Source organism: Hyperolius riggenbachi, chromosome 7, assembly GCF_040937935.1.
Source record: "Hyperolius riggenbachi isolate aHypRig1 chromosome 7, aHypRig1.pri, whole genome shotgun sequence".
Taxonomy (NCBI): Eukaryota; Metazoa; Chordata; class Amphibia; order Anura; family Hyperoliidae; genus Hyperolius; species Hyperolius riggenbachi.
This window is the reverse complement of record NC_090652.1, coordinates 126,251,556-126,518,289: the sequence shown is the minus strand read 5'-3', so window position 1 is coordinate 126,518,289 and position 266,734 is coordinate 126,251,556. Positions and strand designations below refer to the sequence as shown.

General features: G+C 44.5%; 2 protein-coding genes and 1 non-coding gene across 7 annotated transcripts; all 3 read right to left on the bottom strand.

The window, feature by feature from the left end:
• Positions 1–12,262: 12,262 nt before the first annotated feature.
• On the bottom strand, positions 12,263–64,748 carry POLR3E (RNA polymerase III subunit E). 2 transcript variants are annotated; one of them, XM_068244621.1, is made up of 21 exons: positions 64,628–64,748; positions 56,780–56,883; positions 55,404–55,454; positions 53,599–53,676; positions 52,244–52,359; positions 47,587–47,669; positions 46,402–46,509; positions 46,203–46,252; positions 44,037–44,156; positions 42,925–43,010; positions 40,676–40,720; positions 40,373–40,464; positions 36,687–36,807; positions 35,670–35,751; positions 30,948–31,007; positions 29,505–29,662; positions 27,572–27,636; positions 26,610–27,100; positions 19,540–19,617; positions 16,945–17,070; positions 12,263–13,039 (listed from the first exon to the last, which is right to left on the bottom strand). In XM_068244621.1, exons 2-21 carry the CDS (start codon positions 56,813–56,815, stop codon positions 12,983–12,985), a joined length of 2,103 nt encoding a protein of 700 aa, XP_068100722.1. In that variant the 5' UTR covers positions 56,816–56,883; positions 64,628–64,748; the 3' UTR covers positions 12,263–12,982. The 2 variants fall into 2 exon arrangements, with proteins under 2 accessions (XP_068100722.1, XP_068100723.1); XM_068244622.1 differs by lacking the exons at positions 55,404–55,454; positions 56,780–56,883; positions 64,628–64,748 and having other exon boundaries at positions 53,590–53,677.
• Positions 64,749–64,823: 75 nt separating this feature from the next.
• Positions 64,824–64,905, bottom strand: TRNAL-AAG (transfer RNA leucine (anticodon AAG)). The gene has a single exon. It is a non-coding gene; the product is annotated as a tRNA-Leu (tRNA).
• A 32,596-nt stretch (positions 64,906–97,501) lies between these two features.
• Positions 97,502–233,064, bottom strand: EEF2K (eukaryotic elongation factor 2 kinase). Of its 4 annotated transcripts, XM_068244617.1 has the most exons (20): positions 232,838–233,064; positions 191,787–192,106; positions 161,374–161,424; positions 157,537–157,637; positions 144,244–144,304; positions 142,267–142,304; positions 139,502–139,673; positions 128,848–128,997; positions 126,810–126,942; positions 123,818–123,945; positions 122,550–122,751; positions 119,220–119,284; positions 119,058–119,129; positions 117,650–117,709; positions 115,863–115,925; positions 111,407–111,541; positions 109,160–109,348; positions 107,334–107,458; positions 106,173–106,351; positions 97,502–102,949 (listed from the first exon to the last, which is right to left on the bottom strand). In XM_068244617.1, exons 2-20 carry the CDS (start codon positions 192,024–192,026, stop codon positions 102,840–102,842), a joined length of 2,274 nt encoding a protein of 757 aa, XP_068100718.1. In that variant the 5' UTR covers positions 192,027–192,106; positions 232,838–233,064; the 3' UTR covers positions 97,502–102,839. The 4 variants fall into 4 exon arrangements, with proteins under 4 accessions (XP_068100718.1, XP_068100720.1, XP_068100719.1 ...); XM_068244619.1 differs by lacking the exon at positions 115,863–115,925; XM_068244618.1 differs by lacking the exon at positions 161,374–161,424.
• Positions 233,065–266,734: the final 33,670 nt, after the last annotated feature.

Sequence of the window (266,734 nt, the reverse complement as noted above, 5' to 3'; positions counted from 1 at the left end):
AAACATTAGACTTTCATATATTTTAGATTCATTACACACAAGTGAAGTAGTTCAAGCCTTTTATTGTTTTAATATTGATGATTTTGGCATACAGCTCATGAAAACACAACATTCCTATCTCAAAAAAATTAGCATATTTCATCCGACCAATAAAGTAAGTGTTTTTAAAACAACAAAAGTCAACCTTCAAATAATTCTGTTCAGTTATGCATTCAATACTTGGTCGGGAATCCTTTTGCAGAAATGACTACCTCAGTGCGGCGTGGCATGGAGGCAATCAGCCTGTGGCACTGCTCAGGTGTTATGGAGGCCCAGGATGCTTCGATAGCGGCCTTAAGCTCATCCAGAGTGTTGGGTCTTGCGTCTCTCAACTTTCTCTTCACAATATCCCACAGATTCTCTATGGGGTTCAGGTCAGGAGAGTTTGCAGGCTAATTGAGCACAGTAATACCATGGTCAGTAAACCATTTACCAGTGGTTTTGGCACTGTGAGCAGGTGCCAGGTCGTGCTGGAAAATGAAATCTTCATCTCCATAAAGCTTTTCAGCAGATGGAAGCATGAAGTGCTCCAAAATCTCCTGATAGCTAGCTGCATTGACCCTGCCCCTGATAAAACACAGTGGACCAACACCAGCAGCTAACATGGCACCCCAGACCATCACTGACTGTGGTACTTGACACTGGACTTCAGGCATTTTGGCATTTCCCTCCCCCAGTCTTCCTCCAGACTCTGGCACCTTGATTTCCGAATGACATGCAAAAGTTGCTTTCATCCGAAAAAAGTACTTTGGACCACTGAGCAACAGTCCAGTGCTTCTTCTCTGTAGCCCAGGTCAGGCGCTTCTGCCGCTGTTTCTGGTTCAAAAGTGGCTTGATCTGGGGAATGTGACACCTGTAGCCCATTTCCTGTACACGGTGGCTCTGGATGTTTCTACTCCAGACTCGGTCCACTGCTTCCGCAGGTCCCCCAAGGTCTGGAATCGACCCTTCTCCACAAGCTTCCTCAGGGTCTGGTCATCTCTTCCCCTTGTGCGTTTTCTGCCACTTCCCTTTGAGCTGCCTTGATACAGCACTCTGAGAACAGCCTATTCGTTCAGAAATTTCTTTGTATCTTACCCTTTTGCTTGAGGCTGCTTACACACTAAGACGTTACAGGCGCACGTTAGTGCGCCTGTAACGCTCCCCCAACGCACAGCAATGTAACACAAGTGGGCTGTTCACACAGCCCACGTTGTGTTACATGTAACGCTGCACGTTCTCCAGAAAGTGCAGCATGCTACGGCGTTACAGCAGCTATAGCCGTGTTAGACTGTTTGCACATGCACAGTGGGGGGCGGAGAGGAGGCGGGGAGAGCCAGCTACAGTAGCCGCGCACATGGCTACTTAATATTCACTGCACTGGCGGCCGCTGATTGGCCGGCGGGACCACGTGATGCGAAGTGTCTCGCTCCGCATCACGTGGTCCCCGCTGGCCAATCAGCGCCACTCTGGGAAACATTATAGGAATCGAGCCGCCTAACGCGGCTCACTCTACCGTCCTCTCCCGCACCACCATACGTTGTTAGGTGCACGTTATGCGACCTTAACGTAGCATCTAACGCAACGTCTTGGTGTGCAAGTAGCCTGAGGGTGTTAATGATGGCCTTCTGGACAGCAGTCAGGTCAGCAGTCTTACCCATGATTGCAGTTTTGAATAATGAACCAGGCTGGGAGTTTTTAAAAGCCTCAGGAATCTTTTGCAGGTGTTTAGAGTTAATTAGTTGATTCAGATGATTAGGTTAATATCTAGTTTAGAGAACCTTTTCATGATATGCTAATTTTTTTGAGATAGTAATTTTGGGTTTTCATAAGCTGTATGCCAAAATCATCAATATTAAAACAATAAAAGGCTTGAACTACTTCAGTTGTGTGTAATGAATCTAAAATATTTGAAAGTCTAATGTTTATCAGTACATTACAGAAAATGCTTTATCACAATATGCTAATTTTTTGAGAAGGACCTGTATGTGTTTATCTGCTGCTGTGTTTGAGTGTATGATCTCTTTCAGATGCACAACAGAACTACACAAACTGTGCAAACTTGCAGTAACTCCCACATGTGTGAACATTTTGATATGGGGTGAGGTTGCTTGAAGACAGAACAGGGCAATGTCTCATCTGAGCATACCTGCCACCCACCCACACTTACCATGTTGCATCTGAGCAACACACACATGCACACGAATGGCTAACCGGTGGCAAATTCACAGCCTTCAACTTCCCTTGCGATAGTACATTGGGATGGGCCTACCTTAATTTTTAAAAGAATTTATCAGTATCAGCAGTTTACCTTTTTGTAATACTTTAAAACCTTGTGCCTACATTAGTTGTTTATGGCCGGCTTACAGGTGGCCGTACATCAAGTAACTTGGTCGATCGACCATCCAATTCGGTTATTATAATCTGATGAAAATCGGTGCTGCGAAGAGCATGTCTGATCTATGATGTGACCAATTTCGGGCTGAAATTGGTTGCATGTATTGATTGGACATGCTGCAAGATGTCAGTCTATCGGGCGCCTGGCGGTAACAGTATGCGATATCGGGACTAGTGACGAACGTGAGGGAACCCTCAGTGCTGTGCCCCGTGCGTGGATAGTTTACCTGCCGGTGTCTGCCGCTGGCTCCGTGCTACTATTTCTCATAGAAGTGAATGGGAAAAGATAAGAAAAACTAATAAAGATAAGAGAATCGTGTGGCAAAACCGATCGGGACAGAAAATTGTACTGTGTGTACCCAGCATAAGACTTTCTATATAACTGTATGTAGATTAAGAGAACTGACTGGATGCTTGTCCCATGTGTGTGGTAACAAAGATCTACACGATAGTTGGAATGAGAATGAAAACCCGAACCTCTATATGCCTCTGACTTCAGGTTCCATGTAACCGTCATTGATAATGGGCAGTCTGGTAATTGCAGATGTGTACACTATAAAGTGAACTTTTTCTCCCCCTCTCTTTGAGAAGATACTTGTAACAAAGAAGTATATGGAAATAGTTGGCGGTCCCCTTTAAATGTATGTGCATTCTTTTTCAGTGTAAAAGCTCTACTCTGACCATGCTATGCACAGTGAGTGTAGTTTTTGTAATCCTTCAGAAATGATCTGGAGCTAAGTGCATGGCGATAATGCACCATGAGAGGGATGGGCCTATTATAATTGTCCCATATGGAGATATTTAAACAGTACTGTGAAATATAGACAAGTTTGTTGCACTTCTTTTGAAAAACCTATTTTCTGATTTTACCATACCCTTTCCTTAATTAAATGGCATTCCAGTGTAAATAGTTAACCATATCAGAGCATGCACATTGCACGCCATGGCAGCAGCCATTTTGCTGGTGTGACTGGATTTCATAGGTTATTTCCCGTGTGCAACTGTACAATATAGTGACAGGCTCTTTTAGGCTACGTTTCCACTGTAGCGTGAAATTTTTGCATTCCAAAAAAATCGTATGCAATTTTTCTGATTGGCAAAAATTTTCATGTAAATTTGTACACCTTTTATGCAAATTTTCTAATACGTGTGAATTTCGCATTATCCAAATTCAACATAATCTGCCTAGTAACAGCTTAGTCATGACTGCTAACAATTTCCTTTAACCATCCATTTAATGCAATTTTTTTTTTTTTTTGCACAAATGACATGAAAATTTGCATTGCTATGCGATGCTATTGCAAAACATTATATGCAAATTGCTGCCAATACGCGTAAAATATCCAAAAGAATGAAGCAGGACCTCAGATTTGTTTTTGCCCCGCATGCAAACGCTTACGAAAGTTTGCATCAAATGGAAACTGCCCCAGTCCCTACTATTTGTTGCTAAACTAATGCAAATTTTCTATGCGAAAAATCGAATACAAAATGCATAAGTGGAAACCTAGCATTTTGTCCTGTTGCTAGTATCTGCTGCAAACTTGACTGGTTCTCTTTAATGAAATGGAACAGTGGTGGTATGTCAGGTCTCGGGTATTATAAAGCTTTTATTGATTTGATACAGAAATGTTTGTATTCTGGCAGAGAACGTGCAACAAAACAATTTTTTTTTCTATTTTATAATATTTATTTTACTTACTAATACTGCCTAATTTAATGTTATGTTGGTTTAGCTTTGTCATGTGGATTTGGAATGGAACATTTAGGCTACTTTCACACCATACATAACACCTTGCGATGCAACCGTACTAAAAAGTCACATTGTGTGTTAAGAGCACAATGCGACGCACACAATGAAGTATAGAGTACATTGAAAGTATGCTTCACTGCCGCTGTAAATGCACACATTGCCCAGTAAAGTATTTCTGACAAAACCCCCTATACCGCTAATGCAACAATGTGAGCGCACCATAGAAATTGCATCATATTGTCTGTCTGCAACTAAATGCAGTGTGGGAGGAGTCTTAAAGCGTTCTTGAAGTGGAAATAAAAAGTTGAATACTTACCTTTTGTAGAGCGAAGCCTTTGAATGGTTTAGAAGTTTAAAGGAGGATAGGCGTTTGGTACTGCAGTGCGAATGTGCTTTTATTTAGCATAGGACACAAATATGGCAACACATGCTTCAATTGTGTGACTGCATACAGCAGAAAGGGTCCTACCGTTAGTTGAGATGGACGGCAGTGTGTGTAAAGTGCAACCGGGCAGCCTAACAGACATTTCATATGGCGGTGCTTCTTCCATGGCTAATCCACACTAACACTCAGCTTTGCCCAGGTTTATGCCTTGGATCACAGGGGATGAAGTAAGTGGCCCCACCTGCTGGTGCATAGCTGGGTAAAAGACCTCCCTTTCCATATGGAAAGTATGGAAGTATGTAATGTAAACAGGAAAGCCGGTGTATTAGTGCTATATGTTTACAAAATCACTGCAAGGCTTGCAAGTGACAGTATAAGTGAATAAAAGAAAAATAGAATAGTGAAATGGAACAGTGAAAATGGTGTAGATTGATGACTTAGCATGAAAAAGCTGGATAGTTCAGAGGCTTCCCAGATCTTTATACATCCCTCCGTTTCTGCACTGGGACCTGTAGAAAATATTCAGCATCAATGTCAAGGGTTGCTTGTGGCCGCGCGCCTCTGTTTACAACAAGCACTGTAGCACGGAGGCACTTGTGCACAGCTTTCTCCTCCGTGCATGAGCGGCTTGCTGCTACACAGTAGTCCACAAGCATCTGTGCAGTGTGGTTGCATTAGTATATGAAGGGGAGTGCAACCACAAAAAAAGAGGGGTCCTACCATGCAGCAGAGGGGTTGATGATTGGGGAAGCATCCAGAGGTTTCTCTCTACAATGTTTTTTGTTTTGAACCACTATAACAGGAAGCCATAGTTTGGTAATGTTAGGCTAATGTAGTATAATTTACAGCGGATCCGAGATGAAAAACTATAACAAGTAACTTGTCTATATATCTTATCTAAAGTTTAGATAATTCACACTGCAAATCTAGCTGCAAACAGCTTCAATAGAATATTTTTTCCTGTGATACAATGACAGCAGCCATGTTTGTAAACATTACGAACAGGCAAGCTTCTCTGCATTTTCAGCACTCAGCCTCTGAAAAAAAAACCCTAATTCCTCCCTCCTCCTTTGAAATCTCTGGCTAGTAATACCTCCTCCTCCTGCCCATACTGAGCTCCCATGAGCCCTTGCTACTGTCTGAAAATGCCTTTTCTCTCTGAAAACCTGTGGGCGAGGCTTGTTTAGTTTTATAGGGAATAAGAGTATTAAAACAAAAGTATTTGGCTTGAGGAATGCCCTATAAACATGCAATGAGTAAAAATTCATCTCGGATCTACTTTAATATGTTCTACTTCTAGAGCGGATTTGTGAAGAATGCCAAGAATGTTTTAAATACTTAGGTGAAAAGAAAGGGATTGGGTGTATCTTGGTGATCAATCTACTTAACTGCACCTGGGCTTACCTAAGCATTATGGGAAATGACTTTGGTTGGGCTTATGCCATACATATAGATGAGGCCAAGGAGAGGACACTGGATCTCTGTTATCAAAACTGGCGCACAGAAGAGTCTACACAAAATGGAGTGGTGTGCCAGATTAGCTAAACGTGCTCAGTAGTTAAAACAAAGGTTCTGATTGGTTGGTCTGGGTATCTACCCAAATTTTGCTACAGGTGTCTGCTCACCTTCCTTGCTTAGCCTGCTCCAGAGGGGCTAATTTAGCCAGAAAAATTCAAGGAAAACTAGAGCTAGCTCAGAAGAACTAATCAGAATCCAGTTTAGTCAGTATTTGGACATTTGATCACTCAGGCTATGGACTCCAGGTTTGCTTTCAATAGCTTTGATAAGTTTGTCCCAGTGCTATTGTAGGTCTGTTAAGTTGAACCAATGGTCAAGCAATGTTTTTAAAGTAAACTAAGCATATACTATAAATAGAAAGAAGGGAAAATTGCAGGTGACATGTTTGCCTTCATTTCAGACGAACTGCTGTCCACGACAGGACATATATATTTAATATAGCATTTCCTGTGGGGTTTTTTTGTGTGTGGAATGAGTCCATGTTAAATGGAAAACTTACTGATATGTTAGATGAGTGTTTCTCAAACCTGGCATTGAGACTCTGCAAAACATGCACCGTTGGAGACAACCTTACCTATGCACAGGTTGGGTAATTAGTTCTCAGGTGGATTCCATGTAGCTGAGACACTATTTACCCCACCTGTACATAGGGGAGGTTGCTTGCAAACCATGCACCATTGGGGAGTCACGAGGACAGGTTTGAGAAACACTGTTAGATGTTTCTAACATGCACCAACTTTATTTTCTTAACATTTAACAGAATGACAGAAAGATGTAAGCCACAAACTGATTGCAAGTATGGGACAAGGAAATGTTTAGGTGAATTTGGAAAGTTGTATGTTTGAGGGGTATGTCAGATAAAGTAGATGTTATATAACAGAGTTCCCCAACCCTGTTCAAGGCCCACCAACAGTACATGTTTTGCAGAAAACCACAAACATGCACAGTTGAGGTAATTTGTGTCTCAGCAGAGCCGATTATCTACCTCCTGTGGATCTATACAAAACATGCAGTGTTGGTGGGCCTTGAGGACAGGGTTGGGGAACACTGCCTTATAACACCTTGCAAAGGCTTCCATGTGTGAGCGGATCAGTCTATCAAGTTGCTTGAAGGCAGTAGCAGCAATGCCGACACTGTCTCTTCACAAAGATCTGATTCACAGATGGTTTGGCCTTATGCAGTTATTTGTTCTTTAGACTACCGTATATGCCGATGTCCATTCTGAAGTATATTTTCCATCATTGTACGATCTGGCTCTTATACTGGGTCTCTTTATCCTGTAGTATGCCAATCTGCATAATAAATACATCTTTCCCCTTAAATTGTGTTGTGTAATTTGTGGTTCAGTTCTTGGTATGCTCCCTACCTGGCTTGTAGGGGTTGGGGTGGGAGTTGTAGCAGGACTGTGTTCTGATTGATGAGTTATGGACTATATTCCAGAGCAGAGAGAAATGGACCAGCAGACTCATGGTTTCCTCTGAGCCGGTTTACACAGTTCATTTGTTCTGTATATAGCAGTTATGTCAAACCGGTCCTACGAGGGCCGAGATCCTCACACATTTGACACAGCTCAAATGAATTGTTGGGTCTGAATCAGGAAAGGTGTGATCCATCAGGTAGAACACAATCATCTCTTTCGCAGTCCGACCTGGCCCTCCAGGCCTGGAGTTCAACATGTGGTATACAGGGATGTGAATTACAATATTGTAACAGATTCACAACCTGCAAGGTTAGCGGAAGTTGCTGTTTCTGATGATATAATGCAAGTCTGCAGCAGTGTGGGCATATCCAGCAAGCATCAGTACAATGGAAGTAGGCCTCACCACTGTAAAAGCACACATTACCTGGTTAGTGCACAGCATGCCGTGTGTTCTAGTCCATTCACACTAGAGCGTTTGGAAAGCGATTGACAAAACGCTGAAGCGCTAGCCCTTTTTAAAGCACTAGTGCTATAATACCCTATGGGCCTGTTAAGCGATTTGTGTTAATCGTCGCCGATTAATGCAAATCGCCAAACATGTAGCCTACACCATTTTCTGACAATTTCCCGGCGATCACGTTTCGGTGCTATAGAAGCGCTAAACACGATCGCTGAAAAATCACTGCAGTGTCCATTGATTTTTTTTTTTTTTTTTTTCCCCCTTGTTAAATCGTGGAAAAATCGCTCTCACAAAACGCCGGCGTTTTGCTCTTAAGTGTGAATGGGCCTTGAGTGTGTCAGAACCCGCTGCACCGCACTCTGCAACACAATGAACTCTGTCTGAAAGGGTCCTGAATCTAATCATACTATTAAATCTCTATTTAGGTTAAGGCCGGGTTTCCACTGCTGCGAATCCCGGCCGATTCCCCGCCCACGAATTCGGATAGATTACAGCAGCCTACAGAATTCTATGAGAGCCATCCGAATTCGTGGCCGAGGAAAAATCTGAGGCCCTGCAGCATAATTTCGTCCGTAGCTGTCTGAATCCCATAGCCGTGCATAGCGCGGCTAGAGGGATTTGGCTGCGAGAGGCAGCAGTTGTGCCAGCATCGCGTCTCGCAAGACGCATGCCGCCGCACAAATGTAAACTTAGCCTTATGGTGGGCACACTATGCATTAAAACATTGTACAACCATCTATTACATTATTAGACAAACTTATTAATAAAAACTAACTCCTATGTGAGCTACCGCTTGGATAGACCTAATATGGAACGACCAACAGTATTCGGCACTGGAAGGGACTGCCTGACACTGGACACCTGTGCTCACCGGTTGCTTCAGCAACCCAGCCAAAAAAGCACAACACCCCCCCCCCCCCCTCCAGCATAAAATACTTATCCAGCCTCTAGGTGGCGGCTTCTACCCTCCTGTAGCTCCTAGTGGCTTTCCGGTATCCTCTGTGTATGGTGTCACCTGACCCATGTTAGGTTACGTGACAAGCTGTGAGCTGTGCACAGATGCCAGAAGACTACAAGGGGTCGAAGACACCACCCAGAGGCTCAATAAGTATTTCATGCCCTGCAAAGCACTATCCCAGTTATCCCCTCAAGCATGCCCGTTACTTCGACTTCCGGTTGACGGAGTTCCAGATAATGTGGGCTGTGCTGTATTTCAAACACTGCTATTCATTACCTTTCCCTATACTGACCTCAAAGCAATAGTATTCTAATATCGCTTAAAGAGGAGGTGCCAGCAATACTATCTCAGGAAAAATAAATACATATATAAATACTTGCTCTACTTACATATGTATTGTACACATTTTGATTTTAGTGATCTACAGTAAAATTATAAATTCCTTCTTAGAATTTCCCATTTTAAGTGTGGTTATTTTGCATGAGAAATGTTGTCCAAGGAACAGAGGTGTGGGAGGGGAAACCAGGAGGGAAAGAGGCTTCAGCCAATCAGACTGCATTTGTTAAGTCTCTAAGGGGAAGTAGAGAAGAAAAGATGACAACCCAGCATGCCCTGCAACTTCCTTTTTGTGTACCAAATAAGAGTCAGGTACACTAGGGAATGATCATTTATCAACAAGAAAAGTAATAGTGATTTTAACTTTTGGATTGCCTGGTTAGCATAATTATTACTTATTTACCACATAAAAATAAAGAATTGATTTTATGCCCAACAGTTACACTTTATATAGTTAAGATTCATTAAAGACCACCTCAAAGTACAGGGCCCTTTTAAAAATATCTGCACATCCCTCAGGCTGGTGTTCAGTGCTACATAAAGAAAAAAAATGTGTCATATTATTGCAAACCTGTGCCTCTATATTAGACATTGTTACTGATGTGCTAATACTGGCTTATATGCAAATTTCATGCAGCTTGGAATTGGGCCAATCAAATGCAATCCCAAAATGTGTACAATTGGCAATACATTTGCTTGAAAACTGGTATTAGCATGCTATTTATCATTTCTATTCTTAGTAACATGAGCATTGTATCTTTAGGCTTAGTTCGCACTATTATGTCCACTTTAAAGGACCAGACAGTGGACTAAATACAAATGGGGTAAAAATTTAAAAATGCAGTGATTTTTCTACAAGCTACGGCACACACATCTGTCCAATTTGAGTATAGTTCGGTAAATTCTGAGCTGCAGCCATCTCTCCAGATAGTGGATTGCTTTGCCATTTCATTGGTTGGTGGCAACAGATTCCACAGCGGGCACTACAATAATAGCCCATTCGTCAATATGGAGACTAGTACAGTTCGGAATAGTGTGAACCCATTCTTGGCTGTTTTGTGACAGAGTCTTTAAAGAGGAACTGCAGTGAAAATCGCGTATTTTTTTTTTTACACAATATTCATCTATAGATTATGTAGTCAGTTTTTGCCCATTGTAAAATCTTTCTTCTCCCTGATTTACATTCTCAAATTTATCACCAGTGATGAAATCTTTAGTTTGGTCAGGTGATCTGTGCAAAATGCTCATTACTGAGTTCCATACATAGTGATGCTGCTTGCTGAACAGGAAAAAGTTATTTCCCACAATGCAACAAGGTTGACAGCAAACTGTCAGGACCGTGGACATGACATCACACGTGATGCCTAGACCTTAACCCCCCTCTGCCTCAGAGCCACTATTTTCAGCAAGAATGTCAGTTTGGAGGAGACAAAGCCGTGATTGGCTGCAAATACCCAGAAGCGCCCTAAAGCGTGGCAGGAGCTTTCAGATATACAAATTGCGGCATTGCATAGGGGGTGGGATTCTATCTGGCACCTTAACCTTCTTTACAGCATATCAGGGCCATTATAAAAGCTGCGATTTGTAACAAAGGTAAATTTTGGCAGCTGCTAGCAGGTGCCAAATGCACCCACATTTCCCTCCTCTGCAGCAAATCAGGGCTTTTATAATTGGTGCCTATGGCAGTGCTTTTTGCTCCTGCACCCTTTTACCCCGATTTACTGAAACAGAGCTAACGTAGGGCAATCTGGCCTGTATTATATATTGAATATATAAGACTTGTAGTTGTTCATAAACTGCTTTCTGTAGTCATACAAGTCTAAACAAATCTTTATGTAAAAGCCTGAGGTTTCAGAATAATATACATTGACAAGAATAGAAATAATAAGCCTAGACCTCTGATGATATGTTTTCCCAAGGCACACGATTACTCACTGTTTTCTAACCAGCAAGCTTGCCAGACGTGTGCACTGCTTGTCTGTTTATGTAGACAAAACCATTACGTTCACAGTGGATGTTCGGTAGCAAACAATGGAACAGAGGCCTCTTACTTCAGGTCTACTTCAAAGTACACAGTAAGAGGCATATGGTGGCTGCCATATTGATTTCCTTTTTACCAATACCACTTGCCTGGCCGCCCTGCTGATCTCTGACTGCATTAATGTCTGAATCACACACCTGAAACAAGCATGCTGCTAATCCAGTCACACGTCAGTCAGAAACCTCTGATCTGCATGCTTGGTCAGGCACTATGGCTAAAATATTAGAGATAGTGGAACAGCAGGACAGCCATGCAATCTGCATTGTTTAAAAGGAAATAAATGTCAGCCTCCATATCCCTCTCAGTTCAGGAATTCATGTGCGCTTTAAGTCTGAGACATACCTATCCAAGCCTTGTACTGGAAAGTGGATTAAAAGCCAATGTAGCCAGAAACACCTGCCTCAAAGTTGAATCACTATAGCTGTAAAACAGACTATTAGCACACCAGGTCACTCTGATCCACTGTGTACTTTTCAGGGATATAAAAATATTTTTTGCATAATCACTTACTGAGCAGAAGTGATGCATTATGGGAGGTTTTTGTTTACATAAAATTGAAAATACCTTCTATTTCAAGAAAGCAAAGCAACCATGGGTGCCCTCTTGCGTCCAAATAAATGCTGGTTCCATCTCTCGTGTGATGATGCACTTCAGGACTGCCCACAGTGGTGGGTTTGCGCTTTGTGTGGACCAAACCCATAGATCCGGCAGGGGTGACTATGACCACCTCCTCCTTCACAAGGAGTGTCACTGATTTGTGATTTACAACCTACCCTCCTCCTGGTTTAAATGAAGTTGAAGGGTTTGCTTTTCTGCCAGTTTGATGCCTGTTCTAGGTGCCCTGAACTGCAGGAACAGATGGGCTCACATTCAGCCTCAGAGCTGAACAGCGAGGCCGCAAATAAAGTTCCCTGCCGCAAATCTCCCCCAGCCTCTAGCGTGTCTACTGTACATGACTTAAAGAAAACCACATGACCACTTCTTTAGAGAAGTTTTATTTTTATCAGCTATAAATCTACTCTGTTCTGTCAGTACTTGTTTCTTAGACAAAACAAGATTCTGGGTTTTCCATCATTTTGAAAGTGGAATCTGTGCAAAAATAAATCTGGAGGTTGGAAGAAAAAGCTATACTCCCTTCTTGCCTGGAGTTACTGCAGACAAGTCATGTGACATCATCTTCCAGCGCCTCACTCCTGTCAGCTCCCGGTTTCGCTCATGTCTGCAGTCTCAACCTCCAGCCACTAGCCCATTCATTGTAATGCATAGTGAATGGACCCTGCAGGTAGGATCACTACACTGGAGCAGTAGTTACAGGACTAGAGCAAGAAGACATCAGCAGACCTGTTTGCAGTACCACCACCAGGAACACGAGTCTAGCCTGTTCTCTCCCATTACAGCCATTCATGTAATCTTGGAAGTTCCACTTTGAATATATTAGCAGTAAGAACCCCAGTATTGGTCATCTCCTCTTTCACCGAGCACGGGCATATCCTCCTCAGGTAACCGAACAAAAGATTTAAAAAGCCAAAATTAAATATTCCGACAGAGCAGCTCCTTGGAACACTGCCCCCTGTAGGCCCTGGAGCCAGCTGCATCCTTTCCCTTTGGTAACGGTGATGTGGTAGTGCTGGAGCAGTGCAGCTGCAGTCTGAATTCAGGCCGCTGTGTTCTTCAGCAAGTGTCAAGAGTTCACAAACTATCAGGACTGTACTGTCCCTTTCAGATACCACATACCCCCGTAGCACACGCAGCAGTCCTACAAAACAAGACAGGACAATAAATGACAGGCAGACTCCAACCACATAGCTTCATTTATTTGCTTTTTATCCTACCAGTGTAAAGGAGAAATAATGCGTATGGGTAATTTTCTTTTAGTATTTAAAAAATTTAAATTTACACCATTTTTAATTTTGTTAAAGAGAAGCTGTCAGCCATACTATCTCAGGAAAAAAAATATATAAGTAGATAAATACTTGCTCTACTTACATATGTATTGCACTGTCCACGTTATGATTCCTGTGAATTTTATAAAGGATGCGTAGAGAATCCTATTCTAGACAGTTTCCATATTTACTGTGGCTATTTTGAAGCCAGTCATGATGTAATCTCCGCCCTTAGTCTCCTCTGCCTGATTTGCCCACCCTTCACTATAGAAATTGCATTGTTTCAGCCTGAGAAATTTTGGCCAATCAGAGAAGAACAGAGGTGTGGGAGGGGAAAACAGGAGGAATAGATGCTTCAGCCAATCAGGCTGCATTAGTTAAGTCTAACGGTAAGTAGAGAAGCAAAAAAAAAAAGACAACCCAGCATGCCCTGCAACTTCTCTTTTGTGTACCAAATATTCTGTGTACCAAGTAAGAGTCAGGTAAACTGGGGAATGATAATTTATGAACAAGAAAAGTGATAGTGATTTTAACTTTTGGATTGCCTGATTAGCATCCTTATTACTTGTTTACCAGATAAAAATAAAGAATTTATTTTTGATTTTATGCCCGACAGTTACACTTTAAAGGACAACTGAAGTGAGAAGGATATTAAGGCTGCCATATTTATTTACGTTAAACCGCTTCAGCCCACAGGTGTTTTCACCTCAACGATGGAAGCAATTTTCCCATGAATGCTCCTCCCATTCATTCACTAACTTTACCACTACTTGCCACACCTATATCTTGTTTTTTTCGCCACAAATTAAGCTTTCTGTGGGCGATACTTGTTTACTTTATTTTCTATGCATTTTATATGAAAATCCCCCCCCCCCCCCCCCCCCCCCCCCCCAAAAAAAAAAGAAAAATAACTACTTCTCCAATTCCATCCCCTATAGTTTTAAAATAAGCAACGCTACTATAAATAAAACCAACCCATTTTATTTGCCTATTAGTCCCGGCTATCACAACATTTAAATGATGTTCCTAGTACAATATATGACACCAATATATTATTTGGAAATAAAGGTATTTTTGCTGTTTAGGGTTTTTTGTGTCCCCTCAATTGTAAGAAAAACTAAGTCCCTAAGGAAACTATAATTTTTTTTTTGGTTTGTTTTTCTAAACATCTGCTTGGTAACTGAGGTGGAGGTTTTAATTAAAAATGTGTGGTGTGTGTAATTTAACTTTTCACCACTAAATGGTGATAGAAACACTCCTTAGATTACCAAGAAGTGTTTATTTTTTTTTCTTTATATTTCCATTCATGATCTTTATTATGAATGGACATGGCCCCTGAACAGGGTCATGTCCATTCATTACATGCACTGTTATTGGTACGGGTAAGCCGTGCTTCCCTTACCCAACCGCCAACACAGAAAATCGCTGTGTTGCGCTGCGGCTCTGCGTTCACTGCCGCTGACAAACTGGACGCGGATACGCGTCCAGATAGACTTGATACTTGTCCAGATAGGCTGAACTGGTTAACCAGTTCGCATTCAGTCGTTTTTCGCTTCATGCATCCGAACAATGTTCACCTCCCATTCATTAGCCTAAAACTTTATTACTACTTATCACAATGAACTGATCTATATCTTGTTTTTTCCGCCACCAATTAGGCTTTCTTTGGGGGGTACATTTTACTAAGAGCCACTTTACTGTAAATGCATTTTAAAAGGAAGAATAAGAAGAAAACGGAAACAAATCATTATTTCTCACTTTTCGGCAATTATAGTTTTAAAATAATACATGCCTCCATAATTAAAACCCACGTATTGTATATGCCCATTTGTCCCGTTTATTACACCATTTAAATTATGTCCCTATCACAATGTATGGCGACAATATTTTATTTGGAAATAAAAGTGCATTTTTTCCATTTTGCATTCATCACTATTTACAAGCTTATAATAAAAAAAAAAAAGAAATATTTCATCTTTACATAGATATTTAAAAAGTTTAGACCCTTAGGTAAATATTTGTGTTTTTTTTTTTTTTTTAATTGTAATGTTTTTTTTTTTTTTTAATTAAATATTTTATGTGGGTATTTTTGGGAGGGTGGGATTGAAATTGTATTTTTTTTGTAAATATATGTGTATTTTTATTTTTATTTAACATTTAGATGTAGTTTACTTTTTGGCCACAAGATGGCAGCCATGAGTTGTTTACAGTGACGTCACTCTAAGCGTACCACGTACGCTTAGAGCGACATAGGAGGCAGAAAAAGCGTAGCTTCCGAGAGAAGCTGTCGCTTTTTCTGCGGGGGAGAGGAATCAGTGATCGGGCACCGTTGCCCGATTCACTGGCTAACAAACCGCCGGCCGATCGCGCGCGTGCACGCGCGCGATCGGCCGCGTGGACGCGCAGGAGCGCACATGGCTTCCTGGACGTGAGTTTCACGTCCAGGAATGTGAAATAGTTAAACAATACCAGTTGCCTGTCTATCCTCTGCATCTAATACTTTTAGCCGTAGACTCTGAACAAGCATGCAGCAGATCAGAGGTTTCTGACATTATTGTCAGATCAGACAAGATTAGCTGCATGCTTGTTTCTGGTCTGATTCAGACACTACTGCAGCCAAATAGATCAGCAGGGCTTCCAGGCAACTGGAATTGTTTAAAAGGGAATAAATATGGCAGCCCCCATGTAACTCTAACGTCAGAGGCCTTTAAGATTATTTTGTTTACAAATAAAGATATAATAGGATCAACAGCCATGTTGCAATGCATGCTAGATGAATAGAATATTATGAAAGGCCAGCACTGCCCGCATGCTCAGAAGCACCCTGTGCAGCATGGATAGAAGTCAGGCTTATTTATCTGGCTGGGGAGAGGAGGGAATGGTACTTCCTTGCAGATTGGCCTCTCTCTCACAATAATCTGACAAGATCCAGTGTCAAAGCCTAAAGGTGGCCATACATCTACTGATTTTACATCTCAATTGACCATCAAATTCGATAATTTTATTGAATAAAATGAAAATCAGTGCCGCAGCAAGTATGCCCAATAGAACGCATCAATCAGACATGCTGAATAGATTTCGGTGACAAGCGCTCAATTGCATGCGTGGCAGTATTGGCATTCGATGTGGCAATGAACGAGTAACACTGCCTTCCTGGTTGACTCGCCCATGTGACACCAGGCATGCGCGCGCACGTGTGATTGTGACATCTCAGAAATGTCACAGCCCCAGCAAAGGAGTTGCAACCACAGGTCAGGCGAGATTTTACACCACACTGACACCGGGGTGGGGTGGGGGGATACATTTACACTTGGGGGCGGCCAGGCAGACATCATCAGTCAGTCGTCACAGAATCAGCATCACTGGGCTGATTCCTGATAGATTTCTCGCTGAAATCTATCTGGAATTGGCCTGTGGGTGGGTGGTGTGTGTGGGCAGGCTACCTGATCAGATTCAATCAGAGAGAGATCTGTCTCTTGATCGACCTGCCCATACAGTGCTAGATGTTTGGCCACCTTAACAGTTAAACGAATTCCATTTTTTTTTATTAACTAGAAGAAATGGCCAATAGACTTGTTACAGAAAGAAAGATGAGGCCTGAAGCTCTAAGGTACTTACATACTGGTATTCTTGTAACACCAATGACAAAGCTACCTGGCAACTGCAGGGTTAAAGCATTTCACTGTCTGTAAACACACATGACTGAGCCTTTAAGCCAATTACAAGGGTTTGGCCGCATCATGCTTATGAAGGGTTTAATTCCACTCACGCCTCATACCTTCAGCACTTTGTCCAGCAGCTGTTTCGTGAGACTTTCTCCAAATTCCTGGCTCAGCTTTGCCTGGATGATGTTCCTGCGCAGCCGATGTCCCTTACAGAAGAGCTCCAGCAGAGCTTGCCTTTCCTATGGCACACAGACAGACTGTAATTAGTGATTCTATCCAGCAGAGGGGGCATGTGGCAGATTATACTAGTAGGACAACATTAATATTGCTGAACATACAGTAGATCCCAAGCTGAGAAGTGCTGAAGAGAGCATTATACATCTGAGTCTGGGAGTGGCACGTTCATATCTTCTAACACATTTCCAAGCAAACAAGTCATAAATCCTATCCCTTGTCCATCAGTCTGAAAGCACAACCAGCCACACCTGTGTTCAACCACAACTGCTCCTCTCAACAAGCACATAAACTGGTGCATCTGTAAATATATCCTGAACTCCAGGCTAACAATTAAAATCATCACTAATGTGCAAGAAAAGAATTATGCGTTTTAATTGAAAGTACAGGTAGCCCCCAGATAAAGAACGAGACAGGGACAGTAGATTTATTCTTAATCTGAATCCATTCTTAAAGTGGACCTGAACAGGACACAAGGAAAACATAACAGAAATGTACCCTGTATGTATTTAAAAAGTTTAGCCTGTGTAATTCCCCCTCATTTGTGTCTAATCACTAGTTGTAGTTTGAACTCCCCCGTGTCACATGATTGCCTATGACAGATAAGCCCATTTGAAAGCACAGGCTGTAAACAATACGTCTGCCTCCATGACTAAGGAAGTAGAAATAGTGCAGATTTATTTTAGGATTTGTATCAGCTGTAATAAAGAAATGTTTTTTATTAAGGTATAAAGCCCCATCTACACGGAGCTACATCGGAGCGATCAGGCGGATCGCCTCCTTCGCATCCCCGCGTGTACCCGCCGCGTCACCGCTCGCCCACGCGTGCGTCTCATTCGATCCGCCCTCGTCCCCGCCCGGCGCCGCTTATCTTCCGCTCGATTCCCTGCCATTGTCCCCTCGTGGGGAACGAGCAGGGAATCGGCGGTGGCGAGATCCAACCTGTCGGTTCTTATCAATCGAGCCGCATTAGCGGCTCGATTAATAAGGCACATCGGAGCCTCAGCTACGCGTGTAGATGAGGCTTAAGGTTATTATGCTATTGTGCAGAGCAGACAGGAAGTTCTGAGTTCAGGTCTGCTTTAAGTCGGAACACTGTGCCATCTCTGTCCCCTGTACCTCCTCTGAGCCGTCCTGTGACTCTAGTGTCTCCCTCCATTCCCTCAGTGTCCCCCTCTGTGCCACCTCTGCTTCCACTGTTTCCCTCTGTACCACCTTTGCACTCCTATCCCCCCTTTGTGCCTCCTTTTGCCCTAGTAATGAAGGTAATGTACTAATTTAACGTATAATTGTGCAATTACCATTCTACGCAATTTTTGAACTGATATCACATAATTCACGCAAGAGAATTATGAGAATTAAGAGAATTTTAGAGAAATAATTTAACCACATAAGGACCACAGGCTTACACCCCTCTTTTCTGCCCATCAACAGAGATTTCTGTTGGTGGGCTCCGATTGCTGCTGCGATCATTAGTTGTTGTTTTTTATTGTATAAAAAGAGCCTTTAAAAAAAAAAAATACAAGTTCCCCCTCCATTTAATTTGTCCGATCCTGGCGATGGGATATTTTCTCCTCCTCTCATAGGCATCAGCCTATGGGAGGGACAGCTAATTGTCCCCTGTACAGCACTGCGCTAGATCATAGCGTTGTACAAATGTAAACAAATTTTTAACAACCTGCAAGCTACGATTGCGGCTCGGCAGGCTGATCACGGGGGATGCGTGTGCGATCCCCTGTAAAACTCCGCCCCAGGATTGACGCCTTTCGGCATTAGGCGGTCCTGGGGCTGCCACCATCTCGACGCCTATTGGCGTTAGGCGGTTAGGAAGGGGTTAAAGACAGTCTCAATGAGCAAAGGTTCAATTCACAAAACACACAACATTTTTACACAGCTTTTACTTTCAAAATGACCTAACACAAGCATCCCTAGCCTTCTGCAGTATCCCAGAGATTCATGCCTTGTTTTCACTAGGGGCGATTCTAGAGGTGATTCACTTATGGTTTTCACTAGGTGTGTTTCTGCCCTATTTCACGCACGCAAATACAGAATATCAGCCTAGTGTAATCAATAAGCTGCTTCTGAATTCACGTGTGTGGTAAAAACAAACAATGAAGCCCTACTTTTGAATTTTGCACAACACATTTGAATACCTATAGCCGTGCATAGCATGGCTACAGGGATTTGGATGCGTAATTGCGCTGCACAAATGCAAGCTTCACAGACAAGTTACTCAACCAACCACTACTGTAGTTCCAGCAGTGAGCTGCAGAGGGACACATCCTGCTCGTCCTCCACTCTCTCCATAGAAGAGCAGGATAGAATGCTTGGCAGAGAACAGAAGGGCTCATCTGAGCACCAGAGGTAAACAGACACCTGGAGCGATCACAGAAGTCTGTTTAGGCGATACTTATAGCTCTAAAATACACAACAGCACAGGTAAACCAGCATTAGCAGATGTAAAATCCTCTCACCTTCTCATATGTGTCTCCACAGGTCCACAGGGCAAACACTTTCTGTTCATCAGGGGAAGCAGAACTCTGGGGGGGAAACTAACAGCAGATAATGTGGTCAGCATATGATTGGAGGTATGGAAGGGTTTATACATTAATCACACCACATTACAGGGCTGTCATTACTGCAGATATTCAGATACCCACACCAACTAGTGATCACTGTGTAAATGGTGCCTAATCAAGCACAGTAATAAACAGTAGGATTATATATCTACCTCTTTTTTTTCCAAACAGTGCCAAACTGCCCACACATTCGGCTCAATTCACTAAGCATTACAGCATTTGGTAATGCAGAAAGCAGCAGATTTGTTAAACGTGTAAGGTTGTTACTGCGGGAAAACGTAAAATTACAGTCTAGTGAGGTAAATTACCAACTTTTGTGGTAAATACCTCAATAAATGTCAATTCACAAGCATTAAAAGCATGCGGTAAAAAAAGTGAGATGTTCACTATTTTACCTCCAGCCTTGAGCTATACGGTAAACTGGACATGGGAGGAGCCACCCAGTCCTACTCCTCACGCCATTGGTGCCGATGTACAGCCGGGTGGACAGCAAACAGTAAAAAAATAAATCCTGATTTGCAGGGGTAGGACACCTTCATAGGGGTTCCCCCTGCATCCCTTTAGATATGCATATCTATAGCCAGGGGTAGGGAACCTTGGCTCTCCAGCTGTTAAGGAACTACAAGTCCCACAATGCATTGCAGGAGTCTGACAGCCAAACTCATGATTAATAAAGGCAAATGCATGCTGGGATTTGTAGTTTTATCACAGCTGGAGAGCCAAGGTTCCCTACCCCTGCTATAGACTGATGATTTGGGGGGGGGGGGGGTCCTCTAGTGGCTTTACTGAAAAGAACAAGTACACAGAGGCGTTTGGATTTCACTGACAGTATGCTTGGTCAAGGCAAGTTATCCAGAATGACCAGAATGAAATGAAAGCTCAGCATGACAATCAACCAACCAGCTTATACGGGAATAAGAAAAGAACATTAGGCCAAAAGTGGGTAAGGCAGTGCCAGCTGCTGCAGTTATCCCACAAAACCACGTTACCTGCCACCATCACCACTCCTAACAGGCACCATATACCATTACTAAAGCTGAGCTTTTTGAAACTGGTGTCTGTGCATCCCCAATGTTCCTTGTGATTGGTCAAGCATAACTACAAGTGGGATAGCCACACACAACTAGGAAGCAACGCTGTAAGCCTTAGTGATAGTGGCAGGAGGCATTCATTTGGGTAAATGACAGCAAAAGCAGCTTATGATGTCAAATGCCTCATCCACGCAGTGGCCACTTTAATTTTTAAACTTCCCTTTAGGTTTGCGTTTCAGTCTTGAGGCCAGCACTGATTGGTGTGTAACAGTAGAGCTGTGCAAGGCAGGCTGGGATTCGGAGAGGATTCCCAGCTTGGTGAAAAGGTTATATGGATGATGATGATGGGGTCAGACAAATCCCAGAAGTCAGGTGGTCAGTGTGCCATAAAAATACATATTAATTACATTCACTGTGCAAATTCCACATCCTATCTTGGTCACAAGTCAGCTGGACTGGAAGCAGCCAGATTGTACTGCATAATATCCAGTCCAATTTGTAAGCACCATACTGCTAGTTTCCTAAATACACAGCTATTAATCATTGTAGCTTGCACACAGAAGCACCTTGTTATAATTCAAGCCTAATCTCTTGAACCTGGAGATCACAGAATTATATCCTGACAACCTGGATAGCTCAGGATGCCCAGTGCGGCACAGCTACTGACAAGGTTCCCAGAGGAACATTCGATCGCCGCCGATCCGCCACGTCGCGTCGCCCCCCCCCCCCCCCCTCCATACCCCTTGCGCAGCCTGGCCAATCAGTGCCAGGCAGCGCTGAGGGGTGGATCGGGATTCCCTCTGACATCCCGACGTCCCCGCCCCGTCGCCATGGCGATCGGGGAAGCCCAGCAGGAAATCCCGTTCTGAATGGGATTTTCTGCTTACTCCGATCGCCGGAAGCGATCGGAGTGGCTGCAGAGCTGCCGCTGCTCAGCGGCTATCATGTAGTGAGCCCTGGGCTCGCTACATGATGTAAAAAAAAAAAAAAATTAAAAAGAAGTGCTGCGCTGCTTCCTTGCCGGGGGAATTGGACCGGCAAGGAGGTTAAAGGACCACTATCGCGAAAAAAGTAGGCAGTTAAAAAATGTGACAGATGACAGGTTATGGGCCAGTCCATCTTTTTAAGGGGGATTCTCAGGGCTTTCTTTGTTTTCAATAGCATTTCCTGAACAACAGTTGCAAAATCTAACTGACATAATAGTGTGCAAGTGATTAGGGAGGCCGGCTGGTATCTTGCTATTTTGGCAGTTAAACTGCTGTTCAGGAAATGCTGTTGAAAACAAAGAAAGCCCTTAGAATCCCCCTTAAAAAGATGGACTGGCCCAAAACCTGTCACATTTTTAACTGCCTACTTTTTTTGCGATAGTGGTCCTTTAAATACATCAGTATTGCTTAGAACAGGGGTAGGGAGCCTATGGCTCGGGATCCAGATATGGCTCTTTTGGTGGCTACATCTGGCTCACTAAGTCACTAAGCTACACTGCTCAAGCTGTGCAAGTAAAATTTTCAAAGTAGTGCACTCTACTGCTGTAGTATGCACTACTAACTTACTCGCGCTCCCCCCAAAACGAACAGCTGCTTCAATTGACCCACTCTGGACCCTTGTCAGGTCCAGTGACTTTGTAGGATGAGATCCCTGCACTTTGATTGGCCTAATAGTCTGCCTGTGCACTTGACAGGCAGCCTATTGGCCCAAAGTGCGGGAATCTTGTCCTACAAAGTGAATCAACCCCCAAGTCAGCTAGCCAATTGTACAAGCTGTTGCTCTGCATTTCTTCTGTCTGGCTGTCAGGGAAATGGCTGATGTTGCTGAAACCCAAGAGAAGCTGAAGACGTGTGACGCTTCTGTTGCCCAGAGGATCAACTGTATACACATCACCATGGAGACGTAAACCCTCTGCTGCGCATGTGCACTGTCCCAGTTTGAAACATATTGTATGGCTCTCACGGAATTACATTTTAAAATGTGGCGTTTATGGCTCTCAGCCAAAAAAGTTCCTGACCCCTAGCTTAAAACTACCTTCTTGCAGCCATGCTTTTTATTTCAGTTTACAAAAATAATTTATACGTATGCTTTCTATGGATAATGCCATGCTTCCCCAGTAAAATGTACCCCAAGGTTCATTCTCCTGAAATGAGGCTTTGATGTGGTTCATAAATCTGAGATGTACAATGACTGAATAGACACCAGAGCTCAATGCAGTGCAGGAAAGTCTTAGCACAGACTTCATTATTCACCCACAAAGAACAATGCACCTTTTTACAGGGATTTAATAACCCTGAATAAAGTCACAGCCAAAATAGAAGTCAGGACAGACTATTAACAGTCGTTGATTTAGCCGACTGCTGCCTTGGCTGTGGCTTCTAACTAGAGTTCATTCTCCTAGATGAAAAGACACTAAAACGCTGTCCCTTTACAAACAGTATAAACAAGTTCCAAATTAGGAAGAGCATAATGGTCACCGGGCAGCAAATCTTCCAGAAATCCTCTTGAAGATTACTCACATTCCCCCACACATTCTCTGTGGAAGTGCCGCCAGTACGCCACATCAAATGGTACAGCATGAAGAGCCATTTCTAGGGCTAAAAATGTAACAAAGACTTTGGTTTTGCAGGTAGTGTTAAAGAGGCCATTTTTCATGGTTAGGGTTAGCTCTGATAAAGAGGGGTATTGCTAGTGTTAGCTTTGGGAAGTTTAGTAATTCATTCACCAATTTCTTCTGTCAATATGCGACAGATTCAATCGCTCTAATTGGTGAAGCATTTGGCCTGATCAATTGACTGACAGATTTCCAACTGAAATCGATTGATTGGGTCGATCGGTCCAGATGGAAAATTTGTGGCCAATTCACAGTGCTCACCGCTAGCATTATTCGATTTTCAGACCGACAAAAGGTACTCTCACCTGTCTGCCGCACGTTCCCGGGCTCTGCTTACCCCCTCCAGCTGCTCTGTCTTCACCACTTCCAGGTCCCTGGGAACCTGTGTGATGTAATACAGGGGACAGACACTAGGGGCCTCTAGTGGTCACAGCTCCCCTAGTGTCTGGCATCCAGTAGGAACACACAGCTTTTCAGAGAATTCATTCTGAAATTGATTGAAAATCTGTGTGGAGGGAATTGAGCAGATAGAGCCCTCTCTGAAGCGTAGAGAGTAGTGATGAGCAAACACCTAGATGTTCGGGTAGGTTCGGCTGGCGGGCTGGAAGACGTCAGCCAAACCTAACCGAACCCGAACATCTAGGTGTTTGATCATCACTAGTAGAGAGATCTATCTGCTGGCCATGTCAACCAGTGCATGAACACCTATATGCAGATTTCACACTTACAATTGCGAAAAAGTAAATAAAATTTTTTACATATGTGTTTTGTGGCGTTTTTTTTTTACCACAGCTAATGGTAGTCAATTGGAATTTTCAGGTTATGTGCAAATTTATGCTGCAATTTCACAAATGTTAGTGTGATTCTCCATTGACTTTCATTAAATGTGCGGCAAATGTATTTTCACACATTCAGATGCAAATTTTAGTTTGTTAGTACTGCCAGGCGCAGAATGCTCATGACACAACTGGCTGTGACAGGAGAGATTATTGGGCGAGATTGTGGAAGAACAGAGCTGCCCAGGAGGACGGCGAGGGAGGCAAAAAAAAAAAAAAATGCTGCAACTTTTACGTCTAAGTTACACTTGAAGGTGTCCATACATCTAGTAATTTGGCGGCTGGTCGACTGTCGGAACAACATGCCCAATCGACGATTCAATCGGACATGCTGGAAAATCTTGGGCCAACATAGTCAATCGGTTGTGTGGTGGTAACAGCATGCAATATGCCAGTAGCCACGTGGGTTGGCAATGCGGAGGATGGATGGGTAACAAGACGGGCAGCAGTGGAAAGGTAAAGTATTTTGCACTGGGGGCAAATTTACATAAGGGGGCAGCGATGGAGGTAGCAGATGCGGTGTCATGGGGCCAATTCCCAAGAGATTTTATGCTGAAATAGATTAGGAAATAGGAATGCAATGTATGGGCAGCCAGCAGATTTTTGTCCGATCAGATTCAATCAGGGAGAGATCTATCTCTTGGTCAAATTTGCCCATACATTGCAACCACCGTCGCTACCGGCGATTGTGCCAAGGCAGCCCACACGCTCTGCCGTCACTATGACAGTAAAGCTCCGTGAGCTGGTCAGGAGACGATATTGGCTCCTGACCCTGTTATCACTGTGGCTCACAAGGTCAGGAGCCAATGAAATCGGCTCCTGACTGGCTCACAGAGCTCTCCCATCATACCGACGGAAGGGTAAGTGGGCCTCAGCAAAGGGAAAGCGGGGCGATCGGCGGGTCCGTGCGACAGGACGTCGTTGAGCCATTTTAATTTTTTCTACCCAGAAGTCTCTGGTTTTTAAAGGGGCCAGAGACTTCAGGTTCTAAAGTGGTTAAATAAGATGGATATATAGATAGGTACCATGTTTCAAAATCTTATGCCCTGGCAGATGTGCATTTTTAATGGAAACTCCACTTTTGTTATGAAACTGCCCTAAACATAGATTAGTACTGCAAAAGAAATTTTGCAATTTAACAATACTGGAGTTTACAATTACCGCAATGCTCTTTACATTGTGCTAGATGTATCCATAACATTGCAGCCCTGCACAGCCCAAGTATAGAAGTGGGCATCAAAGGCGGCTTTTGTTTGGCAGCAATTTTCATGCTGGAGTTGCCATAAGGTCAAAGGATGTCACTGTCCTATAACACAATGTCATCTCTACAAGGAGCCTGTGTCATTTCTACGCTACAGTTGAATATCCCCAGTAATACAAAGAATGTTTACATGCTTCCACACAGGGGCGCCGCCAGCAAGCCAAGCCCCCGCTTGGGGCCTCGCTCTGCTGCTGGTGGCGGGCGTGCGGGCTCCAGGCTAAGCGGCGGGGAGAGAGACGTTTCAACTTACCTTCCTCGATCCTGACAGGTTCTATCTACTTCCTGTCCTGGCGTCTGTCGCTATGGTAACAGCGCCCACTGTGATGACGTACCGCATGTCATCACAGGGGGAGCTCTTACCGATGCGACGCGCGCCGGGAGAGGCTGAATATAGAAGCTGCGTGCAGGATGAAGGCAGCTAAGGGGAAACTTCTCTCTCCCCGGTGCTGCGCACACCCTCCTGGCTATAGGGGGGTGGGGCATTACCTATCTGACCTATACTGGGGGACATATACCTATCTAACCTATACTGGGGGACATATACCTATCTAACCTATGCTGGGGGACATATACCTATCTAACCTATGCTAAGGGCATATACCAATCTAATCTATACTGGGGGCATATACCAATCTAATCTATACTGGGGGCATATACCAATCTAATCTATACTGGGGGCATATACCCATCTAATCTATACTGGGGCAAATATACTGGCTACCCATATTGGAGGCACCTATCTAACCTATACAGGGACACCAACCTATCTAACCTATATTGGGGCACCAACCTATCTAACCTAAATGGGGGCACCTACCTATCTAACCTATATGGGGACACCTACCTATCTAACCTATATGGGGGCACCTACCTATCTAACCTATATGGGGGCACCTACCTATCTAACCTATATGGGGGCACCTAACTATCTAACCTATACGTGCGCCGCTTTGTTTTGGGGTGTGGCTATCCATATTTTAGAAGCACGCTTCTTTCGTGGATGGGGGCCTCAAGGTATACTGCTTGGGGCCACCAAAACCTTAGCTGCACCCCTGCTTACACAGATAGTAAAACCATAAAGCAAGTATCCTAAAAGCAATGAAGTTAGAGCTTTGGACTGCATGCAGACTGCCATTGACCAGGACGTGTAATTTCCATTCATTAGTAACAGGACCTAGAGCAAGTACTGCTATCGGACTCACTGCATTCGTCTCTGATTAGAAATCAATACTTACAGGCACCATGATCTGTTTGCAGCCAGAGATTAAAACCGTTTCCTGCAGCATTTTGTCGGAGATACCACTAAAGAGAATATGTCCAGGAGGAAGACTGGCTAAATGAAGATTAAATAAACGTTTCAGTTCACTCATAGTCAACACATACTGTTTCTTAAATGTAGACGCAATAAATTCCTTAAGTTCTCTTCCTACAGAATCTTTATCTCCTTTATGGACAGATCCGTTCATTGACTCATGAGAGTCTTCATCCATATGGACACCATTGACTATGCCATTGTTCAGAGGGTCATACGTTGAGGTGTCCATACTTTCTTCATCACTTAGTGGCTCCTCCTTAATGTGGATGTCAGCTACAACGTCCATGGTAGAAACCTGCTTGATCTGCTCTTTCTTCCGTTGCAGGTCCTTCTCCAGCCGCACCTGGTTCTCCTTGGCTTTCATTTTGGCGATGTTAAGCACTTGGTCCCCAGGGATTACAGTATATGGGCCTGTGTAACCAGATACAAACATGTCAGCCAAGCAGTAGAGAGATAACTATTTATAATCTTTAGAAGGCATGGTCCCTGAACCAATCAACTTTTTTCCCCCACACGAAAACTTTCACACCTAATGAATAAACTTCCATCTTAGCCACCAGCAAGCAAAGAAATCCTAAAGTTAAGTTACACCAAATTAACTTGGATTTCATATGATTTTTCTTACCTCTTACATTATATTTCACTTGCGGATAAGGTATTTTTAAAATAAAATGAAAACATTTCGGAGAGACGACAGCCGCCACTGTGTCCCTCTGTACCACCTCTGCCCCCCTTTGTGCCTTCTTCTGTCCTAGTAATGACTGCAATGTGTTAAGTTCGCAGAACTCCCTATATAGTATAGTGTACCGCAGCAAAATATCATTTTACCAAGTTTAAAACATTTTCTTAGAAATTTCTTCATATATTTTACTACAAAATTACCTGATGAAGCATCTGTCTTTTTATTAATCGGGTCATCTTTTGACAAGCTGAACACCTTCTCAAGCCTGTAAAGTACACAGAAACAAAAATGCATAAATAAAACTTGCATTGTGCACCTTCCCTGATTCAGTGTTCTCCCCAAAGCCTTTAAGTTGGGCGCTTCCCTTGGAAAATTTCGGGGAACGCCCAGTAGTTTCTGCTGCCTGCGCGCCTCACGATTCTAAGGCGAGACATGCTCTCCTCCACAGAGATCCCCTTGCTCGCATCTGCTACAATGCATATGGAGACCGGCACATAATCAACGCTATTGGCTGACAGTGGTGATGAAAGCAAGCGGTGCCAAGAGACCATGCCGTATACCGGAAGTGACATTACTGTTCACTTCCTAAATTTGAAGTACTGTACATGGCGCAGTTAGCAGGCACCGCTCACCATCATCACCACGGTCAGCCTCCAACTCTGATTATCTGCTGGTCTCCATATGCATTGCAACAAGCAAGAGAGCAGAGTCATCGGCAGACAAGCAGGTTGCTATAAAGAGGAGTCTGCCGGCCGCAGTGTGTCTGCATATGTTTCCCTAAGTCTGTACTGTCTAGCAGGATCAGGTATGAGACACAAGGGGCCAAGTTAGCAGCTCCACCATACTATATGTGGTGTGGAAGGGGGTTCAGACTGGCTGCTTACAATATACAATTTTCTGGCAGATTTACGGCCAGAAAATTGCATGGCGTGTACCTAGCAGGAGGGGGAATCATCCGGGGTTTGGGTCTCTGAGTGATCCAATGCTGTTGGGGAGGGACATTCTTGGAGTGTTGTTGGTGGATAGAAGTGAGAGAGATCTTCCGATCCACCAGCAGCACCTTGACTGAGAATGCCCCTCTCCAACAGTATTACTCAGTGTGAGACCCCCCTCATCATCCAAAGGGACATTATACCTCCTCCATTAGCAGCAGCCAGTAATAACTCCTTTCCCCACCCCACTAGCATGATCAACCCTGCTCCTTCCCCGCTCCACCCAATGTGACCATCCCCACCTGGCTTATTTTTCATGCCACCCGGCTGGAAGGAAATTCTGGGGAGAACACTGCTGATCCACACCTTTTAAAGTATTGCAAGCACAATAGATACAGTATAGGTCCATAAATATTGGGACATCAACACAATTACAATGAGCAGATAAGTGTGCTATTTGCATTTGAAATCTGTTGCTGTCAACTCTCAAGATGAGATCCAAACAGCTGTCACTATCAGTGAAGCAAGCCATCATTAGGCTGAAAAAAACCCAAAACAAACCAATCCATCAGAGAGATAGCAAAAACATTAGGTGTGGTCAAAACAACTGTTGCACCGGTGAACTCAGCAACACCAAAAGTCCCGTAAGACCACGGAAAACAACTGAAGCTTATATTTACACAGGGAGAAAATATAAATCAGTAGTAACATTTTTCTCTATACTTTCCTGTCACCAATGGGAAAGAAGGTGTGGACTAAGTAGTCACTAACTATTCCTCAGCAAGACATTACAAGAGTGGGCTTAGGCTACAGACAGGCTTTTTAACATGCAAGCGATTCTGGCAGTCCATAACCCTGGGTGAGGCGGCCTCTGGTCACATGGCTGCAAGGTCTGCAGACAAAACTCAGGTGTTTTCCAAATACTTTAAAAAGTGAACCTGAGATGGGGCCAAATAAAAAATGTATACATACCTGAGCCTTCCTCCAGGCTTATCGCTCCCTTGTTTGGCCCCATCTCAGGTACACTTTAACTATCATTTCAATGGTATTTGGTGATGGGGTGGGGGGAGGGGGAACCGGGTGTAAAATCTGCAGTTGACGTTTAAATACTGCTACTGCATTGACTCCGCCTTATGCTTTTATTGCTTGATTTTAAGTTCTACCTTAGCTGCTGCTGGTGATTTGCTTATGCAGTACATACTTGGCCTGAATGCCTTTCCACAGCATGCACTGCCTCTGCACCACATCTGGGTGCTTCTTCATAAAGTCCTCATCATAAGGCAACATGAACTCCCAGCCTTTGTTGACTCTTGGGATGGCCATATGGTCCAGGAAGTCCTTCACATCTTCTTGGCACAGCTGGAAAAACATGCATTCTTATCAAGTTTAATTTTATTGATTAATAAAAAAACAACCGTACGTTTAGAATGGTACTAAACATATTATTCAGCTGTGCAGCTGTGGATATTCATTTACAATTCAAATCTAATGTGAAACTTATGGAATACTCTGTAGTTATGTTTCTGAAACCATCCTAACACCAAAACTTTCTGATATTTTGTAAGCTACCCATTAAAAAGGAACTTTAACCAAGGCTTGAAATTCATTTCACTCAGTAGCCAATCCCCCTCTTCCCACGGGAAGTCTTCACCTTTTCTCGAATAGATTGTCAGGGGGTCTGTATGGCTGATAATGTAGTGAAAACCCTCCCACGGTGTGATGTCATGACCATGGCACTGACAGTTTGCTGTCTGTGAACCCTGTATTGTGGGAAATAATGGCTTTTTCCAACAGTCAAGCAAGCAATATCTCCCTCTGTGCACAGAACTCTCAGTAACGAACATTCCGTACATGTCACCTAGCAGAACTAAAGATGTCATTACCAGGAATCCATTTCAAAATGTAAATCAGGGAGAAGAAAGATTTTACAATGGGGAAACACTGACCAAGTCATCTATAAATAAGATTATAAAAAAATATAAGTCATTTTATTAACTTATGATGTTATTTTCACTACGGTTCCTCTTTAAGTCAACTGTCAGACTAGTTTACAAAACTCATGTAGCTGATTTGCAACATCAGACAATGATTTGGTGTTTAACTTGAAAATCTGTTCATTGTTGGGGAGACAGCTGAAGGTCACTTCGTTTAGCGATCAATTTATTTCCACCCCATTTCCAGTGAGATCTTTCCATCTGGAGAGATCAGTAATTTTGTCTGGTCTGGTGATCAATCGCAAATACGACCAGGCAGTCATATTGGGGCATCGATCTCCAGCAGATTCGATCACTATAAATCAAATCTGCCATGGAAAATTGATAAGTATGGGCACATTAAAGCACAATATAATCACACCACAGTTCAATATAAACAAAATACTGGCTACACAAAAAAATGGCAAAGGGATCTGTGCTTTTACCACAAGCACTGCACAAAAATTTGCAAAATTTAACATACAAATAAATATAAGACGTGAACTGAAACCTACACATTGCTAACTACTGTGTTACCAACCTTTCTTCTACCCTTACATGAAAAGAAATGAAGTTACTACAAGGGGGGATATCCATTTTCATTGTATATAAACAAGAAAACAAGCATATTACAATGAGCTGTTAAGAGTAATACAAGCTGTAATTCTTACCTTTGTAACCGCAGCCACCTCTTTCCTGACCACCCAGCGATCCTGAGTGAACTTCCACATCTACAAATGTTATAAGCAGAAGGTTGGTTATGGCCATACTCATCTGAGGTGTTGCATTTATAGCAGGACAAACATGAGAGTTTCATCATTGAAAAATGCCACCCCTCCCCTCATGTGTCCATACCCCAAACACTGTGATTGGGGCAGGCGTGGAAGCTGTAGCAGGGAGAAAAGGGGGGGCGGAAGCTGCGTTGTCCTGTGACGTCTCCTTCGGGGCGGCGGTACGGCGATCGTCTGCTTCCGATCGCAAGGGGACATGAAGCCACGGCGGCTAGGTGACCCTGGATGTCGCATGTGGCTTCTAGGGCTGGCTGAAACGATGCGTTAAATCAGGATCGGAACGCCGCCAAGCATCCGTGTGAACCAGCCCTAAAGGACAACTGAAGTGAGAAGAGTATGGAGGATGCCTTATTTATTTCCTTTCAAACAATACCAGTTACCTAGCTGCCCTGCTGATCTATGTGGCTGCAGTAGTGTCTGAACAACACCAGAAACAAGCATGCAGCTAATCTTGTCAGATCTGACAATGTCCGAAAGACCTGATCTGCTGCATGCTTGTTCAGGGTCTATGGCTAAAAGTATTAGAGGAAGAGGATCAGCAGTACTGCTGTGCAGCTGGTATTGCTTAAAAGGAAATAAATATATATCTCACTTCAGTTGTCCTTTAAATTAGAACTGAAGAGTTTTTTTCCCCCTCACCAAAGGCTGAGTTTTATAGTGCAAGTGGAAGTGTGTTAAAACAACTTTCAACAAGGAACTAACCAATAATACAATGTACAGTACTTGCTTTATTTCTACTGGATACCATATATAAGATATAGGCTTGTCCACACCAGTATGTGCTTATACTGACATTACATAGGCTGAAGTGTGTGCTGATGTCTGCTTGAACAATGTGCTCTAAAGCTTTCCCACTCCCTCTACAGTGTTATTCCTGGTACACAAAATGCAATTTCAAATCGATTTTTTCTGACCGGTCCAATCTGATGAGAAATTGCGTGGTGTGTACCAGACATTAAAATGATTAGCATCTCTCGGGTGAAGTGTTGATAATATTAGAAAATGCTGAGCACAGGACTATGGGTTACCCCCTGGCCCATTTTTTTATGTAAACACTAGAAAGAAATAAGTTTGTGTTTTAGAACAAAATGATTATTTACAAATACATTTACATTAATGGTCAGTGCCTCATTTAAGTTATTTTAAGCTTATAAGTATACTAACTCCTTAAATGAATTATGAAGGAATTACACCTAAAGGAATTAGAGAAGGATTACATACAAGACAACTGTACAACAGACTGTGACCACTGCCAGCTACAACTAATGCTAGGTACACATGATACAATCTTCTGGCAGATTTACCTGCCAGATCCATTTTTTTCAACATGTCCGATCTGAATTTCGATTGATTTTCCCATCGATTTCTACAAAAGTGAATGGAAATCAATCGGAAAAATTGATCAACATTCAGATCAGACATGTTGGAAAAAATCAATATGGCATGTACATCTGCCAGAAAATTGTATTGTGTGTACCTAGCATTGCAATATACAATAGACCAACACTGTACAGATCTGAGGGTTAACATCTATCTAATCAGAAAGGCCTTGTGCTCCAGCTGCTAGTGCATAGCAGCAATTCATCTATGGCTTGCCATGCTTATCACTCTTGGTGAAATATCATAGCCAATACATGCCAGAGGACAGGTTTATTTTATTCCAACCCCAATGAAGTATTTTAGTAAAGTAATATAAACAGGTTTAAAGTGTACCAGAGCTAAGATAATATGAAGAATCAATATTTACTTAGGGCTTCCTCCAGCCCCATAAGCATGTGCGAGTCCCTCGCCGTTCTCCCCCGGTCAGCCCAGGAAACAGGCTCAGTGGCGTCAGTCGAGGACTTCTGTGCATGCGCAGGAGGTGTGCGACCGTGCCTGTTTCCTGGGCTGATAGCGGCTGAATGGCAGACTGCGGGAAGAGGGCGTGGGACTCGCATGTGCTTATGGGGCTGGAGGAAACCCCAGGTAAGTATTGATTCTTCATATTAACTCCACTCTGGTACACTTTAAAAATGCATTTGAGTACAGAAATCTGGTTTGACTTTTAAACTTTTAGAGAAGGTAGCAAATCAGCACAGCACATATTATTATAACTTATTAAGTAATGGGCTGATTGTTAGATACAGGGCTTAAAACAAAGCTTACTGTTACGCTGGGAATACACGATGAGTTTGTTCAGCAGATTTACTGGCCGATCGATTTTCTGATTGAGTTTGCAATCGTTTTTCTGATCAATTTCCATTCACTTCTATGAGAAAATTGATCAGAAAAACAATCAAAATCAGATCGGACCTGTCGGAAATTATCTAACAAGCCATCTATATGCCAAAAAAACTCATGGTGTATTCCCAGCATTAGAGACGGTGTAGTGCAGGTCAAAGACAGCCTCCCCCTCATGTAATTGGTACAATGAATCTGTAAAGTGCTGCAGAAAGGGTCTTAACCACTTGCCGACCAGGGGATGTTACACTGATCGGTGCTGCGTGGGCTCTACAGCCCGCAGCACCGATCAGCAGTGCAGCAGGGCGATCAGACTACCCCCCTTTTTTCCCCACTAGGGGGATGTCCTGCTGGGGGGGTCTGATCGCCGCCGGCTGCAGTTGCTTAGCGGGGGGGGCTCTTCAAAGCCCCCCTCCGCAGCGCTTTCAGCCCTCTCGCCAGCTCCCTCCCTCTCCCTTCCCCTGTGTGCTGCGCAGGACGGATTTCCGTCCTGCGCATTGAAGGATAGGCTTCAGCCTATCATATGCCGGCGATCCCCGGCCAATCAGAGGCCGGGGATCGCCGATCTGCCTTACGGCGCTGCTGCGCAGCAGCGCCGTATGATGTAAACAGCGGGGATTTCTTCCCCGCCTGTTTACATTTTGCCGGCGAGCCGCCATCGGCGGCTCTCCGGCTGTTCACGGAGACACCCTCCGTGAACTGACATGGAAAGGCCGCTCGATCGAGCGGCCGTTTCCATGGTAACCCGCAGACGACCAGTTTACGCCAATCGGCGTTAGCTGGTCGTCAAGAGGTTAAAGGGAACCTAAACTGAGAAGGATATGAATTTTTCCTTTTTAAATAATACCAGTTGCCTGACTCACCTGCTGATCCTGTGTCTCTAATACTTTCAGCTACACCCCCTCAACAAGCATGCAGATCAGGTGCTCTGACTGAAGTCAGACTGGATTAGCTGCATGCTTGTTCCAGGTCTGTGATTTAGCCACTACTGCAGCCAAAGAGATCAGCAAAACTGCCAAGCAACTGGTATTGTTTAAAAGGAAACATCCATTTCCCTCTCAGCTTAGGTTCCCTTTGAAGTGTAACTGTCGGGCATAAAATAAAAAATCAATTATTTATTTTTATCTGGTAAACAAGTAATAAGGATGCTTACCAAGCAATCCAAAAGTTAAAATCACTATTACTTTTCTTGTTGATAAATGATCATTCTCCAGTTTACCTGACTCTTATTTGGTACACACAACATTTGGTACACACAAAGGAAGTTGCAGGGCATGCTGGGTTGTCCTTTTTTGCTTCTCTACTTTCTCTCTCAAACTAAACTAATGCAGCCTGATTGGCTGAGGCCACTTTCCCTCCTGTTTCCCCCTCCCACACCTCTGGTCCTCTCTGATTGGCCAATATTTCTCATGCTGAGACAATACACTTTCTATAGTGGAGGGCAGGCAATGCATACACAATCAGGCAGAGGAGAGTAAGGGATGACATCAGGATTGGCTTTAAAATAGTCACAGTTAAAAAGGGGAAATGCTAAGAAGGATTTTCTCTTTTTTTTTTACTGTAGAAAAACCACTAAAATCAAACCGTGGACATTACAATACATGTTATGTAAGTAAAGCAAGTATTTATCTGCTTATATATGTGTGTTTTTTTCTGAGATAGTATGGCTGACAGCTCCTCTTTAAAGGAGAACTGTAATCATGTTTAGCAATGCAGAATGATAACAGCTGTATGTGCCTTGAAGGCTGACATACTGTCTGCATGTTCCGTCTTCTACTATAGCCATCAAAATTCCCTGTTAAAACCTCTTGACATTATAGTCGGAGATAATTGGACATATAAAGGCTGAGCTCTTGTAAGTCCAGCCTTGTTGTCCCCCATCTCCACCCTCTCCTACTACTCTCTGCGTGCTCAGTGTCAGCTGTGCTCGTCCCAGCTCACAGTGCAGTGAGAGAGACCAGAGACATGCTGTGAGTGTGAGGACAAAATGCTAAATGCATGAGGACATTCTGGGCGTGCACGGTAATGATGTCCTCTCATGCACAGCTCTCCGGGACAGTGCACAAAGTGTGTGCACGCCACAATGCCCAAAAATAGTCCAGGGTCATAGGGATATTGAAAAGAAAGATTGGAGTTGTACATTTTTTTAAAAAAACATGTCAACTGCAAAGGAGAGTGGTGAAAGATGCACTGAAAAAAATCAGTGACTCATAGTGTACAGGTAGAAATGTTTAGATCAATGTGTATTTCATGTTACAGACATCCTTTAACACTATATAAACAAGATGAAGAATACGGTGATAGCAAAGGCAGCTAAGCAACACACAGTTTCAACCAATTGTAGCTTTGTACATCATGTATGGTCTTGTAACACATGCTTACAACATAATCTCTCCCCCGACACAAGACCTCTGCTGGGACACCACTGTGTGGACTTGAGGATTCCTTTGGATAGATCACATCACTAGACAAGGGAAAAAACAGAGAAAACATTATTTTGGTTAACAATGCAATATATCAGCATGTCGGATTAGAATTCCATGTCAAGAAGGCAGCATAGCAGGTTTGCAATGAATTCAGAGTACAGCAGGTGCAGGAGAGCTGATACTACGTATAACTGCACATCTGGACCACCCACACTGCCAGAAACCCCCGCAAAGCCCTTACAATGTACGCTACTAGCACTGCCCAATGCCTCTTTCTAGAAAGGTGGGAATAGATGATGTCTGGTCTGAAGGATAATACAATAATATCTGCAGAGATAAAAGGGCAGGCACAGATAAATAAGATGACATTACTCTTAAGCTCCGAACACACGCTAGACAATGGTTGGAAACCGAGCGATCGCCGTCAGTTTGCTATTAAGTCTTGTACCTTCCGCTAGGAGAGGTAAATTTACAAGCTGATGACAGCCGGGTGCTCACTAAAATTAGTTTGGTGGTGCACCCGGCTAAAAGGACCTGGTGAGGAGTACAAGTGAAATAGTCACCGGGAGACTTGGGCGCAGGATACAGACGATATACGGCTTACCCTGCTCCTGCACAAGTCCCGGCGTCGTTAATTACTATGTCCACGTGGATGGTAGGGAATGATGTTTAAAAAAAACAGTGTTTTAAAAGTAACTTCAGCTCCGTCTTCTGACGGCGCCGAAGTTACTCCCTGTGCGCTGCTATAGCCGTAATTCCTATTACAGTCTATGGTGGCGCCAGCTGCGCCCAAATCTCTTGCGCTGGATACATGTTCACCGGGGAGAACACTAACTATGAGCACATTGATTACTGCAGTGCCAGCTGACAAAATTAAATTTCGGATTAAATACACAGATATAAAGTATTGGAAAAGCATAGTTACTTTGACCTGCAGTTTCACTAAACAAACCAGAAAATAGCAGGTGCTCACCTTTTTACAACCCAATTCCCTTGCACCAACATCGCCACCTGCTGTATACATCGGAGAACTGTAATGGATTCTGTCCCTGCTGCCATTAAACCCATGAGGTTTGCAAACGGTATCACTTTAACTGCAGTTGATAAAGAGAGGGAAAGGAATGTTAGAGCACTTTATGGCTACTGAAATATCCTAAAACATTCATCCCAAGGATATTTATACAGTGGAAGCAGCCTTCATGTTTAACCAATAAACAGCGCAATGCACAGTAACAACTAGAATTAACCCTAATTAAAGCAAAACTATTGATACTCATAGCTGCTAATGCTACACATTCAAAGCGCAATGAAAGCTGCCACCTTATGTTATCTAGAGAAAGCCTCATGATATTCTCCTGGAAATGTCCCAGTTTTAAATACTAACCAGCTGTACTGATGTTTCTAATATTTTAAAATGCTGACAAGCAGTAATTAACATTAAACACAGAAATATATTTCTAGAAAACATCTGGCACTTTAGCAGTCAAGTGAGAACTAGTTTATCAATACAGAACACAGTCGAGCTGCATACATACTTCCCTTGGACCCAATTGTTTTGAATGGAAATCTGAAGTTAATACTCATGTCCCCTGATGTTGCCAGCCAATGCATGAAGCCGCAGTCTCCCCCCTTCCCACTTAGTACATGCCCTCAGCTGTAAGCTGGACAGCATGTCTGTACACCGATATCGTTCCCAAACTGGTGCCAAAAAAACTATTTCTAAAAAATAATTTTACCAACTGATAATTTAAAAGGAAACCTGCAGAGGGCCGATAGAAGCCCCAGGTAAGTGTCAGTTTTTGTTTTTTTAAACTCTCCACAGAACCCCTTTAAAGGAAATGTCCAAGCAAAATAAAAAAATGAGTTTCACTTACCTGGGGCTTCTACCAGCCCCATGCAGCCATCCTGTGCCCTTGTAGTCACTCACTGCTGCTCCAGCCCCCCGCTGGCAGCTTGCCGACCTTGGAGGTCGGCGGGACGCATTGCGTACATTTTTACGCATTCCCGCTAGTGCAGGAACATTAACACATACATTTTTACGCGTTACTGGTTCAATGCGTAAATTTTTACGCATTAAACCAGTAATGCATAAAAATGCATGTGTTAATGTTCCTGCACTAGCGGGAATGCGTAAAAATGTACGCAATGCGTCCCGCCGACCTCCGAGGTCGGCAAGCTGCCAGCGGGGGACTGGAGCAGCAGTGAGTGACTATGAGGGCACAGGATGGCTGCATGGGGCTGGTAGAAGCCCCAGGTAAGTGAAACTCATTTTTTTATTTTGCTTGTACCTTTCCTTTAACTTTACAAGTGGTGTTTCTACCAATGCCAGTCACAATACAGTATTAATTGCTTATACAGCCTGCTGACACAGGATTTTGGCCTACTGAATATAAACATATAGTATAGCCTAATATTTTGTCAAATGACACCGCTACCTGAAAAACATAAGCAGATGGAACTGTAGGCTAATTGAATGTTGCTACCGCTGCCGATTCAGTTGAGGGTAAATATCAAATACCATAACCAGGGTAAGATCAGAACTAGTGTCAAATTGAGAAAGTTTCCCTTTAAAAATAACACAATAAGGCCTCTTGCACACTGCAAGTGATTCCGATTCAGATTCCGCTTTTTAATCAGTTTTTACATCCGATTCCGATTTGCAGTTTGCTCCCTGCACACTGCAAATCGGAATCTGAATCGGATGTAAAAACTGATTAAAAAGCGGAATCTGAATCTGAATCGCTTGCAGTGTGCAAGAGGCCTAACAGAGTTGGTAGGATAAGCCTGCTGCAGTCATGTCCTACTAATGGGCTTCCATCTGTCTTCCCTTGCTTTACTGATGTCTAGGATAATCTCCACAAACTCCTCATCCCTGATATCTCTAGGAAGCCCGTGTGCAGGCTCCATCATTCTGTGAAGAGGATAAAGGTGGCCATACACTAGACTGTTTTTACCATCGATATCCAGCAGATTCAATCACTGTGATTGAATCTGCTAGAAATCAATGCCTCAAATGATGCTTGATTGATACATTTCCGCCTGAAGCATAGATGCCACTAGTGTTTATGTCACATGACTCGGAGAGAAGGCACGGGGGAGGAGCCCCACAGCATGGAGAAAAGCCACTGGACAAAGTTCATCGGCTGGACAAGTGAAAACTCTGAGGCAGGGAACACACTTGACAGTTTTCGTGCGCGTTTTCTGCACAGAAAGACTGACAACTCATGTTAATCAATGGGCTAGTTCACACTTAATATGTTATTCGTGCGCAGAAAAAAAACTGACATTCTGCATGATTCTGCACATTATGTCAGTTTTCTCTATCAATTACATCAGCTACTGTGAAACAACGTGTGCGTTTTCCTGCAAGAAACACACTTGGTGTGCAGAAAAAGTATGCAGAAAAACGCCCAAAGAAAACTGTGTTCCCTGCCTCATGCAACACCTGGGGGAAGGAGCACAGATGGAGAAGACCTAGGCATTTAGATAGGTGGTGGCTGAGTGAAAATCTTTGTACAGTGTGTACAGCGGGGGATGTGCTTCTCTGCTGTCAGCGATAATACCTGTGGAAGTAATGCATCTGCCCCAGGCTACAGCTGGACCACAGCGTACACTACACTGTCCCATCCCGCTGGCTGCACATGGTCCGACAGGAGATGGGAACAGAGTCAAAACCATGGACACTTTCTGCATGTCCGTTTCCATCCACTCTCTGCTCCAGTAAAATACAAGGTAAACACAACTTTGCGTAAACAAGCCATTAGTGGCAGCTTACTTTACATCATAAGTTTGCTTTTGTACTTTGCTGATTTGATCTGTACACCATAATTTCCCTGTATTATTAAGCACCCTTAGGCTGGTTTCACAGTGGGACGTTACAGGCGCACGTTAGAGCAGCCTGTAACGCACCCCACTGCACAGCAATGAAAAATCAATGGGCTGTTCACAGTGCCCACGTTGCGTTACTCAGTAACGCTGCGCCATAACACAACGGACAGCATGCAGTACTTTATAAGCGGCAGAGCCGCGTTAGACTGCTTGCACATGCGCAGTAATGTTGGGGAGGAGCGGAGAGCGGCCAGGCACATGGCTAATTAATAGTCACTGCACTCAGTGACGTGCAGTGTTCACTTCCTGGAGCGGCCGTTCTGTGCGGCGATTGGCCGGGCGGGACCACGTGATGCCGCATGCATTCAAGAGTACGCATCACGGACGCCAGAGTGAGCTGCACAACGCGGCTCACTCTGACGTCCACATCAGAGAGCACCAGGCGTTGCGTTAGGGGCACGTTATGCGACCATAACGTCCCCTAAAACACAACGTCCTGGTGTGAAACCAGCCTTAAAGTGGATCTCCAGGTTGCAACTTCAAATCTGACAGCTTACTTGTAAAAGAAAGTTATAGTTACCTGCGCTGCCTTGTCCCTCAAAGCCGTCCCAAAGACCCCACATCAACCGACTTTCGGGACGTGTAAAAATCTTGGGTGTTTTTCTTCAAGAAGGTGGAGTCAGGTGATTCAGGGGTCTTCGTGGCAACTTCAAGGGACAAGGCAGCGCAGGTAACTATAACTTTCTTTTACTGAAAGGTTGACTGATTTTATCTTGTGGGCAGGAGATCTGCTTTAAGAATATGATTCCTCTATACTTGCCCTGAACATACCATTTTTCATCAGGATTTTGATTTGGTCTGCCAGTGGTAGAGTCCTCAGCTGAGCCATTGACAGTACATTGCTAGGAGCAACAGGCTTCTCCCTAGATGACAAAATACAATCTGGTATAAAGCAAGATATGTGTGCTTCACACAACTGTACATTACCGAGGTCAAGACATTAAAGTTAATTAAAATGCAGCTCAAAATATATAAATTGTGAGGTTACCTAATTAAATAAATTTTCCTAAATGTTTATAATTATTCAATGTGACAAAATGAAATAAAAAAACAACAACAAATTATAGTACTTACGTTTCTTCCTCAACACTTGGGGGCATCAACATCTGAAGATATTCACTAAGGCAGGAGACAAGTAAATACATTTTACAAGGTATAACAGAGAATGGTATCAGTCTGACTACATGCTGTTAATACATACAATTGCTTAAAGGGAACCTGAAGCGAGAGGTATATGCAGCTGCCATATTTTTTTTTTTTACGTATTACCAGTTGCCTGGCTAACCTGCTGATCCTCTGCCTTTAATACTTTTAACTATAGACCCTGAACAAGCATGTAGCAGATCAGATGTTTCTGACATTGCTGTCAAATCTAACAAGATTAGCTGCATGCTTATTTCAATGTGATTCAGACACTACTGCAGCCAAACAGACCAGCAGGGCTGCCAGGCAACTTGTATTGTTTAAAAGGAAATACTGTAAATATGGCACCGTCATGAAATAAAAGAGATCTTCCAATATTGATCTACCTTTAAAGGGACTCTGGCAGCTATTGTTTTAACCTCCTGGGGATCGCCTAATGCCAATGGACAATGGCGGCAGCCCCAGGACTACCTAACGCCAATTGGCGTCAAGTCCTGGTGTGGGCATTTGCAGGAGATCGCGCACAGCCGATGCGCACATCTCCGCATAAATAATGGAGCTTCACCATCAGCCTCCCAGCGGCGATCACTGCTTGAAGACTGTTAGATGGCGAAACCTCCATCTATTTACTTAGTGCAACGCTACGATCTAAGGCAGAGCTGTACTGGGGACACAGCCATGTGACACGGCTGTCCCCTCTGTAGTCCAGGAAGTAATCGGCTGTCATAGGCTGCAGCCTATGTAAAAAAATAAAAACAAAAATAGTAAAATTTAATAATAATAAAAAAAAATACTTGTAAATATTTATGAAAAAAAAAACAATGGGGGAGCGATCAGACCCCACCAACAGAAAGCTCTGTTGGTGGGGAGAAAAGGGAGGGGGAAATCACTTGTGTGCTGTGCGGCCCTGCAGCGAGGCCTTGAAGCTGCAGTGGCCATTTTTGTAAAAAATGGCCTGGTCTTTGGGGGGGGGGGGGGGGGGGGAAGCCTGTGGTCCTGAAGTGGTTAGCAATGAAACCGTGCTGTTAATGCTGGTACATGCGCTAGAATGTTCTTGGCCAAAGCAGATGGCCGGGGCAGTCATGTGTACAGCCACCATGTTGCATCGCTGACAGATCCCAGTTCATCTTGTGGCTTCCACTTGGCAGTTCTTGGACCTAAAGCCCATTCATCTGCCACACACTTTGCTATGGTCCTGTCCAAGACCTTACTATGCTGCTTGGCACTGCAGTGCTCTACTGTACAGGTCCACAAGGGAGGGTGGCAGAGTCAACAGGATTGGACCACAGCAACAGACATTTGGCCAGTACCTGGACAAAATATAGTACAGCACTATAAACATAAGCTACGCAGTTATAGATTGATTTAGTTCTGTTGTATATTAAAAATTAAAGAGAACCCAAGGTGGGAATTACTAATACTATTGGGGCACAGAGGCTGGTTGCGCACACTAAGACCAGCCTCTATTGCCCCATCGTGTGCCTCCATGTCCCCCCTGCTCGCCGCTATAGACCCCGCAGTGCTGGCGACACGCAGCGTGTCGCCAGCACAATGTTTACCTTAGCGCTGTCAGTCAGCGCTGCTCCCCCGCATCGCCGCTACCCGCCCGCGTCACTTCCCTCCTATCAGCGGGAGGGAAGGGACACGGGCGGGTGCACCGATGCGGAGGAGGCGGGGGAGCAGCGCTGACTGACAGCGCTAAGGTAAACATTGTGCTGGTGACACACTGCGTGTCGCCAGCACTGCGGGGTCTATAGCGGCGAGCAGGGGGGACACGGAGGCACACGATGGGGCAACAGAGGCTGGTCTTAGTGTGCGCAACCAGCCTCTGTGCCCCAATAGTATTAGTAATTCCCACCTCGGGTTCTCTTTAAAGAAACAAATTATATGCTCATGCATATTCATTTTCTGCGCCCTCTATTCTGAAATCACAGGTAAGAATCGGTACACAGATACAGAAGACCGGGACCCCAACAGTCACATAGTATTCTGTAAAGGCACTGCCACTGGTTGACTGTGCCTCTCCAGAATAATATGTATTGTATAATATAACAGCATTTATTTTTCAGAATCTCTCATTTTTCTCCAGTACTGCAATATAGCCAAAATATGATTTTGACAGATCCTCTTCAAAACTGGATAAAACACTATTTTGTGCAATTCGTAAAGATAAAATTTACCTGGGCGATTTTATTAATTCATTGCTTTCGGTCATGCCAGGGTTCTGGCATAGTAAATATTGCCTTTCATGTTCAGAACGACTGTCCTAAAACAGGAACAGAATTTGTAGTTAGAAAGCAAAATCATAATATGTAAAGATTGAGACAACAATAATGAATGTTATTGTACTTTCCAGCTGTCACTGCTGTAGTAAGGTTGTCACTGTGCTTTAGCAAAAACTTGTAATGAAAGAATGATATAAGGCTTTCAATATCTGAGCAGTTGCTGCAAAATGTGTGTGTTATGCGAGTGTGTGTAATGGCTCCATCAGGGTCCTCACCCCATCGTCTCTCAGAGTTCTTTTGACCACTAGAAAGCGCAAACGCTATCGATTTGCGTAAGCGTTTTGTTGGCAAATCTGCGCTGCATTTTTCAACAATTAACATAACTCATATACTCTGCATTGGAGCCCAAATGCTCACAAAAAAGTTGCATGTTCTGCATCTGCGATTTCCAAAACTACAATTGATCTAGTCGGCTCATCCTCATTGACAGTAGCCAAGCATTTTTGAACCGGTGATTTTTAGAGCTTCAAAAACACATTCAAAATCGCAACAGTGTGCTGTGCCCCAGCCCCAAAATGGAAAGTCACTAACTGGGAAACTAAACACTTTCCAAAGGATCCCACTCTGGATGTGGAAAGCCTCTAAAGATAGAAAGGCTTTCCTCATCCTCCTCGAGGCCACCAATCCAGTGCTGGGATCCTCTGGAAGTTCACGAGCGCCCATAAATGAGTGCCACTGCCCTGCACAGACGCCTTTCCCCTGCACAGTAAAATTGAGTCACTTGGGCTTGAGTCAAACTCAATTGGCTCAGTGCAACTGTGCAGGTGTCCTAGGCAGCGTGGCCACATTCATTCACAGACGGGAGCTCGGCCACGCTTTCTCTTCAACAATGGAAGAGGTTCAGGGGGGTCCCAGCACAGGATCGCTGGAGGTGATGGTGAAGCCTCTGGGTTATCCACAGGCTTCTCTCTACTAAGGTAAGTATCCATTTGGGGCACTTTTTCCCCTTCAAGTACACTTTAATGTTATAACAGAGAAGGCCGACACTTGAAGATGACTTGTCCTACCTTGACTCCACAGTAATGGAGATGTACCCAGGATTCCTCCGCCTGCTTCTTCTGCAGGAACTCATAAGACTGTGCCCTCCTCTGTTTGGCTTGCTCTGTCTCTGGACGTGAAAAACGGACCTGAAATGATTCCATAAGGATGTGTTAGAGACGCTCCAGTTTATATCTTGGTCAACACAACATGGATAAAAAATGATCCAGTAAATTTAAATCAGGCATTTTCTATGTGTCTAAGATTAGATCTCTGCACTTAAAGAGAACCTGAGACGAAGCAAGGAAAAGAATTGATACTTACCTGGGGCTTCCTCCAGCCCCATGTAGGGGCGCACACAACCGAGCCTTTCATCCCGACTGGCGTGACTAGAGACCTAATACCGGGCGAGATTACAGATGAATGGAGCAGTCGTGGAGGACAGCGAGAGAGGCAACAATGTACATGGGGTTGGAGGAAGTCCCAAGTAAGTATCAGGACCCTTTCACACTGAGGCAGAGCGGTAAATTTACCTCACCCCACCGCAGCCTAATAAAAATCTATGGGGTAGTTCGCACTCCCCCACCTTGCGGTACACTGCACCGGAAGTGCCCTAACGTGCGTCTATACCTACATTACTGCACGGCTCCTGCGGCAGAATGGAAGTCATGTAAGTCTATGGTAACATGCGTGTATTTAAAAAAAACCAAAAAAACCCAGTTTTTAGCATTGCGCATGCGCGGACATCATTGATTGCCCAAAAGGAAGTGAGCGTCACTCATGCAAATGCACTGGATGTCATAAGCAGCTGCTTAGCAACTTGTCCCAGCTATATAGTTTCTCCTGTCACATACGGCATCAAATTTTGAAGACACCCGCTATTTTGCTCTCAGGTGACAAGAGTAAGATCGAGTGAAATGGTTTGTTATGCTGTCCCCTTGTGGCTTAGTGGAGCGGCAGGATGACAAAGAGCTACTATGTGTAATGGGATATGCTAGGACATAACCGCCACCAAGTCACCACTCAAAATTAACAAAAAGCAGAAATGTGAGCCTGGATCTGCCATCCTACTAGCTGCAATAGCAACTGCAGATAGACAAGGCATGTAGAAGAGTGAACAAAAGAAGAACCACATTACATTATATAACAATATTGCTATACAGTTTTAGTGAAAATGGGATAGGCTTTCTGCTGTTGATTTTGGAGACCTGGAGCACAGAGATCAAATCCTTGCTGGGATTGGAATGCCTAGGAGAGCTGTGGCTGCTGATTAACCAAGGTTTTATGCATTTTGTATTTTCTCGTTATTTTCCATCCTCCCTGGCTGTATACATAGCCCATTATGAGACTTGTGCTCAAATACTGTTGTGTATGCGTATTGTTTTTTGTTCGTTTGGATTTTTTTTTACATGCTACCTGCTGTGCTGGATTGGATTGCTTTGTATATTTCTTTCTTAAACTCTCAAACTAAGTTAGTTGTGTGGATTAAAGTGTAACTGTCTGGCATAAAATCAAATATCTGTTCTTTATTTTTATCTGGTAAACAAGTAATAAGGATGCTAACCATGCAATCCAAAAGTTAAAAAATTACTCTTTTTTTCTCATCCATAAACCACCATTCCCCAGTTTCCTAGCTCTTATTTGGTACATCTGTCGCACAATGGAAGTTGCAGGGAATGCTGGGTTTTCTTTTTTTTTTTTTTTTTTTTGCGCTTACTTTCCCCTCAGATATAGCTAATGCAGCCTGACTGGCTGAAGCCCTTTTCCCTCCTGCTTTCCCCTCCTACACACCTCTGTTCCACTGATTGGCCAATATTTCTCATGTTGAGAAGCTGAGAAAATCACTCAAAGCTGGGTGGGATTGTCTGAAGACTGGGACAAGGGCAGGCAATGCATACACAATCCGGCAGAGGAGAGTAAGGGAGGAAACGACATCAAAATTGGCTTCAAGATAGGCACAGTTAAGATGGAAAATCGTAAGAAGGAGTTTCTCTTTTTTTACTATAAATCCCTAAAATAAAAAAAATGTGGACAGTGCAATACATATGCTATGTAAGTAAAGCAAGTATTTATCTACTACTATATGTGTTGTTGTTTCTGAGGTAGTATGGCTGACAGCTCCTCTTTAAAAAAAAAAAAAAAAGTAGCAATAGCGCTAAATGAGGCCAATACATGGGATATCTTGTCAGACTTACAGTGACTTGCTTCACGTCTTCTTCAACTTCATCCTGGGAGGAATCTCCACCTGAAAAGAAAGGTATGGAAACCATTGCAATGAGACAGATTTAAAAAGTAAACGAAAAGATTTAAATTTTTTCTCTTGTGAGTTTCCAGAGTTCTGTGGCTTATTCCACATTCTAGTGAACATGAATACCACCCACTGGCATGGCTTACCATCATTGGCTGCCTCTCGCTCCCTGAATTTCGTATCTGCTTTGTCCAAATACGTGAAACTGGGACGCATCTGGAGAATCCCATGTAAAGGAGTCACGTGTAATTCACCTGAGGAGAGATAAAATGCAGGCATTGCTCAACAGTGAGCTAGAACAACACTTAATACAGCACGTTTATCACAGAACTTTTTACCAATAAAGGTTTACATGTTTCTTAAAGCACAGCTAGACCCAGGCAAAAAAACAAATAAGAATTAGCTATACTCAGGATTTCTTCCAGCCCCTCATAATCTATGTGGTCCTTCGGTATCTTTTTTCTCAGTTCCTTAGAGCTGCTGTGGTCTCTTCTTTAAAAGTTCTGTCCCATCTGTGCACCTTATTGATCACAATCCCAAGCAGCTTGGCATGGAAACTGTGCCCAGGATCATTCTGCTCATGTGGGAGTTTGGGAAGAATTGTCACCATGCATGTGCAGAGCGCTCCAGGACACAGCTGCTGTGCACAGCCGCACAGGTCAAACATTCCAACAGGCCAAACATGCCTTATTATGATTCGTTTTTAAAATGAGTAGGTCTTAAACTAATTAAATGGAACGGACAAGAACGGATCCAATTTTAACCAATGGATCCATTTACATTGGTCCATTCCGAACGGACTGCAAGTTCGGGTCAGCTGCGATTTTTCCGGACAGACGGATGCGTCGCATTGACTGCATGCTAATGGAACAGAGGGTCACGGATAGAAAACTGAGCCTTTTAAAAACGGATCCGTAGCACGGATCTGTTTTTACACACATTAGTTTTCCATCTGTGCCAGTGTGAACTGTGCCTTACTGTATTGGGAAGCTGCAATTCAATCTTCTTTTATCCATTATAGAATAGCTTAATCTGTAGTTAGAGGAACATGGAGGCTACCATATTTATGGCCTGTCTGTGTGTACCGATTCACTAAATAATAGTCCCAACAAATGTACGCTATACATTCTGGCTCTCCTACTCCACTGGATGCATGCTTGTTGCAAATGAGGGAATCAAACTGCTGCAATGATGAAGATGGCAGCCTCGATATTGCTCTCACTTCTGGTTTCCCTCAGCTAGTTACACAGGGACATTTCCAATGGTCAAAGTGTGAATCAGCAGTAAGCCATGAGATCCCATAATATGTAAGCAATGTAAACAGAACCCACCTTTCCTATAGAATGCAGCTGCATAACGAGACGTGTTACTGGCAGCTTGTATTGATGAAAAGGTCTGCTTGTCCATTAGTTTCCTGTAAAGGAAAAAAAGGAATATTACAAGAACATATACCGGTATACTATAGTACTGAAACATTTCCACGAATGAGGTTTTATAATATATTATGAACCTGGGGAAATCAATACATGGGAGCTATAACTGCTGAAATTAGCTTTTTTATTTTTCAAAGAGCATCTCCACTTTCCCTTAGAAATATAAATATTCCTTATAAAACCATCTCTATGGAGATTCAAGCAAATGTAAAGCCACCTAAAAAAGTCAGATACTCACCTATGTAAAGGGAAGGCTATGAATCCCTTAGAGCAGAGTTCCCCAACAGTACATGTTTTGCAGGAAACCACACACAATCACAGGTAGGGTAATTAGTGTTGCAGCAGAGCTGATTAACAGCAGAGTGCTCCTCAACCCTTGAGAACAGGATTGAGGAACACTGCCTTAGAGCCTTCCCGGTCCACCGATGTCCCTCGTTGAAACTCTACGCATTCGGGAGTCTTCGTGAAGCTTCAGAAGCACTTGCACACATGCACTGTATGGACCCGCTTGTCCATACAGTGCGAGTACTCCCAAAGTTTCCCTAGGACTTCCGAAAACGTATACCACTAGTTGGCGGAGTAACTTCAACGGAGGGGCAGCGCTGGACTGAGGAGAGAGAGAGAGAGAGAGAGAGAGAGAGAGAGAGAGAGAGAGAGAGAGAGAGAGAGAGAGAACACTGCTCTATGGGGTCCAGAGCCTTTCCTCTACATAGGCAAGAATGTATTTTTTTAAGTGGCTTTAGTTTTGTTATGTTAACAAGCTGCATAACAATGACATACATTGAGTTTTCATTTGGATGGCTCTGTATCCTTCTTATAGCATACCTGGGTGAGCTGTTAGTCAGCTGTTAATTAGATGGCAGTGATTACTCCCAAGTGAAGCATACACATGCCAGCATCTGCACAGAAGTAAGAGCTATGGGCACTGTGGAGTGAAATGTGTCATTGCAATAAACTAGTGGTACAGAGTAGCCGGATCCACTGGGATCTTGTAGCTCAAAGGGACCAAAAATCATTTTTCTAAAAAAAAAAAAAAAATGTCAAGTATGAATTTGCCTTTACATTTAGGCCCCTGTTACAGTGGCATTGTAAATCTGTGTTGCATTACGTAGTTTTACCGCAGGGTAACGCAACGGCAATAAAAGGCAATAAAGTTTAGCACACTTACGGCATCGTGTTGCGCCTGAAGTGCCAGATCAGACGCCAAGCTGATGCAAAGCCAACAGCACGTTACCAGACTTTCGCAGCGATAGAAGCAATGTAAATCAATGGGTGACGCAGAAATTTCAACGTGTTGGTGGCGGTGCGGCACGCATATGCAGAACAATAGAAAACCAGCAAGGAAACCTGGGAATCTCTGGGAGTACGTCACTGGGACAGGGGCGGCACTATGCATAGGACCCTGTCGGTGCACTCTGCTGCAGGGTCTTATGTTAGGCATTTTGTGCACTGTGATGCGACAGGGGCGGGACATTGCACTGCAAACACACAGGCCAGGTGTAAATCTTGAAAAAGAATGGAGATGAAGCACTCTATGGTGCATTAAACTTTTAATACAATCAAGGTAATTAAATTAAAATCAGAATTACAAGATAGTAGCGAGTAGAAAGCATATCGCACATATTGGCGTCAATTCACCAGAGAGGATTTACTAAGAGAAAAAGGGTAGGTAGTTTATCTCATGAGGTATTTTAACACTCTGGAGTCAATTCACCAGTGTGAGAGGACAGAGAGAAAAGTGTTCGATAGCAGGGGATAATGGAGAGATATGCATGAGGAAAGTGTGAGAAAGCAGAGAGTTAGGTAATCGGTATTAATGATTTACATGGGATACTTTTCCTCTCTGTAAGCTTGAAAGTGAAGCATTGTGGGTAGAGGGCGGAGTTTTACCACTACCTGACCAGAGTATTCCCGCCTTTTACTGCCGGATCATATCATAAATCATATCACGAGTGAGTCTGAACTTCTTCACCACCTCTGTCTCAGTAAAATTATCAAGAACTGTTCTCTCACGAAAAATACAAGGGGCGATTAAACAGACCCTCCTCCTGCGCCTTCGTCTCCTCATAATAGAAGCAAGCTCTAAGGCCTCGTGCACACCAGAGCGGTTCGGCTGCGGTTACGCTTGGGTAATGTATTTCAATGGGCTGGTGCACACCAGAGCGGGAGGCGTTTTGCAGAAACGCATACTCCCGGGCTGCTACAGATTTTGGATTGCGCAGGCGTTTCTGCCTCAATGTTAAGTATAGGAAAAACGCAAACCGCTCTGAAAAACAGCACTTGAGAGTGGTTTGCCAGGCGGTTTTTGTTACAGTAGCTGTTCAGTAACAGCTTTACTGTAACAATACATGAAATCTACTACACCAAAAAACGCTTCACAAAACCGCAAAATGCTAGCTGAAACGCTACAGAAAAATAAGAAAAAGCGTTTCAAAATCTGCTAGCATTTTGCGGATCTGCAGGCGGTTTTTGGTGTGCACCAGGCCTAACAGAGTAAGCTCAAAAGGCTCCATCTTCCACAGCAGCAGCTGCTGTGTGAAAACCACGATATCTCCAGGTTCATTCAGGGGATAAAGAGATGAAAAAATAACGAATGGACACACCCCCTTTCTTCCCTGGTGAATTGTGATTTGGAGAAAAACTAACTACTAACTATCACTTATTTATCTCATACTTATCTCACATTTATCTCTTGCATTTCTCTCTGTCGATATTTTCCCCTATACTTCTGGAGAATTGCTATTTGGAGATATCACAGGAGGTAAATTACCTCCCAAGAGATAAATAGGTTGGTAACCTCTGGTGAATTGACGCCATTGTGCTAGGTCCAGGTCTCCCTCAGATAGAGGTAAACCTCCTTTGCCTTTAATTGTACTGTGGCCAGCAGAGCAGCTCCTTGTGCAAGGATCCAGGTACCAACTGTGGGGACCGGATGTCAACATTGCGTCATCAGATGACCACATCTGATGACCTCTTGGGTCACCTGACGAAGGCGGTGTTCCGCTGAAACACGTAATGATGCAATTGGCACGTTGACATCTAGTCCTCGCACTCCCACCGGACGTATCTGGATCCTTGCATAAGGAGCTACTCCATCTCCATTCCTTTTAAGACACTCTGCACTTTTTTTCCAAAAGACATTTGGAGCAGCAACTGAGTTTGCATTCAGACAAAAATAACCATTGGAGGATGTCTTATGGAGTGCTGTCTACTTTGTTGGTTCTTTGCTACAGGTGTTAATCCTGCCTTAGCATACTGTTTTTGTAAGAGGGCTTTTTGGTCTCTTAGTGATTCTAATAATATATCTTAGTGGTTCTCGGTCACCATGACCTACCTGGGTACTCTGTAGCACATCACATGAACAAGTCCCACCACATAGAGCCGTATTAACCCCGGCCATTCATTGATGAGGAGAAACAACTTCAAAATGGTTGCATACATGATAGAGTATGGATGGATCCCCCACTCTTGCACAAAGCGGCGTGACTGCCGCGATACCGGTAGAGAAGTCTACCGGGGGTCTTTCCTTCATTCTGGGCATCTCCCTGGCCTTATCCTCATCCGGGTCACGTAAGCCTCTTCCTTTTGTTTGCCACCCATGCTGTTAGGACGGTCTCAGCATCATACCACACTATTATTCAGCATCCATGGGTTGCTATTGGGCTGATCTTGTATGGTATGTATTAGCACGTTATGCACTTTTTTCCACAGGTTGTTTACTGTCATTTATATGTCTTTTGATCATGGTTTATACAGTATCTCTGCACTTTAGTATGTATGGCTTTCTGAACCCGGGTTCAATCCCTGTGGCAGCTCTTATACTGAGCTACCCAGGTGATATTATTTATTTGCTATTACAGCTATCAATTGTGATCATTTCCTTTATGGATCTTTACCAGTGAGATGAGGTGCTCTTTTGGTTTTTAGATGTTTTTAATTTTGTTCTATGGTGCTATGTGATGATTATTTAAATAAAATTGTTAATACCTTTTGAATCTCAAGGTGTGGTGCTATATGTGGTCATACTTCTTGCTTGTATACATGATAGAGTAGTAAGACTGTAAAAATAAGCATGCTATATAGCCAGTTCAGGGAAATTAGGAAACTCTTCCTGCAGTTCTGGATGTGTCTGGCATTTAGGGACAGAAGGGAGGATTTGTATATTCAGCAGTGATGCATCATGGTAGCTCATTCTTGCTCACCTGAAGCTAAATAATAGCAAATACATTCTGTTGTTAGAATGCAAAATCATATTTTGCAGTAAACTAGCGCAGCTAAAAAGATGTGAAAGGAACAACGGATTTTACTTCATACTTTGTGGAGACTTTTGCATCGGTGAGACAGAGAGAAAATTATTTGGGGCATGTTTCACACCAAGCCTTAAACTTCCGCCAAATTTTTCAGCAAATTTTAATTTCACTTTACTGCTGAGTCCTGTCTGCCCCAGCAGGACCAGGGCTGGGAGAAGAGTCCTGAGTCACAAGCTGTAATGATGAGCTAGAAAAATATCAAACCGTGCCCCAGAGATCTGGTTACAGGTAGGCTGTAAACTTACGTGGAATAGGTGCTGGTCTCATCAGTGCAAGTGCCATCAACATTAAGTGCAATTTGTTCTCCTTTGCTGCGACAATAATTAGGACTGCCAGTGTTAATGGCCATGTCCATCTCCACCTGGAAAAACAGATTTTTATCTTATTTTCTGTACAGCACATGACATTGAAGGCTTTGTACCGTGTACTACAATATGAGAGAATAAGCATATTTTGTTAAAACTCAGGCAAATAAACTGTAAAATGGAGCATTCCCTCTATGGGACTGTGTGAAGGGAGATCTACGTTCCATTTGTGCAGTCCAGTCTCTGACAGGATGTAGATTTCACCTGTTGCTGCATGCTCCTGCCGTGATCGCCCCTCCGTCGCCACTAACCTTCCATGCAGTGGGCAGAAGCCAAGGCCCTATGATCACTGTGAGCTGATCACAGAGTGATCACTCTGTAACAATAGAAAAAAAATTGCTTTGGCCCTTAAAGGAAGTCTGAAACGAAGAAAAGAAAAAGAAATGTATTCATACCTGGGGCTTCCTCCAGCCCCTTTCAGGCTGACTGGTGCCTCCCTGTCTTCCCAGGCTGCATGGATCCTCCGCTAGGTGTCCTGGTAATGCCACCAGTCAGGGGTGTGTGTGCGCATATGTGCGCGTGCCAACTTCTGCCTGGATTTTGACTACACTCTGCCTGCCTTATTTGTACAGTTTCACAATTTTTAAAGGACAACCGAGGCAAAAAAAATAAACAAATGAAGTAAACGATTGTATCTATTTTCCTTCTATTAAAAATGACTTTTTAAGATATTCCTGTTTTATGTTTAAATCTAATTTTTAAGTTTTAACTGTTTTGTTTTTGCTCAATGACACATTCATTGAAGTATGCCAGAGCTAAAATCTATGAACTACTGACCCTTTTAATCTCCTACCTGCTCTCAGAAGCCATTTTCTGCTAGGACAGTGTTTCATTGTTGGAATTTCTTATCAGTGAGGGTCACACTGTACTCACGACTGAGTCAGCCATTTACATACCTGATATTTAACTCTTTCAGGCGGGGAAAAAAAAAAAAAAGGAACACAGAATAGTTATGTGTGCTAGGCACTGTACATACCCATGTCTATCATCATGTCACCTCGGTATTCTTTAAAGTTTAATCATAAATTTAATTAATTCAAAAAATTTGTCTTCTAGTCTTTTATTTATACGCAGGATGTCTACCAGGCTTTTGTTCTGGCATATTTTGGTGAATTATGACTTAAAAATTGGAGGCCTAAAATTCTTGAAAAAAAATGTACCGCTTTTGACTTAATTTCAGACAGAAAAGAGGCCAGAGCAGCCCCATCCCCAAAAAATGAATGTACCTATTTTACCTTCTGTTGCTTTGGTTTAATCCTTGCTGCCAAATGTGGAACTCCATCATATGTCATCGATGCTGGGCGGACCGGGTACTAAGTAAATTAAAAAAAAATGTGGGTTAAATTATATAAGACGAAAATTGCTCAAACATGTCTTAAATTGTTAGGGATAATTTACACTGTTGTGTTTTGACCCATGCACAGAATACACAGGAAAGACATGCTTTTGCCTGTCTCTATCACACTCCTTTAATGTTTCTGTGTGCTGTATTACAAAGCAGCAGTGTACATTTTTCCACATATTGGAAATGCATGGTCACAGTTTAAAGATGCCCATTCATTGTATCCAGTAAGAAAAAAAAGCACATGCACCATCCGTCTATTAATACAAGTGGTTTATTCACTGTAGGTCAGCATACATTACAAGTATCCATATTGCTGCATTATTGTGCCGTGGGTGGTGGCATCAGGTGCAGCTGTGGGAGTGGAGGTGGGTGGCGGACACTGAAAGAGGGCGCTATGTTCCACTACAAGTGAAAGACAAAACCATCCAGCATAGGACAGAGATAAGCCCCACCCCTCCCAAATGTCACATCTATCACGTTATTGGAGCTAGATGCAGAGAGATCACCACTACAACAATAGAGGGGGGTGGTGGCCTGTAGTGTTTAAAATTCCCCACCCAATGTAAAGCATGCAAGCCCATACATTACTTGATTTTCCATCGAAATGACGCAAACAACTTTACCGGGTGATCAAAAACAGTGTGGTTGATCAAAAGTAAATCGACTAGTGGCCCACACACTGCAAGCGAGACCCTGGCTATTCTCCTTCACTCACTGAGCTGAATGTTGTTGTGCCCCGATACCAAAAATCAACTCTGTGTTGATCAAAGTCATGTGAACATTAAACTAATCCTTTATGATCGACTGATATTTTACATCCTGCTCGATCAAGTACATTTGTCAATTCGAACAGATATTTCCATCAATCGAGGAAGATGGTTCTCCACCAATCCAATAAAATTAACGAACAGGTAGATCGCGTTAAGGAAGGATCACACTTGCCAAAATCAACACTGTGAAAATGCATGGCAAAATGAAAATGATGTAGAGTCCCAGTTATCCAGAACTCAACTAACTTGCACAAATCACCTGCAGTCCTCACAGTGGTGTAGGGCCTGTAGGCTAACTTCTTAGGCTGTTTTTGGGCTCTGCTGTGCTTAAAGACTGGGTTCCTTAGCTCCGCCACGAATAATATACTTTCAGTCACTGTATTTTAAACATTTAATTCAGAGCTCATCGTATGTATATAGAGTGGGGTACAGTACTGTATTAGCTAGGCCTATTTTTAACATCGAGTCTCAAGCAACCAGGAAGCACACTTATCCAGCAACAGCCAATCCCCATCGGTGCCGGATAAGCTACTGTATAGCTTAGGTAAGCTCTCATACTACGTTAAAGTGGTAGGATTGAACAGGATTGTATGATACTAATTAGGTAAAAGAGGCGCCCTGGTGTATGATAAAAATGTTTAAAAACAGTTTAAAATCGATAAGGAAATGAGGTAGCTTATCTCAATGAAGAAAAATCTTTGTGGTACAAAAGATTTTATTAGTAATTGCACAGGCAACGCGTTTCGTGGGTCTGAGCCCGATTCCTCAGGCCAATAACAGTGCCAAACCGAATGAAAAGTCCAGCATAGGGAGCCTCTCTGTATGGTGAATGGTCATGTTAAAATCCTGCTACATACCACATTACAGAACTGGCACCACACGGTACCCAACTGCACACATTATAGGCAAATTCCAATAAGAATACCTGAAATAAGTAGAGCTTCTCCGCCAGGCTCTTAGCCAGGAAAACATCCATCTAAAAAAAATAAATAAATAAAACTTCCACTTATGAAAACAGCAGAAACAACTAAAACAAATAAAAAAAAAAATATCTGGATATTTCATATTTTTTTTAATTTATGAAGTGACAAAATATTATGAAGCTCTGTACAATAAAAAGGGGTGCACATGATAACGCTACATACAGAAGCATAAACTGATTCATGAGAATACACAGCTCAACTAAGCTTACAATCTAGAAAGTGAAGGGACAAAGTATACATCAGGTAGGTACACACAGAAGAACATGATAACCGACCCTGTTACACTAGACATGACAGCTGCGCCTGTTACTTGCTGTACACAATCTCAATTGAAGTGGCCCGATGGGGATCAGGATGTGATGTCTCGAGCAACATCACTGGGCCAAGGCTGTGCAGATGCATACTCAGCCAGCACAGATGATGCCATCTGTTGCAATGCAGGGGAGAGGGGGGTTTAGAGGGTCGATGAAGCAGCACAGACATGACGTGTTGCAGCAGGCGGGGCAAGCGCAAAGCCATGCTATCAGCAGAGATGATACGCATGGCAGATCACTGTCCGGGAGGCCGGTGCACCTTTCAGCGAAGGTGGTTGCTATCGGCAGCCTCAGCCAACCCCAAGTTCTGATCGCCAAGACCTTCTAAACATGTTCGGGCCTTTACACAAGAGATGTGACAGCCACGCATGTTACAAATGGGGAGATGCGATGACCACACCTGTTAGTTGGGGTAATGTTGGAGGCTGCAGCCATTATGTATGGGGACAACTCAAAATCCAAGAGGTCTGCACACTCCATGTTAAAAAAAGCTGTTTTAATTCACATAAAGGTGCCCATGTCCATTCAGTAAACCAACAAACGTTTCGAGGCCACAGTGGGTCCCCTTTGTCAAAGGATATTCAGAATGATAACCTCTTGGATTTCGATTAGACTGCTAATCTGCTGGTGGTCCAGCACCTCGCAATCCTGTATGGTGTGCGACTCCCAGAATGTAAAAATTATCCGACTCCTCAGTTTATTGAAACCACCGAATCCGACTCCAGGTACCCATAATTGCTCTGACTCCACAGCCCTGTATTCCACATATCCACAGACGTGGCTGAGCCCCTCAACAAAACTCAAAGCCAATCTCATTGAGGGGTTTCTACAGTAGCTGTAGCAATCCACAACATTTTGGAGACAAGGTCCCTTTGAATTTTGATTTGTTATGTTCTGCCCAGTCTCTTAAATCCTGGCAATTGAATTATCAGCCTGATTAAGTGGATTACAATTTATTTGCATCGGAAAAATATCCTACACCTCATACAAGTACATTTCTTTACCTCTTGTACGATTGGATCGTCATCTTCACTTTCCATACTACCGCAAGACGGACCAAAAGACTGGGATCTTCAGGCTGCCGTGCAGAAATGGGTTCAATCCTAACCTAAAGAATGCAACAAACATTCTAGTACAACTTTTGTACCTCAATTGTTTCTAAACAGAAATCCAAAACAATCAATGACAATTGTTTTAAGTGAAAATATTGTAGCCCATTACAAGGCGTAAGGGTATGACAATTGTGTATGAAAACCTGGCCAGCACACTTCCAACATACGGAACCGCATACACCCGTACTAGGACTGCTGCTTGTTCAGGACTGTACAGTTCAGGGATAAGTCTGTACAGAAGCGATGCTTCCCAGCAGGCTAGTGACATGTTCTGTTGTTATGGAGAGGGAAGGATGCACAATGAGCAGCGCACAACAAAGTGGGTTCTGGCTGAGTAAATAGGAGAACAATGAGCTTGGGGGTTGGACGTTGCTTAAGATTTGGCGTGCTGCATCCTAAAAAACAACTAAAGTGCGAGAAATATGGAGGCTGCCATATTTATTTCCTTTTCAACAATACCAGTTGCCTGGCTGTCCCGCTGATCTATTTGGTTGCAGTAGTGTCTGAATCACACCAGAAACAAGCATGCAGCTAGTCTTGCCAGATCTGTCAATGTCAGAAACACCTAATCTGCATATGCTTGTTCACGGTCTATGGCTAAAAGTATTAGAGGCAGAGGATCAGCTGGGCTGCCAGGCAACAGGTATTGCTTAAAAAGGAGCTGTCAGCCATATTATCTCAGAAAAAAAGCACATATATAAGTATATAAATACTTGCTCTACTTACATAACATATGTATTGCACTGTACATGTTTTGATTTTAGTGATTTTTCTACAGTAACAAAAGAGAAAATCCTTAGCATTTCCCATTTTAACTGTGGCTATTTTGAAGCCAATCCTGATGTCATTTCCTCCCTTACTCTCCTTTACCTGATTGTACATGCATTTCCCGCCCTCCACTATAGAAAGTATATTGTCTCAGCATGAGAAATATTGGCCAATCAGAGAGGAACAGAGGTGTGGGAGGGAAAAAAGGAGGGAAAGAGGCCTCAGCCAATCAGGCTGCATTAGTTAAGTCTGAGGGGAAAGTAGAAAAGCAAAAAAAGACAACCCAGCATGCCCTGCAACTTCCTTAGTGCGTACCAAATGTTGTGTGTACCAAATAAAGGTGGCCATACACTGGTCGATTTGCCATCAGATTCGACCAACAGATAGAGCCCTCTCTGATCAAATCTGATCAGAGATGGATCGTATGGCTGCCTTTACTGCAAACAGTTTGTGAATCAATTTTAGCAGGATACCAATCACAATCTGTGGTGGTGCTGCCGCTGCCCCCCGCCCCACATACATTACCTGCTCCGCCGGCGCGTGTCCCCGCTGTCACCTTCTCCGCTGGGCTCCGGCTGGCTTCACTTCTTTCTGTCCGGGGAAGTTTAAACAGTAGAGGGCGCTCTACTGTTTAAACTTCCTGCCGGGACAGGAAGAAGTGAAGCCTGCTAGACTCGGAGCCCAGCGTGGAGACGGAGCCGCCGGTGACAGCGGGTATACGCACCGGCCGGATCAGGTAATGTATTGCCGCTGTATTGCGTTGGTCGTCCGGCATTTGAACGCCGCTATCGATGCACTCCCGACCCGCCGGCGATCGAGAAAAATCTTCAGCACGGACGGCTCGACAGGAACAATTGATTTTGGATGGAAATCAATCGTTTGCGTTACGATTTCACAGCAGATTCGATCAGTGTGATCAAATCTGCTGTATATCGGCGGGAAAATCATTAGGTGTATGGCCCCCTCAAGAAACAGGTAAACTGGGGAATAATCATTTATCAACAAAAAAAGTAACAGTGATTTTAACTTTTGGATTGCCTAGTTAGCATCCTTATTACTTGTTTACCACATAAAAATAAAGAATTTTTGATTTTATGCCGGACAGTTACACTTTAAAAGGAAATAAATATTGCAGCCTCCTTGGCACTCTTGCTACAGTTGTACTTTAAAGGAAACCTGAGCTGAAATAAAGACAAGCATTTATACTTACATGGGGCTTTATCCAGCCCCCTGTAGGCTCCCTTGCCATCCTCCCAGCAATTCCGTTGTCCCACAACCAGCTCCGGTGAATTCTCCAGTCGTACTCCACTGTGCATGCACAATACTGGCCCCACACCCCCTTCCCCATTGCGTTCCCGTTACTGAGAGTGTGCTGCACATGGACAGTTCACTAAGGCTAACTGCAGAACACTGTGATTGGGAGCACGTTTAACCAGGAACACGCATGCACAGTGGAGCATGACTGAGGAATTTACCGGAGGAGCAGCCCGGAAGGATGATGAGGGAACCCACAGCCTACAGGGCCCTGGAGGAAGCCGTTTAGAAGTATAGATACTAGTCTTTATTTTATCTCAGGTACACTTTAAGTCGATGTCAAGGGAACTCCTGTACACATACTAGGATTCCTGGAGCTGTAGTGACAACACCAGGCCGGATACACTGTGTATTCCTGGAGCTGTAGGGACAACACCAGGCCGGATACACTGTTTTCCTGGAGCTTTAGAGACAACACCAGGCCTGATACAATGTGTATTACTGGGGCTATAGTGACAACACCAGGCCTGACACACTGTGTATTCCTGGGGCTGTAGTGACAACACCAGGCCTGATGCACTGTGTATTCCTGGAGCTATAGTAACAACACCAGGCCTGATACACTGTGTATCCCTGGAGCTGTAGTGACAACACCAGGCCTTATACAGTATATTCCTGGGGCTATAGTGACAACACCAGGCCTGATACACTGTGTATTCCTGGGGCTATAGTGACAACACCAGGCCTGATACACTGTGTATTCCTGGAGCTGTAATGACAACACCAGGCCTGATACATTGTGTATTCCTGGAGCTGAAGTGACAACACCAGGCCTGATACGCTGTGTATTTCTGGAGCTGTAGTGACAACACCAGGCCTTATACAGTATATTCCTGGGGCTATAGTGACAACACCAGACCTAATACACTGTGTATTCCTGGGGTTATAGTGACAACACAAGGCCTGATACACTGTGTATTTCTGGAGCTGTAGTAAAAACACTAGACCTGATACACTGTGCATTCCTGAAGCTGTAGTGGCAACACCAGCTGATACACTGTGTATTCCTGAAGCTGAAGTGACAACACACGGCCTGACACATTGTGTATTCCTGCAGCTATAGTGAAAACACCCGGCCTGATACACTGTGTATTCCTGGAACTGTAGACACACCATCAGGCCTGATACACTGTGTATTCCTGGGGCTATATAGTGACAACACCAGGCCTGACAAACTGTGTATTCCTGGGGCTGTAGTGACAACACTAGGCCTGACACTGTATTCCTGGGGCTGTAGAGACAACACCAGGCCTGACACACTGTGTATTCCTGGGGCTGTAGTGACAACACCAGGCCTGACACACTGTGTATTCATGGGGCTATAGTAACAACACCAGGCCTGATACACTGTGTATTCCTTGGGCTATAGTGGCAACACCAGGCCTGATATACTGTGTATTCCTGGGGCTGTAGTGACAACACCAGGCCTGATACACTGTGTATTCCTGGGGCTATAGTAACAACACCAGGCCTGATACACTGTGTATCCCTAGAGCTGTAATGACAACACCAGGCCTGATACACTGTATTCCTGGGGCTATAGTGACAACACCAGGCGTGATACACTGTGTATTCCTGGAGCTGTAGTGACAACACCAGGCCTGATACACTGTGTATTCCTGGGGCTGTAGTGACAACACTAGGCCTGACACACTGTATATTCCTGGGGCTGTAGTGACAACCCCAAGCCTGATACACTGTGTATTCCTTGGGCTATAGTGGCAACACCAGGCCTGATATACTGTGTATTCCTGGGGCTGTAGTGACAACACCAGGCCTGATACACTGTGTATTCCTGGGGCTATAGTGACAACACCAGGCCTGATACATTGTGTATTCCCTGAAGCTGTAGTGACAACACCATCACTGATACACTGTGCATTCCTGGAGCTGAAGTAACAACTACAGGCCTGATACACTGGGCTCGATTCACTAATCTGCGTGTGGCGGTTTGCACGCGCAAAGCATTACTCCGCGTGATAAACAAAGGTTTGCGCACGATCACGCGTGTGAAACAAGCAAACCTTTGTTTATCACGCGGAGTGATGCTTTGCGCCCGCGCAGAAACCGCCACATGCGGCAGATCGCGAGATAAATGCTGTGATAGCAGTTATCACGCTTTAGTGAATCAACCCCACTGTGTATTCCTGGGGCTGTAGTGACAACACCAGGCCTGACACACTGTATATTCCTGGGGCAGTAGTGACAACACCAGGCCTGACACACTGTATATTCCTGGGGCAGTAGTGACAACACCAGGCCTGACACACTGTGGGCTTGATTCACAAAGCGGTGCTAACTGTTAGCATGTGAAAACCCCCTTAGCACGTCTAAATGAGCTTTTCGCGCGCAAAACTTTACGCACGCACTCCACAGAGCGCTCCGCGCGAAGTGCCCATTAAAGCCTATGGGACTTAGTGCACGCATAGGACTTTGCGCGCGATCTGATTGAGAAATCCGGTGCTAACCTACTTTGCACCCTGGTTAGCATGTCTAAAGACTTTAGACGCGCTAAGTAGGTTAGCACCACTTTGTGAATCAAGCCCTGTGTATTCTTGGAGCTATAGTGACAACACCAAGCCTGACGCACTGTGTATTCCTGGGGCAGTAGTGACAACACCAGGCCTGACACACTGTGTATTCCTAGGGCTGTAGTGACAACACCAGGCCTGACACACTGTGTATTCCTAGGGCTGTAGTGACAACACCAGGCCTGAAACACTGTGTATTCCTAGGGCTGTAGTGACAAAACCAGGCCTGAAACACTGTGTAATCCTAGGGCTGTAGTGACAACACCAGGCCTGACACACTGTGTATTCCTAGGGCTGTAGTGACAAAACCAGGCCTGACACACTGTGTATTCCTAGGGCTGTAGTGACAACACCAGGCCTGACATGACACACTGTGTATTCCTAGGCTGTAGTGACAACACCAGGCCTGACACACTGTGTATTCCTGGGGCTGTAGTGACAACACCAGGCCTGACACACTGTGTATTCCTGGGGCTGTAGTGACAACACCAGGCCTGACACACTGGGTATTCCTGGGGCTGTAGTGACAACACTAAGGCCACATACAGACATCAGACCATAGTCTTTGGAAAATGAAAGATCACAGACCAATCTTACCACCCTTCCTGTAGTATGAGAGCCATACTCTACACAGTCTTTTCTATGGAGCTGAACTCCACATCAGAAAAAAATCTTTGCAAGATGCTGCACACACAGATGCTGTACAGACACAAAAGATCAGTATCTGCAAAAGATCTGTTCCTGCCAAAAATCCATTTCTGCAAATTGCAATGATAGTCTATGAGATCTGCAGATCATCATACACACATGATTTAACTGACATTCATCTGCAGATCAGATCCACCAGGATGGATTTTCAGATCTGCAGATGAATGTCAGTTAAATCATGTGTGTATGATGATCTGCAGATCTCATAGACTATCATTGCAATTTGCAGGAATGGATTTTTGGCAGGAAGAGATCTTTTGCAGATACTGATCTTTTGTGTCTGTACAGCTTCTGTGTGTGCAGCATCTTGCCAAGATTTTTCCTGATGTGGAGTTCAGCTCCATAGAAAAGACTGTGTAGAGTATGGCTCTTATACTACAGGAAGGGTGGTAAGATTGGTCTGTGATCTTTCATTTTCCAAAGACTATGGTCTGATGTCTGTATGTGGCCTAAGCCTGACACACTGTGTATTCCTGGAGCTATAGTGACAACACCAGGCCTTATACAGTATATTCATGGGGCTATAGTGACAACACCAGGCCTAATACACTGTGTATTCTTGGGACGATAGTGACAACACCAGGCCTGATACACTGTGTATTCCTGGGGCTATAGTGACAACACCAGGCCTGATACACTGTGTATTCCTGGGGCTGTATTGATACCTACAGGCCTGATACACTGTGTATTCCTGGAGCTGTAGTGACAACACCAGGCCTGACACACTGTGTATTCCTGGGGCTGTAGCGACAAAACCAGGCCTGACAACTGTATATTCCTGGGGCTGTAGTGACAACACCAGGCCTTATACAGTATACTCCTGGGGCTGTAGTGACAACACCAGGCCTGATACACTGTGTATTCCTGGGGCTGTAGTGACAACACCAGGCCTGATACACTTATTCCTGGGGCTGTAGTGACAACACCAGGCCTGATACACTGTGTATTCCTGGGGCTGTAGTGACAAAACCAGGCCTGACAACTGTATATTCCTGGGGCTGTAGTGACAACACCAGGCCTGATACACTATGTATTCCTGGGGCTGTAGTGACAACACCAGGCCTGACACACTGTGTATTCCTGGGACTATAGTGATGACACTAGGCCTGACAGTGTATTCCTGGAGCTGTAGTGACAACACCAGGCCTGATTCACTGTGTATTCCTGGAACTGTAGTGACAATGCCAGGCTTGATACACAACACCAGGCCTGATACAATGGGCTTGATTCACTAAAGCGTGATAACTGCTATCACGTGATCTGCTGCGCGTGGCGGTTTGCACGCCCACAGCATTACTCTGCGTGATAAACGAAGGTTTGCGCACGATCACGCGTGTGAAACAAGCAAACCTTAGTTTATCACGCAGAGTAATGCTTTGCGCCCGCACAGAAACCGATCGCGTGATAAATGCTGTGATAGCAGTTATCACACTTTAGTGAATCAACCCCACTGTGTATTCCTGGGGCTATAGTGACAACACCAGGCCTGACACTGTATATTCCTGGAGCTATAGTGACAACACCAGGCCTGACACTGTATATTCCTGGAGCTATAGTGACAACACCAGGCCTAATACACTGTGTATTTCTGGGGCTGTAGTGACAACACCAAGCCTGACACACTGTATTCCTGGGGTTATAGTGACAACACCAGGTCTGACACACTGTGTATTCCTGGGGTTATAGTGACAACACCAGGCCTGACACACTGTGTGTTCCTGGGGTTATAGTGACAACACCAGGCCTGACACACTGTGTGTTCCTGGGGTTATAGTGACAACACCAGGCCTGACACACTGTGTATTCCTGGAGCTATAGTCACAACACCAGGCCTGACACTGTATATTCCTGGAGCTATAGTGACAACACCAGGCCTGACACACTGTGTGTTCCTGGGGCTATAGTGACAACACCAGGCCTGACACACTGTGTATTTCTGGGGCTGTAGTGACAACACCAAGCCTGACACACTGTGTATTCCTGGGGTTATAGTGACAACACCAGGCCTGACACACTGTGTATTCCTGGGGTTATAATGACAACACCAGGCCTGACACACTGTGTGTTCCTGGGGCTATAGTGACAACACCAGGCCTGATACTCTGTGTACTCCTGGAGCTGTAGTGACTACACCAGGCCTGACACACTGTGTATTGCTGGTCCTTCTATAATCTATCCCATGTAACGGTCGTTCCATGCTGCAGTCTCTAGTTTAGAAACACCACTAGTCAGGAGGTGCAAACAGCAGTAGAACTACAAGTGCCAGCATGCACGCGCTACAGGAAGTGACATGTAGGGAAGTGGCAGCCTGAATTCTCTCCCTCCTGTACTGTGATGGAGCATGATCAGGCCCCGGGCACACAATGGCTCCCCTCTCCTGCTGCCTGTGTGCTCCCACTACGCCGCCAGCTCAGCTTACCTGCACAGCGCCACTCCAGGAACTGCTTCTCCGGTACTCAGGCGGCAGCCATACTGTCTCCTGTAACACAGACACGTGGGGAGCGGCTCCTCTTACCCACAATGCTTAGCGCCCGTCACAGTCCACAGCCAGCAGGTGGCGCTGCCTTCCTGCAGTAGGAAAACATATCAGACAGGCCTAGGCTCAAAAACAATTATGGCAGCGGTGGGATTCGAACCCACGCCCCCGAAGAGACTGGAGCCTTAATCCAGCGCCTTAGACCGCTCGGCCACGCTACCTCATTGTGGAGCTGTGGCAGACACAGTGTATCTGACATAATGTTTCCAAGTGAATTTTTGAGTCGCAGTTGTCTTATAATTATTATCCAGAGTAGTTCTAGCTGTCTTGCCTCCTCCACTGTTGTTATGAATATTTTCTTCTTATCCCAGCCGTAAGGTAGAGTGACCAGATTTTTGTGGGTCCAACCTGGGACGGGGAGGGGGGCGTAGGGGGGGGGGGGCGCCGCGGCGAAAAGTGGGGAGGACTGAGGAGCGCGCAGCGCCGAAGACCGGGGGCGGGGGGGAGTTGCGCACTGCGGTGAAAAATGGGCGTGGTCATGACATTGTATGGGCGGAGCTAACGTAATGATGTAACAGCGAGGCATAAGAAAGCAGTGTTTACGCCATGATGTGGACAAACGAGACTTTGCATCATGGGTGTGCAGAAACTGTGTGATGCTAATAGTATACCGTAACCACAAAGCAGCAAACATAGCCATCTATGACCATTAAATAATAAATGCAGTAACAGTTACCCCGGACACCAGATAATAAACGCAATAGGCAACATGTCAGCACAAAATAACCGCAATGCGGGCAACATGTCAGTATAAAATAAATGCAATGCGGGCAAACATGTCAGTATAAAATAAATGCAATGCGGGCAAACATGTCAGTACAAAATAAACGCAATGCGGGCAAACATTTCACCAGAAAAGAAACGCAATGCGGGCAAACATTTCACCAGGCAAGAAACGCAATGCGGCAAACATTTCACCAGGCAAGAAACGCAATGCGGGCAAACATTTCACCAGGCAAGAAACGCAATGCGGGCAAACATTTCACCAGACAAGAAACGCAATGCGGGCAAACATTTCATCAGACAAGAAACGCACTGCGGGAAACATTTCACCAGAAAAGAAACGCACTGCAGGCAAACATTTCACCAGGCAAGAAACGCACTGCGGGCAAACATTTCACCAGGCAAGAGACGCACTGCGGGCAAACATTTCACCAGGCAAGAAACGCAATGCGGGCAAACATTTCACCAGGCAAGAAACGCACTGCGGGCAAACATTTCACCAGGCAAGAAATGCACTGCGGGCAAACATTTCACCAGGCAAGAAACGCACTGCGGGCAAACATTTAACGAGGCAAGAAACGCACTGCGGGCAAACATTTCACCAGAAAGGAAACGCAATGCGGGCAAACATTTCACCAGGCAAGAAACGCACTGCGGGCAAACATTTCACCAGGCAAGAAACCCAATGCGGGCAAAGTTCACCTGGAAAAGAAAGCATTTACTCACCTGGCAGAAGTGTCCGGCCTCTGGCGCGCTGCTCCCGGGACCACCTTCCTCCTGAAGTCTCCCGTGCTGACAGGGCTACGGCAAGATGGCGCCCGAAGCCCTGTACTGGAGACACATAGTCTCCAGTACAGGGCTTCGGCAGCCATCTTGCCGTAGCCCTGCTCGCCTGCCGGTGTCGGAGCAGACACCGGAAGAGGAGGCTGGCGCCGCTGCCAGTTCATGCGGAGAGAGTGGCCAGAGTCCCGAGGCCGGGACGTCCCGCTGCTGAAAGCGGGACGTTTCCCGGGACCTCATGCTGCCTGGGACAGCGGACCCCGAATCCGGGACGCGTCCCGGGCAATCCGGGACTCTGGTCACTCTACGTAAGGAGGACATGAAGTGGAAAAAAAAGTGCCCCTAATGGGTTCTACATAATCTAGAGGTTTCCCCATCCTTTTCCTCACAGTTTCAAAGTTGGGACCCTCAAGGGCTTGTCTAAGCTTGGTCGCACTACAAAGGTGCAGACTCGGAACGGTGCAGTCAGTGGCACAAAGCCAAACGGGCCTGGCTTTTTCCGCCAAGCATCGGCTCCTTGCTACTGCACAGGTGTGAACTGTCCTTGCGCAGTGCAGCTGCGATTCTTCTCGTACAGGAGTGCAAACGTAAACTTCCAATGGTCTCATCGCTGGATCGGTGTTCGAAAAGAGGATGTGGGAAGCTCTAGGAGGGTACCCAGGTAAGGGCTCTTTCACACCAGAGCCCATTTTCTGCGGTGTAACACAAAGTCAAAACTTTGCATTAACCAAGGTAAAATGAAAGTACATAGACTTTCATTTTACCTTTCACACCCGATGCTGCGTTTTGGTGTGTAGTAGTTCGACACACCCGGGAAGTTTTAATCGTCGGTAGCTGGCGTTTTCCTGTGAGGTGAATTCATTGCTACCGTGGCTGATTGCGTCGCACCGCAACATCCCGACGACACGGTGCAGGCTTTTCAATTCGTGCAGGAGAGCGGCTCCTGCAAACGTTGTTAGATGTGAAAGAGCCCTAAGTATTTTTTTTGTTTTGTCCAATTAATCTTCCAGTTTTATTGGAGGGGGGGGGGGGGGGGGTAACTCAGCTGGCCTAGTGTATGGCTATTATTGTGGTGAAACCCCTCCAACTGCATGATGTCATGCAGGGTCGGCCTTAGGTTTCACTGCACCCTGAGCGAAACCAGATTTTGGTGCCCCCCATCCTCTTTGCGCGCGTACACACATATGCACGCACACACACACAGGCCCATATATAGCACCAACAATTTGCAACGCTCGTTATAGCTATGGTGCGTCCCTCCCCAAAAAATGCCCTCAGACTCAGTGTAGGTAGGTAGCCAGGTATAGCCGCCCTCAGTATAGGATCTCATGTGTAGGTGCCCTCAGTGTAGGTAACCAAGCATAGGTAATATAGTTGCCACAGTAAAGGTAGCTAGTATAGTAGCACTCAGTATAGGTAGTATAGTTACCCCAGTGTAAGTAGCACAGTTGTCCCCATATAGGTAGCATAAATGCCCCCAGTGTAGGTAGTATAGTTGCCCCATATAGGTAGCATAGCTGTCCCCAGTGTAGGTAGTATAGTTGCCCCCAGTGTAGTAGCATAGTTGCCCCCATTGTAGTAGCATAGTTGCCCCCAGTGTAAGTAGTATGCCCCACTGTAGGTAGTATACCCCCAGTGTAGTAGCATAGCTGCCCCCAGTGTAAGTAGTATGCCCCCACTGTAAGTAGTATACCCCCAGTGTAGTAGCATAGCTGCCCCCAGTGTAGGTAGTATGCACCAGTGTAGGTAGTATGCCCCAGTGTAGGTAGTATGCCCCCAGTGTTGGTAGTATGCCCCCAGTGTAGTAGCATAGCTGCCCCCAGTGTAGTAGCATAGCTGCCCCCAGTGTAGGTAGTATGCCCCCAGTGTAGGTAGTATGCCCCCAGTGTAGTAGCATAGCTGCCCCCAGTGTAGTAGCATAGCTGCCCCCAGTGTAGGTAGTATGCCCCCAGTGTAGGTAGTATGCCCCCAGTGTAGTAGCATAGCTGCCCCCAGTGTAGGTTGTATGCTCCCAGTGTAGTAGCATAGCTGCCCCCAGTGTAGGTAGTATGTCCCCAGTGTAGGTGGTATGCCCCCAGTGTAGGTGGTATGCCCCCAATGTAGGTAGTATGCCCCCAATGTAGGTAGTATGCCCCCAGTCAATCCCCCCCCCCCCTTCTGCGGCAGCGGGCTGGAAAGAGAATGACTCACCTGACTTCCACGCTCGTCACTCTTCTCTCCCCGTCTCCGCTCCATCTGTAGTTAGAGCAGGGCTACAAGAAAATGGCCACCTATTATCCGCATTTGTGGACATCGGCGACCATGTTCTTGTAGTCCTGCTCTAATTACAGACGGAGAGGACGCAGGGAGAGACAGCAAGGGGCAACAGGGCGCATGCGCCCTTGAGAGCTGGCGACCGCTCCGGTCGGTCATATCAAAGGCCGGCCCTGCCTGTACATTATTCATCTTGTGGCTGTGCGCATATCTGTGTACAAGCCTAACCATACTGCGCATGTAAGAGTAAAGTCTGTGCATGCCCAGTAGAGCTAAGCGCTCATGCATGTAGGGAAAAAGTCGTGCATAAAGCGGCATTGATTATTTGGCAATGGCCAGACCTTATTCACACATGCCAAGTACAGTGTTGGTTTTAAAGTGAATGGAAACCGCATTTAAAAAAAAAAATGAAGCAAATACTTACCTAAGCAGAGGGAAGGCTCTGGGTCGTATAGAGTCTTCCGTCTCCTCTCTCGGTGCCCTCTATCCTGTTCTGGCTCCCCCGTTTCAATCCCCTGTCGAAAGGGTATTTGGAAATCTTGGGGAGCCGTGTCCTCCCGAAGACGTGCGGCTCCATACTGTACAGGCGTGAGCGTGCAAGAGAGCGTGCTTGCACAGGCGCAGTACAGGGCAGCCCTTCTTCAGGAGCACTCTGGCTCCCTGAAGACTTCTGAATCCTCCTTCGGCCGGGTAAAGCAGTATTTGACTAATTTAGTCAAATACTGCTACCTGACGAGCCAGCACCGGAACGAGGGCACCGGGAGAGGAGTGGGAAGGCTCTATAGGACCCAGAGCCTTCCCTCTCCTTGGGTAATGATCTGTCTCATTTTTTTAAATACGGTTTCCATTCACTTTAAGGGTGGTTAGTGCATTTTACCATGCTCTTTTACACATCCTGTGAAATAAAATGTCCACATATGTGCAGTTGGAGGGCGATAGGCTGAGAAGATGGTGCATGCAGCCTCTGGGTTGTGGTAATAGCCCAAAACCAGGGCCGGATTTACCATAAGGCACTGTAGGCACGTGCCTACAGGCGCCTGATGATGGAAAGGCGGCTCACTCCTTTCCCTGAGCGCCTCCATCTCTTCTTCCCTATTCAGAGTCCTGATAAGAGTGCAAATGAGAGGTTACTCACCCTGCTCTAGGCATTTCACTGACAAGAACCCCCTGCAGACAGAGCCACCTTTAGCTATATAATATTGAGCTTCCTCTAGCTACTTAATACTTAGGGGCACCTCTAGCTACTTAATACTGAAGATAGCTCTGGCTATCTAATACTAAGGGGAACCTGTAGCTACCTATGAGGGGCAAGGGAAGTAAGGGAGAAGTGACAGCTGGGGCAGCCAGCTTACTTGCGGTGCAGTTTGGCGGGTGCAGGTTCATGGAGGGTAGGTTCATGGAGGGTGCAGTCTAGGGTGCCAGGACATCTGTGCCTATAGGCTCCTGTGAGGTAAATCCGGGCCTGCCCAAAACCGTTTATGTCTGGGAGGGTTGAAGGATTTTTCTTTCACATTAAACTATTAAGTTTAAAGCAGACCATAGCTTTCAATTATTCCGATTTGGCCTTTGCTATCCTGGATTCTGGTGCTCAGTCCCGTGTCCTGCCTCCTTACAAAATCTCAAGCTCCCCCCTAATAGGGCGCCGTTATGTTCCCTGCTCCTAAATAAAGGTGCCAACTAATTAGACAAACTTGAACACTAATGATACCTTCTTACAACTTGAATGTAATATGAAGGACTACCTAAAGTAGCTTTTTACAGTATGTTCACCTTATACTACATAGATTTGATCTATCAAGATTGGATCATTAGTGGGCACCTTAAGACCTTTATCCTTTCCAGTTAGTTTCCCTGTGTTTTATCTATCCTTATGCCCGACTGCAGCCCTAAGCAGAGCTTACCATCTTGCAAAAGTCCCACTGGGCTTGATTCACAAAGCCGTGCTAATGCATAGCACGACCGTGCTATGCGTTTAGCACGCAATTTGATGCGCGTGAAGGTTTGCGCATGTAATGATTTACGTCCGCGCGCACTTTGGCGCGTTAGCGCACACATTTAAATCATTACGCGTGCAAACCTTCACGTGCGTCACATTGCGTGCTAAACGCATAGCACGGTCGGGCTATGCGTTAGCAGGACTTTGTGAATCAAGCCCATTGACTTGTACAGGTGCAGGGCAGCCTCATGCTTGATTTGCATTTGCTCTGTTGACTGTGTCAAGTGGTTAGTCACATGATGACGTTCTACAAAGGAAGTCAGAGTCTGCCACACGCCTGAACGAGCCACTGGAAGCTCATTTAAAGCGGTATCGTCACCATAAAAATCAAATTTCAACAGCAACTGGTCTGAGTGTATTAAGTGATAAAGATGCTAATCCTGCATTCAAAACTTGCAAAACCTTTTCTGAAGTTGAGGTTTGTAGTTATCACATACTTTAGGAGCACTGGCCCTAGTGCCAAACAGTGCCAAAGAGTTGAATGCTGGGAGTTCTTTTTATCTATAATATATTCCTCCTCTTCCATTTATTTCCCTATATAGCTGCTTATCAGAAACACCCTCTGATTACTTATGTTTACAAGCAAGGCTCAGTGATTGGAGGATAAGACAGTGCAGTTCCTAGTATACACCTCAGTGGCAGTGTCTGAAGACTCTGGGAGGAGGGCAGCTAATGAATACACAATGAGCAAGAGAAGGGAGGGGGGAAAACAAGAGTCAGGGAGGATATGATGTGAGCATTAGCTTGGCAAGATGGCCACTGCCTAGAATATGATTTTCTGCTTTTCCTTTATAAAGTTCACAGGAATCATTACGTGGATAGCACAATACATCTGTTATGTAAGTAGAAATAGTATTTATCTACTTATATATGTGTTTTTTATCTCTAGGTTAGCATGGGTGTCGCTTGTTCTTTACCCTCCCAGGCGATCGCCCGCACGCAGCGGCGGAAGACCCCCCCCCCCCGCCAGAGCCCTGCGCTGCCCGGACCAATGAGTTCCGGGCAGCGCTATGGGCTGGATCTGAGGCTCCTGACGTCAGGACGTCGGCTGACGTCCATGACGTCATTCCGATCGTCGCCATGGCGACAGGAGAAGCCAAACAGGGGAGCGCGTTATATAGGCGTTCCCCTGTTTGCTATTGTTGCCGGCGACGATCGAACTAGAGGGACGCATGCTCCCTCTAGTGGAGTTTCATGTAGCTACCACTCTGGTAGCTTTACATGAAACATAAAAAAAAATAAAAAAAAATTGGATTTCTGCAATTTTTGCAGAAAAAATAAACCGCCAGGGAGGTTAAAGAAAAGAGGCAAGGATGAGGGAAGTGGGGAATTTGCTGCACATTGCACATACATTGCACATACTGATAATGTGCAATGTTAGGGCTCGTGTCCACTAGAGGCAATTTACTGCATTTCCCGCACGCTAATTCAGCCTATTTAAATAAGTAGGCTGCCTTTGAATTCGCGCAGGGAAAAAAACGGACGCTCGGCAGCAAAAATATAGTATGTTGTATGCGAATCCCTCTAGCCGGGATTGACGGGAGCGTGCTGCGATAATTGTGAAATCTATGTCCTGTCAGAGCTGCACAGCCACGCTTAGGATGTAGATTTCAACTAAGGGTTAAAGTGACCCTGAAGTAAACAAAAGTGCCCTGGAGGTACTTACCTCTTGGAAGGAAGGTGGGAGGGAGCAGGCACACTAGCTGCTTTCCTCTTGGGCTCCAATGGAAATAGCCGCGCCCGATCGCATCTGCTCTACTGCACAGGGGCGAGCTGTGTCTGTGCAGTAGAGCAGACCCGATCAGGCTCGGCTGTTTCTGCCGGTGCCAAAGTGGGAAGCCACTGTTATTATTATTGTTATGGACTGTTCAGGGATGCCAAGTGCTGGATCGGCTTTGCTTAGGAGGATGGGGAGGCCTCATTAGGGCTTCCTTCTTCTGAGGTAAGAATCATTTTTTTTAATTACATAAACTCACAGATTCTCTTTATCTTTCAAACCCATGCAAACCTCAGTCATCTTCTGTTCATGGTTTAGTCACAACAACGATCATTACACTCTTATTACCACGCCCATTTTTGTTGCGCATACTCTACGATGTGATTGGAGGTGGGCCAGGGGTGATAATTAAGGTATCCTTTTTTCCTGTCTCCAAAAGTTTGGAGGCATGCAGAGCTGTGTAATAAGAAGAGCTAATGTACAAGAGAGAAGGCAAGTTGGTGTCTTCCCGGGTTTATCATGTGTCTCCTAGCGTTCCTTTATGGTATAATAAGTTGTTGCCATTGTCTGAGGATGCCTTTTGGTGTTGATATGGTATAAAATATGTACAGTGGCTTGCAAAAGTATTCGGCCCCCTTTAAGTTTTCCACATTTTGTCACAATACTGCCACAAACATGAATCAATTTTATTGGAATTCCACATGAAAGACCGATACAAAGTGGTGTACACGTGAGAAGTGGAATGAAAATCATACATGATTCCAAACATTTTTTTACAAATCAATAACTGCAAAGTGGGGTGTGCGTAATTATTCAGCCCCCATTTGTCTGAGTGTAGTCAGTTGCCCATAGACATTGCCTGATGAGTGCTAATGACTAAATAGAGTGCACCTGTGTGTAATGTAATGTCAGTACAAATACAGCTGCTCTGTGACGGCCTCAGAGGTTGTCTAAAAGAATCTTGGAAGCAACAACACCATGAAGTCCAAAGAACACACCAGACAGGTCAGGGATAAAGTTATTGAGAAATGTAAAGCAGGCTTAGGCTACAAAAATATTTACAAACCCTTGAACATCCCACGGAGCCAGTGCTGCTCGTAATGGAAAAATCTACGCTTACGGATCATTACGCGTAATTTTACGCTATTACGCATTACGCAATTACGGTTACGGCGAAGGAAATTATCTACGGTACATCACTGTAATTACGCGTAAACTTACGCAATTACGCGTAAGGATACCGTAATGAAGGCGCTTACACTACGATGTTACGCGTAGTGCCGTAATACCCATTAATGCGTATTTTTTTGACGCATGCGGACGATATGTACGCAATAGCCGTCAATGTGACAGTTTTTGCGTACATATTCGTATGCGTCAAAACGTACGCTTATACTGAAGGGCGGGAGAAGATACTATTGGTTGCTTAGGATGTTGACTGATTGGCTACTCTTAGAAAATGGGAGATTTTACGTTAGTAATTACGCGTAAAATTACGCGTAAGTATTCGTAAAATTACGCATGCCTAGCAATTACGGTAGACAGTGTAATTACGATACCACTTACGGTCTTACGCGTAAATAATTACGCGTAAGACCGTAAGTTACGCGTAACGCTTACGCGTAAATTTACATTGAATTACGATGCGTAATTACGCTCATGCGTAATTTCGGCCCAGCACTGCACGGAGCACTGTTCAAGTGATCATTCAGAAATGGAAGGAGTATGGCACAACTGTAAGCCTACCAAGACAAGGCTGTCCACCTAAACTCACAGGCCGAACAAGGAGAGCGCTGATCAGAAATGCAGTCAAGAGGCCCATGGTGACTCTGGATGAGCTGCAGAGATCTACAGCTCAGGTGGAAGAATCTGTCCATAGGACAATTATTAGTTGTGCACTGCACAAAGTTGGCCTTTATGGAAGAGTGGCAAGAAGAAAGCCATTGTTAACAGAAAAGCATAAGAAGTCCCGTTTGCAGTTTGCCACAAGCCATGTGGGGGACACAGCAAACATGTGGAAGAAGGTGCTCTGGTCAGATGAGACCCAAATGGAACTTTTTGGCCAAAATGCAAAATGCTATGTGTGGCAGTAAACTGACACTACTCATCACTCAGAACACAGCATCCCCACTGTCAAATATGGTGGTGGCGGCATCATGCTCTGGGGGTGCTTCTCTTCAGCAGGGACAGGGAAGCTGGTCAGAGTTGATGGGAAGATGGATGGAGCCAAATACAGGGCAATCTTGGAAGAAAACCTCTTGGAGTCTGCAAAAGACTTGAGACTGGGGTGCAGGACAACGACCCTAAACATAAAGCCAGGGCAACAATGGAATGGTTTAAAACGAAACATATCCATGTGTTAGAATGGCCCAGTCAAAGTCCAGATCTAAATCCAATCGAGAATCTGTGGCAAGATCTGAAAACTGCTGTTCATAAACGCTGTCCATCTAATCTGACTGAGCTGGAGCTGTTTTGCAAAGAAGAATGGGCAAGGATTTCAGTCTCTAGATGTGCAAAGCTGGTAGAGACATACCCTAAAAGACTGGCAGCTGTAATTGCAGCAAATGGTGGTTCTACAAAGTATTGACTCAGGGGGCTGAATAATTACGCACACCCCACTTTGCAGTTATTGATTTGTAAAAAATGTTTGGAATCATGTATGATTTTTGTTCCACTTCTCACGTGTACACCACTTTGTATTGGCCTTTCACGTGGAATTCCAATAAAATTGATTCAGGTTTGTGGCAGTAATATGACAAAATGTGGAAAACTTCAAGTAGGCCAAATACTTTTGCAAGCCACTGTACATCAGATATTTTTGAATGAGTGATTCCATGATTTCACACGGCTGCAGTGAGAATTTATTATCCTCCGTCGATCACTGTAACTGAGGCATACTGCCCAGGCTCAATTTGAACTGTAACAGGTCAATAATAGATCTGATGGAGCCATTTGAGTTTCGTTATCTTATTCCTAAGCATATATCACAATTTTATGAAAAGTTTTGGTCAGCTTCTCCCAATGTTCAGATGCTAGGAGGACTACTCAAACTGCCACCTATCACAAATGGCCTAAATGTTACCTGCTTGTGAATGCAGCAGGAGAAAATTCTAATATCTGGAGATCAATTTTGATGTATCCTTGTTAAGCACTATTAACTCAAGGGCAGAAGGGGCTGCATTAACATTAGACTGACTATGATTAGTAGGCTTAATGTGGAATGGGGGCTGCTAATTTCTTGCATTTTGTGTGGTTCAGTGAAGGTACAGAAGTACTACAAATCAGTGGTCCATTTCTTGCAAGTTGCATTTGCCAGTAATTGTATTACCTTATCACTGACTATTAAGTCAGTTAAAGAGAAACCGTAACCAAGAATTGAACTTCATTCCAATCAGTAGCTGATACCCCCTTTACATTGAGAAATCTAGTCCTTTTCTCAAATGGATCATCAGAGGGCTCTGTATGGCTGATATTGTGGTGAAACCCCTCCCACAGTGTGATGTCAGCGCCTCACAGCTCTGAGGTCCTGATATCACACTGTGGGAGCCTTGTTGCATTGTGGGAAATAACAGCTGCTTCCAGTGACATCTCCTGCCAGCAGTAAAAATGTCACCATTTGATAAATGTCAGAATGTAAATCAGGGAGAGGAAAGATTTTACAATAGGCAAACACGGACTATTATTGAAAAAATGAAGCACTTTTTTATTACATTATTTTCACTGTAATAGACATTCCCTGCAGTAAATTTAAAAAGAAGTTGATCAGAATACTATTTTTTTACGGCAGGAAGTGTCTTTTGATGAAATGGAAGCTGCAGTCTCTTCCCACACTTTCTGATTGGAAGTCCTTTGTAAAGTGTCATTGTAACGATTGTGGAATCGCCTCCGTGGTCAGCGCACCAGACGTGCGCTGACGCGGCGGATTTCCTCCACAAGCGTATTATTGAGGACACCCAGGCTAGGTGCTATGCACCTGCAGAGGGAAATTCCTGTCGGCAGGTGGAGCTGTGGAGTGCAGAGGAACAGCTCCTCTGCCCTACCACACACGCCAGACAGGAATTGTACGAAGGGAAGAAACGCAATCGCAAGAGAAGCGATTGAGAGTGAGCACAGAGACAGATTGTGTGTGTGTGCATAAAATTAGTCGCCAACCCACGACTGTGCACACACCACAGCAGATAAGAAGCAGGAACGCGATTGCGAGAGGTGCGATCGCCAGACGTGACACAAGGTTACAGCAAGGCGGAGCACGAGAGTAGCAAAGGCACAGCAAATAATACAATAAGGAGATACGGAAAATAGCAAATGCTAGCTAACCGCGAACACCGCACTCATTCGCAACAGTGCACGCGGTTATGCGCGGTCTCCACGTGATAAGCACAATAGAGACAAGCACGCCTAACTAACCATTAACAGACAAACATGAAACAGAGGACGCGAGCGCTTGCTTAACGGTTACCTCACCGAGCCTCCAGCAAGCGCAGCAGACAAGACAGACACACGAAAACAGGGACAAGCGACAGAAGGATCCCCAGCGCTAGCTAAAAGTGGCTAGCGCGATCCCAGAAGACAGAACAGAAGGATCCCCAGCGCTAGCGAAAAGTAGCTAGCGCGATCCCAGGAGACAGAGTAGCAGAACAGAAGGATCCCCAGCGCTAGCGAAAAGTGCCCAGAAGACAGAACAGAAGGATCCCCAGCGCTAGCAAAAAGTAGCTAGTGCGATCCCAGAAGACAGAACAGAAGGATCCCCAGCGCTAGCGAAAAGTGGCTAGCGCGATCCCAGAAGACAGAACAGAAGGATCCACAGCACTAGCGCAAAGAGATTAGTGCGATCCAGAGAAGATAATAACAGAACAGAAGGGCCTACCAGTAGCAACCGCTGTTCTGGTTAGCACCCCACAGACAGACAGAACAGGCAATACAAGCAATACAAATAAAAATTCCACAGCTAAAAATGTAGTTGCAGTTTGGCTCCTATACCCCTGTCACAATGTGGGGGAAAGTTAACCCTTCAATATGCTTAGACACCATTAAATAAAGTTGTTAGGGTCACACACTTTCTAAGGTATACCAAACTTACTTTATTGTTGCATAACTACAAATAGCCCCCCATAAATACTCACAATACCATTACATAGATCCCAGACATTTTAAAACCAGCAATTGCGGAGCCTTTATAGCTGAATGCATGTAATCAATACAAAGTGATGCAAATATATAGATATAATTTCTCCTGGCCAGGAATAAACTACACCACCATCACATTCGTCCGCGCATACTCCCTCCTTACACACTTGTGCCACAGCTGTTGTAACTGGTGGGGGCCCCCCTGTATCAGAGTTATGGTTTCCAGTGCACTATTAATCAGGCAAGATCATGTTCCATTCATTGTGTACAGTTCATCTGCCACCGCTTGTAGCCTGGCAGCATAGGTTGATCTCACCCCTCCAGCTGTCAGCTTCTATCCTCGGTATATCCCAGGTCCTTAGTTGGATAGCCGGTCACTCTTGCTCTATCCGCGCTGGGGTCAGCACGACCACTTCACAGCGCTAATCCCGCAAGGTAGAGGACGCCAGCCCGGGATCCCACCAGTGGCGTATTGAGAGGGATGCTGCGTCACACGCATCCGCTTTGGCTCCGCCCACCGACGCGTTTCACGTCCTCATTGGACGTTTCATCAGGGTGTGTCCATGCCTCCTTCTGCCCCGTCCTATGTATCCTCCTTGACCCCGCCCCTTGTCTCCGTAACAGTACCATTCACATTGATCTATACAGTGACTTTTCCTGGGGTGGGTTTCATATGGATAGCATATATTCCATGGGGGTTGTTATGCAATAGGCACACATTGACAGTATACAGCAGTATGATGTTTTCAGGGCACAATAAAAATATTATTGCCTTTGCTTTCTTTTTATACACAGTTCCAGAACACGGATGTCGGCACTAGCAGTGTGTGGATTAGACAATGTCCCCATTCTTTTCCTTTTCTGATATGAATGTTTTTTACACAGTTGCTCAAATATATTTAGGCATTCCCTCCATCATGTCTCAGCAGCACACAGAGATATTTTATATTTAATATGTGTGTGATACACACTTAAAGGCACAGTCCTTAACCATGGCACAATCCATGCACTGCGGTTCCACGTATACCACATGCGCTACCCACAGACATAATTCAATATTGAGGTTCACATTCATCATCTCACATATAGTTAATTAAGAGTGGGGGGGGGGGGGGGGGAATCACTATATAGTTAATTATATCTATTTGCCCTGAGGAATGGGGAAAGGTCCAATTCTGCATTCAATCCACCCGGAGTTACACTCCCAAGTTTAAAGATCCACATAGCTTCTTTGCAGTAAAGGACCTCATCAAAGTCACCCCTTCTCCCAGAAATTTTTAAACCATAGATTCCCCTAACCGAGGTCCCCCTCAGGCTGTTTTGATGATGATCCCTATAATGGTCATAGATTAATCCTGTTGCCTTCCCACTTGTAATTTTACAGAAGTGTTCCAATACTCTCTCTTTTAATGCTCTTTTTGTTTTACCAATGTATTTTAGACCGCAAGGGCACTGTATCATATATACAACTTTTTTCGTGTCACAATTAATAAAAGATCTGATAGTGTATTCCTTTTCGCCCTTGCTGTCAAAAAATACCCTGGTCTTTTCCACATATGGACACATTTTGCACTTAGAACATTTAAACATGCCTGTAGGTTTTCTCTGATCAAGCCATGTAGATGGATTTCTCTGTAGTTCACTATGTACCAAGCGGTCCCTCAAATTAGGCGCCCGCCTTGCTGTTAAGAGTGGTCTTGGCCCTACAATTTTTGCTACTTCTCCATCTGAGGTCAAAATAGGCCAGAACTTATTCAGAAGTTCACGCAAGTTACCCCAATGGGCTCCAAAACCGGTTATCAGGCGCATATGTCCCTCCCCCTCCGCCCTCCGCGGCATCCCTCCGGTGGCCAGCAATTTTTGCCGGTCCTGGCTCCATGCCCTCTTCAGCGCTTTACGTAGTACCGAGTGTGCATAACCACGTTCACGGAATCTTTGATACATCATCCGAGCTTCCTGTCTGAAGTCATCGTCCCTCCCACAATTCCTCCTAAGACGGAGGAACTGTCCATAGGGAATTCCCTTCTTTAGGGACTGTGGATGATGACTCCCTGCATGCAATACCGTATTGCCTGCTGTAGGTTTGCGAAAGGACATTGTGACCACCCTCTTTCCCTCAATCTTCAGCATGAGGTCCAAAAATGGAATCTCCATACCCGAAGAGAAGGTCAAACGGATATTTTTACCGTTGATATTGAGTTTGGCCACAAACTGCTCCAATTCACATTGGGTGCCCCTCCACACCATTAAGACGTCGTCTATAAATCTGATCCAGAGGGCGACGTGTGCACCATATTCCTGGCTGGGGAACACTTGCTCCCTCTCCCAGAGTCCCAAATGCAAGCAAGCATAGGCTGGTGCACACGACGCCCCCATCGACGTTCCGCGTAGTTGCTGGTAATAGCACCCATCAAAAATAAAGCAATTCCGCGTTAAAATTAATCTCATCGCCTCAACAATGAAGGCATTGTGAGCCAGAGCGGAGGGATGCCGCTCGCGGAGGAAGAAGGACATTGCCCGGAGGCCCTCCTCATGCGGGATCGACGTGTAGAGAGACTCAACATCGATCCCCACAAGGAGGGACCCCGGGGGCACCTCAAAACCGGCAAGGACACCCAGGACATCACGTGTATCTTGAACAGATGAAGGCAGGTCCTGCACCAATGGACGTGTTTTCCTATCAACATATTGACCTAGCCGTTGGGTGGGACTACCCACCGCGGACACGATTGGTCGTCCGGGTGGGTTAGACATAGACTTATGAACTTTTGGAATCGTGTAAATAGTTGGTATATTATAGGTAGTTACAGTGAGGAATTCATATTCTTTGGTGGTAAGTATTCCCTCATGTAGTCCCTCATCAATTAGGCTATTGACCTGATTTTTAATTACAGGAAACGGATTTTCGCGAAGTTTTCGATATGTATTTACATCATTTAATTGTCTCTCAATCTCTTTTACATAATTACACAAGTGTGTAAGGAGGGAGTATGCGCGGACAAATGTGATGGTGGTGTAGTTTATTCCTGGCCAGGAGAAATTATATCTATATATTTGCATCACTTTGTATTGATTACATGCATTCAGCTATAAAGGCTCCGCAATTGCTGGTTTTAAAATGTCTGGGATCTATGTAATGGTATTGTGAGTATTTATGGGGGGCTATTTGTAGTTATGCAACAATTAAGTAAGTTTGGTATACCTTAGAAAGTGTGTGACCCTAACAACTTTATTTAATGGTGTCTAAGCATATTGAAGGGTTAACTTTCCCCCACATTGTGACAGGGGTATAGGAGACAAACTGCAACTACATTTTTAGCTGTGGAATTTTTATTTGATATGTCAATTAGTTGTTATATAACACTTTGAGCTATTTGCCGGAGCGGCACGCCCCCTTAACTCATTCATTAGTATCGAATTATCCCGCAGTGTTTTAATTGATCTGTCCACTGAACCGTAATTATACCTGGGGAAATGTGTGCAATGGCTTATACAATAGGGGATGACTTAGATGGCGAAATAGCTGCTAGTTTTTCAACCACTAATGTTGACAACAATGATGATGTTACAGAGCTGAAAGAATTATTTTTTATACACAAGGGGTTACTAATAAAACAACTAAAACGAAAGTGGAATGCTTCACTGTTGGAGTCATATGTAAAGGCTGGGGTTATTCCTGATGGGATTCTTGAAAGAATTATTCCTGCTGGTAATTTACTAACACCTCGATTTGTGGAGAAGTGGAAAGAAAAATCATTAGAACGAGGACTAGAAATATTAAAGATGATGGCAGATGAAGAGAGAGAACAGTTACAGGAAATTACTACTGAAGTTATGGAAAGTGCAACAGAACTAAATGCATTAAGTGAACATACTGAATTCAATTCTTTCAATGATAATTTGAAAAAACAAATTGAAAGAATTCAGGCCACAATTAAAAAACAAAAACAACAAAAATTTCAGAAAGATCTAGCTAGATGGGACTCGGATGAGGCCCTTAATCCCATTAATCGCATTGAGCAAAAGAAAGCCAAAAAGAAAGGGAGACGGGGCTCAGCAGGATCAGATAGTTTAGAACCCTCAAGTATAGACACGGATGTATCTGGCAGTAGTCGTAAGTCAGTTACTTTTTTAGACGAGAATACCCCCAACAGAGGAAGAGGCAGAGGCAGAAAAGGCAGAGGAAGGGGCAGAGGCAGGGGGAAGGACAGACGGGAAGAAGTAGAGCCGAATGGACAGGAAAGGGAGGAAATTTCAGGCAGACTGACTCGCAGTGGGAGTCAGAAGAGGTAGAATCCATGGATCGAGGAGTTGGTGAAGAGGCTGGTAGGAATGTCATTAATTTGTCAAAATTTAAACTCAATGAAACACATATCTCCTTATTAGAGAAAGGACTTTCCTTTTCCCCTACGGTATCAGGGGATATCTTTGAAATATACAAGGACATCTATTTGTTTCTGAGGAAGGTGACTTTGAAGCTAACATTTGGTGAGAATAATCAAGCGGGTACTGCCCCTCAGACCAGATATGAATGTCTGCAGGCAAATGAAAGGGAAGCTATGATAGCTCTTGAATTGCTTCAGGATGAACAAAATGAGGATGCCATTGACTTAGACCTTGATATGAACAACATTTCCCCTGTTATCTCCGATTCTCCGCCCCTAGCTACGAATCTACGGGCAAAGTCAACATTCATGCCCCCCCTATCGCAAAATAGAAATGTACATGTATTCCTAAACACAATTGAACGAGAGTTATGGAATTTAAAACTTTTCCCTTTCCCAGGGGGGACAATAATTTAACTTCTCAGGAAAAAATAGCCTTGGAAGAATTACAAAAAGCCCCTAAGCTGGTTATTAAACCTAGTGACAAAGGGGGAAATGTTGTTCTTATGGATGAGGAGAATTATGTAAAAGAGATTGAGAGACAATTAAATGATGTAAATACATATCGAAAACTTCGCGAAAATCCGTTTCCTGTAATTAAAAATCAGGTCAATAGCCTAATTGATGAGGGACTACATGAGGGAATACTTACCACCAAAGAATATGAATTCCTCACTGTAACTACCTATAATATACCAACTATTTACACGATTCCAAAAGTTCATAAGTCTATGTCTAACCCACCCGGACGACCAATCGTGTCCGCGGTGGGTAGTCCCACCCAACGGCTAGGTCAATATGTTGATAGGAAAACACGTCCATTGGTGCAGGACCTGCCTTCATCTGTTCAAGATACACGTGATGTCCTGGGTGTCCTTGCCGGTTTTGAGGTGCCCCCGGGGTCCCTCCTTGTGGGGATCGATGTTGAGTCTCTCTACACGTCGATCCCGCATGAGGAGGGCCTCCGGGCAATGTCCTTCTTCCTCCGCGAGCGGCATCCCTCCGCTCTGGCTCACAATGCCTTCATTGTTGAGGCGATGAGATTAATTTTAACGCGGAATTGCTTTATTTTTGATGGGTGCTATTACCAGCAACTACGCGGAACGTCGATGGGGGCGTCGTGTGCACCAGCCTATGCTTGCTTGCATTTGGGACTCTGGGAGAGGGAGCAAGTGTTCCCCAGCCAGGAATATGGTGCACACGTCGCCCTCTGGATCAGATTTATAGACGACGTCTTAATGGTGTGGAGGGGCACCCAATGTGAATTGGAGCAGTTTGTGGCCAAACTCAATATCAACGGTAAAAATATCCGTTTGACCTTCTCTTCGGGTATGGAGATTCCATTTTTGGACCTCATGCTGAAGATTGAGGGAAAGAGGGTGGTCACAATGTCCTTTCGCAAACCTACAGCAGGCAATACGGTATTGCATGCAGGGAGTCATCATCCACAGTCCCTAAAGAAGGGAATTCCCTATGGACAGTTCCTCCGTCTTAGGAGGAATTGTGGGAGGGACGATGACTTCAGACAGGAAGCTCGGATGATGTATCAAAGATTCCGTGAACGTGGTTATGCACACTCGGTACTACGTAAAGCGCTGAAGAGGGCATGGAGCCAGGACCGGCAAAAATTGCTGGCCACCGGAGGGATGCCGCGGAGGGCTGAGGGGGAGGGACATATGCGCCTGATAACCGGTTTTGGAGCCCATTGGGGTAACTTGCGTGAACTTCTGAATAAGTTCTGGCCTATTTTGACCTCAGATGGAGAAGTAGCAAAAATTGTAGGGCCAAGACCACTCTTAACAGCAAGGCGGGCGCCTAATTTGAGGGACCGCTTGGTACATAGTGAACTACAGAGAAATCCATCTACATGGCTTGATCAGAGAAAACCTACAGGCATGTTTAAATGTTCTAAGTGCAAAATGTGTCCATATGTGGAAAAGACCAGGGTATTTTTTGACAGCAAGGGCGAAAAGGAATACACTATCAGATCTTTTATTAATTGTGACACGAAAAAAGTTGTATATATGATACAGTGCCCTTGCGGTCTAAAATACATTGGTAAAACAAAAAGAGCATTAAAAGAGAGAGTATTGGAACACTTCTGTAAAATTACAAGTGGGAAGGCAACAGGATTAATCTATGACCATTATAGGGATCATCATCAAAACAGCCTGAGGGGGACCTCGGTTAGGGGAATCTATGGTTTAAAAATTTCTGGGAGAAGGGGTGACTTTGATGAGGTCCTTTACTGCAAAGAAGCTATGTGGATCTTTAAACTTGGGAGTGTAACTCCGGGTGGATTGAATGCAGAATTGGACCTTTCCCCATTCCTCAGGGCAAATAGATATAATTAACTATATAGTGATTCCCCCCCCCCCACTCTTAATTAACTATATGTGAGATGATGAATGTGAACCTCAATATTGAATTATGTCTGTGGGTAGCGCATGTGGTATACGTGGAACCGCAGTGCATGGATTGTGCCATGGTTAAGGACTGTGCCTTTAACCACCCTGGCGTTCTGATTAAATCGCCAGGGTGGCTGCGGGAGGGTTTTTTTTAAATAAAAAAAAAACTATTTCATGCAGCCAACTGAAAGTTGGCTGCATGAAAGCCCACTAGAGGGCGCTCCGGAGGCGATCTTCCGATCGCCTCCGGCGCCCAGAATAAACAAGGAAGGCCGCAATGAGCGGCCTTCCTTGTTTCGCTTATATCGTCGCCATAGCGACGAGCGGAGTGACGTCATCGACGTCAGCCGACGTCCTGACGTCAGCCGCCTCCGATCCAGCCCTTAGCGCTGGCCGGAACTTTTTGTTCCGGCTACGCTGGGCTCAGGCGGCTAGGGGGGCCCTCTTTCGCCGCTGCTCGCGGCGAATCGCCGCAGAGCGGCGGCGATCAGGCAGCACACGCGGCTGGCAAAGTGCCGGCTGCGTGTGCTGCTTTTTATTTCGTTAAAATCGGCCCAGCAGGGCCTGAGCGGCAGCCGCTGGCGGTGTTGGACGAGCTGAGCTCGTCCAGACCGCTCAGCTGGTTAAGTGTGTATCACACACATATTAAATATAAAATATCTCTGTGTGCTGCTGAGACATGATGGAGGGAATGCCTAAATATATTTGAGCAACTGTGTAAAAAACATTCATATCAGAAAAGGAAAAGAATGGGGACATTGTCTAATCCACACACTGCTAGTGCCGACATCCGTGTTCTGGAACTGTGTATAAAAAGAAAGCAAAGGCAATAATATTTTTATTGCGCCCTGAAAACATCATACTGCTGTATACTGTCAATGTGTGCCTATTGCATAACAACCCCCATGGAATATATGCTATCCATATGAAACCCACCCCAGGAAAAGTCACTGTATAGATCAATGTGAATGGTACTGTTACGGAGACAAGGGGCGGGGTCAAGGAGGATACATAGGACGGGGCAGAAGGAGGCATGGACACACCCTGATGAAACGTCCAATGAGGACGTGAAACGCGTCGGTGGGCGGAGCCAAAGCGGATGCGTGTGACGCAGCATCCCTCTCACACGCCACTGGTGGGATCCCGGGCTGGCGTCCTCTACCTTGCGGGATTAGCGCTGTGAGGTGGTCGTGCTGACCCCAGCGCGGATAGAGCAAGAGTGACCGGCTATCCAACTAAGGACCTGGGATATACCGAGGATAGAAGCTGACAGCTGGAGGGGTGAGATCAACCTATGCTGCCAGGCTACAAGCGGTGGCAGATGAACTGTACACAATGAATGGAACATGATCTTGCCTGATTAATAGTGCACTGGAAACCATAACTCTGATACAGGGGGGCCCCCACCAGTTACAACAGCTGTGGCACAAGTGTGTAAGGAGGGAGTATGCGCGGACGAATGTGATGGTGGTGTAGTTTATTCCTGGCCAGGAGAAATTATATCTATATATTTGCATCACTTTGTATTGATTACATGCATTCAGCTATAAAGGCTCCGCAATTGCTGGTTTTAAAATGTCTGGGATCTATGTAATGGTATTGTGAGTATTTATGGGGGGCTATTTGTAGTTATGCAACAATAAAGTAAGTTTGGTATACCTTAGAAAGTGTGTGACCCTAACAACTTTATTTAATGGTGTCTAATACAAGCAATACAACCTGACTGGGCTAGAAGGGGAGCCTAAAGCAACCCCCAGGAATTAACTATACTAGATAGCAATGGCTGACACTCCAGCAGTGTCCATCAGGAACAGACCATGGAAGGGAAATGTCCAGCAAAGCATTCTGGGAGCAGAATGCTTTTATAGTGCCAGTCATCAAAAGAAGGCAGGTAACGGATTTGCATGACTAATGTATGCAAATCCCTCAGCAACACAAGCTGCACAGCTGACAGAAGGTCTCCTTTCCAGAGTCCTGCAGAAAGCAAACCTAAACAATGGTCAAAAGGCTGCCTGCCTGCGCAGGCAGCTGAGCGGATTCTCACAGTACCCCCCCTCCTAGGGTCGAATTCCAGACGACCCTCAAAACTGATATCTCCAAACCACTCTTACAGAAGACTCATGAAGGTCGGGGCAGCCCGACAAGGTCCAATTCCAGAGTCAGTCCACCCGAAACCGACCTCATCGGAAACAGAAACCACCGAAACATGCCCATCAGTACTACCAGTCTCAGTATAACACCCATCAGGACTGTGAACGCCAGAGAAGAAGCCATCAACACCCTCCAGACAATACCCACCACCTTCCAAGGAGAGTCCGAAAATACCAAACCTGCCACAATACCTGTTCGAAGTGTCCCTTACAACACAAAAGCCACCGTTGATCTTATCCAGGGTACCAAGCAAAATCTCTCCCGGAATCTCCCAGAACCTTTTGAAGCTCCACAGAGATCCCAAGAGGGTAGAACAATCACCAGGCTCACATGGAGAATTACCAAGAACCCCCATGGAACCAATGACAATTCCGGATTCAAAATTACGAGGACACCCATCAAGATCAAGACTTTCAGGGACCACTTCTGGGCATGCAAGCAGGCAGGCCATATCAGAGCATGTCTCCACCAAGGAAGCATCTGAGTACGCTGGTAACCGAGGCACACTTGGGCTTTCTGGGTCACAGAGCACACTGGGGTACACCAGCACAGGAGAAACCTCAGGACATGTCGGGGAACTGCCAACCTCAGAGTCCGGCACGTCAAGACCAAAACCAGTACCAGGCAGAGAAACATCATGAGTGGAGGTCACAGGCACTGGACTTTCAAAAGAAGACTTGGATACAAATTCAGAAATTTCTGTGACAATAATATCATCATTGACTACACAGGCGTGAAGCTCCATCAGAGCTGAAAAGGTAGCCAGCAAGGCAGCAATGCCTACTGAAGTGGGCAACACCTCAGAAGGACTTGGGGGGCAGGAAACGTCTCCTACAAGTTCTGCACCCTTTGGGAGGAACTCGGAGATCTCCAGGAGGTCAGACAGGACCTCAGGAACATCCTTTTTCAAGTTTCCTAAGAAGGATTCTGAACTATCCATGTTACAGGGCAAGGCTTGAACTTTATTTTGTGAACCGGGCAGATGTCCCAGGGAAGGTTCCACCATAAACTGAGACTGAATTTCATCATCAGGACAGGGATACACAGAAATATCTAGTGAAACTAACTCTGGCTTTCTGAGTTTCGTTTCACTGCAGGGAAATTCTTCCATAGCAGTCAAACCAGACTGGAATTCCAAAATAGCAGAGAAACAGGTAACAATGGTTGCAATACCTAGACGAGCCTCTAGGGACACTGCAGGAGATTTTAAACAAGGTAATATTGACTCATCCAGATTACTGGGTGGAGAGTCAGTACTTACTTCAGAATCAGACTCGCAAATGTCAATGCGGGTGGACATAATGGCCTCAATTCACTAAGCTTTATCAAACACTTTATCAAACGTTTGATAATTTACCTCATGGGTAAAATCTAATTTTGAATTCACTAAGGTGTTATATATTTATTGAACGTTTTATTGATAAAACATTCGATAAATATATAACACCTTAGTGAATTCAAAATTAGATTTTACCCATGAGGTAAATTATCAAACGTTTGATAAAGTGTTTGATAAAGCTTAGTGAATTGAGGCCAATGTCTTTATTCATGATACAGGGCAGGCTCAGAGACATCTTCTCTGGACAGAGCAAAGGTGCTTCAGTATCAGGTTCACAAAACCAAAGTGCTGTCTCACTCTTAGACTCGGCCAACGATGTCGAATCCGAGGAGACAGAACGCAAAATTTGCGAATCCACAATCGCTTTAGGTTGCGAAACCGAACACTCCAAAGACAGGGATTCTGAGGTCTCCAAGCTGGATTGCTGGATCTCAGAAACGCCAGCTGACAATGTACCTTTACAAACGTCTCCTGAATGACGTACACGTAGTTCATTCAGAATCATTTTCCACATACAAATCAGCGGACTCACAAAGTCAAATTCACACCCCTTTTTTTCTCTTAAAGGGACTCCGAGCTCAGAAAAAAAAGGAAAGTTGTACTCACCAGGGGCTTTCTCCAGCCCAGTGCTGGTCGGGAGGTCCCACGCCGGCGTCCTGGCTCCTCTCCTTCTCCCCGCTCCGGAATGGCTGACAGGCCGCAGCCCGGGCGACACTCGGTAGAGTGTCGGGCTGCAGCTTCCGCGTATGACGCGGATTACGTCACACGCCGGCCGCCTCGCGTCATCACGGCGGCCGGCGTGAAAGTACTGCGCATGCGCGCTTTAATCGCGCATGCGCAGTACTTTCATGCCGGCCTCCGTGATGACGCGAGGCGGCCGGCGTGTGACGTAATCCGCGTCATACGCGGAAGCTGCAGCCCGACACTCTACCGAGTGTCGCCCGGGCTGCGGCCTGTCAGCCATTCCGGAGCGGGGAGAAGGAGAGGAGCCAGGACGCCGGCGTGGGACCTCCCGACCAGCACTGGGCTGGAGAAAGCCCCTGGTGAGTACAACTTTCCTTTTTTTTCTGAGCTCGGAGTCCCTTTAAGGCGGAAGCATAACTTATACATGCTCTCAAGACAGATTCACTTCTGGCAATGTAGTACTCACAAAACGACTCTGAATCGTTCTCCAATTCATACGCCAACGCTTCGAGCTGTTTTTTCTGGAACAGGGGCTCCCATTCACACCTGACTAGGTCTGAGCATTCATACTGAACCATGTTAGGGGAAGTTGTGACAACAACATGAGGAATCATATTAATTTTACTCTTGAAACTGCATAGTTTGGGAATTTTCCCCATAGCAAGATCATAGATGGAGGATCTTAAAGTAGTACTGAGAGAAGAAGATCTGTTTTTACATGACAAGGGATCACACAAATCATTGACAAAACTGACACACTCACGCCGATCACAATCGACAGGAACATCTGAGAAACCGGCATCAGATCGCACAGATTTAACCTCTAAACAAACGAGGGAAACTCCATCAGAATTCACGCAGGTGTCCACAGTCGAGGCACACCCATTCATTTCAGGTCGCACAGTGTCCAAACTCACTTGCTTTACCCCAGAAAGACAGGAATGTGTGTGTGTGCATAAAATTAGTCGCCAACCCGCGACTGTGCACACACCACAGCAGATAAGAAGCAGGAACGCGATCGCGAGAGGTGTGATCGCCAGACGTGACACAAGGTTACAGCAAGGCGGAGCACGAGAGTAGCAAAGGCACAGCAAATAATACAATAAGGAGATACGGAAAATAACAAATGCTAGCTAACCGCGAACACCGCACTCATTCGCAACAGTGCACGCGGTTATGCGCGGTCTCCACGTGATAAGCACAATAGAGACAAGCACGCCTAACTAACCATTAACAGACAAACATGAAACAGAGGACGCGAGCGCTTGCTTAACGGTTACCTCACCGAACCTCCAGCAAGCGCAGCAGACAAGACAGACACACGAAAACAGGGACAAGCGACAGAAGGATCCCCAGCGCTAGCTAAAAGTGGCTAGCGCGATCCTAGAAGACAGAACAGAAGGATCCCCAGCGCTAGCGAAAAGTAGCTAGCGCGATCCCAGGAGACAGAGTAGCAGAACAGAAGGATCCCCAGCGCTAGCGAAAAGTGGCTAGTGCGATCCCAGAAGACAGAACAGAAGGATCCCCAGCGCTAGCAAAAAGTAGCTATTGCGATCCCAGAAGACAGAACAGAAGGATCCCCAGCGCTAGCGAAAAGTAGCTAGCGCGATCCCAGGAGACAGAGTAGCAGAACAGAAGGATCCCCAGCGCTAGCGAAAAGTGGCTAGCGCGATCCCAGAAGACAGAACAGAAGGATCCCCAGCGCTAGCGAAAAGTAGCTAGCGCGATCCCAGGAGACAGAGTAGCAGAACAGAAGGATCCCCAGCGCTAGCGAAAAGTGGCTAGCGCGATCCCAGAAGACAGAACAGAAGGATCCCCAGCGCTAGCGAAAAGTAGCTAGCGCGATCCCAGGAGACAGAGTAGCAGAACAGAAGGATCCCCAGCGCTAGCGAAAAGTGGCTAGTGCGATCCCAGAAGACAGAACAGAAGGATCCCCAGCGCTAGCAAAAAGTAGCTAGTGCGATCCCAGAAGACAGAACAGAAGGATCCCCAGCGCTAGCGAAAAGTGGCTAGCGCGATCCCAGAAGACAGAACAGAAGGATCCACAGCACTAGCGCAAAGAGATTAGTGCGATCCAGAGAAGATAATAACAGAACAGAAGGGCCTACCAGTAGCAACCGCTGTTCTGGTTAGCACCCCACAGACAGACAGAACAGGCAATACAAGCAATACAACCTGACTGGGCTAGAAGGGGAGCCTAAAGCAACCCCCAGGAATTAACTATACTAGATAGCAATGGCTGACACTCCAGCAGTGTCCATCAGGAACAGACCATGGAAGGGAAATGTCCAGCAAAGCATTCTGGGAGCAGAATGCTTTTATAGTGCCAGTCATCAAAAGAAGGCAGGTAACGGATTTGAATGACTAATGTATGCAAATCCCTCAGCAACACAAGCTGCACAGCTGACAGAAGGTCTCCTTTCCAGAGTCCTGCAGCAAGCAAACCTAAACAATGGTCAAAAGGCTGCCTGCCTGCGCAGGCAGCTGAGCGGATTCTCACAGTCATCTTCTAGTGCAGGGGTGTTTCTACAGGGGAGCAGCCCTTTCAACAACAGGGAGCCCAGAGGAGTAAGGGGTTCCCAACTACTACTTCACTCCCTCTGAATAAGGGGTCCATTCTTCAGCTCGGGTGTTTTTGTTGTAGGTTTGATGATAATGATGTTCACCCCTGCAAAACAGGCTGTGAGGGTCACCAGGGATAGGCAGGGGGCCCAGTGATTTGTAGTCACTCCCCTATTCCACTGTATAAAATAACATATCAGACTAGGGGGGCAACACAGGGCCTTTCATAAGATTTGGGGGCCTTGTGTTGAGGCGTTGGACTTTATTGTCCCAAATCTGCATATTACAGTTCTGTATCTGTTCAATATTTACATTTGTGACCTGTGTGTCTTATGACTTTCTAGACGCTGAATTTATAATGTGACCATGTCTATTTGCAGATACAGTTTTCTCATTATGATCGTGGATTGTAATTATTACGCGATCTGCATGTACGGTTTCATTACATTTTTTTATGCTTTATGATACAATCGACTGGATGTACTTTGGTTCTTGGTTTGTTTTCTCTGTTTTCAGAAAAATCGAATAAAAATTCTGTTAATAAAAAGAGCTCAACAACCAGTTTATCTGTCTCATAACCAATAACAGATGGCTACCAGACTCTAGAAAATGAACCTCTCCTTATAAACATGATAAATTACTACAGCAGGACACAGCAAGGCCAGTGGAGTGTATCCCAACCACCATTCACCAGTAGAGAATATAACATCATTCAATATGCTGAGAGTAAGGGCTAGTTCAGCATGAAATCTCTTGTAATCGGGCTTGTGATGTTGCCTCCACTGCTGTCTCCAAATATTAAAGGGAACCTGAAATAAGTTTTTTTTTTTAAAAAAAGTTTCACTTACCTGGGACTTCTGAGAGCCCCCTGCAGCCACCCTGTGCCCACGCTGGTACTAAAGGATCCTCCGGTCCCCCGCCGCGGCTCACTTTCAGTTCTGTAAGTCGATGGCCTCTGCGCCTGCACAGCCCTGGCTGCATGTCCTCGTTGGCGCTCCCGTAGCCAGGAACGGGCGCACAGGCGCATTAGAGATTTTCTCACCGGCGCAGGACACCAACGAGGCCGTGCAGATGTAGTGGCCGGCAATACCAAAACTGCGCCACAGCGGGGATTGGAGGATCGTTTCAAGATGGTGCAGGCACAGGGTGGCTGCAGGGGGCTGTGACTTTTTCTTTTTAAACTTATTTCAGGTTCCCCCTTAAAGAGACTCTGTAACAAATTTTTCAGCCTTAGTTCTTCTATCCTATAAGTTCCTATGCCTGTTCTAATCTGCTCTGGCTTACTGCAGTCTTTCCTAACTGCACTGTCTCTGTAATAAATCAATGTATCTTTCCTCTGTCCTGTTTGTCGGGCTAAAGCTTGATTGTGTGGAATGTGCAGGGCTGCTTGTGATTGGTAGAAGCGATACACACCCTCTGCAGGCCCCCTCCATACTCTGAATGACTCACACACTATGCTTAGCTGAGCCTATTAGAAGCTGGTTAGTTTGTTTGTAAACACTGCCTAAAACTGTTAATTACAAGCCAGGATTGCAGCAGAGAGTGGCAGAAACAGCACAGAGGGGCACAGGAGAAAATAATGAATAGAATGGTATGCTTTTTATTGTAAGAATATTAGAGTACAGATTCTCTTTAATGCGCCCACCTGCATTGTAATCTTACCTGCTCCAACTCCTAGTCTTGTTCGCTGCTTCCCCTGAGCACCACCGTCACACATAGCCACCAAGTGGTGGCGCATGTAGCACGTGACATCACATACACACGCCTGTCGGAGCTTGGGAGAAGCAGCACCACCAATTTTTCATCTGATTCGATAACGTTTTTGAATTGGTTTGTCAATTGGGCCACAACATTACTATATATATGGCCAGCTTAATCGCCCCAGATGCCTCTTGCTGTACAGATTTCTAATGTCATTCTACTAATGAAATGGACATGGTCTTTTGATATTACGCTACAAAAGGCCTGTCCATCCTAATAGCAGGCCCAGCTAGGTAGACTGGAAGCCAGGTTCCTAGGCTAGATAGTAGTAGTAGTACTGTGTAGACCACTGGCTTCCTAGGTTACATGATTGTGAAAATACTGTGTAGACCACTGGCATCTTAGGTTACATGGTAGTAGATGTACTGTGTAGACCAGTGGCTTCCTAGGTTACAAGATAGTAGATGTACTGCATAGACTACTGGTTTCATAGGTTAAATGGTAGTAGAAGTACTGTGTAGACCACTGGCTTCCTAGGTTACATAGTAGTAGAATTACGGTGTAGACCACTGGTTTCCTAGGTTATAAGATACTAGATGTACTGCATAGACCACTGGCTTCCTAGGTTACATGGTAGTAGAAGTACGGTGTAGACCACTGACTTCCTAGGTTACATGGTAGTAGAAGTACGGTGTAGACCACTGGCTTCCTAGGTTACATGGTAGTAGAAGTACAGTGTAGACCTCTGGTTTCCCAGGTTACAAGATACTAAATGTACTACATAGACCACTGGCTTGCTAGGTTATATGGTAGCAGACTTACTGTGTAGACCTCTGGCTTCCTAGGTTACATGGTAGCAGACGTACTGTGTAGACCACTGGCTTCCTAGGTTACATGGTAGAAGTACTGTGTAGACCACTGGCTTCCTAGGTTACATGGTAGCAGAAGTACTATGCAGACCACTGGCTTTCTAAGTTAAGATGTAGTAAAAGTAACCTGTTCTAGTTAAACTGTGACTATTGCCCAACATAAGTTAGATGCCGCAGCAGTGATACTACATGGATGTAGTTTGTATATTTTTCTCATGTTTGCTTTGGCTTCCTCCCACAATCTGAAAACATACACAGATTATACTGATCATCTGAAAGGACGGACACACAAATGTATGAAACAGTATTACTGTTTATTTCATAAAATAAAACATTGAGACAATGAATTATAAACTCATTACATGCACTTTGCACATAAAAGTTATTTGCGCATCCTCTGAACCAAGCTGTTCTATATTAAAACTTAGTGTAGACATTTTTTTTCTGCTTTTCTTTTATACAATTTATTGTAATAAACATAAAATGTTCTCCAAACAGGCATCACTAGCACTATCCCTTAGGGATTTGAAATACATTGCATATTTTTTTAATTTTTTTATTTTGTAAACATTTGGAACTACCCATCACATTTTGGATTAAAGTCTCTTATTTATATAAAGGTCAATGAATAAAGCAGAACTTGAAAGTATTAAAAAGGAGTCTGAAAAAAATAGGAGCATTATGAAATCGCAACGTAGACAGTTACATTCAACCTCAAGTTCTTTATAGAAAATAAAAATTCCCTAACCAAAATGTATACATAAAGATACGAGCTATAGGTATGCATAACGAATAACTGTTTATGTTAGCTGTTGGATAGTTATGTGTGGACGAACGGAGGGCTGGGGTTAGCAGAGTAGGTGTGGACCTGGTCGAATAAAAGTTTGAAAAGTGCAGAGTTAGGCAAGTCCTATGCACAGAAGTGTCAGGGTCGGTTCACACGGCAACTGCCAGCAAAGCAGGACATTTTGGCGTGCACTGCGTAGCGCCGAAGCTTGGCACGGCTAAAGCAGTAAAGCTATAGTCCGCGCCTTGCACAGGGATCCGGTGATTGCTGGACCGCAAATTACTTTTCCATCCAAGTTGCTACGACTCGGAGGGGATATAGTAATTAATGGCGTCCAGAATTTGTGCAGCAGCAGGGTGAGCCGAAAAGGCCTGCGCCGACGTGCCATGTATGCACTGCCAGCGGCCGTCCTCGACGTTTACCGCCCGGTATCCAACACGTCTCATATTGAAATTAATGGGAGTGTTCATCTCAAGGCATTTGCCATCGACTGTGCAAGCACCACGGTCAATCTAATTGCAATGCATATAGCTTCTAGCGTTGGCTGCGTTCAAAGTTCCGCATCCCCATTGGGGATCAAAACGCAACACTGAACTGATAAGGAAACAAAGCCTTACGTTTGAAATTGGCGAGCAGTCGCCTTGTGTGAACCTGTAATTAAGCACTTGTCTGGGTAATATTAAAACATAGTCAGGTTTGATATAAGCAAACAGCAGTTCTGCAATTCAGCAGCATTTACATACCTCCAGTGAGATATTTCTGTAATAAATTCAGGATTGATACATATTACAGTAATAATTACAACAAAAAAAAATCACCGTACATGCTACACAATTACATGACTGCTATTTAATGAACCTGTTAGCAAACCTCACTCTGATCTGATGTGACCTAGGATGGTAGCAAACTATTGCCACATAACAGATAACAGTCTATAGTATAATGGATCACATCTCTCCAACCTGTGTAAATCATCCACAGGCTTCCCTCTACTAAGGTAAGTATCCACATTTTCGACCTGAGGATATAACACGTTTGCTTTTGCTTCATAATGGAAGGACATCCTAAGGCCCCTTTCACATGGGCAGCTGACAGGCGGTGAATTCACCACCTGTCAGCTGCTCTCCTGCACCGGTTACAGTACCGTGCTAGACAGCCCCCCCCCCCTTCCCCGGTAACACCACCGCCTTTCAGCTGCATTTAAATTGCACGCAAATTGCACTGAGGAGTAGCAGGAGGGAGACTGAATTGCTCAGCAAGCGCACAGTCCAGCCTCCCACTTGAGGCCTAAAGGTTATACTGAACAACCTTCTATGTAGCCTTGCCATTGGATAAATCAGGGAATAAGATAACAGGGACAGTTTCCAGATTATATCCACTGTTACATGACACAAGGCAGGTCTCTAAATACTTATAAAGCGCCAATCAGAAAATCTACTGAGCACTCTTACAATGATTATCAGCAGTAGCAAACACTCCAAAAAAGAAGAAGAAAGGAATCAGGCTTAGCTCAAGAAAGATTGTAGAATAAGGCAAATACAGGAACAGGAAGGACCACAGCTATTCCTATTGAAACACAGTATGCAACATATCACAGCAATATGGGCATAAATGTGCAAGAAACTGCCACAAAGTGAAATGTCGGCTTTAGCCCAGAGCTGCCAAGGAGATTCCCTATGTAACCGTTTAGTGTCAGTTACAGGATTAAAGCCAGTTTATGGCTACTCTGGACAAAGCAGATTCTTGTACTTCAGTTTGTATCCAAAAGGCAGAGGCAGGGTTCACACCTATTAAAATTTTGCATGCATTTTGCGAATGTGCAAAAACATGGTCGCCACACATCGAATGAAAGTCAATGGAGAATCGCATTTCATCAAAAATTAGTGCTTTTGCATTCGCGTTTTTGCAAGCAAAAAAAAAAAGTACTTCTTGCAGCATAAATTCTCACAGAGCATCCAAATTCCCATTTAATTTCATTAGCCGTTCTGAAAAAAAAAATTCAAACATTTCTATATGAAAGCAAAAAAATAAAAAAAAAAAACCGCATGCGAAAAACAGTTCAGTTTCCCACACTGATAAGTGTGAACCCCGCCTCACTGTGTATTTCACTTTGATTCCTGAACAATAAAACATATAAACAGTATATGATTATTAATGTAAACCCTTCTTCAGAATTGATTCTTGTTGTAGATTCTTTAGCACCGAGGTGTAAACACTGCATTGAATCTGTGTTCCCACTATCACTTCATGCACATGGTAAGTGCATTCCTATAGGTCTGCAGCCGTACGGAAGTTCTAGTAAGGTCAGAATAGAATATAAAATCCATATCATGCACAAAGTCACACGTGAGGGTGGGATGCCAAGACGCCAGATTATTAATCACCTCACAGTCTTTACAAAGCTGAAGTCTCAGAAGGGTTACAATACGCGAAAAAACAGCATTACTTTTCTTTCACACACCAGAAAAGATATTCACCAATCAAACTGAAAAGGTCAACTATTGAAACCACAAGCTAGAGATGTTGTATATACAATATTTATTTGCCATTACTGCGATTTAAAACTATATTACCACTTATCCTAAACTACCCTGACATCAACAACACAGTTTTGGGGAACATGGATTTCTTCATGCCAATAGGTGAGGTTTCACAGTTATCCTTAAGCATTATTGGACATTATCTACATTTCTTATTCATTATTGGACATCTGAGATGAGGAAATAGACCATTTCCTGATGATAGTATGTTATTAGGACTACTTTTAATGGCACCATCATATTTTGCACGATTTTGATAGGAATTCACCAAAGCCTTCAAATTCACCCCACAACTATAAGTCACCTTAAAATGTACCTGAGACATGGGAACAAGTTCTATTTTACTTAGCTCTGGCTTCTTCAAGCCTCATGGCCTTACAGGTTCCTTGGTTTCCACCCAGTCTGCTCATCTGTGCTACTCTGTAAGGTTGCCCATCGCGGGATACTGCACATGCTCAGCTCGGGATGCGTATGCACAGTACTGCAACTAGTCCAGTCTGTGAGCTTTTGAAGGGGGAAAGCAGACCAATCTACACGTTTTTGGAGTGGGGAGGCAGAGCAGACCGGGAGGAAACTGGAAGATGCTCCAGGTAAGTAAAATTGTTCCCTCATCACAGGTACACTTTAAGCCTTGTACACATGCTAGATGGTTCTCTGCTGAGGCACCCGCCTTGCTGAGAATCTAGTGTGTGTGTGTATGGCAGCCCCTGACCCCCCCCCCCCCCCCCCCCCGGTGTGTCGAATCATCTCGGCCAAGTGCAGGCCCAACACATTATTTTCCTCCTTACTCCTTCCTGTTCCATCATGTGTTGCACATCATCCTTCCTCCCAGCTCTGTAGCTACGCTAGTGACGTGTCTGTACAGCACTCAAATACACTAAATCTGCCTTAACACTATTATACACAAATCTGTAATAAATAAGGTCTATGCATTGCTTTTACCATATCCATAAATGCTCCAGTCTGCATCCAGGGAACATAAATGAATGGTACTCACAGAAAGGGGTAGTAAGCAAAGGCCTTGTGTACACAAAACACAATACTGTGTTCGCCACTGTAAATGAAGAATCCAACCACAGCAGAGTAGAACATGCCCTCTTTGAAAACCACAATGTGACACTAATGAACCAGGCGCATACACAAAGCCCTAAATCTGTTCCAGGGGCCTGCACTGCACAGAAGAGGATCCAGGGGGCATTAGGGGCATAGAGGAGCTGTCAGAGGAGCAGTGTGCTGCACAGTTCTGCTAGTATACCGTATACACTGGCTTCAAGGGGAGTATTACAAAACAAAGCCATGGGTCCCCCAGTCTCTTCAGAGACAAAACCACTTATGGATCAGGAAGTAATCTGGAAGTGATATTGTATATTTGTGCTGTGATTTTAACCCTCCCAGTGTTCTATCCAAAACACCACCTCATTGTTAAAAATACATGCAATACATGCAGAAGCCTTGTAGTAAACCTGTGGGTATTGTTCCTGTAGATACTGAGCTTATTAGGCAAAGTAATCCACTAGAGAAGGAGATAGAGATACAAATTCCCTAAAAGGGGCCAGTGCTGTCTCGTTACCCATCCAGAACCAGTAAATATTCAACTGTCATCTCACTATCACCAAGAGGAACAGCAGTGAATTTAGACTTCATCTCTAACTGACACCTCATCCAGATGCTGGTATATTAATAAAACGAACACTAAAGGCACCTGATACTGTACTTTGGGTTGGAGGAGAAAAAAAAATGCAGGACTGACATATAACATATACAAGCCCACATATACTGTATGTGGTGACTACAGCAGCTAAGGCCACTGGATCAGCACAGCAGGGTAGAGAACCCATAAACTGGGATGGAGAGCAAAACTTAACCTTTGTTTAAAAATAAATAAATAAAAAAAAGGGATAATTGAACCTGAGTAGCCCCTGAAAGCTCCCGCCATCCCACCAATACTCTGTATGTCAGATCTGGAAATGCCAGAGAAGGCAGCTTGCTACCTTAAGTCTGGCTAATTAGCAATGGAAAGTCTGGCCAAAAGATAAACACTTTAAACATCCCCTGCAAATGGCTCAAGAGCTCAGAGACGGTGGTATATTTGCATATATTGGCACATTAACAATGTAAGAGGCAATTCCAAAGTTTCAGTGAAGCCGCCAATGGGAAATTGTAACAAAACATGTCACAAGGCCTTCTATATAATCCTATACTAGTTCAAAGAAAATGTGGAGTCTCCCAGCTCTTTTTAAACGAGGAGCCAGGACTGGCTCCACTGAAATAAATAAGGAAAAGAACACACCAATTTCTGTTTCCCTATACATTGCCAGGCATCACACTGCTGAGGCTGCAGGCGACCTGCATCAATTATTATGAAAATTTCATGGTTGTGCAGTGAAAACCTTGGTGATCCTTTTTCTCGGGACACATGCATGCACAATGTATAAAATTGGGACAGAGGAAAATAACAAAAATAAAAACAGCGTTGATGTCCTCTCCCCATTCCCACTCTGGCTGGGTGGCCCGGAGTGTGAAGCTAGTGTTGTGAGGCTCTGCCTCTTGACCAATACCAGCACACATCACTTTTAACATTGGGCAAACATTAAAGTAAACCTGAGATGATGATGACAAGATTTTTACTTACCTGGGGCTTCTTCCAGCCCCTGTGGTCGGTCAGCTCCCTCGATGTCCTCTTGGTCTGATGTGTTGTGGCCAAATTAAAGTCCACAACCCAGAGGCTGCTGCATATGCACTGTTTCGGGCTGTGTGCCACCTCAATCGCCCTCCCGTAGCCAGAAGCATTCAGCGCATGCAGTTACTAGTCTGAATGAACTGTACATGTGCAAAGCACTCCCGGCCTTGGAAGTGCGATCAAGGGGGCGCCTGAAGAGACAGTGCATGCGCAGTAGCCCACAGGCTTTACTTGGGGGTGACAGCAACGGAGCAAACTGTGAGGACACCAAAGAAGCTGACAGACTACAGAGGGCTGGAAGATGCTCCAGGTAAGCAACATCCTCTTGTTCTCTCTGTCTCTGGTACACTTTAAATAAAAACATATAGTTTTCAATTAATTTTATTAAAATCCAGAATGGTAAACCATATCTATTTTCAAATGTACTTTTCTTATGTTTTTCACCAGTATTTCTGCCTCCTTGATTGCAGAAAGCCACTCCACCATCCTCACAGCTGGGCTTATTTGATCATTTGGGGACAACAGCAGAGTGCCATTTTACCATCAAGCAAGGATACATTTAGATAAGGAAAAAAAAAGTGAAAATTGATGTGGATCACAATGCCGGATTTTTATAAAATAGTTTTAAAACCAGTTGGGTTTGAAACTTTTTTTTCATGGCGTTAATGTTTTTTATATGCTAAACCCTTCATTGTAAATAGTTATGGGGTCCTTTTACCTAGGTGGGTGTGGCTATCATGTCAAACCCTTACTAAGGGAGGGTGGGGTTGACCAAATGGCAACATAAGGCCCTCCATACTAATGCCTCAACATCCTTTTTGGGGCACAAGGATTCAAGGTAGGAGAAGACCCCCCCCCCCCCCACACACACACACACACTTAGTAAGGTGCTCCTTACCACAATGTTAAAAGCCACATGGTTGCTGATCAGGTGGTGGAGCACTGCACCCTGCTGGTTAACCAACCATGTTGCTTAATAAGTCTCTGGAAGGGAAGAGGTTGATGCCGTATTCTCATTTAAATACAAAAATAAATATTTATTACGAAAAATCCAACGGAGCTTGAAAGGATGTTTTATAAACATTTTACCTAATAAAAACTATATTCCAAAAGCAGCAACGCCAACTATTTACTGGCAATCACTGCAGCCGCTGCCTGGACCATAAAGCTCCTTAACAATTGCCAGGAGTCACTTTGTGAATTCCTGGTGTCTTTTTGTGGGTCGCACAGGGCACTTTTTTTCACTGAATTTGCAATCAGGATTTTTTATTTTTACTGCAGCAATAGTAAATGATCCCCGCTATATCTCAACGCCAACTGTGGTTCCGAGGACAGTAAAGTCTGGGATCTGCTGTAATCATCATGTCATCACAGCATCAAAAATGTCATGCAAATATACAGGTTGACCCCTTCAAGGACTATAAATGTTAAGAAGATAGAGACAGTCTCTGCAGAATACCTTATAGCTTATCAAATCTACCCATAAAAAAACAACTAAAAATACATGTTCAAATTATCCACCTTCAAGCTTATACAAACGCACCTATATCCTGGTAGCAGGCAACAGCCAAAGCACAGCTTCCAAGGCGTGGCGGGATGCAAAACTCCCTCCAGTAGTTTCAGTGATAGCGGACAGGTAGCACCTGATGCATGCAGGGCTCACTGCAGAAAACTTGCATATATGAAGTACAAGCTCTTTATATGCTACATATACCGGTATGTATAAACACAAGCAATCGTGGACGAGGCAGCATGAAAACTGCGCAGATAATGTGATCAGAAACCAATAAATCTGCCTGTGACACGGCTAATGAATCTGCAGACTTGGGGTGTCACAATGTATTAAAGAGTCCTATATATTCTGCTGCATTCAAAGAAGTCTCAGTTTCCTAACTACATTCTTCAGAAATTACAATGAATGAGAGATCCACAAAGGACAGAGATTCTCTTAGTTGAGCAGGTGATTGTGAGATCTCACCACTGTTGTGCAGAAGGGGAACAAGACTGGAGATTCATCCTGATGGTCAGTACTCTGAACGTGAAGTATCTGATGTGTTGAGCTGTCCTTTTAACTTCAAGTGTATTTGTTCACTGTTGTTAAAATGTCCAAAGTTATAAAAAAAAAAAAAAATCTATTAGCATAACCCTATTGTATTCCTGAGAGATGCCAATACACCTCTGAGTGTATGGGATTCCGGTCAGCAGTTATGTGTGAGGTTTTTTGAGCTTTGTACTGTGATCATGTCATATCACTGCAGTGGAGGACAGCATTGTGACCACTGCTACATCGCTGGAGCAGACAGCACTGGTACATCACTGCAGCGGCGAACAGAACTGTGACCACTGCTACATTGGTGCTGCAGAGGACAGCACTGTGACTACTGCTACATCGCTGCAGGAGAGGACAGCACTGGTACATCAATGCAGTGGAGGACAGCACTGTGACCACTGCTACATCTCTGCAGGAGAGGACAGCACTGGTACATCACTGCAATGGAGGACAGCACTGTGACCACTGCTACTGCAGAGGACAGCACTGTGACTACTGCTACATCGCTGCAGCAGAGGACAGCACTGTGACCACTGCTACATTGCTGCTGCAGAGAACAGCACTGTGACTACTGCTACATCGTTGCAGCAGAGGACAGCACTGGAACACCACTGCAGTGGAGGAAAGCACTGTGACCACTGCTACATCGCTGCAGCAGAGGACAGCACTGGTACATCACTGCAGCAGAGTACAGCTCTATGACCACTGGCACATCACTGCAGTGCAGCACTGTGAGCACTGCTACATCACTGCAGCAGAGGACAGTGCTTTGATCACTAGTTTATAGCTGCAGTAGAGAACAGCACTGTGGTCACTGCTATATTGCTGCAGCAAAGGACAGTACTGTGATCACTGCTATATCGTTGCAGCAGAGGACAGAAGTAGTAAATCCCTGCAGCAAAGGACAGCACTGTGATCATTGGTACAAGCAAGTGGTTTCTAAAAGGGATGCTCAGTAAAGACAGTGGCATAAAGGTGTGCTCACGTCAAACATCCAATCACATGCCAGGGATTGAAAAAAAAACAGGAACTGCGCATGATGGGATGTATGCAGTGAACACCCCTTCTCACCACTTCACGGCACATCTGCTTTAGAACATCTACCCAAAAATGTGCTTGTGAACAGTCAGTACAGACAGGTCTTACTGCTAGATCTGCAGACAGTCTTTCCATATAACAACTAATAAAAATAGTCTTTTTTTTTTTTTGCCTTTTTTGGTCTCTGTGTAAACAAACAGCAAGAGGATCCAGAGACAATAAACTCATTTTGTAACAAATACAAAATATATTTCTTGTAGGATTTGTAGCTGAAGCTGCCATTGTGTTTGCTCTGAGTCAGACGATTACTCCTCCATGAGGGCCCAGGCTTCTTCTGCCTTCATATAGTACTGATTGGCCAGCCTTCCTTTCATGGCCTCCATTGCAGCTTCTGCAGCCTCTGTGTACAAGTCACCTAGGCGGAAGAAAAGACAGGTGAGGGGAGTATGTAATACCATGTGTACACTGGGACAGGGTGAGTATGTGGTACAGCATGTACACTGGTTTTACTATGTCATATAAGTACAATGAGGGTGAATAAATTAATTTAATTTGCATTCAGTTGTGCTCATTATTAGAGAGAATCTGAATTTTGTAAGTAAAACAATTGGACAAAGTGAGTAGAAACTGGAGGAAAAACACTTCTGGCATTCAGACGTTTACGCCCCATGGTAGCTGCTGCACCGTAGTTTAGCCTGGAACACACCTGCATCTTTGATTGGCCAATGATTGGTTAATTTTACCACCTCTGTGGAGTATGAGTGCTCACCTATGCAATCTGCTCCTAGTATTCAAAATCTGTTGGCCCTCATACTACATGGAGGTGGTAAAACTGGCCAACCAGCATGACTCCTGCAGAGCCATGTTGAGGCATTGTATGAAATTGGGATACAAACATGCAGTTATCATTGGAGGGAACCTGCAGCTACACAAGCAGGAAGAGGTTAATGACAGTGCTACATGGAGGATAAGGCAGATGGTAGTGTTAGGCACAGGGATGGGTGTGAGGACACGATTTATCTAGCTAAGGGGTTAGGAAATGGTTTGAGCTCTTAGGCTACATTCACAGTGTGACGTTGTGCTGCACATGTTGCAAAAGTAGGATTGCAATGCAATGGAGGGGAAAATCACAGCAAACATTAAATGTACAGTGCAACACATACAGTGAAGCATACAGTACAAAGTATGCTTCACTGCAACTGTTAACGCACACATTATGCAGTAGTGCACTGCATGCAAAGCATTATGGCAACAGATTCCGTGGCACTACACTGCTAATGTGCCGATACCAGGCAACTTGCATTGATTAAGAGGAAATAAATGGAGCTGGGAAAAAAGGGCGCAGGCAGCTAGTGGACAAAAAGGGCGCCGCCATTCACTCCCATAATAAATAACGTTTAATGGGCGCGGAGCAGGAAAAAAGGGCGCCGGAGCTAAATAAAGTTTACAAACGGCGCCCGGAGATGTTTAATGATTTATAACTGAGCTTGTGGTGATTTACGTTTATAAAATGCACCAGTGCCGAATAACGTTTATAAAAATACTAAACATATTTATGTTATTTAACTAATTAAAACATTATTTAAAGTTTTATACCTTACTGTTTTTAAAACATTATTCACAAAATAAAGCGATCAGTACGTAATGTAAATTGCAATATATTTTTTGGAGTCACAATTTGTAAAACATTATTATCCACATAATAAAGCGATGACTAAGGGGGGTGGTTAGGGTTAGGCACCACCAGGGGGGTCTTAGGTTTAGGCACCACCAGGGGAGTCTTAGGTTTAGGCACCACCAGGGGGGTCTTTGGTTTAGGCACCACCAGGGGAGTCTTAGGTTTAGGCACCACCAGGGGGGTCTTAGGTTTAGGCACCACCAGGGGGGTCTTAGGTTTAGGCACCACCAGGGGAGTCTTAGGTTTAGGCACCACCAGGGGGGTCTTAGGTTTAGGCACCACCAGGGGGGTCTTAGGTTTAGGCACCACCAGGGGGGTCTTAGGTTTAGGCACCAACAGGGGGGTCTTAGGTTTAGGCACCACCAGGGGAGTCTTAGGTTTAGGCACCACCAGGGGGGTCTTAGGTTTAGGCACCACCAGGGGAGTCTTAGGTTTAGGCACCAACAGGGGGGTCCTAGGTTTAGGCACCACCAGGGGGGTCTTAGGTTTAGGCACCAACAGGGGGGTCTAGGGGTTAGGGATAGGTACAGGGAGGGTTCTGTGTGAGAGTAGGCTTAGGTATAGTTTTACTACAATTTTAGTAATATTTACTAATGTTTTACAACACTTATTACGAACGTAGTTATATTTATATCATCGTTATAAAGAATATTTTCAGATTTTATTATAAGAACAAACCATAAATGAAGGTTATTCACAATAATATACAATTATAACAATTAATCATATATTATCGTTATTTTAATAAACGTAATTCTAAGTTTCACTTTTGAAACAGGGAAGATTAAAGTTTTCACAATTGCCGATTTCATAAACATTATTTAATGATTTATAAATTTGTTAAACATTATTTGTAAACGAAATATAGCACACTATTTTTATAAACGCTATTAATGATTAATTGTTAATTAGCGTTTACACCCCGCACCCTTTTTGTCCGGGCGCCCTTTTTGTACGTACGCAAAATAAATATGACAGCTTCCATATCCCTCTCAGTTCAGGTGTCCTTTAAAGTAGGATGAAAATCCATATTAACTGAAAAAATGTAATTAATAATCTAATAAGAAACTATTTATTTAGCTTACCTATCCTGTTGTTTTTAGTATTCACTGTCAGATTTAAGAAAAATGTGATAAAAAAAAGAAAATAATATTTCTGCTGCTTTCCATCTTTACTGTTTCTATGTGATGCCAAAAGTGACATCACTACTGCCCTTTTTCTTGGGTGTTGCTTTTTAACCCAGCTAAGTTAGGGGGAAGCTAATTCCCTTATCTATATGTTTTTGGGATGTGGGAGGAAATCTGTGTACCTGAAGGAAACCCACAAAGACATGAGGAGAATATACAAACTCCTTGCAGATGTTGACCTGGGGGGATTCGAACTGGGGACCCAGCGCTGCAAGGCAAGAGCGCTAACCACTACCCCACCGTGCTAACAGGCTAACAAGGAGGGGGGATTCAATTACCTTCTATTACCTTCTGGCCATAGTGTCCCTATCTTATCTGAAATAGGAGGTTTCTGTTATTTGCATTTTGATATAAGCTTGTTACTGTAGCTAAAAAAAGACCTCCCAAAATCCTGTTGGCACTGCACAGTTTAGCAGAGGCACAAAGATCAGGTGAAAAAACAATAAATTAAAAATTAAGGGACATATAGGGACCTATTTTGGAAAAAAAAGGTTTATACATATATATCTGGGGCACTATTTTTGTGCAATTTTTTATTTTTATTTTTTGGACGTTACAACCCCCTTAAAGGAAACCACAGAGAATATATTGGTAGAAAGCTCTTCTTCCAATATTTAGCACATGAAATGAATGGATGCTCCAAATATTATTGCCTATTCAATACGTACACCTTCCTAGCTCTATGCTACCCTCCACCTTATCTTCGGATAATAGTTTGTATTTTATGTTACAGAAAGTGAATGGGAGAAAAAACATCTCTTAAAAAAAATTACCAGAACGTTGTGGATCCTTCTCCAACTTATGCCCTCCAGAAAGCAGCATCTCAGCTTCCCTAGCCAGGAGCAGATATTTGGGTTCATCCTGAGTGCCATCATATTCTCCTCCTTCATCATAATCTGTCATGTTCAGAGCTGAATCGTACCAGTAGAGAGCCTCCTGCCAGTCTTGCACCCTGTACAGATAAAATCATACTGACATGAGCCTGTCAATGTATATAGTGTTGGTAATAGAACATAACTGTTATAACTACAGCATATAGACCATAAATATCAGATGCTACAAATACCTCTTTGTAATACTGCAAATTCTTTCCTGAACACCAGGGATCGCACACTCCCTGATATTCACTAAATACAGACTTTGACTTCTCTGACTAGGACTTCCTGCGCCCCCATCCAGAGAGAGCATCCCATTGTTCAAATGACTTGTACACATGTGGCCAACTGCACGATATCAGCCCAACAGCCGTGTGATTTGATGCGCCAGATGGATCAGGCACACCGCCTGTTATCAGTCGCTCATCTCGGCTGGTACACACGTGCAACTTTTCCGCCCAAATATCATCCAAACTTGGTCTGTTGAACGATAGTTGAGCATGTGTACGTGTGACAAATGACTCGACGAGCACCTGATAAGGCAGTTTGTTCGGATCAAGACTTCACATGACTGTTGGGCTGATATCGTGCAGTTGGCCACGTGTTTACAAGTCCTTTGAACGACTTGTATTGAATGCGTCCATATCATGCAGTCCATCGTTCCGCGCAGTATGCAAATGAGTTGGTCATTCAGTTGGTCGGTGCGCAGAAAATACAAGTCATGCAATCGCTTGGTCGTGCAGTAGGTCATGTCATCGGGTTGATCGTATGCTATAGTTGGATACGTGTTCGACACTTTACACAAAATTTTGCACAGCAGGAGCAGCACATGACTACATTAACATAATTGCTATTTTGCTAACCTCTCTGCAATAGTCACTACCATCTGATATTATGCAGGTTAGGGATGCTAACTCACTAAAAAAAATAGCAGACAAAAAAAATTATCCAGCCAAGGTTTGCTGGATCAGCAAGACTCGTCAGTGACCTCTAACCCTTGTAACCCTGACCCACATTATTGTTAATCTGCAGTAGCAATGCCACAGTGTGTTTCCCTACCTGTCTGAGCCCAGATTCAATCCTGTGTCGTAGGCGCGAGCAATGTGTATCATGGAGGGGCGGTCACCGGCTTCTGCTGCCATCAGCAAATAGTCAAAGCCCTTACTGTTGTTTTCTTCTGTGTCCTTTTGGAAAAGGCCATTTAGAAAATAAAATTAGTATACACGCTGTTACCATCTGCATTCTGACAAACAAACTGGAAAAGGAAATGCAAAACTATGTAGTTAAACCAGAGGCTCTGGGCAACCAAATCTATCTATCTATCTATCTATCTATCTATCTATCTATCTATCTATCTATCTATCTCACACACACACACACACACACACACACACACACACACACACACACACACACACACACAGTATAAATTGTCTCTCATATTCATAAAATACAGGGGCTGTGTATATTATTAGCAGTATTATTGATGCATATCACAGACATCTTTTATTGCACTGTGCAAATATTTTTTTTAACCGCGTGACATGGACAAACAAAAGACATACAGTTATATAGCACACCTTGTACTAAGTATATATAGATGGGATTGTCAGTAAATATAGCAACAGCAAGGTACAACATAAGAAAGACGGCCTTGCCCATATGACCTTACACTCTAATGGGTTATTGGATTTGCTCGAGAGGTAAGGGAATTGGTTAGCTATATATATGAAATTAGGACAATCGGATGGTATTTCAGTAACCAACTAAACTGGCCTTTTGGTGGCCATACATGGTACAATAAAAACGTTGGATTATCCCGTTTATTCGATCTAAATGATCGAATCGAATGAAAGTTGAAAATATTTTTTTTTTCGATCAAGAAATTTGAACGATTATCCCGTTTTTTCGAGAAAAATCAGATCGGACATGCTGGAAAAATCTTTATATTCAATCTAATGGAATAATGAAACTAAATTATCTAATCGAAAAAAATGAAAAATTGTACCATGTATGGCCACCTTTTGTCAGAGTAAATGCTTGTCTCTAGTATTCATTTTAATATTACAGAGGCCAGTGAGTGAGTAACTGATTTATGGAGAGAGTTCCAGAGCGGGGGTAGGCATGTGAGAAATCCAGCTAGGTAGAGTGGAAGATGATGACTAGGATAGACAAGATGAGACAATCATTTGCTGTCTGCAGTTTTTCACCAAGGGAGGCTGAATCGGGATTTTAGGCAGATGATGAACAGAGGATTGGTGGTGACATTAAAGGGAACCTAAAGTGACAGTAAGGTCACCCGTTTTACTTACCTGGTTCTCCTTCCAGCCCCCTGCAGTCATCCTGGTCCCTTGTTTTCTTTCCACTCTTCTCCCTTCAGCTGCTGTGCCCGTCTGAAAGCTGCAGGCACGGCCCTGGGCTGTGCATGCCATGATTGCGCTCCCATAGCAGGGAGCATTTTGTTCTTGCACAGTTCAAAAAAAATTGCAACTGTGCAAATGTAGAATGTGTGAGGCATGTGCAGCCCAGGGCCATGCATGCACAGTAGCCCTCAACTGGCTAAGTCTGCCAGATTTCAGATGGGCACAGGAGCTGAAGGGAGAAGAGTGGAAAGACAACGAAGGACCAGGATGACTACAGGGGGGCTGGAAGAAGCCCTAGGTAAAGTACACTGTGGACCTTACTGTCACTTTAGGTTCCCTCTAAAGGTAGGAAGAAGCTGCCTCTCCTGATCTTGCCAAATATGCCTTGTTATGGGCACAACCCACCAGCGGTGCACACCCTGTAGCCTGAGAATACCACATTTAGAAAAGCAGAAAATGACTGGCTGCCATAGATGATGCAGATAGTTCAGTTCTTAATCATATAACCCCCTAGTGCTTCACCTGCACAGAAACTTCAGTCAAGATATGATGGGGAAGCTGAGAATACATGAGGCCAAGGCCAATAATGGCTTCCAGTTCTCCACAATGAGCAGCATGTTCCAGGTGGAATATGGCTGATTCCTGATCCCATTCCTGATCCTTCTCACAGAAACGCCCTCCTTCATGGTAACGCACCATGGCCAAGTGAACCTGTCACACAAGAGGAGAAACAGGTTTAGCTACAGAAGTGTGTGCGTGTGTGTGTGTGTCACAAAATAAAGCACAGACGTTGTTATGAAGTACGTGGCAATATATAAAGAAGGGCTCTGAATGAAATCCTTGTTGCGGCATATGCTGGTAGAGTGATAGAAATCTCCATAAATTTGCTGACAATTTTATCTCAGTTTCGGAATCAAGCGAGTTGTTAATTCTCAGAAAGTTAATCAGACCAGAATGGTTTGTGGCTTCTGCTTAGCTTAACTTAAAGGCAACTGAGCACCTGCCACTTAAAATATATAATTTGAACCTCCCTACGTGTGGCTTGTTGGGACCATTGCTGGGGTATGGAGTGGTGGTAAAGATGGTGTAAATGCTGTTATAACATGCAGTACAAGAGAATGGAAACATCATCTTCACAGGTGACAGGACCGTTGGGGAGGGGGCATCAATACTATCGGGGAAACAATATGTTGGCAAGAACCATGGTGAGGAAGTAAAGGTCCTCTTAGTTTATAATTGTATCAACTACTTTTAACTGGTCCCTTAGATTACTGCACACACACAGGGCCAGATTTATCATAGCAATTATAACAGTTTTTTTCTTCTTATTTCCTACTTATTTCATCACAATTGTCATCTGCATGTGTTCTGAAAGTAAATTCTATTCTTACAAAATAAGAAGACTTTTGTACTAGTTTTGCATACATTTCTAGAAATGTCATAGGTATAAAAACATTATAGAATTTAAATAATTTAATTATAACATTATATTATTATAAAACTATAGAAATGTTGTACAGTTAGAACAGTGCAAAACCAGTGGTAATCTATCGTAGAAATAAGTGGTTGATAGCACTTCTAAAGTTCATGCAAAGCTGCCACACTGGGGGACTGCACTGTCAGTTTGTGTATTATATGTTGTTTTATTCCCCACATGACTGAATTAAAGATCTCTTTCACAGGTGTCAGTCACATCTCTTCCTTGTAACGCCAGCTATACTGCAGGAATTTTTTTTTACATTATTCAGTCCATCCTACCCAAAGAAGGACTCTGTCTGCTGCTGTTTTCCTATTAATTTTTTTTTGTGTGTGTGTTAAAGTCAATGGTAATCGTTATTTAAAAGAAAAAAAAAAGTCAGATACTTACCTAAGAAGAGGGAAGGCTCTGGGTCCTATAGAGCCTTCCTTCCCTTCTCCCAGGATCCTCATTGCAGCGGCAGCTCCTCTGTTTGAATCCTCCGCTGCGGGGGTCTTCGGGAGCCAAGTCCTCCCGAAGACAAGCAGCTCCATAAAGAGGGTGCTTTCGCAGGCTCAGTATACAGCGCCCCGTCTTCAGGAGCACTTGTGCTCCCAAAGACTTCCTTCGGCGGCAGAGACAGCAGCATTTGACCAAATTGGTTGAATGCTGCTACGGGGAAACCAGCTCTGGAACGGGGCCGAGAGATGAGAGGGAAGGCTCTATATGACCCAGAGCCTTCCCTCTCCTTAGGTAAGTAAGTGTCTGACTTTTGAAGAAAAAAAACAAAAAAAAAACCCGATATCCGTTGACTTTAAAGCTGCCACAGTACATCTTACCTCACTCAGAGGATTCTCTCTGCACAGACTGCACTAATTCTTAGAATCCTTCTCATCTCATGTTTCAGAACAGATTTAGAAGGAAATTACACCTTCTTAAAATGCCTGAGATAGTCCTGCATGATTTCTAGAAACCTAAGTTATTCTCTCAGACAATATTGATAAACATGGCTCACAGTTTTTGCTTTCACAAACGTACTTCGCCAGACTGAACTCCTGTTGCTCTCTTTCTGCCTTTATTGCTAGTGTTGGCCAAGATTCTGCAGAACAGATCAGAGCTCTATAACACACTAAGTCCCTTCCAGCCATGAGAGGAGTTTGATCTCAGCAGCGTGTGTTTTAGGGTATAAAAGGGCCTAGTCTACAGAATTCCAATTTCAGGTTGCTTACTAATGGGTGATCGAGGCACAAGAACTGAGAGTATCACTTGCACTTGTATTGTTTGAGCTTTCACGGTATCAATTTACATTTTACCTTTCCGAGGATTGACTTTCCAATCTTCTTTTCAAGCTCAAGAGCATTAAGTCTTTGCACTTCTACTGCAACGCAGGAAGGTCGGTGAATGTGAACACGGGCAGCGTGGAACTGGTTCCACTTCTCCACTGTCACCTAAAAGCAACAAGAAGAACACACCTCATTAATTCTATTATAGTCACAGCACATACTGGAGTTAGTGCACTGCACAACATTCTTACTGAGCAAGGAAAGCCTGAATAAAACTGTCAGTGAGTGCAGATCAATACATGCTGTACATACCAGTTGTCTGAAGAACATACCTCACCCCATTCATTCAGCTACAGTATAACCTGCATAGGTTCTGCAAGAAATATTGTGCAGATGCTTCTGTGCATGCACCCACTCACTCACTCCATGTGAAGCCAGAAATCTTCCTCCCTCTATAGTTGTATCCTCTGCAAATTTTACTTCTGTAACACATAAATGTAAGAGGGTGGTACAGTAAAAAGGGCACCAGAGATAGCCGCTAGTAGAAGATTGGTAAAATTACTGATATTATACCAGTTAAATCTGATATTAGTATATCAGTAATCTTCACTGATTTTTTACTATGACCTAACCTAACCTTACTCTAACATGAGCCGTCCCTCTTGATGACTAACACTAACCGACCCCCTGGCAATGGCAATGCCTAGCCCTAAGCCCCCTGGCAATGCCTACCCTTAAAACATCACCTGGTGATGCCTTACTTGAAGAACCACCCCTCCTGGGCGATGCCTAACCCTTAAATTTATCATTGCCTGGACAGCTTCAATAGTTCTGCACCGTAGTACATGTATGACAGGGACAGAGACCAGCTATCACAATCTGATTTTGAATGTAGCTTTTATAATGTTCCACTTTAAAGTTAGCTACAACATGCTGGTGCCAGGACACACATAAAACGACAACGAGGCCTTGCTGAAAACGAGGCCTTGCTTAAGATTGTATGCTGACTGCTCACTGACACCCATGTTTTTATACACTGATGGTGTTTTGTTTTAACAGTCACTTTCTGGCATAGCAATGTGTCTGAGCCCTCTTTTTGTTTGCTACCACTCATTTTGTGCGCACATCTGCTATTGCTTATAGTTAACACAGTTGACTGGGCATTGCAAGCCTCAGGGAATAAAGAGGCATGACACAATGCAATAAAAGACGGATTTCCTGGCTAGGATTAAAATGCTGACTTCCTGTGTGAATGTCAGATGTAGCTTGGTTATGATGAAAATTCAGTGAACCCCCCAGTTAGGGCAGCACTTCTGGAAACCAGCTCACAGCAACGTATGACAGCTCCTTAACATTTTCTAAACAGAGGACCTAAAGCACCACTATGACGAACCCCCCCCCCCCCCCCCCCCTGTAAAATAACAAATAATGCCAAATACCAGCATTTGCTGGTGCTCAGCAGAGCCCCATTAGTGGTAGCAGCCTATGCTGCTTAGGTGGGGAGACTGTATACTATGCAGCACTACCTCCAGCTTGCTATTATGTGATCCTCATTAGGAACGCATGAAAGGAGCACTAAAGTGAGAGCCTCTTAAACTTAAATTCCATGTGTCCACATAAATATAATATTTTCACGGGAAAAAGTGCAGCAGAAATGCATTGCGAGTACGAGCCTCGAGGGCCGGTTTACACAGACGGCTGTACATCATTTGCCACTGACCGCAGCTCTTACCGTTTAAGCGCTGCCCATTCAAGTTTTCTGCTGTGCACAGTTGTTTGGACAAGCACCCTGTTTTCATTCCTATTTACTCCACTTTTTTAACCGACCCTGAAAGCAACAAGCTGCCTCCAGGGTCGATTACTGCCACATCTCCGTATCTCCTGTGGGGGTGAAAAACGTTAAACGCAGCAAAAAGCCACAAAAGACTCTATATGTTTTCTGCACACTTGAAGAAAAGCTTTTAACGAGACACTGCCAGAAGCCCATGTGAACAAGCCCTAAGCCCCATACACACGCAGGATTAAAGTCAGCTGAGGTTGCCAATAATGACCGTTTCAGCTGACAGTAAAGCATAAGTACAGTAGCCCTCGACTCCTGCCCTGCAAGCAATCTGCCGGCGGATCAACTTAGCTGAGCAAAAAATTACTCTTTTGTGTCGGCGTGTGACGTCACGCATGCGCGGCTCCAAATAATATATGGACCCAGGTGCTCTTTGTTACAAATTACCCATTGTCACCAACAAGGTCACGCCTCTGACTGGGCATTTTGCAGAGGGGGCGAGGGCCCAAAAAAGGACGGCGTACACCAGGGACAATTAGTTATGACACATGGAGGAAGCGCCAATGGCCCAAAATTGAAGGGGGGGGGGGGGGTAAGTGCACAAATAAGGAAAGCCATGTGGCTGATGGACGGGGCAGGCCTGGGACATGCGAGAGAAGCCCTGCGTCTGATGGAGGGGTGGGACTTCTCTTTCAGCTCGCCGTGCACAGAGTGGAGGCTAGTTACAGCAGTGGCAGCACTGCTGTGAGGGGAGCCGCGGCCCAGCATAACACACCCCTCGGACTGGCAACGGGCCGTGGACCGGGGGTTGGGGACCCTTGATCTAAAGCCATCCTAAACTGAATTCTTACATCAGTTCTCTGCTATTAGGGGGCAAATGTTTGCATTCTTCACCTGCATAATATCAGATCATAGAAAAGATTGTTGCAAAGTTAAAATAGCGGTCGTTTAAATGCACTCCGGTGCAGCACCTGCAGGGTCAAGTTTCGATACTATCCAGGCAGTGCTGGGTTTATTACAAAAAAAATAGTATTTCAGGTGTGTGTATTCTACTGCAATGGCCCAAATGCTATTTCACTCACTTTTGACCAATCATCATTGTAATATACATGTCTTCTAATTGCAAAGCAGACAAGCTTTAAAATCAATTTCCTGGATCACACAGGCTCTCCACTGCTAGCACACCTGAGGATGGTTTCACACTGAAATTTGATGGTAGCGGTGCGGCCTGGGGGCCACACTGCCAAAATAAACGCCTTCAGGGATTACCGCGGTAGTAGGTGGTAATCCCAGTCTGGCAGCAGGCCAGGCAGGAAGTGACGCTCACTTCTTGTGGCCGATTTGATGACATGCGCGGAGGCGTATTGCTAAAATACACTTCTGTGCATGCTTAAAACTTGCAGCGGGCATTAAAAAAACAAAACCCACATGTCGCCTTAGACTTACATGACTTCCGGTCCACCGTTTGTCAACAAAGGTATGCGCTTGCGTTAGATGGGTATTTCTGGTGCAGCGCACTGCATGCAATACGAACTACCCCATAGACTTTTATTGCCCTAGCATTAGGCTGCAGTAAAACGCTGCACCTAACCGCACCAGGGTGAAAGGGCCCTCAGGGCTCATATCTTGGACAGGTGCATTATCAAACGTTTCAGTGTCAGCTCCTCTGTTCTGCGTCTCTTTACAGCAATATAAAACCACACACTGCTCATGCACAGCCACTTTTCTGGCATCATCCAAGAGGGATTCCGCTTCAACTTACACACTGAGGGCCCCAATACTCATCTTCAATGTCAAACCTTCCTGAGACTGCATCATACTGAACTGGCAAACCCATCAGACAGCATGCATGCTGCATTTCACAGAATAGAACAACCTTTCCAAATACATTTTCCTGGTTGTTCACACCGCAAATAAAACATAATTGGGTTGATTCACTATAACAAATAGTGTGACTTATCAGAGTTAACACACCGTATCAGCGTTAATATGCCCTATCAAAGTTAGCATGCCTTATCAGTTAACACACCTTATCAGAGTAGCATAGCGAGCGCTACGAACTTATGCCTGCTAATTGGCAATGACGAGAGCTCCACTCGTACTGCCGTGAGCCCCTGCGGGTCCAATCACTTTAAAGGACATTATCTCCGCACTTTGATTGGCCCAATAGGTTGCCTGTCAAGTGGCAGGCAGCCTTTTGCGCCAATCAAAGTGCGGGGATAATGTCCTTTAAATTGATTGGACCCACAGGGGCTCACGGCAGTACGAGTGGAGCTCTCGTCATTGCCAATTAGCAGGCATAAGTTTGTAGCGCTTGCTATGCTACTCTGGTAAGACGTGTTGACTCTTATAAGGCATGTTAACTCTGATGAGGCATGTTAACTCTGATGAGGCATGTTAAGTCTGATAGAGCACGCTAAATGTCAATCAACCCCATTATATTAAAAACATTTTTTTAGCTCCATGTTTGGATAGACACTATGCACACCTAATAAAAGGGGAGGTCTGATGGCATGATGCAGAGGGCAGGTATACAGAATGAGAAGGAGAGAGAAACAGAGAGAGACAGAACTAGACAGTTATAGAATTTTTGACATTGATGGAATGTATTTTATTCCTTATGGAAGGTGAGGACCCATCCAAACATGTGCAGAGAACACAATGATGGCAGCAGTAACATTCCAGCAGCGCATCATGCACAATCACCCGTCTACTCCGGGAACTGCTTAAAGGGGTCACCCCATTGGCCCTATATAAAGGCGATTTGCACTTGAAGAAAATAAAAGATGATGTGACAGGTTAAAGGATGAAAACAGCAACAACAAATCAGCAGTACTGGCTACATTACGTTACCGCTCCCAGCAAGCCATCTTCTGGACTTACTTTAATACAGAATTTAGGCCTAAACGTTGTTTTAGTTCTACACAGGGTGGAAAGTGTTGGAAAGTCTTTTTTATTGCTATCAATGTACCGACTGGGCAGAATTTTCCTCATTTCCCATCATGAAAAAAGGAGACATGTTTTCACAATGAAAAAACCCTACTGTATAGATTAGAGCAGAAGTATAGCATTTGACAGGATTTTATGGCTGTTGCTCACACCATAAAAACTTTAGACCTGGGTGTCACCAGGACAGGAAATCAGTAGAATGCTCCTCAGAGGGGACACCAACAGTAATACTTGTTTCTATGCTTTTTTCACGCTATCCAAACCTACAAAATCAATATTTCCTGGAGTTGGAATTAAAACGGAACTGAAGATAGGATTACATTAAACTGTTTCACTTACCTGAGGCTTCTGCAAGCCCCCAGCAGCTGAGCTGTCCCGCGCCGGTCCTCCACGAACCTCTCTTCTCCCGCCGCTCCATTCCTCGACCTATTAAAGTGTTGTAAGTCGAGGCCAGCGCAGCCATGTTAAGCGTATCCTTTCTATGCGTTCCCGTCTGCAATTGCGCTATTGCGGACTGGAACACGAAGAAAGGATACGCGTGGCCAGAGCCGCGCAGACGCAGTGGCCCGGCGGCAAAACTGAAAGTAGCTGGCAGCGGGAGAACGGAGGCTCGTAGAGGACTGGTGCGGGACAGGATGGTTGCTGGGGGCTCGCAGAAGCCCCAGGTAAGTGAAACAGTTTGATGTAATTCTATCTGCAGTTCCACTTTAAACGCAAACCTGTGCCAAACGCCACACAGTGTCTGCTAAGGATAAGGTAGGATTTTCTATGGCCTTACCATTCTTCCTACAGTATTTGTTTTGAAAAATGACTCTGTAGGGAGCTATGAGGACACCCCACTATATTGCCTGCTAATAAAGGTGCATAGCCACACCCCCGGCTACCCTCCTGACCAAGCAAAGGCTGGTTTCTAGTTACACAGGTGGAATGGAGGTGTGACCGTGCCGTGTGAAGCAACACCCCTGCCTAAATGGTCTTGAGAAAGCCCAGCAAGAGAAATGATCGTCGACCTTCCTCTGCACCTCTTCCTGGTCTTCATGTGTTTGTAAAGGAAACTATGCTTTTTATATCTACTGCAGTTTACAATATGCATTTACCTTAAGAGGACCTTAAAGTGTTGGAATATATTATGTGTGCTTCTGGATTCACTATCCTCATGATGTGTCCCTGCCCAACCAGTTGACCTGAAGCTTGCTTGGTGTTCTAATGTGGAGTGGCATATGGTGAGGTAGCGTCACAGTCAGCAGAGCTACTGACAGAATGACCTACCACAATTTCCTATGGACTCATTTTATAAATAAGCACTACAGGAATGATTTTGAATCAGGATGATACCATTCATTAGCTAACTAAAAGGAAAAACTTACTGAACATGAGGCTTGATTCACATAGGTCAATTAAATCTGCTGAGTGCAGGGAGAACACAGCAATATTACCAGTACTAGCAGCAGGTAACACGGGTTACAATAATGGCGTAACACGCTCTACTACCCTGGCACTGGTACATGTGACTACAGAAGTATCATTCATTCAGTTTTACATACCTTGCCAAAACTGTCTTCAGATTCTGATTCCAGCCTCCTACGGTTATAATTTGCTGGAACCTATTGTGCAAAAGTGACATAAATAATGATAGATTAACTACAGGTGAGGATTTGCTGCCATTAATGGTGTCTACTAGATTGCTGCAAAAAGAAATCATATTTTCTTAGTGTACTATACCACAATCCAAGCCTAGCAAACTGACTTAGGACTCTTTCGTATGGGAAACTGGAGGCGGTGAATTTACTGCCTGTCAGCTGTTCTCTTGCAACGGCTGGGTGCTAGTTGGGGCTCAGTACCAGTGATGGACAGCCTTCCATGGAGTCACATATGACTGTGGCCACAGTCGTGCTCAGATGTCATAAGTTGTGGTTCTCTGCCTCTGGGTAGCACCACCCCTTGTCAAGCGCCTGACACGCGTGGTGTTACAAACGCTGACATTTAGGTGCATTTTAATTGTTCCCAAATTGTGGCTGAGGGGAAGCTGAACTGCTCGGCAAGCGCACAGTTCAGCTTTCAGTCTACAGAGACCATAGTCATAATTCGCTGGTGTCTTCACTTGAGGGCACCACTAGAGAGCGTCATAGAAATGAGATTGACAAACAACCGGTGAATAAACACTTTGCTGTGCATCACTCTGTATATGGTGGGGAATGCAGTGTGCACAGCTAAACACGCCGCAAACTGCTCAAGTGAGGCGCACGTGCAGTAAAGGGGGAAGAGACAGTACTCAGCTACACATGCTGCAAACAGCTCTGATGGGTGGCGTGGGGGGGGGGGGGGGGAGGGGACGGTGGTGGAGGGGCACAGGAACATGTTTGTGGAGACACAGCAACACAATTCCAACACCACCACTCATCATCAAATGGCTAAGGTGGAAGGGGGAGGGCTCACAGCCATCACTGCTTGAGAATAACCTGAGCCCCCCTTTTGGGCCACTTTTTTGGTCCCAAAGACTTTGCTCAAGTATATACAGTACATCAAAAGTTATTACAAACACACTTAAGTTTAAGTAGACCAATGTGGGTTTGTAATGCCAAAAATGTATGCCCACCCAAGGCTTCCCGTCCCCCTCCAGCTCACCGTTCCAGCGCTGATACCCCTGAAGCTTAAGGCCGCACCCTCGTACGAAAACAAGTGCAGCTGCACTGTCAGGACAGCTTGTACTTGAGCAGTAGCACAGAGCTGTCACTTGGACGCGGTGGCAAAATAAACTAGCTTGTTTGACTGCATGCTAGTGTGCGGGTGCAAGCTCTAAACTAGCAGGCTTCAGAACGGCAAGGAGGAGAGACACTGGGGAAGCCTCTGAATTGTCCACATGCTTCTCTCTACTGAGGTATGTACCCACATTGGGCACCTTTTTCCCTTCAGGAACAATTTAAAAATATTTTGTTATAAAAACTAACTTACTCGATTCTCCATTTCATCAGATTCACTTCTCTTTTCACTGGGGCAGCCGCTGTCACCACCATTTTCTGAATCCTAAAACATGTGAAAACAATGAGATAACTGTACAGAAATGATACATAGTATTATGCTGTGTGACAACACAAGTAGATAAGACAGACATACTCTGTGGTTGTTCAGATTGTTGTTATCTTGGAACAGGTTATCAACGTCATTGAAAATGGGACATCCTGTTAACAGAAAAAGAAAAGAGTAAACACAGTGAATCAGATCAGAAGAACAAGACACCAAAGTCGTCCTCCATTTTCAATTAACCAATTAAGTAAATGGTTTCATTTATTTTAGACTCAATGTATTGTACCCACTGTAATGTCTGATTATTTCTCTACATTATCACTTTCTTTATTTGAGCATTTATTATATATATTTTTACAGAGTTATCAATCCCTTTGTTGTAGAAGCATTACACTCCTCATCTATGGGTTGGAGGAAATGAAGGGAGGGCTTTAGGTTAATACTTCTGAACAACGAGTTACCGGCATTCTGCAGTCACAAGTGAAGTTGGCAGAGAAGAGGTTAACCTGAGAAATGCAAGTTAAATTAGGCTGAAAAAATACCCTGCGTGGGAGATAAAAATCCACGTATATACTGTAAGTATATATTTTTTATTGACTGAGGCTGGAAACACACTTAGCAGAAACGCTAGCGTTGCGGAAAATGCAGAGTTTTTGCCTGAAATGGTAGTCAATGGGCCGCATCAAAAAACGCATATGCGTTTTATAACATGCATTTTTAAAAACGCTGGTTTTGTTGCATATTTTTCAAACACGCATCAAAAACGCACATAATGAAAGTCAACTGTGATGCAATGTAATGTGTTTTGTATGCGTTTTTCTTTTTTTAAATGTTTTTGGATGTATTTTCGTTACCTGTTGTCTTCCTAGTGATTTGCATAAAACGTAATAGAAAAACGCATATGCGTTTTGTATATGCGAACTGCAAACGCGTTAAAACACATGGAAATAGAAATAAACTGTATGTGCAAGAAAAAAAGTGTGCACTCAGCTTAAAAGTTATCATCTGCAAACCCTGATTAACAGTTTACCTGAAAGTCAATAAACAAGGGCCAGACATACATCTAGCGATACACCTTATTGGGAGTAAGCAGGCCTCCTAACCTTCAACAGAGACAATAGCAGAACGAAATGTGTACTTGCTAAGTTAGTGGATAAAATACATACAAAGACAATTACATTGTATTTATAGCATTGTCTGAAAGCCACTTCAAAAGGGTTCTTACACAATAAAAATTACTGGAGGTAGTCATTTTGCTGCCAAAAATCCCCCCCCCCCCCCTCTTTCATTTTATCTATGAAACGGCAAAGAATCTAGGGAACCACTTGACTGGAGCAGACAAAGAGAACAAAGGCAACAAGACACCCTACAATTAAGATATATTTACCAGCAGTTATTATAGGTTTGCTGCTATAAAAGGGGATAATGAATCCCATCCATCTAACAGAACAAAAATTTCAAATGAACAGAACTTTATTTGTGAATCTACGAGTGTAATTTTAAAACATGCCCGTGTGGATTACTTTATGTGAACTAGGCCTCTTGGAAGATACAGTATATTAGTCAACACGCACTTATCTACGGTAGTCTGCCTTAACTTTGACCCTTGAGATTGACATTCAAAACCTTGTTGAGCTGGATTTGAGCATTCTGTGCTCACTGACCTACACATGGCATGTGTCCAAAAAGATTTACAGCCCTGCTGAACTTTCAGATCTGAGGATATCACATATCTGCCTATCATGAGGAGAACAACATAATGTACATACAAAGGGAAATACTGTGCATGCTACTAAAGTGTACTACTGATGATAATTATTTGTAATCACAATCATTATTATTATTCGCCTAGTAAGAAAACACAATTAGTTTAAAATTAAGAAGGAATATCATAAAAGTCTTATTCCGTATATTTTAAAATAGCACCTATATGCAAACCCCCCACTACTATGACCTTCCATTTAGAGCAAACATGGACTGAAAATAAACGTACAAGAGAATTCACTGGAGTCTCACATTTATATTTTCAATTTAATGGCTGCAATTCCAACTATGGTATACAGCAACTATGTCTGTGTGATGTAAAATGTGGTTCTTTCAGCTCCAACACAGGAGAGAAATAAGGACCTGCCTGCACCATCCTGTTATCAAAAGTGTTTGTTCAGACAAATAAAAGTGTATTTTTTTTTTGTTTACCTTTCTGCACAGCTGCTAGTGCATTCCACTGCATTTCCACTCCATGTCCATCTCATCATGTCCTACATCAGTTCAGGCATGCTTTAAAGACAAATTTGGTCCCGATTTCCTCAGTCTGTTTAGTTCTGCCACACAAATATTCTTCAATAGAAATTCCCTCCCTCCCAAACCCAGAGTGGCAAATAAGAGTATGGAGCACTCATACCAACGCCTTTCCATCAACCATTTTAATCCCTGTAGGACCACACCATTTCTCCGACTTTGCAGATGTACTATGTCATCTATCAACTGCACCTCGGTTTTGTTGTCAGCTTAGCCAACCTAAGTATTTTGGGAGCAAAGGTGGGGTTTTCTCCTACCACTATAAATAAAGTCTATATGCAATAATATAACTATACACAGTATATGAAAAGTTGAGTGCAAAAAAATAAATAAAAAATAAAACAACCTGGGAAAATAATTGAAAAAGGAAATACGTTTACATAGTACATGGTGACAGGACACGGTACTTGTTTCTCTCTCCTTGCACATGACCAAAAATAAGACAACCTGTAATTTGGTCATTGCTATCACATGATTAGGAGGAACATTTGTGTTTCCTCTTGTCTGCTAACAACAGTATTTCTGGTCAAATGAAATCACTGCTTCAAGAGAGGTAATAATGGAGTACAGGTGTGTGCATGCGCAATATGAGCACAATTTGTGTTGCTCATCAGGATCCTGTGGGTGACACACTGCAGATATCTAATGCTGTATATACGCATCACAATTGACACTTAAATATGATCTTGCATGCCAAATCATAAAATTAGCTTGGTGGACAACTTTACTAATGTTAGATTCTTGATTGAGACGGTCCCAACTGGCCACCTTGGCCAAGAAAACTCTAGCATGTGTATTGACTTTACTTGTTCAATGCTTTACATTAATACCACTGCCCCACCATGTACCATGTTGCCATCTTAAAATAGCACGTTACTTAAGTGGTCAACACATGGAGGCACAACGTCAGTCCTTTACCTAAGTTTAGGAGGAGTTAAAAGAACAAGGTCAAATGGAAGATCAAAGCATATAAAATGCTGGAAAACAACTCAAAAACATGCTATTGTCTTGTTTAGCCTCGACTAAAACTAATGTTTTGTCACTTATATCAACATCAGCAATTAGCACCTCATTTTCCATATATGCAAGTGAATTACATGTATGACCACTTGCTGTTCTTACCATGTATATCAAATCTGTGACCCTGAGGGGTGACTGGGGATGGAGAGCTTGGCAGAGAGTCAAAAGTGATATCACTCATGTTCTCATCCCCAGAGTTTTCAGAAAGGCAGGAGAGGAGAGGGGGACGGCTTCCTGACATGGTCCTCACCCGATTGCTTCCACATTTCTCTACTGGGCCACGCACCACTGTCTGGGCTGATTGCTGTAACAAAACACACACAATGGTAATGCTGTGTACAGGAAAGGAAAAATGAAGCCCCTTTACTGAACTGGCCTACATGTTACTGTTACATTGCTTGACCCACAGCCCTGATCATCTAACTTGCCTGATATTCCACATCATGGGCGGTCCACAGATACCCAGCTCATTATATGATTATACGACAGCCCAATAGGTGGTCACAAATCATATTATTAAAGCAAACCTATGAGTTTATCAAAGGAGAAAGTTAGATACTTACCTCAGTATAGGGAAGCCTCTGGGATGCTAGTCGAGTTGAAGGACCCAGCAGGACACCTTATAGACCAACAGCTGCTCCCTACAATTTGGTTACGTCCACTAATTTGTAAGACGTAGAAGATCCAGAAGGAAACAATGGTTTGTACACTAAAATTGTACACTTGTACATCAGGAATGGTTTTACTAAACGTATTCAGTTGATGGCGTAAAAAGTTTCCTTCTGGTTCCACTACTTCTTACAAATTAATGGTCACAACCTAATTGCCGTAAGCGGGAAGCGGCTGTAGGTCTCAAATAGAGTAGTGCTGCCTCTGGATTCAGACCTCCCCCTCCAGACCCCTGACTCTCAGAAAGCTTACGGTCACGCTCCCATGTGTAAACAAGCGCGGCCACGCTGCGTACGATGGCTCGCGTCTGCACAGTAGCATGACGCCACTCGGGCTTGCCGGAAAAAGCCAAGCCCGATCAGCTCGTGCTACTGTGCAGATGTAAGCTGTCCTACACAGTGCGAGGCCAAGCACTCAGTTGCCAAGCACTTGATGATGAGGTTGAGGGTCCCAGTGCTAGAACAGCAAGGTGGATGGGGATGGGTAAAGCCTCTGGATTATCCAGAAGCTTCCTTCTAATGAGGTATCTAAATTGGGAAACTTTTTTCCTATACAGGTACACTTCAACTGCTTCCTATTCTCCCTAGAAACATTTCTTGAATCACAGTGTGTCCCAGCAACGTGTCATCTGATCAGGGACTGTCGGAACCTTCAAATAATGCATCTGCCCATTTATGTCCACCTATAGGATGGGTATGTACCAGTAGCTTGCTGCTGTGCTCCAGAACAGACTTCTCCATGGGTGACAGGTCAAACGGAGTCAGTCCCATGCCTTTGCAGATCTTGTTGCAGGCGTGAGAATGGAAGAACAAAGCCATGCCTCGTACTCCTAAACAAACAAGCAAACAAAGTGATTATGAGAAAAGAAAGAAAAAAATAGGGATGGTCAATGAGATGCAAATAATTAAGTTGATGCAGGATTATGAAAACTGTGTATGCAAATTTATGCAGCTTGAAAATGAACCAATCAGATCGCACTAAGGTAGAATTTGATTTGTCTACTTCCAAGCTACATACATTTGCATACTACTTAATCAACTCGAAATTATTTATATTCCACTGACCATTCCTAAAAAATAAATACTATTCCTTTTTACTGTAAATTACCAAAGGAAGCAATAATTCAAAACCATGAATGCAATAATCAGAAATTCATCATCAACAGAAATACATCATCAAAAAACAGCAACATGAAATCAGCATGAATTTGTAATCTGGATTGTATCTTTACAATGTAGCAAAATTAATAGTTTTAGGCTAGGTTTACAGTGTGATGTTATTGTTTTGCAATATAAAGTCATATAGCACAGGTCACCGCACTACAATGTTAAGGCTGTGCTCTGTTCGTCGAGTTTGTAACATCGAGTTGTAAATGTTGCGTTACCTCTAAGCGCACAAGTTAACAGATACAGGGAAGCATACGTTTCATTACATGTAAGCTTCACTGTATCTACTGTATGCAACATTAATGCTGCGTTAATGTGCATTGCATCTTTTTTGCTGCATTGTGATTTTGTGTTGCGACTTTAACACCCCACTGTGAACTTAGCCTAAAACAATTCTAGCACTGCAAATTATTAAAACGTTAATAAAAATATTTCACTCAAGTTTTAATACAGGATAAGGAAACACATTCTATAATATTTCAGAATAAAAACATGCATATTTTTCTGTTATTATATTCCATTAAATCAAACCATAAAAATCAACACCAGTCTAGAGACCAGCATCCTTTGACCTGAGAATATGTCATTGTCACATTTCTGTGTATCAGTGAGTTACACAATGCCTCCTCTGTACCTTGAGAGTACATGCAATATGCATTGGTGATAGCATGAGGTACACAACAGTAGGTACAGCGTGACATTGTGTACACTGAGGCCGCGGTCCACTGATGTTTACTTAGGAAAGCATGAAAGAAAATATGGAAGGATTAGGGTTGGCTACTTGCTTTTACAGTCGGCAAGCTGTGTTTTTCTATGTTCTCTAGAGGAGAGGGAGTGCAGAGCAAGTCTATTTTTACTTAAGATTTACATGGGGCATTAAGGATGCTGTATGCCATGAAAAGCAGGAATTTTGCAGACTGTTTCAATTATTTTGTAAAGCAAAAGCAGGATCACTCATGTGAGCAACATTAAAGGACAACTGAAGTGAGAGCTATATGGAGGCTGCCATATATATTTCCTTTTAAACATTACCATTTACCTGGCTAGCCTGCTGATCCTCTGCCTCTAATACTTTTAGCCATCAGATGTTTCTAACATTATTGTCAGATCTGAAAAGATTAGCTGCATGATTGTTTCTGGAGTGATTCAGACACTACTGCAGGCAGCCAGGCAACTGGTTATTATTTAAAAGGAAATACATATGGCAGCCTCCATATTCTTCTCACGTCAGTTGTCCTTTAAGTTGTAGTGATGTCCGTGTCAATTATGATCAGGAAGTTTTCATGCATATGTCTAGTAAAGGCCTGTACACACAGTCAACCAAACCGCCTGACTGTCATCAGATTTTGGTCTGTTGGACAACAATCAGATGTGTGTATGTGTGCCAAAAGGAGACTAACTGAAATAGGCAGTTTGCCCGATCCAACCAGTGGATCAAATCACACAACTGTTGGGCTGATATTGTGTATTTGACCGTGTGTGTTATAATTTAAGTAGGCCTCAGTTATTTGGACTGAGTTAGTCAAAAAGGCTTGGAGTGCAGATCGGCCCTTTAAGGGGATTTTCTCTGAGAGAGAAAATCTGCAGTTCTGTCAGCAGAACTAGAACATACCAAGAAGCTGTTCTAGTACAAGGCCACAGGTCTCCCTGACCTGCGCATGTACCGCCACTAGAACAATAAACATCTGCCATGTTATGTAAATATCCACATTCCTGCATATAGGTCAGGAGCCTCATTGATTATTAATCAAGTAGGTGTGTATGATGACACCACGAGTGGGTCCACCAATAGTCTGATCTAGGGGGTGGCGAAGATGATGTCATATTTAACTCTTTCCTAGTCAGTATTAAAGGCTGAGGGAGCTATGGGAGCTCATTCTGCTCTTTACTTTCGCAATAGCTCGCAAGGCTGACTGGGACCTCTAAGTATGTGCTTCCTTTCTGTAATCTGATATAATGTATGCTGTACATAGGTAGTCTAGATGTAACATAGAGTAGATACAAGAAGACCTGGGTACATTCAGCAGGAAGGTACTCACGCAGCTGTAACGCAACATGGAAGTCTGCTTTGCCAGGAGATGATAAACTGTATCTATCTGTATTTCTGTTACTTGAATAAATAACGTAAACATTGAAGAAGTCTGAGAAAGTCTATCTCCTGCTTGCTGTGTGGAGAGTCAAGTGATCTCACAGTCTGTGAGACGTAACTGTAAGAAGTTACTGGTGTCGAAGCAAGGTGATATAGAAGCAGGTTCTAACAGTGTGTACAACATGGTTTAAATGACGTACTTGTTTAGAATGCAGTCATGTTGTGCAGTTTGTCATTTTGAAATACGCACGCAGTATTGTTGAGTTGGTTGTTTAGTTGGTCGGTGCACAGAAAATACAAGTCGTGTCAATGGTTTGTCATGTGTTGGTCATGTTGTGCTGTTGGTTGTGCACTTTGTTGGACCTGTGTACAAGCCTTTACAGAAGCAATCCATTCACTGTACTGCAAGCACAATGGTAACAATGTAAATATGATTACCTAGATTGCCATCTCCAAAGTCAGTCCCATTCTCTGTATGAATCTGAGGATCTGTGTATAGGTCACCCACGCCTTGAATATCAACAACAATCATCTGATGTCCTGATCGTTCAAATGTAAAGTGACTGAAAGCCTATGGGGGGAAAATACTTCAGTATGAGAATGGATATATATAAAAAACTGGTTCACTAATATTTGGATGGTCTGCTATTTCAAAGCAGTGATTTCTCCAACCATTGAATACCAATATGTAACAACATTGCTGTTTACATTGGCCACAAATGAACAGAGTTCAGTTTTGTAAACAATCATGTTTGCATGGCGACAAATCATCCACACATCAGAAAAGTGCACTAACAACATCATGACTAATCTTAAAACCAATAAGGATTTTCAGTAGATTTCTTACTGTTGATCACCATTAATGTGCAAATGACACAGGTAGTTTTTAGTAGCATTAAAGCAAATGTGAAGCGCGTTAAGAAAAAAGTTAGATGCTCACCTAGATGGAAGACTATGGATCCCCTAGAGCTTTACAGCTCCTCTCTCAGTCCACCGCTGTCCCCTGTCGAAATTCCGTGCCTTCAGAACTTCTCAGAAGGTTTCAGAAGTACTTGCGTCCCCCTGAGTGTTTCCGAAGATATGAAAATCCGTACTGCATAGGCGTACTCTCAGTACGAATCTGTTCATCTTCAGAAGTACTCAGGGATGTACCGGTAAGTACTACCAAAGGCTGCCTGAAGAGGGCCGAAGACATATTTGACCAAGCTAGTCAAAGAACTTTATCGAAGCCCAGTGGTGGAACAAGGGGACGGAGAGAGGAACAGGAAGGCTCTATGAGATCCAGACCCTTCCCTCTATATAGGTAAGTATCTAATTATATTTTTGTAGGTGGCTTCAGTTTGAGTTTAAGCAGTGCTATCGAATTAATATAATCACACGTGATAAATTGTAGATGACTTCTCAGTGGACATCGCAGTAGGTCCTTCTGTAGCTTGACTTACATGGCATCTTGTATTATAATCCGAAAGTGTTTATTAAAAAGTATTAAAACAAAAATACATGGTAACAAACAAAATTGACTAAAGGTGGCCATACACTGGCCGATTACTGCCTGAAAGATACACCCCCCTCTGATTGAAAGTCTGTTTGAATCTATTCCTACCAGGCACAGTGGCCTTCATCCCTGCTGGGGTGCTGTGACCTGCTGGCATGTCTGTGGTCACCTAACCATGTGGCCAGCGGGAATGAGGGCAGAAGGATACAGGAGCGTGCATGCTAGCGGACAGGTGAATGCGCTCACTGCAAGCACTTTCCAAGGGCCCCGGGCATCACTATTCGATAGTGGGAGACCCAGGGGCCTGTCAGACAGATGTCAGTTGGACTTCTTTTTTGATGTTATTTTATTATAAATATAAATAATCATGTTTGGAGAGCGACTACCTAGGCATTACAGTGGTATGCTTTGTGTAAACAACCCTGTTTTGTTAGTATCCATCTATCTGTACTTCTGTCCACTCACCTTTAACTAACAATATACTACACTAGATTGGGCTGTTCTTTTTCTCCCCCTATTGTCCAGTCTCTGATAAGATCTGCGGCTATCACAGAATTGGGAACTCCGGACAGCTCCTTCCAAGTTCCCACATGGGAAAACAAGGCTGCAAGAAAGAGATGCTTTTTAGCCGCAAAAGAGGGAGGGATGATTTAACTGACAATAGATATTGTGATGGAGAATTATGTGATGATGGAAAATATGTGCACAGTTCAGGTCTGCAATAAATGTATGGCTATTCTTGGAAAAAGATGATGTAAGAATGTATCCTGCTATATTTCATTATAGAGGAAATGTACATAGGCACTGATTGATACAATGATGTAGACATGCGTTCCTTGCTCTTGCCTTCATACACCACAAACATGAACTACCTCATGTGGCAACCATAGCAATAACAACAACACAGAGGACAATGCCAGTCTCAGAACATAGATACGTGGATGGCCCTTTCTGCTACTCGCTTACACTCTTACAACCTACCTGCGGGGTAAGGCGAATATTGTCATCTCTGACAAATCCAGAGTTGGAATTATATTTGATGTATTTGCCCTCGATGTAATGTTCCAGGTGAAACAATGGCTTCCCAGGTCTGTCTTTCATCTCAAGGATACACATCTGCACAATGTCTACCTGTCATAACAAATCCAGAATATTATACATGTGAATATATAAGAATGATGCTTTTATCCAAATCAGTGTACAGGTGCCCATACATTAGAAGATTATGGGCAGAATCGACCAAGAGACAGATTTATCTCTAATTGAATCAGATTAGAGATAAATTTGTTTCTAATCGAATCTGCCCATACACTACAGGCCGATTCCCGTCAGATTTCAGCATGAAATCATCAGGGAATCGGCTGAGCCACCGCGTCCGCCCCGCCGTTGCCGCAATGTATATATGTATGCATTTATACATTACCTGTCCTGTAGCAGCTTCCGCATGGTGACCGTCCATCTCGCCGGGTAACAGTCACACACACGCTAGCGGCGCATAGCATCTGACGTGTATGCGGAACCCGGCGAGGTGGAAGGAAACCGTGTGGAGGCAGACACCAGACAGGTAATGTATAAATGCACACTACATACATTTATACATTGCGGTGGCAGCGGCGGGGGCTTCGTCGTCTCGTCGTTCGTTCGCAATTCGGCCGCCGTACCGCCGTGCACCCAACCAACCAATTCGGCCCTAAATTTTTCAGCATGCGCGATCGACCTTGCGGCCAATTTCTGTCCCGAAATTGGTCGCTTTATCGGTCGGGCATGCACTTGGCAGCAACAATTTTCATCCAATTCGATTATAATAATCAAATTGGATGGTCGATTGGTTGGTTGTCAAATGTATGGGCCCCTTTAGGGGGTCTTGCTGAAGGTCTCATGCGAAACAGGTGCTGGCTTACTGAACAGGAAGAGATGAGATTCCAACCCTGGTCTCCTGTGTCAGAGCCAGAGCATTTAACCAGTAAGGGGCCCATACATTTGCCGACCAACCAACCAATTGACCATCCAATTCGATTATTATAATCAAATTGGATGAAAATTGGTGCTGCCAAGTGCATGCCCGAACGACAAAGCGACCAATTTCGGGACAGAAAGTCACCTCTACCTCTACCCCCAAACTACTAGGAATGTATAGGGGATAAAAGGAACCAAAAAGCCCTCCTACTATGCTTTTTTAGTAGGAGGGCTTTTTGGTTCCTTTTATCCCCCTATACATTCCTAGTAGTTTGGGTCAACCTGAGCTGCTTGGTTACTCTGTTGTACTGGTCCAAGCCCTATTTCATACATCCTTATCAATCCCTGCCATGTACTGATGAGGAGCAAAAGTCCAAAACAGGCTGTCTACATGAGGGTTTGATATGGCTGTGTAAAACTTAAAGCTATAGGCTTGCTATACACCAGCGGTTCTGGATGCTTGCTTGGCTTAACAAGGGCGAAAAGGGATAATTTGCATATTTAGTAGTAGTGCATTGTGGGTAACCACAGATGTTCACTTATAACTGAATTATTGCAAATTTCCTTCTGTTTTAAGAAGGCAATTACACCAGATTATATAAAACATTTCAAATCTGATGTTTAAGGCTTTCAAGCTCGGTTATCAGGAAAGATGTCCACAAACACTGACCAAAGTTTCTAAACCCAAAAAGTGGTTTTAGTAAGATTTTGCAGGATGTACATTATTTTTATTGAGAAAATATTTCTCATGACATTTATTTTTAGCTACCGTATGTGTTTGTTTTTAATATATTGTGAGTTTCCTTTGAGCTTCACATATGCTTTACATATGTAGAACAAGTCATAACCAGCCGATTCTTGTGGGATTTTGTACTCTACTCCGGTCTTGACAGGATGCCAAGAATAAATGTACATTTGTTGATAAAACACGGTTTCAATAACTGAGTCTGAACTAGTCAGCAGCTAAATAGATTATTAACTGAAGAAAAACTATAGAAAACTAAGGGCTCGTTTCCATTTGCGACCGTGTTTTCTGGATGCCGAGCATATTTGTTCTACACACGCGTCCATGTTTGACAACGGAATACATGTGGACAGCATACAAATTATTGCTACATGCTGTCAGGTTTTTTTCCGCACAGAAATGCACTTGGAAATAAACGCATTTGAGGGAAAAGGCCCAGTGATTTTCAATGAACTCTCAGTTCTAATGCACCATGTATCTGGAATTTGCACACAGTGGAAATGGGTCCTAAAAGTACACACAAACTAATTAAGGATAATGTTAATAATATTTTCATCAGAGCCTGTGCAGTATCTTACCATACTTCCCAGGTAAAGGGCTAGTGCACATGGAGGTCTAACACATTATTAGTGTTTAGTTCTATGTACCTTTGCTAAACATATAGTAAAACTGCACCATGCTGGTGAACAAGTGATTTAAAAAAGTTCATTCTTTTGTTTGATTAAATTGTTAACAGGGCAGGGGAGGGTTATGGACTTTTTACTATTGCCATATTGTGGCTAAAACACAAGAAATGTGGGCTTTTAGAATGACAAAGTCAGAGTACTGATCCCAGTCTCACAGAAATGCTGTGCCCAGGGCTCAGGCATTTTAAGAGCATTCAGCAGTCATGTGACCATAACTTGGATTAATACACATTTATATCCCATTTTCAGCTAAAAAATATAATCGAGCTTTATGTAGATTAGGCAAAGATTAGAACTTATTGCTGTCTGCGCTCTCGCTTGGAGGAAGAAGTCCCCTTACTTCCTGTTTGTGAGACACAAATGTCTGCCTTTGAGCATGTGCTGTCTTCAACTAAAAGGAGTGAGAAATAGCAGTAAAAATAAAGTACTTCCTACTTCATTCATACCGTACAACACCCACAATGACTTTGTTCCTATGGGTTACAGTATGTAATGACTATACCACATTTTGGAGGCATTCGTACAGAAACAGTTAAAATTATTAAACTTTTCCTTCATAGGTGGTAATTCATAAAAATTTTGCTAGTTGTGACAGGCGTGCGGAGATATTCCGCTGTAGGCAGACGTAAGGCTGTCGGGAGACATGCGGAAACAGGAGAAGCAGGCAGAATCCCTCCGTGCGGTGTTCTCTCTGCAGCTGCTTGGGAGGTCTGTCCCATTCACTGCAATGTATTCCGCACGCTTCTCGCCACATCAGAGGTAGCGGTAATACCCGTCCGCATACCGCTACCTCTAATCTTTATGAATTGACATTTGTTACTTTTGCTATGATAATCACCGCGCAAGGCGGTGATTGATCACTCTGCTCGCGAATGTCGGCTTTTCATGCGGAAAAAGCCTTTATGAATACAGATTTTGCTGGTTTGCACTGTGATACAATAAAATTGGCCAAACAGGCCTTAAATCCAGGTCGAGACCCGGTCTTCTTTCTAGTTTGGACTGTTTTTCTATGAGCACAGGCAGCAATGTGTACATCTCTTCACGGATTTACATATGTAAAGATTAAACAGACTATATTATATAATATACCGGTAACTAGGTAACAAGTCAAACAACAGAGCCAGAGGTATGTTATTATTGGTTATCTGTTACTGATTAGATAGACATGTCTCCTCTCATGCAAGGCAGCAGTGAGCGCAGGCCTGAGTGATGCCTCAAGAGTCTGTGGGAAGCGATCACATGCTCCCGCAGCCATTCTCCTCGCTCTCAGGCTCACGTTTCATCAGCAGCAGCACACAGAATGTAAATAAGCCGAAGCACAATGTGCTCCCTCACGTATACCACGTCTCGCAAAGCAGGAAAAACAGGCAGGCTGCCGGAGCTGTTTATAAACTGCTGTACAATATGTCCGATGCCCCGGAGAATATCAGCTGTCACTTTGCACTTGCTTATGTTACAAGCCATAACTGGAATAAGCTATGCAATTTCACATACACCACAACATGCAGGGAGATGCCAAAGATGTACAGACGAGAGAAATGTTTCTGCTAGCTGGATGTAATGGCAGGCATAACACAGCCAGAGGGTAAGCAAAATACTTGGCCTGTCCCTGGCCATACATGGGTACTTAGGCCCATTCCTTCACCAAGCTATGAAGGTGTTCACCTAATAACAATAACAAAGAGGAGAATGATACAATGGGCCTGATGCACTAAAGTAAGGTTACCCAATACGGTGAAATAGCAACGCATGTTAACACAGTAACCACATTTCAGCATACATTGACAAAATAGCATACATTTAAAGTGATATTGTCCTTTTTAGTAGAATCAGTGTCCCCTTGCCCGCTATGCTGAAATGTTGGAACACCAGCGCTAGTAGGTTAATGCCCAATGCTCTCCCTGAGAGTAAAAATTACTACTTGAGTGCATCAGACCTAATCACTACTATGGCTTAAAGGCTGGTACACACCATGCAATTTTCACTTCCGATCCTATTTCTGTTTAAGAAAATGATCTCATCAGGCAAAAAAATATACAGCCTGCTAATTAGCAGCGACCGATCCCAGTTTCAAAAACGTTCTGTTTCTCAATTGGAAACAGACCGGACATACCGGTAAATATCTATCAAATACTGACTATCGCTCTGTGCGTATACTCGTTCGCAAATCTGATTTGCGATTCCAATTTTCCCTGGATACTATCAAAATAAGAAGAAAAACGCAGAAAAAATGCAGCATAGAATACCGATTAAAAATCGGAATCGCATGAAATATCACGTAAAAATTGCAAATCGGAATCACATGTAGTGTGCACGAGCCCTTATACATACCTGGGGCTTCCTCCAGCCCCTTCCAGGCCGATTGATCCCTCACCGTCCTTCTGCTCCTCCTGGATTCTCTGCAATTTGCCCTGGAAAATTGGGTCCAGTCGCCACAGGCGCAGTCTGGCTGCGTGCGTTTCCTCCATCGCGCTCCCGGGTTCAGGAGCGTTCTGCATAATGGTACTACGCAGGCGCACAACACTTACAGCCACAGGAGTGCAATGAGGGAACGCATGCAGCTGGGCCGTGCCTGTGCAGTATGCCCCGGACCGGAGGATTTTCCAGGGCAAATTGCAGAGGATCCAGAAGGCGCAAAAAAAAAAGGCGAGGGATCAATCAGCCTGGAGGGGGCTGGAGGAAGCCCCAGGTATGTATAATTTTTTATCTTTTACACCACCTCAGATTTACTTTAAAGAGGGTTGTAACATCCCCCAAAAATGTTTACCTGGTTTGGGTGTCTGCATAACCTTCAGGAACTGTGCAGGTACAATATAGGTAAGGTAAATAAGTAATTTCTCAGTGGTTCATTGGATGATTTTTACTTTATTTTTTTCAGTTAATATGGAGTTTATCCAATTTTAGCAAACATCCTATATCTGCTTATGCATTAGAATAAAGTAGGCTGCTTGATTCTTGTTCCTAATTCCTCAATGTAACATTAATTTATTTTTTTTTAAATCCTATTTCTGTTTCAAAGACCCACCTAACACACCATGAACAGAAGTTAAAAAATGCAGCAGCTTGTATGGGCTATAATACAAGTCAGTGGAGCTGCTAATTGCTGCTGGTGTGACAGTGAGCAGCATCCCCACTGGTTAACATTAGCAGCACTATCTAGAGGTATGTTCCTGGTGTTTATTTACATCACATGATGCAGGGCAGCCAATCATAGGATACAAGAATCCTGGGGATCCCAGCTCTGAGCTGTGAGAGAAGGATGTGGGCGAGAACAGTAAACAGTATGAGTAATGATGAGTAGTGTAAATGTAAAATGAAAAGATTTCAACTCAGCCACTCAGCTCCTTCATAAATAGCACCTTAATAAGGATACTGTAGGGGGGTTGGGGGAAAATGAGTTGAACTTACCTGGAGCGTCTAATGGTCCCCCGCAGACATCCTGTGCCCACGCAGCCACTCACCGATGCTCCGGCCCCGCCTCCAGTTCACTTCTGGAATTTCAGACTTTAAAGTCAGAAAACCACTGCGCCTGCGTTGCCGTGTCCTCGCTCCCGCTGATGTCACCAGGAGTGTACTGCACAGGCCCAGTTAGGTCTGTGTCTGCGCAGTATGCTCCTGGTGACATCAGCGGGAGTGAGGACACGGCAACGCAGGCACAGTGGTTTTCCGACTTTAAAGTCTGAAATTCCAGAGGTGACCCGGAGACGGGGCCGGAGCATCGGTGAGTGGCTGCGTGGGCACAGGATGTCTGCGGGGGACCATTAGAAGCCACGGGTAAGTTCAACTCATTTTCCCCCGACCCCCCTACAGTATCCCTTTAAAGGTAGACTTTTCGGCTCAGTTATATTCATCCTAAGCAGGGCCAGAAAATACCAAGCAATGGCAAGCAAGAAGTCACCTCAAGCAGTGAACTGAAAATCCCTGCCTGTGAACTCATAGGAAACCTCAATTTGAGAATAGCAGAAATTCTAAACAGTACCTTGATACTGATGAACTGATAGCATTTTAGGCTACAGTCTTATCTATTATACTTGCAGTATAAGACTACCCCTCTTCCAATGCACACCAAATAAAATTTTTAAAAAATCATATACTGGTGCTGTACTGTATGTGGTACCCAGTATATAACAATATATAGGCGACTGTCTGGTTGGATTGGTCAACTCTCCCTCTCCCTAAGTACACTGGTCAGCTCTCCTTGTCTACCTGTTTATCAGAGTGGTAGAGAAGAATAGATTGCGTAAGTACACTGGTCAGCTCTCCTTGTCTACCTGTTTATCAGAGTGGTAGAGAAGAATAGATTGCGCTGTGCCCATAAAACACGCCTTTTTCATCCTTCTGGCCCACCCTTGTATCCTATTTACCTTCCTCTCCGCCTCTCAAATATTGCACATGTGCGCCTGCGCCGTTTCACTACAGTCCTCAGCAGCAAGATCTGAGAGTCCGTAAAAGGATAGGGCGTATCACCCGGCATCAATGACACCTGGCATATAAGACAACCCCTGACTTTTCAGAAGATTTTCAAGGGTTAAAAAGTAGTCTGATGCTGGGCATACACGGTTCGTTTTTGCCACTTGATTCTCCCGTTCGATCGTTTTGCCGCTCGATTCCGCAGTCAATTCTCTTATCTTCCACTCGTTTTTCTAATCTTTTTCCATTCACTGCAATCCGGAATCGAGCGGCGAAACGATCGGGCAGAGATCGGACATGTCGGAAATTTTCTATCATGCCATCTTAATGGCTCAAAAACGAGCTGTGTATGCCCAGCATAATACGCCAGAATATACAGTAATTGCTTCCCCTTAAAAAATAGCCTTTGTCTACAAAAGAAATAAGACAATGACAGGCTATAATATAGATTAGATTGTGAGCTGCTCTGAAGTCCAGATATGGACTATATAAAAGTGCTATGGTAGATGCTATTTAAATACACGATAATTAAAAAAAAAAACTTTTTTGAGGATTACATTATTTGCTGGGGGCTTAAAATGTTTTTTTTTCTTGATAAGGTGAGAAGACATCTCCTCAGGAGAAAAGTTAATTGAATGAGGCCCATTTGTTACTCTGCCCCTCATAGCGCAATGCAGAATAAGCTTCTAGAAGAGGAGTGGAGAAAAAAGAGAAGGGTTGTGAATCAGGCCCTATGTTGCAAAAACATTCTACCCAGTAGAAAATAACCCAAACCAAGAAAGCGGAGGAAGCTTGAATAAAGTTGCTTAATCTTGTCAGAGGCATATTTCTCCTGTGAATTATCTCAGAGCTGTTTTGAACTAGCCATTACTGACAGGTAGTTGCGGCAATATGTGAGCGGAACACAAGGTCATGGGTTACATTCCTGTCTCTCTCACCTGTCTGCCAAACTAATGTAAGCCAATTCATCATAAAGTGTTTCTATGGAAATATTACTTCATGGCTCACAGTGTAACACAGACACAAAATAGCAACTGAGTGTACATTTTCACTGAGATAAGGCAGAAAGTGTACAGAAAAACAGGAAGGCATCAGTCTCTAATTTACTATGGTTCTTCATGGGTGGTTACTTTTGTGTGACGAAACAAGTCTGACCCAGTTACAATCCATAATACAGCGCGGTCTCATCATTGTTGAGGGTAACTTTTAAAGCCTTCCGTAAAAGTTTAAACTTGTAGTTCACTACCAGTCAGTCTGACAAACTCCCATAAGGACTGGTTTCCATTGTGGATTGCGAATAACACGATTGCAATTACACATGTGCCAACTTAGTGCCTTTCCACCACGATTTTCATATTATCAGACTGGCGCACGGTGCAAATGCAATTTGTAATGGGGGGGGGGGGGTATTTTGAGCAGGAAATAACTTTTGAATTGCCCTAAAAAATTGCATAGCACCACAACTGCTATGCGTTTTTCACGCACTATTTTGTACAGGAGTGCATAAATAGGACAAATGCAGGACCAGTGTTTGTCAGGTAAGATTACATTGCATTGTACAAGTGGAATCATTCCCTTTTTTAACATTCTTTTTGAATCATTCCCTTTGCATTACTAGTACTTTGGACACTACCAGAGTTTTCTGATCCGCAAGCAATTGTATCAAGACACATACTACCTTGAGCAAAATAAACAATTCTTGTGTAAAACCAAAAGGCGATAACAAATATTCAATCAAAGGAAAGACACCTTATATGGTTTTGTATGGCTATCACTGCCACTGTGTTCACAAAATACCCAAAAAGATGAGTACTACCACACATATAAGCAATTGTAGTCGGATCGCAAAACGCTGATACGTGGTAAAAAAAAATGCCCTTATAGTCATAGTCATGGGTAGGCAGTGGAGAGTGACTGCTCTGTCATGTGATGTTACACCCCGCTATTATTTCCATAATCTTATGAAGGGGACGTGTCTTCAGATGGACTGAGCAGTGGGGGGTGAGAGGGATTTTGGTAAAGATATGTGAATTAGTGTAGCATGTTTTTTCCCCTTTTTAATTTTTAACAAGTACACCTCATTTTTATATTGCAACAAAAAAAATATGAAAAAAACCAAAACATTTTTTGAACACTTATTTTAAATGCATATGTCACAGGAGCCCTAGTGGTCTGACCGCACTTAGCCTTCTAAACGGTGCCAGCGCACAGATCATGCGAACTCTGGTCGCAGTCAATGCGCAGGAACCGTTAAGAATTAGCCGCAGACAACCCAGAAGGGAGCCTGTAAGACACGGGTAACTACAACGTACACACGATTCCACGGTATCTGCCACCACCACTGGTATGGGCCAGTGGACCCGATTTACTGACTGACTAGTCCTGCGAATAAAACGGTTAAACACACGGTATTCTGTCTAGCCAACAACAAACAAACAGTAGCGTATCTTCAGAGACCCGGGATCAGTTCTGTGTGTGCTGATAAGCAGGGTAGCGGACAGTGAATGACTTGGAGAAAGTCGTTTATTCACACAATATAAATAATTAATATATACAGACAATTATTAAAATCAACAATTATTAAAACAGTAATAGCCAGTATAAAAAATAAAAGAAAGGAGAAAAATACTTAGTTCCTGGAAAGATGTCCTTTTTGTGGGAAAAATCAGAGTTCTGGGTTTCAATCAAAGTTCAGAGTTCAGATCAGGTGGATGCCAGCATATCCTCAAGCTGGCACCGATGAGTTCAAGATGTTTTCAGGGTGGAGGACACTGAGTTTGGCTCCTCTGCCATTCTTAGGCCCCTGATTCAGTAGGAGGGAGTGAGGGCGGGCCCGCTCACCCCCTTAGAACATGAGGTGAGTCCTCCCCTTGTCCTGGGGGACCAGAAATCATGCCTTAACCATATATGGGCTCTATCTCACAGAACCGTACAGGTCAGGGCAGATTTACTAATATTTTCAGGTCTGCCTCGATGTACCCAGCAGCCTGATACCAAACATGAGGGGTGGGACCCCTGTGGTATCATTAGGGCACTGTTGAACTGCCTAACGGGCAGTCTTTACCTCAGAAGGTTCTGAAATGTTCTCAGAACCAACGCCAGACCGGGCCCTACATGCTCTGTTAGTTTGGAGGGTCTGCCAGCCTGGCAACACAGAAAATATGATACATATAGCCGTTTATGGAATATGATCTACATTTGGGATTGATAGCAGGTCATTCCCAGGCAAAGGCTCTTTGAAGTTTGGGGCAGCTAGCTAGGTGTCAGCTCCCCTGCTGGGAGGGAGACGGAGGGTCTGGCTTTTCTCCCAACTAGATTGCTTCTGTCATGGTCTATACCTGATGGATGGACCATCAGCACAGCTTGAAGCCAGGGACTCTCTGGGCCCAGGCTCATTAGCATATCAAAAGAGCCATCCAGCAGTTGGGCTGGTGCTATCTCTCTGCTGAGAGAAGACTTCAGCTGCCCCTACACACTCAACCCAGATTGTATCGATTTGAAGCGCAATCGATGCAGAGAATCGAGTGCGATCGCTTTTCTTCACGGGCGGTTACAGGACGCGCCTGCGGCCCCGCAACCGTCCGTGACAGCATATTTTCTATTTTTAAATACAGTCTTGCAAAATACATATATATAAATAAAAGAACAGTGAGCTTTAACATGCAATTAGATCACTGCTCCTCTGTGGTGGTGGCATGCGTGCTCAAACCAGCTAATTTTGGCACTGGCGCGATAGTTTGGTTGCTGCCACAGGCGCCTATTTTAATAGAAGCATGTGTTAACGACATGAGTATAATGACACACAAGTAAATTCCATGAGAATACGTAGTAATCTTACCTGCTTTGGTGGTTTGTGGCGATTGTACTCCTCACCCCATAGCTTGGCCTCCATCTGGAGTCGGACATCTTCAAAATACACATCTCTGTCCACTGTCTCCAGGTATCGCTTGGCCACATAATTGTAAGCATGCTTCCACTGCTGGTTGTGGGCGAAATTAGACAGCTTCTTTCTGTGAGTGTGCAAAAGTTCCAGAATGCATTAACAGAATAACAGACAAGTCTAATGTGTGAGTGATGTCAGCGCTATAAACAGAACACAAACCACTGAACTCTGGGAAAATGTGGTGAGGTAATATATTTCCACACCATGGACTATTAGCACAGACACATTTTAATGTTTGGGAGGAAGCAGAGCATTTCTCTCTTTAAATACACAGTACCGTATATACAAGTCATACATATTCATATCACCCCTCTGCAAACTAAAAATCACACACACAATCACATTTTTCACAGACAGTATGCATGGTATAGGGTAAGTATAGAGAGTGATAAGAGGGGTCAGACGTGAAGAGGCTGATCCACAAACAAACTACTGCAGTCTTTAGTGATAAAATACTCCCCACTTTAAACAATGCAAGCAGGGCTTTTAATTTGGACCTGAGAAAAAGAACAACCAGTATGTGCATGAGTTTTAATGTGCAAAGGGTTCAAATGAATAACTAGTGATTGACTAGGCCATGCCCCATTTGAACCACCCTCAAACCAGTCTATTTAAAGGGACTCCGAGCTCAGAAAAAAAAGGAAAGTTGTACTCACCAGGGGCTTTTTCCAGCCCAGTGCTGGTCGGGAGGTCCCACGCCGGCGTCCTGGCTCCTCTTCTTCTCCCCGCTCCGGAATGGCTGACAGGCCGCAGCCCGGGCGACACTCTCCCGAGTGTCGGGCTGCTCCTTCCGCATATGACGCGGATTACGTCACACGCCGGCCGGCGTGAAAGTACTGCGCATGCGCGCTTTGTTCGCGCATGCGCAGTACTTTCACGCCGGCCGCCGTGATGACGCGAGGCGGCCGGCGTGTGACGTAATCCGCGTCATATGCGGAAGAAGCAGCCCGACACTCGGGAGAGTGTCGCCCGGGCTGCGGCCTGCCAGCCATTCCGGAGCGGGGAGAAGGAGAGGAGCCAGGACGCCGGCGTGGGACCTCCCGACCAGCACTGGGCTGGAAAAAGCCCCTGGTGAGTACAACTTTCCTTTTTTTTCTGAGCTCGGAGTCCCTTTAAAGTGTAACTGTCGGGCATAACATCAAAAATCAATAATTTATTTTTATCTGGAAAACAAGTAATAAGGATGCTAACCAGGCAATCCAAAATTTAAAATCACTATTACTTTTCTTGTTGATAAATGATCAATACCTAGTTTACCTGAGTCTTATTTGGTACACAGAAAGGAAGTTGCAGGGCATGCTGGGTTGTCTTTTTTTGCTTCTGTACTTCCCCTCAAACTTAACTAATGCAGCCTGATTGGCTGAAGCCTCTTTCCCCCCTTTTCCCCCCTCCCACACCTCTGTTCCTCTCTGATTGGCTAATATTTCTCATGCTGAGACAATGCACTTTCTATAGTGAAGGACGGGAAAATCAGGCAGAGGAGAGTAAGGGAGGAAATTACATCAGAGTTGGCTTCAAAATAGCCACAGTTAAAATGGGAAATGCTAAGACGGATTTTCTCTCTTTTTACTGTAGAAAAATCAATAAAATCAAAACGTGGACAGTGCAATACCTATGTTATGTAAGTAGAGCAAGTATTTATTTACTTATATATGTGTTTTTTTCTGAGATAGTATGGCTAACAGCTCCTCTCTAAAAAATTTTGACATGACCCAGGTGGAGGGTTCCAAACTTTTCAACGTACTAGCAGCACTTTTTATTTTTATTAATTGTAGTCTAGGTTTCCTTTATTATGTACATCAATCAGCCACAACATTGAAATCACTGATAGGTGAACATTGTACTGTCTAGTTACAATGGAACTGAATGTGAATAAAACGAATGAAATCCCATAATATTGCCTAGGACTGTTTTGAAATCTGTGGGGAAACAATTGTGTCTGGTTTATGGAATTCTCTTTATAAAGAACTCTCTGCAAGCATTTCACATTTAACAGTGTTCATTTCCTCATCCCTTTGTTGGTTTATGTAGAGGAGATCTGGCTGGATGGAACAGACTGATAAAAGGTACACAAACATGGCTGTAAAGATAAAATTGGCTCTCCTATCTAAACTAGAACTGACCAATAACACGCCAAGATGCCGCTCCAGATAATAAAAGTAATGCTTAGGTTCCAGGGTGCATACGGTACTTTGGTTTATCACATCATGAGTGACGTCACGCTCATGCGCAGAGAGTGCCCGGCAACAGGCGTGCGATGAAAGACACACACCGCCGGCCCTGCGCAGGCTTACTACTCCGGGTCATAGCGACCCGAAAGTAGTACTGGCCCATAGAGATTCGCTGGTGAACAGTTCACCAACATCTCTAATTATTTAGTGTCACAGCATTGTTATCCTGATTCAGCATTATCCTAATGAAACAGAATGCAATGGAGAGAACTCCTTGTACATTCCTAGCCTCTAAAATATACGTGCGTTCTCAAAGCACACATTTTTACAAGGGTCACTCTGCACACTCATATGTTTCCCATGACACTAAGCTGCAATGTAAGAAGGATGTTGTGCATGCTCCAACTTGTATCACTTATTACACTACGTAGTAAAAAAAGACCTAAAGTAACATCATTTGTCATAAAAAGCAAATAGTCCTTTACTTACGTTCTGTAGCATTCCCTCATAGCACCGCGGCCAAAAGCCTGTAGTAAATAACAAAAAGCAATAAGTGCATCAAAATGCCTGCATTATACCGTATCTACAATGTTTGTGCAATTCTATTCCTGATGTATTTTGTTTAACAGCCTACTGAGAATTTGAAGGTAGGAAACATTTTGATACATAATTTTAACATTTAACTGAAATTAATTATTGATCCTATTGTTATATTGTTTGTTTGTTATTCCACATTAATTTTATAAGCATATGTTAGCTATACCCAAGGCTCTAAACATGCGGCATTCGTACCCCTGAGGCTGGCTTCACACTGTGAATCTGCAATTGCGGTGTGGCCTGGGGGCCGCACCGCTGAAAACAGCCTTGGGGGATTACTGTGTGTCACCATAGACTTACATGACTTCCGGTCTGCTGCTGCAGAGGTTACACGGTAACGTAGGTTTGCGCTAGTGTTAGAGTAGCTACTTCCTCCTCACCGCACCGTGTGTATTGTGATATGTCCCATAGACTTTCAGTGTGAGAGGCCCCTCAGAGTACTTGGGTTAGTTTTAGGGGGTTCTTAAACTAGTGGCCACTCTAACAACCGTTTTTTGGGTTTAATTAGCAAACACCATGTTTTGTGCATATATATTTAAAACACCAGACTGCCTGGCTCCATTTCCTGTTACGATGACAGTGCAATGTTACTGGATAGACAGCTGCCCAAAGTCTTCCCCATCAACCAAGAAATGGTTTCTCATTGCAGGGAGGACAGGGTGATGACAGTTTCCCATGCAGATGTGTAATGTGAAAATAGAAACAAAAAAACCCCTATACATTACTGATGAATGCAAATTTACTGTCATAGGCATTAAAGAGTACCAGTAGTTTAAAAAAAAAAAGTGTCCCTAGGGGTTACTTACCTCAGGAGGGGGAAGCCTCTGGTTACTAATGAGGCTTCCCTCGTCCTCCTTAGAAACCCCGATCCAGCACTGGCCCCCTGGAAAGTCCACTAACAATCCATCGCACTGGCGCACCAATGCCTTCTACCTCTAGGAATCCCGAACAGTGTGTGCCCGTAGCTGCTTGCTGCTCATATTCCTGCGGATCGAGTCTCACGCCTGCGCAGTGGAGTGGCCCCACTAGGGCTTGGCTATTTCCACCAGAGGCCGCTACTGCACTGTCCCCTCTGGCAGTGCCATTGGTCTAATTAGGTTAAAGGGATATTTAAGTCACACACAAAAAAAAAAAAAAAAAAAAAAGTCTTACCTGGGGATTCTTGCAGCCCCCTGGAGTCGTCCTGTGCCCATGACATCCTCCTGATTCCCTCCAGCCAGCAGCGGGCAACCCCCACAAAGCTGGCCTGTTGGCAGCTACTGTACATGCACAACTCCAAGCTGCACGGACCCTGATCACGCGCCCACTGCCGGACGGAGAAAACGGTACTGCGCATGTGCAGAGCACTTCAGGCATATCCCTTTAAGTGTGAACTGAGCCAAAGGTCAGCTGGAACAGAAGTAGCTGATTGTGATAATGAATCATTTGCTACTCATAAGGCTGGGAGCACACTTATTTGAATAACATTTTTTTCCTGCATAGCAGAAAATACATGCGACCAGGGATGGGCTTTCGAGTACAGAAGTACTCAAATTCAGAATGCTAATGTAGGTTAATGAATGCACCAGTGCCTGCAGGATTGGGGGGGGGGGGTAAGTTTCACTTACCTGAGGCTTCTACCAGCCCCATGAAGCCATCCTGTGCCCTCGTAGTCACTCACTGCTGCTCCAGTCCCCCGCCGCCAGCTGTTTTTTTTTAGCCAACCTCGGGGTCGGCGGGCCGCATTACGTCCATATTTACGCATTCTCACTGATGCAGGAATATTAACACATACATTTAATATTTCATCCTCACTGTCTGTCACCAGAACTTATGTATTGGACTTAACCTACAGCAGTTTTTGCAAAAGAATAGAAAGAAAGTAATTACCTGAGAGGCCATTTTGATAAGCACTTCATCCTGGACCCACTCTCCCTTCACTGCGCTGTACCTGCAAACAAAACAGCTTATTAGTAGTCTGGCAGTAAAAAGTACTTCAAGTAAAGCAAGAGTAAAATAAAAGCCCTGAAATTTGTATGTCAATACTGCACATAAATTGCCCTAACACAAATGCCCCTCCAGCTACATTTTACACTATTTTTTACTGTGCTGCAGGTGGCACAAAAAGCTGTACCACTACTATCAAGGTAAGAAGAAAATGCATGTGAACTGCCCACAGAAGGAAGAAGCTACAGGTCACGAAGGTGCCACTATGTTGTCTTTACATGAAATATGAAGCCTAGCGTTTGCATCAACCTCTTGCTCTCAAGCTACCTAGAGGGACAGAATTCTGTAAAGGGCACAAAGGCCCAGGCCTTGGGCGGCTGCAGCCCAAAGAGGCACCTGGGCATGAAGTAGGGGTTGCTACATATGAAAGAGGAGGCAGGCAAATGCAAAAGGAAGCTGATGTCCAAGGGAGTTGTACATGATAAAGAAGAGCAGCAGTACATGTATGTTACACATGGAAGATAGGGCCGCACATAAAATGGGAGGGGCACTGCTGCATTCGGGAGGGGCACAGCTGCACTATGAAGGGGAGCTCCAACACACTTGGCCTAGGGGCAGAAAAAGTATAAATCCAGACTTGGCTACCTAAATACATGAAATGGGGTTAGGGCACATGCTTCAATGTCCAAACACCACTGTCCCTTCTGTGCATCAAGATTTGCACAAACTCTGCTTAGCTGGTACTTCTCACAGTTTAGGGGAGGGCAGAGGGCAGAGATGGAGAGTTCTCATTGTGTTTCCCATGGACAAGAAATAATGGTTCATAAGCAAACTGACTAATTACTTTTTCCAAATGATTACTACAAAATAGGGCAAGGTAGTACCTTTGGCTGCTCCATTAGTCTTTCTAGTAAGACTGAGAGCTGAGAAAGAGCTGAGAAAGCTGGCAAGGGGTCAAAAAAGGTGGCACCTGGGCTCCTTGACACTCACTGAGCCCAAGACACCCACACTAACTGTCCCTCAGAGGAGCTCACAATCAAATCCCTATTTTACTCATATATCCACTGTAGTCTAGGGGCAAGCCGATTAACTCATCTTTTTGTTTTTGTACGTGAGAGAAAATTGGAGGACATACAAACTCCATGCAGATAGTCCTCTGACTGGGATTCGAACCAGTGACCCAGCACTGCAAGGCTAGAGTGCTAACCACTATGCCACCGTGCTGACCACGTGGTAGCAGAATAGAGGAAATTTGCTCACCCCAACTTCCTGTGAACTACGAAGTCCCACCTGCTTATGTAGATGCATACTACTACTAATGTAATGCAGGGATTCTGGGAAATGTTGACTGCTATTTACTGTTTCCCATACTTTTCGGGTAACATGTGATTCATCTACCCAGCAGCTGAATCCAGAGAGGAGAAAAAAAAAATTTTGGCCCATGAAATGCATATCCTATCCCAACACTTCACTTCTGCACAGTGATAATATTCACTCACTATCCATATTGTTATTGGAATTTGCCTTGCTCATGTTTTGGGTTAGCTGAGCATTCAGTAATTCAGAGTATGTATAAACAGTCCTTTCCTATATCTGTAGCATGTCCACTGCGAAGGTTAGGCGTTAGTGAATGTCGGGTCAGGGGACCTCAGTGTCAGCTGCCTGTAACAATGTCTAGCATGCAACAGTTCTGAGCCCTCCATGCTTTATCCTGTCACAAGAGAAGTGCTGAGGCAGCCATTCTGAAGCATGTTAGCTGCCCTCCTGTAACCTCTGGCCATAATACTTCCCGAATCACTGACTTTACAGCCAGCTTGTAATATGAATAAAAGCAAAACACTTGGCCTACATACTTGTTCCTTATCAGTGATTGGAAATGCATACAGCCTAAGAGTTAGCACTGCAGCCAGGCAAATACCAGACAGGTAAGCAGTGCCTCCATATTCATCTCAGTATTTCCTAACAGTGTGTGTGGAGTGCATTCCTGTGATGTGCCAACCCTCTACTTCAGAAGGCCATTGCATGAAAGAGGAACTCCAGTGAAAATAATGAAATAAAAAAGTTTTTTACAATAATTATTATTTTTATAATAATTCATGTTTACAATAATTATGTATAAATTATTTAGTCAGTGTTTGCCCATTGTAAAAAAAATGTAAATCCCTGATTTACATTCTGACATTTATTACATGGTGACATTTTTACTGTTGGCAGGTGATGTACAGGATCTTCTCAAAAAATTAGCATATTGTGATAAAGTTCATTATTTTCTGTAATGTACTGATAAATATTAGACTTTCATATATTTTAGATTCAAATACACACAACTGAAGTAGTTCAAGCCTTTTATTGTTTTAATATTGATGATTTTGGCATACAGCTCATGAAAACCCAAATTTCCTATCTCAAAAAATTAGCATATTTCATCCGACCAATAAAAGAAAAGTGTTTTAAAAAAAAAAGTCAACCTTCAAATAATTATGTTCAGTTATGCACTCAATACTCGGTTGGGAATCCTTTTGCAGAAATGACTGCTTCACTGTGGCGTGGCATGGAGGCAATCAGCCTGTGGCACTGCTCAGGTGTTATGGAGGCCTAAGATGCTTCGATAGCGGCCTTCAGGTCAGGAGAGTTGGCAGGCCAATTGAGCACAGTAATACTATGGTCAGTAAACCATTTACCAGTGGTTTTGGCACTGTTAGCAGGTGCCAGGTCGTGCTGAAAAATGAAATCTTCATCTCCATAAAGCTTTTCAGCAGATGGAAGCATGAACCCACTTTTCAATTCTTGGTCGGAGTTTCTCTTGAAATGCTTCCATAAATCATAGCCCAACCCCCCACCCCCCCTAAACTTTGATGGTGCCCCCTATGTTGACACCCTTTCCCTTGCCTACCCCCTGTGACCCTTACAGCCTGGGGGCCCATCTTACAAGGGTCATAACACAAGTGTGGACATCGTAATCTTCACACATATAACAAGTGAAGCAACAAAAACACCTGATCTGAAGGAAGGACCCCTCACAGGGAGGAAAATAGTAGTTGGGTCCTCCTTACAGCTCTGGCCCCCCTTAAACAGTCCCACGCTCTCTATATATGAAATTGACCTATTAATGCATTCTTAGCTGTATCACTTAAAGCTTCTTGGATAAACATTTTCCCCAGTGCAGTCCTTCACTAGCAATGTACGAAACAGTCTTAATGTATTTTCGGTACTTCTTGGTTATGAATGATTTAGTACCCTTACAATGCATGACCCCGCAGTGGACTGGATGGCCAGCACAGCTCAGCGTAGATGGACTTTGGGCACTTTATGTTAAAGGCTAATGGGCTCCCCAGCACAAGCGTCCCTCTCTGTTCTATTCTTGGCCTTTTAAGGGCTCTGTATGATGTTACCCCAGCAGCTGGGCCACGTCTAAACATAGCTATCTATAGAACAGTGTTGGCCCCAGTTCTACAATGTGGGACTAAGAAAAGACATAAATAATAATTCTGACTCTTTCTCCGAGATACAGTCATCATGTTACAGATCCATTAGATCAAGCTATATGGAGACGAATGTGGAAAGCAGAACGGGTCACCGACTGACAAAACAAGCATGCATATGTACACATTACTTATGAACAGGAACACACATTTGTAAAAGGCATTTGCTTAAATCTTTAAAGAGGAACTGTTGCGAAAATCTTAACATTTTGAACACATACAAATAAGTACATTTCTTCCAGAGTAAAATGAGCCATACATTACTTTTCTCCTATGTTGCTGTCACTTACATTAGGTAATAGAAATCTGACATTACCGACAGGTTTTGGGTTAGTTCATCTCTTCATGAGGGATTCTCAGCATGGCCTTTATTCTTTATAAAGACATTTCCTGAAAAAGATGCTGGCCAGCCTCCCTGCTCGCTGCACACTTTTTGGGCAGTTGTAGTGGAGCAACTGCCATTCACGAAGTGCTTTTCAAAATAAAGAAAACCTTAAGAAACCCCCCCCCCCATGAGAAGATGGGCTAGTCCAAAACCTGTCAGTTCTGTCAGATTTCTACAACTTACTGAAAGTGACAGCAACATAGGGGAAAAGTAATGTATGGCTCATTTTACTCTGGAAGAAACGTACTTCTTATTTGTATATGTTTACATGTTTTTTACATTTTAAGATTTTCACGACAGAGGTCCTTTAATGGCCCTGTCCAGGCATAAACATTTCCTAGATCTGTGCAGGTACTGAGTGGGACAACTTGTTTTTGTTTGTGGATAAGCTCCTTGGCTAGTTAGAGCTAAATACAGTAAGAGTTAAAGTCTTCCTAGAAACGGCAGTCTGTACCTGCCTGACTGTGGAGTGGGATGATGCAATCTAAGAAGCAGCAGCTACCAGGGCTGGATTCATGGAAAAGCAACAAAGGCCCAGGCCTTGGGTGGCTCCAGACCAAGGAGGAACCTGAACATGAAAGAGAGGATGCTACATATGAAAGAGGAGGCTGAAAATGGGGAGCGACACAAGAAAAGGGGAACTGATGCTGAAGGGAGCTAAAGTACAATACCCTACTGCTACTACTAAAGTACATGGGTGATACACATGGAAGGGGACAGCACATGGAATGGGAGGGGCACCCCTGCACATGAAAAGGGAGCCACAACATACTTGACTGAGGGGCACAAGTATAAATCCACTAAACTGCTTCTGGTCATGTGATTACATTTTTAAAACAGGCATTTTATCTGGGAATGTCACATTCATACACAAATGGCCACATTTTAGCACTTTGATTACAAGGCTGTTACTAGGGTTGCCAGGTCGGCTGATGGAGAAAACCGGACAGGGGGTGGAGTTAGGGGCGGAGTCAGAAGCGCACTTTTATGTAGAGTGGGGCTAAGCAATGGGCTTTTAAAAAAATGTTTTTTACAGTATTTATATCGCACTGACATCTTCTGCAGCACATTACAGAGTACATAGCCATGTCACTAACTGTCCTCACCAGTACATGCACTTAAGAGACCACTTTTCACCAGTAAATGCACATAATAAGAGACCGCTTTTCACCAGTAAATGCACAAGCATTACACGTAGCAACGTCGGGAAGCGCGGGCTCGGGGGCGGTACTTAAGCTGGCGTAACTTACGCCGCGTAAGCTGGCTGGCTGTGCCTTTGACTGACAGCCAGGCAGCGAATCAGCGGTCGCGCAGCGCTGGCGGACGGGTGGCGGGCCTGTTACCCAAAACGGGCTACACTGACTTCATAATCAAACTGTATTTCAATTGCTGTAATCGTGTTGAGAGACAGCAGTAACATAAGGTTTGACAAGCATGATGTGTGACAGCGTGCTGCTTCTATACAACACCCCCCGAGCTTTGTGTCCCCATCTCTCACTATCTTCCTACCTGGGTTAGTGCTGGCCCCTGTAGCAGATCCGAAGTTGAACGCCATACTGCTGGTGACGAGTCCTGCACAGTTTTGCCGAATTACAAACTGCAGGAAAACCCCGCTCCCACCATCAGGAGACAGCCTCACTACAGACACTGCGCATGCGCACACAAGTTAGCGCGGCATGTCGTACATCACCATGTCGCAACTTCGGAGCCGTACAGGCCGCCATGTTGGAGGCGGATCTCAGTATTGTGATGTGATGACAAACAGGGGCGGTGCCATATCCACAGTAGTGCTTCCCAAATCCCTATTGCTAATCGGGCAGAATGATCTCTGTGACTCCAAAACGGCTGATGAACGGATGTTTCGGAGTTACTGGCGGCAAGTGGCAAAAGGCATAAAACCGGACATCTTAATTGTCCGGTTTAACATGCCTTTTTGGACAGGACACAGCGGCCAAAAACCGGACTGTCCGGTCTAAAACCGGACACCTGGCAACCCTAGCTGTTACATAGTTTATTTATATCTGTGCTTGGAAGAAAAAAAACTTTCACAGAGAACAAAACTCTATTTTCAGCTAAGGCCTCTTTCACATTACAACACGTGCAGGAGAACGGCTCCTGCACACGTTGAATAGGCTGCAGCGTGTCGTCGAGAATCTGTGGTGCGATGCTGAGTAGCGGCGGTAGTAATTAATTAACCTGACGGGGAAATGCTGATTCCCAACGAAATGCTCCCGGGTGCGTCGTCCCGCAACACGTTGAAACGCAGCATCGGGTGTGAAAGGTAAAATGAATATCATCGTTGCGTTGAAACGCTGAAAACGAGCTGCAATGTGAAAGGGGCCTAAGCGCTTTTTTTAATGTAAACTATATAACAATACTGTATCACCCAGAGTATATTCAACCTCCTTGAACAGTATCTCGATGTTAATCAGAGCATTGTCCTGAATCAACCCGTGCTACCTAGGAAAATGTTCAGCTTTTCAAGAAAACATTCATGAAGAAAAGAAAGAATTTCCATCACAGAGAAGCAGAGAACTGGGTGAGAGTTGGTGGGGTTCCTTGCAGTCTCTGCTGATGTAACCTTCCAATCTGACAAGGCACCATCACTAGGTATAATCACATGATCAGGAGCCCTGGTAGAGGTTTTTACCTTTTTTCTCACAATAAAAGGGAAGGGAAATGAAAGGATAAAAGCTAAATAATAACTGGTGCTGCTAACTGGTAATGGCATATGCAAAGTTCAATCCCATAGTATGTCCACATATACTGTACCATATTAATCTTTTGACTTTATTGTTAAAAAGATATAACGTAGTTTGTGTGAGAATTGTTTCACGGTAGTGCTCACTCCCAACACTTGGACTTTCAGGACAATGCAGCTGTACCTATTTACATTCACTGTGATCCGACCGACTCAACCATAGAATGCAGCAAGGCAAAAGCAGGGACACTTCTAGAATGTACTTTACACAACTCTCAGTAAGCAACAGCCCTTAGCCATTACTTATGCTAGGTGTGCCATGTGCTGTTAGTAAACAGCTCTAATATGAGTCTTTCATGTGCTGTGGCTAACTTGGAAAAATACAGCATGCCTGTAATATCCAAATTAATCTATAATAAAGAGCAGCACACAATGCAGTGCACATTCCTTCTCTTAAGCAGGCCATACACTGGCTCGATTCACGGCCGTTTCGACAGCAGATCCGATCCTGGGATCGGATCTGCTGCCAATCGCTTGCGCTAAACGCACCCGCCGATCCGATTCCCTCCCGAAATCGGATCGGACCGTCGATCGCGCCGTGCGGGAAATTACCCTCGATCGCCCGGCGGTAGGAGCGCGTCGCTTGCGGCGTACGATTCGGGCCCGATCCGAGCATGTATACATTACCTGAAGCTGGCTCCGGGGTCCTCTTCTCCTCGCTGCACCGCATTTCCGCATGTCCCAGTGTACGCTTATACTTCCTGTGTCACTCCGGTGACCAGGAAGTTGAAATAGAGGGCGCTCTATTTGAACTTCCTGGTCACGGAGTAACACAGGAAGCGCCGGGATGGAGCAAGAACAGCGGTGCGGTGCAGTGCGGAGAAGACGCCCGGGAGCCAGCCTCAGGTAATGTATACGGGGGGGGGGGGGACAGGCGGCAGGAGCAGCTGAACAGATTGTGATCGGTTTCAGGCTGAAATCGATTCACAATCTGTTTGCAGTAAAGGCAGCCATACGATCCCTATCTGATCAGATTCGATCAGATAGGGATCTGTCAGCTGGTCGATCTAATGGCACATCGACCAGTGTATGGCCACCTTAAAATTCAAAAGGTGACTGTATGGATTTTGTCTTGGAAGCCAAACAACAATTGCATGTGGCTAATGGTGCAAAAAGTAATTTGTCACCAAGTGATAGCATGCAGCACAGGGACTCTGTATTGCCTGCTGTTAGTGACTTTCTTTGCACACTAAGATGATTGTATATGTTTCTAAATACACATAGTTTGGGTTTATAAGAGAAGCAGTTCAAAGATCAGTTTTGAAGTGCAAAGTGCAATGGTCCGCATAATAATAAATACAACAAAAGAAAATGATGGTGTGTCAGAATGTGTGTCCTACTCTGCATGTTATATCTGTGCAGTTTTGGTGTGTGTCAGTTACGGTTATATAGTGGGTCAACCACAGAAAACAAATTATCTGCATGTTAGCAGCCCTTCCAGTGTCAGTAATTATAACTGAAGTGTTGACAAGTTATATTTAGACAGTAGCACAGTAGTTCTGACATGAGGCATGTACTGCTACAGTGTGCTGATCTCTTTACACGTCAGTCACATGTACACGTTACATTGGATAACGAGGGGGGCACACAGGATCATAGCAGCTAACAGTACCTAAATAACCACTAAGTCCACATTGCATTCCAGATGAAAGACTGATTGCTGAATACTAAAGCCAAATAGACAACAGAAGGTGAATAATGGTTAGGATTAGGCATTGTAGATTTGGGTGGTTAAATATACTGCATATATATATATATATACACTGCATATATATATAAATATATATATATATATATATATAAATATATATATATATATATATATATATATATATATATATATATATAACACTGTATGGAGGTCAACTTTAGGATTAGAAGGAAGGGAACCTAAATTGAGAAGATCGTGGAGGCTGCCATCTCCAGTCTCTCATAAACAGTTCCAGTTGCCTGCCACCTTCTTGGCTGATGCTCTGCTTGTAATATTTTGTCACTGGCCCAGAATGAGCATGCAGATCAGATACAGTACTCTGATACTCTGGCGGCATGCTTGTTGCAGGTGTGTAACTGAAAAACATCTAACGCCAAAATGCCAGGCAACTGGCATTGTTTATAAGGGAATGAAGATGGAAGTCTCTGTACTCCTCTCACTTCAGGTTCCTTTTTAAAGTGAATGGGAACCGCATTTAAAAAAATGAGACAGATACTTACCCAAGGAGAGGGAAGGCTCTGGGTCATATAGAGCCTTCCCGCTCCTCTCCTGGTCCCCTCCTTCCAGTGGTGGCTCGCCCGGTAGCTGTATTTGACTAATTTAGTCTAATACTGCTTTACCCGGCCGAAGGAGGCTTCAGAAGTCTTCAGGGAGCCCGAGTGCTCCTGTAGAAGGGCAGCCCTGTACTGCACCTGCGCAAGCACGCTCTCTTGCACGCTCACGCCTGTACAGTATGGAGCCACACGTCTTCGGGAGGACACGGCTCCCGAAGACTTCCAAATACCCCGGTACCCCGGGAGCCAACACAGGATAGAGAGCACCGAGAGAGGAGATGTAAGGCTCTATATGACCCAGAGCCTTCCCTCTCCTTAGGTAAGTATTTGCTTCATTTTTTTTAAAATGCAGTTCCCATTCCGTTTAAGGTTCAATATCAGGAAGAGTTTAACCCTTTAAAGAGAACCAGAGATGAAGTAAAGTAAAGCTTTTATACATACCTGGGGCTTCCTCCAGCCCCATACGCACGGATCACTCCCACGCCGCCGCCCTCCGCTGCCTGTATCCGCCGGTACAGGGTCCCGTAGTTTCGGCCAGTCGGCGTCAGCACGCGGCCAATTGTCCGCATCACAGGGGCTCCTTCCATACCCGTACGCGTGCGGCTCCATACTGCACAGCCACATGCGTAAAGGTATGGAGGAAGCCCCTGTGCATGCGGACAATTGGCTGCGCCCGCCGGAAGTGACGGGACCCAGTACCGCCGATAAAGGAAGTGGAGGATGGCGGCATGTGAGCGATCCGGGCTTATGGGGCTGGAGGAAGCCCCAGGTATGTATGAAATCTTTTTTCATTTTCCCTCTCTGTCCGTCTCTGGTTCCCTTTAACAGCCCTGTACAAGTTATCTCTTTTGAGACAACTTGTGCAAAGGCAGCGGGGGTCTTCTAAACTTTGCTGCCTGACACAGCCCTGCAGAGCAGGTAGTCAGCTCTTATAGTTACCTGTCTGGATGACTGGATCGGCTTCTCTTACTCCTGCAGCAGCCAAGCTGAACTTACGTCATGTCTTATGGGTCCCCATCAAATCAGATCACATGATATTACATGGGGACGGGATCCAGGAGATGGTGTCACAGTTACAGCGCCACTCGGTGGTGGAAGAGGGGTGGTGAAAGAGACTCTTCCATTATCCCTCTTCCACCATTAAGTGGTGCTGTAGCGCTGACACCATCCCATGATATGATGTGTGATCAGGACCCAGAAGACATGTCGGGATTACATCTCCGCTGCAGGGAAGGAGAAAAGAAGCTGATCTAGCCGTACTGGTAATTGTACCAGCTCCCTGCCGCATGCACTGCACAGCCTGCCAGGCTGGAGAAGGCCCACTTCCCCAGCGGCAGGAAAAATGTGACCCTGCAGCCAAATAAAGGTTTACTTTATGTGGCTGCTAAAAGGTTAATGTCGGTGGGGAGCAGGAGGATGTTTGAGTTAAACGTTGGTGGGGAAGCACTGTATTATTGAGGAATCAGTGTTGGGCAATGTATGGTGCAACAGGGATATGCGAGGAAGCAGACTGGTGTATTTTATTTTCTGGTTGGACTTGATGGACGTATGTCTTTTTTCAACCCAAATAACTATGTAACTGTGTGCTAAAGGCACTGGCAAAAACAGCATAAAAATGCGAAATTGCAGAGTATTGATAATTACATTATCATTCTGCTTATTGGGAACTTGTGCCAAAAATCAATACGGCTGGATTTCTACTTTTGGGGGGAAACTATTCAGGCACCTTGGTTTCATGCTGTTCATGCCAGTACAGGTTTTTACTCAAGAGAGGTTTTGCTTTAATGCAACTGAGAAACACTGTAGAACTCCCAGGAAGTCAAGGTACTGCATTAAAGTCACTAGTATTGATTCTAACTGGTTACTGAGAGAAAGGGTGCGTACAGACATGCGACTATAGTCGTTTGAAACGATCGTTACCGACGGCATTGCCCGACGATCGTTCGTAAAAAGTGCACAAACGATCATTAAAACGACCGACCAACGAGATATGTCGTTGGTAAAGAACGATCCATTCTGCCAGATCTTTTCCAACGACCATCGTTCAAAAAGTAATGTCTGTACAACGATCGGTCGTTGATCGTTCGTTCTCAAAGCTTTGCACATGCTCAAACAGTTCTTTTTGACACTTGTGTTTGAAATCAGTTTATACATCATGTTGCGCACGCAACGCTCGTTCCAAGATCGTTCGTACACGAACGATGTTCAAAGTAGCCTTTCTTCAAACGATCATCGGCCGATACCTCCTTTAACATCGTTCGTCGTTCAGAACGAACGATCGTTATCGTATGTCTGTACGTACCCTTACTCATAAGCACTAATAGTATTTGATGATGGCATCAGACACATGGAAAGCACATGCTTTGCTCACATCACATGGAATATTTAGTGTCCTTTCATTCGCAGTATGTATATCTTATACCTTACTAAGCATAAGCCTACGTGTCACAGAAAACCATTCCAAATTTACTGGGAACATTCCTGGAACTCACCCAGGTTTCTGAGCGGATGAGCCAAGCTGCCTTTTTATACTATGGTTTCTAAGGAGCGTGCCTGCCTCACACTGCCAGTGTAGCTTAATGTCAGCAAATAACATACTGCACAGTACAGCAGTGCTAAGTTTTCCAATGACCCTCAGAATGCCTAGAATATTATTCAGGATCATTAGTACAGACAAAAGAGGGAATGTTTATACGATGAGGTGTTATGGACAACACTGTTAACAGTGTACACCGCAGATCTACTTCCCTTTTTCTGCAACGAAAGCATACTCTGTAAAGTGAACCTGAAGATAAAACTTCAGTACCATTAGTAACATGGTAATGACTCTCCAAATTTTTAATTTTAGTTTAAAGCAGACCTGAACTCAGTACTTCCCCTCTGCTGTAAAAGATAAGCAACAGCATATTTCTTTGTTACAGTTGATACATATCATGCAATAAATCTGCATTGTGTCTACTTCCTTCTTTCAGGCTAAATTACTCTCTAAATACATACAGGGTATATTTCTCTATGTTTTCCTTCTGGCCTGTGAAAGAGTTCAGGTCCACTTTAATGGCTTCATTTTTAAGATTGCATCAGATTTTCACAGTTGCTGTGATACCGCGTGGGGTTACCGGGCAGGAGTCCGTAGGGTGTCAAGAAACGGAACGCTGTTACCGCCGTGTACCCAATTGAGCCCTTGTGACTGAGATTTTTTGCCATGCCCAAACAATCCATTCGACCGATTTCAGCTGGAGGCAATGTTGAGAGTTATATTATCGTTAGGTCCATTGGACCGCAAAATCTACTACTACTGTATGGGCAGCCTTTGTCTCAACAGTATTACTACTCTTGATAATTACTGAAGAGCTAAAGGGAACCTAAAGTGAAATAAAAGTGGCCAATTTCACTTACCTGGGGCTTCTTCTGGCCCCCTGTAGTCATCCTGGTCCCTTGCCATCGTTCCAATCTGTTCTATTCAGCCGCTGTGCCCTCTGAAAGCTAGCCAACTGGGCCAGTCATGGGCTACTGCGCATGTGTGGCCTCGTGCGCCTCCTCATTCGGAATCCTGTAGCTAGTAGCGTTTGGTGCATGCGCAGTAGCAATTTTTACAAACTGCCACGCATGCAGCTTTCAGAAGGGCACAGCTGCTGAAAGGAAGAGTGCCGAAAGATGGTGCGGCATTCAATTCTCTTAGGGCCAGTGCACACCAAAAAGCGCTAGCATAAACGCAAACGCTCAGCGCTTTTTGAAGTGATTTTTTGAGTGATTCTAGGCATGTGCCTAGCGATTTTTTTTTAATCATGCCTAGCGATTTTTAGAGCCTTTTGGTGTAGCGGTTTTTTTTAATAATTTTTGCTACAGCAGAGCTGGAACTGAACAACTTCTGTAACAAAAACACTTGGAAAATCACTCTGATCTAGCGCTTTCCTATACTTAACATTGAGGCTGAATTGCCTCAGAAGTCAGCAAAAATGCTGCAGGACCCGCATTTGCGTTTGGTGGAAAAAAAAAAATCACATAGCTCTGGGGTGATTCAGCCCATTCTAATACATTACCCAAGCGCTTTTTAAAAGCCCTTAGTTGTATTTTGTATTAAGCAACCGGACCAATTGAACCTCACAAAACTCCAAGTTAGAAGTAGGCTTCTCTGTGGAGATCTTATGAGTGGAGTTCCCAGGAGACATGCTGTAGGACGCAAACTGTTACTAAGGTCACTATGTCACCTCTTGCAAGTCAGACAGCATAATGGAAAATGACCTAAGTGCTATAATCTTCAGCTACTGTAGTAAGATAGATGATTGTAGCTGGGTGTCTACTGTACTAGAACCTCTTAACTGGCTGTCAGAGCTCATACAGACCTGTGTCGGATTGCAGTCTCTGTTTCTATGTCTTCCAAATGGAATTGAGCCCAGGGGTCAGGCATCTGCTTGGCTTTCTGGATGGCATGTTTCCAGGCCTCCTGTGCATGGCAGAGACAAGTCATTAATAATGCAGTTTAGGCTGAAAGATGAATAATGAAATGAGGATAAAAAATACTTCTAGTCCATAGCATTCCATTGCAATACTGGGAGTAAGTAGTAGTATGAGGTTTGGATGAAGCAACACATAATAAAAATGATTAGTAATGAATGATAAATCCCTCACTATGCAAAAAACAGCATCTTGATTTATAATCTTGCAAAGTCAAGTTAGACATGCAGAAGATAAACTAGAAAAGGGTCAGATGCACAAAGATGAAAGGACTATATGTATATAGCTATCCACATCCAGAACCGCTGGTTTGGTGTGGCTCTATAAAAGTTATAAGCTATAGGCTTACTATATACACCAGTGATTCTGTATGTGTAGCCTTTCTTTCTGGGGCAAAGAGAGATGATTTGCATATTCGGGAGATGCATCATGGGAAACCAGTTACTCACTTAAAGCTGAATTATCGCAAATACCTTCTATTTTAGGAAAGGCAGAATTACATTTACCATTGCTTATTTAGTAAGAGGGCTTTTCAGTCTGTTTTATCCCCCTGTACTATCCTAGAGGTTCTGGGTCACCATAAGCCTTCTGGCTATCCCATAGACCCAAAGGAATCCATGCCATGCACTAAGGACGTGCAAAACTCTGAAATGACTGTATGCATGTTGGATTGTTGTGGCACTTTTAAATGTATAAGCTATGGGCTCAATATGCACTAGTGGTTCTGGATGTGTGCCTGGCCTTCAGGAGCAGAAAGGGATGATTTGCATATTCAGCAGATATGTATCATGGGAGATCTTGATCACCTTAAGAATTACTGCAAATACCGTCTGTTTTAAAAAGGCAGCTGGGGTGTTTTCCCTCTCCTAATACATACACCCCATATTCCACTATGCATTCTTCAAGTTTTGGCTGTTGATCTATGCTACTCTGACGACACACAACTACAGCCAACTGCTCAAAAGTTTCCCCTACAGCCTCACTAACTACGTGCATTTTAGAATCCCAATATCTCATGCCCAAATTACACAGAGGGTGGCAACAATCAGGTGTTTATTTGGCTCTTATTACTCACAACATCTCCCTATCAGTTTAATACAAGTGTGCTCTGTATACATGACATTGCAGGCATCTGATGTTCAAGGGTGGTTTAGTTGCACCTAGAGATTATGGTTCAGCTAGTCATGTCTAAAGGATTCCACTAAAGGGAAGCTAATCTCAGTATAGCAACTGGGCATATATTAAGCAGAAATAGCCATAGCAAGCAACGTTGGTGCACCAAACCAGGCCAAAATGTAATCTGACAGCTGGGTCATTTGATATTGGTGTGTCGTTCCTCATTAAATTGCAAACCTTACAAGAGCTTGCAAGTTATGGAACGGACATGTATAAAACTGTCTAGGGCCTATTTTTGACAAATATTGCCTAGAAACAATTATTATGGGAAAATATTTTCAGGTAGACTAGAAATGTTTGGCTAGTGGCCTCTTCTTTACTCTGGCACTAGGGATGCGCGGGGTTACTTGGTAAATCACACAGACATACATGCATCTACGACAGATATATCCATAGCTCTTCGATGAGAGCTGGATCCCCTTAATGAAAGCTGCAAGAAATTCCAGAAGGTCCGCACACTCTTCAGTACCAAGTCCCGTTACCATTCTGTACTGTAGCCTTGACAACGGGGACCCCACGTGGCCCCGAAACGACTCGTTGTTTTTTTGGAATGGTTGTGTCACATGTTTGAATAAACAGGACTTGGTACTGAAGACTGTGCAGACCTTCTGGAATTTCTTGTGGATTACAATACTGGTCCAGCACCTCAGCAGTGGTGTGCAACTCCGTTCTCTGTGCATTTAATGAGAGCTGGGTCACTTCTCAGAGCTTGGATGAATCCATTTGGCCTTCTGTGTCTCATATTTAGAGGTTCTAGTAAAAGTTGGATGGCTCTTACCAGTTTCTTTGACTATTTCTAGGACAAGTGACAGCTATATCACATGAAATTAGGTACTTTTCATTCTATAGATAACAAATAGCATCAACAGTATATTGGTTAATTACTGGTGCCTTATACAGATCAGTACTGAAGTTTCCGCAATCCCCCCCTCTTTCCCAGCCCCCACCAATGTTTACATAATTAATCATTCCCCTGCTGGGGGGGGGGGGGGGGTGGCTACAAAACTGCACAAGGGAAAGGCGACAAGACTGAAGGTACTGCTTAAATGTGGAGAAACCTATCGAGTGAAGCCCATGGTGGGCTAGATTACCTCCCCCTGAGTGCTGCTGTTCATTGTCCTCAGGGTCCCCCTGTTCCCCGTATCTGGCCATATACTCTCCTCAGCCCGTGTGGTTCTCAATATCATGCTACAGCTAGAGGAAGTTCCTAGTTTTAGTATTCAATTGAAGGATCCCATGGAATATCAGGCTGACCAGGATTAAGGAAGGGGGGGGGGGGGGGGTTGGGGGTGAGGGATACTCTGAGGGCAACAAGCAGTGGCAGCACACAGCGCCCCCATAGGCTTCATTCAGTATCTAAAGCTGAACCTATAGGACTCAAAGTGATTGGGCGCTTAGGAGAGCTGTGGCTTAGTAATCTTTGCTGGTCGTGTGTGTCTATATTCCACTGCCATAGTCTAGCTTCAGTTTCTTAGAGGGAACCCTATATTTGTTTTATTTTAAGCAATACCAGTTGCCTGGCTGCCCTGCTAATCTTCTGCCTCTAATACGTTTAGCCATAGACCCTGAACAAGCATGCAGCAGATCAGAGGTTTCCGACATTATTGTCAGATCTGACAAAATTAGCTGTATGCTTGTTTCTGGTGTGATTCAGATACTACTTCAGACAAATAGATCAGTAGGGCTGCCAGGCAACTGGTATTGTTTAAAAGGAAACAATACGGCAGCCTCAATATTCTTCTCACTTCAGTTGTCCTTTAATATAATCAAAATCTAAGGTTCAGTTCACATCAGCTTTTAGCTGCGGATCCTGCCGTACAGTTCCAGTTTCCGTTTCGCTGAGCGGACAAAAAAACGCAGCAAGACCCAATTTTCCTGACCATTTTGCTCAGCAGAATGGAAACAGAAGGTTTTGCAGCAAAATAGGAACCAATGAAAACGGACGTTTTACAGCACACTAGCTATAAAAACGGACTGTTTTCCCAGATCCAGATGGCTGGATCCGCACGGCCTGATCCGGGAAAAAACACAGATGTGAACCAATAGTTTAATACAGCGCCATGGAATATGTTGGCGCTTTATAAATAAATAATAATAGCATGCTAAAGAAAAAAAGATAAACAATATAATGACATGATAAGTCATGTGACGAACCATAACTGCTGCACTGAAGGTGTGTAGAAGGACTGAGTGTTGTGTTGGAAAAAGTGCTTGACACATGTTCATGACACAATGCATTGCCTGTATTATGTATGATATGGAAAGCAAGCAGAACAAGCAGTGAATTTATACCCAAGCTCCCCATTCTTTGTGCTTAGGCTCAATGTGTAATAGAACAATGCATGAACAGAGGTATATTAAAAACTATTTGAATAGTGGATATAAAAAGTATCTATAAGGGAAGGAAGTCATTGAAAGCAATTTTCATAACACATGAATATGAGTGTTTAGAAGTTGGATCACATGAACAATAAAGCATAAAGAATGGGTTACACTCTGAGAATTAGTTATAGAATTAATATAATAACCAATTTTCAAATATCACATACCCGACCTCGCTCAGTCAAGCAGCCATGCTTAATATTACGTTGTTTGTCATTCTAGAAATGCATGAAAAGCATTAATGAACCATCACCCAAGCCAATTGCAATATGTACATACAAACACAGCAAAGAGAAACAAAACACTTAATCATAAATACATGCACAACATATTTAGCAGCATATTTCAATTTGGGTTTTTACTTTGATTTTGTGTTCTGTTTGAGGGGAGGTTATGAAGAGTGACCACACTTAAAGTGGAACTGAACTCAGAGCTTTCTCTCTGCTCTAAAAGATTAGCCACAGCATGATAACCTTCATGGGGAAACTAATTTCTACATTTAATTTATGAAAATTCTAAAAACATCCTAAAGGTTTACTTTGGATCACTTTTGCAGAAGACACTGAAAGGGTTAAGCCTCAGTGTTTACCATATGGAAAGATGCTTTGGCAGAGCTCTTCTGCAATCTATTCACAGTGGCTGATAAGAACTGATTAGACAGGTTTATCTGCCTAAACCAACACAAAGCACAGAGAAGTGATTTTTTTTTCAGAAACTACCGTATATGTGGAATAAAGACTTTTCATTGTGTGCTGTGCAAGAGTTCGGGTCTACTTTAATGAATGGTCATTTGAACAGTAGGTGTTGAAGATGCACGAACAGTACACCATCCATAGAAGAACAGGTACACCCTGGCAATAGGATGTAACACTTCTTGTGCATTCCATTGTCTATAATTGAATTCTGCTTGAAGAACACACAGTTGTAAGCAAACCTTTCCTAAACACAACATTATAATTTTATTGGTGAAATCACACAGAAAAAAAACCGCTATTCCTAGAGAAAAGTATTCCTGTATAGTCTGAAGAAGATTTTGCATACAAAGAGAAATAGAATTGCAGCACTCTTCGACCAGCAGCACCCACTTTGAGAACCCCTGGTCTAATTTGTTTTCTGCACCTGTTGTAGCTGTAATGAGCACAGTGTGTGCCTTTAAGAGGCTTAGCAGCCCTCTGCAGCCAGTGCGAGTCCGGTGTAGCTTGGTTTAAGTGCACTGCCATTCTATGTTTCACTTTGTATGCAATTGCTTGTTATCCTACTTCCTTGTAGAGGTTGAGGGCTAGTTGTGGGCAGTGTCTCCCGGTGGTGAGGGAACTTGGGGCGCTGCCCACACTGCACCCCTTCCTTTAGCTTGCACCCAAGTCATTATTTGCATGCTTGTTCCCAAATCACTGAGTCATTTTTAACTTAGGTTATGGTGGGGAAATGAGACGGCCCTGCTAACATGTGCTGCAGTATGTGTAGCTTGTGTTTCTCTTAAAAAGTAAAAAGTGAGGTCCCCTTTAAAGGTGTAGCTCAGTAGCAGTTAAGAGTTTAATTAGTTCAGCAGATTGCTTGCCAAAGCATGGAGGGGTCCACTGCAAACATGTGGAGCAATGGCTCTAGCCGAGAACCATCGAACGTGTAAAGACTTAACGGGGTTCTGTGGAGTGCTGCATTAAACACAAACTGACACTTACCTGGGGCTTCTATCAGCCCCCTGTAGCTGTAATGTCCCGCGTTGTCCTCCTCCGATCACTTGTTCCCCGCCGGCGGTCCCAGTCTAATTACGCATGCCACGCGTCTGTGCGGCCGTGTGTGTGCGTGCTCCCGCTGCCTCTACGGGACCTTACAAGAAAACCTTGTACTACGTCTGCGCAGTAAGCTTCCGGAGACACAAGTGGGAGCGCACACTACTCGTCTTGTTAGACGAATAATTGACTGGTGCCGGTGCCGGGGATCGGGGGATCAGAGGAGGACGATGCGGGACATTATAGCTACAGGGGGCTGATAGAAGCCCCAGGTAAGTGCCCGTTTTTGTTTATTGCAGCACTCCACAGAACCCCTTTAAAGGGAACCTGAAGTGAGAGGCATATGTTGGCCACCATATTTATTCCCTTTTCAACAATACCAGTTGCCTGACAGTCCTGCTGATCTATTTGGTACCAATTGTGTCTGAATTACACACCTGAAGCAAGCATGCAGCTAATCCAGTCAGTTTTCAGTCAGAAACATCTAATCTCCATGCTTGTTCAGGGTCTATGACTAAAAGCATTAAAGGCAGAGGATTAGCAGAACAGTCACACAATATTCATTAATATGCATAGGCAAATAAGTTAGCCTCCATATTCCTTTTACTTTAGGTGTGCTTTAAGTAAACTGAAGCCTTGGTGTTCCTTGGCGTTAATCAAAGCATATCATTTTTACTTTTATTATAATGACTTATATACAAGATGGGGCACAGTAGCATACCTCTATTGATATGGAGCCTCAAAACCTACCAAGGACAGCTGCATTGTCCTATAGGTGTAATTATGTAAGAAAAATGTTTGTTAAGGATTACTACTATTAAATGAACATATAGAGGTGTTCATTACCAGTAAAGCACCAATGCAAAGCTAAGATGAATGAAAAAGGGCTCCTAGTGGGTGCCTCTGGTCCAGAGAACCCAGTGCAGTTGCTACCTTTGCATACCCTATTGCTACACCACTGCTGGGGAGCAATAGCACAGTGCTGGGGCCCTGGACCTAGACTCTACAGTATAGCCCATGGCTGGGATCAGTGGTCAGTCACTTAAAGGAATCCACTATATACACATATATCAGCTTCTTGCCTGGAACTGTCAGTGAGTAACACGCTAATATGGAAGCCTTGTACAGGTCAGCAAATCTTTACACAAAGCTTATCCAGTAAGCATTGCCTTTGATGGTCAAGTCCCTAAGCCTGTTCAGGCTTGCAAGCCTTTCTGTTCCTCAGTGAAAGGGGCAGGGTATACTGTTACAAGCAATCATTATTCATTTAACTGCCTTAATAACACATGATGTAAATAAGATTGAAGTATGGCACAGGTGTGAATTATACTGTGAAAGTTGAAATGCGGGCTGGTCACTGACAAGTACCACAGATAGTAAGCATACACACAAAGCCAATCACATCGTGTTGACTGACCTTACTAAGGAAAATTTTGAAGTTTTTCTGGGCAGTCACTACTGTCTTCCCTTGCAGCAGATGATCCCATGCCTCTCACCCTCTCCTCTACATAGTAATGGACAAGCTGAGCAGGTAACAATGGTTGGCAGATGTCCCGTGTTTGGAGCCAGCTAACATCTGCCCTGATTACTAGGCAGGTCAATGGATGCATGCTGCTTTGTTCCCCTTCTTCCACAGAAGAGGAAAGAGACATCAGTCAAAAAGAACCCACTTTCCTAATTATGAACCTTTTGAAGACTGAATAGGATATTGGGAAGATTTATCCAACCCAGGCAAAATTGGAGCAGTTGCTCACGGCAAGCAACGCAAATACTAGATCGGGATCTGATGCTCTTTGTTTTAAAAAGACATTTCTGTCAGATCTGACTGTATTAGCTGAATGCTTGTTTCAGGTGTGTGAATCAAACACTACTGCAGCCAAAGAGATCAGCAGGGCTGCCTGGCAACTGGTATTGTTTAAAAGGAAATAAATATGACATCCTCCATATTCTTCTCAATTTAGATGTATTTACACCACTCCTGTATGTGAAAATGCACGGCTGCCGGCTCGTGTCTATGCACTGCCACAAAGCTGCCACTCGGGCTTGGTGGAAAAAGCTGAAACCGATTGGCTCTGTGATACTGTGCAGTCACAAGCCATCTGCTTCTGTGCAAGCCCTTGTTGACGAGTTTGTGGGGGGAGGGAGGGGGGTGTTCAAGAACGGTGAGGTAAGTTCCCAAATTGGGCACTTTTTTCCTTACAGGTACACTTTAATTTCCCTTGCACTGGTTTTAATGAATCTACCCCAGTGTATGAAATTAGAAATAGAACCTTACAGAGCTGTTTAAGTTTGAATTTATTGTTATTCTGCTACACATTGCATTGGATTGTATCATTGAAAACAGCATGTTCTGTTTTGCTGCTTTTCAGTTCCTTTTTTCATGCCTTGCAGTGTGCCAAGAACATGACAAAAACACAGGAGCTGTCTATTTTTCCTTCATGTTATTCTTTCCCTTGACTTTATTAAACACGCTCCTGAGCCTGCTGCTCCCGCTACCCACAGAGAGCTGTGACAAAATGGAAACAAGGGACAGTTCTAGAACTCAGTAGCGACTGAGGCAGCACAGTATCAGGGACTGAAAGCACACTTTTTGGAGCAGACATCAGAGCTGTCACTGCCAACTTGTTTTTAAATGGAAAATGCACTGTTGCTTACAATATGCTATAAATATGCACTGGTAATTTTGTAATTACCGTATATGTTATTGAATATTTCTTTTTTATTTACATTTGCTGCCAGCCGAGAATTTACTAAAAGCGCACTTCTTTTCAAGCACGGAATACACTGTAGTCAGGTTGCTATATTTTGTACCTACAACCTAGGTTCTTCTATGGATACACAAAAACTGATATGATAATCATAAAATTCTCGCAGATAAACTACACCCGCTGTCATTGAAAAGTACATTCCCACTGTTCATAATGTTAGGAAAAAGTCATGCTGCCATCAGAGCGGTGTGAAATACCTTGTGTATCTCCGCCGAGTGTGGAACCAATGTGTAAGTAAGGGGTTAAATATCATGACACTATTCTGTGAAATAGTGGTCTAAGATCATTTAAAAGCCACAGTTTTCCTGAATCTAACTTCCATTTAAACCATCATTATTGGGGGAGGGGGGATTTTTAACACAGCTTGGTGTTCTAGGTATGTTATATGGAAATGGGGTATGCTACTTGTGGTCATACAAGATTACATTTTTTAGGTTAGCAATCTGATTGATTTTTCCACTTGATTGAATAATCAGAAAAATGTAACCAATATACCATACAATACTGATCATTTTATTCTGAAAATATCAAACAAACAATCAAATAAAACTTTCAGTTTTTATATTTTTTCTGTCTGATTTTTCCAAAACATTGGATCTGATTTTTATTTAAAAAAAATGAAAATGTAGGGGTTTTTTTCTGAATCCCAAAAGTTTCTTTTTGATTTCTTATACTATTCATCATTTTTATTGGAAAAAATAGGAAAGTGATCGATTTGATAAAACTGTGTATAGTAAGCTTTATTCTTGTTGGAATTACAATTCCCAAGCACTACCTTTTCATGTAGAGTTATCTTCATGTTTGGGCTTCCTCCAGAGACCTCAGTTTTGCACATCTTAATAAAATAACGGAAAGATATCTTCCTAACTTTTCTCTACATAAGTGTCGCTGTAGCATAAAACCCCATACACACGCCTTACTAAAGTCGGCCAAAGTGGCAAATAACGACTGCCTCAGCCAATAGTCGGGAGTGTGTACAAGGGCCCCCAACCACTGACGGCCGCTCAGCAAACGATCCGTCCGGCACCTTGGCCAAACGGTGTCCAACTTCTTAGAAAACGATGCTCCCCAGCCCCCTGCATGACCTCACACAAGCGTCGCTCAGTCCTCCGACCTCGAATAGCAACATGATGCATTGTCAGCTACACAGCTGACACCCGTCTGCACAGGCCGGCCCAGCAATGTCACTCGCTGGGGATCGGGTCACGATCCTCAACGGGCAATATCAGTTGTTGTGTACGCACCTTAATAGGGATTAGGGAATTGTGAGCCCCACTAATGATATGATAAGTGAACTGCTATCTACAAAGCATTGTGGCAAAAGGGTGGTCCTCCTAGTCCCTCAAGCATAGGCTACTATGGGAATATTTAACCAATAAACTATATGAACCAGCAGGTTGTGTAGCAAAGTGGAAGTGTGTTGGGAGCGGCCCAACAGCTGTTGAGAACATAGAAGTGACATCTTCAGAGATTAGATATTCAGAAGACAAGCATACCAAAGGCACTGTATGGTGCTGGTTGGAGTTTTTCTTTAAAAGACAACTCCAACCAAACTAGTGTGCATAAAAAAAGAGCAGGCTTTAGTACAAAACCTAATGCTGTCCAATGAGGATTCTCCTCTTACAGCTTGGTTCTTCACTGGATTCCTGCTGACTGAATACTGTGACTCTACACTTCCCATAATACTTAGAGGAAGGAGGAAGTAGAAATCTATAGGCATAGCTAGCATTTTACTCCATTCTCTGACTACCCTCCAACCATACACTATTCAATCTTTCTTTTTTAAGATTGATTGTGAACATCAATTGGATATAATTTTTCATCCTACCCAGGAACTTATCAATCAAGTATACAACATTGATTGAAATTCATGGATTAAAAAAAAATTACCGTATGTGACTGCTATTTAGTCCTAATAACCCCTCACAGGAAGCTGGAATTACAGAAAAGATGATAGGCTCATTCCTGCATGATGGAAGCAGCAAGTGGAAGATCACACTTCTGCTTTAGCTAAAATATAGTTTTTAGGTGCTGCTTTAGGACCTTCAGTTATCTTTCAGGGAATCTGAATCCACATTCCTAAACTGATTAGATAAGGGCCACACACTCACACACTTACTAGTATCAATGGGGCAAAATTACCCCCCCCCCCCACCACCAAACAGTGGCATTAGGGGCTGTGCCTCCCGGGGCCCCTGTAGAGTCTTTGGCAGAGTAGCATCTCACCTGTCCCAGCAGGCGTACCTCTCTGTTAGTCCGTGACTCCGTGTACTCCTCAACTTAATCCTTTCAGGGGGTCCTCTGTGACCCGGCGCCATGTTATTATGTATTAATATGCTGCCGTGGCATGGAGGAGTGGAGCTCCTGTGAGAATGGAGTCAGGGAGTGCATGGGAGCCATAGACTGATAGAGGGGTGCGCCCACTGGGACAGGTGAGACACAACACTGCCAAAGACATAGCAGGGGCCCCAGGAAACCACAGTTAAGTTGTGAGGGAGACACCTAGAGGGGGCCCTACAGGCTCTGGGGACCTGAGGCAATTGCCCCCTTTGCCTCTATAGTAGCGTTGGTCCTGACAGTTACTGATAGAGTTGGAAGTTGTGGGCGATGGAGGGGGCGGAGGGAGAGTTAAAGAGGAGAACAATGGCCTAAATTCACTAAGCTCATTTCCTGTCTTTAATAACATTTCTACAGTTATCACCATGGTGGTGAGGCATGAAACATTTTACCTCAGGCAAACCTAAAGTTAACTCTTGTGTCTTTAACTCTTCAATCCTTAAAATAACTCCAGAATTCTAAAGTTAAAGACAGGCTATTCATTAACTGTGTGTGAAAATAACTCGGAGTTGCATTGGATCTGATGGTGCAATAATGCATTTAGATCACATCAAATAGATTCCTGTCAGATTCGACTTGACATGCATCTGACAAAATCTATCTGATGGTCGGATTTGCTGCAAATCTATAAGTGTATGGCCACCTTTAGCCACTTAACCAACAGGATTAATTTAATGTGAATTTTTTGAAGAAGAAGATCAAGATAATGCTGCCTTCTTTTAGAGGCAAAAACTGAAAATGAGTCTCCTTTACAGAAAGACATGTTTTTAGGGGTGGATTGCTGTTTTGATGAAGATGAAGCCTGACACAGACTTGCTATAACAGCTTTATAGAGTCTGAACAAGCTGGAGCACCTCCTTCTTAGAACTGGAAAGAACTGCGTCAGCTAGCTGGTTAATTATAATTAGTGTGAGGAACTAATCCCAGGATTCCACCGGAGTGGCTCGTGCATAATCACATACTGCTTTCACTGCTGCAACAATGAGTAGATCACAAAGGGCCTCATGGTCAAGTGTTTGAAAGAGGCCCTGCAATGTAGCCAGGGGCGGCTGGTAGGATACACTGTGATAGTATTCAAGTGTTTGAAAGAGGCCCTGGCATAGAGAGAGAAGGCTGGTAGGAAATACTATGATACTGTAGTATTCAAGTGTTTAAAAGAGGCCCTGTTACGAAGACAGGGAAGGCTGGTAGGATACACTGTAATAGTATAACACTTTGCTAGTAATAAAGCTAATGGTGGTTATGAGTTATCTATCAAGCTCTGATGGATCTTTATTTTAGTAATGGAAAGCCTCGTTCACACCGCAGAGTTTTCCGGAATGCAAGAAAATACAAAATCGGATGATGAATGCGCACAATGTTAATAGGATGCGTTCACACAATCAGATGAAACGCAAACGCAACATGCACGGACTGGACTGCAAATGCAAAGCAAAATGCCAGCTCTCCTGTCCGGTAGATTCAGTTCAGTTCAGTTCTGCCACCGCTAACACCCGTTGTTCAAGCCAAAGCAGTTCAGAGCCCAGCAGAAGCATGCGGCATCCATTTGGTGTGCAAAAAAAAAAACAATGGGGAATCCTGCTTCAACAGAGAAAATTCTCATTGGTTCCTGGTGGACCAATGAGGATGTTCCCTGTTGCTGAGTCGGAATTCAGTTGATTTTTTACAATCCATCAGGTAGACCGATGCTTCTGCCAGGATCCGGTCGGTTTTAGGACGAGCGGCAGACAGTACAGCAGAGGAAGCAGATGGGTGGTGATATGAACGGAGCGGATGCAAAACGCCGGGTATGTGAACGATGCGGCAAGGAAGCCAGTGCATTGTGAGCGGATGCACTTACTGTGCGGTTTCTGCATCTTCTGCGTTTGCGTTGCAGTGTGAAACAGCCCTAACCCTTGAATCTATGTGAACTTTAATAGACTATATTTGCTGCTCCAACCATCAACTTATGTGATCAGCTGAAAACTGTTTCTAAAGGTGCGTACACACAATCAAATTCTGACGTCTGCTGGGATAGGGACTTCATTCTTGGGGCGAACGTTCAAGGGCAGATGCTTTTCAGCAATGTGTTCTGCTGTTATGGAGGTAGGACGGAGCTAATGATACAAAACATAACAGAGTGGGCAGTTTGAGTAGGAGAAAAATGCCCTCAGCCTGTGCTCGGCCGAAAGAATCCCTTAGGAAGATTGCTCACCAACAGGGATGCTCAAATCCGAATTTGGGTGAAACCCAGATAGTTCTATCCGGATTTCTCCTAGTAAACCTGTGAGGGCTGGGCGGAGGGGGGGGGGTCAAGCTTTCCTGTCTGACATCTTCTTCGGTCCGTCCCTCGGCGCCTCCCACGATGCGTTCCACGCGGCGGTCACGTGAGTACAAACACTTCCTCCTTCCGGGTTGAAGGAGGAAGTGTTTGTATTCACGTGATGTGCGTGGACCGCATTGTGGGAGGCGCTGAGGGACGGACCGAAGAAGACTTCAGACAGGTAAGCTTGACCCCCCTCCGCCCAGCCCTCACAGGTTTACTAGGAGAAATCCGGATAGAACTATCCGGGTTTCACCCGAATTCGGATTTGAGCATCCCTGCTCACCAACGCATCCAGGTGGACACGGGGCCACTGTACACATGATGGATTCTCAGCAGAGGCGGCCCCAACCAAGAACCAGCTAGTGTGTACAAGACTATAAGCAAGATATCATAGTTTGTTGAGGAATGGGACTTCCCTCTGCAGAGGAATATAATAGCAATCAAGTCATAAGATTCAACACATCGCTCATCTCCCAAGCAGTCAGTCCCAAAAGACAGCGAACATCTACTGCCCGTATATAACTTACAGCCAGACTAAAGTCACTAAACAAATAAGTCTCTCCACAATCAACTGCTGTTTACAAATAATAATGTGCTGCAGTATAAAGTCATTCAGGTCATTGGACTCAGATGGATGACTGTAAAGGTAGACATACACTATCAAAACATTTTTAATAGATTAGATGTAAAGTTTAATAAAAACAACAAATCTAACAAAAACCTGAGAGCAACCATACTGTTGCTGTCAAGTTTCATGGGAGTTTACAGAATTCAGGCCTCGTTCAGACTATACGCGCTGCCTAGTACATTTTGGCAGAGCGTATAGGGTGCGACACACAAGAACGGTAGAAGGGCGTAGACAGCCCTTCTACTGTTCCCATCATATGCACTGCGCAATAATGCAATATTGCATTGCTGCGTGCATTTTACGGGAATCGCAGCACAGATCCATTCACTGTAGTGAATGGGATTTGCAGTGCAGCGCATAGTAGCGCAGATGGCGTGTGATCGCACGTGTTGCGTTCCGATCGCACAGCCATCTGTGCTAAATGATCTGAACGAGGCCTATGCGATTGGTTGCTATGGACAAATCTGACACTTCTTTCCAGGATTGTAAAGAGAAGCTCTTCAAAAGCAATAGAGAGCATTTATAAAAAGACTGTTCTACATCACGGCTGTAAATAGATTTCTCAGTATTACAATAATTACTAAGCCAGACACTAAAGCAGGGTCAGACCTGTGATTTAATGTATATTAATACATCTGTGCTTCATATGTGATCCTACGGGCATTCCTAAACCACTCATGTCCCTAAAGAATTGATTTGAATGGCAAAACATATTGACCAATGAAACAGAGGCGCCAGCAAAGAGGAAAATATATTAAAACCAGATCACAGTGGGGACTTACCTCTAGAAACTCAGACTCTATTAGTCTAGTATAAAACAGCCTTCTTCTCATATTTAAAGTAACCCAGAGACCTCATAAAATAAAAATTTGATACTTACCCGGGGCTTCCTCCCACCCCATAAACACGTCTGAGTCCCTCAACGTCCTCCCGCGGTCTGCCGTTCAGACGCAATCAGCCCCAGTAGCTGGCTTAGTTGGGGTCTTCCACTCATGCACGGGAGGTCCGTACATGTGCAGAAGACCTACACTGGATCCTGACTGAGCCAGTTACAGGGCCTGTTTGCTGCTGAACGGCAGACCGCGGGAGGATGCCGAGGGACGTGTTTATGGGGCAAGGTAAGTATCAAATATTTGATACGTGGGATGAAAGGTCTCGCTTACCAAGAAAGGTTAGATAAACTGGGTTTATTTAGTCTAGAGAAAAGACGCCTTAGAGGGGATCTAATTAACATGTATAAATACATCAGAGGGCAATATAATAGCTTGGCGGATGAGCTTTTTGTCCCTAGGCCTTCTCAAAGGACTAGAGGACATGATCTGCGCATGGGGGAAAAACGTTTTAGCCATTTATTTAGGAAAGGGTTCTTTACAGTAAGAGTGATTAAGATGTGGAATGCATTGCCACAGGAAGTCGTTATGGCAAACTCTATACCTGCATTTAAAGGGGGCTTAGATGCTTTCCTTGCGTTGAAAGACATCCATGGCTACAATTACTAGGTTATGCCTAATGATGTTGATCCAGGGATTTTATCTGATTGACATCTGGAGTCAGGAAGGAATTTTTCCCTTTTGGGGCTAATTGGACCATGCCTTGTGGGGGTTTTTTCGCCTTCCTCTGGATCAACAGGGGTATGTGGGGGACGGGCTGGAGTTGTACTTTGTACTGGTTGAACTCGATGGACGTATGTCTTTTTTCAAAGTATTTAGGGGGTACAAACAGTATACTCAAAGGAGTTGCTAAAAAATGTGTTTACACGTCTCAATAAATCTTACAACTTTACATACTTAAAATCAGAACAACAGGAATAGTGAAAACACAAAATAAAAATTACAAATTGAATGGTTACTAGGTGATTTGTTAATATCAATAAAGCTGGATTAATTAATAATTAAGATGGATTAATTATTAAGTAAGTACAATTCTAAGATTTATTAAGACGTAGACACACTTTGTAGCAACTGCTCTGAGTATACTGTTTGTAGCTCCCAGATACTCTATATACAACTATTTTGCCTGTGGTAGCGGGTCTGCCCGCAAAACGTGTCACAGATTGTACAGTTATTTTTTACAAATATGAGAATAAAAACTGTTTATACTAAACTAATCGAGTCTGACTATCTGGAGGTAAGTCCCAGGGCTGTGGAGTCGGTCCAAAAATCCACAGACTCCGACTCCTCAGTTTAGGATTCCACCGACTCCGACTCCACGACTCCGACTCCTCTAATTTGCATATTACAATTTTGTTGATTAAAAGTATGTAACATGAAATTCGTCTCTTAACTGCCAACGCTTAGGAATTTTACAAGACAACTGAAGTGAGAAGGATATGTAGACTACTATATTTATTCCCTTTAGACTAAAACTAGTCCTTGGTAGGAGTACTTGTAAAAGGTACAACCGGAACAAAGAACATCTATCAAGTGTGGGTGCATGTAAGAATGATGTGCAGGTACTCTGCAGGGGAATGAGGAGATTGTAAACAGACAACACCTCTGTGTTCAATGTGCACATCATTCTCAGTGGATTCCCTGCAGCTCTGTGGGGAGTGCATATGTAGAGTATAGTACTACTGTGTAACAAAGTAAACCTGAGACAGATGAAATTAAAGTTTTATACATACCTGGGGCTTCCTCCAGCCGCCTTCAGGATAATCAGTCCCTCGTTGTCCTCCTCCACCACCTGGATCTTCTGCTATGAGTCCAGGTACTTGAGTCAGTCAAGCGTAGTGCACATGAACACACTCCGCCGTGAGCGTACTACACCTGTGCAGCACTATTGCGCAGGTGCTGAATGTTCCTGGCTGTGGGAGCGGCCGAACAGCGCTGACTGGCTGAATTACCAGGACTCATAGCAGAAGATCCGGGTGGTGGAGGACAGTGAGGGACTGATTAGCCTGAAGGGGGCTGGAGGAAGCCCCAGGTATGTATAAAACTTTACTTTTTATCCGTCTCAGTTACCCTTTAATTTGTAGTCACCAAACCAAATTTTAATAACATATCAAATTATTTTATTTCATCAGCAAAGGGAGTGCATACATTTGCATAAATCAGCATCAATGCAGAATTATTTCCATCTCGTTGACCATCTCTATTAGTCACATAGCTACACATCAGGCTTTATTCTTACAGCATAGATGTTATTTAGTATATATAAGAGATTCCTGTGTACACATCATATATACAGTCACAATCAGATATGTATATCTGACCTTAAAAATAAGGGGACTGCTTTATTGAAGCAGCACAAGTAACTAATTTTGATTGGTTTATTTCATTTTTGTGGACTAAGCACAGCTATTACTGTATATATACTGTATATATACATTATTTTTAATGACTATTATCTGAGAAATAGAACATTTTATCATATTTTCTATTTTAATTACAGTTACAAATTCATTAGGAGTCGGAGTCAGAGTCGGTGCATTTTTTCCCGACTCCGACTCCAGGCACCCAAAATTGCCCGACTCCACGACTCCGACTCCGACTCCACAGCCCTGGTAAGTCCACCACTGCCTCCCTTTTAACAAGCTTTTCCTATATTTTACTTTTCGCTCTGTCTGTTTCATTGCTCAATCCATTTGATATCCACCCTTGGTGGAGGGGCGTTATCCTCTTCTTTTCTACACTACAGAGAGCGACATCTTAACCTGAGTGGCGTCAGGTCTAATCTCCCCACCTGCCTGTACAGTGGTTGCCTTGAAGGTAGTCCACACTTGTGAGTATTACTGTAACGATTGTGGAACTTTCTCCGTGATCAGCGCACAACGCGTGCGCTGACACGGCAGAAATCCTCCACAAGCGTATATTTGCAGGCACTCAGCAAAAGGTGCTACGCACCTGTAGAGGGAAATTCCTGTCGGCAGATGGCGCTGGGGAGTGCAGAGGAACCAATCCTCTGTACCTCCACAAGTGCCAGACAGGAATTGTACAAAGCGCAGAACGCAATCGCAAGAGAGGCGATTGCGAATGAGATTGAGCAAAGGGACAGGTTGTATGTGTGTGCGCCAATCCAGTCGCCACCCCGCGACCGCGCACACACAACAGCAGATATGAAATAGGAACGCGATCGCGAGAGGTGCGATCGCCAGACGTGACACAAGGCAGATCAGAATAGAATACGAGGGTAGCAAAGGCACAGCAAATAATACAATAAGGAGATACGGAAAATAACAAACGCTAGCTAACCGCGAACACCGCACTCATTCGCAACAGTGCACGCGGTTATGCGCAGTCTCCACATGATAAGCACAATAGAGACAAGCATGCCTAACTAACCATCGACAGACAAACATGAAACAGAGGACGCGAGCGCTTGCTTAACGGTTACCTCACCGAGCCTCCAGCAAGCGTAGCAGACAAGACAGACACACGAAAACAGGGACAAGCGAGAGATAGGATCCACAGCACTAGCGAAAAGTGGCTAGCGCAATCCAGGTACAGAGTAGCAGAACAGAAGGATCCCCAGCACTAGCGAAAAGTAGCTAGCGCGATCCCAGAAGACAGAACAGAAGGATCCCCAGCGCTAGCGAAAAGTAGCTAGCGCGATCCCAGGAGACAGAACAGAAGAGATAGCTGGTAGCAACCGCTGCACCAGCTATACTCCAAGAACAGAGATCAGAACCATTTCCTGTCGACCACCTTTGGGACAGGACAATGGCAACAGGCAAGACAAGACAGAACAGGCAATACAGATAATACAACCTGACTGGGCTAGAAGGGGAGCCTAAAGCAACCCCCAGGAATTAACTATACTAGATAGCAATGGCTGACACTCCAGCAGTGTCCATCAGGAACACACCATGGAAAGGAAATGACCAGCAAAGCCCTCTGGGAAACATAAAGCTCTTATAGTGCCAGTCATCAAAGAAGGCAGGTAGGGGATTTGCATAACGAATGTATGCAAATTCCCCAGCAAGAGAACAGACCAGAAACTTGCAATGGAAAGACAGGTCTCTGTTCCAGAGACCTGCAGCCCACAGACTAGAGGAATGGACAAACAGCTGTCTGCCTGTGCAGCCAGCTGAGCGGATCATCACAATTACTCTTCACAAATTTCCAGACAAACCATGCTTTTACAGTACATACTGCACCATATTGGGCTCTAGTTTCCCCTCTCTGTCTTGCAGGCAAAGTATAGAGAGCACTGACCAGAAACGCAGAAAACATTTTTGTCAAGTGAAACATCACACTGGAAGGGCTCCCACTGATTAAATTAAATTAAATTTTTTGTTTTTTTTAACAAAAGTATTTCCTGTGCTGCAAATGCAGTACAATGAGAAAATGATGTCTGAAAGGATGTCTGGTGTGAAAAGGCATTTACTGGCTGCCCTATGAAACCATTCTTTAGTTACATAAGGGAAGTATTTTAAAGGTTCTTTTATTTTTTTCGAGTTACTTTCATCTTCAGTCAATTGCTTGTCTGTACATTTTGCATGTGTAAAATAGTTTGTTGCTGGCAGCAACTGTAGTTCCTTCTTGCTAGCACAGTGACAGAGCAGGTCACCTGACCCCGCTCACGTCTTCCCTCAGTGTAATGAGGCGTTTAATCCCACATCCACCCCAGCGTGTTCATAAAAGCCATGCAACCATCACCCTAACTTGCCTGCAATGAGAATACATATCTCCCTGTTTTCTTATTTAAAAGACAACTAAAGTGAGAAGAATATTTATTTCCTTCTAAACAATAACAGTTACCTAGCAGCCCTGTTAGTCTATTTGGCTGCAGTAGTTTCTGAATCACACCTGAAACAAGCATGCAGCTAATCTTAATAATTTCAGAAACACCTGATCTGCTGCATGCTTGTTCAGGGTCTATGGATAAAATAATTAAAGGCAGAGGATCAGCGGGATAGCCAAAAAAATGATATTGCTTTAAATGAAATAAATATGGCAGTCTCTATATACCTCTAACTTCAGTTGTCCTTTAAAGCAAACCTGTGACTTTAAAAAAGAAAACAGTCCCTTTTTTGAGCCCACCGCTGGTCGCCAGGACCCTCTTCTTCTTTGCGGTTTTGTGCCTGTCTCTGAATGAGCATGGCCGCACTCCGCAGGTGCACTAACAGCACGCGCAGTAGCACGGAGTCACTCGTGCAAGGAGGAAAAAACCGTGCATGAGCAGCTCTGTGCTACTGCGTAAGTACACGCCGTCTTGTGCCTGCACAGTGCAGCTGCTATTGTTTGCAGATGGTAGCCTATTCAACAAGCCCTTGCTGGTAGGGTGTGGGAATGGTTACATGCTTTTCACTCACTGAGCATGGACAGGAACATACAACACTGCTGAGCTATTGTGCTGTAGGATTGACTACAAAAATGTAAACAGAACAGGGAGAAGGTGGGGAGATCAGGTGATCGGTGCACACAGGAAGAGATGGCTTGCTGCGCCTCCTACCTCCTTCCTGTGTACCCCATGTGGATGATGATTGGATAAGAGGTGGGGTTTGGGCAACTGTCTTTCCAATCAATGCGACTGCACTGTCACTTGAACAGGTAATGGAGCTAGAGGAGTCAGCCAGCCTGGTATTTTAAATATATTTATTGCAAAAAGTAAAGATATGCAATACAAAAAACTTCAGCAAAGCACACTTACCCCAACCAACTACTGCATATTTCACAAATGACAAAAACAAACTAAAGGCTCAAAACAGTTGCCTTGCCTAGGCCCCCACTTTGTGTTTATCTGCTGGAAATCTTTGGAAGGTGGAGAGATCCACGACTCTACAGCTGTGAAAACATTTCTACTTGTGAAGTGTTTAAAGGATACCTGAACTGACATTTGTCATGATGAGATAGACATGTGTATGTACAGTGCCTAGCACACAAATAACTATGCTGTGTTCCTTTTTTCTTTCTCTGCCTGAAAGTTAAATATCAGGTATGTAAGTGGCTGACTCAGTCCTGTTAAGATTTTTCCCTTTTTATCTCTTTCTTGCTCTCAGAAGCCAGTTTCTGCTAGGAAAGTGTTTTATAGTTGGAATTTCTTATCAGTGAGGGCCACACTATAGTCACTTCCTGTCTGAGTAAGGACTGAGTCAGCCACTTACATACCTGATATTTAACTGTTGCAGGTAGAGAAAGGAAACAAAAGGAACACAGCATAGTTATTTGTGTGCTAGGCACTGTACATACACATGTCTATCTCATCATGTCACATGTCAGTTTGGGTATCCTTTAATAAATATTTAAATGCTACACAGCGGACAGCTTACCTCTGAAATAGAAAGTAAAATAAAAGAGTATTGGGGGATTTTTGGAAGGGATGAATTTACTGATGGACTTTATTCACTAGCTTTTAAAGAACCTTACTTTCTTCCAGTATCACCAAGCTGAGGGATGCCGGTTGTTACTACCTGATAGCAGAATTTTATTTTTACAAAAATCCAGTCCAGGTTGGCTGCATGACCTATGTTTTCCCAGTATATATGTATATAGCCTTGATGTGTGAGGGGATAAGATGATGTATTTAGCCATCCCATTTATGCTGAGGTCTGTTCAGTGAACTGAAGATATGTAGGAGTGGCTATATGATATAGCCATTGATCTTTGGCCTGTGCAGAAGGATGGGGGATGCTGAGAAACTGGTTTTAGCTAGATGTATTTAGGCAGAAATCCTTTTCTATCAACCTGATGAGGGTTTCCCGTAACCATCAGTAACCCTTGTGTAACCAAACCAGCTAATGTGACCACTTCCTGTTTACATATGACAAGGCAAAAGCTGCCACACATGTGACAAGAACTCGCTACAGTCACCATCACACTTCAAGGGGAGATATGTTTATGGTAGAAGACATTCAATACAAGCAGAATTGCTGCAGATTCCTGACCAAATGTGTGTATGTTTTCTATGTGATCCAGATCACATTTATAATTTTTACCAATGTTTTATTGGTACAAATAATAAATATGTTTTAACTTTTTGCAAATGTATGACTCATTGAGTTTATTTGGGAAAAGATGGGTTCTGGTTCTTTTTTACACTATGGGCTTGATTCACAAAATGGTGCTAAGGCCCGGTTCACATTAGCGTTCGCTATCCGGATTTTCCGGATCTGATCCGGACCGCATACTGTACAAACGGAACGTACGTTCCGCATAGCAATGTAAAGTCTATGCGGACGTTCACACGCGTCCGTTCCGTACGTACCGGAGCCAGATCGGATCCGGACTCTTTTCCAACATGCGCTATTTTTTGGGTCCGGATCTCCGGCCCACGCACCCGGACCGGAGCCGGACCTGAGCCTGACAGCACCATCCGGAACACAGAAACCAATGGGAAACGGAAGGCACAGAACACACTGCCTACAAAAACCTGACGCTCTACCCCACTTCCTATGCGTATGCAAGCGGCCATTTCGGATGGGGACACATGGGCCAAGCATGTCTGGAGTGGAGCAGCAGTGACAGACGTGCTGGAGCTGTTTGGCAGAATGTCGGAGGTGGAGGTGAGGCCTACAGCGGAGGAACCTGATTCTACTGGTGCACCAGGTGCACCTTCTGCTGACCCCAACATTTTTTTATTTAAATTTAACTATTTTTTGCCCACGGATCCGGATGGCAGCCTGATGCATGCCTGATACAAACGGACCGGATCCGGATCGGAACCGTACGGTTCTGATCAGGATCAGGTCAGGATCAGGTCAGGATCCGATCAGGATCCGGTCCGTTTACTTGCCAAAACGCAAGTGTGAATGGGGCCTGTTAGCACGGCTTTTCGCTCGTTTTAGCGCATTTTCATGTGAAAAAACGGGTTTCGCATGAAAAATGGTTATCGCTCGGAAAAATTCGCATTTACAAATTTTTCGCACATTAACGTTTGCGTTATAATGGGAATTTATCGCGCGAACGCGACCGTTAACGAGCGAAAAATTTGCATTAACGCGCAAACGCAAATTTTTGCGTGCGATGACTGTTATCACGGAAATTTGCGCAAAGCATTTTTCACAGCGTGCTAACAGTTAGCACCGTTTTGTGAATCAAGCTCCTATGTGTTCTATTGCAGAGTTTCTCAAAAACCCTGTACTCACCAAGTACTCCCTAGCATAGTAATCATTACCATAAGTACCCCTTGACAAATATATATTTAATCGTAGTACATGATAATTGGTTCTAAACAATTTCCAAGCATTTACTATTGCTTTTAGTTAGCATAACATACTAATTTGGTGTTGTTTAAAGTGAACCTCCAGACTAAAAATCTACTCAGCAGCACTGAAAAGGCTTAAGCTGGCCACTAACGGTCCAATTTCTAGCGAAAAATCGTTCGAGCGATCAGAAATTCTGATCGGACGAAAAATCGTTCACTATACCATCAACTAACCAATCATTGCTTCCTATCTATCACGACCACCAAGAAAATCCAAATTTTCGTTCGACGAAAATTCATTCGGGCGACATTTTTTTCACTCGTTCAGAATCGATTGTGTCCACCAATGGAGATTATTTACAACCAATCCGATCAGAATTTCTGATCGCTCGAACGATTTTTCGCTAGAAATTGGACAGTTAGTGGCTAGCTTTAGTGTTACTTTAACAGTTTCACAGCATCAGTTGCTCATCTCTGTTTGTCTTACCCAAGCCTCATTTTAGCTGCACAGAAAAAAATTGCCCAGGCATTTTTTCCCTGATGCTGTGCAAAGCATGATGGGATTTCTGATGTTGTTGTTCTCAAACTGCTGTTTTGGTGCAAGTTTTTTCTTTCAAATTTTGAATTTGAGATTTGAAGCCTAGCGCGCGCAGTTGGTAGGGGTGATCAGGACACAGGACAGTTGGAACTGTGTCTTATGCTCCCCATCACCGCCTTTCAACCAAAAAGATGGCTGCCCCCATGAAAAAAACTGCTACCCCCATGAAATCACAAACACTTGCCTATTCTTTTAAAACAGGGTGGGTAAGAGATTGTATTACCTATCTATTTTAATTAACATAACTAATGTAACTTAATGACAGTATGTTTGTTTAGGCTGAAGTTCATCTTTAACTAAGATTTATCATTTTCTAAAGCTCTAAATTTGTTATTCTTGGTTAAGTATATCAAGCCCGATTACCCCCTGGAACCATCAGAAGTACCCCCTGGGGTACGACCACCACTCGTTGAGAAACTAGGTACTATTGTAGTGGCTTTTGTTAAAACACAACTTGTAGGATGTTTGGAGGGGCTAACCCATTCCCTGAAGTGCGCTATTAGGAGGAACAAAATGTTTGCCTTCTTAAAACAGAAGGTATTTGTGATTATTTAGGATGGAGTGAGCATATGATGTCTCCCACGATGCATTACTGCTGAATATGCAAATCATCCTTTGTTGTCACTGTAAGCTAACAACACCTCTAATACCGCTAGAGTGCAATGATGTGTCAGCTTGTTAATTGTAGAGAGCCACAATAATCCAACAAGCATACAGACTGTTTCAGACTCATCAGTGCATGACATAGATTAATGTGGTTATATAGGGTAGGACTTGAAACACCCAGAGTTGCAGAGTACCCAGCAAGCTCATGGTGAACCAGAACTCCTACGGTAGGAGTGTGTAAGGGGCTGAAAAGGACCAAAAAACCTCCTTACTAAAATGCAATGCAAAACAAAAGGTTTGCCTAATTAAAACATTGATATAACTAAGACAGATTGCTCCTAACAGTAACAGATTGTTTTTAGAAGGCAAACTTTTGTTTTGCATAGCAAAGTAAGAGGGCTTTTTGGTCCTTTGTAGCCCCTTACACACTCCTATTAGTTCTGGGTCATCACCATGAGTTTGCAGGGCAATCTGTAACTATTAGGTGGAATCTGGCTTAGATAAGTAAATGGGATCCAAAGCATGCTAAGAGCTGTGTCGCTCAGCAGGGATCGGGACTCGATTCCTTGGACGACATTGCAGGGCTGAGACTGTAAAAACGCATCTCTAGCCTGCAGGCTAGCGATCCCTTCTGTTGCTATGGGGGGAGGATGGAAGGCCGACAGAGCAGCGTGTGAGGCACATCATGCGGGGTGAGTAGAGAGAGCAATGCTTTTGGCCAGTGCTCGGGCGAGCGGATCCACCAGGCTGATTGGTAGTGGTTACCATCCACTTTAGCTGAGTTTCATCTAGCATGTGTCTTCTTTCAGTTGCAGAGAGGGGTGAAGGAGATCACCCCCACCTGAAAGTAACACATTCTATCACACAGACTGCCATGATCAGCGGTAAACACCAAAACTGGCAGCTAATAATTTTGCCACTGTGTCTCACAAGCAACTGTGTAGCGGTAAATTGTGAATGTTATGAAAGCTTTCTTAAAAGCATTATGGTCGTCAGGGAAACACTCAGGCTCCCTGCACACTGCATGCAATTCCGATTCCACTTTTTAATCGTTTTTTTACATCTGATTCCGATTTTTAATCTTAACTGCATGCTGCATTTTTTGATCCGTTTTTCTGTTGAATGTATTCAGGGAAAATCGGAATCGACAATCAGAATCGGAAAACGGATTTGCAGTGTGCAGGGAGCCTCAGTGCGGTTAATAGAAGCATTTTGTCGGTAATTCCAGTGATCTACAGCTCAATTACAGAGTGATTCAGTTTCTGTGTTTTCAGCTATAGAACACTAGACTCACACAGGGGAAGAAGTAAAACCTGTATATTGGGCACACACAGACAAGCATTGCAAATGCTACTGCAGCTAAATGATCAGGGCAATAAGGGAAGAGTTCTGCAGCAGCTGTACTTGTTTGCTCAAAGCTGTTTGTGTACTTGCTGTATGTATTTGTTACATGCCACTTTGCTTTACATGGAATTGGGTCTATTAGTGGCAGCCATATAACAATGCAAATTGCCTTCCTGTCCTGCTGATGCTTTTAGCCTTAGCCCCGGAACAAGCTTGCAGATCAATGTTTCTGACTGAACTCTGACTGGATAAGCTGCATGTTTGTTTCAAACACTACTGCAGCCAAAGAGATCAGCAGTACAGCCAGGCAACTGGTATTGTTTATAAGAAAATAAATATGGCAGCCTCCATATCTCTCTCACCTCAGGATAGCATCCTTATGCATACGGAGATTATTTATTAACTTTTCTCTACACCTTTATTTTTTTCTGCCTCCATTGCACTACACAACACTCTTCACTTACCAATAATGTATTGCAGGTCTACTAGGGGTCTGCGTTTGTTTCTATTGACCTCTGGCTTCATATCAGTACGATCCAGAATAATAGGAACCACACCTCCTCCAACGGCTGCACCTCCCCTCTTCATTCACTCCTATCAAAAAGGGGTAGGGGGAAAAATGGCAGCTTGGCCACGCCCTTAGTCCAGAGTCTAGACTGAAAGGGATGGTGAATAAAACTTTGAATGCAATCTTCCGGGTGGCAATACACCCATAGATTCCAACTGTACCTCTTTTGGAGGGACAGTCCCTCTTTGGGAGCCCAATCCCCCTGTCCCTCTTTCTTCCTCATTTGTCCCTCTTTCAGGACTGATGTACGTAAATATATGTATTTTTCAACTGAAAAAAAAATTGACTCTAAAGTTTATTTTCAAATGTTAATATGAAGGAAAAAGAAACAGGATAGAAAGGACCAGTGTGGTTTGAATCAAAACAAAAACAAAATCTTTATGATATGCGTGACTAGGGGTGTGCCGAGGGGTGTGGTTAGAGGTGTGGCTTAAGTGTCTCTCAGTCTTTTCTCAAAAAGTTGGGAGGTGGTGGGCGCATGCGCGGCGCGTCATGGGACGGACATAACTTCCCAGACCTCTGCACTTGAGCAGCGAGGAGCATCCAAATATCGCTGGATATTCGAGCCCCGCAGACTTCCAAACTAACTCCCCCGCTCCGTGATATGCCCGGGAGCAGGCGGAACAAAAAGGGAGACAAATCGGCAAAAACTTCACCTGATAGACCCTCCAGAAAATGTAAGGCCCGAGTTGCAAAGAAAACCAAGATGGCGGAGGAGGCCGCAAGAAGTGCGTCATCTACTCCAGAGCGACAATCTTCCCGCAGCCTGGCATCGAGTCAGGCCTCCGAGAACTCTCCGGTTTCCCATAGCTCTCTAGAGCGAATGGTGGACGACATCAAAAAAGTTTTTCGAGCTGAGCTAAGAGAAGCAGTCAAAGACTTTACACAGCAGCTCCATGATCTCGGTACTAGAGTCGGGGACCTAGAGCGGCAGACAGGCTCCATAACGGACACGCTTGCAACAGACAAACTCAAAATGGACAACTACACTTCCAAACTAGAAGCAATGGAGTACAAACTTGAAGATCTGGAAAATCGTAATAGGAGGGCCAACATACGCATACGAGGCCTCCCAGAATCGGTTGAGGACCTCAAACCAGCAGCCTTGAAACCTTTTTAACGCCCTCCTGCCTCAAATAGACCAATCCAATCTCCGAATAGTGCGGATCCATCATGCCTTGACGAGACCCCGGAATCCAGATCTCCCCAGAGATGTCGTACTCAAGCTGCAATATAAAGAGGTACGCGATATGCTTTTAGAAGCCTCCAGAAATCTAACAGCCCTGCCGGTGTTCCAGTGACAGTCAAGCTGTTTGCTGATCTCGCTCCTGCAACCATATTACGCCGAAGAGCAATGAGACCAATAACCCTCTCTCTCATCAAAGCTTCTGTCCGGTACAAGTGGGGCTTCCCGTTTTCCCTCACCTTCCAGCATAACGGCCATTCCTACTCCTCGCGCACACTTGAAGAGGCGAGACGACATCTGGAGCAAGCAAGTATACCACTTGAACTGATGATCCTGCCTCCGCTGCCCCAATGATCATCCCGGCTGACAAGAGTCTGGACCGAGGCCACCCGCCACCGATCGCCCTGGCCAGATGACACTTCGCAGCCATCTTAGAATCTTGACCGCACATGCCATCTCCCATCCTGTAAAGGCTGAGCACAACTATTCTACTGATACTTGCAATATGTCTGGCCCTTGGGGATAAGGTATGCTTTGACTTTTGAATCTCCGGCACAGGTAACTTTATTATTTCTCATACCCCTTGGAACCTAACTGATCCCTGTGTATATTACTGTCCAAAACTTTGGCCTTTAATGACTTAGCCGCATACCCACCCAAAGGGCGACCCTTCTCGCCAGAACCTGTTCTAACAACGGCTACGCTCTTTTACTATCCGCCATTAACCTGATACATACTAGAGGCCTGTGGCTTGGCATTTCCCTCATCCAGGACATATATCTGGAACTTAATTGAGCGTGGCTCCCGCATATTTTGTTGCATAAGCTACATCTATAATAATGTTTGAGTGCATTATCTGTGCAAGGTCCTAAATTCCTTACCAACACACAGTTAAGTGCCTGCCAACACAAAGATCAACCTGGTAAGGGGGACTGGGAGGGTAGCTGTTGTATTATACCGGCCCCTCTTGATTCCTCTTTATTACTGTGTCTCGTAGGCTGCAGTACAGTCTAACTCACCCGCACCTCGGGTGGTCATTTACCTGCAGTATAGTCTGAATCACCCGCCCCTCGCGAGATTCAGCCTCTTCAGTATTGTCTCTCCAGCTTGCTGGATGTTATACGTTAGTACACACTCAGTGTACTGTCTATACCTCACCAGCCCCTCTGGTGAGGCCTCATTAAAGCATTGAAGTACGGTTGCACCCAAACACTTACACTTTATTAGGTGTCCAGAGGTTAGTCATACTTGTATTATTGGTGATTCTGCAGATCACTAATAATCAGGTATACATCTGTATTGTTGGTAATACTGCAGATCATCAATAATCAGATACTCTCTGTGTGCTGACACCGACCGTTACAGATATTATATCTATTCCGCTCACTCCCAATCCCAATCACCCAAAACTCCCTCTCTGAGCTGCAGAGGTTAATTTTTCGATTTGTCTGGGCTCATAAGCGTAGCAGAATTTCAAAGAAGACAATGTTTTGGAATAGGGACAGAGGAGGCCTAGGCCTCCCAGATCTATACAACTATTATCAAGCAGCCAGGATAGCTCAATTTGCCCCAATTTTCTCTAAATACAATCCCCCACTTTGGGCCCAGATTGAAAACGACCTACTGGCGCCCCTTAGCTTATCCTCTCTTCTATGGTCTACTAATACGAAAATAGCAACCCTTAAGTCAATTTCACCAGTCTCATATCATGCCCTTTCTTTATGGTATAGAATAAGATTTTCCAAGAGACTACAATCCACCCTATCTCCTCTTACCCAGATTTTCAACAATCCTGCTTTCCCCCCTGGGATGGAACCAAAATCTTTCCAATGGTGGAAACGCAATAATTTTACTTACTTACGACAATTCTTAATAAGAGATAATCTTCCCACTTGGGATCAATTTAAAAATACTCTTAAATTCCCTCTAACTGAATTTTTTGCCGCCTTACAGATTTACCACTTCCTTAAGTCTATTCCGAGAGCTGCCAAGGGGCCTGCTGCTGTCACGCACTTTGAAAAGTGGTGTGAAAACTCTCCTCTGACAGGGGATCTTATATATCACCTCTACTCTGTACTGTCCCAACCCCTAGAGCCACTCAAACTTAACCCAATGCTACAATGGGAAGCTGACTTCAACTCTATTTTGACCATTTCTCAATGGTCCAAATGTTGTCTTACCATCAATAAGGGCAGTAGCTACTATTCCCACATAGAAACAAGCCTAAAAATTCTACATAGAACCCATATCACCTCAATTATGCTACATGGAATTGACAGCAGCAGGCCCAAATCTTGCTTTAGAAGTTGAAGTGTCTGAAAGTTAAAGCATATTGGTCCTCAATTTCATCTCTTATAAGTTCTGTACTGGAAAGAGACCTCACACCAGACCAGTTTATGTTATTGTTATACCCAATCTACACGATACGATTCTTTATACGATTCGATTACGATTCTATTTACGATCCGATTAAATCCGACATGTCCGAACAAGATTTGCTTCGATTCTATTCGATTTGCCATTGCAAAACAATGGCAAATCGAATTGAATCGAATCCTGATCGGACATGTCGGATTTAATTGGATCGTAAATAGAATCGTAATCAAATCGTATAAAGAATCGTATTGTGTAGATTGGGCTTTAGGCGACAAACCTAAAGGGTGGAAATGGCTAGATAATAGCCTTGGCTAGATTATACTCACAATCCTGGTCTCCGTTCATTGATTCTGTCTCCCTGACCTCTTGTCATATAAGTAGACGTAATCAATTAAGACCTCCTTTTGGTGCTTTGTGTGTGCCTCATGTGCCAAGCACACTGTTCATGCTTATGTATCTACGTGTGGAATGATATGTTTTATGTTACAATTTCCTATGTTGAAATCTCCTGTTATCTCCCCAAGTTGGGGAATATTTGATCAGCTGTTAATGTAATAATGAGTTTATTGTTCAATAAAAACCTTTTGAAACTAAAAAGTTGGGAGGTATGATACACTTACACGTGAGGAGGTCATATGACCATACTGCTGAAGACTAAAATTACAGTTGTTTTCAATAGATAGTATAACATTACATGACTTTGGATGGAAGCATAATGGTGGGAGCAAAACATGTAAGAATGCAGAAGGGCTAGAGAAATGGGTTGCAGTGCAGTTTAGTGTAGTGAACCTGTGTTCTCACCAAATCATAAAAGGCAAACATCAAATCGCAGCTCAGATGTCTGACGTGGATTTTGGTTCAGTCCCCACACCGCGCACTAGCAGATGAGGCCTACGTGTTTTCTATGTGGTTTTCACCAATATATAGAAAGCGCCTGGTTTGTGTTACTTTGAGCTGCACTGATGGAGTCTGTCCAGTAAGTAAGATAAGTTTATAGGATTACAGAACAACTTGATATATAGCTGAGTGTTCTTATCTGCTTTGCTCAGACAGGAATGAAAGCCCTGTCCTCTGACTGTACAGTCTGCTGGAAACAGCATGATCTGATAACCGTGCCATAAAGCAGCAACTTCTATGTCACACGCACAGAGCTATAGCTGCAGCAAAACACATGAGATACTGAGCACTCTGCAGAGCATGCTGCTGAGCAACACATGTGGGTTAGAATGACACAACATAGCATTTAATAACAGTGGTGTATTTCATCATACACACATCAGACCATAGTCTTTTGAAAATGAAAGATCACAGACCAATTTTACCCCCTTCTGTGTAGTATGAGAGCCACACCTACACAGTCTTTTCTATGGAGCTGAGCTCCCCATCAGACAGAAATCTTTGCAAGATGCTGCTCACAAAGATGCTGTAGACATTCAAAAGATCAGTATCTGCAAAAGATCTGTTCCTGCCAAAGATCCGTTCCTGCAAATTGCATTCATAGTCTAGGAGATCTGCAGATCATCATACACACCTTGTTTAACAGACATTCATCTGCAGATCAGATCCACCCGGATAGATTTTCAGATCTGCAGATGAATGTCAGTTAAACAAGGTGTGTATGATGATCTGCAGATATCATAGACTATGAATGCAATTTGCAGGAACGGATCTTTGGCAGGAACAGATCTTTTGCAAATACTGATCTGTTGCGTGTGTACAGCATCTGTGTGTGCAGCATCTTGCAAAGATTTTTTTTCTGATGGGGAGTTCAGCTCCATAGAAAAGACTGTGAAGGTATGGCTCTCATACTACATGAAGGGTGGTAAGATTGGTTTGTGATCTTTCATTTTCCAAAGACTATAATCTGATGTGTGTATGTGGCCTTAGGACTGAGCTGTGCAACCAGCAACACTGATAAACACAGGTGTTATTAGTTGTATTGATTATTACATGCCTTATTCCCTCTGAATGCACAGCATAAAACACACACACATGCTCTGCAATCAATATTTGCTTTAAAATGTTAAATATATTTAAAGGACCACTATTACCAAAAATTGTAACATTTAAAATACATACTTGTAAATTGTACCTTTTCCAAAGAGTAAAATGCACTATAAATTACTTTTTTTCCTATTTTGCTGCCACTTTCAATAAGCAGTAAAAAGCTGACAGATCTGACAGATTTTCGACTAGTCCATTTCCTCTTTGGAGAGTTTCAGTATTTCCTTTAAATTTCACAAAACCACTCCCTGTAAAGGATCTATAGAAAGACGCTGGCAATTCCCTACTCATTTGCACAGTATTTTGGCAGTTGGACTGAGTAATTGTAGTTCAGCAAGTGCTGTTGCAAATAAAGAAATACCTGAGAATCCCCCATGAAAAGATGGACAAGTATAACATCTGTCAGATCTGTCCGATTTTCACTACCTAAGTGACAGTGGCATATGGAAAAAAAGTAATTTATAGTGCATTTTACGCTAGAAGAAATGTACAATTAATTTGCATGTATTTTACATTTTACTTTTTTTGACGATAGTTGTCCTTTAAAGCAAACCTGTGGGAAAAAAGTAAAGTTAAATACGGTACTTAGCACAATAAAGGAAAGCCTCTGCATCCTCCAGGGGCTTCTACGATGCTAATCTACCCCACCGGATTGCCAGGATTCCCTTCTTCTGTACGAGTACAAGCGAGGCCACAATGCGCAGGCGAAAGTATGGCCTGTGCTAAAGCCACTTGTGCCCGGAAGAAAGAGCCATGCATGTGCTACTGCGCAGCTGTGGGTCACACTTGCACCTGTGCAGTATGGTCACGCTTGCACATGGACGGAAGCACAGCTGCGAGAACATATTTGACTAAACCCTTGAGGGATATGTTCAGAGGGTCCCAGTGCTGGATCTGTGCAATCGAGGTGGATGAGGGACATCTCTGGATTATTCTGAGGTTTCTCTCTACTGAGGTAAGTACCTAAAGTTGATAATTAATTTTTTTACAGGTACGCTTTAAGACATTAACGTTAGAAGGCTTAACTAAGCAGCTCAAATAGCAATAAGGATAAGAAAAATCCATAGTGGCCAACCAGATTTCCCTTTATTTAACCAATTAGAAGATAATCTCTCAGTGATTGCCATGGGTTTATATTGCAGTTATTATATCCTCATTGCTCTTTTGATAAATGATTCTGTGTGGTTAATAGAAAAAAGACAGAAGCAAAACACCTTTTCAAAAATGCTTTTCATAATCCGACCCTTTACATAAATCTGGGGTGTATAACTTCATCAGCGCCTCCAATTCTAAAGGTGCTATAATGATATTACAACATTGACTGTGCAATCTTACCAAATCCATGCTGTACAAGGCTCAAGAGTTGAAGATACTTTGAATAGATACTTTAGGTAGTCCCTTATATTACATAGAGATAGTAAGATTGTGCAATCAACATTGCATGATGGGAACCAAAATATAGTCATGACCTGTCCAGCTGATTTAGGAACTTGTGTAGGGCTTGTGTACACAGCTTTTTGTGCATCCAGTAAAGTAGAAGCATGATAACCTCTATGCAAAAAAGTCTTCATTACAAGTTATGGAAACCCCTCCCCAAAAACAGAAGTTTTAACTTGGTTTAAATTTTTTCAGGGAGCACTAAAGGGGTTAAGCCCCAGTGTTTATTTTATGGGGAAAGCTGTGTTGGCAGAGCTCTCCTGCAGTCTATTCCCAGTTGCTGATAAGAACTAATTAGTCACTTTGTTCTGGCTATACAAACACAGAAAAGTGAATTTCTTCAGCAACTATATGTGGAATAAAGTCTTTTCATCGTGTGCTGTGCAAGAGTTTGGGTCCGCTTTAGGAATTTCTAAACCTGACAGTAAGTTCAACTGCATTTCTGCATCTCATGGTAGCAGGATTCAGTTTTGAGCACAGTCTCCCCATTACATTCTGGCAGGGGTCAATGTCTTTTTCAACACCTGGTAGCAATGTTTGACATGCCTTTCTCCCAGGCTCTGTTGGAAACACTGTGGAATGGTAGTCTTGTGAACCTAAAAGCTGACAGGTTTACCACTCATTCTTGCCATATACAGCGATGAAATGACTTACCAACAAAGGTGAAATCTTCTAAGCACAGTGTATTTCATACTATACTGTATAGAGGTCAGCGTTAGCAAAAGTTTCTGGAAACACAGAATGGTTAATCCTGCTCATTTTGTGGTCCAGTTCTGCTTTATAATCACATGGCCTGAGCACATGACATATGTGACATGCCTGTGTGTTGATTCTACCTTGTAAAACCAAACAGTATTTATTTACAAGTAACAACTGCAGATCAAACACAAATTAATCACAAACTCAGAAACATGTCAAAAGCATCACTCATATATACTAAACATTGTGCGTTTTTCCTGGACAGGCCTGGCATGGTGATCTTCTAGGTCATTTGGTTTACAGTCCTAGCCTCAGTGCTGAAAGAGCATCTGTCTCAGGATTTGCTACTCAGAGCTAGTGGCGAGTGCTGTGCGGGATCCATACAGGATTATGGCTTTATGTATGTTCCTTCTGCCTCCCTCCATTATCGGCACTGTAAAGCAAGCCTTACGTCACTGTTTACATAACAGGATTTAAAGGGCACCCCAGCGTCAGACACCAGCCGTGTACACAAGCCCTATGTTGTAGGCAGGGGAGCGCTTGCACACTGCTGTCTATGGATGGACTCAGCACTAGGAGTGCAGGAGATGGCATGCTTCACTCTCATAGGCTTCCAGGACTCGCTGAGCACTACTGAAAGGCACTGCTGCAGGATACACTTATTTTGCTTAGTGCTGGGGAGAGCACGTATCTTTTCAGCTCCTTTCCCCGTACTCAGCAAAACTGCCAAATGGCAGCATATCCAGGAGCTCAACTAACCATGCAAGTCAGTGGTCTTTCCCAGCTCCCACTCACTTCATGCCGAGCACTCACAGAAGAAGAGAGGATCTGGGCTATACAGTTACCATAACCTCACAGTTATGAAAGAAAGGGTTAAAAGATTACATTATAGACAACGACTGCTACTGACCCGAAAACTGAAGGAGTTTCTGGGCGATGAACTGCTTCCATACTCTGATTCCTTTGTCAAGCTGCTTACGAAGCGGGTCTTTTTCTTCCTTGCCTCGTGTTGGGACGAAGAGTAGTCATCTGTGATGGGACAGATGAAGTAATTGTCTTCCTCATCGCTATCACCCTTGGAGCTGTGCTCTTTCAGAACAGGGGCGTTGTCCAGACCCTCCATTCTAAAGATGAGATCTTCGTCTGCCATTGTGACTTGGATTCGGGGAGTATTCGCTGGATGACTGAATTAGCCAGAGTGATGCTGTAGATAAGCATTCAGACGAGGGCCTGCAAACCAAATGCACACAAGCAATAATCAATATCCTGTGCATCAGACCAACATGGGGGAGTAAAGACAACACACTGAAACAGTGCCGAAAGTGCAAATAATCTGATTAACACTTATATCTATCCTCCTACTCCTGGGTGTAGTGAATGGGATCGCGGGCTGAAGCACCCTGAAATGCAGAAAACCATGCACGGCGATTTGGCGCTGAATCGCCACGCATGAATGGAAACGGCAGACAGTGCAGTCTATGCACTGTCTGCTGTCCCCGCGATCGCATTTCCATATGCGTGCCTGAAAGTGCGCTATAAGGAAATGAGACCTTAAGGACCAGAGACTGCTGGTACCAAAGAATATCGTCTCCCGACGAATCGCCATATATATACCCACCGTTCCCACCGGTCATGCCGCTCCTTCATCTCCGCAGGCACCTCTCTCTGCCGTCGCTATGACGACAGAGCCGTGTGAGCAAGTCAAGAGCCACTCTCATTGGCTCCGGACCCTGTCCATCAATGTAAGCCAATGGGATTGGCTCACAGTGATGACAGGGTCAGGAGCCAATGACCCCCTGACCCTGTCATCTCCTGAGTGGATCACACAGCTGTGCCATCGGCGAGTGATCTATGGCGGGGAGAGAGCGACGCGATTGGCGGGAGAGTGCAGTGGGATGATTGAAATCAATGCCCTCACAGTGATAAGGGGATCAAAACAGGGCGTAGATTTCAATCAGCAAGGTCCGGACGTGGTTAAAATGTCTTAAGGCCTGTACTCACCGGAAGATGGATCGGGGAACCCACAGCGACACAACCCGACGAATGAATATGCCCCGATCTATCTTCCTATCCGCGGGAACACGTAACATCACACAACGGGTGCAAATGAGAATTCAAACAATCGTAGCACTTTGCAAAACACCATTTGTTTAATCCTGCACTCCTAACCAAGGTGCAAAATTGTGAAAATGATAACTTATTGCAAAAATCGCTTGAAAAAAATCGTGATGTGGGTATATAGCTTTAGAATGGGTCCCTGTTCAATAATGAAACATAATTGCAGTATTCATTTCCATTCTTTTTCACATAGTGTCAAAATACTGAAGGTTAAATAGATACAGTGTTTAAAAACCTATGTCAACAATGTTACTTATGTTACTTAGGGTCTACTACTAACACAGTATGCATTTTCGATTGTTTCCAGAACACGTGCATTTCGCAATAGCCAGTGACTTGTGGCCTCTCTCGGCAAGCCCACCCATGGCACTACACTGATAGCAGGAGGCACTAGAAGATATCAAATAGTTAAAAAAAAACTGTTGAAAATCAGAACACGCTAAGTAAACAAAGGGATCATTTTACTGTAATAGCTGCACATTTCGAGGACACATCCTCCTCTCAGTCAAAATAATATCAAGGCAATGTAGATGCACATCCAACCTCTCCCCCAATGTGTTGGGAGCGTGATGGTCCAGGGTACAATCTAGGGCTGCGGAGTCGGAGTTGGAGGAATTTTTGGAGTCAGAGGTTTCATAAACTGAGCAGTCGAAGTCGGATGGTTTTTGTACTGACTTCACAGCCCTGGTACATTCTATGCCCCCTAGTGGTGACGGCCCGCAATTTCCACCCGCTTGGTGTATTTTTGCCTTTCAGGTAACCTTTAACAACTAGCAGCTTTTAAAACAAACATTAAGCTACTTCTTCAGGCACTATACAGAACTGGCTCAGAACCATATGCAGTATACAATGCACAGTTAGTCATTAACCTCTTTAGCGGAAATCCCAAGTCAGGCTCGGGCTGGAAATCTGCAGCTCACAGCGGTAACCCCGAGCTGGATCCATGGGAGGTGTGTAATGAGTCTAAAAGCATGTGACAAAATTGCAACGCTTTCAAACCGTAAAATCCGGAAATAATCATAACGCCAGGGAGGTTAAAGGTATTACCTGAATCAAAGTCTATTGGTTTGATGTTTGCATATCTGCTTCACCACTAACACTGGACCATACTTTACTTGCTTGCACAACACTACCTGACTTGTACATTGCTGGGGTGATGTGAGCAGGCAGATCTCCAAGACATTTTCTCGAGGATAACATTAAAGTGGACCTGAGCTCTTGCACAGGACAGAAGGAAAACAGAGAGAAATGCACCCTGAATTTATGCAGATACTTTAGCCTGTCTAATTCCCCCTTATCTGTGACTAATCACAGGTTGTAATTTGATCTCTCAGCTGTGTAAGCTGGCTGTCTAATTTGTAAGCACAGGATGTTAACCCTATGTCTGCTTCCACGGAAACAGGAAGTAGACACACTCCAGATGTATTACAGGATATGTATCATCTGTAACAAAAAAATGTTTTTCTTTAAAGGTTATTATGCTGTGAAGTATCTTTTAGAGCAGAGAGGACATTCTGAGATCAGGCCCACTTTAATAAACAAGAGAAATTTGTTGAGAAGTAAGGAAGTGGGAGGGAGAAATTAAACTGATACTTTTTTTTTTTAAACATGGGCTTTAAAGCATATCAATGTGTCTTCCACACATTCTTATAAGTTTGTATACGTTATAGATTAATTTCCCCTTTAACTGCAACCATCATCATCACACTGTAGAGAGGAGGGGTCACATGGGAAATAGACATAATAAAACACAGGGGATTTACTACCATTATTGGCCATAAGTCACATTAGAGCAGCACGCTAGTAAAAAACCCTCTGTAAATAATTGCACACAACAGCAGATTCCGCTGAACTAGTACAAATGTAGCTATATCTTATGTGCAGGCAATGCAAGCACACCGGCTAATGTCTCTGGCTGCTGGTCACAAAGGTGACCAATTACATCATGGCATTAGAATGCCGCCTTCTCTGTCAGTCCTCTGTCTACTATTATCATTATTATTGGTTTATATAGTGCTATCATAATCCATAGCAATGTACAATATAATTACAAGACAGAGACAGATTAATGCAAACCTGAACTCAGAACTTCCTCTCTACTCTAAAAGATACGCAACAGCATAATAACCTTTAAAGGGCAACTGAAGTGAGAGGAATAGGGAGGCTGCCATATTTATTTTCAATAACAGTTGCCTGGCAGCTCTGCTGATCCTCTGCCTCCAATACTTTTAGCCATAGACCCCGAACAAGCATGCAGCAAATCTGGTGTTTCTGACATTATTGTCAGATCTGACAAGATTAGTTGTATGCTTGATTCTGGTGTGATCCAGACAATTCTGTAGCCAAATTGGTCAGCAGGGCTGACAGGCAACTGGTATTGTTTTAAAAGGAAACCAATATGTCAGCCTCCATAGTCTTCTCACATCAGTTGTCCTTTAAGAGAAGAACATTTCTTTGTTATGAATCCTGCAATTAATCTGCAGTGTGTCTACTTGCTGCTTTCATGGAAGCAGACATATGATTTACATCCCGTGTTTACAAATTAGCAGCTATGCCATGGCGGAGGAGATTCCTGAGCTGGCACAGCTGAGGAGATCAAATTACGGTGGTGATTAGTCACAGATGAGGATGAATTAGACAGGCTAAACTCTCTAAACACATAAAGGGTGCATTTCTCTATGTTTTCCTTCTGTCCTGTGCAAGAGTTCAGGTCCACTTTAGGATGATATGGGGGCCCTAGGTAAGATGGCAGCGTTGGTTCGGCCATGCAGGCCATATGGCTTTTTTTGGGAAGATTTGGTAGGGCCTGGGGTCACTTCGGTTTGTGGAAAATTCCCAGGCCCTAAGACCACCCAATTTTCCTTGTGGATGATACAGTTCTGGGGTGCATAATGCAAAGAAAGTACACCATGAGACAATCCACAATGTTCTACAATGCAAAAACAGCAGTATCAATAAGGAATAGGCGTCACAAGGAAGACAACATATTAGAGTGTGAGGAGATTGCACCAGACAGTTCTGTCATTCAATGTGACAGAAAAAAACATTCTCAGCTGTCCATCCCTTGCTTAGGTAGTATCGCAGATTACTGTTGCAAAGAGTCCAAAATCTTCACAAGCAAAATACAAGTGACTAATTTATTATTCATAAACAATGACCATGGCAGGTTCGCTGAAACAGCCAGGCCATATAAGGCAGAAGGTTCATTGGATTTCTGCTTTGCATAACAAACAGTGCATCCATGGAATTAAAGGGATCACAACGGGACTCAGTCCGATATCCCCAGTGTTCCTGAGATCAACGCTCATAGAGTGGCCTTACAGCAAGCACTTTTCTTCGTTTTTGTAATCTGTAAGCGTCTCTGAGTAAACAAACATTACAGTGTCTGTGCCAAGAACCAGTAGGCCCAGATGGACGAACCTGTTTTTTCCAGCACTGTGAGCGTTACTAAGCAGTACTGTGCTGAGTCTGAACATAAAGGGTACTATTCACTGAGACACAGAATAGAGCAATATGAATAGGTTGTGTTGCATTGGCAGCGTAACAACTAATCTCTTTCTTCTTTTGACTACAGTGAATTTAAAGTGATAGTGGTCTCATACTTAAAGTGAGTCTGAGGTGAAAATAAACTGATGAGATATACAATTATATCTGTCCTCCTCCTAAAAATGATTTTTTTAAATTATCACAGGGTTTTTTTTATATTTAAAAATGTACAAAGTAGGTTGACTGTTTAAATGTCTCTAATCATTGGCAGCCTATTACGTGTCCCAGAGTTAGAAAAAGGTCAATAGGTCAAGGTCTCTCCCGGTCTCCAGAAGTTGTATTCTGCCAGGAAAACTTTTAAGTTTGTAGTTTGCTTATCAGTGATGATTACTATATTACCAGGTACTATGCCTAGAAATTGACTCTTTCAGGCAGCAAAATAAAACAAGTAAAACAGCCTGGTAATTAATATGTTTTGCAGTGTACTGTACATACACATGTCTATCTCATCATGTCACATGTCGCCTTGGGTACACTTTAAAGAAGCTGAGATGAAATCGCTTCTGTACTAAAATACCAATGTATTACTGCCAAACCTGTTTACATTACAAAAATAAGCTAGGAGCAGCTCACAACCACAACTCTGAGTTTGCAGGTGATCTCAGCACTTCAATAGCCATATGTTAATGAGTATAGAAACAATTTACAACCATAGCAGCAGTAGCTTCAAAGTACATTATTCAAGCGAGTTCAAAACAGACTGCAGCTTGTTTACAGTCAGTATAAGCGAATACTGAACATATTGGAATTGGCTTGCCTTTAAATCAATAATTTAAGTATACTTTATTATTGATCATGGCCTTTATTTATTAAAGGGAACCTTAAGTGACCTGTGACATGTTGAGATAGACAGGTGTATGTACAGTGCCAGGAATCTTTTATATATGTTACGGCCAAAACCAGAAATCGGCCAATTCAAGAATTGGCCGGCCATTCTAGAACTGGCCGATTTGACGTCGGCCAACGTCCAAAATGCTGGGAATTTCTGACATTGGCCGGCCAGTTCTAGAAACGGCCAAAGTCAGTCGGCCAAACTGCAAAACGCACAAATTCCAGAACATCCCGGGTCCTGTCCAGCACCATGAATGGCTCTCGGAACTTCCTCTCTGCTACAGATACAGCATAATAATCTTTTTAAAGAAAAGCATTTCTTAGTTACAGTTGATACAAATCCTGCAATAAATCTGCAGTGTGTCTACATCCTGCTTTCATGGGAGCAAACATATTGTTAACATCCTGTGCTTTCAAATTAGCTGCTCTGCTGTGGCAGTTAGGTGACACAGGAGAGATCAAATTACAATGGTGATTAGTCACAGATGAGGGTGAATTAGACAGGCTAAACTCTCTAAATACATACAGTGTGCATTTTGCCATGGTTTCTGTCCAGTGCAAGAGTTTAGATCCACTTTAATGAAGCAGACATATTTAACATCCTGTGCTTTCAAATTAGCTGCTCTGCCGCGATAGTCAGGTGACACAGGAGAGATCAAATTACAATGGTTATTAGTCACAGATGAGGGAGAGCAGGCAGGCTAAACTCTCTAGATACATACAGGGTGCATTTTGTAAGGGTTTCCTTCATTCCTGTGCAAGAGTTAAGGTCCACTTTAAATTAGGTGGCTGGGAGCGGTGCACTGCTCGGGAAAAGGAGAAGATAGAATGCAGAATGCTGAGAAGGAAGGTGGCTGGGAGAAGATGCATAGAAGACAGAAAGCGGAGAAAGAAGTGTGCGGGGAGAAGATGGAGAGAAGACGGAAGGCGGTGGGGTAATCGGCTGCAGCTGGCAGCATACAAGCCAGCCCCAGGTCCATACAGGAAAGGAAGAAAGCAGCTGCAGCCGACAGCAAGAAAGGAAGCCCCGGTCCTTGCTTGCAGGAGAAGGGGGCAGACTAGGGGGAGAAAAAATAAGCGGCAGCAGCAGGAGGGAAAAATAAGAGGCAGCAGCAGGAGGGACAATGAAGAAGAGGTAATTTGCGGCGGGGAACAGCACTTCGGGACTTGGCCGGCCACATCTAGCCAGAATGCGTTCTGGCCGGCCAAAGTCCGCAAAAACTTGCCGTTTTGCACACTGGCCGGATCAGCCGGCCACTTCGCATTTTGACCGGCCAGCGATCCCGCTCATCACCACCTTGCCCATGCCGCAAGCCGTGCTCCCCGCCTTGAGCGGCCACGCTCCCCACTGCGCAAGTACCCCCTGCACCCGTCCTCCTGCTCTCCAACATCCGCCTGCGTGCCACACATGTGCAGTAGCGCAAAGGCACGGACACAGGGACATGAGAGGACGCAGGGATTTTATTATAGATGATAAATAACCTATATACTGTAAGAATAAAGGCCAATTGGTAGACGTGTCACTAGTAAAGATGGTGAATAAGAAGAAAACAGTTCTGTGTTGGTGCAGGTTTATGTAAATTTTCTAAGGAAATGTATGCAGCTTGATAATGGAATTCCACCTTTGGAAGATTTGATTGGTCCATTTTCAAGCATTTTCATACAAAATAATGTTGAAGATATTGTTTTGTAGACACAGATTGGCACCCAGTATAACACATTAAAACTTGTTACTAAAGAACATGCAGACTTATATCATACACAACCACTAGGAAGTGTAGCACAGAGAGAATACAGAGTGAAATACAGGAAACAACAATCCAGTTCAGATTAACATTCAGTTCTACACACAGTGACATCTTGTGGTTGTTTTACTGTACTGCAGTTTAAGGCAATACTGTAATACTGATGATAATACGACACATAATGCTGTATCAACTCAATTATTTGCATCTCACTGACCTTCACTAGTCACTACTACGACATTCAGCTGAGCTATTATGCAAATTGGCATTAATATATAATTTTAATATTTTGGTACATTAAAAAATAGTAATAATTTTTGTCAGATGCAATTTGAACGTGCATTTTAGTGGTAACACATGTAACTACTGTCAGCTACCATACTAATTCTACAGAATTTGAAAACTCCCTTAGCTCATGAAATCAAATACTTTGATATGTTGTTAAGTTTGGAGTTGGTGACTACAAATTAAATCATATGGTTGTACTATACATATGCACTCCCCCCATAGTTGTTAATCCACTGAGAATATTGTGCACCTACGCAAAGGCGTTGTCTATCACCTGTAAACCTAGTTTAGATCGAGAGTGAAGAATGTGTAATAGAGGAATAAGCTCCTCATTCACCTGCAGAGTACCTGCACATCACTCTTACATGTACTCACAGTTAGATTGCCTTGGGCATGATCGATGTTCTTTGTTTCTGTCGGTACTCTTGACATGTACTCCTCCCCAGGGCTTGTTTCCAATTCTATTTAAAGTGAACCCGAGGTGAAAAACTAATAAGATAAACAAATGTATTTATCCTCCTACTCCTAAAAATTGCTTTTTCCAGATATCCCAGTGTTCTCCCCAGAATTTTTTTCCAGCCGGGTGGCATGAAAAAGCCGACGGGTGGCATGAAAAAGCAGCTGGGTGGGGCAAAATAGGGAGAATGCAGGGCTGGTGCTTTTGTGTGCAGCTCTGCTTACAGTATAGGAGGAAGTGAACTGATAACAGCCGAGTGCTCACCAAAACTAGCCGGGTGGAGCACCCGGTTAAAAGAGCCTGGGGAGAACACGGCCATGGTTTTATTTTATATTTAAACATTTACAAACTAAATTGAATGTGTTGTTATCTCAGTTCAGTGGCAGCCCATTAAGAGTCCCAGAGTTAAAATACATGAACTATTGACCTTTTTCTATCTCCCTCTGTTCTCAGAAGTTGTATTCTGCCAAGATACATTTTATGGCTGTAAATTGGCTTACCAGTGATGTTTACTATATTCCCGACAAGGTACCGACAAGACAGAAGCTGTCACTTCCGACGCCTAAAAATTCAGGCAGCAAAACAAAGCAAGTAAAACAGCCCGGCTATTAATGTTTTGCACTGTACATACACGTTTATCTCATCATGTCACATGTCAACGTTACACTTTAACAGCTACTCTATTAACAGCTACTCTATAGCTATGGCCTAAGTTTAGTTAAAGTGCATCTCTGGTGTATATAAAAAACAGAAGTCTCACAACTGCTTATCACCAGATTTCTGTAAGCAATTTACTATAAGTTACCTCCTCAGTAAATTTCTACCATAATGCAGGCATGCTGTATAATGTAGTCCAAAATCAATTGTACTTCCTATACTGGGGGGCAACCGCTCACCATGGATTGTCCTGCCCGCTGGCTGAATCCAGTAAGTAGGGGGGGGGGGGGGCGAAATGTATTGCAGTGGCAAGCACATTTGGCTGATAAAATACCGTATATGTTCTGCACAGAAGGAATTCACGTCAGTTTCAGTCTGTATTGCTTTGTGCCATCTCAGCAGAAAGCGTGAAAAAATGAGAAATATAATTTGATAATATCTGCATTGTTTGTACAAGGTTCTGTTTAATCACTCTACTGCTCACAGGAAGTGGCCATTAAACTGATTAGCTTCTCACATTAGCACAAGACTTGCACTGATGAGATAATGGACATGTGTTTATTCAGTGCGCACTGCCTGGTCAAATATATCATATTTCATTATACAGTTCCCCTAATTTAGATGGCTGACATTTGTGAACAATAACTGGACCAAAATCACTGAAGGTTGATTAAAGATCTGGAGGTCTATAGGAATCTTTTTTTCTGATTGAACGACAGCATAGAAACATCCCAGCAGTGCTTTTCATTGGCACTGAATGCATGACATGTTTAATGCTGCCTTGTGGCTACTCACATAAATCCTTCCTGTGTAAAATGCTATGAAATGGTCCCTCTGGCTGTGATTATGTCATTGCAGCCAAAGCCATCAAATGACAGGCAAACATTGCATAGCCACTCTATTTCTCTGTACATATCTAGGAGGCGGTTTACCGAAGAACTTCGCTAATCTGTGCTCACTGCAAATATTCTATCAGGAATAAGGAAAGTGAAAAAAAACAACAAAAAAAACAAAGCATGAAAATAGGCAGGCCCAGTAATGCTGATCTATTGATAGAGATCACAGCAAGGTATAGTGAGTATATTTCCTGTTGTAAATAAAAGTTTTCTTAAAGCTCTTTTTGTGCACATTGCGCAAAATATAACATAACATAACTCACACTAGCATTGCACATCAAACAAAACTGTCTTTCTGTGTGAGCTGATGCAACTAGCTTGGTCTCGGAACTATCCAAACTCCTCCCTTGCCCTGCAACCCCAACATGAGGTTGCCAGGAAGGAGTTGGGAGGAGGCAATAGTTAGTATTTCACTGAACACCTGCCCACTTCCTCTGCTGAGAGACATTAGTTATTTGTGGTCAGCACTATAACGCTGCAGCTCAGTAGAGTCTCATCTTCTGTCTGAATCCTCACTGCTTAATATGTAATCAAGCACTTATCTGTGCCATGCCCTCCCCAAGATGTTATTACAATGGCTAAACATACAGTAAGAGCACTAGGAAATGGTTTCTTGGGAGGCTGAATTAGGGCTCTAGACTTTGAGTTTACCCTCCTGGAATTATTTTTTTTGTTACTAATGATAAAGATGAATGGAGAACCCTGCCATCACTCAAAAAATGTAATCCTGTATATTCCTTGCCAAAAATTTACCCTATCCCGGACTCACCCAGCTACTTTTTCATACCACCCAGCTGGCAAAAAATACTGGGGAGAGCGCTGTTTGCAATTCCCGAAGCGATTGCGATTTGGATCTGCTGTCACTGATGCGAGCACTCTGGGATTGTTTCCAAACTGCTGTATGCAGCGATTTGCACAGGTGTAGTGCTTTGTAGATCGCTGGCAAAGGGTGAGCGCTGCAAAATCTCTCACAGTGGGTCCCATGCCTTATTATCCCTGTCCCCCTGCTTGGATGTAAACTGTTTATCTCCACCCCTTATCACTCCCGTACAGACGTTAGCAGCAAATGTTCAAACACAGAGTTCTGGTTTAACCACTTTGTCCTCCTTTGATGTAGTTCTACGTCAAGGAAGACATGTGTGCTCCCGCGGCCGATCGCGCGTGTGCACGCGCGCTCCCGACCCACGGTTCGTTAGCCCAGGAATCAATGAATCGGGCCATGGTGCCCGATCACTGATTCCTCTCCCCCGCACAAAAAGCGACAGCTTCTCTCGGAAGCTTTGCTTTTTCTGACTCCTATGTCCCTCTAAGCGTACATTGTACACTTAGAGTGACGACATGTAAACAAACTAAAGGTTGCCATCTTGTGGCCAAAAAGTAAAACTACATCTAAATGTAAATAAAAAAAAAATACACATATATTAACCCCAAACAAATACTATTTACATCCCACCCTCCCAAAAAGACCCACATAAAATGTTTAATAATAAAACAAAAAAAATTACAATAAAAAAACACATAAATATTTACCTAAGGGTCTAAACTTTTTAAATATCTATGTAAAGATGAAATATTTCTATTTTTTTTTTCATATAAGCTTGTAAATAGTGATGGATGCAAAAAGGAAAAAATGCTCTTTTATTTCCAAATAAAATATTGTCGCCATACATTGTGATAGGGACATAATTTAAATGGTGAAATAACCGTGACAAATGGACTATTACAATACGTGGGTTTTAATTATGGAGGCATGTATTATTTTAAAACTATAATGGTCGAAAACTGAGAAATAATGATTTTTTTCTGTTTTTTTCTTATTCTTACTGTTAAAATGTATTTACAGTAAGGTATCTCTTATCAAAATGTACCTCAAGCTCACTCCAACCTGAATTATCGCAAATTCTTTCTGTTTTAAGAAAGCAAACTTTTGTTTTTCGTACCACCCAAAGAAAGCCTAATTGGTGGCAGAAAAAAAAGATATAGATCAGTTCATTGTGATAAGTAGTGATAAAGTTATAGGCTAACGAATGGGAGGTGAACATTGCTCGGATGCATAAAGTGAAAATGACCGAGGGCTTAAGTGGTTAAAGGCTTGCAATTAGTCATGTTTGTGATGTAAACAATGATTTTGACAAGCTTGTATTTCAAACACAGTTAAAATGAGTAATGCAAATACATAACATTGTTGTTCAGTGCCTTATTTTTTTTCTATGTAAGCCAACTTAACTACAGACACGCTAAAAATAGACACACTGTAATGCTTGTGTGCATGAGCAATACTGTCTGTTTACAAATCACAAGTGTAATGCTTGGAGGTTAAACTTTGACCACCCAAAGCAACAAGACTGGTAGCTGATTAATGGAAGAGGCTACACAGGCTGCCCAGAGCAACTGCAGCTCTGGGCTTCCGATATCGCTACAAATAAGACACAATGGCAGCGCAGTGCGATATTGTGCTGCCCTTGCGATAGCAAGCACTCAGACAGGTACAAGACAGGACTATAGATTGGAGTGTAACTAGACAAGTAAGACACAATGGCAGCGCAGTGCCTGGCACACAGGTTAACAAATCATGTTCATGGGCATTAACAGGACAGGACAAATCTTCTGATGTATGCACCGAACTAGATAGGGGTTCCACAACTTCCTCTGTGAGTGATAAGGGGTGGAGATAAACAGTTTACATCCAAGCAGGGGGACAGGGATAATAAGGCATAGGACCCACTGTGAGAGATTTTGCAGCGCTCACCCTTTGCCAGCGATCTGCAAAGCACTACACCTGTGCAAATCGCTGCATGGAGCAGTTTGGAAACGATCCCAGAGTGATCGCATCAGTGACAGCAGATCCCAATAGCAATCGCTTCGGGAATTGCAAACAGCGTTCTCCCCAGAATTTTTTGCCAGCCGGGTGGTATGAAAAAGTAGCTGGGCCGCAGGAGCGCACATGTCCTAAAGTGGTTAAACCAGAACTCTGTGTTCGAGTACAGGTTTTCTTTAAAGGGGGCTTAGATGCTTTCCTTGCGTTGAAAGACATTCATGGCTATAATTACTAGGTAATGCCCAAGTGATGTTGATCCAGGGATTTTATCTGATTGCCAAATGGAGTCGGGAGGCGGATTAATTCAGCTGAGCGCCAGACGGGAGCATTCCTGCGCCCCTCTGTCGTCCCTCCACCCCACTATATATGTGTAGAGGTTGTGTAGCACTCTTCTCTGCTTCCTGTTGGATGTGCCACGGTCTATCTGCCAGCACTGCAGATCTATCAGCGTGTAGAAAAGAATGACCTTCTTTTCTCCACCCCACTATATAGCAACAGAACACGCGTCTGCACAACTTGAGCCCTGCAATAGGGATCCAGGTCAGATCCCCAAGGAGCGACACAACTTATTTGTGTATGACGCTTTACACTGCCAGATTTATAACCTATGAGCACAGATAATTTAAAACAATTTTAGGGCTGACAATATTTCTCAAGAAGAAACCAGTTAACAACAAAGGCCACAAAGTGCTACGTCAATGTGGCCTGATACAGCATTGAGGGAATGCAGGGGAATTCACATTTCTTGAGGAGAGCTCTGAGAGTCTCGCCAAAATTCATGGTATTTAAATAACACTAGCGTTTGTGATTACGGAACAGTGTCGCTAGTGGGCCCCAGGCTCTCCCTTTCCTGTTTTTCACTTGGATGGGGAAAAATTGAAATCTATTTAGTGGGGACACAAACAGCTCTTCTCCACACACCTAAGTGTAATTGCTTTGTGTGTCACCATTGGAGAGATGGGACATCACATACTATTTTTGGACATCTTGTTGCGGAGAGAGAATATTAGCAGGAGTCTCAGGTGGAATCTATTGTATATAATAATAACAATGCGACTATGGAGGAAGACTGGAAGTCTCACTTTTCCCCAGTCTTTTCCTGTGTGAAAGAACTACTCTACAGCTTGAATCAGATGTCATAGATCATGTGATCCAAAATATCAAATGACCAAGAGCAGGGGACACATGGATGTGTATGCCTTGCAATTACCTGGCAAGTGGGCATAGGAAAGAGGCACATTAGAACCAACCTCAAGCAGTCGGGTACCAAACTCAACCTGTGACCGTTCGTGTAAAGGATAGCAGAGATACCGCCGCATGGCCAAGCGGCATGGCGGCTATCTCCGCGTATCAGCCGGCGGCCTCTGCCGCGCAGCTACATGCTGCTGCTTTGCCTGGTCCTTCTAGTGCACATAGATGGAGAGCTACGCGCACACGAGCCAGGTGACAGGACCTTTCTGCAAGTAAAAGAGGAGTCAGCTGATCAGCCGGTCAGCTGACTCCAGTAGTGCTCCGGATTGGCTGAGTGACTGGGGCGGCGCTGTGGAGAGCTCTGAGTATATATAGGACCTGCCTGTCAGTTGCTGGTTGTCTGCTGTTGCAAACGCTAACGTATTAGCGCTCAGACCTTAGTCAAATCTTACAGTGTGTTAGAACCAGCTGGAGCTGGGAATTCACACTTAGCCAGTTTCCGTTGATAGCTTAAAGTACTTATTGCATTGTGATATCTGTGTACTATTCTTTAGTCTAGATCCCAGGTGTTGAAACCAAGGACTTCACACCTAGACTAGGATATTGGCATATTGCTACTATTTATCTGTGTGCTATTCTTTAGTCTAGATCCCAGGTGTTGAAACCAAGGACTTCACACCTAGACTAGGATATTGCTATATTGCTACTATTTATCTGTGTGCTATTCTTTAGTCTAGATCCCAGGTGTTGAAACCAAGGACTTCACACCTAGACTAGGATATTGCTATATTGCTACTATTTATCTGTGTGCTATTCTTTAGTCTAGATCCCAGGTGTTGAAACCAAGGACTTCACACCTAGACTAGGATATTGCTATATTGCTACTATTTATCTGTGTGCTATTCTTTAGTCTAGATCCCAGGTGTTGAAACCAAGGACTTCACACCTAGACTAGGATATTGCTACTATTTATCTGTTATGATATTCTGCTTTCCTGACTACTCTCCTGTTTGCTGATTCGGTACTTCTGCCAGTACCTTACTCTGAATCAGCCTTCCGTCTCTGTACCTTATCTGTCCGTACGTTGCTGACCCTGCATGTCTGACCTTCCTATCCTCACTAATGGGTCTAGCCATTAGTGAGGAATTTCTGAGAGCTGTCACCTACTCCCTAGGTGATCAGTCTTTGCAGCACTGTCTGCAACACTTGCTCCTCAAGTGTCTGCTAGCTGCAGTAGAGTCTTAATCACCCGCTCCTCGGGTGATCATCCTTGCAGCTCAGTCAGTGGTCCCTGCTCCTCAGGTGTCCACTGGCTGCAGTACAGTCTGAATCTCCTGCTCCTCAGGGGATCCCTGGCTGTAGTATAGTCTTAATCACCTGCTCCTCAGGTGATCATCCTTGCAGCACAGTCAGTGGTCCCTGCTCCTCAGGTGTCCACTGGCTGCAGTACAGTCAGTGGCTCCTGCTCCTAAGGTGCTCACTGGCTGCAGTGCAGTCTGAATTCCCTGCCCCTCAGGGGATTCTTGGCTGCAGTATTGTCTGCATCTCCCGCTTCTCGGGAGATCTCCTCTTTCATTACTGTTGCACCAAAACACAATTCCACATTGGTTGTCCTGTGTCTAGCTATACTAGTATTATTGGTGATTCTGCAGGTCACCACATAATCAGGTATAGCATCTGTAGTATTGGTGATTCTGCAGATCACCAATAATTAGAAAAATCTGTGTTGCTGACACCAATCGTTACAGTTCGTTTGTGAAAATAACACAATTGATTATTTTTTACAATATTCGCTTAAAAATTTTACTCTCCCTGATTTACATTCTGAAATTTATCACAGGTAATGACATTTTTAGTTCTGCCAAGTGATCTGTACGGAATGTTCGTTACTAAGAGTTCTATGCAAAGAGGGAGATATTGCTTGCTTGGCAGTTGGAAAAAGCCGTTATTTCACACAATGTAATGAGGTTCACAGACAAGGGTCATGACATCACACTGTGGAAGGGGTTTCATCATAATTTCAGCTATACTATCCCCTCTAATAATCTATTCCAGAAAAGCTAAAAATTTCTCATGGGAAAGGGGGTATCAGCTACTGATTCGAAAGAAGTTAATTGCTTGGTTAAAGTTCCTCTTTAAAGGACACCTGTAGTAAGAGTTATATGGAGGCTGCCATATGTATTTCCTTTCAAGAAATACCAGTTGCCTGGCAGCCCTGCTGATCCTCTGCCTCTAATACTTTTAGCCATAGACCCTGAACAAGCATGCAGCATTAGGTGTTTCTGACATTATTGTCAGACCCGACTAGATTAGCCGCATGCTTGTTTCTGGTGTGATTCAAACACTACTGCAGTCACATAGACCAGCAGGATAGCCAGGCAACTGGCATTGTTTAAAAGGAAATAAATATGGCAGCCTCCATATACCTCTCACTACAGTTGTCCTTTAATTGCCTCATCCCATAACTGGACTGTATTTCTGGTATGCTGTGGGTGCCTGAATCTATGGCACAGCCCTTGCACTGGAGATTTTGTATTCCTGGCTTGGCAGTTGGCACTGTTTATGAATGACAGATTAGTCTGCACAGTAACCGCTCAGTAAAACAGGAAGGATCAGCCAATACTTGGATATAATCATAGCAAATACAATCCCAGGCACTTAAAAAGCTGGAGCTGGTTTTTATCAGCAGTCACGGCATCCAGCGCCAGTGGCACACCTACAGGTCACATGGTATGTGCTGAGCATCTGGGAAACCTGCCAGGAAAGAGGAGAGTCATATACAGAGGAATGTGTCTTCATTTTGTGCACATGAGAATAGTTGGCCAAGGTGTGTGATGATGATATGATGTCGCCCAAGAGGTAAATAAGCTGCTGATGAAATAAAAACAAGCTGATGAGGCATCTTCCAGCTTCCAATCCAAAACATTTGCATTATGAAACTGAAAGCTGGCAAGAAGTTGCTTGTGTTGCCCGTGGTACTCTCTGCTTCCTTTCACCAATTACAATTAGTAAAATAATATATATTTTACTACTAATATAATTCAATAGACTACATTTTTCATGAAGTAAAGCACTACCAAACCTGAATACAACCCCCCCCTACCCCAAACAAAATAGACGTAGCAGGTCTAGTGCTGATGTTCATAACTGCCCTGCAATTGCCCTGCCCCTACTACCATTTTTGTTAATGTAATGTTGTAGTGTGCGCTAGCACCATGGCACAATCATCTAGCCACCATAGAGTAACAGTAGGTAACGTGTGCATGAGCATACCAAGTAGCCAAGGCTGGATTCATGCAGGGAATACACTAGCTGCGATTGTGCACCTTTACAACATGCACAATTCCACAGGCTGGAATGAGAAGGGCCGCAATATGTAATATAGGCCCTACATGGAACTGTGGCAACCGGGGATAAGCTTAGTGAGTTAGTTGTTTTTTCCCTCTCTGAGGTAGCAGGGATCTTGATTGGCTGTCATTTCACTGCATAAAGGTGGTGTTACGTTAAAGGGTGTTGATAGGTCGGCACAGGTGTGAGGTGAACTCTGCCAGGTGTTGCTAGGGTCAAACATTGTTGCAACAACCAATGGCAGGCATCTAAGGTGTATATAAGTAGGTCCGTTGGCAGGTCTAAACTGCCTTTGTTCCAGAAGCGGCTGGGCGAGCTCCCCTCCCGCCACTCCCTATTCGCTAAGAAGAGATCGTCGTGGTCAAAACTTTATTGGTCAACATTACGCCTGGAGGCGTTGAGGGATCTACTCGTTGGGGTCCTACTGGTTGTTTCAGTATTGTTGTGATCCGAACCGTATTGGTGGATCAGTTTATGAGTGATTTTATGTTTCATTTTAAATAATAAAGTTATCTTTTATTGAGTTATTTTGGACCTCAACTAATTTATTAATTTATTGACTTTATCAATAAAGTTGGCCACGGCCTATTAAATGCCAGCCTGGAGTGTCCTGTGTCCTTTATTTATTCTGTAGTTAATCTAGTTAGGTTATTATCCAGGTGTTGTCTTCAGTTCCATGGTGGTACCATTATCATGCTCCCCCAAGCACAGCGTCACATCTCAGTTCTGCCCACTTTATGATTTCCCTCTTTTATAGTACAGTACTCCTCCCAGTATTATGTCCCCCACATAGTGCATCCCTACCCTGTTATACTGCCCCATGCAGAGCTAAGTACAGCTGCTCCAGGTGTCAGCACTTCTCCACACTCTCCACCCCTTGCCATGCAATATCCTCTGAAGTGCAGCATCTCTATGTAACTGGCACACTCTCTGTGTGCAGTCTTCTCAGGGCACTTTCACACCAAGGCGGTGCAGAGTGGTATTTTTAACCGCACCCAACTGCTGTGCAATGAAAGTCTATGGAGACTTTCATACTGTAATGTTACGGCGCAACGAAGTGACATTTTAGCCGCATCCCAGACGCAGGTCAAGAACTACGTTACCATGCGGCTTCTGCATGGAGTTGCAGCGATCTGCGGTGGCCCGGAAGTCATGTTAGTCTATGGCGACGTGTGGATTTGTAAAAAAATCACTGACGCAATGTCGCAGCGTACACAAATGTATTTTAACAATACGCTTACATGCACTTCCGCATACCCGAAGCAGGAAGTGACAATAAGCACACGTCACTTCCTGCTTGGCTGGTGGCCAGAAAGGGAACACCGCACAATAGCACAGTGTCCCTGAAGACCTGTGTTTGACAGTGCAATGCAGTGCGTCGGACACGACACACCGCATCGCTAACACCGGTTTGTAATCTGAAACTTTAATCATCAGGCACGTCTGTATGGCTGAAATTCTGGTGAAACCCCTTCCACAGCGCTACCAAGGTCCTGACAGTCTGTGAGCCTCATTGCATTGTGGGAAATAACAGCTTTTTCTAACTGTCAAGCAAGCGGCATCTCCCTCTGTGCATAGAACTCTCAAGTAACGAACATTCTGTACGATCACCTGACAGAATTAAAGACGTCACCATCAGTCATAAAGGTCAGAATGTAAAGCAGGGAGTGGAAAGATTTTACAATGGGCAAACACTAACTAAATAATTCATTGAAATTAATATTGTACAAAAGAAGTAATTTTATGGAGGGACAGATTTACCATAAGGCACTGTACCACGTACCTACAGGCCGCTGATGATGGAAAGGCAGCTCGCTCCCCTCCCAGAGTGCCTCCCTTCCTCCTTCCCTATGCAGAGTGTAAATGAGAGGTTACTCGCCCTCCTCTCAGCTTTCCACTAACCAGCCCTCCCTTCAGTCAGACACCTCTAGCAACTTAATACTGAGGGTACCTCTGGCTACCTAATACAAAGGGGCACCTGTAGCTATTATGATGGGCAAGGGAAGTAAGCGAGAAGGGACAGCTGGGACAGTCAGCACACTTGCGGTGCGGTTGGGTGGGGGTTTGTAGGCTTATGGAGGGAAAAATCTAGGGTGACAGGACATCTGTGAAGTAAATCCGGGCCTGATTTTATCCATTATGTTACTTTCACTACAGTTCCTCTCAGTGTCGCACTGGTTGCTGGTAAAGCTGAGGAAATCCACCTGCTGGCCAAGCAGCAGTAATCAGATGTTGCTGCTCACAGCGAAGACTATCTACAGGTTTCTATTAGGAGTGTTAACACAGGGTTATTGCTGCTTGGTCAGCAGTTGGATTTCCTCCGTTTTTTCAGCTCCCACTCCGACACTGGTTCCTCTATAGGTGTGCATGCGCGTGTGGAGGTTGTAATGGGGTTTGTTAAATTTATAGCTCAACTATAGCACAAAGTTTGATTTGGGGAAAATTCCTAGTTTATATTTCAATTATATGTGACATGAAGCTATAACCGTAGCCATCACATAAATAGATTACAGTAAAAAGCAAAAAAACCCACCCCAACCTATCCTTAGGAGCTTATGCCTGCAGCTCATGTAAGCAGGATCATCACCACATAACTAGAAACAGCTGGGAATACCAGGCCTAGGAACACAGCCATAATCACTTATCACATCTATATATTACATATAGCTCCACCTGTTGCCGGGATGGCATTTAGCTGATCATCTGTATCTGTGTGGATGTACTTAAATACTGCAATAGTATACAACTTACAGCTATAGGCACAAATTTATAATGGCTTCACTAAGTAGGAGATCATTGGAGAAGATCATAGGTTAGCCTACACTGGATTTATTTAAAAAGGTCTATTAGGTGTGAAGTGTTTGCCGCCTGTGCCTGGGGCATATCAGATCACAGAGGGATTTTGCTGAAAAGGCTAGTAAATGAACATGTGTGGTACTGAAGTCACAAGTATGCACCTGCAGCAAGACCTCTGTCTTAAAAAGGAATTTTAACCAAGGATTGAACTTCATCCCAAGCTGTAGCCGTTACCCTCTTTCCCATGAGAAATCTTTACCTTTTCTCGAATAGATCATCAGCAGGGTCTGTATGGCTGATAGTGTGGTGAAAACCCTCCCACAGTGTGATGTCAGGACCATGGTCCTTCATGACAGTTTGCTGTCTGTGAACCGCATTGCATTGTGGGAAATAATGGCTTATTCCAACTGCCAAGCAAGTTTCACTTTACTTTATTATAACTCAAATAAAGGCTGGAATCATTTACCACCTAATAGCAGACGGTTTCAGAATCACTTTTCTACCCCAGTGTTTCTCCAGCCCTAACGAGCCAAAAGTCCAGACCATGCATTTCAAAATTCATGAATCATGATTTTTTTTGTATAGCAGCTCATATATTTGCACCGTAAGAAATTGAAACCTTGAATCCCCACAGTAAGGCCCCGTTCTCACTAGCCAAAAAAACTGACCATTTCCCCATCATGGAGCCAATGTTATTTATAGATCCATGCACTCTTGTCAGTCTGCAATGGATCCGTTTGATCCATTGCTGTAAGTGTCACGCAAGTTTGGAACCTGCATGATAATTCGAGGAGCGCCAAAGAAGTGGATAACTGATGGAATCAATGGAAGCCTATGAGAATGGACGGTGTGCGGTCTCACTAGTCTTGTCTGCGCATATCCTCCTGCTCGGCTCACCTGTCCTCTGGGTCTACGGTCATCCTGGGTCCTCTGCCACTGCTGCCACACCCGTCAGCTCCAATGTAGTGGCGTTAGGCAGTTATATAGATCAGAGTTCCCAGAAGAAGCAGGCTCCCATTAGATTGAGAGAATCTTGCTCAGCAACAAGAAAGGACTCTCATTGGTTCACTTAAAGAGACTCCGTAACAAAAATTTCATCCTGTTTTTTATCATCCTACAAGTTCCAAAAGCTATTCTAATGTGTTCTGGCTTACTGCAGCACGTTCTACTATCACCATCTCTGTAATAAATCAACTTATCTCTCTCTTGTCAGACTTGTCAGCCTGTGTCTGGAAGGCTGCCAAGTTCTTCAGTGTTGTGGTTCTGTGATGCATCTCCCCCCTCCAGGCCCCTCTCAGCACACTGCCTGTGTATTATTTAGATTAGGACAGCTTCTCTCTTATCTTTTACAAGCTGGATAAATCCTCCTCTGAGCTGGCTGGGCTTTCACATACTGAGGAATTACATACAGGCAGAGCTGTCTGCACTCTGCAGGAAGAAACAGCCTGACACTTCAGTGGAAGATAGCTGCAGGGGGAAAGAAACACACAAATGATCTCTTGAGATTCAAAAGGAAGGGTGTATACAGCCTGCTTGTGTATGAATGTATTTTCTATGTGTGGACATACTGTACATCAACCTACTTCCTGTTTTGGTGGCCATTTTGTTTATAAGCAAACTTTTTAAAACTGTTTTTAACCACTTTTAATGCGGCGGGGAGCGGCGAAATTGTGACAGAGGGGAATAGGAGATGTCCCCTAACGCACTGGTATGTTTACTTTTGTGCGATTTTAACAATACAGATTCTCTTTAAGGATGGACAAATGAGAATCCTCCCTGTTGCTAGGCAGGATTTTCATTGCAATCCAATGGAGGCCTGCTTCTGCCTGGACTCCGATCTGGTTGAGTCTCCCCTGCAGTGGCCGGCAGTGGACCCAAGTGGAGGTGACACCAACGGAACAGGTGCTCAACAGTGAGTAATGGGAACATGTCGACAGAAATGCAAGGGGAACAGCAGAGATTGTTAGTCATGACATTTTCCCTTGCTGCCTGACCTGGCTCACAATGGTGGCCACATGAGCTCATAATAATGGCGGGAGAGAAAAAAATGTGAGCAGGAAGCCTTACACCAGTGAAAGAGGAAATGGACACCAATGAACTGCTGTACCAGATATTTGGAACTGATGCAATGCAAAATCAAAAAACACTGCCGTTCACATTTTTACATTTATAAAAGGACAACTGTAGCGTGAGGTATGTGGAGGCTGGCATATTTATTTCCTTTTTTTAAACAATACCAGTTGCCTGGCAGCCCTGCAGCTCTATTTGGCTGGAAAAGTGCCTGAATAACACCAGAAACAAGCAAGCACCTAAAGTTGTCAGATTTGACAGCAATGTCAGAAACGCATGATTTGCATATGCTTGTTCAGGGTGAATGACTAAATGTATTAGAGGCAGAGGATCAACAGGACAGCCAGGCAACTAGTATTGCTTAAAAGGAAATAAATATGGCAGTCTCCACATTCCTCTCGCTACAGTTGTCCTTTAAAGAAAACCTGAGGTGGGCAGAGGGGGGGGGGGGGGGGGGGCAGATGGGACACAGAGGCATGTTCTCTGCCTCATGACATGCCTCTGTGTCCCCACACTGCCGCTCTCTGCACTCCCCCCCCCCCGTCGTCTCGCTATAGCCCCCCAAAATCAGCGACAATATTTGTCGATATCTCGGAGGTAAACACAGGGAGAGGGATTCCTTGTGCAAAACGCCTTCCAGGGGCGTTCCTTCAGGGTTTCAAGAGCTGCCATTGGGCAGCTCTCTCTCCCTGGCCACATCCCTGACAATGCCCCGCCTCCCTTCACGATGCAAGAGACACAAAGTCTCTTCATGCAAAGTTGCGACCTATAGGTCACGAAAGTGAAAGTGGGCCAGTGCGGCCCACAGGAGCGACGGTTTTTACGGCTACGTGATCCCTGGATCAGGTAGCCTACTTTTTTTTTTAAACCCACCTCAGGCTCTCTTTAAGGTCGAAAAGCCTAGAAAAGAAAATAAATCATTTTTTTTCATGCTTTTTTCGAAGCATTTTTTTCTTCTATTTTTTATTAAATTCTTTATATTTGCAGTTCAAAGCAAATTACTTTATCAGCGTGGTTTCTTCCCAAAATTGTTAGCAGAAATGCATTTGCCTACTATATAAGTTGATATATATATATATATATCTATATATATATATATATATACATATGAGAGAGGACATGAGTACATGTATTTATGTTTGGGGGATTGCGACTATAAATCCTGGTATCTGCAGGCTTGGTACAACGGCTCACTCTGGGCCCTAAACATCGAGATTGGAACCCAATAATCCCCTTACAGACACTCTTTTATGATGCCTCACGAGCTACCCCCCTCAGTATATGGCATAAGCTATGGGCTGTTAAACAGCACTCATTCTGTTCCTATATCCTTACACCAATCAGCATGGTTTATCACTCCAAACCGTACTCACCCCTTCCCTCTCTTCCCACCGCCCCCCTTTCCCCCCCCCCTCCCTCCCCCCCTCTTTCACACACTCTATTTGTTATCTTGAAATGTTTTAGAGATTTTCATCCAAGCTTAGGTATGGTACTTGTTCCTATATCTGCAAGATGATGCTCTAATATATCATAGGTTTCACAGGAATTAGTTTAAGATGGTTAATACCCCCATGATTTATGGGTGCAGTTGGGCGGCGGAGCCCGCTCTTGGCCTCCCCTTCACTTCAGTGACATCACAAGATAGTTTAGTTGCTGGTGTCTCTGTGATTTAAGTTTAGTTAGGGTGCAGACACCTAAAACGTCATTTGATGTATGGTGTAGGGTGGGGGGTTGGAATAAAGTCTTTATCTTCTATATGACTTGTATGTTTTATTGGTTCTCTTTAGCGGCAAAGCACTCAGGCATTGTACATATAGTTTTCTCTGTGCTCTCTCTTCTTTTCTTTCTCTTCTCCTCTTTTCTTCTCTTTTCCCCTTCTCTTCTCCTTTCTCTGGTGTCTCCTTCATCAAGTGTAATAAACCTGAAGATGTTTATATATTTCTGTAACCATGACAACACTTAATTGTTTGTCTTGGAATGTGAGAGGCCTGGACTCCAAGATAAAAAGGTCTTTAATTTTCAATTACCTTAAAAAATACAGTCCGCACATTTGTATCCTCTTAGAGACCCACTTAAAGGAAAACTTAAGTCAACTATAAAAAATGAGATTTACTCACCTGGGGCTTCCCTCAGCCCCCAGCAGCCGATCGGTGCCCTCGCAGCTCCGCTCTGATGCTCCAGGACCCGCCGGCGAACACTTCCGGTTTAGCCGTCACCGGCCGACAGGCATGGGAACGCGAGTGATTCTTTGCGTTCCCAGCCTGTATATCGCCCCCTATGCTGCTATTGCGACCAGCTGGTCGCAATAGCAGCATAGGGGGCGATATACAGGCTGGGAACGCGAAGAATCACTTGCGTTCCCATGCCTGTCGGCCGGTGACGGCCAGACCGGAAGTGTTCGCCGGCGGGTGCAGGAGCATCTGAGCGGGGCTGCGAGGGCACCGATCGGCTGCTGGGGGCTGAGGGGAGCCCCAGGTGAGTAAATCTCATTTTTTATAGTTCACTTAAGTTTTCCTTTAATAGGCAACAAGGTTATGGCGCTTAAGAGACCTTGGGTTCATCATCATTTCCATGCCACTTACTCCACATATTCTAGGGGTGTCTTGATACTTCTGCACAAATCCCTCCCAATTACAATACTAAATTCTATTACCGATGACAGAGGTAGATATGTGCTACTGCAGTTCCAGCTATATGGAATAAATTATGTTCTGATAGGCCTGTACCTCCCCCCTCCAGCGGACAAACAAATACTGTATAATCTTCTTCTTAAAATCGCGAACTGGCACTGTGACAAATTATTGATAATGGGGGATTTTAATATGGTGCTAGACCCATCTAAAGATAGATCAACATCCAACCCAAGAGATAATAGGGATTTAGCTATTTGGGCAGAGGGCCATCAGCTTCAGGACTTGTGGCGGTGGAAAAATCAGACTCTTTCTAATTTCACTTGCTACTCAGCCGCTCATAGATCAATGTCCAGGATCGACATGGCCTTCGGATCACCTGAAATACTTCCGTATATACAATCTGTAGAAATCTGTGCCCTTGGTATCTCTGATCATTCCCCTATACTTGTTACCCTGCTTTCGCATGCAACTCCCAGAGAATGGCCTCAATTCACTAAGATCATGCTGGAGATAATAAGGCAAGAGAAAACTTACCCCCACACAGTGAGTTATCTTATCACTTCATTCCTTAATTTACCTCCTCTGTAGTTAATTTACCTCCTCTGTAGTTAATTTAACTCCCCTGTAGTTATTTTCACACGCAGTTAATAAACAGCCTGTCTTTAACTCTGGAGTTATTTTAAGGATTGAAGAGTTAACTTAAAGACAGAAGAGTTAACTTTAGGTTTGCCTGAGGTAAAAGGTTTCTTGAATACTACATGCCTTATCACCATGGTCACAACTCTAGAAACGTTAAAGACAGGAGATAAGCTTAGTGAATTGAGGCCATAGACTCTGGCGTGTGTCTAGATACTATATTCAAGAACCCAACATACAAAAAAACATTAGTCAACAAATTACAGAATACTGGGAACAGAACATGGATTCAGCGTTGGAGGCTATGCTATGGGATGCTGGGAAGGCAGTGGTCAGGGGTCACTACATGTCTGCAATCAAAAAACACAAAGCTGACTCGAGGAAGCATTTAACTGATCTAGAGTCAAAAACTTCCAAACTTGAACAGATCTTTAACCAAACACGTACAATGGAGGCCTGGCGCTCCTGGCAGTGTGCTCTAAGACAGTGGAAATTAGATATAATTGATAACACCAAAAATGCACTTCTTTGTCAATCTCAAAGGATTTTTGAATATGGAGACAAAAATAGCCGACTGCTAGCTTGGTTGGCTAAAGAAAATAATGGTGCTTCTGCTATTCCTACTATAACAAACGACAAGGGAGTATTACTAGTAGACCATGAGGAGATTAACACAACTTTTGTTTCCTTTTATAAAAATCTAGACCGATATCACTCCTGAATGCTGACACAAAAGTATTAGCAAAAATCTAGCAAATAGACTTAAAAAAGTCATCACAGAGATAATCCACTGCGACCAAACCGAATTCATGCCAGGCCATAGTACTGACATTAATCTTAGAAGGCTTTTCACTAATATTTATATTCCCCCTCAGGACTCTGGAAAACGCACGATGGCCTCTCTAGACACAGAAAAGGCCTTTGACTGAATTGAATGGCAATATCTATGGCATATCTTACAGTTATATGGTCTAGGCAACAATTTTGTTTCCTGGATCCAAGCCCTTTACCATACTCCAGTCGCTCGGATTAAAACGGGAAACAATATCTCACACCCATTTCCGCTGTCGAGGGGCACTCGCCAGGGCTGCCCACTGTCACCATATTTATTTGCTCTTGCCATTGAACCGTTAGCAATACAATTGCGGGAGGCCAAGAACATCAAAGGAATATTGGTGGGCTCTTTAATGAAAAAAGTATCTATGTATGCGGACGACACTTTACTTTATTTGGGTGATCCGGAGGCCTCTCTTTCGGAGGCATTAACTCTTATTTCTACCTTTGGCAAGTACTCTGGTCTCAAAGTGAACTGGGACAAGTCGGTTCTAATGTCATTAGACAATTTTGACACCTCTAAATACCCTTCTGCTTTGAAATGGGTTAATCAGTTTAAATACCTAGGTATTAATGTAACTAACAATACAGCAGATTTTCTCCGCCTCAACATCCAACCTGCAGTTGAGGCTCTCAAAACCAAATTAACGATATGGAAAGCGCTGCCTTTAACTCTTATAGGCAGAATAAGCATTTTTAAAATGGTCTTTTTGCCCAAATTTCTGTATCTCTTTAGACAGACTCCAAAAATTTGTTAAAATTCCTATCTTAGCCAAAGAACGACTAATTCAGTTCAAGTTCCTGCATAGGACGTATCTAACACCCCTTCGTATGTGCAAAATCTCTAATACAAATAGCCCCAGTTGTCCACGGTGTATAGTCAGTCAGGGCTCCTTTTTCCATATGTTCTGGGAATGTCCCAAGGTATTCAAATATACCCTAAATAGAAAAGTAGTAAATTTTAACTTTTATTCAAATTTGCATTTAAACAGACCAGTTTTGCTGACCATTATGGTAAAAAGTGAAAAAGTGAGACTGGAGGTATAAGTCAGAGGTCAGAGGACCATCCTCCAAGTTCACACTGTATTTAATTGAACCCTACACCAACTCAACATGTTTCATTTCCTCAATTGGAAACTTCGTCAGGAGTGAATATTAGTGATAGAGTGACTTAATGCTTAACAAGATAAATACATCACATATTTACAAAAGGTTAGCAAACAAAACTAGCAGAGTGACGGCCACTACCAGCAGCCTGCTGAAGAGTGGGCGTCCAGCCTCTCCTTTTATACTGTGATCCAGCACCCAGAGGATCCTGGGTAGGGCGGCCCTTAGGCACGCCCACTTACTTGATGCTGTAGTCCCATCCCATTGGGCCATGCAGGTATCCATCAAAGTGTTTGGCCAATTGTAAATGGCCACCATTGTCTGCAATATATTCCTAAAAAGCAGGTAAAATACCTATTTGAGGCGAGAAACACGCTCTCTGGGTGCTCCAGGGAGTCCACATTCATTATCTGTGAGCTGCTGAATCTCCACCATAAGGAACACGGAGAAAACTATAGTTCCGTAAATCCCTTGATCTGATTGGTGGATGCGCTCATCTGGGAGGCGGGCATAGATGCAGAGAACATGGTTGACGGACACGCCTGCCAACCAATAAACAGGCCCGTTATTCCTCAATCAGCGCCTGACTTATTAGCCGCTCGGTTCCCCGGATGAATACATTACGTGACGTCAAAGTCACGCATAGAGCGGCCCGGCTACGCCCATTATTTCCATGGCAACGTCCATATACGGCGGGGGGGGGGGGGGGGGGCGTTGTGAATAAATTTAAGGGCTGCACGTAATTGGTGCACGCATATTGGCTGCCCAGGTTGCCTTAGAAACGCGTGGATGTGTAAAAAATGTAAACATCCGTGCGCTTTATTAGCGGCGGTATCACTAAATACATTAAAGGGCTGCCTATCATTGTTACACACATGCTGGTTACCTTAAAGACGCGTAAGTGTATTAAACTTGTAAACATCCATACGCTACAGAAGCGGCAGCATCCACCTCCTAGCCCCCATTGTCTAGGGGAGAGCAGAAAAACATAATTTGATTTTCACCCATCCCATAACCCAGATAGGGAATAGTAGAACAAGGATTGGCAGACACCAGCACTATGGTGAGCTCTCTCTATATATAGATGAATAAACCCCCATATTGTCAGAGACACTCTGACAATATCATACCTCCCAACATTTCAATGTCCCAAAACGGGACAATTAGGCCACACCCCTGGCCACGCCCCCAACCCCCTAGTCACGCCCACCCCACGGGAAAAAAAAGTTTTGTTTTTTTTTAAATAATTTTGTTATTAAATTACTCCCAAATGGGAGGGTGCCGGGGTGGTGGTGGTGAGGAGGAGGAGGGGGGTGGCCAGGCAGAGAGAGGGGGGAAAAAAAGCCGATCGAGGCACCAGCCCGCCCGGTATGCGGCATGTATGGCCGCCGCCGCCATCATTATCCTTCTCCCTCCCTCCTAATATGTCCCCCAGTGTCCCCGGCTTCCCCCCGCACAGTAATATTAGCAGCAGAGCGGGCAGTGAGTCTTACCACTGCCTCTTCGCTGCGTACCGGGATCTCCTCTGATCTTCTCGCTTCCTGTGACGTCACAGGAAGCGAGAAGATCAGAGGAGATCCCGGTACGCAGCGGAGAGGCAGTGGTAAGACTCACTGCCCGCTCCGCTGCCCATATTACTGTGCGGGGGGAAGCCGGGGACACTGGGGGACACATTAGGAAGGAGGGAGGGAGAAATAAATAGCGGCGGCAATCCATCCCGCATGCAGATCCCCGGGGCTGGTGCCTCGATCAATTTTTTTCCTTCTCTCTGCCCAGCGGCCGGGACAGAAGGGGGGCAGCGCGGGATGGCGGGAGGGGCCCCCCAAATCGGTACAGTCCCGATCAAATCGGGACTGTTGGGGACTATGCAATATGGGGGTTTATTCATCTATCCACGCGTTTCTAAGGCAACCTGGGCAGCCAATATGCGTGCACCAATGACGTGCAGCCCTTAAATTTATTCACCACGCCCCCCCGCCGTATATGGACGTTGCCATGGAAATAATGGGCGTAGCCGGGCCGCTCTATGCGTGACTTTGACGTCACGTAATGTATTCATCTGGGGAACCGAGCGGCTAATATGTCAGGCGCTGATTGAGGAATAACGGGCCTGTTTATTGGTTGGCAGGCGTGTCCGTCAACCATGTTCTCTGCATCTATGCCCGCCTTCCAGATGAGCGCATCCACCAATCAGATCAAGGGATTTACGGAACTATAGTTTTCTCCGTGTTCCTTATAATGGAGAATCAGCAGCTCGCAGATAATGAATGTGGACTCCCTGGAGCACCCAGAGAGCGTGTTTCTCACCTCAAATATGTATTTTACCTGCTTTTTAGGAATATATTGCGGACAATGGTGGCCATTTACAATTGGCCAAACACTTTGATGGATACCTGCATGGCCCAATGGGATGGGACTACAGCATCAAGTAAGTGGACGTGCCTAAGGGCCGCCCTACCCAGGATCCTCTGGGTGCTGGATCACAGTATAAAAGGAGAGGCTGGACGCCCACTCTTCAGCAGGCTGCTGGTAGTGGCCGTCACTCTGCTAGTTTTCTTTGCTAACCTTTTGTAAATATGTGATTTATTAATGTATTTATCTTGTTAAGCACGTAGTCACTCTATCACTAATATTCACTCCTGACGAAGTTTCCAATTGAGGAAATGAAACATGTTGAGTTGGTGTAGGGTTCAATTAAATACAGTGTGAACTTGGAGGATGGTCCTCTGACCTCTGACTTATACCTCCAGTCTCACTTTTTCACTTTTTACCATAATGGTCAGCAAAACTGGTCTGTTTTAATGCAAATTTGAATAAAAGTTAAATTTTACTACTTTTCTATTTAGGGTATACTTGAATGTTGTGAATCTTAATTCAGGTGTGTTTTTGGAATGTCCCAAGGTAAGCAACTTCTGGCAACAGATTAGTTCACTAATTAATGAAATTCTAGAAACACATCTGATGCTCTCTCCTAGACTAACTCTGTTAGGTCTCTTGGACGGCACACCTGCAAATAAACATGCCAAATACCTAGTCAAAATCTTATGTTTTTATGCTCGTAAAGAGATATTGAGAACATGGAAATCAGATAAACCCCCGTCTTTTAATTTTTGGAAAAGAACTGTCAACAAAACCCTACCCCTCTATCGCCTAACCTATAAGAGCAGGAATTGCCCTAAGCGTTTTGATAAAGTTTGGGCCCCATGGTACAACAATGTAGATGCTCTCCCTACAGGCCCTGAGGATTGACTTTTAACCCCAATTGCCCTCTCACAAAGACTTTAAGATGATCTGAGGTTTTGCGCTGCCCTGAGCAACACATGAACAGGTTGGGTGTTGGAGACACTAGAGCAGAGGTTCCCAACTGGTGTGCCGCGACACATAGCACCAGCTATGTGTCGCCGCTCTCTGCTCCCCCTGCTCGTCTCCCCCGCAGATCACCCTTCTCAGGGCTACAAGAAAATGGCCACTGCCGTCCACATTTGCAGACATGCGGCGGCCATTTTCTTGTAGATGTGCACTAACTACAGGCAGAGGGCGGAGGCAGCGCATCGAGGACGGAGCCACGGTGCGAATGAGTGGCTCAGGGAGGAGAAGAAGGGACGGAGTGGTGGCTATGGAGGGGTGAGTTAGGGCGGGGATCCCCAACCTGTGGTCCGCGGGACGCTCCCAGTTGGGCCGCAGGACTGTCCTCTTCCCCCACCCCCCTCCCGCCCGTCCCCGCGGCCGCCGCTGTTATTACCTTAGCAGCGGCCGCTCTCCCCTCTCCAGCGCATGTATTTATTCAAGCAGCGTATCTCCCGGCTGCTCTGTGTGTGATGCGCAGGAAGCAGGGCTCGGTTACCATAGTAACGGCGATACATATCGCCGCTACAGGAAGCCGCTGCCCTGCTTCCTGCAGCATCACACACAGAGCAGCCGGGAGATACGCTGCTTGAATAAATACATGCGCTGGAGAGGGGAGAGCGGCCGCTGTTAAGGTAATAACAGCGGCGGGGACGGCGGGGGGCACCACCTACCCATACTGGCTATACCGGGGCACTATACTGGCTATCCTGGGGCATTATACTAGCTATCCTGGGGCACTATACTGGCTATACTGGGGCACTATACTGGCTATACTGGGGTGCTATACTGGGGCACTATACCGGCTATACTGGGGCACTATACCGGCTATAGTGGGGCACTATACTGGCTATACTGGGGCACTATACTGGCTATCCTGGGGCACTATACTGGCTATCCTGGGGCACTATACTGGGGCGCTATCCTGGGGCACTATACTGGCCATACTGGGGCACTATACTGGGGCACTATACTGGCTATCCTGGGGCACTATACTGGCTATCCTGGGGCACTATACTGGGGCACTATACTGGCTATATTGGGGCACTATTCTGGCTATACTGGGGCACTATACTAGCTACACTGGGGCACTGCAGCATCAGCAGATTGTTTCTGAGCCCCTCATTGTGCCTGCAGCATCAGCAGATTGTCACTGAGCCCCTCATTGTGCCTGCTGCATCAGCAGATTGTTTCTGAGCCCCACATTGTGCCTGCAGCATCCACAGATTGTTACTGAGCCCCTCATTGTACCTGCAGCACCAGCAGATTGTCACTAAGCCCCTCGTTGTGCCTGCAGCATCAGCAGATTGTTTCTGAGCCCCTCATTGTGCCTGCAGCATCCGCAGATTGTCACTGAGCCCCTCATTGTGCCTGCAGCACCAGCAGATTGTTACTAAGCCCCTCATTGTGCCTGCAGCATCAGCATATTGTCACTGAGCCCCTCATTGTGCCTGCAGCACCAGCAGATTGTCACTGAGCCCCTCATTGTGCCTGCAGCATCAGCATATTGTCACTGAGCCCCTCATTGTGCCTGCAGCACCAGCAGATTGTCACTGAGCCCCTCATTGTGCCTGCAGCATCAGCAGATTGTCACTGAGTCCCTCATTGTGCCTGAAGCATCAGCAGATTGTCACTGAGCCCCTCATTGTGCCTACAGCACCAGCAGATTGTCACTGAGCCCCTCATTGTGCCTGCAGCATCAGCATATTGTCACTGAGCCCCTCATTGTGCCTGCAGCACCAGCAGATTGTCACTGAGCCCCTCATTGTGCCTGCAGCATCAGCAGATTGTCACTGAGCCCCTCATTGTGCCTGAAGCATCAGCAGATTGTCACTGAGCCCCTCATTGTGCCTGCAGCACCAGCAGATTGTTACTGAGCCCCTCATTGTGCCTGCAGCATCAGCAGATTGTCACTGAGCCCCTCATTGTGCCTCCAGCATCAGCAGGTTATTACTGAGCCCCTCATTGTGCCTGCAGCACCAGCAGATTGTTACTGAGCCCCTCATTGTGCCTGCAGCACCAGCAGATTGTCACTGAGCCCCTCATTGTGCCTGCACCACCAGCAGATTGTCACTGAGCCCCTCATTGTGCCTGCAGCATCAGCAGATTGTCACTGAGCCCCTCATTGTGCCTGAAGCATCAGCAGATTGTCACTGAGCCCCTCATTGTGCCTGCAGCACCAGCAGATTGTTACTGAGCCCCTCATTGTGCCTGCAGCATCAGCAGATTGTCACTGAGCCCCTCATTGTGCCTCCAGCATCAGCAGGTTATTACTGAGCCCCTCATTGTGCCTGCAGCACCAGCAGATTGTTACTGAGCCCCTCATTGTGCCTGCAGCACCAGCAGATTGTCACTGAGCCCCTCATTGTGCCTGAAGCATCAGAAGATTGTCACTGAGCCCCTCATTGTGCCTGCAGCATCAGCAGATTGTCACTGAGCCCCTCATTGTGCCTGCAGCATCAGCAGATTGTTACTGAGACCCTCATTGTGCCTCCAGCATCAGCGGGTTATTACTGAGCCCCTCATTGTGCCTGCAGCACCAGCAGATTGTCACTGAGCCCCTCATTGTGCCTGCAGCACCAGCAGATTGTCACTGAGCCCCTCATTGTGCCTGCAGCATTAGCATATTGTCACTGAGCCCCTTATTGTGCCTGCAGCATCAGCAGATTGTTACTGAGCCCCTCATTATGCCTGCAGTATCAGCAGATTGTTTCTGAGCCCCTCACTGTGCCTGCAGCATCAGCACATTGTTACTGAGCCCCTCATTGTGCCTGCAGCATCCGCAGATTGTTACAGAGCCCCTCATTGTGCCTGCAGCATCAGCAGATTGTTACTGAGCCCCTCATTGTGCCTGCAGCATCAGCAGATTGTTACTGAGCCCCTCATTGTGCCTGCTGCATCATCAGATTGTTACTGAGCCCCTCATTGTGCCTGCAGCATCATCAGATTGTTACTGAGCCACTCATTGTGCCTGCAGCATCAGCAGATTGTCACTGAGCCCCTCATTGTGCCTGCAGCATCAGCAGATTGTTACTGAGCCCCTCATTGTGCCCGCAGCATCATCAGATTGTTACTGAGCTCCCCACCATTGTGCCTGCAGCATCCGCAGATTGTTACTAAGTCCCACATTGTGCCTGCAGCATCAGCAGATTGTTACTGAGCCCCTCATTGTGCCTGCAGCATCATCAGATTGTTACTGAGCCCCTCTTTTCTATCATACGGGACATGTCATGTATATCTTAATGTTTGGCATGATGTGACGTGTCACGGATATCTGAATGTTTGTCGTGATGTGTCACGACCTGGAAAAGGTTGGGAACCACTGTACTAGAGAATCTCTTGCCTTCTTCTTTCTTCTTCTTTCTTTTCTTCCCTCTTTCCACCTTTTCCTTTTATTTTATTTTTATTTTTTTCTCGGTTTCCCTCCTTACAAGATCAACACAGGGTTCCACTACTCAGACAGCTTTGTTGCTGGCTGGATGTCACATGGCTCTTGTATATCTAATGTAGAAATGTTTATAGACACTGGTCTGAAACAAATTATATATGTATCCATAATTCTATATATGGTATCCTGTTTTCTACAGCATGCTATGGAATGTACATTATATTTATGTATGCATAAGCATTGTCATGTACATGGAGAGTTGTGTTCTTACATTATCATGACCTCTGGTTGATCACTGTCTTCTCTACTCTTGTTTGTATTACATGTGTTATTAAAACAATAAAATGATTTGTTAAAAAAAAGAAATGCATTTGCATTTTTAATGAAAACACACTTGTGAGAATGGGTTAAATGGGCTTCTTGCAGATTCCCTACTGCACACAATTACAGAAAATGGGAACAAACATGAAAGGCCTAAAGCAAAAACAAAGATTTCCACAGATTGCATGAATAAATCTGGACCTTGAACTGGGGCATAGAAATAAAAAATAGCAGACTGCACCAGCAGCAGACAAATTATTATTATTATTTAGTATTTATATAGCGCCGACATATTACGCAGCGCTGTACAGTGTATATATATCTTGTCACTAACTGTCCCTCAAAGGAGCTCACAATCTAATCCCTACCATTGCAACATGTCTATATTATGTAGTGTAAGTACTGTAGTCTAGGGCCAATTTTTTTTTTTTAGGGGGGGCCAATTAACTTATCCGTATGTTTTTGGAATGTGGGAGGAAACCGGAGTGCCCGGAGGAAACCCACGCAGACACGGAGAGAACATACAAACTCTTTGCAGATAGTGCCCTGGCTGGGATTCGAACCAGGGACCCAGCGCTGCAAGGCGAGAGAGCTAACCACTACGCCACCGTGCTGCCCACGTCACCCCTCCATGGTTCTGCTTTCCAAACAAGCCATCTCTGGGCCCTAGAGATCTCCACATAGAGGTCACCACAAATTATGGCTACAATAAATAGTCTATACTGCAGGCAGAAAGCCCTGTAAACACATCATAAGAGTATTTTGTGTATCTCTGCACTCAATGGATTTACAAACCAGCCAACCTTCGCAAAAAAGAGTTAAGGCAAAACTGAAGCCTAGTCAAGAAAACCGCTAAGCAAATAGCCAAGTTGCAGTAATAACAATGTTCAAAGCCCAATTTCAGGCAAACATCTAATTTACGCACAGCAACCTCCATACTGCCAGAGCACAGCTGTAACATCAAGAAATACAACACTCAAGCACTTTTCTTAATCCTAATAAGAATGGTCATACGCCTGCTGGCTTTCTACTCCAGCCAGGTCCCTTCAAGTGCTAAAGGAGGATCGCTGCCTCAGGATCTGGTGCATATTACTGTATGGAAGGGGCGTGTCCTGGACTCTTCGGTTGCCAGACAGCTGGCGTTTCGCACTGGCCGGCAAGTATATAGAGCACCGGCCCCATGGGACTTCCCCTGGCCCCTCGCATGCCCCCTTCCCCCCATTGCCCCCTCTTTTCTTCTAATTCTATTACTACCTATAACATTTTAAGAAGTTCATAATAGTACTAACATAGTTATTATATCAAGGTAGCTGTGTGATATGTTAAAGTGCCTTTATAAATTGGTGTATGCTGCATGGTTTCTGCTGATGTCTTTTTTTTTCTCTTCATAGAGAAGAGCTGTTTCTGTGCAGATTATTAGCTCTCAGGCTGCTATTGCCTGAGCAAAGTTTACCCTGGCTCTGGATTGGTCAGTTAAAAAGCGGGTTTTTATGGGAGCGACAATGAGAGGGCTGCTGGTGACTGTGCAAAGTCAGTCAATTGCTTAAAGAGGAACTCCAGGGAATATAACGTAATGAAAAAAGTGCTTCATTTTTACAATAATTATTTATAAATGATTTAGTCAGTGTTTGCCCATTGTAATATCTTTCCTCTCCCTGATTTACATTTTAAAATACAAACATTACCCCATCAGTGCCCTGTTCTCTAACTGAAGGTGGACTCGTTTGAACTCACCCTTCCACTCCTCACCTAAAAAGGCTGCATGTGAGCAGCTTTTGACTCTGTATACACTGTCCCTAGGTAGTATTGAAGAGAAGGCCTTTTCATGTACAAAAACTCTACTCAGCTACCTGTCAAGCAACATTTTATACTCTATACTTATATAGAGAGAGGTAGCTAATTAGGAATGAACTGTCAGCGCCAATAACAATCACGTATGGTTTTCCAGCATGTCCGACTGCTAACGAGCAGTTGGCAGGTGTCGGAAGACACATGCTCACATTCTGAAAAGATGCCCAAAACAATCGCAAATGACTGATGTTAGTTACCTGATTTGCAAGTGTGCATGGGCCTTTACCGGTATACCACAGTGCCTTCTATCATTTAAATGTCCTTCTAGATATATCTTTCCAAAGAGTGAGCTGGCACACCATTAACTTTTATGCTGGGTGCATGACAGGGTGATTAGGCCAATCACTATAGAATACACCAAAAATCATCAGCACACCAGTACATTTAGCAAACCTTTATTGTGCCGTTATTCACACGTTATTATTTCTCAAAAACAAAAAAAAGCATCCGACATGTCTTGAAGAAAGGGGGCCCTGTGAGGCCCCTAAAACATTTCCTTCCCGGTGCCACCAAGGCCTCCCTCTTCTCTGAAAGGATGTCCAACCTTCAGTACATGTGCCCATAATAATGTTATTGCACACAGTGCATTTTACGGATAGCACTTCTGCACACAAGGGGTCTGATTCACAAAGCTTTCATGTTAAATTATCTCACCTTATTTATTAACTCACAATTTATCTCTCCTTAAATGACAACTCATGATTTACCTCTCCTTATCTAACTTAACTCATGGTTTAGCTCTCCTTTTTTGAAATAACTCATGGTTTAGCTCTCCTTATCTATTTATTTCATGAATTATCTCTCCTTATTTGTTTATCTAATGCATTAGCATTCCTTACAGTTAAGATGAGAAACATGAATGACCTTTGTGAATCAACCCCAATGTGAGCATTAATTGGGGGGGGGGGGGGGGGGGGAGGGGGGGGTGACAACAGCATGTTGTGGGGCTAGAGGTTGAGCAGGGAGCAAAGTCATGTGAAGTTGAGGGCAGGGCCACAGGGCCGCAGGGCACTTTAAATCGGCTTCAGCTCCAACAAAACAGGATCCAGGGGGAGAAGCCAGGGATACAAATTTAACTAGGTATGTAATTTTGTACAACAGTTTAAACATCCGACTTACTTTCTAACAAAGGTAAACAAACAGGCATATAGGCCCAGTTTAAAGTTAAACTCCACTTTTATTGAAACAAACATATATCACTGCTACACAAGACTTTCACTAGCATATAATTAAACCTAAATGCACAAACAAGACTTTTGTAGCATAAGACAGTCATTTCTGATGCATAAATACTATGGCCTCAAGGCATAAAGCAATATCAAACGTTTATCAAACACTTTATCAAACGTTTGATAATTTACCTCATGGGTAAAATCTCATTTTGAATTCACTAAGGTGTTATATATATTTGTTGAACATTTTATCGGTAAAACATTCGATAAATATATAAAACCTTAGTGAATTTAAAATGAGATTTTACCCATGAGGTAAATTATCAAACGTTTGATAAAGTGTTTGATAAACATTTGATAATGCTCCGTGAATTGAGGCCTATGTTGTTGTTGACTACATCATTGGTGGTCTGCCATGTTGGCTCACTTTCCTTTCTAGTCCCTAAACTAAGGATTATTTATTTATTCAGTGTGCATAGTGCACCATCCCAGTCCATCTTTATGCTCAGCTCTACTAAATGTTTCAGAGCAGCTGGGCCTATCAGAAGACTCAGACTAGGAGCACACTGGGCAGTGCGGAAAACCATGCATTTTCTGTATTGTGCGTTTTTAATATCCCTGTGTGTTTTTGTATGTGTTTGTGGTGTGTTTACGTTTTGAGTTTTTGTCCACATTTTCCCTTTATCAATGGAAAAAATATAGAGCATATTTTTTTTCTTTTGAAATGCACCAGCGAGTCTGCCAAGTGTGCCACAAGCCTCACTGTTTGGGGAGATATTTAATTTGGAACCTTTAGTTGGTGACTTCCATTCATGTCACAGGGTATATGTAGAACTAATGAACCCATACAAATTCATGAATTTTCTATAGCTACTTTCTAATATTTGAGAAAGTACCTAGCAGGACCCAGGCTATTTCCTGCTAACGAAGGTGATTACTGTATTAAGGGATTACTGTCCCATGCTACAGCACATGCATGGTTATGTTGAGTGAATGCCAATAACCTGCACTATCCAGGAAGCCAAACAGTTTGTGCAAACAGACTACAGACTTTTGCTGTTTTTAACAGTTCATAAACACCTTGTTCCCACCGCACCTTGCAAACGCATGGAAAAAACACAAATGTTATTCCTGTGCTTGGCTATGCGATTGTTGGTGTGCTTGATAAAAGCCCCACTCAGTTGTTCAAAGTACAATCATTAGGGCTATGGCCGACTAGAGAACTTTTAGCCATATTTTAAAATCGCCGGCAACTCCGAAAAGCTAGGCTAATGAAAGTTAATGGAGGTCAGTGTTCTCCCCAGACTTTTTTTCCAGCCGGGTGGCAAGAAATAGTAGCCGGGTGGGGCGTGCTGAGAGAATGCAGGGCTGGTGCTTCTGTGAGCAACTATGCCTACACAATAGGAGGTGAACTGATGACAGCCGGGTGCTCACCAAAACTAGCCGGGTGGAGCACCCGGCTAAGAGCCTGGGGAGAACACTGGAGGTGAACCACAAGAACCATGTGATTTGCCAGAATCACAATTGCAGATCCTGCAGCATTCTAGGAGTGATTTAATAATGATTAATAATGAATAATAATAAGAAAATGCAGGGCTCAAAATAGCTTTCCTCGAAATCTCTGTGGAAAGCACTGCAAAATCACATTGCAAAATTGCTCTCAGCCTTTTAAGAGTGATTTGCAAACACAAGTGGGTGCCTGGCTTAAAAATGCAGCGAAATGCAATGCATCTGACATTCAGCAAAATTCACATTACACCACCAAGAAAAGGAACATGAGCTTCCCTGAATCACACATTATCCAAAAAGCAAATTGGATGGCCTGGAGTGGGAACTAGGCTTCATAGTAATTCCAATATCCTGCCTGACTGCTGTTATTATTACTTGAATTAGCACGTCTCTTGTGATAGACCGCAGATGAGCAGACAACATGACACGTGGTGTTGTCAAACAGGAAGAGTGTCACCCTTTAATGCTCTATATCCTTGGTAAGTCTTTTGTTGTTTGGTATGCCTCACATGGAGGACACACCCGCCATATCTTAAAATAACAAACGAGCTTAAATTTAGGCCTCTTTAACAGTGGGACGTTGCGTTTGATGCGACGTTAAAGTCGCAAAACGTGCCCCTAATGCAGCGCATGCAGGTTATAAAATTGGACGTTATTTTGCACTGCGTTATGTGTCTCTTGGTGCGCCGTTTTCGTTGCATACTGATAGAACGAAAACGGCGCATGCGTTACATTAAAAAAAAACTGAGCATGTGCAACACACATAACGCAGCAAATGTATTGCTAAACGCACAGCATTCAGCACTTTCTAAATATTGCTACACATTACACACAATGCAACGTGTGCACTGTGAATGTCGCATAGACTTTGTATTGCTGTGCATTAATCTGCGTTATACATTTTAATAACGTGCTACTTTAACGTCCCACTGTGAAAGAGGCCTTAATATAATAACAAAGAATTTAACTAGGGATTACAATCAAACCGCCACATTTTATACGATGAACAGCATTATATGAATACCACAACAATAATCATTTGCAAGCGCTGCTGCAGAAAGAATGAGGTAATGAGAAAAACATTTAAAGTGGGCTTCTAACCCTACAATCCAAATTAGAGGGGAAGTATGGCTGCATCTTACCAGCCTCATGGTCTGTGAGTCTGGGAGGACAATCGATCTGGCCAGCCAGGGAACTATGCATTTTATAATACAAACAAAGCACTTAGAGGTCCACTTTACCATTTCAGAAGCCAAGGTCTTTAAAATGGAAAAATCAAAAAGATTTTATCAACAATAACAACAGTGGTGGTAATAATAACAAGAAGTCATGGGTTTCCTTCAGGCACTCTGGTTTTCTCTCACATCCCAAAAAACATACTGGCAAGTTCATTGGTGCTCCCTCAAACTGGCCATAGACAATAGTGGGGATATTAGACAATGACTATTGGAATTAGACTGAAAGCCCCTTCAAAGGATGATTTTATGAATGCATATACTGTACCCTGTAAAATGCTATCAACGCCGGTGACAGCACTATATAAAAGCATAATAATAATCATATTGACTGGTTGTTTTACAAAAGGAAACAGGTTCAGCTTCCTCACCAGAGCAGCAAGAGTTAACCAATGTAGCATCATGCGGAGGCCTGTTTGTTTTGCTATAGCATGCAGCCAACCAGTCACCAGTGATCATGGCACCATCAGCTGCAAGCATGCACAGAATAACAAAATGAAATACCAAGATACAAGCCAGCATCCCAAAGGGTGCTCTATATGTGGGATCGTGTTCAGCAAAAATCAAGTTTTAAGAGAGGAATAAGCCAGAAATAATGCAAAATAAGCCCTGTGATGATTGTGCAAATACAACAAATGAAGATGATGATTACTGGAATGTATGTAATGAATGAATGAACTATGAATGAATGCAGTTTTCTTCTCTCTCCTATCTTCATAACCATAAAAGGCATTATTGACTTCTGTGTATACATCCAGTATAGTCACTCCTGCTGCGCTGTCCAACCCAGGAAACAAAAACAAATTTTATATGGCTGCCCTTTAAATCGTCTACAGTGTTTGTATACAATCTGCATGCAGCAAGCAACTAACCCACAGGATAGTGTACTGCTACAAGAATGACTGCATTGCATTCTGCTTGTAGGATTATGAATTAACCCAATGCTAGATCATGAGATTTTAACAAATAAAATAAAATCAAGATGGGCAGTGCTGCATAATGCATAGCTATGGCCATTCTAGCTACACAGACATAACAACAAAAGTGAATATACAAAGCCAGCAAGTGTCTTGGTGCCAATGTGACAATAACAACAGCATGACACATACAATACAGACATAATCTTGGAAAGCAGACAGAAGATGATGCAAGTAGAAAATCTAGCATACCCTGCACAGATGGCACGCCCTAGGGTCACTCAGCAGAGCTGGAGAGGCCCGAATTGGAGGGTCTTGTTGCCTTGCTGTACAGGAAGGTCCAGCACAATGACCAGGCTCAGATCGGTGTTGCTGTACGGTGGGCTCACACTACAATCCCCTTTCTGCAATACTGCAAGGAAGAGCAAGGCTCAGACAGACAGACACCCTATTCCTGCTGTCTATTAGCTCCACCTCTTTCCCACCCACTGGCCAGCATAACGCTACCCGTCTCCGCCCACTTGCCAGCATAATTTCCCCTTGTCCCCGCCCATTGGCCCAGCGCAGCGTCCCCGTCTACAAGCCAGAATACAGTCCTCTGTCCCCGCCCACTGGCCAGCATAGCGTCCCCGCCCACTGGCCAGCATAACATAGCGTCCCTGTCCACTGGCCAGCGTATCGCCCCCTGCTCCCGCCCACTGGCCAGCATAACGTTCTGTCAATCATCGGATCACACCACGAGTTGCACAAAAGTGCAGACGCCAGACGGAGAGCGGCTCATTGTGATGTGCCAGTGTGGGCTGCTGCCTTCGTATTGGGACGAATCTGCCAGGTGGGTCAGCACGTGGCTGCACCACAGAAGAAACACAAGGACTAGCCAACTCTGTAAAATGCGGTTATTACTTCATTTCTTCATATTATAAGAGACTGATGCACATAACAAACACATCTGTATCATGATCGTAAGGGTCTGTGTTTAGGTTTGAAAGTTAGTTATGTTGTTTTAATTGAGCCCCGCCCAGTGGTACAGACAGGGTCCCCCACATGATGCCTGGCTATGACTGTCATGTGAGAGGGGAGCTCTGACAGTAAAGCCTGACAGCTAATGTAAAGTTAGCTACAGACAGAGCAGTAGGGGAGAGGTCAGGCATGTAGGCAGTAGTGTTGTCCGGATCATGAACGAATCTATTTTGTGAGTCGAATCATCCGAATCATCAAAATGAGTGATTCGGATCGTAAAAGGGGGCGGGGCCAGGAGCGACACGCCCCCTCTCAGCGGGCAGCGGGGTCCTGGAAGCAGAGCAGAGATGGATCGCTCTGTTGGAGGGGACTCAGGGGAGCCAGCCTTGCAGGGACAGGTAGAGGGGACATGGGTGCCACTGCCAGATATGTGTAGAGCACACGTACTGGCTGCAATGTGCTGCCCATTACAGGCTGTCTGTTCCGTAGTTGTGCACTGTGATCACATTGGAAGCTTTTGGCTCAGCTCAGCACAGCTCAGTAACTTTGCAGGCACTGTGATTGCAGCGTAATATGATCCTCCTGCGCTCGGCACTAAACAGCTGCACTTATCTTTGGGGAATGCTTTCTTTCACTGTGCGACGTTTCCAGTGGCGGACACAGGCAGCAGTGGGCCCCTGTGCAAAATATCAATTGTGGGCCCCCTGACCTGCGGCGTGCTTCGCGCGCCGCGGCAAAAAATGGGCGTGGCAATGACCGGATAAGGGCGGAGCTAACTGTAAACATAAAATGATCCCGGGGTGAGAGTGATATGGAGGCTGCCATATTTATTTCCTTTTAAACAATACTAGTTGCCTGGCGGCCCTGCTGATCTATTTGGCTGCAGTAATAAACTGAATTACATCAGCAACAAGCATGCAGCTTAATCTTCTCAGTTCTGACAATATTGTCAGAAACCCCTGACCTGCTGCATGCTTGTTCAGGGTCTATGGTTGAAAGAATAAGAGGCAGAGGACCAGAACGGCAACCAGGCAACTGGTATTGCTTAAAAGGAGAGAAATATGGCAGCCTCAATATTATTCTCACCTCAGGTTCCCTTGAAAAGTGCAACGCAAAAGACAGTGGGCCCAAGTTTTGGTGACCCTTTCCCCAGAAAATTCACATAATTGTGCAGGTTTTCTCAAGAAAATACACATAATGTGAGCAGATTTGCCCAGAAAATACATTCAATCATGTCGGCAGATTTGCCCAGAAAATACATTCAATCATGTCGGCAGATATGCCCAGAAAATACGTGCAATGATGTCGGCAGATATGCCCAGAAAATACGTGCAATGATGTTGGCAGATATGCCCAGAAAATACGTGCAATGATGTCGGCAGATATGCCCAGAAAATACGTGCAATGATGTCGGCAGATATGCCCAGAAAATACGTGCAATGATGTCGGCAGATATGCCCAGAAAATACGTGCAATGATGTCGGCAGATATGCCCAGAAAATACGTGCAATGATGTCGGCAGATATGCCCAGAAAATACGTGCAATGATGTCGGCAGATATGCCCAGAAAATACGTGCAATCATGTAGGCAGATATGCCCAGAAAATACGTGCAATCATGTCAGCAGATATGGCCAAAAAATACGTGCAATCATGTCGGCAGATATGCCCAGAAAATACGTGCAATCATGTCAGCAGATTTGCCCAGAAAATACGTGCAATCATGTCGGCAGATTTGCCCAGAAAACACATGCAATCATGTAGCAAATTTGCCCAGAACATACATGCAATCATGTGGCAGACCTGCCCAGAACATACACACAATCATGTGGCAGACCTGCCCAGAACATACACACAATCATGTGGCAGACCTGCCCAGAACATACACCTGCTAAAATAAATAATAAAAAAAACCATTTACTCACCTGCAGCAGCAGACCTCCTGTCCCAGCCTCCATCCGGCGCGCAGCTCCCATGGGTGGTTGGGTGGATAGGTAGCCTGGTGGGTAGGTAGGTAGGCAGCCGGGTGGGTAGGTAGGTAGCCCTTAGCCGGGTGGGTAAGTAGCCTGGTGGGTGGCTGGGTAGCCGGGTGGGTGGGTAGCCTGGTGGGTGGCTGGGTAGGCGGGTGGGTAGGTAGCCTGGTGGGTGGGTAGGTGGGTGGGTAGGTAGCTGGGTGGGTGGGTAGGTAGCCTGGTGGGTCTTTAGGTAGGTAGCCTGGTGGGTTGGTAGGTAGCCGGGTGGGTAGGTAGCCGGGTGGGTAGGTAGGTAGGTAGCCTGGTGGGTGGGTAGGTAGCCGGGTGGGTGGTTAGGTAGCCAGGTAGGTAGCCAGGTGGGTGGTTAGGTAGCAGGGTAGGTAGCCGGGTGGGTGGGTAGGTAGCCGGGTAGGTATCCGGGTGGGTGTGTAGGTATCCGGGTGGGTAGGTAGCCGGGTGGGTGGGTAGGTAGCCGGGTAGGTAGGTAGCCGGCAGGGTGGTCAGGTAGCCGGGTGGGTAGCTAGGTAGCCGGGTGGGTAGGTAGGTAGCCGGGTGGGTGTGTAGGTATCCGGGTGGGTAGGTAGCCGGGTGGGTAGGTAGCCGGCAGGGTGGTTAGGTAGCCGGGTAGGTAGCCGGGTGGGTAAGGTAGCCGGGTGGGTGGTTAGGTAGCCGGGTGGGTAGGTAGGTAGCCGGGTGAGTGGTTAGGTAGCCGGGTGGGTAAGTAGGTAGCCGGGTGGGTAGGTAGGTAGCCGGGTGGGTAGGTAGCCGGGTGGGTGGGTAGGTAGCCGGGTGGGTGGGTAGGTAGCCGGCAGGGTGGTTAGGTAGCCGGGTAGGTAGCCGGGTGGGTGCTTAGGTAGCGGGGTAGGTAGCCGGGTGGGTGGTTAGGTAGCCGGGTGGGTAGGTAGGTAGCCGGGTGGGTGGTTAGGTAGCCGGGTGGGTAGGTAGGTAGCCGGGTGGGTGTGTAGGTATCCGGGTGGGTGGGTGTGTAGGTATCCGGGTGGGTGGGTGGGTAGGTAGCCGGCAGGGTGGTTAGGTAGCCGGGTGGGTAAGGTAGCCGGGTGGGTGGGTAAGGTAGCCGGGTGGGTAGCTATCCGGGTGGGGGGCCCAACTCCTATCCTCCCTCACTAACCTCGGGGCCCCCCTCCCGGTATGCGCGGCGGCCGGCGGGAGAGCAGAAAATACAGGAAGTCTCCGGCCGGGGCTGCAGGCAGCAGACGCTAGAGGCACTTGCTGCTTGGTCTCCGATATGTCTCCAAGTTGGAGACATATCGGAGACCAAGCGGCAGCTGCGCAGCCCCGGCCGGAGACTTCCTGTATTTTCCGCTCTCCCGACACATGAGGGGATGGGGGGGGGGGCCCGAGGTGAGGGGGGAGGACAGGAGTCGGGGCCCCCCAGGTTAAAAAAAATAAAAGGTAAAATAAGAAAAAACCCTGCAATACTTAATGGGGCCCTGAAGCAGCAGAACTTCAGAGGCCCTCGTGCGGCGGCACGGCCTGCACGGCCGTATGTCCGCCACTGGACGTTTCCATTCAAGGTATACAGATGAACATTTAGGTGAAATACATGTAAAGCATATGATTGCAGCATGTGGGTATTGTGTGCAAACAAATATTTCTGTTCTCTGCTCGTCCTTCCTCCCTTCTCTGTCCACTCATTCCCCTCTGTCCATCTTCTCCCCTTCTCTGTGTGTCCACCCCCCTTCCCTTCTCATGTCCTGCTAGTCATTTCACCCCCGAATAGCTTCCCTTGTAAAATGATCCGAGATTCGGATCAAAGATCCGGATCTTTTCAATGATCCGATTCGAATCATCCGGATCATTGAAAAGATCCGAATTTCCCATCTCTAGTAGGCAGTCAATGCCGAAAGACCTTTTTTTTAAAGTAGGCAGCTAAAATCTGACAGAACCGACAGGTTATAGGCCAGTCCATCTCCTCATCTGGGTTTCTCAGGGTTTTCTTTTGTTTTCAACAACATTTCCTGAACATCAGTTGCAAAGTATTAAAGAGAGTCTGAAGCGAGAATAAATCTCGATTCAGACCTCATATATAGCAGGGGCCAGGGCTGGCCCGCTCATGAGGCGGGGTGAAACTTTTGCCTCAGGCGGCAAAATTCCAGGGGCGGCACCCGCCCGTCCGTGGGTGCGGGGAGCCGGCCGCCGAGCTGGAGGGGTAGCTGGCAGGACGGGGGTATTGGGCCTAGCGGCGGGGAGGGGGGTCGGACCCCCCCTCCCTCGCCTGGGTCCCCCGTGCTCCGCTCCCCTCCAGCCTTAAATACAAGCAGCCGCTATGTGTAAGAGGCACGGGCGGGTAGGACTCACCTCTTCCAAAAATTTTTTTTTGCCTCAGGCGGCAAATAGTCTAGGGCCGGCCGCTAAACCGCCGCTATCCCGCGGCTTAACGAGGGTCCCTTGACCCCCAAATCCCCCTCCGTGCAGCGGGGGAGCGCTTCCTGGTTGGGGCAGGGCTAACCGCCGCAGCCCTGCCCCATGCGCGTCTGTCAGCGTGTATCTCCGCCTCTCCCCCGCCCCTCTCAGTCTTCCTTCACTGAGAGGGGTGGGGGAGAGGCGGCGATGCGCGGCTGATAGACGCGAATGGAGGCAGGGCTGCAGCCGTTAGCCCTGCCTCCAGGAGTGACCAAGCCTGCGACCAAGTGTCGCAGTGGTGGGTTTGGGGGTGAAGGGACCCCCGTTTAGCGGCGCGTATGCGGTGGTTTAGCTCTGAAGCGAGATTTATTCTCGCTTCAGAGTCTCTTTAAGCCCGGTTCACATCTGCGTTCTGAGCCAAAAGGATCCGGTGAGCGGATCCGGTCTCCGCTTCACCGGATCCGTATGGCTCAGTCCATGCCCCGGTTCACATAGTGAAACGGATCTGATCAATGATTCATCGGATCCGTTTTCACTCAGCAAATACATACCTAATTTTCAGTAATAGAGTGTAACAATTGGAGTCAGCAACACAGATTTTTCTGATTATTGGTGATCTGCAGTATCACCAATAATCAGAATCAAGTTTATTTCGCCAAGCATGACTGGGTCATGCCCGGAATTGGGTTTGGCTCAGACAGAGAACTCAGCAGCAAAAACACAAAACAACAACAACAATGAGAAGGCAACAATTACATATCTAACCATGACAACTGACCGCGACATTCTAACAACAGCAGCAGCAACAGCCAGTTACAGTGAGAAGCAATAGTACAGTGGTAGGTGTAGCTTAAGCAAGAGAGGCACTGAATTGGGGGAAAGGTGGCCAGAAAGCAGGACACGTCGGACACATATGGACTGACTACCGGCCTGCGGGGGGGAGCCAGTGAATGGAATTCAAGAGTTTAACGGCAGCAGGTAAGAAGGAGTTCATGTGCCTAGCTGTCTTGGAGGAAATGGACCGTAGCCTTCTGCCGGATGGGAGCACGTTAAAGTAGCGGTGGCCTGGGTGTGAGCGGTCATTTGCGATCCTTTGTGCTCTGGAACGCAGTCTGGAGTTGTAAAGGAGGTCAAGCGAGGGAAGTGGTTTTCCAATGTTTCTCTCCGCCGACCTGATGACCCTCTGAAGCTTGTATTTGTCTCTGTTTGAGGAACCAGCATACCACACCAGAATGGAGGTGCAGATGACAGATTCTATAGTGGCAGAGTAGAAGTTTGTCATAAGCTCCTGTTCCATCCCGAACTTCCTCAGTTGACGAAGGAAGAAGAGTCTTTGTTGGGCCTTCCTCTGTGTGGTGCTCGTGTGAGTCTTCCAGCCCAGGTCGCTGGAGATCTGAGTTCCCAGGAGGCGGACACTAGATACCTTTCCAACCTCCGTGCCATCAATGAAGATTGGGGGTGGGGTGGGGGCCTGCTTCCTGAAGTCAATAACCATCTCAACGGTTTTGGTTGTGTTGAGGACTAGCTTGTTTTCCTTGCACCATCGACAAATGCTATCGACTTGTTGTCGATAGTCATGCTCATCATTTTTGGTCACAAGGCCAATGATGGTGGTGGCGTCAGCGAATTTGACGACCTTGACTGAGTCTGCTGTGGATCTGCAGTTGTTGGTGTAGAGGGAAAACAGAATTGGGGAAAGGACGCAGCCCTGTGGGGCACCTGTGTTGGTAGCCCTTGCTTGGGAGGAGATCTTGCCCAGCTTGACGACTTGTGACCTGTTGGTCAAGAAGTCTGTGATCCAGTGGCGTAGGGTCGAGTGGACGTCGAGTGCCTCCAGGTTGTTCTGGAGGATGCGAGGGCAGATTGTATTAAACGCTGAGCTGAAGTCAAGAAGGAGGATTCTGGCGTAAGAGTCAGATTATCCAGGTGATCACTGATGAGCTCTAGGCAGACGTTGATGGCATCGTCAGTGGACCTGTTTGCTCTGTACGCGAACTGGAACGGGTCTAGTCGAGGTAGCGTGGAGTTCTTGAGTTCGGATAGGACTGCTTTTTCTAAGGTCTTCATGATGACCGAGGTGAGGGCCACAGGCCTGTAGTTATTTAGGTTGGATATGCCTTGCTTTTTGGGAACAGGGATGACCGTTGACCTCTTGAAGCATTTGGGGACTCTGCATAGATGGAGGAGAGGACAGGAGCCAACTGCTGCGAGCAAGATTTAAGGCATGCTGGTGTCACACCATCCGGGCCCGGGGCTTTCCTAGGGTTGAGAGAGGCCAGAAGACGCCTGACCTCAGCCTCGCTTGCCCTCGGCGGAGGTGGGCTCGATCCTGTCTCAGCGTCTGCAGGGGATGGCTGGGCACAAGGTATTGGGGGCCCTGCTGTTTCTGGCTGGTTTTCAAACCTGCAGTAGAAGTCACTGAGCTCCTCGGCTAGCTTGATGCTGGGTGTAGCATGCTGGGGGGGGGGGGGGGGGGAGGGGGGCTTGTAATTGGTGGCTGACTTGAATCCCTTCCAAACGGCTCGTGGATCATTTGAGCTGAGATTGTGTCTGAGCTTCTCAGAGTATTCCTTCTTCGCTGCCATGAGTTCTCTGTTAAGGATGTTCCTCGCTGCTCTATACTCGTCCAGGTTGCCTGACTTGTGCGCTGTTTCTTTTCGTCTCCGCAGTTGCCGTAGTTTGTTGGAGAACCACGGTTTATCATTCGTGTAGACCTTGAAAGTCTTGGTTGGGATGCAGGAGTCCTCACAGAATGCGATATATGAGGCGACGTTGTCGGCCCACTCATCTAGGTTTGGTGCTTCCAGAGCTCTTCAGTCGGTGCTGTCGAAGCAGGCCTGAAGTTGGAGCTTTGCCTCGCTTGACCACACTTTAGTTGACCTCAGAGCCGGTTTCGCTGTTTCCAGTTTCCGTTTGTAGGTTGGGATCAGGTGAATGAGGCTGTGGTCCGAGGAGCCAAGTGCTGCGAGCGGGACCGCCTTGTATGCATTTTTCAGGACTGTGTAGTAGTGGTTCAGTGTGTTCAGATTCCTAGTAGGACAGTCCACGTGCTGCTGATAGCGTGGTAGCTCTTGGCGGAGGTTGGCCTTGTTGAAATCCCCCATGACAATGAACAGCGCGTCTGGGAGTGACGCCTCCCACTGCATGATGGTGTCGCTGAGGTCGCTCAGGGCTTGTTTGATGTCAGCGTCAGGTGGTATATATGCACCTGCGAGGACGAGGGAGGAGAACTCCCTAGGTGAGTATGAGGGTCTACAGTTGACCAACAGTAGTTCGAGATCTGGCAAACATTTCCTGGCGAGCACAGAGCTGGAGGGACACCATAGTGAGCTGATATAGAAGCAGATGCCGCCTCCCTTCTTTTTTCCCGAGAGGGCGGTGTCACGGTCAGCCCGGATAAGATTGAAGCCCTGGAGTTGGAGGGCATTGTCCGGGATGCAGTCGTGCAGCCACGTTTCCGTGAAGCAGAGGATTGGTGTGTGACTGCTGAGCTCTCTCTTGTCGCTGAGAAGACTGAGTTCGTCTAGTTTGTTTGGGAGGGAGCGAACATTCGCAATAATACAGATACTATACCTGATTTTGTGGTGATCTGCAGAATCACCAATAATGCTAGTATAGCTAGACACGGGACAACCAATGTGGGATTGTGTTTTGGTGCAACAGTAATAAGAAGAGGAGATCTCCCGAGGAGCGGGAGATTCAGATAATACTGCAGCCAGTGGACACCTGAGGAGCAGGGACCACTGACTGTGCTGCAAGAATAATCACCTGAGGAGCAAGTGATTAAGAGTACACTACAGCCAAGGATCTCCTGAGGAGCAGGAGATTCAGACTGTACTGCAGCCAGTGGACACCTGAGGAGCAGGGACCACTGACTGTGCTGCAGGGATGATGATTAAGACTACGCTACAGCCAAGGATCTCCTGAGGAGCAGGAGATTCAGACTGTACTGCAGCCAGTGGACACCTGAGGAGCAGGGACCACTGACTGTACTGCAAGGATGATCACCTGAGGAGCAGGTGATTAAGACTCTACTGCAGCTAGTGGACACTTGAGGAGCAAGTGTTACAGACAGTGCTGCAAGGGCTGATCACCTAAGGAGTAGGTGTCAGCTCTTAGAGATTCCTCACTAATGGCTAGGCCCACTAGTGAGGACAGGAAGGTCAGACAAGCAGAGTAGGCAACGTACAGACAGATAAAGTACAAAGACGGAAGGATGATTCGATGTTTAGATTCAGGCAGAGTCGGCAACAGTAATCAGATAGGCAGAGGTACCGAATCAGCGAACAGGAGAGTAGTCAAGGAAGCAGAAGATCATAACAGATAAACAATAGCAATGTAGCAATATCCTAGTCTAGGTGTGAAGTCCTTGGTTTCAACACCTGGGATCTAGACTAAGGTATAGTACACAGATAACAACAAAAGGGAATTTTGAGGTATAATGCGCCACATCAAATTATGTCCAAAACGCTTAATTTATTTGCACAAAAGTAGGGACACGTGCACTTATTGCACACCGAATACACCATATACATATAGTAAAATTAATTACATACACACTGTTAAAAACTTGAGGTTGCCACCGAGGTCATCATATGCATATCCATAATATCACAATAAGCTCAATAAACATGTGCACTTATGGTTAAACTCCCACTTTTTTTATATTGCGTACATGCTTGGCTGGCGGTTTGTATGGTACCGGTACCTATTTTGCATGCATTTATAGCCAAGCAGACTGATTAGTTGTAAACATGTTAGCACAGTTCTTCATTGCTGGTAAAGCCATGCATAAGTGTGCAACAGCACATATACTTGCGATTTTGAAGCGACAATTGGTTGTCAAAACAGTATTGTTCATACCGCTCCACAGGGGGACAGTTCAAGCTTCCAGACGTTGATAAGCTTCATTATAATGGGCCCATTATGTCCTCACCGGTGTGCGTTGAAAGCTGCACTGGCTTGCCTTTTTGCCATGTGGTCTGGCTTGCTGTTGTAGTCCACCACCATAAAGTGTTATGTGGAACGAGGAAAAAGTTCCTTCCTGTGCATACAGCCTGCCGTGCTCCAACTGCACCGGCATCTGCCCGCACTCTCAGCTAAAGTCCAGTCCGTACGTTTAGCAGCAACTAGGTCCGCACGCCAAGGCTGGCATGACAGGGAGCAGGATCGCGTGGCCGGCGGTGGCTCCTCCCACCTACGCGTTTCACGTCATCAGACGTTTCATCAGGGCGTGGCTTGTGTCCATGTTAGCCCTCATTAAGTAGGCTGAGCTGCCCTTAGGTTTTTAATTCACCATCGCTATCTAGTGTTCGTATATATTATTGTTTTTTGTTTTTTTTGTTTTTATATTCCATTTCTTGAATTTTGCTCAATACCAGATGTATCTTATCCCTCAACAATATACCTCCATCCAGTCTTGCTACAACCTTAATTTATATACATTATTGACAGTTTTGCCACTTTTCCCATCCTTTTTCCTGGGGTAACACACATACTATTTTAATTTCCTTTTCACTCATTTAAATTCAGGGTATACTGCTCTGTCTTTTGGAGTGCAGCCTCCATTGGTAACACCCACAGTGCAATACGCCACCCTCATTTATTGTAGGTTATCTGTCTGAGGAAAGGGGTGGGGTCGAACTCCGTATGGAATCCAGCAGGCACCAATGTGTTTAAACGATAAATCCACATGGTTTCTTTGCCCAATAGGATATCATTGAAGTCACCCCTCCGCTCAGACAGGTTTAATTTGTATATGGCCTTCACTTTGTTCCTTTCAATGATGCATTGTGTACTTCTCTGTAATGTTCATAGAGTGGGGTTATAATATCCCCATCCTCAATTTCTCGACAATGCTCCAATATTCTCGATTTTAGATCCCGTTTTGTTTTCTGCACATACATTTTTTTTAGTACACAGATAACACAATGCAATTAGTACTTTAAGGTATCAACGGAAACTGGCTAAGTGTGGATCCCCAGCTCCAGCTGGTTCTAGCACACTGTAGGATCTGACTAGGGTCTGAGCGCTAACACGTTAGCATTTGCAACAGCAGACAACCATCAACTGACAGGCAGGTCCTATATATACTTAGAGCGCTCCACAGCGCCACCCCAGTCACTCAGCCAATCCGGAGCACTACTGGAGTCAGCTGACCGGCTGATCAGCTGACTCTTCTTTTACTCGCATAAAGGTCCTGTCGCCTGGCACACGCACGCGCGCGTAGCTTTCAATCTATGTGCACTAGAAGGACCAGGGAAACCAGCAGCATGTAGCTGCGCGGCAGAGGCCGCCGGCTGATACGCGGAGATAGCCACCATGCCGCTTGGCCATGCGGCGGTATCTCCGCTATCCTTTACATAGAGGCTCCCTCTTCTTCCGCTATGACCAGTGCAGTTTCTAGGCTAAAATGCACCCAGGGCGAGGGTGTAAAAATTGCGCCCCCCCCCCCCTGAGCGAGCAAGGTATGGATGCCCGCAGTATAGGTTAGCCAGGTCTAGTTGCACTTAGTATAGGTCCCCCCAGTATAGGTTAGCCAGGCATAGGTGAGCCAGTATAGTTTCCCCCGCTATAGGTTAGCCAGGTAGGTGCCTCCAGTATAGGTAGCCAGTATAGTTGCCCCCAGTATAGGTTAGATAGGCAGGCGCCCCCGGTATAAGTTAGATAGGTAGGTGCCCCAGTACAGGTTAGCTAGGTGGGTGCCTCTAATATAGGTAGCCAGAATAGTTGCCCCCAGCATAGGTTAGATAGGTAGGTGCCCCCAGTATAGGTTATTTAGGTAGGTGCCTGCAATATAGGTAGCCAGTATAGTGGCCACCTGTATAGGCTAGCTAGGTAGGTGCCCCCAATACAGGTTAGATAAGTGCCCCCAGTATAGGTTAGATAGGTAGCTGCCCCCCAGTATAGGTTAGATTAGGTAGCTGCCCCCCAGTGTAGGTTAGATTAGGTAGCTGCCCCCCAGTGTAGGTTAGATAGGTAGCTGCCCCCCAGTGTAGGTTAGATAGGTAGCTGCCCCCCAGTGTAGGTTAGATAGGTAGCTGCCCCCCAGTGTAGGTTAGATAGGTAGCTGCCCCCCAGTGTAGGTTAGATTAGGTAGCTGCCCCCCAGTATAGGTTATATTAGGTAGGTGCCCCCCAGCATAGGTTAGATAGGTAGCTGCCCCCCAGCGTAGGTTAGATTAGGTCGCTGCCCTCCAGTGTAGGTTAGATTAGGTAGGTGCCCCCCAGTGTATGTTAGATTAGGTAGGTGCCCCCCATTATAGGTTAGATTAGGTAGGTGCCCCCCAGTATAGGATAGATTAGGTAGGTGCCCCCCCAGTATAGGTCAGATTAGGTAGGTGCCCCCCAGTATAGGTTAGATTAGATAGGTGCCCCCCAGTGTAGGTTAGATTAGGTAGCTGCCCCCCAGTGTAGGTTAGATTAGGTAGCTGCCCCCCAGTGTAGGTTAGATTAGGTAGCTGCCCCCCAGTGTAGGTTAGATTAGGTAGGTGCCCCCCAGTGTAGGTTAGATTAGGTAGGTGCCCCCCAGTATAGGTTAGATTAGGTAGGTGCCCCCAGTGTAGGTTAGATTAGGTAGGTGCCCCCCAGTGTAGGTTAGATAGGTAGGTGCCCCCCAGTGTAGGTTAGATTAGGTAGGTGCCCCCCAGTATAGGTTAGATAGGTAGCTGCCCCCCAGTGTAGGTTAGATTAGGTAGCTGCCCCCCACCGTAGGTTAGATTAGGTAGGTGCCCTCAGGATAGGTTAGATAGCTAGCTGTCCCCTATAATGGAGGGGGGAGCCGGCGCCGCGGGGAGGGCAGCCCGACCTCTCCCTCCGTGCTCTCCCTTCAGATGCAGAGCGAGCAGCCGGGAAGCGCTGTTTAAAACTCACCTCCCTGGCTCCAAACGCTGCTCTCTCGCCGCTGGTCTGTCTCCTCTCTCTGCATAGATGCGGATACACAAGCTGCTTCCTGCTAAACAGGAAGCAGCGTGTGTATCCGCATCTATGCAGAGAGAGGAGACAGACCAGCAGCGAGAGAGCAGCGCTTGGAGCCAGGCAGGTGAGTTGTAAACAGCGCTTCCCGGCTGCTCGCTCTGCATCTGAGGGGGGAGCACGGAGGGCGGCCCGGGAGAGGGAGGGAGAGGTCGGGCTGCCCTCCCTGTGGCTCCGGCTCCCCCCTCCATTATAGCGCGCCCCCTCCCAACAGCGCCCCGGGCGGCGGCACGCCCCGCACGGCCCTAAAAACGGGCATGGCTATGACTACACAGCACATCACATGACGCGTCATGTAGTCACATGTTCTCATGACGCGGGAGAAGACGGAAGCCTCTACCGCCGGCTACTACTGAAAATTAGGTAAGTATAAACCCTCACCCACCCGGCTGCTGCACCCTCCCGTCGCTAGATTTGTGTCGGCCCATGCCCCCATCCCCTGTGGAACGGTCTGTTTCTTCATTAGTGTGAAGAAATGTTCCGTTTCCCATTGCCCCAATGCTGTAGCATTTTTTGTCCGGATCCGTTCCACTGGGCAGAACAGTTCGGAAAATGAGGGCCTGCAGCATTTTTTAGATCCGTGGACCGGAACGTATCCGAACCAACGGACGCATGTGAATGGATCCATAGGTTAACATTGGATCCATTCACATCCGTTCCCTAAGGCCCCATTTACACTTATCAGTTGCTCTCAGTTATAACTGAAAGGACAACTGATTTTCAAAGTAATGCCCATGTTTTCCTATAGCATTTTTCACACTTAACGTGTTTCTACTGAAATCTTTTTCACAATACACTGCTATGGAGAAGAAGAAAAAATGCATACCAACTGATCAAGTGTAAACGGGTCCTAACAGACAAAATAGTGTGCAAGTGAGTAGGGAGGCTGGCATCTTACCATTTTGGCAGTTAAACTGCTGTTCAGGAAATGCTGTTGAAAACAAAAAAAACCTGAGAATCCCCCATGAGGAGATGGAGTGCCTAAAACCTGTCGGTTGTGTCAGATTTTAACTGCCTACTTTTTTCGCGATAGTGGTCCTTTTAAGTCCCAGAAATAAAGAGGCACTACTTTTGGATTCCTTTGGGGGGGGGGTCACATTTTTGCGGAGTAGGCAGACAAATTCCATGCAAGCGTTTTTGCACATGGTATGTGCGTTTGTAATGAAATTGAACATAGGCTTTTTTTTTTCTTACAGTAGCCAATGGATTTCAATGAGGAATCGCATGGACAGTGTGGAAAAGTAGTGCAGGCTGTATTATTATTATTATAATTTTTTTTGTGAAAGCTGTACAGAATGGTAGATGGCACCTGAAAATGCAGTGGCCCCATAAGTAGTGGCTGGATAGTGTAATGGTTAAGGGCTCTGCCTCTGACACAGGCGACCTGGGTTCAAATCTTGGCTCTGCCTGTTCAGTAAGCCAGCACCTATTTCAGTAAGGAGTTTCTTGGGCAAGTCTCCTTAACACTGCTACTGCCTACTGAGTGCGCTCTAGTGGCTGCCTCGCAAGCGCTTTGAGTCCGACAGGAGAAAGGCGCTATACAAATACTGCCATTATAAGAAGGTTTCCACAATGTAGCACGCTGGCACTTGCAATGATGCGATTATGCACCTGAATCCCTTTAGCTGTGCCATGCATGGCTATACGGATTCAGATGCGTGCTGCAGTAAAATGCAGCATACCGTCCTTATCGTGCCAGAATGTGATTCAGACAGCAAGCCTGTTGACGGAATAGGCAGTGTTTTCCCGCTTGAATCGCATGCAGGGAAACGTTGCAGATTCCATTCAAGTGGAAATAGGCCTATAGTGGCTGGACAGTGTACTGGTTAAAGAGACACTAAAGCGAAAAAAAAATTATGATATAATGAATTGGTTGTGTAGTACAGCTAAGAAATAAAGCATTAGGAGCAGAGACATAAGTCTAAAGCCCCATCTACATGATACGATTCTTTGTGCGATTCGATTACGATTCTATTTACGTTCAGATTAAATCCGACATGTCCGATCAGGATTCAATTCGATTTGCCATTGCAAAACAATGGCGAGTTGAATTGAATCGAATCCTGATCGGGCATGTCGGATTTAATCGGACCATAAATAGAATCGTAATCGAATCGCATAAAGATTCGTATTGTGTAGATGGGGCTTAATATTTGTTTCCAGTACAGGAAGAGTTAAGAAACTTCAGTTATCTATGCAAATAGCCATTGAGCTCCACGACTTTGAAAGTCGCAGAGAGCTCTGACTTGTGATTACCGGTAGGTTATCTCAGCTGTATTGTGTTTTTCTTTTGCAGAGAACAGTTCAGGACAGGTCAAAAGTTCACTGCCTGTTCTGTAAAAACTTTTAGGGCCTGTAGAATGCTGAGTAATGTGTAAACTGCAAATATTAGAGAATGATGCAACAGTGTTCCCCCCTCTTTTAGCTGGGTGCTCCATCCGGCTAGTTGATGAGCACCCGGCTGTCATCTGCCTATTTCCTCCTATGCTTTAAGCAGAGTTGGGCACATAAGCACCAGCCCAGCATTCTCTCATATTGGCCCACCTGGCTACTTTTTCATGCCACCCGGCTGAAAAAAAATTCTGGGTAGAACACTGTGCAATGTTATAAAAAAAATCTGTATAACTGAAAATAAAAATATGAGAATTTTTTTTTGCTACCAATGTTCTAATAATTATCCCTACTACACAACCAATTCATGATATCATAATTTTTTTTTCGCTTCAGTGTCTCTTTAAAGAGACTCCGTAACAAAAATTGCATCCTGTTTTTTATCATCCTACAAGTTCCAAAAGCTATTCTAATGTGTTCTGGCTTACTGCAGCACTTTCTACTATCACAGTCTCTGTAATAAATCAATGTATCTTTCCCCTGTCAGGGCCCGTTTCCACTATCGCGAATCCGCATGCGGGCAACGCATGCGGATTCGCACAGTCAGTACAAGTGGATGGTACTGTTTCCACTTGTGCGTTTCCCCGCACGTTTTTCTGTGCAGAAAAAAATCTGCAGGGTAGGGGCCTCAGAATTCGCCTGCGTGTGGAATGCAGGCGAATCGCACGCAATGTATTTAATAGGGAAATCGCATGCGTTTTCCCCATGCGTTTTTTGCCGCGATTTCGCATGCGATTTCGCATAGGTACCCATGTTAATTCACACAGGCAGTGACATGGTTAAAATCGCATACAGCCTTACCTATGCGAAATCGCATGCGAAATCGCGGCAAAAACCGCATGCGGAATCGCACCCGCATGCGATTTGCCTGCGGTGATTCGCCGGCGATTTCGTAACGCTATAGTGGAAACGGGCCCTCAGACTTGTTGGCCTGTGTCTGGAAGGCTGCCAAGTTCTTCAGTGTTGTGGTTCTGCTATGAACTCCCCCTTCCAGGCCCCTCTATGCACACTGCTTGTGTATTATTTAGAATAGGGCAGCTTCTCTCTTCTCTCTTATCTTTTACAAGCTGGATAAATCGTCCTCTGAGCTGGCTGGGCTTTCACATACTGAGGAATTACAGACAAAGGCAAAGCTGTTTGCAGGAAGAAAGGAGCAGCCTGAAACTTCAGTGCATGAGAGCTGAAGGGGGAAAGAAACACACAAATGATCTCTTGAGATTCAAAAGGAAGGGTGTATACAGCCTGCTTGTGTATGGATGTATTTTCTATGTGTGGACATACTGTACATCAACCTACTTCCTGTTTTGGTGGCCATTTTGTTTGTTTATAAACAAACTTTTTAAAATTGTTTTTAACCACTTTTAATGCGGCGAGGAGTGGCGAAATTGTGACAGAGGGGAATAGGAGATGTCCCCTAACGCACTGGTATGTTTACTTTTGTGCGATTTTAACAATACAGATTCTCTTTAAAGGACAACTGTATAGATATGGAGGGCTGCCATATCTATTTCCTTTTAAACAATTCCAGTTGCCTGGCAGCCCTGCTGATCTATTTGGCTGCAGTAGTGTCTGAATCAGACCAGAAACAAGCATGCAGCTTATCTTGTCAGATCTGACAATAATGTCAGAAACACCTGATCTGCTGCATGCTTGTTTAGGATCTGTGGCTAAAAGTATTAGATGCAGAGGATCAGCAGGCTAACCAGGCAACTGGTATTGCTTAAAAGAAAGTAAATATGGCAGCCTCCATATCCCTCTCCTTACAGGGCACTGCCTTTGACATGGGAGACGAGGGTACGAATCTTGGCTAGGGTTGGTACTTATTCAGTAATGAGTTCAAGGCAAGACTCCCTAATGCTGGGAATACACGGTTCTTTTCTGCCGCAGATAGATGGTTCTATAGATAATTCCCGACATGTCTGATCGTTTTGCGACTCGGTTTGTCATGGAAGTGAATGGAAAAAGATAATAAAAACGAGCGGAAGATAAGAGAATCGAGCTGCAAAAACGATCGGGTGAAGAATGGAGCGGCAGAAACGCATCGTGTATTCCCAGCATAACACTGCAGGGTGGCCTCAGTGGCTGCAGCCAGGGGCATAGCAATAGCCATAGCAGCTGCCATTGGGCCCTGGAGCAGAGAGGGCCCAGGTGTTACTTGATGTATTTACTATTAACTTTCTTGTGCACCTCCACCCTCTGCCTATCAGTGCCTATGGGCTATATGCAGTGTACATTGCATGAGAATGTAATGCTGGGAATATAATGGCTCCATTCTGAGCCATTTAGATGGCTCGATAGATGATTTCCGACATGTCCGATCTCCGGCCCGATCGTTTCACCGCTCGATTCCACATTGAACACAATGCAAAAAGATAAGAAAAATGAGCGGAAGAGAAGAGAATTGCCTGCGGAATCGAGCGGGGAATCGATCTTGCTGCAAAATCGAGCCATGTATTCCCAGCATAAATTACCAATTAATTTATGTCCATAGGGTAGGGGCAGGTGGCATAGCTAGAGAGTGCCTACATCCGAGGGCACCATGAAAGTTTTGCTATGGGGCCCCATAATCTTTAACTACACCACTGGCTTTGAGGCTGGGAGCACACTTGTCTGTGCAGAGAGCCATGCGTTTTCTGTCGTGCATTTTTCTCTGCTTTTGCGGATTTGCTTTTTTGTTTGCGTTGTTCATGCGTTTGGTTTTGTGTTTTGTGTTTTTTTTAAATAATCTGTCTTTTAAACAAGAGGAAAAATACAGTATCATATCTATCATGCGAAACACGTTTGCATGTTTTTATGCCCCATAGGAAAGCATTGTATGCTAATCGCATGTGATTCGTATACAGGAATAAGCAGCATGCTGTATGAATTTAAGGCTGTGTTCCCACCTGCTTTTTGCATCACGTGTGGCCAGCTGGAGCCCGGGGCAGATGGGATCTCCCATAAGCTATATGGGGGAACGCATCCACCTGATGCAGACTGCACAGAAGTGCGGTCTGCTTACTGCAATGCATCCCGCGGATCCATTGCAGTGTGACAAATGTGAACGGCTTCTATGTATAACATAGAAGACATTCACTCTCTGCTTAGCAATGAGCGGAGAACGGACAAACAAAAAGTGGGTACAGAGCCTAAAACACACATTGTGAATTGCAGACAGGTGCAGTTTACTATGTGGCCCATAGACTTTCATTGAATGTGTTTTTCGCTAGGTAGCAAGTTGCCCACCATTCAAACAAGCGCGCTCCCATCCTGAAAGTTATGGTATGTAAAGGTAGAGACAGTGTACCCACATTCCTGTCTCATACTGTCATGCGAGAGGGGAGTGTTGTTGACAGTGAAGTAAAGCTAACTATAGATCGAGAAGTAGAGGAAGGTCAGGCATGTGAGCACATTCTAAGGCTCTGTACACAAGTTCGAACACCTAAAACACCTAAAACAAATGAATTAATAAAAAAAAAAAAAAGGGTTCCAAAGAAGGTAAAAGGCAGTGATTATCGCGCCCATGTAGACCAATCTGTCCTAGTCGATAATCAGTGTTAGGGCTCAGTCACACTATAAGTACTTTTCTGGGCGCTTTTTGGCCTCCAAAGCTTTCTGAGGGCTTTTTTTTTAAAAAAACACTCCCATTGACTCACATTTAAATCGGGGTAAAATCTCGTTCGCAGTAAAATCTCATGATTTTACCGTAATCACGATTTTACCACGATTTTAATGTAAGTCAAAGGGAGCATTTTTTTAAAAAGCTCTCAGAAAGCTCTGAAGGCCAAAAAAGCGCTCAGAAAAGCACTCAGGCCCCATTCACACTTGAAAGCGCAAAACACTGCCGGCGTTTTGCGTGAGTGATTTTTCAGCAGAAAAATCACTGAACACTGCGGCAATTTTTCCACGATCGCGATTAGTGCTTCTATAGCACTGAAATTCGATCGCTGGAAAATGGCCTGAAAATGGTGCAGGCGACGCGTGTGCGATATTGGGCGATTTGCGGCGATTAGCGCAAATCGCCCAAGTAAGAACGGGCCCCCAGGGTTTAATTACACTGGCGCTTTCAAAAGCGCTAGCGTTTGAGCGTTTTGCCGCAATCCCTCAAGTGTGAATGGGCCCTTATAGTGTGTTTGTGTTTATTTTGACAAACAATCTCTCCATTCAAACTACTTACATGTGACTAATTATTCTCTTCCAGATCTTCATTTTTGCATTTCTGCTATTATTATTTATTGGATTTATATTCCAGTAGCGCCAACATCTTTCAGCGCAAATGATCCGATCAGCTGACCGTCATTGATTTCAACTGTGCTCCAACACCATTTGTCGCAAACTGGAGAGGATCGCTCGTTTTCCATTGATGGTGATCGAGCTTATGTACAGAGTTTTCAGTGTCCGTGTTTGTGACTGTAGAAGAGATATGGGAGAGAGCAGCTGCTCCAATCCAGGGTCAACAGCAAAACAATGCTTAACCAGAAAAATCCAGCTAACTGGTGTACATATTTACACTTCTCCCAACCCTCTGATACTTACGTATTGTTTGAATAACAAAACTTGCTATAGATAATACTTTTGTTTCTTGCAAGGATTTGAAAACCAAGGCACTTTTGTTAGTCAAAACAATCTTTTGTTATTTTAGCTATCAATTTGATGTATGTACTGACATTCTTATGGCATGACCATAAGCACCGTGTAACCATCAAAGCCTTGATGATAAGCTTTCAGCCAATTACTCTGCCCATGGACATTGCAATGAGGCCTGCTTTTCTCTATCCATAACTGAAATTTGTATTTGTCTCCGCCCACTGATGATCCATCATTGCCCGGGCATGTATGTGGCTGGTGTTGGCTGCGTCCACTTTTTCTAACCCTAACGCACAATTACTCAATGACCACGTTTGTGAGCTTTGCGGTCTATGGCATCAATAATTTGCATTAAAATGAAATAAATCTGATTGGCTGTTTGTGGCTCCACCCCCTTTTCTGAATTTGAACCCAGTCACCCAATGACCAACTGTACCAGGTTTGAGGCTTGTGCCATTAACAGTGCAAGAATGGCAGCAATTAAATATTGCCCTTGAAAATCAATAGGTGAATTTTGATTGGCTTTTGTAGACTCCACCCACTTTTCTGATTATTAATCCCAGTTACCCAGTGACCAACTGCAAAGTTTGAGAACCCTACCATAAACAGTGTAAGAATGGCTGCAGTTTACATTTTCCCAGTGAAATATGTATTTGTCTCCGCCCACTTTTTTGTTATGGGGATAAAAAGTATCCTATGTTATTCCAGGTAATGTACTGTGTGTGTGTGCCAAATTTCATTCAAATCTTGTGAGAAAACGTGGAAAAAGCCGCCCCGTGTACTAGCAGCAAGGCGGCTGATTCCGCGTCCAACGCGGCGGTTTGCACGCGAAAGCGTGCATCTAGTTACATGGCAGAACGCGGAAAAGCCGCCGCATGTATTGATAGCAACGCGGCTGGTTCCGCGTCCAGCGCGGCGATTTGCACGCAGCAGCATGCAGCTGGGGTGGCTGAGCCTGTTAGTTCACATAGGTTTAGGAATACACGCACGCGCGCTGAAAGGCAGATCTTTTATGATGGCCAAAGGGGGATCAGCTGACCAGGCCGGTCAGCTGACCTCAGAGCTGGTAACCATTGGTTGATCACTTTAGGGTGGCGCCAGAGAGCACTGCTCTATATATGGTTACTGCTGGCCACTCTCAAATTGTCTGCCGTTGCGATCACTACGTGGAAGCACTCAGACCTTAGTCAGATCCAACAGTGTGTTTGAACCGGGAGGACCTGGGAATTCACACTGAGCCACATTTCTTGTGTTATTATTCTGTTATAGAATATATCAGACTAGTTCCAGGGAGTAAGGTCCACGGACCTTACACCCAAGACTAGGGAACTTGTGTTATCAATCTGTTATACATCAGACTAGTTCCAGGGTGTAGAGACCACGGACCTCACACCCAAGACTAGGAAACTTGTGCTATCATTCTGTTATACATCAGACTAGTTCCAGGGTGTAGAGACCACGGACCTCACACCCAAGACTAGGCATTGTTTGATATTTGTCATGACCTGTTGCTTTTCTGACTATCCCTCTGCTTTTTGATTCGGTACCACGCATATCTGATATACCGTTGCCAAACCCTGCCTGCCTTGGATACCGAATCAGCCTTCTGTCTTTGTACTTTGTCTGCCCGTGTGTTGCCGACCTGGCTTGCCCGACCTCGAGAGCTATCTCTCTCCACTAAAGAGATAGTCTCTAGATCAGTCAGTGACATCCATCTACAGGTGTTACTCACTCTCTGGTCCTTCCTACCTTCAGCCTGACTCCACCCCTTGGAGAGTCTCAGGCTGCTGGAAGGTTTCTGTTCTCTTTATTGCAGTACTTCCTGTACTGCCTAGGGCCACCTGCTCTTCAGGTGGGTTACTCAAAGTCATACTGTTACACCAAACACTCGCTATATACATACTTAGAGGTGTCCAGAGGTTAGCACTATATCTGTATTATTGGTGATTCTGCAGATCATCCATAATCAGGTATAGATCTGTATTCTTGGTGATACTGCAGATCACCAATAATCAGATTCTCTCTGCAAGCTGACACCGATCGTTACAAATCTGTTCAGCCATTGTTGCGTGATCTAGTAACAATCATCCAAACATCCAAACTTTTGCATTTATAATATTAGTGAGATGAGATTTATATACAGTGGTGTGAAAAACTATTTGCCCCCTTCCTGATTTCTTATTCTTTTGCATGTTTGTCACACTTAAATGTTTCTGCTCATCAAAAACCGTTAACTATTAGTCAAAGATAACATAATTGAACACAAAATGCAGTTTTAAATGATGGTTTTTATTATTTAGTGAGAAAAAAACCTCAAAACCTACATGGTCCTGTGTGAAAAAGTGATTGCCCCCTTGTTAAAAAATAACTTAACTGTAGTTTATCACACCTGAGTTCAATTTCTGTAGTCACCCCCAGGCCTGATTATTGCCACACCTGTTTCAATCAAGAAATCACTTAAATAGGAGCTATCTGACACAAAGAAGTAGACCAAAAGCACCTCAAAAGCTAGACATCATGCCAAGATCCAAAGAAATTCAGGAACAAATGAGAACAAAAGTACTGTAATTGAGATCTATCAGTCTGGTAAATGTTATAAAGCCATTTCTAAAGCTTTGGGACTCCAGCGAACCACAGTGAGAGCCATTATCCACAAATGGCAAAAACATGGAACAGTAATGAACCTTCCCAGGAGTGGCCGGCCAACCAAAATTACCCCAAAAGCACAGAGAAAACTCATCCGAGAGGCCACAAAAGACCCCAGGACAACATCTAAAGAACTGCAGGCCTCACTTGCCTCAATTAAGGTTAGTGTTCACGACTCCACCATAAGAAAGAGACTGGGCAAAAACGGGCTGCATGGCAGATATCCAAGGCGCAAACCACTTTTAAGCAAAAAGAACATTAAGGCTTGTCTCAATTTTGCTAAAAAAACATCTCAATGATTGCCAAGACTTTTGGGAAAATACCTTGTGGACCGACGAGACAAAAGTTGAACTGTTTGGAAGGTGCGCGTCCCGTTACATCTGGCGTAGAAGTAACACAGCATTTCAGCAAAAGAACATCATCCCAACAGTAAAATATGGTGGTGGTAATGTGATGGTCTGGGGTTGTTTTGCTGCTTCAGGACCTGGAAGGCTTGCTGTGATAGATGGAACCATGAATTCTACTGTCTACCAAAAAATCCTGAAGGAGAATGTCCGGCCATCTGTTCGTCAACTCAAGCTGAAGCGATCTTGGGTGCTGCAGCAGGACAATGACCCAAAACACACCAGCAAATCCACCTCTGAATGGCTGAAGAAAAACAAAATGAAGAGCGCTGTAAAAGACTCGTTGGAAGTTATCGCAAATGCTTGATTGCAGTTATTGCTGCTAAGGGTGGCCCAACCAGTTATTAGGTTCAGGGGGCAATTTCTTTTTCACACATGACCATGTAGGTTTTGAGTTTTTTTTCTCACTAAATAATAAAAACCATCATTTAAAACTGCATTTTGTGTTCAATTATGTTATCTTTGACTAATAGTTAAAGGGGAACTTCAGCCTAAACAAGCATACTGTCATTAAGTTACATTAGTTATGTTAATTAGAATAGATAGGTAATATAATTTTTTACCCACCCTGTTTTAAAAGAACAGGCAAATGTTTGTGATTCATGGGGGCTGCCATCTTTGTCATGGGGGCAGCCATATTTTTGGTTGAAAGGAGGTGACAAGGAGCATGAGACACAGTTCCAACTGTCCTGTGTCCTGATAACCTCTCCCAGCTGCACACGCTAGGCTTCAAATGTCAAATTCAAATGTAAAAAAAAAACATCAGAAATCCCATCATGCTTTGCACAGCATCAGGGGAAAAAAGCCCGGGCAGTTTTCTTCTGTGCAGCTAAAAATGAGGCTTGGATAAGAGAAAGAAAGTTCTGATGCTGTGAAACTGTTAAAGAAACACCAAGCCTTTTCAGTGCTGCTGAGTCGATTTTTAGTCCGGAGGTTCACTTTAACGGTTTTTGATGAGCAGAAACATATAAGTGTGATAAACATGCAAAAGAATAAGAAATCAGGAAGGGGGCAAATAGTTTTTCACACCACTGTAGCTCCAACAACTTCTATGGCGCTGTATACAGAATGGCCCTGACAATACACTGTGGGAGGGGTTTCACCACAATATCAGCCACACAGACTTCCCTAATACACTATTTGAGAAAAGGTAAAGATTTTTTGTAGGAATGGGGTATCAACTCCTGATTGGGATGAAGTAAAATTTTGCAATTAAGTTTTTCTTCAAGGGTGTGTGTAAAGTTTCCATTTCAAATGTCCAAGGAGACGTGAAGCTTTTGAGAAGCCTTTCACGCAGCCTAATGAAAGTCTATGGGGAAGTTCATACTTCCCACGTTGCGGTACGCTGCGCCGGAAGTGACCAATTTAACGACAGCGTATACCTATGTTACCGTGCGGTGATCTGCGTCAGCACTGGAAGTCATGTTAGTCTATGGTGACGCAGGGTTCTTTAACAACATTGGTGTTGAGGCGCACATGCGTGGAAGCGTGTTTTTACAATACACTTCCGTGCATTTCTGCATACCCGAAGCAGGAAGTGACCGTAAGTGTGCGTCACTTCCTGCTTGGACGAATGTCAGACAGGGAATGCTGTGTACTAACGCGTTATTCCCTGAAGGCCTTCTTGTGGCCGTGCGGCGGGAGCGGAGCACCGAATCGCTAACACCAATTTGCAGTGTGAAAACAGCTTAAAGAGACACTGAAGCGAGAATAATTCTCGCTTCAGAGCTCATAGTTAGCAGGGGCACATGTGCCCCTGCTAAAACGCCGCTATCCCGTGGCTAAACGGGGGTCCCTTCACCCCCAACCCCCCCCCTGCAAAATCAACGACCAAATTGGTCGTAGATTTTGCTGCTCCTAGAGGCAGGGCTAACGGCTGCAGCCCTGCCTCCAGTGGCGTCTATCAGCGGCGCATCGGAGATACGCGCTGACAGACGCGCGTGGGGCAGGGCTGCGGCGGTTAGCCCTACCTCAATCCGGAAGAGATCCCCCGCTGCTCGGAGGGGATTTTGGGGGGTCAGGGACCCTCGTTTAGCCGCGGGATAGCTGCGCTTTAGCAGGGGCACACATGCCCCTGCTAACTATGAGCTCTGAAGCGAGATTTATTCTCGCTTCAGAGTCTCTTTAAGAGGAGGTGAGCAGTGCAGGAGGAGCTAAGGCTGCAGGTGCAATGGTATCTGGAAATTAGTGAGGAAATGTTTGGAGGGGTCAAATTGTAGAGAGAAACTCAAGAGGAAAACTCTTTCAGGCAGAAAGCAGCCTAGTTATTAATGTTTGGCACTGTACATTCACATGTTTATCCCATCATGCCACCTCACTTTAAGGTTAGAGATTAGATCATTGATGTTGGGTTTTGGGAGCTGCCTACAGTTTCGTGTATTGATTTGGACAGATTAGACCCCAGTGAAAAGAATGTGCAAGAGGTTTGCATTGGTAGATCAGGGTATTAGAGAATCCTGTGACCGATTTTTCATGTGATTTCTGCCTATAAAGGCCACTTAAAGTGAACCTGATCTGAGCTGAAATCTTAGGTCTTTAACTTACCTGCAGCTTTTTCCTGCCACTGTAGTCTATGAGTCCAAAACGGAGGGGACCCTCCGTGGGAAAGAAGGGAAATTTGGGGAAACGGCATCGGCATGCCTCGGTGCCCACTATCGGGCGCCAATAGGCACCGTTATTTACCACCTTTGACGCAAATCATGCATTTTATATTGGGCACAATTTGCAGCAAAGAAGGTAAATTTGGCCACCCAGAGGCACCTGATAAAATTGAGAGCGCTGAGGCATGCCGATATGCAAATTGCGGTATTACATAGCAGGTGCTTCTGCATCCTTTCTGAATCAGATGTGGCACCCGTGCTTTTGCAAGTCTGCAGCTGAATTATTTGGCCTTGCTATGCATGGCTATAGGGATTCAGATGCATGGTGCGTAAAACTGCAGCATGCTTCATTTTTTCCTCCGCAAGCGATTTGTATGCGGCCTATTGATTTCAATAGGATGTGATTGTTGTGGAAAACAGCCGAGGTTCGCTGCAAGGGAAAATATACCATTAGTGTCATCAACTTTATCAAACATCACAAGGTGTGGCTGTACTGGGCAGTTCATGGTGAGGAGGACCACCTGGTGATGTCTAGATAAACATCTAAAGATGACTATTCATCAGACGATGTATGGGCAGGTCGACCAAGAGACAGATCTGTCTCTGATCAGAGAGAGATCTGTTGCCTGCCCATACAACTCAGGCCGATTCCTGATCGATTTCAGCATGAACTCTTTCGGGAATTGGCCTTGTGACGCCGCCTCGCCGTGCCCTCCTTTCCCCCTGCGCTGTCCCCCCAATGTAAAAATGTGCTAGTGCAGTATATTTTACTTGTCCGTGTCCGCCACTGGCTTTGTCCGCATACACGTGCCCCACGTGGTTGCCGGCATATACATGGACACGTGTGTCACGTCACATACATGCCACATTATTCCAGCAACCACGTGGGGCACGTGTATGCAGACAAAGCCTAGAGCCATCGCTGTTACCGCCGCACACCTGATCGACCATGATGGCCTGACATCTTGCAGCATGTCTGCTCGATACATGCAACCAATTTCGGACTGAAATTGGTTATATGGTTGATCGGGCATGCTCTTGGTGGCACCAATTTTCATCCAATTCAGTAATAATTATGGAATCAGATGGTTGATAGCTTCCAAGTCGATATATGTATGGCCAACTTAACAAGTCTATCATAGCCCACATTTCCAGAGTGGTGTGTAATGGGATGTCTATAGGATTACTATGATCTGAGGGATTGCTGCCATCGCACCTTGCTTTTAAGATTCTAACCTAAGGAAAGATTTTCAGAGAAAAACTAAAGCTTCTAAATCAGGGGTAGGGAACCTTGGCTCTCCAGCTGTTAAGGAACTACAAGTCCCACAATGCATTGCAGGAGTCTGACAGCCAAAGTCATGATCAATAAAGGCAAATGCATGCTGGGATTTGTAGTTGTATCACAGCTGGAGAGCCAAGGTTCCCTACCCCTGTTCTAAATGGACACCTCATTCACAGCTTAGCTTTGTTTTTTTTCTGAAGGCCCATTTCTAGGGTTAGAAACATAAAAGGCCCGAAAAGCACCATTATGGCCACTATCTAATTCTAAAAAAATGGTAGCTGGAGAGGCGGGGACTGCATTGATGCTTTGTATCATTGCTGATATTACTGTGAATATCAGTTTGGACCTCACTGAACGAAATTACCAATATTTTTGACAAATTTTACTTATGGCCTGAATACAAACAACATCAATTGCAATGTCTCAGTAATGCAAAACAGAGTTGGGTTCATGTAAGTAAAAAGATGAGCGTTTAAGCTGTACCCAGTTTTAGACAAGGGTGGGGCCCTGCATGTTTATGGCTTGGACAGCATTGCTTCAGGCAGATCCCTCACTAGCTAACTCAATCTCATGTGTCAGCAGTTTAAAGGCAGATGAAAAAAACTGACATAAATATTCCATGCTGTTCACATCTGTGTTTGAAATACTAGAAACAAACTGCAATTTGAGAAACATTACTACAGCTACAGCATTGTGCTGCAAGTCGTTTTGATGTGTGCAAGGGTGGATTTATAGTTTTTCTGCCCCTAAGCCAACTTGAATAACTTGCGGCTTCCCCTCCATGTGCAGCCGCACCCTCCTAATTCTTGTGCAGCCCCCTCTTCCATGGCTAACCTTCATGTACAGCAGTCCCTTCAGCAATAAAGATTCCTCGAGCAGCAGCAGCAGCTCCCCATGTCCATATGCTGCTCCTTATTTATAGTCTCCATATTCCATTTGCAGCCTTTTCTTCCATATGCAGCAATCCCTCTTTCATGTCAAGGCGCCCTTGGCCAGCTGCCGCCCAAGGCCCGGGCCTTTGTAGCCTTTCTTGAAATCTGGCCCTGGATGTGTGGGGGTCTAGCTAAACTTGTGTATTCTTAATAGCACCTAATTTGTAACTCCACATTCATTATTAAAAGAGTGCCCTCCATAATGCAATCAAGCGAAAAGGTGCTGATCACATGACACTCGTCATTTCTGGTTTGATGATGTACCCATTGATGCAGCAAGGTAGTTCCAGGGATTCCTCGGTACATAACAAAATGGGGAAATGGCCTAAAAAGTCTGTGAACAGCTGCTAAACTTCAACTTTTGGCCTCGTGAAATCAAGTTCTGCTACAGTGTCCAAAGGGTGTCAGAAGCAGATCAAAGTACTGAATAGACACCGTGCTATTGTTAAATGAACAACATTAATTGTGTCTGATATTGCTTCTTGTAGTTGATGCTAAATTTCAGCCCTTGGTGTTACAATGAAAGGAAGTTTGTGACTGCAGTAAAAATCTGGCAGTTTAAATTGACCTCACGCTACAAGAATACAATTTTGGAGTGTTGAGGTTGTAATTTTATTTAAAATTACCTTTAATGGTAAAATGAGAAACCCAAGGTTTAAATATACATGAAATTGCTAGTTAAGCAATTTTATAATTAAAATGTATTAAAAATGTACCTATTACTTCGATCTCCAGCCAGCAGTAATTTTTCTAAGACGCCCAAAAATGTAAACCGGTTTTGCTCACAACTCTGGCATCAATATGCTATCTGGTGTAATTCTCAGGATTTCTATTACTCTGTGGTTTATATCTTCCTCCCAAGTTTGCATAGAGAAGGATCAGGCTCGGATTTACATAACTGAAGCGTATAGGCACCGATGTTATGGCACCTTAGACCTTAGACAAGGCCACAGACCCCTGCCGAACTACACCACAGGTATGCTGGCTGGGCCTGCTGTCATCTCTCCCTTACATCCCCTGCCCAGTCTAGGTAGTCACAAGTGCCCATTAGTATTTGGTAGCTAGAAGCAACCTCAGCATTAAGTAGTTAGAGGTACCCCCAAATGTTAGGTAGCTAGAGGTGCCCCCAGCTAAAGGAGATATTGTCGGTGGATTGCCGAGAGCTGGATCAATAGCTTTGCTCAGGACTCTGCATTAGGAATGGGGGAGGCACTTAGGAGAGGGGAAAGAGATACCATTCCATCATCAGGCGCCTGTAGGCATGAGCCTATATTGGCTTATGGAAAATCTGGCCATGAGAAGAATGTAAAATTTCAGCCATCCTCTTCTCTGTAGTTTTACTTCAGTCAGACCCTTTCACACTGGTGTGTTGTGTTATCCTGTTTTGCCACAGGGTAGCGCTGCACCAGTGAAAGTCTATGGAGCATTTTATACCTGTCTGGAAGCGATGTGTTAATCCTCCACGCGGCGAGCCATCATCCGGGGTCTGTGATCAGGGGGATCCCCACGGGACAGTTTCTGAGAATTCGAAGGAACTGCTCTGATCTTGAGCAGTTCAAATGTGAGGCAAAAGAGATGTATAGGCGGTTTCGAGAAAGGGGCTATTTACATAGAACACTCCGTCGGAGCTATAATCGCGCTATTCGCACTAATCGTGAAGAGTTACTCCGCCCCCGTGCTCGTCCTACAGCTGATGGTGGAGGTCAGGGATTTATGAGAATTGTGACTCAGTTCAGTGCACGCTGGGGGGACCTTGATATGGCCCTAGGTGTGTGCTGGAAGGTGCTACAATTAGATCCAAAAATTAGCCAAATCGTGGGCCCAAGGCCATTAATAACAGCCCGTCGAGCTAGGAATTTACGAGACACCTTAGTTAGATCTGAACTACCTAAAAGGGAGGGAGGAACGTGGCTTGACCGTATCCCCCCCCCTATCGGGATGTATAAATGTGGGTCCTGTAAGGCCTGTCCCTTTGTCTTGAGGACAGATCGTTTCACCTCTCAGGATCAATCTAGGGAGTATAAATTAAAAACATTTCTGAATTGCAATTCGACATGGATTGTCTACCTTATTATATGCCCATGCAATAAATTTTATGTAGGCATGACGACACGAGCATTTAAAGTGAGGCTACTGGAACATTTAGGGAACATCACTAGTGGTGAAAAAAGATCACCAGTGGCAGAACACTTTCAAGAGGTGCATAATGGGTCAATCATGGGACTTCGTGCAATGTGCATAGACAGTTTGGAAATACCGACGCGAACGGAGAGAACGGAGGCAATGTTATTGCAGCGGGAGGCCATGTGGATGTACTGACTGAGGTCGAGGCATCCACATGGCTTGAATGTGGATTTTTCCCTTAAAAGTTATTTGTGAGGGTTTCCCCCTATGGGGGATAGAACACCCCTGGTTAATGAGGTAGCAGGCAGAGACCCCTGTCTAATTTAGTGTAGTTAAAATTAAAATCTAAATTAATAGCGTGTTGTTGGGGAATGTTGTTTTGGTGGTGAGTAGTGGGAGTAAGGTTGTGCTCGATCTGTAGGTCATGTTTGGAGAGTTGATGCAAGGACTGGAAGATTTGAGAAAATATATATAGAAGAAGGAAAGAGTACTCCTGCTTAGATAGATGTGTTAAGTTAATTTAACCTCACTCCTGAATATGTCAGATGAAAAAACTAAAATTTTTTTTTCCTCAGAACACTATATATAAAAATATATAAAAAAATATACAAAAACAAAAAGGCGGAATACGCCCAGTTTGCGTTGCTGCAGTCCATCCCTGATTGAAGGAAAGAAGAATAAAGGGTTAATCCATCTGGAGCCGTCTTTGAACGCTAGGGGGAACCAAAAAATCGAAGGGGAACAGGCTTGTCTCTGAAATGTTTCCTAACGGATGAGAAAGACAGTGGCACTAATACAAATAGCGTGTAGAGGGAGGAGCTGAGGGGAACCCATTAAGGTTCAGCCCCCCTGAAGATAACCACGCCCTGATGAAGACCGGAAGTGCCGGTCGAAACTAGTCGGCTACGCTGTGCCGCTCTGCCGACCTGAACCGCCGCCCGGCCTGGCTCTCCCTGGTGGCGGTTTGCGATCAAACTGTCTCCGCTGATGCGCCATGATTGTTATGGCTGAACACTAGTCCCAAGAAGCGCGCTCACTGTGGTCTGGGCTGTTGAGTGCACGGAGTGTATCTCTTGGCTGCACAACGGGAGTGCATCGGTGCCCGAGAAATATACAATCTGCAAGTAACCCAGAGATGAGGGTCTGATGTGTAGCGTGAAGACAGGGAAGTCGCGGACACCGCTGTTGGGAGAAGTCATATGCATGCACCAACTAATAAAGGGGCCCCTTTTGGAAGATTATCCTCGCCTGTTCCTTTGATGAAGCGGTATATCCAGGAGTCGTGAGTATAGTGGACTGGATAGCTGTGAGTCATACATGCTCTGGACTGTTTGCTGCTTTTTGCTATGCGCTTTTTTGCCTTGCAGATAGCTTCTGTGTCTGTTGCTGGACTTGCTGACAGCGTTATATGCAGCTCCATTTGCTTTGCCGCTAAGTTAGGGATGGGAGTGATGGACTCTTCCAGTTTGGGCCCGTGTGCATGTGTCTGACTGCCTGGTTGGGTGGTGTGTTTGGGTACGGTGGAGTACCACAGCTTTCTCTTACAACAGCGCTGTTGTTTTTAAAATGATGTGTCTGGGCACACTTTTATGCTTTGCTTAATCACAGAGTAACCAATAAACCAACCCTTTTCACGACAACCTTGTCACAGATCGATTTATTGTAGAACAATCGTGGAGGTTGGGTTAATATACCAAGTGATATGTGAGGTAAATTGGTGGGTGTCAACAATTTTCCCTTCCCCATTTCCCATATATATGGAAGCGATGTGTTGGAAGTGACATTTGTTCGCTACTTGGGTAATGTTGGTGGCCGGCTTGCACGACACTGTGTGACGAAGCAGAAGTCATGTAAGTCTATAGGGCCCGGCATATTTTAAAACTGCTGCATGTATTAGCCTCGTGCATGCACAGAAGCGTATTGTGTCAATACACTTCCATGCAATTCTACCGTTGGCCACAGGAAGTGAGGGCTAGAGAGCATCACTTCCTGCTTGGCCTGCAGCCAGGGCCGGATTTGGGGAAAGGCCCCCAAGGCACGTTCCTAGGGCGCCAGAATTTAGCATAGTTAGAGGGGCGGGTGACCAGGAATTGCTCCGCAAAGCCGCAGTTGCGATCGCCCCTTCACTGGCTTCACTTGGCAGAAGTGAGCCTGTGAGCCTCGTAGCAGCGGCCGGCCGCCCTTCCCCTCCCCCTCCCCACCGCTCCCCCTCCCCTCCGAGCAGCTGCGGGAACAGATTCACTCACCTCACTCCAGACTTCCAGCGCCGAAGCTTCCTCTGTCAGCTACTGCTGCGCACCTCTATTTCCTGCAGTCGATCCCCGCCATGTGACTCGCCGGTAATGTGCCAGCGAGTCACATGTGAGGGACGCTAGCAGGAGATAGAGGTGCGCAGCGGCGGCTGGCAGAGAAAGCTTCGGCGCTGGAAGTCTGGAGTGAGGTGAGTGAATCTGTTCTGTTCCTGTAGCCGCTAGGGAGGGGAGGGCAACGGGGATGAGGACGAGGACATCCACACCGGCTTCTACTTGGGGGGGTTCGATGGCAGGACAGGGTCTGGTTGCAGGGGGGGGGGGGGGCGCAGGATCTAACCACTTATACTAAAGTCTGTGTGGAGGAGGGGGCACAGTAGCACAGTATCTGTCTGCCTATACTAAGTGGGGAGGGGGGAGAGGGAGAACACAAAGTTATGCTACCAATAGTAAAGGGGAGAGGCAGGTGGAACAGCATCTAACTACCTATACTAAAGGGGGGGCACAGCATCTGGTTGACTATAATGGGGTGGTAGGGCAGCATTTAGCTACCTATACTAAAGGAGGGGGCGGGGGCAGCATCTGACTACCTATACTAAAGGGGGGAGGGGGCAGCATCTGATTACCTATACTAAAGGAGGGACACAACGTCTGTCTACCTAGTGAGGGTGCACAGCATTTAGCTACCTATACTAAGGTGGGGGGGGGAGCACTGTTTGACTATCTATACTAAATGGGGGGGAGGGGCACATGGGACTTCATCTGGTTACCTATTCTAAAGGGGGGGGGGGGGGTGACGGGACGGCATCTGGCTACCTATACTAAAGGGGGGGGGGGGCAATCATGGGGGGACAGCATCTTACTATTTATACTTAAGGGGCTTAGTGACCAGGGACCACATTAGGCTGCCTATACTAAGGGGGGGGGGGGGGGATGGGGAATAGCATTTGGCTACCTACACTAAAGGGCAGTAAAGGAGGACAGCATCTGACTACCCATACTGGGGGGGGGGGGGGGGGAAGCACCTGTCCCACCTATACTAAAGGGGTGGGCATAATCTGGCTACCTATACTGTGGGGTCATGGACATATTCAGTCCCACAGTGCTGCCAGGGACTAGTTTTTCTCATGGCTGCACTCCCATGTACAAGTGCAACTGTAATGGACATGCACGAGTATGGTCCTCACATTCCCATTATTTCAAAGTTACTTGTGCACAGAGGAAACAGTCATGCACAAAAGTGTTTGAGCTACTGGGCATGTGCGGATCATACTCTCACAGACCCAGTACAGTTGTACACTGACGGGAGTGCAGCCACAAGGTAGAAGAGGATCCCTGGCTGCAGTGAGGGGTCTGAATATGTTCAGAGGGTCCCAATGAAGGAACAGTGGACACCAGGAGGACCTTTTTATTAATTATTTTGTGTAGTTTACTTTAAGACTTTTTCCTTGGGGGAAAAAGTGTGTGTACGTTTGGGGTTGTTGAGATGTTGGGGGGGCGGCAGCTGGTCATAGTGGGCCTTGGGCGGTAAAAGGTACAAATCCGGCCCTGCCTGCAGCCAGAATGGAGATTACTGCGCACCGCCGCAGTACTCTCCATCTGCTTTTTTTCTCCATCTTAAAAACAAGTAAGATCCTCTAATGAAGCTTGCTAAAATCCATGCAATACTTACAACAAAAATCAAAA

Coding starts and splice junctions, on each gene's coding strand:
- POLR3E (XM_068244621.1), bottom strand. CDS start 56,815: ATGGAAAGTGAAGATGACGATCCAATCGTACAAGAG. Junction 19,618..26,609: donor GCAAACAGATCATGGTGCCT/GTAAGTATTGAT, acceptor ATCTGCTGTTAG/TTTCCCCCCCAGAGTTCTGC. Junction 13,040..16,944: donor TGCTGGACAAAGTGCTGAAG/GTATGAGGCGTG, acceptor CTTGTTTTGTAG/GACTGCTGCGTGTGCTACGG.
- EEF2K (XM_068244617.1), bottom strand. CDS start 192,026: ATGGCAGACGAAGATCTCATCTTTAGAATGGAGGGTCTGGACAACGCC. Junction 119,130..119,219: donor ACAATCTGAACAACCACAGA/GTATGTCTGTCT, acceptor CACATGTTTTAG/GATTCAGAAAATGGTGGTGA. Junction 111,542..115,862: donor GCAGTTCCCGGAGTAGACGG/GTGATTGTGCAT, acceptor TGTTGCTTTTAG/GTGACAGTGGAGAAGTGGAA.